The sequence below is a fragment of the Ictidomys tridecemlineatus genome, chromosome 16, assembly GCF_052094955.1.
Source record: "Ictidomys tridecemlineatus isolate mIctTri1 chromosome 16, mIctTri1.hap1, whole genome shotgun sequence".
NCBI classification, from domain to species: Eukaryota; Metazoa; Chordata; class Mammalia; order Rodentia; family Sciuridae; genus Ictidomys; species Ictidomys tridecemlineatus.
The window spans coordinates 21,253,326-21,511,366 of NC_135492.1; the positions used below are offsets into that span (position 1 = coordinate 21,253,326).

General features: G+C 37.6%; 2 long non-coding RNA genes and 3 pseudogenes across 2 annotated transcripts; 4 read left to right on the forward strand and 1 right to left on the reverse strand.

Annotated features, from left to right (window-relative positions):
* The first annotated feature begins 21,045 nt into the window (after nucleotides 1-21,045).
* Nucleotides 21,046-234,869, forward strand: LOC144371246 (uncharacterized; annotated as a pseudogene).
* On the forward strand, nucleotides 43,861-53,032 carry LOC144371396 (ankyrin repeat domain-containing protein 33B-like; annotated as a pseudogene).
* Nucleotides 81,291-82,313, forward strand: LOC144371352 (uncharacterized). Its single transcript, XR_013431426.1, has 2 exons — nucleotides 81,291-81,447; nucleotides 82,280-82,313. It is a non-coding gene; the product is annotated as an uncharacterized LOC144371352 (long non-coding RNA).
* On the forward strand, nucleotides 84,988-85,664 carry LOC144371353 (uncharacterized). The gene is made up of 2 exons (XR_013431427.1): nucleotides 84,988-85,046; nucleotides 85,509-85,664. It is a non-coding gene; the product is annotated as an uncharacterized LOC144371353 (long non-coding RNA).
* LOC144371354 (atypical chemokine receptor 3-like) lies at nucleotides 219,333-220,420 on the reverse strand (annotated as a pseudogene).
* Nucleotides 234,870-258,041: the final 23,172 nt, after the last annotated feature.

A 258,041-nucleotide genomic window follows, 5' to 3' on the forward strand; every position in this document is an offset into this window, starting at 1 on the left:
TCCAGTTGGAACACATTTTTGAGGATGTTTCACGAGATTGCTTTGTGTATCTCTGTTAAAAAAGTGAATTTTACCCCCAAATTGCCAAATTAATGGTGTAAACTAATTTTGTTTCCTTTTGACTTTCAACAGAACCATTGAGAAATCAGTTTAACACATCAAAATATGGACTGACATTGCATTTTAAATTAGCCCATGTAATCAAGTTTAAAGTCAATTAAATTAATCTCTCCTATTATATATCCATTGGACTAAGATTTCTTTAGAAAACATGACATTTCTAAGTGTATTTTTATATATTTTCCTCTTATTGTTTGTTAATTCTTCTATATTTGAGAATAACCTTATTCTCCAAGATTCCTACATAAAATTCAGTGTCACCTGCAAAATTCTTCTACTCAAAAATATGTTTCTCAAACTGGTTTACTCAGTTTTAGAAAGTTTCTTCTTCCTTTGTTCCTCCCATATCTTTGATGCATTAAAATTTTCTAAATTGTTAATTTCAATAAGGCTTTAGAAAGATGAAATAAATTTGTAGATTATTCCTTGTTCAAAATCTTCTGATATATCTGTTTTTATTGTCTCCAATATGCACAGAAATGGCTTCTGGAAATAATTTCTATAATTAAAAGGAGAATTACCAGTCACCACATTGTTTCCTACCTTGTCCCCCAACAGTCTTAAGGTGCATAGTTTAATAAAGGTATTGTGAAGAGTTAGGAGAAAAGAAAGTTTTTATGTTTGTTGAAAGAGGTTTTCCCAAGATTTTGGACATGGAACAATCCCTACCCCATTTTTGCATGACATCTGTTAAATTTCTGCAAAATTTGTGTTCTTTGGAAAATACCTTGGGGACTATTGACCTAACCCCAATTCCGAATTTTACTGATGGAGAAACAGACACCTGAGAGGGGCTGAAGTTCTTAGAGAATATTAGAGGGGAAGTTGAAACTAGAACCTCATTTCCTGACTATTTTGCCTAAATGGTCATCTGTACCCTAAGATGGGTCCTAGGATGCCAGGCATCATGAGTAGTGCTATGAACCTCTTACTCCCTTATGAGTTCTTCTTGGGTTGATTTGCTAAAACAGAGTTTTTTGTATGTTCTTTTAAAAATGGTATCTATATCCTATTCTTATATAATAAATCTTAGGGTATCTGCCCAACACAGCATGGCTATGACACTGGTACTTAGTAAATATGCTAAATGGGGATGGAAGTGAAAGCTCCTAGAAGGGCTTTAAAAGGAGGTTTATCACAGGAAGGAAGAAGGAAAGGGTCAAGAAATGAAATCAAGTGAGAAGGAAAAAACATGAAAAGAATAGAGGATTGGGGGAAAAAATAGCCTCTCGATGGAACTGAGACTGAGAGAAGAAAGGATTGTTGCAGATGATAAAAAAAAAATCATAAAACTGAGTGGGAAGCTGTGATCTTAACATGTAAACATGACCCATGAGGCTAATTCAGATGCCCTTGTCTAAATGATGGGGAAGACTACCAACTGCTGAGAACCTTTATGGACTCGTATCAAGATGTATTCATTGCATGGGTGTATTAAGTTGATGAAGCAATTTTTTAGGCACCACAATAATAATGAGTGAGACAAATCTTGTCCTCATCAAGGTTACATTCTTGTTAGGGAGAAGAGTTCAGACAGGGACTCATATAAAATAAAACTAGGTAAAATTTGATCAGGGCTTCTGGTACTGGGAGAAATCAAGGAACAGGAAAACAGATCATGAAAATTATGAGGCAGAATAACGACTAAGTGGGTGCAGCATGAGGCATGGATAGGATTGCACCAGGTAGAGATGGAGTAGGGCAGACCCATTTCAAGGTGATATGATGAAGAAAATGGGGAAGCATATGTACCTGTGTTTGATGCAAGTGGGTTGGAGTCAAGGTGGGTATGTACTGGAAAGAGCATAGAGACATGGCCAGAAAGCCTTCAACCTCACTGCGGTTCTTGAAAGTTTAGCTGAGGTTCTGACACTCCAGAAGTTGATGAGAAACTAGTGAAGAGTGTTTTATTTTGTGCAGAGAAATAGTAGCACTAGAGGTGATATGTAGGCATGGTGAGGTTTAAAGACAGGAGAAAGAGCCAGCTGGTAGGGGAGGAGGCAGTCAGTTTTGGAGAGACCAACACAGGACTCAAACATTGTCCATCAGATAGCTTGTGAGGAAAAGTCACAGAGACCAGCCACAGGAGACTGTTTCAATACAAAAACCGCCTGCATGGTTGAGAACCACAGCCTTGAAATTCTGTATGGGTGCATTTGAATTCCAGCAACCTGCCTAATTTGCAAAGGGACTTCAAAGCTTGTTTTAGTCTCTTTATCTGTGAAATGGGAACTATTTCTATATCAAACGGTTGTGGATATTCACAAAGAGAAACTTCTTAGCACGGGAAATTCACACAGCCAAGGAGTGAGCATGGGCCACTGAGAGAAGGAACTGGAGAGTTGGGGTTATACCCTGAGGCAGTCCAGAACCAAATTTGGGCCTTCAGGAAGCCCAAAACCCTGGCTTCAGCTGAGTATGTTGAATGCCTTCTGGAAAGAATGGGTGAGCTGGGGCAAAGCAGCCTTGTCCTAGCTCCCATCCCAGGTTCTGCCCAGGTTTCATCCAGACAAGTGTCCCAACAATTCCGAGCTCCTGGAATCCCAATGCCTCCACTGTGAGGAGCCAAATGCGCAGGTGCCCCGCTGTGCCCCTCCCCCCAATTCCCTTCAGCACTCTAGCTCGACAGCTATGATTGACCAGAGGACCTCTGTGTCTTGGCCAATAAACGCCACTGTGTGCACAGCTTTTACTGGGTAGAAGAATACCAAAACGGTGAGAGGGGCCCCGGTGGCCTGAGGTGGCAGCCGAGGCTGAGGAGCCAGGTCTAGGCCAGACAACCAGGTACCTGGGGAGTGGTGGCAAGACTGAGGGGTCAGTACAGTGGGCACGGATTGTAGAGTCAGGAAGACCTTGCCCACTCCTGGAGCTCCAGACCCTCCTCAGAGGCCACAGCACCTGGGGAGGAGGCGGGGTCCTGGCCTGGCGGGTGGACAAGGATTCTCGGCCCCTCCAAACCCACCCGCGTGGGCTAGTGGCGGTGGGACTTAGGGGTCAGTAATGTTGGGCACTGCTTGCAGGCTCGGGAAGACCATGTCCTCTGACCCCGTCCTGGCGCATCCTCGGAGGACACCACCCTGTGGGGAGGGGAAAGGGGCATGGAGGATATGGCAGGGTCCTGGAAGGCAGGGCGCACCACCTGATCCAAACCCGCCAGCGGGCCGGCCTGTCCCTTGGCCCTGTGCTGCAAGGGGTTGGCGCTTCCTCTTCTCCCAAGACCTCTCCCCACCGACCGGGCGCTTGTGGGCGTGGGCGCTTTGTCAGGGATGCAGATTATATTTGAATCAAGAGTTTATATTTGCAGCAGAGTTTTAATTTTGGAGAAGGATCGAAGTGTGTTTCCGCGAGGCTGAAATTCTGGGAGGATGGTCTACAGGGTCCCCACCTTTTTGCTTCCTCTAGAGAAGCCCAGGCACCTCCCAGGAGCCCCGGGGCTGGGGGCCTTGGGAGTCCAGAACACGCGGCTGCATTGCAGCACGTTCATGGGGAGTCAGACACGTGCCCACCGCCCAGACCCGCTCTGATTGTGCTGTGTCCCTCCACTGGAAAAGGGTCTGCGTAAATTAAATATAATCTGAAAGAAACGGGACGGAAGGGGTCCTTGTGCTGCGTATGTCAGTTTGCTGTAGGATGCACGATTTTTTTTAAGAGCTTAGAGCCGCTCTGCAGTCGTCAGTGTCTCCCATCTCCCTCTTGCCCTTGTGCCAACCGGCTGCATAAGCAGCATCCATAGGATCCACAGGTGATTAACAATGCAGTGCATCAGGATGGTCAGGATGAAACGTTGCCACCTGTTTTTTATTTTAAATTGTTACTGTTGTTTTCCAGAAATTTTAGTGTTTTTATTAAAGGGATACTCTTTGGGAAGCCTCCTTATACATTTTAAAAAAGGGACCACAGCAGATATGTTCTAAATTTAACTATTGTTATGTATGCCTTTAATTACATTTCATTATAGGTTAATTTAATTCCTAAGTATCCCAGTAGGTGTCAAAATATACTTTGTTTTCATGTAGTAGTAAATGTCAAGGGAAAATAGGAATTCAAAAATAAGTGCTACTTGGATAATTTCTATAGTGCAAACTTTTGCGTTACACTCCTAGAGTATTTCCGGGTGATTTTATGTTGCTGATAAGGACGATTGGAACCAGGGAATGCAAAAAAGTCATTTTATATTTTAAAAAACATGTAATTTTCTGGGCTGGGGATGTGGCTCAAGCGGTAGCGCGCTCGCCTGGCATGCGTGCGGCCTGGGTTCGATCCCCAGCACCACATACAAAGATGTTGTGTCCGCCGAGAACTAAAAAATAAATATTAAAAATTCTCTCTCTCTCTCTCCCTCTCCTCTTTCACTCTCTCTTTAAAAAAACAAAAAAAATTCAATTTCAGCCTTAATATTTTCCAACTTAATGTTTTTCCACCTCTTGTTTCCTCATTGAAAATTAACTTTTATAGATTAGTATGAAAGAACTAGGGTTTAGGGTTTTTTCCCTGTACATTTTCTTAATTTTAAGTTGAGAATATTTTAAGATTGTTAAATAGAAAAATATCTACTTTGAAGAATGGGAATGTGGGATTTTTTTATCCTTTCTTTTTTCTTTTTCTTTTTTTTTAATTAAAAAATGTTTTAATCTTTATCCTTTCAACTACTTTGCTACTACCAAATGTGTGGCTGAATTCTTGATTTCTTCATAAGGTTATCATTGTCTAAAGAATTACTTAATAAAAACAAATTTAGTAAGTTATAGATAATAAGCAAAACCTGATAATTTTTTTCTAACTCAATGTCTTCTGTATAATATTTTAAAATAATTTTGTTGTTCAATAAGCAGTACTTAAAATTTTGATTTAACAATAGAAGTCTATGCTTTAATAAGCTTCCCTCTATTAACTCTAAAGAGAATTTTCATGAAGAATATTATAAAATCTTTTACTTCATTTATTAGGTCTGAATTTTAACCTTGGTTATTCCATTGAGCAGCTTTCTCTCCTTGGACTGATTACCTACCTTCTCTCAATCTATTTAATTGTGTGAAATACAGAGTAAACTACCTCAAAATTGTCCTGTTAGGTGCATGAAATAAAGAATGTAAAATGATTTTGAAATATAAAGGCTTTATGAGCTTTGGTTATAATCATTTTATTTCTAAGGTTCTGTAGGAAAAACTCTCATAGATTATATTTGCATCAAGAGTGAAACACTTTAAAATATGACTTTAGTTTAAAAAAACTCAACATATACCATATAACAAATATAACACATTATCCCTTTCCTATAATATACTGAAATTAAACAGTATGTGGCATTCTTAGACATGGAAAGGGCTAAATGTTTTGGTTTACAGATTATTTTTGTTCATATGTGTTTGAATCAGTGTACATGCATTTAAAAAATATTTTTGAGTTATTGCCGGACACAATACCTTTATTTATTTTTCTGTGTTGCTGATTATGGAACCTAGTGCCTCACCTGTGCTAGGTAAGCTCTCTGAGCTATGACCACAGCCCTCTTATTCATATTTTAAGATTCAGTTTTCCCCTAAATCCAGAGTTGCTTGGAATTATAATGAAAAGTGATTATATAGAATGACATATGCCAGTTTATTCTGAATAGACTTAGATAATGATATTTCTGTTTTCTTAATTTCTGAATCTATAATATGATAGCATCTTACACTAAGGTTTACCATATGTTTATAATTTTAGCATACTCAGTATTTATGTTGGTTTCACAATTTCATAGCCTCTTATTTTGAGAAAAGAGCTATGGACTTAAGGAGTATTGAGGAATTCAAAAGTCAGCTCATCTTTGTGTTCCTAGAAGCATCATATAACATTTTATCCTAGAATGACATCTAACAGTAAGTCATTGTATATGAAAAAAAAATTCTGAAGTTAGTTTTTCACTAATTGTTGCATTTTATTTTGAAATAGAAGCACACTGCAACTGTAATCACTGCAAATTACTGGAAGAACTTATATCCAGAATTGATGACTTAAACAGTATACAACACTTATGTACTTTAAACTACTTTTAAAAAAAATATCCAGAAATTTTGAAATCTTACTTCAGATTTGACATCTGGCAATATATTTTAAAATATATTCCCAAGAAACAAAATTGTAAAGTCTTTCTTTAAAATAATGAGTAGTTCTTGTAAGTAATTGGTAGAGAGCTTGCCCATATTTATGTATGTGTGTGTATGTAAACATCAGATTTTGGGGCTTGATATTCTTAAAAGATTTGGGATATGTGTATGTCTTTAACTTGAAATGTAGACATACAGAAAATGTATGTTTTAATTCCAAGTTTAAAGGGTGCACTGCCACACACTAAAATCTTGTGGTATTTCATATAGTTAAACTTGTCGAGAAAATTTGAATCAAATGTTAATTAATTTATTCCTGGTTTCTTGGAATATAAACTGAACTCATAAAAATAGAACTGAACTTGTCATAGTGGTGTATGCCTGTAATCCCAGTGGCTCAGGAAGCTGAGGCAGGAGGATCACAAGCTCAAAACCAGCCTCAGACAAAGAAAGGCATTAAACAACTCAGTGAGGTCCTGTCTATAAAAAAAACAATACAAAATATGGATGAGGATGTGGTTCAGTGGTTGAGTGCCCCTAAATTCAATCATCAGTGAGCCCCCAAAATAGAATTATGTAATTTTTACCATGTTCTTAAATATGTTGGATTTACATTAGTTTTATCAGTTTAGAAAATGTTAAAATTTTGTGTTTTAAAAAATAGATACTAAAGGAAGTCTTCTATTTGGTAATTTGTTTAATCAGTGCAAGTGAAATGAAAAAACAATATAAAAATGAATTTAGAAAATGAGAAGATACTGAGTGTAAATCCCATAGGTGAGTAGAGATTTATGACGAGTGCGGGCCATTTGATAGTAAAAGTGTCTTTAAATACTATCGTTTTTTTGTCATCAGGAAACAAGTGATGCTATTTTTATTTTTAATTTTGTTTTTATTTCTTACATACATGACAATAGTTGAATGCATTACTATTATAATTATCCATTCACAACACCATTTTTCATAACTCTTCCCTCATCATTAAACAAAATACATGTATGAAGACATGAATTTGGTGTCAACATACCATATATACAATCAGAGATACGATGCTATTTTTAAAATCAAGTTTTTGATTCTTACTTTCCTAGAAATTTATTCTGCCCTCATTTTTTCTTCTGCCTGTCCTTACACATTGCATATATTCTTACTTGCCATTATTTATAATAAAGTATATAGTACAGAATGGAGAAGAATAGTGAACCTACTTACTAATATTTCACATTGACTTGTTAGTGATCTCTTCAACATAGGCTATAATTGGCATCTTTGATATATTTCCTAACTATTTCTTATAAATTACATATGGTATTTTCCCATGGTACTTCAAGCACATAAACAACATAAAAACAAACATGGTTTTGTGGAATAGATGACCATGTTCTAAAGAAAATGTTGTGGTGAGCCGTTCCTGCGGACTGTGGTCGCCATTACATGATGGCGCTGGCTCCGCTGTGGTCTGTGAAGGACAACTCCATATCAAAGAGAGTTGGCGTGTTCCCAGCTCCTTATCAGAGAAAGTTGGCGTGTCATTTTCTAGCACCCTGTGAGAAGGGTACACGTGGCAGCTTTGCATTGGGGTTCGCGGTGCTTTATTAAGGCTGGGAGGGGCATCCGAGAGAGTAGTAGAAGAATTATTAGAAGAATATCAAGGGCCTGAATAAACTGCTGAAAGAAGATTCCTGAGTCGCGTCTTCCTTGTGGGCAAGGGGGGTCGCGACAAAATGTGTTCATTTTGTAACTTTCAGAACACTTTTCCAAAAAGAGTTAAATTAGGGTTGTGCAATATGTTAATAGTGATATTGGTATATTATAGATAATTGCTTGTTAATAATTTTATTAAAATGAAAACCTTGTGTTTTCTGTACTTGTAGATTATTTAACAGTTAAATACTAATTTCATTTCTCCAGTGACTTTTATTCACTATTGTATACAACTTTAGTTTTCTTTATCTAAACCTTTTGATTTAAAGTAGGATAGAAAATTATATTTGAAAATTTGCTCCAGGGCTGGGGATGTGGATCAAGCGGTAGCACAATCACCTGGCATGCCTGCGGTCCTGGTTGGATCCTCAGCACCACATACAAACAACAATGTTGTGTCTGCCAAAAACTGAAAAATAAATATTAAAATTCTCTCTCCTCTCTCTCTCTCTCTCTCTCTCTCTCTCTCTCTCTCTAAAAAAAAAGAAATAAAAAGAAAATTTGCTCCAAAAATTAGTGATTATTATGTGCTGCTATATACAATGACTAAGTGAGTACTGGGAAAGGTGTTAGAGAATGAAGGCTGAGGCAGGAGGTCCACAAGTTTAAGACCATCCTCAGGAATTTAGTGAGGCCCTGTCTCAAAATTAAAATTTACAATTGCTGGTGATATGGCTCAGTGGATACGTATTCCTGGGTTCAACCCAAAGTACCAAAACAAAAGTTTTTCATGTATAGGTAACTGTTTCTTTTCTGCACTGTCCCTTACAATATCCACTAGGCATTTGTGGCTATTCTGAATTTAGATGCAGGTGAAATCTCAAATTTCATATTGATTGCATGTTCAAATAATATTATTGTTACATTGGGTAAAATATTTTAAAATTAATTTTACCCATTTTAATTATTTTAATGTGGCTACTAGAGAATTTTAAATGATGTGGCCTAGATGTCACTTCTATGAGGAAGCATACCTTTAAGCTTTATAAGTTTATATTCTTACTACAAGAAGACCTCATTAAAACTCATCCTCCCAGTACTTCCTTGAAATAAGGGATTTAGTCTTTAATATTTGGATAGCCAAGAGGCAAACTTTGCAGTAAATTCTTCCTAGAGCATATAGTTCAAGTCAGAGACAATAGTATTTTAATCCAACTTCTACCTTTACCTTTACCAGTTTTTTTTTTTTACTATGAGGAAGTAGGTTATTTATGTAACCTTCAGTTTCCTTATGTATAAAATGGGAGTATACAGTTTTATAAATTTATTTTTAGAATTATTGATATATTGTATGTCAAGCATAAAACCTTTTAAGGTATGTAAAATACTCCTAATATTGTTACTCTAAGGTTGCCATTCATTGGAACTCCAGAATTGGAAATGTGATTTCTGATACTTTGGTCATATAAGTGGAAGTGGTTAATACTGAAATGTCAGAGAATTCAGAGAAGGAATTAATTCATAGTAGAAGATACCACCTTCTCTGTTTTCAGTTTTTTTTCCTTTTTAATTTTATTCAGTCAGATTAACAGTTACTTGACTTGCCCCAAATTTAGGCAAGTCTGTATAGCAATATATCAAAAAAAGAATTGATTTAGGCATGGATGAAAAATTATAATATTATTATAAAAATATTATAGAAAACAATGCTGCAGACACAGAAACACATATTGAAGAGGGTGCTAAAATAGTTGGAGAAAAGAAATTCAAGTATGGAAATACATATGTATAAATTAGATACTTTAATATTTCAATAGAGTTTTTTTAAAGAGAGAGTGAGAGAGGAGAGAGAGAGAGAGAGAATTTTTAATATTTATTTTTTAGTTCTCAGCGGACACAACATCTTTGTTGGTATGTGGTGCTGAGGATCGAACCCGGGTCGCACGCATACCAGGCAAGCGCGCTACCGCTTGAGCCACATTCCCAGCCCTTCAATAGAGTTTTAACACCTTTTGTTATACTTGTAAGCCCTTTATCTTGTGGACCCTCTATAGTTTAATGTTAACAGAATGAAAGCAATATATTTCAATGATATTTTAATGATTTTTTAACCACCCATTCTTATTTGAAAACTCAATCTAATATGTCTATCTCTGGTTTTTCCTCCTTTCCCTTATCTTCTGTTCATCTTTTTCTACCTTTACTCCTTTGTTTATCCTGTCTCTTTACCTTTCAACACTGCTGAATTCTAGTTTTATATTTTCTGTAGTTTTATGAAATTTAAAATGTGGGTTTGATTCCTGGTCACAGTTCTTTCTAGATAGGGAAAAATTTCAGTAAAATAATTTTTTTCTGTAAAGTGAGTTTAAACTTCCATAACTTCTTTATAGAGCTTTGTGTGGCTTATAGACCATATATAGAAGTGAATGGCATGCAACCTGGTATACAGTGTGTACCAGGTAGTATAGAACCTGATATCTAGTAGGTTAACAATAGTAACTGTAATGACAAAAGAAGTAATTATAGAAGTGCTACTAAATATGGTAAGCTACTCTTGCTAGTTTTGTTATAATGATGTCTCATTCATGTTCTTGTAACACCAGCTTCCCATATCAAAAACTTGTAAAGCATTATTTTACTATTCCAATATGCTAATTCTGTTCCATGTGAAATGACATTTTTAACAGTGAACCATTATTATTAACTCCAGTTACTACACTTAACCTTTTCCAATTAGCTTGTCACTGAATTACTGCAACATTTTTTTAGCTGTCACCCCCATCACATTTTATGTTTTTATCTCATACATTTTATATTCCTCCCTGCAACTTATTCCCTGAACACCTACTTATCATACCAAATCTAAGGTTAAACGATTTGGATATGTTTTTAGTCAGCAGTGATACTGTAAGGGAAGCAGGGATAAGATCATGGATTACTTTAATTTACAAGGTAAAACCTTTGCATTTTAAGATAATGGGAAAAGCTTTCAAAGGGTTTTCTGTGTTGGCATATTTTGGAAAATGAGTCTCTTTTCTGTTTGGAGGATATTTAAAAGATTAAAGACAGTAATACTACTTGTGAGAATAATGGGAAAAATTGATTTCAATTAATGTTTTTATTTTTTAATTTTTTTGTTTATTTGGACACAGTACATTTGTTTTATTTTCATGTGGTTCTGAGAATCAAACCCAGTGCTCCACATGTGCTAGGCGGGCACTCTACCACTGAGCTATATCCCCAGCCCTGTTTTGTATTTTATTTATAGACACGGTTTCACTGAATTGCTTAGAACCTTTCCCTTGCTCATGCTGGCTTTGAACTCATGATCCTCCTTTCTCAGCATCCCAAGACACTTGAATTACAGGCATATGCCACCATCCCTGGCATGCTTTTTTTATTACAATGATGTTTGTTATTAACTTTTATACTTTATGTCATGAATTTTAAGTGTTAACCTTTTTAGAGCTTCATTTAAAATTTTTTGTTTCTACAACTTAAAATATATTAAAGCCCATGCACATAGATCTGATGCATGGTAGTTTTAAGTAGGCATATTTAAAAACATTTAAGACCTGGAAATAGTGGTGCACATCTGTAATCCCAGCTACTATGGGAGGCCAGGGTAAGAGGATTGTAATTTCAGGACCAGCCTGGGCAACTGAATGGGACCCACTCTCAAAATGAAATAAAATAAAATGGATGGTGGATGTAGCTCAATGGCAGAGTGCTTGCCTCACATACATGTGGTTTCTGGGTTCAGTCCCTACTACTGAATAAGAAAAAAACTTTTTGTGCTCTGACTTGAGATAACCATTGATGAATAAAACCAGCATAGTGATAAAATAGCTTTTCTAATTTAAAAAGTTTTCAGAGCAAAGATTAAATATCTCCATGTGATCTCCATGAACATTTGAGTTGCCAGAATGAAGGATGATTTGCCAGGTGTTGGTACACAGTAATCACAGTCATAGCCATTTGGAAAAGCAAGGCTGCTTCAAAAAGAAATAACAAACTGATTTCCAAGATGTGTTAGATGAATGGTATATGACTCTTAGTGTAGCTGTGACTATAGAGTTGTTACAAAAAGTCTTCATGGAGGGAGTCGGATTGAGGTATATCCTAAAAGATTTGGATAACTGAAAAATCAAGGATGATATTAATATGGGAACCATAAAGAACTCCAAATTTGTTGCTCTCTTTTAGGTTATATTGTCCTTAGGCTAGAAATTTTCTTGAGTATGGAAAGTGTAATAATATGTGTCAAATTTGGGGAGATTATTAGAGTTTTTAGATGATGGACTTGAAAGTAAGCCCTATCTTTAAGGCAGTGGACCATCAACAGTTGAGCTCATTAATCACATCTGATCATGTGTTGGCCAAATGTGTTTCACTCTCTTTTGAGTTACTTATATTTCCTAACCTTAACAGGGTAACTATACTTCAACATGTTTGGCAAGTCATTTAAACACTCTGAAACTTAGTTTACTTATTTATATGAATGGTAAAATAATTACCTGCCAGTCTTGTGGGTAAACGTGACACAGTATAGAGTACAATGCTTGATAAATAATAGACTTTCTGGAAACATGAATTTATCTCCTTTTTTTCAAGATTCTTCATTTTAATATTTCTAATTGCTTAATTATTTTTGCTCCCAAATGTATAATGATTCTATGATGTTGATATTAACATAGATGTTGTGGTCTAAACGTGAGATAACATATTTTAAGGAAAGCTTGTTCATTAAAATGAGTGTTTTAGTTTATCTTTCTTTATAATGGGAAATGTAATCTGATTCAGTTGTCAATTATTAGATTGAGATGTTTCCAGGTTGTAACTGCTATATTAATGGTTAGAAATGGTAATTTCATGAGAGTCACCCTAATTAAACTTGGGACATCACCTGATAGACCAGTGGATACTTAAATACTTAGTTTTCATAATTTCCTTTTTCCTCTTAAAGGTCCTGATAAATTCAGTGCCTTTCTATTTTCTAATGATAAAGAAAATGCTGTTACTGAGGAAATAAATGATAAAAGGTGGTTTAAGTACTAATATTTTCTCAATACATACCTCTATTGCAGTGCTCAGCAGATATTGTAAAGGAAATCTCTCTTCCATTTTGAAATAAATTCTGCTTAGTTTTATTCCTGGGAAACCAGTACCATTTTTATCTACTTTCCACGTGTGTGTGTTTGTTTGTGTGTGTGTGTGAGTGTGTGTGTGTGTGTGTGTGTGTGTGTGTGTGTGTATGTAAATAGGAGTACAGGCTAATCATGATCATGACTTAGTTGGAAAATAAATAACAAACTGATTTTCGTGATATGTTATATGAACGGTATGTGACTCTCAGTGTAGCAGTGACTAGAGTTTTTATGAAAAGTCTTGGAATATGCATATGTATATATAATTTTTACAGGCATGTACTGCTGCTTCTGGGGATTACAGGCATGCAATTTCTTTTACATCTGGACATATAATTTTTTCACACATAGTAGTAAAGTATGCTTTTTGAGCTCAGTTTTCCTCACTTAACTATAAGTACTATATGTTAAATATATTAATATTTAGCATGTAGTACTTTTTCTGTTCTAGGTTATGTTTATTAAGCATTTGGTATTTATTATTAATATTCATTTCAACCTTGAGAAATAGGTAATGCTATTCCTTTGTCATAGGTGAAGAAATAGGCCACAGAAACTGCAAGTAGCATCTTTGTTGTTGAGTTGAACTCCAGCAGACTGGTAGAATCCTCACTACTGGACTGTTTGCTGCTATACAATAGTTTCTCTTTATCTGTAGGAGCATGATCCAAGACTCTCAGTGGAGGCCTGAAACTATGGGTAATACTATGTTTATAAATTTTTTTCTTACAAACCTATGAGAAAATTTAATTTATAAATTAGTCACAGTAAGAAATTAATAGTATCTAGTTATAAAACAGAAGTTTTTACAAATGGACATTGGATGTAATAACAGCTAATTTCAGTAGCACATACAATGTGGATATGTTTGATTCCACATCCCAGGTGGAAGGAAACAGAATTGTGTGAGATTTCATCCTACTAGTCATAAGAGCGCACAGTTTAAAAGTTGTAAATCGTTATGGAAATTTTTGTTTGATCAGTTAGGATTATGGTTTATTGTAGATAGCCATAAAAAGCAAAAAAGAAACTAGTACTGATTCAATTGTTTCCTACCACTATATAGCTAACTGCTGTATTCTTTTAAATAAATACTTGGAATTCTATTAATTAAAAATTAATTCTTAATATAACCATGTCCTAGTTGGTGGACATGTGTTTCCATCTAAGTAATGCCTGCATCATTTTGAATATGTACAGAGTTTCTACATGTTTTTCATCCTTTCATATTTTGAAGTAAACGAGTCTCGTAGTCACATAATTATGTTTTGGTTTTTGACTTGAGGCTTTTTCTTATAGTGGATATATTTAGAACATTTATATTATGGAATAATGCTTAGTTCTTCATATTTTAGAGATAATGGTTTGAGATAAATGAATGTATGACAATGGAGGTGTACTTAATGGTGTAAAGAAGTACAGTTGTAACGATGTTATAACTCAGTCCATTTTTTTCCTCAATTTTTGTTGGTTATGCAACATTGTCATTGACTCTATCATTTGTATTTTGAGGCAAAGTTTTTTTCCAGAGGACTATATAGGTATTCCTTCAATGATTTTTAAAAATATTTTTATTCTTTTTAGTGGTACATGAGAGTAGAATGTATTTTGACATATACACATAGAGTATATTTCCACAGTTTTTAAAACATTGATAACTCCATTCTTCTGCTTTTTACATAGCAGTGCTTTTGCCTAGATTCTCAAAGGATTCTCTTTTTAAATCTGTCAAGTATATTGAATATAATAGCATTTATTTTGATTAGTTTGTACCTATTGTTCTTAGGAAAATGTGTGTCCTTTCAAACTATGACTTCTTCTGATTCTTCTCTGTCTTGAGAGGTGCCCAAGGATTTGGGTGAATGTTTCAGGTGATGCAAGCAGAGATTGATTGGCTGTGCAATCTAATTTAGTGAACGGATGATAGTTTTTAGATTTGAAGCTTATACCTTTCATGCTTGCTTGAGATGTTCCACCATTTCTCGTTAGTTTCTTCACTGCATTTGGCAACTCTTCTTCTATAATGTGGCTATGGTGGTTTCCTGTTTATTTGAAGATAGTATTAGTATTTCTGTTTTTCATTTTTCTCTCCTGGTTGTTTTGAGACTTTCCAAGAGGAAGAGGAGGCCATCTTTCCTCTACCTTTTTTCAAACTAGAAATCTTAAGAACTGTTGGTCCTGTTTTTTTTAAATTAAAATAATTTTGCTATAACAAATAAAATATGGGAGCTGGAATAGTGGCTAAGCAGTAGAGCACTTGCCTAGTCCATGAAAGGTGCTAGGTTTGATCCTCAGTACCACAAAAAAATAAATAAAATAAAGCTATTGTATCAAAATACAACTGAAAAATATTTTTTAAAAATAATAAAATACATGCTTATCTGTCAGTGTAGTTTCCTGAGAGCTAAAACCATTTTATTTACAGAGGGTGTGCTAGGTTCCCCCTCCATCAATGCTTGCTAGGGAAGCATGTCAGCACTGATCTACATCCCAGCTATAGATTAAACAAAAATTAACTTAAAAAGTCACATTTTAGCATTAAATTGTTTTTAAAAGTATTTTTCTTAGCTGTAGGTGGACACAGTATCTTTATTACACTTTTATATGATGCTGAGGATTGAACTTAGTGCCTCATGTGTGTTAGGTGAATATTCTACCACTGAGTAACAACCCTAGCCCTACTATATTATTTTGATTGTATCAATTTGTGATTATAAAGCCTTGTATTAGAAAATATTAAGAATGATATTAGAGAATATAGTCAGGCACTATTAGTAGATTGGTTATTAGTTCTTTAGTATGTCTTACTGTTGATTCCTTTTTGAACTGAATCTGAAAATTTAACTTTGATGTTTTAGATTCTGCCACTCAAATAATTTTACTTTAAGACCCTTGATATAATAACAGTAATTATACAATATATTTTTTCTGAATGACATTTTGTTTTCAAAGGAAAATGCCAATCATTTTTCTCACTTAATGATATTTTTAAAATAAATATTTAAAATCCTTATGTTCTCTGATTTGGATATATGCATTTGACTCAGTTCCATTCTCCCTATCATTTTGGATTTGCAAGAGAATTATAGCAGTTGGGAAGAGATCAGTGTTTTCCCCTTAATTTTTCCTAGGCAATTACAAGATTACTTTCTTAGTTCCAAATTAAAAGTACGTCTGACAGGGTTGGGATTTTGGTTCAGTGCTGGAGTGCTTGCCTAACATGAGCAAGGCACTGGGTTTGATTCCTTAGCACCACCTAAAAAGTAAATAAATGAATAAAATAAAGGTATTAAAAATGACATCATGTTTACAAACAAAAAAAATTACATATGACAATGTCACGGAATATTTTAATATTTGGTAGATTATTGGAAATTTTGGTCTCAACTCTTTATCATTCCAGTTACTGGTAACTTTATACTTTTTAAAATCTCAAAATTATAATAGTTTTAAAAATATATATCAGTGTTCTAGTTTGTTTGATAAATGACACATGTTTGCTAGTAAATGGAACTTTAAATGCTTAAAATATTATGAGATTAATAGATATTCCTGAGAAAATGTTTTATTATCCTCATAAATTTGAGAACTTTTGTGTATAATGTAATGATGGCCCCATGAAAAATATAAAGAGCACAAATAATTTCTTCTGAAAATCCAATCAACATTGATGTTAGAAACACATTTTATCCCAAATATCTTTGACCATTGAAACTAGAGGATATTGAAATACATTTTGGGGAGATTTTGAGAATATATTACAGAATATTTTCAGATTAACATATTGTTAGGATATTCATAAATATGTGTTTGGAGATAATCATGGTTACCTAAGGCCATGGGGACCTAATATACTTTTAAATATTAAAATATCTCAGTGTGTAAATATACTCAGAACAATTAATAATGTTTGTGTCTTCTATTGTCAAGTGTATTTTTCTATAATCCTAAGAATTTTATTAGAATTGATTTTCAACATTATGTACTAAACTTTTGGGTTTTTTGGAACTACATTCTATTAAGACTTAGTAGTAGAAATTTTGGTGTTTTAAGAAACCTATGAAATCATTTTATATACCCTCAAGACTTCCTTTTCTTATAAAAAATTGAAGCCCAGAAATATATTTTTTTTTGCTCAAATCATATTGCAATTCATCAAGGGATTTAGAACCAAAACCCCAGTTCCACATCTTTTGTTGTCTTTTTTTTCTTTTTACTGCATTTTCATTTATGTATTATTCTTTTAAGGACATTTCTTCTGAGATGAAAATTAGTTAAATGATATCTCCACTTAACAAGATAATTGAGGGAAAAGGTTGTTTGTATAATATGAGGTGAGTCATATTTAATGAGAAACTAAGTAAGCCACTAGACACACAGTTCTCTCCTCAATAATCTAAATTATTTTTCTCTTCTCTTTATCTCATCCACCTTTTGTTGCCCCCCAACATAAGATTACTAGTTTTAAAATAAGCATGTATCCTTACTGGTTATACTACTAAGCAAATTATCAGGGCTAGGTATTAAGACCAGGGAAATGGGCCAAGGATAGGTGAGTTCAATTCTTTTCTGAATTGAGTTGCATCATCAATTCTTAGTGGCTGGTTATGGAAAGATTTATCTATATCATCTAATATTATTAAACAAGTGCACTTAAATGACTAGAGTTAATATCTACATTTTGAATTTAAATTTATTTAAAAAACTATTTTGGCATACTTTTGCATACAGATATTTAGTACAATTGGACTTTATGAATTATGCATTTGATATAAGTGTATTATTTTTAAGTTCCAGAATGATCAGTAAATTACAAGTGTGGTTGTAGGATCAGGACTGAATTGAGGGGGAAAATAATTTCTAAAAAAAATACATATTTGAGTTTTTTGTATTTAGTTGGCAATTTTTCCTTTAAACCATAGAATTCAATCCTACCTTTAGAAATCTTTTTTCTGTCAAATTTTTCTTGGTTCATATGTCCAATTCAAATTATTTACATGATTATTTATATTTACTTATTGTATTCTGAAATTCAATAGGCATATATTATCATAGGTGATAGTCTCATGACTGTCAAAAATATCTTCTTAGATAGGTCATTTAATTTCTATAAGCCAGCATTTTCTTATCTATAAATGGGCCTTAATCTGCCTCAGAATTATTTTAGCAACTTAGTGAATTGAATGATAAAAGCACTTATCACAGTGCTTGGCACATAACAATTGCTCAATAATTACTTTTTTGCTGCTGCAAATACTGTTGTCAGATTCAAATGATACTATCTGGCAAATCATTTCACTAGACCTTGGTTATCTGTTAAATAGGAATACTGCTACCTGGGATGCTTGCTTTTTTAAAAAATTGTTTTGGAAATCAAATGTAATAGTTGGTAAACTCTCCTGTCTGAGCTGAAGTAGCAAATTTTATACTATTAGAACCAAGTGGGGTGGAATGGGGGGTAAAAACATATAGAGTGGAGATCTGCTTTTAGGAAAAGAGTTTAACTAAAGGCTCTAAAACAGATTTGCCTTTCCTGAGTTCTGCCAGACATAGACACATGGGGATATACAGCTTCCTTCTAGGCCAGCCAGACAAATACAGACTCCTTTGTTAATTGTCATTTAGAGATACATCATCCCTCGGAAATTAAAAATTATCAATCAAGATATTAGTTTCATTGGTGTTATTGATATATAGTACCCATGAAATCCTAGAAGAGAAATATGTGGCAGGGTATAGACTCTTTTAATGGAGTATCCATAGCCTTTAAGAATTTGGCCTCAAATTTTTTACCTTGTTCAACTTTGTGCCCTCACCATGCCTTCCCCTTACCGCCTCATCATCTCAACTCCCACATCTTTTCCTGTGAGAGATTAAGCACGTAAATTTGGTGTATATTTTTAGTTCTTCTGTGCTCTTACATAGATGTATAACTTCCACATAAATTTATACTTTTTTATTTTAAAAAGATACAAAATTACACATTATGAAGAAGACACAGTTTTGGAATTTATATCCCAATACCAGCACATATGATAACAACAGTCTATAAATACAAAATCTCCGTCAAACTTCTGTAAATGCTTATAAAGTATATTACATATAACTTTGGAACATATTACATATGATTTTTCATATACAGTATATGTAAACATGGTGATTTATATAGTTGTGTAATTTTAGAGATATGGTTAGTGCATTATTTAGGTATTGCTTATGTATTACAAGAAATTCATTAACATTCAAATTTACAGATTCATGCTTGTTGTCATCTTTTGTTCCTGTGGTTTTTATCAGTTATTGTTTATATAATGTTTTTCTGATGCTTTCAATTAATTTAGACTTTTCTGTGACCAATTTAGAAACCATTACCTCCACTCTGTCTGGTCTCTTGAGTAATTGGCAAAGAAGGGGGTGTTGAAATCCTCAATTATAGATGAAGATTTATGAGTTTTCTTCTTAGTTTTATTATGGTCATCTTGAGACTTATGAAATAATCATTTAAAACTTGAAACAGTGACAAGATAAGACTTGTTAAACTATGGACCAGTGGCCAAATGTAGGTTGAGGCCTGGTTTGCTATAAAATTTTGTTGAAACTCATCTACTTCTGTTTGTTGTGTGTTGTCTTCTTCTGCTCTCATACTGAAATAACAGAATCCATATTCCTGCCACACAGACTTAATTTGGTCTGCAAAGCCTATGGCCCTCTACAGAAAGTTTTTTACCTCAAAATTTCATGTATTAAAGGCCTGGGCCCCACCTTATGGCCCATTTGAGAGGCTTTGAAACCTTTTATGAGGTAGAATTTAGTGGAAGGAATTTAGGTCTTCAGAGGCACACCCTTAATGGGAATATTGAGACTCTGGGATGTTTTTCCCATTTTGCTTCTTGCAAGCATGTTGAGAGAAGTCTTGCTCCTCATGTATTCCCTGCCATGATGTACTGCCTCACAATAGGTCCAAAGGTAACAGGGCCAAGCAACTATAGCCCAAAGCCTCTGTAATGTGAACCAAAAGAATCCTTACTTCCTTAAAGTTGTTTATCTGATATTTTGTCACAGTAACAGAAAGCTTCTTGACAGAACCCTGACTTAGAAGATACTGGAAGTCTAAATTAATCAACACCCATATGCAATCATGATATGGATGCTTATCTTTGTAATTGAGCATGTTATAAGGCAAAGGATATACATGGAATTTAAAATCAGCATCCCTTTTTTAAAAATTTTCCACTTATTAGATGTGTCATTGTTCTTGTTTATATGTACGGAATAGAGTCACTTTTCAACTTAGAAATTCAAAATTGTTTTCATAATTTATAACATATTTTTTTTGCTCATGAAATTACCTCAACCTAGACCTTTGCAAGGGGGAAATCAGTGCCATTTTCTGGTTTGATGCCATTTTGGATTAATAGTAAAATGGATTTAAGAGAGTTAACTTGGTTATAAGAATGAGATTTGTTTAATATATTCCTTAGGATCTGGTTGTGAGACTATGAAAAACCCCATATAAAGTGCTCTATATACAGTAATTATTAGATGGTTGGAAATAAGAGTTACCAGGGGTGGTGAGTATCTCAGTATAAAAACACATTGCTGGCATCAGTTTAATTATTGATACAATTTTAGGATTTCTTCCTCAACTGGATTTGAAGCATTTGAGACTGAGTACTATTTATACTATTACATGAATGAGTACAAAATTCTCAATTTTTGTAAATGTAGCTGTCCATCCAAACATTATACAATTAAAGTAATTACATAAAGCCCAGACTCTTGAATATCTTATTTTCAAGCAACATCAAAGATTACTCTGAGTACATTTTCTCTTAAAAAGTCTGGCAGTGTCAATTGATTCAGAAATAGATTGAGAATTTACTTTTGGACTCTCAAGTCAGTTCACCTGAACAAAATGTTTTTACTAGATGTGTTTTTTTTTAATGTAAATAATCCAGCCTGGTTATTTAATTAAAGAATAAAAGCATGGTGAACTGTGAGTAAACTGTGTAGTAGCAAACATCATTAGGTACAGGAGCTGCAGGATGGGTATGTGACTCAGCTCAAATCCATCACGGCTAGAGTAAAATCATTGAACTAGCTCAAGTATTGGTAGTCTGAATTTCAAATATAGTGTATGATGTTAATAAACTAAGGGAACTCCTTTAGACTTCAAGAGTACCCTAAAATTATGAGAAATGTTTTTTTTTTCATTAATGTACTTATTTCATGAACTGTCCTTGACCTTCAACCTTCATTATTTTAGAATGATACTTGAGAAATACATTTACTGGTTTTCAGATCCCACATTTGGTCACATCAAATGTTTCCCAAACTTGATAAGCTTTTATGCAGACACTTTGGTTTAGGTTTTACATTTCCTGGACTCTCTTCCATAAAGATTCTGATTGAGTAGTTAGAGATGGAGCCTCAGCTTTTGCACTTTTAAATATTATTTACTTTTACACAGTAACATTGGATTTTTCCTTCTAAATTGTGTGTATATATCTAAATAAAAACTGAATTTTCAGAAACTTAGCATGATGGCCTTTTTTTCAATGCTTTTTTTGTTGTTGTTTGTTTGATTTTAGTACCAGAAATTGAACCCAAGGGTGCTTACACACTGAGCCACCTCCCTGGCTCTTTTATATTATTATTATTATTTTTTTAATTTTGAGATAGAATCTTGCAAAGTTGCTTAAAGCCTCACTAAATTGCTGAGGCTGGCTTTTAACTTGTGATGCCCTTACCTCAGCCTCTGGGGATCTACTAGAATTTACAGGCATGTGACTTCATGCCTGGCTCATGATGACATTTTAAGTATATGTGAGTAATTCTGCATCCCTGAAGTGATGCATATTTTCCATTATTAATTGTTATATTGTTTAAGTAAAAGCACTTCGTTGGTTTGAATGGGCCATAGTGGTGAATGTCATGATCCAGAGTTTTCCTGGTATGCTAGCAAATAACAGCACATTTATTTAATTGTATTTACCAGTGTAAGTTTATACTTTGCATTTTCAAATTATAGATCCTTCATTCCCTAGCCTGCTTATTTTATCATCTCAAGTCTCCTGTTTGATCAAATTCCTAGCTTTTCACTATCATATGTAAACTAAGCCCATTCATTCTTATTTTAGACAAAATGTCCCCTTTCCTGATGTACCACCCCCGTCTCCTTGTTTGAACTCTACTCCATTAATAACGGGCAAGTTAGCCTAAGTTCACCTCAGCTGTTTTCACTGATAATGATTGTCCGAAACATTCTATAGTTTGTGACACTCATATGAGGAATTAATATACTACACTACCTAGTTACTTAGTTGTCTTGAGTGTTCTGACAGTCTAACCTCTGAACTTGTGTGAGTGAGGGGCCATAGCCTACAATTTTTTCTGTTCTTGGGATCAAACCCAGAGTCCTTATTCATGCCAAGCAATGTGTATCATCAGTTAAAGCTAACAAGAGTTAAAAATAAGAATTGTATATTTTAAATTTAAAAATATGTTTGGGAGAACTGATGCCTTTCACAAAAGTTTTCCATACCATTTCTTCACCAGTGAACTTTTTGTACTTTTCCTGTGCTATTAATCTTTCACTTTTCCAAGAATATAGACATCATTAGAGATTGTTGTGTCATGGATTCTCAAGGGTGATCCTTCTGATTAATCTGTATGAGAATAAAATAAAGTGCTTACTAAAGTGCACAGTTTAATACTGTTTTCCCTTATTTAAAAAATTTTTTCATCTATATAATTTTGTTCCTTTTGTTCTTTTGCCACACTGCTGGTCCATTCTTTTATCAACTTTATAACCTTTCCTGTTCTCTAAAGCTATAATTACTTGTAGGTAGAGCAGTTTAGGGTGCTGGTTAGGAATATAGCCTGTAGATATATGCTGATTTAAAATGTCGGCTGTTTTTCACTTCCATGATAACAAAGCTAGTTATCTAAAAGTACTTCTGTGTTTCAGTGTCCCTTTTTAGAAAATGTGGATAATAATTCATCTCATAGTGCTGTTATATATATCTATGTAAAATATATAAATATTTGTAAATTCTTCAGTATTTGTATTAGAACTTAATAAATGTTAGCTGTCGTTGTGATTTCTCTCACTTTAACTTCCATAAAGTTTTACAACAGAGGGATTTGTAATCATTTACCTCTGTCAGATTCCAAATTCCTTGAAGAGAGGGCCATAAGTCAAAGAAAGAGAAAAGATGTCAAAGACCTCTGGAGTTTTGGAGAGAGAAAGCCTTAAAAAAGAACCTAAAACCAAAGGGAAAGATGCCAAAGATGGAAAAAAAAAGGTCTCCTGTGCTGCCCAACCAGGGGTGGGTTTTTTAGTTGACAATATGATCAAGTGGCCAAGTCCTGCATGTGGGACTGGGAAAAAAGACAGTAATGCAGAAGTAACTAAAGAGCTCAATAAATGCCTGGAAGAGAATGCAGTGTGTTTGGACATATCCAAGAAGGCTATGCACATATTGCCATCATCAATCAAACACTTGACTCAATTAACCAAGCATTATTTATACAGTAACAAACTGCAGTCCCTCCCAGCACTGGTGGACTGTCTAGTAAATCTCATGATACTGGCTCTAAGTGAAAATTCAATTACCAGTTTGACTGACTCTCTTGATAACATAAAGAAGCTGCAGTTACTTGATTTACAGCATATTAAACTGAGAGGAATTCCTTCAGTGGTGTATAGGTTAGATTCTCCCACCACTCTCTACCTTCGCTTTAATTGCATAACTACTGTGGAAAAGGACATAAAAAACCTTTCAAAACTCAGAATGCTTAGCATTCGAGAGAACAAAATCAAACAACTACCTGCTGAAATTGGTAAGAACATTTGGGTTATTACTATTGATTTTACTATTTGTTATGTTAAATAATTCTGTTGAGTGCTTTTCCACATCAGAAAATTTCTAATATTTGTTTCTAAGTTCCATTTTCCCTGTGATCTACTTAATACTACATGACTTGAGATTATTTTGTAGGATTAAAATGTAAGATAGGATATAGATATAATTAGACCTTTATTACAAACACAATCAGTTCTGATTTTGATTGGAAAAATAAATTTGAAAGACATTTGCTTAATTAATAAGTTTTCATCTGTTTTCAAAGTATATTTATACTAGATATATTAAGGCTTTACGTGCCCATTCTCTAACTTTCCTTTTTTTTTATCTGAAGGCTTTAAATTCACATCACTTTCTACTTAGTGTATTTCTAAAGATCTTCATATTATACCTTTGTGAACCTGAAGTGCCATAGGAAAATAGAAAAATATTTTTTTAAAATTTTGGCAATACCTACATTTTTATTTAAAACTCTAATATTACTATACTAGAGTGAATCTCATCATCATGTATGTCCACAAGACATTAATTGGAAAAAAAAGTACTTAAATAGCAGAAAGATCAATAAAGGAAAGAAAAGAGGATCTGAGGGGTGGATAAAAGCAAGTATTTTATATTTAATTGGAGCAAATCATACTTCATGCATTTATAATTGCATCAGAACGAATCCTAATGTATCACTAATATGATGCAATTACAAAATAGGAAAAAATCAAACATAGTAGCTATGCAGGGTGCCACATGCCTTTAATCCCATCTACTTGGGTGGCTGTGGCAAGGAAGGTGGCTTGAGCCCAACATTTCCAGATATGCCTGAGCAACATATTGTATCAAAAATGGAATCAAAACAGCAAACAAAAAAAATCCAGAACAGAAAAGTAGAAGAGAGATCTGTATTAAACCAACACTTAGCATTTCTATAGCACTCATTCTTGTCTTTTATAGTAAGCTGAATATTAAGGAAATAAATGAAATGTTTTAAGAGAATGGTAGTAGGAAAAAAGTAATGAATCTAGATGTGTAAAGTTAGTAAAAAAGAAATTAATTATCTTTATTTTTAATTATGGGAAAACTTCTGAACTATTTTGAATATAGAAATTTATTGGCATTAATGTTGTGAAATTAAAGTTACAGTTTTGTGGGGTTTTGTAAGAGTTTTTAAAAATCAAAATACAAAGTATATTTTTATTTTTTAAAGGGCAGCTTTTATTCTGTAAAAGGTTTATTCAAAATACACAAAGATGAATTAAATACTGAATTCTTTTTTTATTGGTTGTTCAAAACATTACAAAGCTTTTGACATATCATGTTTCATACATTAGATTCAAGTTGGTTATGAACTCCCATTTTTACCCCAAATACAGATTGCAGCATCACGTCTGTTACATATCCACATTTTTACATAATGCCCTATTAGTAACTGTTGTATTCTTGCATTCAGTATAGATCTTGTTAGTGATAAAGGAAATTTTCTTATTTTAGGCTCTGGAGCTTTTCAGGGAGATAATATTCTGTGTTTTAAAATGCAGTTAAACTTTTAGATAACCTGTTTTATTAGATTTAAGTCTAGACACTTAATTATTAATTTTAACTTCAAATTACTCAAGACTATCCATTATAGACTTTCTCAAGTAATACACAGCATGTATGAAGTAAGTATAGTTTGCTCAAGAGGTATTAAAATACTCCCAGGAATTTCTGTGTGGAAGTGATTTATTACACATAGTCCCATAGAAATGAGATTGTAGAATGACTGCTGTTAGTATCATATTGTCAAAATTTGACCTGCATTTATGGCTTATTGTTGGATAGAAATATAGACTTGGAAAAGCAAATACTGAATTTTTTGTTGTTCTGAGGAATTGAACTCAGGGACACATGACGAGTGAGATACACCCACACCACATTTTGAATTTTATTTTGACACGGGGTCTCACTGAATTGCATAATGCCACACCCTTGCTGATGCTGGCTTTGAACTCTTTGTATTCTGGTCTCAGCCTCCTGAGATACTGGAATTACAGGCATGTGCCACAATGCTCAGCCAACAGCTGAATTTTTGTAAAGAAACGTGAGATATTATTGCTTTTCTTTGTTATTGTTGTTTTCTTTTTGTGCTATACTTAGTCCTAAAAAATTTGACTTAAATTCACAAGTCATTCTGTAAGGGTTTCTTTCTATAGCATTGCCATCAAATTACCTAGACATTAATATAATATTGTTGAATGAGGAATTATTTAACAGGATTTTAAATTTAACTTCACTTTGTTCTTGAGAGTATACAAGCAGCCTTTTTACTGAAAATTGAATATACTTTAAAAATTTTTTTAAAATATTTCATTTTTAAGTGTAGATGGACACAACAAAATACCTTTATTTTATTTGGTGCTGAGGATAGAACCTGGACCCAGCCTGTGCTAGGCAACAGCTCTACAGCTGAGCCACAATCCCAGCTCCTGAACATAACTTTTTAAGTTGGTATATTTTATGCCATTAAATGATTCATATTTGCAGCTACCTAACTTTTGTCTTTTATTCCTAAATTTCTAATTCTAAAAACAAATCATGGAATTGAAACATCTTTAAGTATTATGCCTTTGAAAAGATGATGACAGATCTTAAGTTTTATTCTGAAATGAAGAGTAGAAGTATCCAAAATTTTCTTAATTATCTTTATTCTTTCAATTAATATAATGCTTTGCAATAAGCACCAAACAGACACAGTGAAGATGAGGAAGTACTCATGCTCTAAGGATTGTTATGTCTAGTGTGAATTAATCTGTTCATTTATTATTATGTAATGTTTTCTGTATGCCAGATGATTTTCCTTGCTTTGAAGTTTGCTTTGTCTGAAATTATAGCCATACCAACTTTCTCTTCATTGTCTATTGTTTTAAAGTTCTATTAAATTAAGAAGTTATTTTTATTTAATAAAAAAATTATGTATTTATGTAATATCAGATTATATGCCTGTATTAAGCATGTATACTTTGAGGTGTAAGGCATGTCTCTATCTGAACTCAAGTTGTATTTGATATAATTGTGCTATATTTGTCAGCTTTTTAAATCTGGACTATGTCATCCAGAATTTGTGGTTAAATTTGCTACTTGAATATATGACATGGAGCCCTGGATGTAGCTAGTGGTAAAATATGTTCTTAGTAGGTGTGAGACCCAGAGTTCAATCAACAGGACAAAAGAAGAAAACCCCACATGATACAGATTAGTAAAGTAATCTTTTACAAGCAATATTTTCATGTTATTAGATGTAATTTTGAAATAATAGATTCAAATTTTGAGTTCAATTTTAATATTTTCAGAAAGAATGTAAATATGTTGGATAAAACCAGGTTTTGTACTTACAATACAAGTATGTTCATTGATTTTCCATTTTCAAAAAAATGTTGCCGATGTAATAATTTAAATTTCTAGTTATGTTTCAAAATCATAAAAAATGACTCCCTTTCATCCTAGTATTACCTGAGATATTATTTAATAATGCTTATTAAATCACTATGTTGGTCAATTTACAGGTGAATTATGTAACCTCATTATGCTGGATGTAGCTCATAATCAACTTGAAAACCTTCCAAAGGAAATTGAAAACTGCACATACATAATCAACCTTGACTTGCAGGACAATGAACTGCTATACCTCCCAGATACTAAAGGTATGAGAGAAGAAAGAAGATATTGATGGTTATTTATAGCAACCTAGATATTTAAAGGGTTATTTTTTATCCATTTTGGTAACACAAATTAAAGAAATTATCAAAGTACTATATAAGTAATAAGAATTTTAAGACAGTGTTTGAAAACTTTTTCTATTTCAGGAAAATAAAATTAAATTTTAGGAAATTAATTCAGTTGGTTTAAAAGAATGTTAAGTTTCATGTATATACTCTATTATTTATAGATAATTATAAAATGATGGAGTTTTGGTATTTTTATTTCAGCATATTACATGGAGGAGGACCCTTCTTTGCTAAAGTAGACAATGTTAAAAAATAAAGCCTTTGCTGTTTAGTTTTCTGAACATGGCCAGTATAGTTTTAAAGTTGCTTATTTGTAGTGTTGAGGGAGTAGTAAGAAAAAACATGTTTTGAAGACTTCATACACCACACTGCAAAAAGTTTAAGCTTACCAAGACAATGTTCTATAATTATGTAGATTTTTTTCCTAAAGCCCCAACATTTCTACAAACACAAAAGGTAATTTTAAAAACATAATGCTTTTTATTTATTAGTGTAATATAAGAATACAAGAGTGCTTATTTGGAAAAACATTCATATACTCTCATTAAAAATATTTCAGAGATGCTATTGTATTTTTTGAGATGTAGGTTTGTCTTATATTTCTCTAGAAAGATTTTTGATTAACTGTGGCAGGTACCTAATGGGAGCACTATAATCAATCTGTGTTCATAGCTGTATATTTTTGTGGTCCATTAGGTAATACAAAATTTGTTACAGATTATTTGGAGGAATGTTTTATCTCTAATTCACCTATATTATTGGTTATAGTCATGATTGGTCCCACTCTGCTCAGGCCCTAGATTTGACTCTTGCCATAATGACAGCCTTGGAGCTGCAGGTTAGGAAAGTGCTTTCAAAATCTTCAGCCTTTTGATTATTTATGGTCTATTATTTAGTTCTTGTTAGTTCTATATTTTTATTTTGGAAGATGGTTTTTAGAGTTTTTTAAGGGTATGGTTTGAATTAACTCCCAAAGAAACTGCTAAAGAATATTAAAATCCAGTTATTTGGCACAACTCTATACAGAAAAGCTTGCTGAGACTTAATTATAGATACTGTCCATTGAACATATGTTTTCCTGAATTCTTGTCATGGGTCTTTATGTCATATTCTTATTTGAAGTGATAATGGGTTAAAAGTATTTTCTAAATGTTGTTCTGAAAGGCAAGATCATCTGTAACTCATAATGAATTGGTCTTATAGCCATAGTGAATATTTTATATAAATTTTCTATATGAGATTTATGTTCATGGTTCAATATAGTAGGAAACAAGAACAAATATATCCTAATTTTCTTTCTTTAAAATCTATTGAAGGGGCTGGAGTTTTGGCTTAGTAGTAGAATGCTCATCTAGCATGTGCGAGGCACTGGGTTTGATCCTCAGCACCATATAAAACTAAATAAATAAAATAATGGTATTGTGTCCAGCTACAACTTTAAAAAATTAAAAAAATAAAATTACTGAAATGGCAATGATGAACAAAGAGAAATGATCCTGGAAGAAAAAAGCATAGAAAATATGTATTGTATATAAAACATGATCAGACTAATTAAAAAACGAAACATGAATAAAAGACAAATCTTAGAAATATGCTTCACAAATCAAACTAAATAGAAAATGCTATATACTTTAGTGATCAAAAACACCAAAAATATTGATCTATAGGATAAAGTAGAATTTCCGTCGATATCTAGAACAGAAAGAAGGGAATGTGTGTAAATCCTGTGAAAAATTATATCATGAGAATAAAGCTAGAAGTACTAGAAAGAGAATATTCTAGTAATCCAATGAAGAAAATTATAAAATATAATTTTAAAATATGCTGATTACTTAAAACCGATTAAAACCTAGATAATAAGAATAAGACTAATATTGGTTTCCAAAAAATATAATCAAAAAGGGTACTTTTAGTTTTAAAAATTATATTCATTGACTTATTTGGAATAAATTATATATTAACGTATAAAATTTTACAACCCATCTTTGTTTTATTTTGGTCTAAGGATACTGCTGGCCAACATATAGTAAGTCCCACTTTTGATTTTGGAACAATTTATATTTCAAAAACTAGATTTTATCTCCTAGTGTTTTTTTTTCCCAAGGATGCATGTCCCTGGTATGCTATGGGCCAACTCAACATGTACATCCAATTTTTATTTCAGTATACTTTTTGAATACAGAATTACATTTTTAATTTGTTATATGTTCTTACATTGAAATATATGTCTTTAAGTTTACTTTGAACAACCAACTAATTGGGATGGTAAAGAGAAAAATAATGTGGAATCTCAGCATGATAACTTCAGTGGAATTCCATTTTCAGAAAATAACTATTATCATCAAATACAAAATCTTGTTTAGTTTTTAAAAGAGAAGCAGAAAAATTTATTACTATTTATGCAGATTAGACCAAAGAAGCAAAAGTTAAGATACTCAAAATGTTTAAAAGTTAGCTTCTTCTCATTGGTGCTTAGTCACTGTGTATTACTATTTCTCTTTCCTCATTTTTTATTGATGCATCTTAGTTGTAGATTGTGATGGAATTTGTTGTAACATATTTGTTCTTGCACAAGATATAACAATATAATTTGGCCAGTTATCACTACCCAGCTCCTCATGCCTCTCACAGCCTTGTCCCTTTCCTCTATTGTCTCCCCCTTGATTTTTATTGATCCCCTTCCCTATCTCTTTTCTTTTTCCTTTTTTATTCTAGCACCCACAGATGAGAGAAAATATACAACCTTGGACCTTTTGAATTTGGCTTATTTTGCTTAACCTAATGTTCTTAATTCCATCTATTTTTTCTTGCAAATTATACATTTTATTCTTCTAAAGAATGGCTGAATTTATCTCCTCTGTGAACACATACCACATTTTCTTTATCCATTTACCTGTTGATGAACAGCCAGCTGACTCCATAGTTTGGCAATTATGAATTGTGCTGCCTATAAATGTGGGTATACATGGATCATATATTAAAGCTTTAATGACTTTAATTCTTTGAGAAAAAAGTACTGATGATAATTGTTCAACTGGGTCATACAGTGTTTCCATGCCTAGATTTTGTGGCCCCATCATACTGATTTCCATAGTGGTTGTACTAATCTGCAATCCTACCAAAAATGTAAAAGTTTCTTCTTTTCTCGACATCATCTCCAGCATTTGTTATCATTTGTATTTTGATTTTTTGTTCTTGTTGGGTGTTTTTTTGTTTTTTATTTTGTTTTTGGAATTGAATCCAAGGGCACATACCACTGAGGCTGTAACCCCAATCACTTTTATATTTTGAGGTGGGGTTTCAATAAATCAGTGAGGCTGACCAAGAACTTGTGAATTCCTTGTCTCAGTCTCAGGATTCAGTTGGGTTACAAGCATTCTATACTGTACTGGCCCATGACTTCCATGAGATCAAGTCTCAGTGTAGTTTTGTAGTGCATTCCCTAGTTTTTAAAGGTGTTCAAAAAAATTTTTAATGCCATTTAGCCATTTGTACTTCTTCTTTTGAGAAGTATCTATTTACCTATTAGGGGGTTATTTGGGGTTATTTGTTAGGTTTTTGGAGTTCTTATTTTAGCTATTAACACTATTTCAGGAGAACAGCAGTGATTCTCTCTCAGGTGTGTACTTTTTCTCATTACATTCCTAATTATTGCCTTTGCTGATCAGAAGCTTTTTAATTTGATATTGTCCCATGTATTAACTCTTTTTACTATTTCCTAGGGCTTTTTGGGTTCTATTGAGAAAGTTATTGACTGTGTCTAAAAGCTGGAGTGATGACCCTGTATTTTCTTCTAGGAGTTGCAGTTTCTGGTCTAATTCTTAGGATTTTGATTCATTTTGAGTTGGTTTTTGGCAGGGTGAGGCATAAGGGTCTAGTTTTATTCTTCCCATCACCAAGTGCTAAAAAGGTTATCTTTTTCTAATATATGTTTTGTACCTTTTGAAGTATCATATGACTGTGGGTTTGTCTCTGTGTCTTCTATTCTGTACCATTGATCTATGTCTCTTTTTATGCCAATACAATGCAGTTTTTGTTACTGTAGTTCTGTAGTACAATTTGAAGTAATTTATTGTGATGCCTAAAGCATTGCTTGGTTGGCTAAGCATTGCTTTACCTATTCTGGTTCTTCTATTCTTTCAAATGAATTCTGGGATTTTTTTTTAGTTCTATGAGTAATGTTATTGGTATTTTGATGGGGGTTGTATTGAACCTATATTCTGCTTGTTGGAGTAAGATCATTTTAATAATATTTTGTCTATCCATGAACATGGGAGGTCTTTTCATCTTCTGGGCTCTTCAATTTTTTTAAATATTCCATACTTTTCATTGTAGAGGTTAGATTTGTTCCTAGGTTGGTCAGTTGGTGGTTTATTTTGTTGTTGTTTTTTGTTTTAAAGTCTATTGTGAGTGAGATTGTTTTATGATTTTTTTCTCTGTGGATTCATTGTTGGTATATAGGAAAGCCATTGATTTTTGTATGTTGGATTTGTATCCTGCTAATTTGTTAAATTTGTTTGTTAGCTCTAACAATCTTTCGGTGGAATTTTAGGATTTTCTAATTATTGACACTGTATAATTCTTGAAATATTGTGGATGCTATACACCATTAGTACTTGAGCTTATCAAGCAGATTATAGCCTCAAGGTCTTTAATCTTATTGTATCTCTGCTTAGGCCTCCTTTCTCCTAAACATTGATATCATTTTCTTATTCATACAGTTCATCAAATGGATACATGGGGCTTGGTAAGCAATCGACCCTATCCATTCTAACATTTTAGCAATATTTTCTTGTTTTGTATTTTTGAGCATGTATTTGTATCCTTAATCCATGGGTGATGCAATAAGAGCACTAAAAGAAAGGTTTTGGCCCACAGAGAGAGCGTCGATGGGACTAGATTGTAAAATCTCCCAGAAAGTAGGATGCTAGGGTCCTTTGGTTCACTTCTTTCGACACAAAGTAACTTCTTTATGTATCCTTCTCTGTCTTGGTTTCATTAATTATTCTATGTTTCTTTTTTATTAGAAATGATTCTTCTGATTTTAATTTATATTATGAATATGAAAACAATTATCTTCATTATAAATATCTTGTAATTCAGATGACATATCAAAAACACATGGCTTCATGTATAACGTTTTCTTCAAGGTCAGGTAATATTTTAGAGATCAATAAAGTCTAAGAATAATATTGCCCTTATTTTATGTGATTTGCTAGTGGTCAGCAAATATAGTACCATTCCTATTTTGAGTAAAGAAAGTTAATAATATTATGTTTTCAAAATTTTATGAATCACAGTTTTTCTTATTTACAGTGTTTATTAGAATAATTTTTTCTCTCTCTCTTTTTTTTTATCATTCCTGTCTCCTGTATCATGTAGCAGAAGCCTGAGTTTTGGTAAAAATTTGAACCTTTGAATCATGATCTGTAATAAATCTCAGCAGTCTTAATTGACTTTTGAGATTCTACCTGTCATCTCTTGGAGAAGATTGATATACCTGAAACAGTATTCACAAACAACAGAAATGTATCTTTTGATTCTGTTTCTATACTCTTGCTGCTTCCTTAGCACTTCAAAAGTGTAACTTATTATGAAAAAATAAATACCCAACTGCTGTCTTGAAGAGCTGATGTTAGTCAAATAGCAGCTGCCATAATAGTTTTTCCTTGGGTTAAAGAATGTTGCCATGGGGTGGGGTTGTGGCTCAGCAATATAGCATGTTCAGAGAGGTTACCAACTTGCCCATTGTCACATAAGTACACTTTGGTTTTTCTATTCTATGGTTATGCCTCCAATTTAAACATTCTGTTTTTGTTGAACATTTAGATTGTCTCCATTTTTGCTAATGTGCATATAACTTAACATGTTTAGTCATAGATTATTTTACTTTTGGCCAACACATATTTTGCTGTTCTCAATGTCGAAATGCAGTGATCACAATAGTAAATATTTTTGCCTGTATTACTAACCACTAAGTTCTCTGGAGCTTTGAAAATGCACCCAAGCCCTCCATTCCCATCTCCCCTTCAAAATGGATGCAATTTACCAGAGTGTCATCAAAAAGATACTAGTGAATTTCCTTAGTTAATTGAGAAGATACATTAAAGACAATACACACTTAATATTTCCTAAGTAATAGTCTTTAATCTTGATTTTTGTATACTATTTTATTCCTGTTGGAATATTGCTTAATTGGCACCAGAATACTTTTTGGCTCAGTTTACAAACCCTGTTGAAGTAAAGTGATGTGCATGAGCCTAACAATAGTTGTACTTGGAAGAACTGACATTGATGCTTTCCTGCATTATAGTTAACTAGATTTAGAGTATAGACTTATGCGATGTTTTTTTACTTTCAATGACTAAATTTTATAAATGTAGAAAGCAAAACTGTACCAATTAATCATTTTCATGTAACTTTCTTCAGCAAGAGGGAAAGAAACCAATGAATGAATTAAAGAAAATTATGAAGCATAATGACTGTCCTCTTAAGTTCCAAGGCTTAATTTATGCTGTCAACTTAATGTATGCTATCATCCATTTATAAATATCAAAAAGAAAGTTTATCATACAACAGTTTTTAAAAAATGATCAAACCAAAGAGAAACAAATGGACAGATACTAGAAGGTTCTGAAAATTGAAAGCCCACAAGTATTTGTCACTAAAAACATAAGTGTGACCTAGAGACCAGACATTCATTTCTATGTCTTCTAACATTGGAAAAGAAAAATTTAAAAGTAAAGACAACATCTGGCATTTTAACCTACCCTATGTAATAATGTCATAGCAACAGTTATGTCAAAGAAACTTTTTTCTTATATATGTTATTTGGTAAGTTTAATTTGATTTTAATCTTTTATGGTAGTAGATGTCATTATATCCATCTGTGTAGCTCATGTGTATTCTCATACTGACAATAAAACTAGAACATGCCTGGAAAATAAAGCACTATTTTTAATGTACTCATTAGTGGCTAATATGTTCTTAAGCAAGTTTTGCTTAAATTTCATTAATGTAGATGTATTTTTGTATGGTGCTCAGAAAGTTATTGATCTTGAAGCACTTCAGATTTTTACATTAGTGATGCCCAATCTGTGTAACTACTTGTCATAAGTTGTTTCTAAAGATTAAGTTGTTAAAAGATGACAATAATTTTCAATAGGATACTTAACAAAGTATAGCTGCATATTTGATTATTTTTCTTATACAAAGTTCCTTGGTTCTAGAAGATAAGAATCTTGTAATCCAGTGGATACCCTGTGACAGTAAAGAGATTCATTTTATATTTTCAGGCAACCTGTCTCATTTATATCATCTTGGTCTGAGATACAATAGACTGTCAGCAATACCCAGATCACTAGCAAACTGCAGTGCACTTGAAGACTTAAATTTGGAGAACAATAACATTTTCGCCTTACCAGAGGTAAGAATTGGATGAGAGAAAACATAACTGGATTGAAATAACCTTCAAGATAATTTAGGGAAAACTAACCAATCTTTATAGCTGGGGACATAATTTGGTAACTGAAATTATTTAAATAACAAGCATCCTATATAGCTACCACTAAAATATAATTAAAAAGAGGAAAGAAAGGATACAGGGAAGCTTTTTTTAATATAAAGAAGGTAAAAATCTGAAGGAAAATTAGTGTGCTATAGTTCCCTGTAGCACTGTGTAAATCATTCTTATGTCATGTTGGGCATTGGCAGTAAAAATATTAAGAAAAAGTTGTATGGCTAGTTTTAAATCTCATCTATCCTCCACAGTTCCTTATAAAAATGTGCTGTAGAAAGATGATAAATGGCAAGAACTACCTTGATATAACATACTACTTGTTATTAAAATAAATGTTAGCTACAACTCTAATGTGACACAAATTATTACCCTTATCAGTGCAGTAATATTAAAAGTATTTAGTATATTAGAATCACCAAAATCTTTCATTTTTAAACATTACTTTTTAATTTTTGAAAAAAAAAGTTAAATTACTTATCCATGACAGTATTATGCATTTGTGCACTTTTATATACATAGGTAGGTATAATTTATTTTTCTGATTTTCTATGTGACAGACACAGTACTTTTATTTTTATTTATTTATTTTCTGTGGTGCTGAGGTTTGAACCCAGTGCATCACATGTGCCAAGCAAGTGCTCTGTCACTGAGCTACAGACAAAGCCTTGATTTTACATGTTATAGAATCACATTAGTAATACAGACATATATGTACATAAGGCAATAATGTTTGTGTCATCGTTCCTATTTTTCTCACCTTTCCCCTCCCCTATCTTTACTCCCATCTACCTAATCTAAGGTAATCTAAAGTATTTTTTCCTAGTGCCCCCTCCTTAGTTTGAATTACCATCAAAATATCAGAGAAAACATTTGGCCTTTGGTGTTTGGGGATTTGCTTATTTTGCTTATAATGATGTTCTAAAGCTCCATGCATTTACTGGAAAATGCCATAATTTCATTTTTCTTTAGGGCTGAGTAATATTCCATTGTACATTTATTAAGCCTTTCATATATTGAAAGACACCTAGATTGGTTCCATAGTTTAGCTATTGTGAATTGAACTGCTATAAACATTGACATGTCTGTGTCATTGTAGTATGCTAATTTCAAATCCTTTGAGTATAAACCAAGGAGTTGGATAGCTGGGCCAAATGGTGGTTCTATATCAAGTTTTCTTAGGAATCTCCATCTGCTTTCCATAGTAGTTTTACCAATTTACAGTCCCACCAGCAATGTATGAGTGTTCCTTTTTCACTATCTCTTTGCCATATCTTCTTGCCTTTATTCTTGATCATTGTCAACCTGCCTGGAGTGAGATGAAATCTTAGAGTAGTTTTGATTTGCTTTTCTATAATTGCTAGAGATATTGAACATTTTGTCATATATTTGTTGATTGTATTTCTTCTGAGAAGTGTCTGTTAAGTACCTTAGACCATTTATTGATTGGGTTATTTTTGTATAAGTTTTTTGACATTAATGCTTTATTGTATGTGCATGCAGTAAAGATATTCTCCCAATCTCTAGGGTCTCTCTTTATATTATTAATTATTTCTTTTGCTGAGAAGACATGTTTTAGTTTGAGTCTATCCCATTTATTGATTCTTGTTTTTACTCCTTGCACTTTTGGGGTCTTGTTAAAGAAGTTAGATCCTTGGTCATCATGGTGAAGAGTAGGGCCTACTTTTTCTTCTAGTAAGCAGAGGGTCTCTTTTCTAATGCCTAAGTTTTTTATCCACTTTGATTTGAGTTCTGTACAGAGAAGGAGAGAGAGGTATAATTTCATTTTGTACAGAGGGAGACAGGTTTAATTTCATTTTGCTACATAAATGTTACTTTTAACTTGGCTTGTGTTGTATATATCAAATAATTTTTATTTATTTTGTGTTGGTAGTAATTGGGTAAATTATAACACTGTTTTAAACTGTGTCTCTCAAAAATGAAAGGGAATTTTACCATAAATGTTTGCTTCTGTTTACTCAAGCATAATATTCTAAGAAAAGAATGGAATGTGGACTTAAGAATTGATAGATTTTTTGCAAATTTTTTTCTTCCCTAATGATTAAAACTGTAGATACACACATACACACACACACACACACACACACACACACACAGTAAATTTGTGTATCTGAATTTTCATAAAACAGCTTGGTCAGGGTTGAAAGATGAATTTCAACCAGGCAAAGTGGTGCTTGTTTTTAACTACTCCAGAGACTGAGGCAGGAAGATTGCATGCCTAAGGCCAGCATGGGCAATTTAATGATACCTTATCTCAAAATTAAAAAAAAAAAATAAAAAGGGCTGAGGTTTAGCTCAGTGGTAAGAGTGCCCCTGAGTTCAATCTGTAGTATTCGTGGGTGGAGAGGAAATGAGTTTCCCACAATTGCAGTTCTAGTCTAGTTACTCTAGTATTTCTTCTTTACTTTGGAATTAAATAAGGGTTCTTCATTTCCTTATCAGTTCATTAAGACTACTATGACAGGAGCCTACCTATAACAAAAGAGTACTTCTATTGGCAACAGGTTGAATGGGATAAGGAGTAAACCCACAGATATCAGATACAGCTCTGAGAACCAGAATATCTGAGTTTTTGTCTTTGATCATAGTAATTTATGCATGATCAAAGTGTATGAGGTTCTTTTGTTTAATGTCACCCCTCTTGCTAATGAATGACTTGTATACATAAGAGGGTAAGTAATTAGCACATTGACTAGTTGTTTTTGAGATTATATTTGGACGTGGTTTGTGAGCTTAATTAAGAGTGACTGATTTTAATATATATCCATATACATAAGTATAAAGACTGGGTCTATATCAAAATTCAAAAGGTGGAAATTCAATTTAAATATGCGTGTATATATTGCCCCAGTTTTATTGTCAGTGAGGGGAAGCTTATAAAAATATGTGTGTGTGTGTGTGTGTGTGTGTGTGTGTGCGCGCGCGCGTGCACGCGCGCACATTACCCTATTAAAATTATACGCTGTACTTGGGTTACTTTTGACAAAGTCATACATGCATGTAACTCGATTTTAGTTCGGGCTCCTCCTCTTTACTTCTCATGCCCCTTCCCTCATTTTCCTTCCTATATGATAGTGATTTTCCTTTTGTTCATGTACTTGTTCACTTTTTTGTGGTTCTTTCTACTTTTACATAAAGTTGAAATAGCCTATGTTATGTTTGTGTATGTATATAACATGACTTTAAAATTGCTTTGCATACCCCCTTTCCATTCCCTCCATTCTCCCTCTCAATCTCCTTCTAGTCTAGTGATCTTTCCATTATTTTATGATACCAATCTTCTCTTTCTTCATTTTCTTATTTTGCTTTAGCTTCCTCATATGAGAGAGAAAACATTAGATCCTTTAATTTTTGAGACTGGTATATTTCACTTAGCAAGATTAAATACTCATAAGGAAATGGAACTATAACTTTAAGCACATATGCTCAAGACATGAAGCTAGGAGCTCTACATGTATTATTTTATATTCAGTATCTTCCTAGGATTTGTTGGGAATATTCTTATTGAATAGATAGGGGGAAAAGACAGATAGTTTTATTTTAGTCAAATTTGTAACTGTAAACATTTTTTTGAAAATATGGGAGAGATATTATCTAATAAATTTACCAAAGTTGGCAAAATTGATGAGTAGAAGACCTAAGATAGGAATCTAGATATATGTGACTCTAAAGGAAAGATAAACATCTATGTTTCCCAGTGTGATATAAATAATGCATGGAAGAGGGTTGGGGAGGGAGCTCAGTGGCAGAGCACTTGCCTCCTAGCATGTGTGAGGCATTGGGTTCGATCCTAAGTACCAAATAAAAATAAAATAAATAAAATAAAGACATTCTATACATTTACAACTACAAATTTTTTTTTTAAAAAATGTGTTGAAGAGAAGTCTTCTTGTACTCTTAGTATAATCAAATATTAATGTTTTGTCATAGAAGAATATCAGTTCAGCAGTTTAAGTCAGTTTTAAGAATAACATTTTTGCAATGAATCTCAATAAAATTTTTTTCTGATAAAGCAGACTAAAGGCATTTTCTTGAAATGTCATGTAAGGTTTCCTTAAGCACTGTTCTTCTGCTCACATTTTGTCTGTGTGCAAAAATAGATGCTAAGGATAGATTTTAATGTTTAGTGTGAAAATCAAATATTTATTAAATAGATTATTCACTTTCAATTCTATAGTTATTTTCTTCCTTCCTTTTATATTGCCATAACTGACATCTCAGGTACCAAGCCTTCATGGAGGACAGACAGCTGAATTTTGAATGGTATTTTAAACCCTCATACTCTCAGTGGGCTTTGTTTCCTTTTGCTTATATTTTTATTTAATCTAGATTGGATTTTTTCCTGTTCTGAATTCTTATTTCTTTTTTGATATTTCAAAATTTCATTGCAGTCTATTTTCTCCATTTCTAGTTATTCTAGTATTTCTTCTTTACTTTGGAATTAAATACGGATTCTAAAATTCTAGCAGTTATTATATGTTAGGTATGGTAAAACTGTTTGTGTATTTTGTCTCCATTACCTTCACTACAACCAATAAAGTAAGGCATTATCATTTCAAAAGTGGATAAACCAAGTATTACTACATCAGTTTACCCAAACAGGAATATTGGGGCCCACCTGCAATCTCAGCTACTCAGAAGGCTGAAGTAGAATCACAAGTTAAGGCTAGCTTAGGCAACTTAGTAAAACTCTAAGATAATTTCAAAGAAAAATTCCAAGGATATAGCTCATAGGTGGAGGAACCCTGGGTTCAATCCCCAGCACCAGAAAGAAAGAGAGAAAAGAAGAAAGAAAAATAGTTTGCTCCAAATCACAAGCTATTAAATGATAAGGCAAGATTGATTCAAAACTATTTGAATAACCAATAACAAACAGTGTTTCTTAAATATTGGTATGCAAGTCAACAAAGAAGTTTGTTGTAATGCATATTAATTCTGTGAGAGTCAGCCCAGAGTCGCCATTTCTAATAGCCTTCCAGGAGCTACTAATGTTGCTCTTCCTTGATACAGCCTAAATAATGAGCACCAATTCTGTGTAATTTTTTACTGATGATATGCCAATTGTGCATTATTTTCTAAGTGCTTCCTATTTGTGCTTTATATCTCTAAAAATGTTTAATGTTCTTAAAGGCAGATATTTATTTATATTTACACACTTAGCAGTTTCTTTATGTAGTGGGAAACTAAAGTAGGGACATATTAGTTTATGTGTTTAGTAAATACTTGCTTAATAGGTACTTATATTCCTTCAAATTTTACCATATAAAAGGAATGTGTTATACTATATCAAGAAGTATAATCAGCTTCTGAATTTAGTATTCCTAAATAACCACTAAATTATTAAATAATGATTTATACTGTGACAGGGAGTTATGTTAATTTTTTTACTATTTATTTTTATTTATTTATTTTTACATGCTGCTGAGGATCAAATTCAGGGTTTCACTTGTGCAAGGCAAGTATTCTACTACTGAGCTACAACGCCAGCTTAATCTTAATACTAATTTAGATAGTTATATAACTAAAACCTATATAGGATTTGTTACAGTAAGTGGCATAGCACTCTCAAACTAGTCACCTTGAGATCCTTCTCAGTCACCAATTTGTAATTTATGTTATACAGTGATTTAAATAAACTAAAGCCAAACAATTCAAAAAAAGGGAAAAAATTCCTGTTTTCTTGTGAAATCTGAAAAATCTGAGTGCACTGTCTTCCACGAGGCAAGTCAATAGCTTCCTGGAATTGAGTATTGATTATCTGGAGGAAGTATCACAGAATCAGCCTAACCTATTTCTGTAGATCTTTACTTGCAAGGCCTTGAGGTATTTGTGTTTGGAATTTGCTGTTCTATTCAAATGAAGTTTTTTTTTTTTAGTTCTAATTTAGATTTATGCTTGTTTTTTTTTAACAGAGCCTTTTATGCAGTCTTGTGAAACTGAACAGTTTGAACTTGGTTAGAAATTACTTCCAGTCATATCCAGTGGGTGGTCCACCTCAGTTTTTCACCATCTGTTCCCTCAACATGGAATATAATTAAATCAATAAAATCCCATATGGAATTTTCTCTAGAGCAAAACCATTAAGGGAACTCAATATGAAGGTAAACTTTTTGTATCAGGAGGGAAAGGAGGAATTACTAATGCATTGATATTCTATTGTCTCTAAAGATGTGGGTTATGTGTCATTTTACTTTGTTGATGAAGTGTACTTAGGGGAGATATATATATATATATATATATATATATATATATATATATATAGAGAGAGAGAGAGAGAGAGAGAGAGAGAGAGAGAGAGCTGATAATCAAACTCAGTGACACACATATGCTAGGCAAGCACTCTACAACTGAGTTACAACCCCAGCCCCTTGGGGGCAGTTTTTATCACATAAAAAGTGTTTTATAATTGTGTATAATACCATAGGAATTTGCCCTGAAGAATTAATAATGAGGGTTTATTAAAGTATATTTGTAGGTATGTTTATTGCAGAACAGTTTTAAAGGTACCAGATTATTATTAAACTTAGGGATTTACATTTTTAAAGTGGAATACTGCAGAGTCACCAAAATTGATGCTCAGATATAGAATATTAAATACCAGTTACAATATTCTTAGTTTATTAATAATTAGGAGGTAACAGCATATAAAAATTCTTTTCATACATACAGTTTAAAGCTGTTTGGAATATGATTAAATATAGTAAATACATAGGTATTTATGTGTCCATATATAGTCAGTATTTTCTAAAATGTATCTCTTTAAAGACCACCCATAAGTAATTCTGATCTCCAGTTCTTTTTATTTTTTATCTCTATGCTGTCCAGTGAAAGTGAAAGGATCTTACTTTTGTAATAGTTTATTGTGAAAGAGGTGAAGAAATGATGATTTATCTAGTCCAATGATTTAATTTTTAGTAAACTTTCTACACAGAGAAAACAGTCTATTTGGCCATACAGCTATTTCTTGGCTGAGGCAGGAATTCAGCTTCCTAGATTTTTTGAATCAAGGTAAAAGGTTCTTTATATTATATCATTCAATATCTTTTTGTCTTTGATGAGCCAGTCACACAATTATTGTTCTTTATAATTTAAATTTACAATTTCTTGACTCTGTCTATACTTTGTCATAAATATAGTAAGTATCTTTTATGATAATTTGGAAGCACATAATTACTGAAGTAGTATAAATTTGAAATCCTATTACAAACAAAATCTTTAATATAGTTACATAATTAATATATGCAGTAACAGTAATGTAGTGGTAAATAACATTAATTCTGTATATTCATTTTATAGTAATAGATTTAGAACATAGTGGTCCCAATATTAATTAGTTTTTGTATTTGAATATACACTATATGAATTTGACATTATTACAGTACGTTAGCTTGGAAAGAATTGTTGTTTTTAGTAAAACAACAAAACACTTTATAGCACTTTTCCTAAATTTCTATTCAGACTTGATAAAGGTTACACAAAACTTTCTCTTGAAAAAAATCAAAATGATGGTTGTTGTATTCTTCCTCATATAAGCACCTATAGTAAATATTTCTTAATGAAAATACTTTATCATACTGTACCTATTGGTAGTCTGGGCACAAATAGATAATGTTAAATATTTTTAATAAATAATAAATTTCAATTTATAAAATATAAACTGGATTTTTAAATATATATACACTGATTGGGATTTCTTATATTGATGATTTTGTGTAAAAAGACACAAGGATCCATGAGTGTTGCAGAAAAAATTAGAAATATACACTAATAAAAGAACATAAAAGATGGGACTGAGTTTGTGTCCCAGAGTTAGAGTGCTTGCCTAATGTGGGAGGCACTGGGTTTGGTTCTCAGCACCACATATAAATAATTTAAATAACAAAGGTCCACTAACAACTACAATATTTTTTTTAAATCATGTAAAAGAAATCCGTGACCAATTGGTTAACATATTGGCACATTGATACCAAACTACAACAAGGGGGATATCACCCTCTTCCATTAACATTATAATAGTTTATTTAGGGTTTAATTTGATGGGCATTGTAGCACACACCTGTAATTCTAGCAGGTTGGGGGGACTGATATAGGAATACTGAACATCTTACTGAGGCCCTAAGCAATGCATTGAGATCTGTCTCTAAATAAAATTCTAAAAAATAGCTGGGGATGTGGATTAGTAGTTAAGTGCCCCTGGGTTCAATCCAAAATATTAAAAAAATGAACATGTAAGAGCAGGAAAGGGGTAATTTAAAATGCTTAATTAATATCATAGCACTCCATTATGTTTTTATTATTTAGTGATGAATGTATTCTGTCTTCCTCTTTTTTTTGGCGGGGGGGTATGACCTAGGGATCAAACCAAGGGGCTTGTCCATGGGAGGCAAGCAGTCTACCAACTGAGCTATATCCCCATCTTTTTCCTCTTTTTTTTTCTGCTCAGCATCTCTTCTATTCCTGAGCTCACCTGGATTTCCTTTTCCGCCATGTATCTTCTTTCATGGTGTTCATATCTCAATTTGAACAGTCACATTTTCTCCAATGGTTCCTAAACATTATTGTGAAATAAAACATCAAATTTATGACTATTATCTTTGAACTCTGAAGTTGTTTCTCTGTGTAGTATTTTTATATTTCCATTACTCATATTCACATAGGAAATAAACTTCTTTTTTAACTTCAAAGCAAAAGCTCGGTACTATGCAAAAATCTTGGAAAATCGATGATTTTGTTGCTGGTCTGTATGTTTATTCCAGTTGTTTCCAGCATCTAACTCTTCTCATCCTCTTTTTTTTCTTTAAAAATTCATTCACATGAATAGATATCCATCTTATTTTCACCTTCTTAGTAAGGGATAACCACTTCTGCCTGAGTCCCTAAAGTTTTCATCTTTTTGATGAGTAAAGCTTACTAATAGTACTTCAACTTTTTAAAAATTTTTCTATATCATGTTTTTTAAAATCTTGTTTATTTAATTTGCTAAGATGAAATAGTATTGTGTGATTGAAAGCATGGGTGAAATAAGAAGATATAAAATTAGCTAGAAGTCTCTGAACACCTTTCTTCTTAGTGCTTGTTTCAAAACCTCATTGCATTACCGACTCCTATGGTAGTTTATAATTTATTACAAAACAAGGCCATCTTTCTCCCTCCCCCAATTTTATTTTTTTAGAATGCTTGAATTGTAGTAAATAACCTAAATTATAAATACTGTGGATTGTCAGTTGTGACCTTCCTTATGTGATTGTTTACAACAGGTGGTTTCATAGACATTTGCAACTTTTCAGTATCAGATAGATTAACTAACTATATGATTGATATTCATGGAAAAATAATGATTTTAATTTTTATCATTTAGTTATAGTCAAATTTTTATTTTAATTTTGACATTAAAAGATTATTTCCAATAACTCTACTGGGTTTGAAATTTTTTAGAGTACTAAATTAAATATTTTATGTAATTTAATTGAATGTTACCTATCCTAATACTCACTGTTAGAAAAATTATCATTGCTTATAAATTTTTAAGACACACAATTGTCATATATATGGCTGATATAAAAATGAAAAGGTGGGTACAACAGGAAGAAGAATGCTGCCCTTTGGACAGCTATTTCTTTTGTTTTCCATTAGCATTTGAAAAATGTCTCTTTCATGCAGTGTTCATTAAGATTTTAATTTTGCAGTTTGATCCTTTTTTAAGTGACATGCAATTAATTAAGGTTTAATGTGTCATCTATTTTCTACAATGACATTTTTACTGCCCCCTTTTCATTTTAGGCAGTTTATAAATTGTACTCTAACTAATGAGTTCTCCTGATTTCTGGTTCCAAATAATTACCACTCTTGTAAGATAGCTATTCTTTAATGTGTCACAGTATTAAGACTATTAGCAGGTGAGCTCAAGTGAGCCAGGTCTGCCTGGCTATGAGGCCACTGTGAGCTGGCAGGGCAGGGAAGTGGGAGTGCTCCCCCACCTCTCTCAGCTCAGCCCATATTGATCAGCCACAGCATGTCAACACCTGGGTCTGTGTGGGATATAAATGAAGCTGCCTCTGCCAGGCCTGTCTCCAGGGAGCTCACAGACTAGATAATTTCCATAGTTTTTCACATTGCTTTGCCAGTAGAGATATGACTAATGGGACTTGAAATACTGAATGATTTCAAACTGTATGTGGGGCTGAGTTTGGACCAAGATTAACAGCAACTTTGTAATAATTTCTGCATTGCCAAGTTGAAATTTATGCATATTTCACCAGGATGATTTGGAGTTTAATGTTGGAATGTTTGTATGTGTGGGGGGGTTAGTGGGTAGAATGGACAGACATTCAGGTAGACATTGGGGATACATTATTAAAGATTTTCTAGACAATCAGAACTGATAGGGTGCATAAATTAAGAGATTTGTTTTAAGGAATTGGCTCATGAAGTTGTGGGGGTTGGGAAGTCTAAAATTTGTAGGCTAGGCCCACAGGTAGAAGTTAATACTGAAGTCTAGAGGCAGAACTTTTCCTTTTATTCCATGTTTTTTTGTTGTTGCATTATAATTTTTTTATGTTTTATTTATTCTACTTAGATCAGCACCCACTAATCTGAGAATATGTTCTGCCTTTGGTTTTATGGGACTGGCTTACTTTATATAGCATGATATTCTCCAGCTCTATCCATTTATGTGCAAATGCCATAATTTTATTCTTTTTAATGCTGAGAAATAGTCCATTGTGTATACATACCAGTCTCTTTATCCATCCATCTACTGATGGGGATCTAGGTTGGTTCCACCGAAAAGCTATTGTGAATTGAGCTGCTATAAACATTGATGTGGCTGCATCACTGTAGTATGGTGTATTATAATTATATATAATGATGGGATTTGCTGTTGCATATTCATATATGAATGCAACAAGAACTTTTTCTTCTCTAGGAAATTTGAGTCTTTGCTCTTAAGGCAGTCAATGATTGGATGAAGCCTAGCCACTTCTTTGGGGTTGATCTCCTTGACTTAAAGTTAACTGATTAGAAGGTGTTAGCCAAAGCTACAAGATCCCTTCAGGCTACACCTAGATTAGTGTTTGATTAAAGCTCTGGATGTTCTAGTGTAGCCAAACTGACACAGAATACTGACCATCACACCTGCCCTTCTGGGTGGTTGTTAACACACAGAGCTGAGTGCAGAGGACTCAAGGTGCTCCCTGGAGCTCTCTACTCCATGGAGCTTGCCAGCTTTGCAGCCCAGGCAAGCCCTCAGCCACTGTGACCATCATTCATTCTGTAATGAATTTTTGTTATAGGCATGCCACCCACCTGCCAGGATTAGATGTGTTGCAGAATAAAAATGCATAAGATATGGCCTCTGTTTTGGAATAGCCCACTGTCTGGTCTATATGAATATGGGCTGCAGTCCCCCAGCCAGTTAACTACCCAGTGGAAGAGGTGAAGGACCACCATTTCCCACAAGAGGACCAACCCTCCAAGTGATAGGACAGAAGAGATGGTTCCGAGTGCCTTGCAAGTGACTGTTACCGTTAGCAATTAGAGCACTAAAGCTGCATCATCAAGTGATCTCAATACATTTTTGTTGTCTAGTCATGTCTCCATTGGCAGAGAGCTATGGAATCTTCTTTCTTTCTTTTGGGTACCAGGGATTGAACTCAGAGGCATATCAACCACTGAGCCACATCCCCAGCCCTATTGTGTATTTTATTTAGAGACAGGGGCTCACTGACTTGCTTAGTGCCTTGCTATTGCTGAAGCTGGCTTTGAACTTGCAATCAATCCTCCTGCCTCAACCTCTCGGGCTGCTGAGATTACAGGAGTGAGCCACTGTGCTCCGCTGGAATCTTATTTCTTAAAAAAAAAAAAATAATGATTTAGACAAATTTTTATTTAGAAAAGACAAAAACATCAAATGATGCATGAGAAACCTTTTCTTGTTGCAGTGGTAAATGCAGTAGGTGACTGTCACATGCAGGTGGCAGTGGGCCAGGATAGAGCTTGTTATTAGGTTTTGGAAAGTTAACCTTTGTTCCATTCTTTGAGTTGCTGTTGCAGCCATCCATTTGTGCTTCTTGTTTTTCAGGGGCAGATGTACACGCTGGAGAATGCCGACGTGGGATGTCACCCCAGGAGTGGGCTGCTTACACAGGCAGGGTGGAGGTAGTCCAACTCATGCAGAGGCTGCTGGAGCGACCCTGCCCTGAACAGTTTGGGGAGAACTACAGGCCAGAGCTGCCGCTGAGCCCGGAGGCAGTTCTGAAGCCTGCATCCTCCAAAAACTGCTTGCAGAGGCTCACTGAATTCGTGCAGTCTGCTCTGACCTCGGGCTCAGGCCAGGGCCTGGAGGATGGGGGGTGTCCTTGACCATATAGTCAGGATGACCACAAGCCTTTATAGTCCTGCTGGGGCCATCATCTGCCGAACTGTGTGTCCTGAGGACCCTCCCAGTGTTGGAAACAGGCGGCTGGCAGTGCAGGAAATCCTGGCATCTAAGGGGGACTAGGACACCCTTGCCCAAGAGAGGGACAAGGCAGAAGGCGCTGAACAGCAATTTCAGACTTCTGAGGTAGGGGGCTCCGGAGAGGAGGCTCTGAGACTCAGTCCCCCATTTCCCTACCTGCCAGGGGCCCAGGGTTCAGCCTCTGCCAGGCAGAAGCAGAGCCTCCTGCCCCTGCAGCTCCTGTGCCTGAGCAGTGTGCAACCTGGTATGGTGGTCCCCAGGTTCCGCATCAGCAAGGCGCCTGCGCCCACCTTCCAGCCAGAGCACATAGGCCGCAAGGGCAGAGCTAAGGACAGCACCCACCTGCAGATCCCCAAGTGGCAGTACAAGGAGGCCAAGGAAGAAAAGTAGGCAGAAGAGGCCCAGAGGAAGTGCCAGTAGGAAGCGCAGAAGGAAAAGCACCACGCTGGAGGAAAAGGACTGTGAAGGGGTCTATGGGTGGAGGGCCTGTGTTGAGCTATCGCTGCAGGGCGGGGGTGGGGGCGGGGGCGGGGGTGGGGGTGGGGGGTGGGGCAGAGCCCCAGCGGGGAGGAGGGGGGTGGGGGCATGACCATGGAGGAGGTGGAGAGGCACAGGGGAGGCTGCCCCCTGGCTGGGTCCTCAGAGGTGCGCTCCAGGCTCCTGCAGTGCGCTCATACCGCGCTCACAGCCGCCTTCTGGGATCCCAGGAAGTGGTCAAGTGTTCCTAAGAGGGAGCTGGGAACAGCGCGTATTGATTTCCCTAACCCTCCTTCCCCTAGCAATCAATACACCTAGCGGGCAATACACCTAATGTTTCCCTTTAGAGAACCTCAATTAAGAATTTTTAAAAACCAATTTATCAAAGGGCGGGGTTCTATTGCATAATTTTGTACTTTTAATCATTATTTACCAATCTGCAGAATTTTACAGGTGATGGGGATGTTTGTATTTAAGGCAGTTTCAATATATGAGTCTGAAGACACCTGGTTTAAATTACTGTATCTAGCAATAAATATTTGTGAGAGCTGTATGAGTTCACACAGTTCACGGGATTCTCCTTTTTGCCATTGGCTCTGGCTTTTGCCTTTCCATCTCATTGTGGGTGTGCTTTGGTGTAGATTTTCCTATTTGATTAATTGATGCTGAATATTTATTTTTATTTGATGGAGGCATTGACTTTTACAGCAAAATTATCAAATGAAATAGTTCAAATTTCAGTGTCTTATTTTAAAACTCTCTTGTTCATACAGTAATAATAATGAAAATCATTGTCGAATTATTAGGAAACAATGCATTAACTGCATTTCTTGCTAGACTCATTTTAAATTGGAGCTTTGGATAATCTGCATAGGAAATCTTTTATTGGATATAAGAGAAAATTTAGCTTTTAATAAGTGGGGTGAGCTCAACAAATGATTACTGGAAATACAAAATTAAGTCTTCCATGCTCTTAGATAAGTCAAATCTGTATATCCTTAAAATGTAAAAATTCAGGAAAGATAGGATCCCAGAGGGATGGAACTGCTGAAGGGGGCAGGAGGGTGATTTATGGGAACAGGAGGCTAGAACTGAGTTTTAACAAGCTTGTTTGAGGCAAATTTCTAGGAGTATTTCGCATTTTCAGGGCATCCCTCTCATTCAGGCTCAAGTGGAGTTTACTTCTATTTCTCCTTTGATGATTGTCCCTGATCTTTAGTTCATCCTCATGCCAATTGTATAAGATGTCCAGGATGTGGGGACTTTTGCAGGATGCAGATGTGATTTGCCTGGGCCCTGAGCTCTCAGGGGAGTTTTCTGTTTATGCTTTTATCTCCAAAATCTGAGAAATTCTTACTGTATCTTAGAATATCTGTTACACATGCACTTTATTTAAATATTTATTTGAAATACTGGGAACTATGAATTCAAAAACTATCATAGAGTGTTTGGAAGCTCCTTACTATAACCCTGGATACATGCTGACACGAACTTATCTGTCTCATGGTGCAGGCAATTGTGGCTCTGGGTTCTCCTTGCGGCTTCCCATCAGCACCTTCTTAGTGTTGAGCAATCAGGGATTTCACACTAGCCCTTCCCCCTTTATCAGATCGCAAGATTGCGCCCAGGCTGTTGGAGAGACTAGTGAGATAAAAACACTGTGTTTCAGAATCAGATTTTAGCATGTTTCTCCTTAATCCCAGAAAGACATCAAGATGAATGCCACAGAATCCTAGACCCACGTTTAGAACTACGCATATTAGTTGGTTGTGGATCACCCCTGTGACTTGGAAGTTGGATTTGACAACATCTTCTTGACCTCAGTTATCTTTGGAGGTTGTCTTCTCTGGGTCCCTGGCATTGTGGCATCTCCGTGCCATGTCTGTAGAATCCACAGCTTCACCTAGCTTGCCACAAGCTCCTCCCTCATCAGCTGAGTGCCCAGCCAGGCAGTGCCAAATGGCCTCTAATCTGTGACTTTCAATACTGGGTGCCCTGAGGACCACCAGGCAGTTTGTCAACATTTTCTGCCTTTTCCCCTACTGCAGAGGCTGGCACTGTGTTGTTCTGGGGGAGAAGAACCCCAGTGTTTGTGTTCCCAGGAGAGTACACTGCAGCTTGTGTTGAGAACTGCAGCTTCTCCTCTCACTTGGGGGTTGCTCTTCCTGAACACCCATCCTGAGCTCCCACAAAAGGCTCTAACTTTGTAAGAATGTCAAATTATCATTGGAACAGACAGTGTTAGTCAGTGTCTGTTCTGGCTGATTCAGCATCTGCCTGCCACTGCATTGCCAAGTAATCCTGCTTGCTAACCACCGTGGGACCTATGCACTGAGAATGGTATGGAGCCCTGCACCCCTCCAAGCCATGTCTCTGCTGCTACCTGATCAGAAGTACACATTCCTGGTCCCACCCGTCCCCCTACCTCACACGACCCATTGTCACTGTCCAGTGATGGGTGGACTGTCAACAGCGTGATAAGTGATTTCTTCAGTTTCTGTTCTGGGGCCTCCTATCCTGTTTGTTCCAGCCTTGACCAGATGCACAGGACGCACCTGACCAGCATGGGGCTTGGCCAGCAATACTGCTGGTGTCCACAAGACAGCTCTAGAGATACAAGCATTTAGAAAGTCTACTAGGCCAGCAAACTTTGAAATATATATGTTTAGAAAGTCTACTAGCCCATCAGTTTCTTTGGCAGACTTGAAGGTGAACCAGCCACATTCCCTGTTCCATTGGAGCATCCATGACCTGGTGAGTTTCATGAAGTAAGAATGACAGATGCGTGGGAGAGCTGACTGGCAGGAGGGGAGCTAAAGTGTACCCCCAGACAGAAGAACTTGTCTGTGAAGCCCAAAGGACTCAAGTGCAGGAAGTGTCCATGCACAGCCTGGTGCAAACTCTCACCAGTCCCTCTCTCCAGAATCAAATCACTGCCCTGCCTGGGGAGGCTCTTCTCTGGTATGTCCTCAGGTTGGGTCCAGGTGGCTTCTGAACCAGGTGCCCTCAATTGTCACTGTGGTTGTGTGGAAGTATATTTTCTAACAGTGTTCTCCTTCAAGGACAATGTATCTCCCCTCTTTCCTCTATCTAAGGAAGAGGCTTTTGCTCTTGTTTTCTTGGCCTCTTTGGAGTGGGCTACATGACAGCCAGTGGACACTGTGCCCAGTCTTGGGCAGGCAGTGCAGGAAGTCAGGAAGAGAAGTCTGGATGCTTCTCAGCAGGTGGCCTTTGGAGTCTCTCAATTTGGGGATCTGTGGGAGCACAAGAACAGATATCCTCAAGTGGGACCCTTCTGCCCAGGCTTGATAGTGTCACTGTGAGAAGGGTGGGGGGAGGCAAGTGGGGAGAGGCAGGTGGGGGCAGCAGCTGGGCTTGGAATTAGCTCCACCTAGAGAGTGAGTAATCTGGGTCACCTTGAGGAGGCTTGTGGGACTCAGTGAGCCAGTCCCTTCTTAGGCAACATTGTTAGGGTGACCTTTTCTGAATATGGGATTCGCAGAGAAGATATGATCGTTTGGTCCCTGAGGCGGAGAGAAACCACCCCTGGTCTCTCTGACAGTCCAGCTGGCGTCATTTGTGTGTGTTTTTACTGCTTTGAACAGCTGCATCTCATTACTGAGGCTCCACCCTCCATTTATCATCAGGTGCTGATGGGTGAGGACCCATCACAGTATCCTATCCAGCTTCCACATTCTTTCCCTGAAATCCTCTTTACCTTCTCTTTAGTTCCCCCTTCCTTTTCTTTCTTGGCCTGTTTTCTTCTCCCAGTTTGGTTAAACTCCTTGCTCGTCTTTGGCACCAGCTATCCTGAGGTCTAAAAAATCAGAATAGGGGTTCCTGAGAAGCATTATGGTGGCCCTGATGCATTGTCATGGCAGGACCTCTTGTTCCCAAGGATGAGTGAGCAACAGGCACCGCTGCTCCTGCACTGGGGTCCTGCCTTAGCACCCAACCCCTCCTACTTTTAGGAAGGGTGGCCTGGTCTGCTCTCCTGACATGGACAGCACAGAGGGTGCAGGCTTGGGGCCTCTGCTTGCACCCAGTGTGTTTATTAACTGTAAATAATGAATTTCTAGTTGACATGTATCTTCTCAGGGATTTATATATAAATAGAGTTGGGAGAACGTTGAAGTATACTTTAATATGTTTTAGAGCTTGAGTAAATTATAATTAAACTGGCCAGAAGAAATATTTTGAAAACTTTGTTAATGCTGCTGATTTTAAGTGAGGATTCTGGAACTTACCCTTTGGCAGAGATTTCCTTGGTTACTGGAGATTGGGGGACCCTCACAGAGGAATTGGCTGTAAAGTGGCTGTGAAGTCGCTTCTGTGTGAGAAGAGGTGGCTACTTGACAATGCAGATGGGCTCTTCATGGCTTCTACCTCTAGAGCTGGCTACACCAGGACTGACGCTGCAGATGCAGAGTGATGCTGATGCGGTTGTTCCCGTTTGCTGTGTGCTTAAGTGTCCTGCAGGCGGCTCGGCACCAGCCTACCAAGAAGGAGCAGGGAGAGTCAGAGCTGCTCCTCTCTGCTTGCTGTAGAGAAGTGCCCACATCACATCATGGACATCCTGGGAATCATGACATCATCGTGCGGCCTCTTGGGCTATCCTAGCAGCTTCCCAGCAGCTAGATACCTCAGAATTGCAAGACCATCACCACCTCCACTTTGGGAACTCCTGAGATGTCAGCTCATTTTGTGGCTCAGGAGAGTTTGTGACATGGGCTGGAAAATGGGATTTGTGATGCCTCTGTCCATTCCTTCCCAGATGTCAGCAGTAACCAGACGTTTGGAGTAGAGGCTGCTGTGGGTGAGACAGAGGCCCAAGGAGGGGGCCAGATCGCAGCCCCAAGTGGGAAAGGCTGCCATCTCAGACAGTTGGGAAGCCACAGGACTCCCAAGTTCCATGAAGAATTGACTCTTGAAGACTGAGGGAGTGAGCCCAAAGCAAAGAGAGGGTAGGAAGTGCCCTGCATGCTCACCCTATCCACATGAACCAGAAGACCCTTTTTGTACAATTTGCCTTGACATAAATTTGCCCTGGGGAGTGAGTTACACCCTGATGCAAGTCTCTGGGTCTACTACAGGGTTGTGCTGGCTCCTCCTTTAACACTACACTTGCTTCCCACTAGTGTCAGAGTGGTCAGGCAGTACTGTGCGCTCCCAGCACAGTTGGTCTTTTATGTGATGAATTACTTTTTCTTTACAGTACTTGGGAAGTCACCTATCTTCCACAAATTTCTTCAGGATCCTGGTCTTTCACAGCAGGTAGCTGTTTGAATTCTGAACCCTGCTGCCTCGTTATTGGTTTGCTGCCCACCAGAAGCACACAAGCCCCCCACTTTGAACCAGGTGGTCACCTGGAGGGCCTCCGTCTTCTAGGGAAAGAAAGGATGGAACATTGATCCTGTTCTTATTAAGATTCATAGGAAACAGAAAGTATCAATCACAATAAATACTTACAACAAGCCAGTCACGGTTATTGAGGCACGTGGAAATTTCACAGTGGATGACATTAGCCACAAAGAACTTAGAACAAACCTAGTTCTTTCCAAAATGCTGATTTTTCAAGTTCCCACCTCTGGACGCATTTAGAGCTTGTTTTATGCACCTATATAATAACTATTGAGTCAGTGAGTCATTTCTGTGCCCTTGGGTTCACATTTCTTCATTAAAATTTTAAATAAGTGGCTAAAAAATGCCTCTAATTTTTTTTAATATAAAGAAACGGGAGAAAACAAAACAAAACAACTACCTGCATTGATTTGACTGATTTTCAAGGACATTGAATGCCAGTTCTCACACTGAGTTTCCTCACTCTGCCTGCAATAAGAATTCTGTGCAAAGTGCACCCCTGTTGTGTTCCAACAAGCACAGTGTTTAATAGGGTGACTGTGTGCAGAGGTGACCAGGAACACACACGTGCATGCACACCAGGTACACACGGATGACTTCAAGGGAGACCAGATTTCCTGGAAAGGTGACAGTGGCACCCATGGAATGTCTAGGTGACCCGCAAGGTCAGAAGAATCATAAACCTGAGGGCTCCCTGGGAGTCGAGGTAATGCATCTCTTTTTGAAAGATGACACAGGAAGTTTGAACAGAGCCACTTAGGCCGGGACTGTGAGATCTCTCTGCCTTGATCAAGGCACCTGACCATCCATTACGAGTTCTAGAACCTGGTTTGGAACCACTTAACTATGGTTACACTCAATGGGAACTAAGTGCATGATACCACACTCCCAGGAATGGTACCCAGCAATCCCAGGAACCTTCGATGGATTCAGACTCTTGGTTTGAATCAGATTCTTCATTCAAATAAAGTGTTAGAGCTAATTTTACTGGGATTTTCTTTGCTCAGATGACAGATGGTGTTTACTGGATGTCCCAGGATCTGTGTTTTTAAGCAACGGTGTCTTTGTGACGGGTTAGGAATGGAACAGACATTTGCACAGGGTGCTGGGTTTCAAATTTTGTCATTTTGGTATAAATGGGTCTTAGAACCTGTTTTCTGAATATAAAGCTATTTTGTTTATTATTTCTATAAACCCAGACTTGATACTGTAAAGCTATTGAATATGGATATAATTGTATACATTTCAGGGTGTTTTATTTTAAGGTGAGAGTTTTGTTACAGTTTATGAGATATTTTCTTATTTAGATCTCAGGGCTATCTTGGGACCTTCAGATAAATGTGACCCCCCTTCGCAGCAGCTTCAATTACTGATATTTAAAAGGTTCATGATTTTTAAGTTAAATGTGATATTTTCAGCAGAAAGAATGTTTTTTTTCCTTTTTAACTTATGAAAAATTCTATTGAATATTTTAAGTCTAGAAAAAAACATGTGGTAGTGTAAAAACATGGGGAAATTGTGGCAAAAGAATTAGAACCACTTGCAAAATAAACATATTCTCATGTGATATTTGAAAAAACTGTGTGTATAAATTACAAAAGATATAGATGGTATATTTCAGGTGATATTTTAATTGAATCAGATTTTTACTTTCTTATTTCCACACTCTTTCACTTAATTTTTCCAAGGTAAGTATTTAAAATATGTCAATTCCTCATGAATACTTTCTCATACAGTGAAATGATTGAGAATTGAGATGGTATTTCTCAGACACTCCCATAGGCAGAAATTCACATCACACACAGAAGCAAAATAGAGCTTCCTTTTACCTAAATGGTATGCTGGATATGTTTTGGAGGACCTTTTAAAATAATTTAAAAGGTATTTTATTAACTTTTGGGGGAGTGGGTACCAGGAATTGAATCCAGGGGTACTTAACAACTGATCCACAGCCCCAGCCTTTTTAATATTTTATTTAGACACAGAGTCTTGCAGAATTGCATAGGGCTTTGCTAAATTACTGAGGCTGGCTTTGAAATTTTGATGCTCCTCCCTTAGCCTCCGAAGCTACTGGGATTACAGGCATCCACCAACATACCCAGCCTTTTATCTACTTTTTTTTCAATAATTTTACTAAACCCAGGGATGCTTTACCACTGAGTTATATCTATTGTCCTTTTTACTTTTTTTTTTATTTTGAGACAGGATTGCACTAAGTTGCTTAGCTGATGAGGCTGGCCTCAAAATCACAATCCTCCTGCTTTAGCCTCACAGGTCTCTGGGATTATAAGCATGTGCCACCATGCTCAGCTGGAACCAAGTTTTTAATCTGCTCTTCCTGCTATTGTATAAACAAGATCCCACTGGACAAGCAGTTTTTTTCATTGTCTGTATTTTGGGAGAACATTTAGATCCCTTTCATTCAATTTCTGCATAGTATTCTGTTGCAGTAATTCACTTGCAGGTCAGCATGGGAAAAGAAAGAAAAAGAAGAAGCAGAGCAAGTGAAGCAGCAGCAGAAAAAAAGTCCTTTATTATGTACAAGCAATATTTTTATAGTATTGTGAACAAAGAAGGCAGCCTTCCAACATCAATAAATCAGGTCTTTCAGCTAATTAAACATAGCATGCAGAAGTTTTACTTTCTAATCAGAAGTGACCCGCTTCTCATGGCTAATCTATTCTCTGCTAGGAGTACGTTGAGCTCTGCTCTTTGTTAAGAACAGATAATAACATTTTTCTCAGCGCCCTCCTAGCCCACTTGGCAAAACATTCTGTTTGCAGGCAAGTCCTCCCAAGGACAGCAGACACCTTGTTTTCAAGCATGTCCGCTGTTACTTATCTATACCTTGACAGAATATCCCGTTTGCAGGCAGACTCCATCAAGAACAGTAATAGTAACGCAGTTACATCTGATTCTCTACATCTCCCTCCTTTTGTTTTTGTAAATGAGCCTTAGCAGAAGCGATAAGAGAGGTTTCATGTTTCAGTTGCCTTTGCTTTTTCCAGCATTGGATGACTATATACAAAACAAAACACAAAACAAAAATTATTATAGTGTTACCTAAAGAAGTTGACAACAAGGTAGATAAATGATTTAAAGGATTTAAATTAGCAATACTTGAAGACAATTTTTGTAAAATGTCAGATCCTGTTAGTTCAGGTAATGTCTTACTAAAGGTGTCCATAATAGTTTTTTCCAAATTTATAATTTCTAAAGTTAAGTTTTGATGTCCATTTAACTGTCTTTTAACAGTTTCCCAGAAACCACTGGTATTCTATGGCACAGGAGTCACACAAATATGAGAAGAATTCCAGTCACACTTCAGAACATTTCTGGTAGCCAAGATAGTAACTTGATCGCCAAGCCAGGAAACAGTATGTTGATCACATCTGTAGCCAATTGAGAGTTTAAGTCCTTTTGTTGTTGCCATATTAAATGAGCATCTTGATGCCATGTTTTCATGAAATTCGCAGTTTGAATGTCTTGATGCAAAGCAACACTAGCTATCGCAGCAGTGGCAGTTACAGAAGCAACTGCAAGGAATGAAGCTATAACTATTCCTATTAATTGTAGAGAGCAATGTAACAAAACTTGAACAGCATTGTACAAATGAGTAACAGACAATGAATCAGAGCAAGGATGAGTCAAATTAAAAGGCACCCTCAATTTTGTGCCAGCCTTAACAATAACTAAAGAATAATTATTAATTTCTATTAATTCCCAATTAGTTCTATTTACACATTGAGTTACATTCCATTTCCAGTTTCCAATCATAAGAGAATAAGGGAATTTAACACATGCAGAAGCAAAATAAATCAGATTATTATGTAGATGTACTTCAAAAGGAGAGGAACGGGATACATCTAACGTGAAATTTCCAGTCCATACAGTGAGTTTCCCAGATACTGCCCATAATTTCTATATATCCCCTTGAATATTGGAAAACCTTATATGCTGTAATATTGGAGAGACCAAAGCATAATGTTGCATTTTAATTGTCTCATTACCCCAAGCATTTATTGTCCCATTATGTCAATGCTGTCTTAAAGTACGATTTGACCAACTTTCTATAAATTCAGAATGATCAGGACTCCAATCAACTATATTGATAATTTGATATTTGACTACTGTATTAGGGTGATGATGATGACATTTTTTTCACTTTAAATGAGTTAAAAATGTTTCAGAATATTTAGCTGAACATAAAGGAAGATGAGTTCTGACAAAACATTCTTTAGACGATAGCCATGATGGATTAACATACATACTAGAGGTATTAAATCCTCGGGAAGATATCATGACAGTAAAAACAGCAGTATAATAACTACGATAATTAACTCCCCAAGTATTAAAAGAAAGAGAGTTGTTATGTGCTATAAGAGGCAAACAGAAAAAATGAGCCCCTATACACAATGGGACTCCTTCAACAGCTACAGTTATATTATAAATATTATACAGATTTTTATAGAATGGAATATTTTTAATTCCCCCACATACATGAGGGGGGAAAATTAGTATTATTAGTACACACACGAACTTCAGGTTTTCCCCAGGAAATACTGTGCACCAAAGGAGTGTTAGGAACAGAGGCCCAATAAGCAAAAGAATGAGCAGAAACTATACTAACCTGGCAATTAATAATTGCAAGCATTGCTAATAAAAGATTAACAGGATTTAAAGGCTGATTTGCCTTTTGGAGGGTTTTTTCAGCTTCTTGAGTCAACTTTTTTTATCTGTTCCCATGTTGGGGGTCTGCTGTTCTCGTTGCCATCATAGAAGTTCTCTGCATTGTCAGCTTCTGAAATTGTCTGACAAATGGGTCACTCATTCTGCAATTTGATAAGTCTTGAAGGTACTTAGAAAGGTGTTTTACGTGTAGAAATAAGAGCAAACTCCCTTCCCAAGTGGTGAAACAGTATTACCCAGGAGAGGTGAAGCATAAATGTTCTTGGTTTTTACTGTTTATAAATAAGGAAGGTCCCTGTACCTATTTATTTGTACACACAAATGAGTGTTTTTAAAAGATCAGAATGTAGAAGCAAATTTTGCCTGGTAAAGGAAATATGCATGTTAATTTCTATAGTGACATTACAAGGCTCTTTGCACAGGCTCAGCTTTGCACTCAGCCACCATCTGGGGGCGAGAGAGCCTCTCCCCTTGCACCACTAAGTTTTGCAAATCCAGTGGTGAAGTAAGGCATCTCTCATTGCCTTAATTTTCATTTCCCCAGTTATTGGTGAGGTTGACTATCTTTGCATGTTTCTCCAACAATTTTTATTTTCTGTTTCCTAAATTCCTTATTTATATTTGTTCTTCATTTTTTTATTTTACAGTTTAGCATCATTTTTGCTGATTTTTTAAGGTTTGCTCTGTGTTTGGGGAATTGAACCAGGGGATACCTTTTTTATGTAAACTTAATTTAAATCAAAATTTTCAAGCTTTTTTTATATTTACATTTTTTTGTTTCTCTAAGAAGGCCCTGCTGTTCTTCCTTTTAATCATGACTGGACCAGTACCGGGAAAAATTACTGATAAGCCTAGCTGTTTGTTGGTTTGGTTGGCTGACTTGGGTTTTATTTTGGTAAGTAGAGAATAGAATTTACTTTTTGTGTAAAATACTCTGGTAATTAACAGTTTTCTAAAACAAGAAAATAATTATCTCCATAAAAACACATGGCATGCCAAGAAGCTTCCTACTGAGCAGACACAAAGAAAGATAGTCATCAAATCTCCCAAACCAAGAATTTTAGAAATGTTTATGTTAAGAGAAAGTCCACAAAATCATTTCAAAGCTCTCAAAGGGACCTCCTTTGGTCTGCCTCTTTCCTCATCTGTAAAAAGGTGTTGGTGACCCCAAGTATAGAATTTCACATGTGTTACAAATCAGAGGGGGAAAATCACATCACACACACACACACACACACACACACACACACAGCACAGCACATAAACACCTGACAGACACAAACACACAAACTAAAGTAGTTCCAAAATTATGTAGGCAAAGATAATGAAATTTGCCAGAAGTGAAGTGCCCCTCTAGGTAGGAGCTAAGTTCAGTATCTTCAAAATAAGGTTCTAATTCACATTCTTATCCATATCCAAAGCAAAAATTACAATTAAGAGTGGATGCAGTAATTATATTTTCTAAAGAATTCTTTTTAAAAATGAGAAATTTTAAGCTCAGGTATAATGACATGGCTGGGGTCACTCTATTGTCCCATGGAGAACCAGGACTCAAAGCCCCATCTGCTGACTCTCTCCCTACCCTGGACTCTTCCCTCCTCTCTCTCATTAGGACCCAGAAATCATGCCAAGACACCAGTACTCTGTGTCATATGGGAAGCAATTGCCATAGTTTATCCAGGGGAAGAGGCTGTCTGCTTTTATTGCAAAATATGCTTACTCAATATATTTCATTTGGGATCCAGAAAAAAATTATACAAACAAGCTTGATATATTATTAAGTAAGTAGGCAAAATCTCCAGAACCATCCAATTTTACTCCTACAGACTTTTTGAGTGAAAAAACTAGAACTGCACATAGCCATGACTCACTGAGGGTAAGCATATGGCCTGAAGAGCACTATTGTAAAGGCATTAATATTTAGCACAAATCACCTGTGGCCTCTACAGGATGTTGCAACTCTCTCAAAGACTGATAGAAAAGGCTTCTGTTAGGCATGGGCTACAGTAGCTAAAGGACCATCCATAGTATCTATTGTCTTACTCTGCTCACCCATCTAAGCATTGGTTGTGTGGGTAGTTGCCATGGTGACCACCAAGATAATGGAAATGACCTAAACCAATGTCTACAAGCAACCGCTACCAAAGTTCTCCTCCTTGACAGGAGCCATAGTTGCTATGGCAGACATTTGGTTGATGGTTTCATGAAGACCTCATCCAGGTACCCTGCCCTGAGTTGGAAAGAAATTGCTTAGAGGTTGGTTTCTTTCAACCCACATGCCAATGGGTCATGTAAAAAAGGTTAAAAATATAGTAGTGCTTAAATCTTGGCTCCTGACTTTAAGCACTTAAAACAAAAGCCTGAACAAAGGCAGACACTGTGAATGGTAGAAGGGAGTTGTACATGGAGTGTCCCATGAATGGATTGGTATTGACCTTGAAATTGAGGCAGGCAGGAAGAACACAAGAATGATCACACACATAAGACATGGAGCCCTCCCCTGTGGCTTTCCACTGGGCTTCATGGCATTCTGGGAGGCAAAGTGTATGGACCATTTCATCCCTTCTTCCACTCTCTTCAACATGGCTTCAGTAATGCCACCGGGGCCAAAACTTAAGAAACTTTATGCTCCTTCCTAAGGGTTTAGCTCTTCATTCTCATCCTCCTGGAATCTTTTGCCAGAACTGACTGTGCTACCTACCATCTTACAAGTAACTCTGCTGGTCTTTATGTATTTGAGTTATTGAAAGAAAAAAAAAAGAGATGGAGAATGAATCAAATTCTCCACATATGCACAAATTATTCTTCTAATATGTCAATATTCCTGCAGAATCTATTAACATCAATATATTATAAGCAGATATGTTTTTCAAGAATTTGATAGAGTTCTCAGTCAAAAGAGTGAAATCTTTTTAGCTCTAAGTGGGAAATATTTACCATGGACTCAAAGTTAGAAAGGGTATGCAGGAATTATCTTTTCTAAGTTAAAATTAGGGAAACCGTCTTAATGTTCTTTTAGTACCCTACTGAGAATTGGAACTTGTATCATTTCCCAAACCAAGGCTAGGCAGTCTAGCTTCTGCATGGGCTCCTAAGTCCAAGAACTGATTTTTTGTTGATTGCCATATGTCACCAACATCTAGTAAGTTTTCTTATTAGCTATCAGTGTGGACACAGAAAAATATCCATTTCATGAATTAATAATAAGAATCTTAAAACTGTTTTTCCCATCTAAGAAAACAAAAATAAAGAAGAAAATTGATCTTCTTCAATAATTCTGGTTTGATATTCCTTTTTGTCCCCCAAAAAATACATTCTAGAAAATCAAACCAAACCAGTTCAAGTTGTGTGCCCACAGACTACATTACAACAGAGCTGGTATTGAGGAATCAGGAGTTTAAGGACCAATATGGAATATTTAAGTGATGGAGAGAAACAGTGTGCTTCCACAAAGGTCCTTCTGTTGGACAAAAGAATTACCCACAAGAATTGGCTAATAATATGCCCCAAGATTATTATATGCACCAATGAATTTCCAATTTTCCAGGATCACATGGGTTTGGGCCAAATCACTTGAAGTAGTGACGAATTAATTACATCATAAAACTAGGAATGATCTTCTCAAGTAAAACTATGATCTCATTTTATTTGTCCTCTTTGTGTTATATGATGTATAAAAAAGGTAAGATGTGAGACTAAGAGTGTAAAGCACCTGCGCAGCAGGTTGATATCCCAAGCTTAATCTTCAGAACAACAACAAAAAGAGTAAATTCAATAAGTACAAGTAAGCAAATAATTTGGAACCGGGGATTAAGTTCACTGATAGGACATGCATAACTGTTCATGAAGTCCTTGGTTCAATCCCCCCACATCACACACCCATGCATGCACACAAATTTTTAAAGAGGCCAAATTTTAGGAAGATCAAAATGAATGAAATAAATTAACTTTACAAATGTTAAACAAAATGAGATTCTATGGGGGTGAGAACAAACACTTTAGATGAAGCATGAGTTTGACTATCAAACATTAGCACACAAGCAAGCACAAAAAGATATATATATTTTTTTAAAACTGGGAGACAAAGAGAGTAACACTAAATTGAGAAAAATCTTTTCAATGACTGTATTCATTCTCAGAACTGAGACTTCAGAGTTATTAGATATGACACTGATATTAGTAAGCTCTAGTTTTCATTAAAAACAAACCACTACCACCACTACCAAACAACAACAACAAAAACCCAAACAGGAAAACCCCAAACTATAGAGGTCAACGCAAACTATTAGACAACAGTTACAAATCTATGTCTATCCGATTCAGGCACTTTGTACTTTGAGTTGAAAGAGTAATTAGCTATAGAAAACTAACATAACAGAATCCACTCATGATTTGCCAAAACTATTTTTATATTTCTATGCTACTGAAATGAGAGTGTAATAAAGAAAAAAATCATTTGTTTATTCATTTGACAAAATTTATTAAGCACCACTCTATGCCAGGAACTGTGTAATCAAAATTTGGAGATTAGAAAGCCACAGTTTTTGCCATGAGGAAGTTAGGAATCTGGGGGCCTCGAATGTCAGAAGTCCCTTAAAACTGTTTAAGAAGAATGGAAAATATCTGATTTAACTGCCACAGACAACTCTGTGGCATGAAGAATGCTTCCCATCTTGAAATGGTTGAAAGTTCAACTAGGAAGAAAGTGAGAGCACAGACCTTGCATCAAGATTGCATGAACCAATCTTGGTTCAAAGATCAAAATTAATAAAATAAATTAACTTTACAAATGTTAAACAAAATGAGATTCAGCTGAGTGGGCTGAATGGGAGTCTGGATTTCTGTTTTGGACTTTATAGCTCCAGTTAAGCTGTACAAGAAGGTGGCATCTGAAGAAGCCAGCTTCTCCCTCCTCTCTAAATCCTTGCCTAGATGGAGGCCAGGCAAGAAGCTGAGCTACTTGGTTTTTACCATGCTACCAAGAGAGACTATGGTCATGGCCCTATCCTTTGAATAGAATGGGGTCACATAGTCTATGGGAACTGGCAGGTCAAAGTCTTTAGGAGCAAGAGAAGAAATTTGTCCAGATCTTTGGAAATCACCTACACTTCCAAGAGTGCTGCTGACACACCTCTGATTCCCCAACCCTGTGCTTCTCCAGCAGATGCATGTAGCTGCCCTTTGGTCTCCATGAATAGTTTTTCAAGGCACCTAGGATTACAAAGATTTTCTTTGCTTTCCAAAAATCCTTACGAAAGGAGTTAGGAAAATCCTTCTGAAAATTCTTAGGAATTTGCCTTTACTTGTTCTTGAAAATTCACTCATTTCAGAATGAAGTTTTAAAAAGAGTATCTTTTCTTCACATCCAAATTAACCCAACATTCTTTTGTTACTGCTTTTTTACCATTTAAAACTGAACTAATTGCCCTCTATACAAGGTAGCAGGTAGAACTTTATAGAGACTCAGGTTAGAACAGGTTAGAAGATAGGCAATCTGCATAGTTTTCAAGGTTTTGGGAACTAGTAATAGTAATTCAAAGAGATAAGAAGGTTATAGAGCTGACCTGAATGAAACTTTGTGTTTTAGAATATTCAAAAGTATTTAACATCAATTATTATTTGTCTTATTTTGTCAATTGCAAATAAGGCAATCAGTCTATATGAAAAACCCCTAGTACAGTGACAGAACCATGTGTGGAACTGTTATTCAGGTTCTTTTAAACAGTACGTGTAAATAATTTGTCTAATTCTTTGATGTTACTTATGACTTCTAATTTTACACCAGAATTTTTTTTCAGGAAAAAATGATGCTGGAGATATTATCCCAATCATTGCATGACAAAATCAGACCCTGTTACAATTACTTTTTATATAAGTACCACTCTATAACCAAACATGGTTACTCTTCAACAAAATGCAGAAGAGAAGGAATGTCAGGATGAAGAGAGGAGAAAAGTTTGATCCCACTGACATTCCCCTAGACCCAGTTGCTGTACCGTTCTCTCAAAAGAGGGTTTACAGGAAGTAAAGTCAAAGAGATATGATTAAATGTGAAAGGACTCCTGGTACAAGACGTGATGGCTGTCAGACTCACTCTAGCAGCAAGTTGGGAAACTTCCAGAAGAAAGTTAAAGTATGTCAAATGCTTCCTGGGGACTTTTTCCCAGACTTTATCAGCCTCAGCTTCGGCACCCCTGTAGGAAAATTGTGACTGGCTTTGACTTATTATATAGATGCATGGAGACAAAATTTCATAAATTCTGAGATACTCAGAGCATGGGGAAACCTGACCATCCAGAAAAACTACCTCTCTTTTTAGATGGGAAAGCAGAGGCTCAGAGTGTGGGGAATCACACCAGGTTTCTGATTGAATAAGGGATGGAGTAGCAGATTGAACCTAGAATGCAAGTCTCTTGAATCCTGTTCCAGATGTTGGAGACAAAGAAGTGTGACTGTGGAGCCCAGAAAATGAATGAAAATTTCCTGGCCCACTCAATAAAGTCCTAAACCAGACATACTTCCTGAGACTTCTTCCAATCTCTGAAATATGATCGATGTTCCCATGTATTTAAAGATGAATATGTTCCTCCTTAAAAACTCCTTCTATCTTCCAAAGGCCTTCTGCTGCTAGGTGTAGTTGAGAAAATATAAAGAGCAATCCTTGGCCACTTATTTGGCTATTCCCGCTTTGTTCCTCTTCATCCTGACAAACTTGAACTGGTTCATCCATTTGGCCCAGCTTGAACTCATTTCAGCCCCAGAGTCACAACTCAGCTTGTACCTCTTTCTATAGGACGAGAAAATTGATTTTTCTATGGGTTTTATTTAAGACAATGAGATATGATTTATTTGGGGATCTATATTACCCCAAATTGCCAGTTCTACCAAAGGTGTCCCTCTCTACTGGGATCTGGTCTCATCTGAACACAACCTGGTTCCTCATACCTTGTTCCAGAGAACCCCCATGTTCACCAGATCCTAACCAGGTATTCTAGGGCCTTCATCAAAAGCTACAAAAAGAAAATGGGATCCAACTTAAGACATTTTATGTTTGTGTAAGTAGGGTATTATTTTAAGAAATCACCAGGACTTTATTGACTCTCATAAAGATCTCTGTAGTTGGTTTCCACTTGGGTTGTACTTGGGACCGATCTAGGCTTTCTGCATTTTGATAAAGAGTAACCATGTTTGGTTACTCTTAAACTCCATGGAAGGAGTTTGGCTCTCCTGCATCAGGCTTAACCAAATGCTACTAAGAGAATCAAGGAGAAAGGTGGTCAAGTTCTTGGATGGCAGTAATTGAAAAATTATAATTGTACCCAAGGCTTGTTCTTCCCAATAGAACTGTTCTGGGATTAACATAAGTTTCAGGAAAAAAAGAATTACTAGATCTTAACAGTCAAAATGGTGACTTTATGAGAATAATCTTAGAATAGCTAACAATCCATCAAAACCTGGCCTACTGTTTAGGAATGTATTTGTAATTGCTTTTTTACTTGTCAAAAAGACTGAAATTTGAAGCCTAAGAGTAATGAAAAATGACAGAATGTTTTATTTAACTTCAGTGTTCCCTTCTGTTTCTCTTCCCATAAGACTGAGGTCAAAGAAAGAGAGAGAAGCTTAACCTAAGTTCTTTTCATGAATATCAGAAAACACAGTTTTTCTCTATGGACCATGCCATCCTCATCCCAAGCCCATGAGGGAGACATTCCTCTCTCAGTCTCAGAGATGAGGAAACTAAAAATGGGAGGGAAACAGAAATGACCTTGCCAAAATTCAAATATTATAGGAGGAAGTGCTGAGATTGTAATCAAATCTCATGGTTCTCCCACTCAAATTCTGCCCTCACCTGCATTCCAAGACTTCTGTGTCATATAAATGTTCACAAGTCAGGCCCTGTGTCTCCCCATGAGGCCTTGCTTTCCTCTGTCTGGTAAGCTTTACAGTAAAATGATCACAGACCCACAGACTCCCCTGGGGAGAGCAGGGATGCCAGGACTATTCAGTCCTTTGATTTCACAATCCAGCTGTCAATGGCAGAAACTAAGGCCACATAAGTTATTCACCTGGTTCATGATGGAATCCATTAGCTCTTTGGGTTTGGTGGCTGCAGCTAATCCCACAAGTGCCCTTTATTCTCTGTCCCCAAAGTTCTTCTGTCATTGTTTTTAATGGAGGGAGTTCAAATGTCTCTAAGTCTCTGTTGACTCCAATGCTGGTCTTTTGTCTCTAAACTGCACCTTTATTTCAGGGCTTTGGATTCCTGTAGAAACAGGCTAGTCTTTAAAAACATTCTCTGGAGGCCAAAAGCTCCGAACAGTTGTGACTCTTTCTTTCACAATATGAAAAGATCAAGGTTCTGCATGGAAGCCAACCAGATCTGCCAATGGCACCCTTCTTTACCCCTCTGAATACATTTCCAAGGAAGAGAGAATCAGCTTTACTCTCCAGTGTTTCCCTGAAAATTGGAAACCCAGCTGTGGGCCAAGTTCCAAAATTTTGGGCAGCCTTTCTGTCTAGCCTCAGTCATTTGCTGATAGAGAGGTAAAGTAGGCTCTGCCTTATTCTGGAAAATCCCTAAGAAAGACAGATGAACCTCATCACATCTGTTGACCCTTCCTAGACTTAAAGAAAAAAATGATCTCTACTTTGCTTCAGATGAGATAGGATTATTTCCCCCCAACTTTTTCTATGTAGCAGGGATGAAAAACATCAGTCATCAAAGAAAAATTGAGGTTTCCAATGATGCAAACCCATTGTATTTGATTTGCGTCATTTTCTTCTTTTACCCCCTTCTTCTGGCATAGAATTCTGATGCCTTGCTCCCTGGACTTGTCTCTTCCGTGCTATGAATAGGCTCTCTTCACGTTCTGGCTCACAAGGGAACACAACTATTCCACAAGTGGCCTTTAGTGCTCCATATAATATGATTTCCTGTAATTTTTAAACTGTATGTGTAATTTATATTCTGGCTCTGTCCAATATTTGAACAACTTTAATAAGTTGATTTCCATATAAATATAAATATTATGCAAACAATTCTTACCTGATTTTTTATGTTCTATCTAAAAATAAACACTGTACCAGTTATTAATAAATAGACATTTCAACGGTTATGTAGAGGAATGTTATTTACTTCAAAACAGCTCTGTGAGATTGTATTATTTATAATAAACAACTCTGATTGCTGCAATAGAAAGACCTATAAACATCAGTGATCTAACACAACAAAGATTTATTTCTTGATCAAATCACAAACCAGTGTAGTTTGTCTCAGTGTGAAAGAGTATTGCAAAGATGTAGGCTATTTCCATGGGATCTGACATGTTGGAGTCCTTTACTTCTAGGCACAGAGATGGAGGAATGTGGAAAATCCATAACAATTTCTGCCTTGGAATCACAGTGATTCTCATTTCTATTCAGATTCTCATTGGCCAAACTCATTCCATGACAACCCCACAAGGAGTGCTAGGAAATATAGACTTCCTGAGAGTGTGAGGAAATGCGTTAAACCTATAGCTTTGCTCATGACAAGAATGTCACCATTGATCTCATATTTTTACTGGTTAGTAGTAAATGGTGGCAAGATGTAACAAAGTGTAGGCACTACTCCTCCAGCCCTATGCAAAGTGTAGGCATCAGGAAGCCAGAAAGTTCTCCTGAGTGCCATGGGAGTTAAAAATATATATGTGGTATAAATTTAATTGCAAACTGTTGGCAAAAGCTAGTTCCCCATTAGTGATGTACACTTCAAATGCATCCATACATTTCTCCATTATGAATGGGACCCATTGGGAATATGATACCTTCATAGGCCAGTTTTTCAACTCTGTCTCCTTGAATATTTGGATGTTGATTGTAATCCTTGCTTTTTCCTATCAAAACAATTCATTTCAGTTCAAGAAACATTGGTTATTTACTGAAGACATGTTGATTGAATGGCTACCATGTGCCAACCTTGGGAGGTGCCTGTTTTTAACAATTTAATGGTAGAAATATATTGGCCTGAGATCATTTCAATTCTCTGAGAAGTGTGATGGTGGAGACAAATCAAGAGTACTATAGAAACACAAAGAGAGTTCCTAGCTCATACGAGAGGTAACAGAGAAGGATTATTAGAGGAAATGGGTACTGAATGAAATATTTAAGTGTGATTTTGCAAAGCCACTGTGAAAAAGGAAGAGAGGCCTGTCAGACACTGGGAATAGGGGTGTAGGACAAAGTCGGTTCTGTTTAAAGGAAAGCTGCTACTTGACATTCTTGTCGTCATGGCATCCATTGGGGGTGGGCAGGATAATTAAATGGTAGTTACACCCCAGGGAAGCAGGGGGCATCCCTGGGAATGAAAGGAGGCTAGTATGCTTAGAGGGAAGAAAAGGTGAAAGAGAACAATCTAGGGAGATGGGGGCTTCAAGGTGCATTAGAGATCCTGAATCTTTCTTTTCTTAAGAATAGGAGATCCCGTAGCAGGGAGGAACTCTCTTCCTATATCAATGGTCTGAAACTTCATGCTTCCTCTGACCTTTGCCTCCCAACACCAGCACCATCTTTAGGATGCTTTGTTTGGGCTTTCCCCTTCAGATGAGCAGCTCCCTTCCCATAGAGACTAGAGAGATTCTCCCAGCCCTGGTCCCAGTTCCTCTCATCAGCAGAAAGATTTATGGTCTCTTTCCAATAATGAATGTCATGGCCCAAGGAGCCCACCCACTAACCTCCTTTCTTACTCTGTACAACCCTGCTCCTCCCCCCAACCCCATGCAGGACCCTAGTCCTAGATGTCTCAGAGTCAACCTTGACCCTCCACCCGCATTGTGATGGTGACACATGGCTTCTATCTTGCTGTTTCTCCATGGTCATCTTATGGACACACTTGTTTCCTGACTAGTCTCCCAGCTGGTCCCTTTGACTCTAGGTTCTACCCTTCTGGTTCATCCCTTACAATGACATAGTGTCTTTAAAAAACAGAAATTCAATTATGTTGCTTCACTCTTTAAACCTTCTAGTCTCTCTTCTACATCATATATGGTTTAAAGTCTTAGAATTGTCTTTCAAACACATAATCCTTGATGGTTAGCCCACCTCACTGCCACCACCCCTGTCTACACAGAGGTCCTGCTCCCCACCTGCATGCCTTCTATGTCAACACATTCTGTGCTCTTCTACTCCATAAAGACCTGCACCTGCCTGGACACACCAGGCTGTTAACTAATAATGTTCTTCCTAGGTAACACAGTTCCTTTGGCCAAGAAAGCACTGATTCCCATTACTTCGCTAAAATCCACCACATGGTCACATCTTTCCTGAATCCCCCATCTTCCAGACCACCCTTTACTTATGGCTTTGGCTGTGTCCCAGCCAGACATCCAAATTTCTGTGTTTCTGTGATATCCTCCGTGGTTTCAGTGCCAGCCTTTCCCCACTGCTACTTGCTTGAGAGTAGAAACTGAGTCTTTGCCCTCAGGACCTCAGAGAGGGCCACCCAGTGCTAGAGAAGGAAGCAAAAGAACAGAGCCACTTCATAGTCCTTTTAGTTATGTACCTCAGCATAACAAGATGGCCACAAACTTAGAAGCTAAAAACAACACAAATTTCTTACATATCTCACTGATTCTGAGGACCAGAACTCCAGCTCAGCTTCACTGAATGCTCTGCTTTGGCTCTCACTAGGGGACAGTCAAGGAGACAGATAGAGCTGTGGTCTTATCTCAACTCCACTGGGAAAGAATGCCCTTCCAGGTCACTTCAGTGATGACTCAGTTCTGGGAGAGTTGCTGGACAGAGCCAGCCTCAGTTCCTTGCCATACGGCTACCCAACGGTGTACTATAGAAAGACAGCTGGGAGAGCACACAGGACAGACAGAAGCTGCCATCTAAAGTAGCATGATTGGAACTGGCACCCCGTCACCTTTGCCACATTTTTGTCATTAAAATGTCATAGGTCTTGCTTCAAAGGAAGGAGAATAACATGAAGGTGTAGATTCCAGGAGGGGAAAAAATTGGTGCCATCTTAGAGCCTGAGCCACATTAGGTAATTAAGAAATTCCCAGCATCAGCATGGACTTGGTACTGTCTTAGGAGCTGGGAAAATTAGTACTCAGAAACCTCCTCCAGCTAACAAGATTATTTGCCTCATCCCTGAAATACACTTTATAAACTACCAAGCTCCATTCCATTAGGTATAGGAAAAGTAGCTAAGTTTATTGAACACTTACATATGAGACACATTTTACTAATGTATTCCATGAATTGTCTCATTAATCTTTACAGTAAACCTCTTTGGGTTTGGTGCTATCCTGATCTCTATTTTGTAGACTAGAACACTGAGGTTTAGGGAAGTTGGTACTTGTCCCAAATCACATAGCTAGTAAGTGGTTGAACCAGAATTCAAACTCAAAGTCTGACTCCAGAGCCTTGATCCATAGCTGCTAATGCATTAGGACCTTTTGCTTAGAACAAGATTCCCCACTTATTAAGCAGGGGATGGATATGTTCACAGGAACTTAATGTGAGTCTGCTTTCTGACCACCTGCATCTCCAGCAACTTCACAGTGGTGTTATATCAGTCAGAGACCATATCAAAGAAAAGCCATTCTCACACTAAAAAAGTTGAAAAGATTATATATGGATTGCTTTCAAAGATTTGATGAGGTAAGTCAGCTTGAGATGGTATCATATCCCAGAGCCAGCCACAGCATGGAGACTTCAGCACACGCTGGCCACCAGAGTCAGAACCCCAGAAACTGATCCTTGGGAACACATGGGCTCAATTCTACCAAAGTCCCTGTGAGAACCCAAGTAAAATGCACCAAAGAATAACCCAACTGGACACAGGCTGCTCTTGGTTGGCTGAGGATTGCCCCTGGGATGTCAAATTCCTTACACAGGCAGGGTTCCTTTTGCAGTAGCTGGGCAAGTTCTAAGATGATAATGCCTTTAGGTCAAGAATCAAAGAGATGTGGCCAATGAAGGTAGAGAGCTGTCAGCATTCTGGAAGAGATGGCTACAACTGCAGGTGAATTCTAAGCCCAGCAGAAGGGATATGAAGGTAGGGTGTCACTAGCATCTGGCACATCAGCCCACTTTAAAATTCTACATGAACAAAGGTAAGTAAAACGCCATAGGATTTTGAGTAGAGAAGCAACAACAATTTATTTATATTTAAAATGGTTTCTCTGGCTGCTAAATATATAATGCTAAAAGGTAAAAGAGCAGAGAGGGAAATTTTTCAGGAGCAGTTATTATATTAGCAAAAATCCAAATGAGAACTGGAAGTGGCTTGCCCCAGAAGGATAGTAGAGGAATTCATGAGGAATGTTTGGAATCTGGGTGCATTTCAAGAGCAAAGGTGGCAGAATTTGTGATTGACATGGATGTGAAGTGTGAGAGAAGAAGAATCTAGGATAATGGTGAATTGTCTTTTATTTGAGTTCCTGGGTGGTGAAGGTATCATTAATTGAGATAGAGTAGATTGGGTATGGAAGAGTTTCTGCAATAAGAGTATGAATCCGGTTTTGTATTTGTTGAATTTTAAATGCATATTATACAGTTGGTGGAAATGTCTAGTAGGCAAGTGGGTATGGAGTTAAGATGCTATTCAGAGCCAAAGATATACCTGTCCCTGTCCCTGTGTCTATATCTGTCCATTCACACACTTTAAGACAACATCTAAAGCCATGAAAGACGATGAGATCACCCAGTGAATCAGCATTGACAGGAAAAAAAGATATACAAGGACTGAGCCCTACAAGGTCAAGAGATTTGCTGGTTCCTTATCAAGCCCCAGATGTTGTGTGAGGGAAGGTTAGCTATATGGAAGCCCTGGAGACCATGAAAAGAGCAGTTTTGGTGGTGTTGGTGATATAACCAATTGCACTGAGCTTGAGAGAGAGGAGAAGGAGAGGAATTGGTGCACTTCAAAGAGACCACTGAGAAGTTTCAGTACAATGGAAGAGAGAGAAATGGAGAAGGAGCCATAGGGATATAAGGACAAGCAGATCTAGTTTTTGCCTTAATAGAGAAAATGACAGCTTACACGTAAACCAATGAGAATGAGCTTGTAGCAAGGGAAATTTTGAAGAAATCATGAAGACAAGGGGGCCTGAGGTTGTGGCTCAGCGTTAGAGTGCTCACTGAACAAGCATGAGCCACTAGGTTCGATCCTAAGCACCACATCAATATAAACTAAAGATATTGTGTCCACCTAAAACTAAAAAAATAAATATTAAAAAAATAGTTAGGAGCCCAGTTATCTCATCCTTAGGAACAGGAAAGAATGCAGCAGAGATGGTCCTGCTGCAGATGGAGGGCGTGCATGGGATGAAGCCCTGGGAAACCCTCCAAGTTGTATTTTCTCAGGAAGGTCATTAGTGGGGAGTACATTGGGCAGAGGAGGTCTTGGAGACAGGAGAGTGGGTGGGTTGTTTCAAGGGCTCTGGGCTCAGTGTTAATGATATATGGCAGGACGTGCAGTCACAGAAACCACTTTCATGAAGAAAGAAAGGCACTCACAGTTCCCTGGGAACAGGGCAGGGAAGACCCACAGGAGGTCACAGAAGAAATACCAGGGCCAGTCAAGAGGCAGAGAGAAGAGGAGAAATTTGTCAAGAGCTTTTACCAGGGTTTTCTTGGGAAGGAAGAGGGAAAGCATGGGAAACAGGCTTAGAATTTCCTTTGAATAATCTCTGTAGTGCGAGAGCTGTGCTTATTTTTCTGGTGCTGGCCCTAAGGTGATTGGGGTAGGAAACTAGTGGCCCTGAGGATAAGACCCCAATAAAGAAGCTGGTTGGAAAAGTGGGCTTTGGGTGGATTTGTTTGCATAGGAAAGAAATGCTCAAGGGCAAATAACAGGAATTGGCCTAAGAGGAGTAGTCCCTCCAGCTCAGCACCACAGGAGATGCCAGAAATCAATCAAACACAGAGACTGAGATTCATGGTGATGCCTGGGTGAATGGACCCTGGAAATAGTGTTCACAGTAGCACCAAGGGCTCTCTGGGCGTTAGACTCCAGATTCTAAGGAGAGCTCAGTTCATACAATGTTGTGTGTCTTTTTTCATCCCAGGTCACCAGCTCAGGCCCCAGTAAGAGTGGGCAGAAATTCAAAACTGGGCAGGAGTGGGGTCTGCTGAAGAACAACAGGGTCTTTTATGAATCCCTCAAACCAGTGATATTACTGAATTCAGAATTTTTTCAGATTGTAGAAAGCTGTTTGCATGCATAGCCTGCATGGTAGACCTATTAAACTCTGGGGTTGCTCCTCACGATCAAAATATAATATTTCTGCAGCAAAACCTATGAATGCCCACACTAAGTAAGATCAATAGATAATAAATAGCATAATATCAGTTCAGGTGGCAGCTTGCAGTGCAATTTGAGCTGTGTGGCTTTGAATAAACTGTTTAACTTCTCTGAGTCTCATTTTCCTGATACTTCAAAATGCAAGCCTTGTGTAGCTATTGAGCATTTCTAATGTGGCTACTCCTATTGAGAATGTTTTGTCTATGCAAAATGAATTCCAGCTTTTGAAGACAGTGCAAGTAAAACAGAAAATATCCAAAATATCCATTGATGATATTCGTTACATTGCACTACCAAATAACAGGATCAAATTGCCCTGCATTTTAGATCTTTTTGGTTTTAGAGTCACAGAAAACAAAATATGGACTTGTCCAAGGAATCAGAAAGAGGTGGGAGGTAAGGATATAGTGTGTGATCCTCACAGGGACCATGGAGTCCAGGATGAGGAAAAAGGGAAGAAAGGGCCAGAGAAGGTGCTCAGATTTAGGAGATTGGACTAGAGTCCCAGTGAAACCAATAGATTGTTTCTAGAGTTTGCTACAATGATAATACTTTACATTTGTAAGTGATTTTCATGTTCCAAGAGAGTTTGATTACTTTGAGGAACTATTACTTGCATTTTCAAGTATCAGGAAAATGAGATTCAGAGAAATTTAACAGCTTATTCAAGGCCACACAGCTACAGAGCCCCAGAAGCAGGACCAGGACTACGGCTTTTGTTCCTACTTCCTGTTCCAGAAATACTATCACTAGAACAATAGGTAAATTTCACAGAAAACAACAAAGTTCAGAAATACAGACGTTTTGACAGGTAATGGGCTGTGATTATCAAATGTTTATCATAACCCAGCTTTGCATGACTACTATATCCTCATGACAAACCTATCCAGGAGCTACAATCATGGTTTCTGTTTTACATATGAGAAAAGTGACTTTGAGGAAACTCATAACTGCCCTAAATTGAAAGACACATGCCTGGAAGGCAAGGAACTTGGCCTGCTTATGCAGTTAGTTTTACAAAGGAAAATCACTGACCATGTACAATGGTGTCATCCAATATGTTAGCCATTGGCCTTGTGAAGCTATTGAGCATTTAAAATGTGGCTACTCCTACTGAGATGTTTTGTCTGTGCAAAATGCATGTCATCTTTTGAAGATAGTACCAATAAAAAAGAAACTATTGATATTGATGATTTTGGTTACATATTGAAATGATGAAATTGGTTACATATTGAAATCATAATATTTTTGATCTCTTATATTAAATAAAATATATTCTTAATGTTAATTTCAGCTGCTTTTCTTTTTTACTTTTAAATATGGCTATTAGAAGATTTAAACAATTTAAAAGATCCCAGTGATTCAAAATGTCAGGCATTGAATTAGATCCTGGGACATGATGGTGAATTTATATGGAAAATGAGAGCACTGATTATCTAGAAACAATCTGTTAATATCACTGGGATTGTACTTCAAGCTCCTAAATCTGAGCACCTTCTCTGGCCCTTCCTTCCCCCACGCCCCGCCTGGACTCCATGGTCCCTGTGAGGATCATACACTATATCCTCAGCTTCCATCCTTTTCTGATTTCTTGGACAAGTCCACATTTTTTTTCTGTGACTCATGATTCCTTTTATTTCAAATATCCAAATAATAAAAATATGTAAAGACTAACTAAATTAGGTGAGTTGTCTCCAGAGACTACTTGGCAGGAGCTGTGGAGTAACTGTGAATTTGCAGACCCTTTCTGGGGTGACACAAATGGAGTTTGCACAGTATTTCTATTGAATGTCACTGGTACAGAGAATGAATTCAAGAGGAGAAAGCATTAGGAAATATTATCTAAAGTCTAGTTGAATAATGACTGATTGATTCACCCATTCATTCAAAATGTCAGGCATTGCATTAAATCCTGGGATATGATGGTGAATGGATATGGCAAATGAGAGCACTGATCTCATCAATCTCTTATCTTTGTCAGGAAAACAGATCATAATAAGCCAGACAATGAACAAACACAATAGAGTTATGATCATGTGCAATCATTATAAGAACATCCTTTGGTAAAATATGCTGTAGGAGGTAACATTTATACTGATAACTGAAGGGTAGGAAGGAATCAGTCATGTGAAACACTGAAGAGTATTCCAACCAGAAGAAACAGTCATGGAAAGGTCTTGGGGCTGTCACTGGAAGCCTGTCACTGGAAGAATGTGCACAAGGAAAATAGCATCTTGAAATGTGGCTGAAGACTTTGGAAGACAGCACCTTTGTCAGTCCTCATGGGCCAAAGAATTGGGAGTTTATTCTAGGTGCTGGGGACAGCCATGGATGGATTTGAAGCCAGGTTATGCTTTGAAGCAATTTCCTCAACTTCATATTGCACAATCTCTTTTACTTCAAACATCCAGAAAATCTATAAAGATTAAATGTAGATGAGTGGTCTCCAGGGACTGCTTGGAAGGAGCTGTGAAGTAAATGAATGTGTGGACTCTTACTGGGATGATACAAGTGGTCTAATAGTAGAATTTGGTGGAGGTTGCATGACTTGGTGTATTTACTAAAAACTGTTGGACTTCACACTTAAAATTGGTGAATTTAATAATATGTCAACTCTGCCTCACCAAACTGGTTTAAAAATAGATCTCTGTGGCTGACATAAGGGAAACTGATTCAGGGAAGCAAGAGTGGCAGATTAGCAGGCAATTCCTGTAGCCTAGACAAGTTCAATGAAACTTGAGCTCAGATTCTAGAAATACAATGAACTTGGCTATGTGGTTTCCTCTAAGCCAGGGATTGTTACTTTTTCTATAAAGGACCAGATTGCAAATATTTTAGGTATTGAAGGTCACCAACTCTGTCACAGCTAACTCAGCTCTGGGCTGCTGTGAGGGATGGCATCAATAAATGACCATGACAATGTTCCAGTGGAAATTTACCGACGAATATTGAAATTCATTCACACCATTTTTACATGTCAACAAAATATTCTTCATTTTTCCCATCCATTTGAAGCTATAAAGATCTCCTGAGCTTAGGGTTCTCTTCACATAAGTAACTGGCATGGTGCTCCTGCTCCCGGCTCCTGCCAGCCCTGTCCAGCCCCAGCAGCACCAGATGCATCAGAAGATTCCCGCTGACTGTGTGCCAGGTGATGCTGAGCCCACAGACCTTCGTGACAGGAAGGGAGAGTCACCACCTGGTAGCTCCCGTGTGGGTCCTTCAATGTGGTCATTACAGTTGGGAAATCTTTCCCAGATCTTGCTGAATCACAGCATTGTCAGTCCCTTCATGGATTCTATTCAGCTTATCACCTACATTTTTCTCCAATGGAGCTGATCCTCTTTCACTGCCCAGAGTTTTGGGTAGGATTATTACTGCTTTTTTCCCCTTTTTTTGCAAAGGATTTAAGGCAAAGTTATCAAGCCTCTCCCCACCCCCTGTATCTTTCACTAAGAACTCATATAAATCCCAAGGCACAGACCTAGCAGTCAATCTTTAAGGCTGTTTAAGTTTTTTGAAGTCACTTGTCCTGCTCATGAGACATGTAAGTCCTATACTGTAGATATTTTAAGCCTCCTTAGCTAAAGCCAGCTAAGAAATGCATCTGGTCTAATTCCTGAGCTGGGCTCCAGATGCTGAGTGATATGAATAGTTTCCATCAACCAGTTATCTTCACTGGGCTAAGACTCCATCCCTTGATGGCCGTCGGTTGCTTTCCATTTTTCTTCTTAAGCTATCAATTAGGATCTCAATGCAGTCGACAGCCAGGAGGAGGACTTGTCCTCACATCTGTGATAGAGAAAATGTGATCTTTAATTCAAAGAATTGAAATGAGAACAAAAGAATCCCCTAAAGCATAGCTGGCAGCAAGGCAGCCACTAAAAAGTTCTGCTCTCTGAGTCAGTGGTCTGCCCACCGTGGACCTGGAAGTAAATGGACAAGTTTCAAGCTGCACTTCCTGCCACCAACTACTAATCTGAGCCCTGGTTTCCTCAATCTAAAAACTAAAGATGATAGCCGGTAATGAGTAGGTTGCTTAAGGACTCAGAGGCTACCATAGGGTCACCAATGGGACACTCCCATGGACAGTCAATGAGTGTTAGATGCCTCCCTTTTTTTTCCTTCCTTGAATCTTTTCTTGAAGTCAGACACTCAATCTTCAGTGTTCTCTGGGTGACAACTTGAGATTAAAATCCAGAACAGTCCCACCAGCTTAGTGATCTCAGGCCACTCTCTGGAATCCCCAAGCCTCTGGATCTGCCTCAAGGAGAGGGAGCTGATACTGACGTGGAAGGGTGCCATGGCTGCCTTCAGGATATATCATCCAGACCTTCCAGCACTCAAGGAGGCCACCTACACCGGGAGGTGCTTCAGCACATGCTTTACTGTGTTCATGTTGTGCATTGTGATTATTCTGTATCTAACTGGGTGACTCTGGGTGACTTTCAGCTGCAAAGAACACTGGGAAAGGCAGGTTTGCTGGTCCAGCTGAACAGAGTAGTTGACATGTGGTCCTTGTTAATTGGAAGTCACACAATGGTCCATTGAGACTTGAGAGGTGTTGTCCCTAGCATGCTCATTCCCAGCCATAGGGCTGTTACTGATAGAACACAGACAAGTCCATGTCCTAGACTAATTTCACAAGACTCAAGGACAGATTCTTGGATCCTCAGTCTCAACGACACTTCTTATCCCTTCTCTGGGAATGTGACTGGTTTTTAACCCTCTGCCCACCACAATGCTTGGAAGTACTCAATTTTGTTCATTTTCAACAATAAATCCTTTAGCGACACTCTAGGATATTTTGCAGTTAGGAGAGTAGAACTGTATGAGCTAGAAAGTGACACTATCTTCAGAATCCAAGACCTAGTTCAAAATCCAGTTCTCCCATTTGTAGCCATGTGGCCTTTGGCTGGAGGGGCTCCACTCTAATCTTCAGGTTTTTCTCTTGTGTAATAGACTAATCAACATCTCTCTGATGCAGCATACTTAGCAAGGTAAAACAATAAAGATCTTGTCTCCAGAGTGGAGGCTCAATAAATTGTACAATTAGGGAGGAAAAAATCAATAACAACAAAATTTTCTCTATTCTTATAGATTCAGTGGCTCGGGACTTGCAAATTGAACTGAAAAAAAAAGATAAACTAACAGGAATAAAAAGGTTTATTTCATGTGCTTAGGGCAGGCCTCACAGAGATCAGATGAAAAATCCCCAAAAAACACCCAGAAGCTTATATACCATTTCAATGAGAGATCAGTAAAATGGGGAGAAGAGAAAAGTCAAAGAAAAAACATTTCAAGCCTCTGGAGGTGGTATATTGTGGGGAGGTAAATGCTGGGGACACTAATGGAAGACAAGGATAATTTTAGTGATTTCTCATGCAGGGCCTGCTTGGTGCCAATTTTCCATCTTCTTCATGGCTATGAGACTCTCCTGGGAAAGAGGATTTAAATTGTTCATATTTCTTATAAATTTATGCACATAGTCAGAGAGGGACAGCTTTGAGGAAGTGTCTTTATGTTCAATTCTCAATGACCTTCAGCTCCAAATAATCCATGTGCTAAAGTGGTTTATTTTGGGGTGGCTTATTCTTATCCCCTCCAGTACACTACTCTTGTCCCATGGTTACATGACTTGCTTTTCTGCAGGTGACCCTGAAGAAGCAATGATTTGCAAAAAATTATCCAATAATAACCATGAGGAATGCAGAAAAATAAAGATAGTTCTGTTTCAGGGCAATTTTTTTGGACAGCTGGCTAGTCTTTGTAATATATGACTTTGCGAGTTGTGATTCCATTCCACGGAGACATCACTGGAGTGCTGACATGTTTGACTGAGCAACATCACCTTGGTTGATTTGTTGAACAGCTATGCAGCACCTGCCCTGTGCCAGACACTTCCCAGTGCATTTTATACATAACAAATGCTTTGTCCTCGTGTCAGCCTGGAGTGATGGAAATGAGGCACAGAGAGTCTTAGCAACCTGGACAGCTAGCAGGTAGCTGATTCAGGAAGGAGACCTAGCCATTCTGACTCCTGAGTCCATGCAGCAGCAACTACACCAAGCCCTCCAATCGTGTTCTGAGTGGGTGAAGGTCCAGCATGGCCCAGATCATAGTGACCAACCCAGGAAGCAAATTAAGTGTGTCCAACCTTAAGACTGGGCTCCTCCTGGTGTCCCATCCTGTCCCTCCAGGCTTGCCAGGAGAGGCTGGGGAGGCTGGATGATCCCACTCTCACCACAGAATGATGCCCAGCTGGTCAACTTGGGTAAGCAGTGAAGTTCCTTAACAAAAACCCCTGAATCTCCAAATCAGGCTTGTTTCAAATATTGAACAAGACACACTAAAATATTTTTTTAATATCAAATTTATATTTACCTGTGTATCCCCTGTTTCTCTTTGCTACATCCACCAGCCTGGATCCACATAGTGATGTGGCCAAGGGCACACAGAAAGACGAAAATGAAGGGAGGGAGTTTTCTTTCCACATGAACAAAACAAACAGGAATTGCAGTCTTAAAGTAATAAATGTTAGCATGTTCACACTTAGTAAGTGGAAGAGAAAGGTAACAATGAAGCAAGCAATGAGTCAAAAAGGAAAAGAAATTTGTATCTAAATATAGTTATCATATAGATTACATAAATCTATAATATCTGTTTATGATAAAGTATGATGTCTAGATATACAATCTCTCTATAATATTTGTTTATGATAAACTATGATGTCTCTCTATAAAATCTGTATGTATATTTATATAGCTTTTTTTCTAGACAACCACTTTTTCCTGTAAGTTTGTGTCTGCAGGGATCCTGAGCTCCATCACAGATGCAGAAGAGGAAGAGGAGGAAGAGGAAAAAGAAAAAAGATAACAAGACAGGAGTTCAGATTCCCAAGTAGCTACCACATCCCAGAGCCTGCAATGGACACTGTATTTCACCATCTCACTGAATCTTCGAGAAACACAGAGAGAGCCGTGACTGTCCATTCTGTGAGTGACACTCAGAGAGGCCGGTGGGCAAAGCTTCCCCAGCAACAGAGGCACTAGGAAGAGTCTTCACCTAGTTCTTCACATTTCCTGGCCTTCACAGCCACAGCCCTTTGCTGAAGAGAGTGTCAAGTCCTGGCCTCTCCAGCCTCTTTCCTTCTCCCTCTCTCTCCCTTTGGAGGTTGCAGCACAGGTGGACTCCAGTGTGAATGAGCTGGTCATGTGTCTATTTCCTCCCAGTGGCTTACAACTTGAGGAGAAAGACATGACTAACCCATCCCTGTGTTGCAGCCTGGGCCTGATGCCTGATGTTATGTTCTCAATATGACCCTCGAAATCTTTGACTGAGGAACTTGGTCCCAAATGCTTCAGGGTTGGGATGGAGCAGGGATAAGAGAGCTCCAAAAAGAACTCCAAGAAACCCCAGCCTTTTGATTCTTTGTAAGGTCTGTCTTTGTTTAGAGTGGCATTTAGAAGAAACACCAGTCAGGCACCTACCAAGAATAAAAAAGCAATTAAAATGTTTTCTGGGAAATCTCCAGAAAACTACACAAGAGTTTTCACTCCTCATGTAAGCAAAACCTTTCAAAATTCAATTTTCCATGAAGAGGGAGAACCACCAACCAGGGCCCACCCCCCCACACACCTGTGCCCAGTGAGTCCATGCTCACTATCAAATTGTTTTTAGTGAAGTGTGGATTATATACAAGAAATCAGTTTTGTTGTTGAATTAAGCTGAGACAGTAATGGAGTTAATATTGTTATCTCAGCTTAACCCAACCTATACTAATTAGTACAAAGTCTTTTTCAGATTGTTATTCTAATGACTCCTGATGTGCTGCTCTCAAAGTACTTTCTGCATCCATGTTTTAAATATTCAACCCTATTCCCTCTAAGTGCCAACTTGTCTGCTTCCAGGTGGCCAGAGGATCACAACATGCCAAGCTTCCTGCTGCATGGGCCTCCACTAAGGCTGTACATGGGACTTGCCTGTGTCCTGTTCCTCAGGAACACAGGTAGGTCTGGTCAGTTCCAGAAGTATCTGTTCTATATAGGAAATTTGAGTATTCATTGTGCTTTAAGAAACTAAGCAGCCAACATTTTAACCCTAACCCTAAATGAATCTGATCAAAATGGCCATTGTAATTCCATTTTTTTTGTTTTGTTTTGTTTTGTTTTGTTTTGTTTTGTTTCCTCCTCCCATTTCTCTCCTTCACTCCCCAAACATCACTCAAAGACGCCCTACTTCAGGGGACTGTCCTGAGCTCCCAGGGTGCTCCACAGGCCCTTCTTTTCTCACCTTCACCTGTTCCTACAAATCCCCACCTCTTTTTTCTCATGGGCTCCATCACCTTGGCCTTCTGTCAGTTCTTCAAAGTGATGTGCCCACGGCAGGCCTTTGGCTCATGCTACCCTGCCCAAGGAAGGCCCTCTCAGCCAGCTAAATCCTACCCAAACAAGATTCATCCTTCAAGTCAAGGCTTAATACCCCCCTCAACACACACACACACACACACACACACACACACACACACACACACACGAAGGCCTCCAGATCACTGAGATGAGATCCGGCTCCTGCTGTTCCCACTCATAGTCCACAGTCACAACACTGAGCAGACCCTGGGGCTTGATCGTGTCATCATGTCCTAGTGTTCTAACAGTTCGTTACTAAGTATTTGATGGCTGATGATTGGATGAATGAGCAGACTACATGTTGGATTTTAAGCAAATCACAATTTCAGATTATAATTTTCTCATATATAAAATGGGCAATTCAATTTAAATTCTCTCTGATGTTACATCTGGGTTAAAATTTCTCTGATAAAACATTTTTTTTTATTTTAGTGTCTGGGATTAAGGGAGAATCCAAGAAAGAAAAGGGAATGAACTTCCTACCTATGAAAGAAAAGGGAATGGCCTTCCTACCTATAACAGGTAAATGGGCAGGGTCTTCTCCTACGCTCACCATTCTTGGGCAAATTCTATGACCCTCTGTGCCTCCCTTATCTCTTCATGGCTGGAGACTGAGTCTGCAGCTAATGGTCTGACAGTCACCGTCATCATTCCCATGGGCGGCAGCTGACCTTATGGCTTGTTGGATACTTGGATTCTCTCACAATCTTAATAAATCACAAAGACAAATCTGACATTCTACCGGTGACAGAAGGTTTTATAATGGGAAGTATTGTCATTGGCCATCATCACCTTCGTAATAGTTTCTATTTCTCTTTGCCTTTCCTTTGTGATGGTATGAAATTGGCTATGCAGAGATGACAAATACCTGGCACTGTACGGAAGAGAGTCAGAGAGCAATGCTTTCTTCCTATTATTTTTTATTTTGACACAGAGTATCTCTAAGTTGACAGGCTGTCCCTGAACTTCTGATACTGCTGCCTCAGCATCCAGACTTACTGGGGTTAGAGCCGTGAGCCACCAAGTCTGACCTAATTTTTTGATAAATAAGCAAATCATTTATATGCTTTTTTTGGGGGGGAGGGGCATGAAAGTTACTTTTAATTTTCTAAATTTTTATCTTTAATTAGTTAGAACACTCACATAATTCAATTATACAAGGTACAAAGTTATATAAAGATAAAAAGCTTCCCCAGCCCACTCCTCCCTTTTCCCTAAGAATGCCAGAGGCACCAATATGTGAACAATTAGGATCATTTTTTATGAATGTTAACCCTATTTGAACTTCCAATTTTCTCCTCTTCAAATGAGAACACAGTTCCTGTTCTGTAGGTAATCATAAATGATGAGAGGTGATAAAATACTCAGTGTGAAGAAGCATGAGATGTGTCAGATACCTTTCGTTGTAAAGATACCACTGTCTGCTTATGTTTTGGTGGTGCTGGGGATGGAGGCCAGGGTCTCACACATACTAAATAAGCACTCCCCCACTGAGCTACCCATTCCCCAAGGTGGCATTTTTTTCCAAAAATAGAATAATGAATTTATATAATCTATCCAGAAATTTATTTGAAAGATGCTTCTTATTCCAAAATTTGTGCTTTAGGGATATTTACTTCACACTTCAAATAGTGTTACTAAAATCCACCCAAGGATTTGCAATTAGAAAAAAAAAGTGCTAGGCATAATTTTTTTTAGTAAAAGGAGTCTGTTCAAGAATTATGGTCAGAAAATATAATAATTATGGCATAATTTTAATTTAATAATTATTTTCATATGCATAGTCCATATGTATGAATTCAAGAAGATGAGATGGACTCATTGAAGCTATTCCATTTATTTCTGAAAGATTATTTTGCAGGAATCATGTATGTTTTATTAGATTCTGTTAAATCTAAAATTATTACTAACAATTCAATGAAAATACACCTAAATTTATGGAAGTAAAAACAACGTGAGCAGATTTATTTACTTAAAATAGCAAAGTAATAATAAAAGAGAAAGAGAGAGAGAGAGAGAGAGAGAGAGAGAGAGAGAGAGAGAGAGAATATTATGGTCTGAAAGACTGAACCAGGCTGAACTCTGTGGCAGAAAGGTGTTGGCATCATGCCAGGCAGCAGCCCTCATCAGCCCTGTACCCTGCACAGAGGCTACTGCTGCTGGGTGGGTACCCAGCAGATCTGGGAGTGCCTCCCACAGATCTCAGGGGTGCTCCAGGGCAGATATGCAAGTATAGTGCCACTTAGAGCACCTGAGGAGACAGAGCTGGACTCTTCCAAGCCAGTGAACAAGTCATTTGACAGCTTTCACCTGCTTAATAATTTATGTTTGTCTCAAAGTTCCTTTTGTTGTAACATAGCCCCTCTACCTCTGGCAGCCATGTTATGGGAAAGGTAATTCATAGCCCCCATGTGCCTCTAACCCTGGAATATCTGGTATTTAACCAAAAACACTTTGATAACTAGTAAAAAGCCACAATGGTGTAAGCAGGCAAAAGTTGACCTGACCTTAGCTTCAGTAGGATACTTGAAAAGCAGGAGGGAACAGGCTACCTCACCATTGGTGGATGGATGCATAAAGAACTTGTGGCCTATACGTAGAATGGAATATGATTCAATGTTGAGAGAAGAAAATCCTTCCTTTTGCAACAACACAGATGAATTCTGAGGACAGAGTGTTCCATGGAATAATCTAGTCACAGCAGGGCAAACCCTTGGTGTCTCCCTTACATGAGGACTCTGGAAAAGTGAGGCTCACAGGCACAGAGAGGAGAAAGGTGGTCAATGGGGTTGGAGGAGAAAGGACGTGGAGTTTGTCATTCAACATGTATAAAGTTTCAGATCTACAAGATGAAGAAGTTCTAGAACTCTACCGTACAACCCAGTGCCTATGGCTAACAATACCATACTGTGCCTGAAAAATGTGGTTGGGGGTAGACTTCATATTAATTGTTCATATCACACTAAAATGAAATAAAAAAGTGAGTGGAAGTAGTACAGACAAGCAGAGGGTTTTATCTTACCCTTTAGCTGGCTGTGGGATTAACTTTTGTGCATTTCAATTTTCTACCCCTTCAGGTGGATAAATTACATGAAGCTGCACTTCCAGGATACTATTTTCCTGATAAAAATTTTTATTTTAGTGTCTGGAAATAGAGGCATTAATAAGGAGAAAGATGGGGCTCTCCCAGGACCAACAGGTAACTAGGCTAACCCTGGCTTATTCTGGAGCACTGGGTACCTTTTCCAGACTCTCTGGGCCTTTGGTTCTTCCACCTATAAAATGGACACATATCACCCTCTCCATCTAAATGTACGTGGAAAATAAGCATTAACTTTTTATTTTTTAGTTGTAGTTGGACACAATACCTTTATTTATTTATTTCTATATGGTGCTGAGGATCCAACTCAGGGCCTCAAATATGCTAAGAGAGTGCTCTACTGCTGAGCCACAACTGCACCCCAGTTAACATTTAATTATGGCTGCAGCAAGGATAGCAGCAGATACAGTGTGGCAGTATCTCCTGTAATGCAAGCTAACTGATCCTCCAGGTCAGTCACTTCCTCAGGAGGCCTTCTCCATCCCCAGCTTAGTGAGCTGAGAAGAGTGCTGACAGCACCCTGTTGTTCCCCGTATTGACATCTCTCACCTGTCATTACAGGTGAATCTTCTGCTGCCCAAGCCACAGACAGGAAGCTTCCTGGAGCTAGAGACGATTATTTCCAGTTTACCTCATCATACCCAACACCTAGCATCTTGCTAGGCTTTCCATGAGTATCTGTTGAATAAATGAATAAATGCTTTTGACATTTCAAAATTTCCTTTGATATTTCCTTGGATATCACAAACTTTGCCAAGTAGACAAGCAACCTGATGCTTTGGAGGGACCTCTTCTCTGCAGTTCTAGGAAGTTGATTCTAAGCCCTTTGTTACCTTTGCTCAGTTGGTACAGTGAAGGCAAGTTCTTGCTCTGCTCAGAACCTCAGTTCCCTGACCCAGTTAAGGAGTTGGGTAGATCAGACTCTCTGTATTGTAATCATCTTTTATATTTATTAAGATGTAGTTTTGCAGGCCACACCATCCCTGGGAGATTAAGATTAGGAGGTGAGGGTGCCTTCAAGAGGACTCTGGATCTGCCTTTCTCAGTTTCCCCCAGTTACCTTATTATACTGCAGAGCCTGAGGGCAGCTACAGCAGGGCTTCAACTTCTCCAGCTCCCTGAGGCTGGAAATGGGGATTTGCATTTCAGTTATGAAAACTTTTTCCTTCCCAGTGTCTGTCCTTAGAAGAGAAGAGAGAAAGGAAAAGGGAGTGATGTTCTTGCTAACACGGGTGACTCCCCCCCCTACCACTTTACACAGATATGGGCTGCTGCAAATTCTACCACCTCCCTTAACCTCCCGCACAGAATGGAAGCAGCATCTCTAATTGTTAACTGAGTGTTTAGTATAATTTGAAGACAAGGCTTGCAGCAATATTACAAGGAGCATGGAGCACCATTGCTGCCAGGTCCACTCAGTTTCAAGCAACCCTTGGGAGAAGAGGGGTTTCCCCTAGAAGTGTTCATTCAAATGGCTGCACACATTGATACCTTAGGGTTTTTCTTTTTTCACTGATGACCTATGAAATCTGGAGCTCTGAGGAGAGAGCCCAAGCATCAAAATCGTGGACTTCAAAACCAAATCTTCTTCGGTGATGTCAGTGGTCCACCAGGATTCACAGCCCTCTTTCACACAGAGTACACTTATTTCCAAATTCAGCGTCACCTAGACCCCCTGTGATACCCTTGGGCTTCCCATTACAGGTGACAGGTGTCCCACCAAGGCCGAACCTCTCCAAGGCAGAGGTGAAACAATCCTGAGGGTTTGGGGGCTTCATTTGGTCACCATGTCAGTCACCATGTATGTGGTTGACTGTCACCTCTTGAGTTCCTGGTAGAAACATACCCTTGCCTTCAAGCCCCCTGTACCTAGCACTGGGCATGTGTGCAGCCCCCAGCCAGAGTGAAAGTTCATCTGCCTGCTGTTTAGAAAGGAGAGGCTGCCTTGGTTTAGAGGACAATCGGAGGGCAGCCTTGCCTTTTCACCTCTTCCAGAGGTCCCTTCAAAGTCTGTGGATCTGTCAGCGCTGAACCTGACAGAGCTCATGAACGGAATTATGTGCAGAGCTTTAAAAGGTATTACAAAACTCTTCAGTACATAGCAGGTGCTTGACACACTGCAAAGACTTCAATGAATAAATAAATAAATGAATTGATAAACAAAGAAGAATTTTGAGAAATAGATGGAGTAAGTAATGAGATACTTAGTATTCTTTAGTTTCTGCATATAATGTAGAAAGGAGGATTCCCAGGTTTACCAACTTGCTGCATGGGCAGGTGTCTACATCTGCATAGGTTCATTACCACCATTTGTTCATGGGATGTAGTAGAACACATCCTGGCTCTGGCTCCCACATAGGGATGCCCACTTCCTCTTGGTGCACAAACCAACCATGTATTGTCATGTCACATTTTCTTGAATATATGAGTTTTGTGTTTTCTAGTCAGCTTGCTCCTGTCCAAACTCTTAATCCTATTACTTAGTGAAAAACACTTTTGTGCAAGGTCTGGTAGGAAATCATGCTTCACCCAAGAAACTTCCTCTAGAAAATCACTGTCTGAAGCTCCTATAGCAGGACTTTCTCATTTAAAGTGCCAACATGCTGGGTCCTAGAAAGCCACGAATGAATGGAGGTGGCAGCTGTTTAACAAGGAGCATAGTAAGAAGTTATATTGACCAATGGTGCCAACATGCCAACCAATGCTCCTGTTCAAATCTTGCCCAGACAAAAAGTTCTCAATGATTCTATTACCTAGATTTTTGTGAAAATCTCCCAGTCTACCCCCATCTTCCCTCTTAGCCAAGTGGGCTGAAGGAGAGGTTCTTTATAAAGCACTTCATCTCTGTTGACAACCTGTGGTTTGTAACCCCACCACTAAGTTTGATATTGAATTTTCAAATTCTAAAATTATGGAAATCTGCACTACATATCTATGGGTCTGCTTCACATCAGAAGGATTGGATACTCTGAAACAATTAGATGAAATAATGAGGGAAAACCCAGAAAACCATTATTCTATAATGTAGCCTTTCATATCTCTTTGCTTCTGTAAAAGGGGTCTGGTGAAGTGTCGGAGGGAGAGACCACGCAGAGACTTACTTCATGCAATTGCAGAGGGGCATTTATTGGGGATCCCTTCCAGCGCGCTGGGGCTCTGTGCTCACTCAAGAAGGGAGAGCAGCCCAGAGCCCAGAGCAGAGGTCAAGCAGAGGTTAAGTACACTTTTTGGAGAGGGTGGGGGGCTTTGCATACATCAGAACAAATCATCATGAGGCATGGGAAAATTGAACAACAACTCTGAGTCAGGATTAGTACGTACATTGGCAGGAACAATCTGGGCAAGGGTGATTGGTCATTTCTAAGCGGGGTACAAATTTAAACTGATTGGTTTTGGAGCCTAGATGCTTATGTGCCATGCTACCTGGGGCCCTTAGCTATTAAACAAGCAGGGAATCAATGGAGATATTTACTGGGCAGTTCCCGCATTGTCCTAACAACGTACAGAGATTACAGGATCGGGGGTAGCAGAGGAATTGTAACAATAGACTTTTACAATTGTAACAATTGTCTTTTACTTTTTAGCCCAGGCCTTGTAATCTAGAAGCTTTACAATGCCTAGTCTTTTACACTTTAACTCAAGCTCTTGCAGCTTGGAATCAGCTTAGAAATTTTACCTTTACACTGCTAGCAGAGAAAAGGGTGAAGAGAGGGCAATGGAGGGAGAAAGGGGATTATAACAAAATTTTAACAAAGTTTTCTGCTTGTATGTAATTGACCCTTTATGGATTACTTCATGATTAGTAATTTTTCTCTCTATGATTATTAATATTACATGGTACTTTGAAATAAATCAAACTTGTAAAATCTATTCTGGAAATTCCAAATACAGTCCATTTTCCCCTGAATCTCTGAATGATAAATTTAAGCCTCCTAAACCCTTTGCAGATTTCACAGCCCTCCTGGTGGACATCGTTGGAAATTTTACCAGCTACCTCACAGAGATCTTTAAATCAACCTCCATCCTCTCAGGTGGGTTAATTTGATGGTTCCTGGCAAGCACGAGGTTGACACCCATCCTGGGGCATAACCAGGCTTCACAGGTCTACCATGCTCCCCTAACATGGGTCGGGCTGCTGTGAACCTTCATATGAGCCTCATTGAGATCATTCACATGTTCCAATTTCTGATATCAGCATTGGGCAGCTCCTTCTTCAGTCAGAGCTGTTCTTGGGGCCCAGAAATTGGAAAACAAATTCAAGGCTAAAAGTTAGGAGAATCTCGGCAGATTCCAGAAAACAGCTTCTGGTAGACAGCTGTCCTCCACTTTCAAAGACGAGAAAAAGCTGAGACCCAAGGAGGTTGAATATCTTGCTTAATGTTGATGCCAGAATTCAGATTTAATCTTCATGGAGCCTAAGTCAATGTTTTAAAAGCAATTAAGAAAGACATGCCTTATTTATGAGGAGGCTTAATGAATCCCCCAAGGAAATCACAACTCCACCAGAATCCACTTTGAAAGGCACAGATCTGAATGTCAGCCCAGAAGCTGTTCTCAGCAGCCTGGTGATATGGTGATCTATGGGGAAGCTGCAGCTGTGCAGGCAGGAGGGAGGGAGAAGGGGAAATCTCAGTAGATGTCATTAGGTGCCTGCGGCTCTCCCAGCACCTTCTAGATCCTCCTCTCACTGGATTCTCACTAAAACCTCATGGGGTAACTACTGCATTTAGCCACACTTTACATACAAGGAAACTGTGCTGTGGTGTACAGGGGCTGAGCAGTTTGCCTAGGATCACTCTACAAAGACAGAATTCTACCCAGGCAATCTGGCTCTTGGCCTGTGTTTTGGTCACTATACTGTTGCACATGATGCTAGTAACACATAAACACAGCTGTAGTCATCACCCTGGCTAAGGACAAGCCTCCTCTCTCTGCCAGGCCCACATCACCTTAGTGGGTCTTCATGACAATCCTCTAAGCAGCATGCAACCACATGTCCTCTGTCCCTTAAGCAGCACCCCCAGGAACAAGTATACTTAGGAATTCAAAAGTTTTCAGATTTTGAAGGTCTAATGGAGAGTCTATACCATACTGATACATAATACCTCTCTCCAGGAAAGCCTGTGGTGATCAAACACATGACTATTCATTCAGCAAAATGTTTGCCCTTGCACTAAGTGGAATAGGTAAAGACTATACAATCTCACATCTGTCAAGTCAGGTTTTACCACCAAGGTCCTACAAAACTTTCCACCTTACGAGATCTGGGGACTAGGAAACTACAAAAATACGATTATGAAATTTGATTTTTTCCCTTATAAAGGTGAGTGAACTGAGTCCTGGAGAAGTCAAGAAGTTCAGTCATTTATAGAGTACATAGCTAGTAAGTGGCAGAGTTGATACTGTAGCCCTGGAAGCTGATCCCTGCCACCCAACTGTGCTCTTAGCCCTACATTGTACTGCACCATCTCCTGCCTCCTCAGCCCCACCAAACAAACAAACAAAAGTAAATCAGAAAATCAGAGCTGCCTTATAAAAAGTTAGTTTTACTTCCCTATCTCGTCCTGAGCTAGGTACTTCCAGCTCAAATTTTATTTCAACCAGATGTACAGCTGCAAACCCTTTGCTCACCTGTCCTGTGATGGCTCATTTTATAGTGAGTCAGACCAATGAATCTGACTGCCTCTTCATCTGTGTGATGGCCTGAGAGTCAGGTGAGCCATGGAGCCCTTGCCAGCTCTCTGGACTGGGCAATAAGCACAGGTCTCCAGGGGACCAGTCTAAGATTCCCTCCTGTTGGTGTGACCTTTGTGGGGAAAAATCTCTGACTTCTGGGAAATTGTGGAGAATTCCCCCATGATCCACTACACATTTACCAGTGAAGCCAGATTTAAAGTTAGGTAGTCAGTGTAGTTAGGTAAATCGGGTCTAATATCGAATGAAATCTAAAATGGAGGCTATGCTTAGAAGGATTCCGGGAAATGCAGGACAACTCATGGAATGTTAAAGAAGTCCCAAGAAAAGCCCTAGGCCCAAAGTCAATCCCAAAGGAATGTTAATGAACAGCCCCAGCAGATTTGAAGATAGCCCATCACAAAGAAGTGTTAATTAAGACCTTCCTGCCCAGATTACTTCTTTGGCCCACCTGTGTCCCACCCCTCAGGCCTTCCAACCTACATTCCATCACCAAAACTATAAAAAGGGGAGACAACCACACTTCCACGGATTCCACCTCTTGGGTCCCCTTCTTCCACCGGGAGAAGTCTTTTCTGCTGTCCTTTAATAAATGCTGTTATTTTTGGTTCAAGATATGTTCATGTTTAATGGGGGAGGATTTGTCTATCTTTATAATTTTAGTAAATTATATTTTACTGCTATTGTTTTGCATTTATCTGGTGCTTACCTCTCTGTTCTCATTGGTTTGTGATGAATTTCCAGATGATTAAATGGTGATCAAAAATTTTTTGGGTTAAAGTGCTGGTATCTATGCATAAGTGCCATACAAATAAAGATTGTCTGGAGTTTAGACAAATTGGAATCCCTGAATCCTATCAATGGAGAAATTTAATGTTGCACCTTGCTTGAAGGAGTGACTTCCCCAACCCCAGTTCCCTTTCTCCTATCTCATGTCATGGAGAGCGATTGTCCATGGTGATGACAGAGCTGAGAAGGATGTTTGGTGACTTTCTCTTTGTAGAGGATTTATGTTTGGGGTTTGTCTGAGCCTAGCCCATCTGTTTGCCATCTATGAATTTGGCTCCAGGAAGTGATATTGCAGGAGCTTGTGATTTTGTTTGTTGTAAAGACCATGTATAATGGCACAGGCTAGCCTTGAACTTGCAACCCACCTGCTTCAGTCCCATGAATCACTTGGATTACAGGCATGTACCACTGTACCCAGGGCATACCTTCCAGGATATAGCTAATTCCCCAAGAGTCAGCCATCTCCCTAGCATGCTCACCTTATGCAAATTAGGCAATCAAATTCTCACACCACCAGTCCCCTATTAGGCACCCAGCCTCACAGGCCTCTTTTTGCCTGCTACAAGCACAGCAGGTCCAGGTACCAAAGAACCAGGGTTGACCCCTGCCAACTAGAGCCCACTGAAATGACTAAAATATACTAATCCTAACTAACCTACTTCTGCTGCCTTGTCGTTTCTTCCTGCACAAATACAGTAAAGTCTCTTTCCCATGTTCTCCATCACCTTCCACCCTCTCTGCTCCTAACCAACCCTGGTACTTCCCTCATGACCCTACAGTGCTGTTCATGGAAAACTGTAGCTCTCTGTGACAGTCTATCTATTTCTGTGAGTCTTCCATATCTGATTAAGACAAACCCAAGGCACTCTTACAATAATGCCAAATTTGTAAAGCTTCTCCATAGGGCTAGGGCAACTGCATAAATAGCTTTCAACACTGAGCTTGGGTCCTGCAGGTGCACCAGATTTGCCCATACTCTGAAGGAAATTACCTCCTTATCACATGGAAGAACTGTCATAGAAGAGTAATGCAGTATTATATTAATAATTTGCAGACTTTTATCTAATCTGCATTCATGAACAGATTATTAGTTTTAAAAAATAAATGGTTAATCAGTCTTTGATCATTGTTTTGATTTTTTTGTTGCTGTTGTTTAAATGTTTCTTATCATACTTTTAAAGCTGACAGAACGGATTGAATGTTGATTTTCTTGAAAGTATTTTGAAGATAGCTTTATAATGGCCTGTAAACTTTGCATATATATGTAGATTGATACATATTCTTGATTTGAAAATATGGTATATTATTACTGGTTTTATACAAAATACTGAATAGTAAAATTGTATAATTACATAATTAAAAGTATTACCCCCAAAATGGGAGTGGCATAAGTTTAGGAGTCTTCTGAAATGTTATTCAAAAACATGACCTGATTTTATTTTAAATAAAAATCATTCATTTGTTATATTCATTAAGACAACTTTTTTACATGAAGAGTTCTCACTCCAAAAAATTCCCATTCCTTCTTAAAAAGTAAATTTTTATTCTTATTGTTTTTATACCTTCCCTTTTTATTGGGTAGTGATAAATAATTTATTCCCTGCTCCACTGAATATTCTAGGGTTTGGTGAGAATACATTCTTAAAATAATGAAAATATCAAGTTATTCCAGTTACTACACTGTGGTGAATATGCTCCACAAATATATAAAATTTTACCAAGCTGGGGAAAATAGCCATAAGCAGTACAAAACAATTTCTGATAAATTAGGAAAGTGAGGAGAAAAACATATCAAATGTTAGAACATTAATTAAAATAGTCAATATAAACATTTATATTCAAAATTTTAAAATTACTCAAGAAAAAAAATTGGATAGGACCAAGAAAAATAAATGAGCCATTTGTATAGATACTTCTATTTGGTTAAAAGTTAAATTCTTATCAGATGTTTTCCAGAAAGGAATTGGAGGCAAACACACATAATATCACCAAGACCCTGAAATTTGGCTCATCACCTATCAGCAAAATTCATTGTAGTCTAACATTTTTGGAATAGTTAAAGAAATTTGCCTACAGTGAAAAATTTGCTAAAATGTAAAATTTGTTTAATGTAACTACAGACTTGTTATTCCCATGTCGCTAGTGTTCTTTTTGATTCACATGCTTACACTAATAAGAAAAAATGAAGTTTTAAAACTCATTTAAAACAGTATATTCTGTCTGAGCATGGTGGTGCATACCTGTAATCCTGACAGCTTGGGAGGCTGAGACAGGAGGATCACAAATTCAAAGCCAGCCTCAGCAAAAGTGAGGTGCTAAGAAACTCAGTGAGACCCTCTCTCTAAAAAAATACAAAACCAATATATTCCATCTTACTCCATTTTTTTTCTAATTATTGAGAAAGTGGATATAGCATTTCAAAATAACTCAGGATCTTTATGAAAATTACTAGATATTTTACTTGTGTTGTTTCACCCAGTACATTTGTGAAAACTGCAATTTAAGAATAAACATTGATGTTCCATTTTCTAAAGCTATCTTAAAACAAAGAGTATTGTGCTGATAGAAGTGTGAGAATTTCCTCAGGGTTCATGGAGAGACTTACTAGGCAAGATATATTAGCTTTCTGATCTACAAAAGACCCCAGGATTCATCAAAATTAATTTCAGTCAGCCACAATGGTTCATATCTGCAATTGCAATAACTCTGGGGTGAGGCAGGACTATTGCAAGTTCAAAGCCATGTTCAGCAATTTATTGAGGCTCTGAGCAACTTAGAAAGACCGTGTCTCCAAATAAAAAGTAAAATATGGGCTGAATATGTGGTTCAGTGCCTAAGTGCCCCGGGTTCAATGCCTGTTACCGAAAAAAAAAAAATCAATTTTAAACTACACTTAAGACACAACTATCTTCATCATTTCATCATAATTAGCTTCTTAACAAATAAACCTAAAAAGTGATAACTATTTTTATTGTCCCACAGGAAATACTTGGCAGGAATTCTTCGGGAAAGAAAGGTCCTTATAAATGTTGCAAGAAATCCTTTGATACAACATAGTTCCCCTCATAGAAGACAGGTAGAATTGTTTTATTTGTGACCAGAAAGCAATTGCTGAAGTGTCCCTTCCCACAATATACATTATAGAAAGAAAAAAATTTAAATGGTTAAAAACACCCTGTTGAAACTTTCTTTCTGTTATACAGCACACTTAATGTTTTTCAAGCTTTAAATATGAATAGGAGAAATCTTGTGTTTTGTGTCCTGGATTTTATAAGAAATTCTTTTAATACCATAATGATCTTACTTTCTGGAAGGTAAAAATATAATTGAAGACATCAAACATATCTCTATTTCCTTCACTGAAGTGTATGAACAAAAAAAATAGGGGGTGACAGATTCACTCTGATGTAAGGCATAGTTCACTATGCCTAGTGTCTGGCACTTGTAAGTGTTCCTGTTTTACTATTATTATAATTGTCTCTTGATATCTTTTTTTATTGCCAAGAAAATAAAACAAATAAATAAAAACAAAAACCCATAATAGACTCCCACATACACACACAAAGACAAAAAAATTACCAAAAATTCTAATAAATTTAGGAAAGATTGACAGATAGATCAGAATAAACCAAAAGGTGAATGAAAGGAGAAAACCATAAAATAAGCAGAAGACTGGGAGTAGAACGTGACAGGGTAAGATTGGGAAAGAGACATAAATGTGCACTTAAGACACCTAAATGTCAATACCTGCTAAAACTGGAGATCAAAATATGGGCTCTCTGTGCTTCTGAAACATCCATGTATTGATACTGGGTGGAGGAGCAGTGCCTAAAGTTCTCTATAGAAACTACTCAGTCCTGATTGAGTGGTATGACAGCAGGCAGAAACAATACATGAAATAAGGGGCAGGGCTTGTTCCAGAAGTTTATTTCCAAACAGAGGCTTCATTTCCACACTGACTAGACCTGCAAGCAGCAGCATGGCAACCCAATCCACATTTTTAGTAGTTCGATAATTGTTCACTATACAACTCCTTCAGCTTCTTTGTACATTTTAACATTTACATGATAAAAGTTGGAAAAATATGTCTTTGAATTATCCAACAATTTTAACTGTTATGCAAAATTTAAATACTAAAAGGTTATACATTGTAAAAGAAATTCATATTCTTGAATATGGTGAAGACAGATACCTACAGAGAACAGAAACCACCAAGCACTGGCCCATGGCTTCCCAAGTTTCTGAACTCTCTCACTTTCTGTACTCGCTTGCCTGGGGACCAACAGTTTTGAGAGTGAGGGCAGTCCATGGACAGTGCTTTAAGCTGTGTTTATACTGTTTTTTTCCTAATGTCCGTGATATTATGAGATTAATATTTTTAAGAGGATAAAATTATATTTATAGTGTATTCTATATGTGTATGTCCAAGGCCTTGTGTTAAATCTCTGTCATCAAAAATGTAAAATAAAAACAGGAGATGGGCATAGTGGCACACACAGACAGGTAAGTTCACACCTGCAGTGGAGTTTGAACAAATGTCTCTGTGCCTACTTGGGGTCTGCTCATAGATTGCTACTGTTCACCCACATATTCTGTATGGTTCTCAGTCACTCCCTCTCACAAAGGTGACTTCTGACACCTTTGAAGATCCTAAAAATTCATGCACTGCTATTAATTTAATAGAATTTCAACAAATTTAATATTTTGTTTTCATCATTGTTTTATGGGTTATATAAGATGTTAACACAATGAGAAGCTGGTTATACAGTAGACAGGAGTTTTCTAGATTGTTTTTCCACCTTCTACAAATCCAAAGTAATCTTCAAATAAAACTGGAAAATAGAAAGTTAGATAACAAGGTGGAAAATTATTTTTAAGTTATGACTCATGAAAGACCAATATCCTTAATTTTTGAAGATCTCCTTCAAGTCCATATAAAAATAATGCTCTAATGAAGAAAGGATTGAGTGATACCAATAGAAATCACACACACAGACAAAAAAACCATAAATGGATAAAAATATATTAAAATGTTCAATCTTAATCAAAAAATGCAAATTACATAATGTAATGCTTTTTTCATCTAAGAAGTTGGCAAAGATTTCTTTAAAACATTTAGTATAGTTTTAGGATATAAGAAAGTGTAAGCATAAAATCTAATCATCTCAATATTTTTAGTAATGTATCCAAGTTTTGATCATCTCAGTGATTTATCCTAAGACTTTTAACTCTCAACAGACACAAAGTTTTAGCCACAATGGAGCACCACCAATAGTAAGAACAAACATTGGAAACCGTTTCTAAATAGATTCTAACATGAGATAGATAAAATAAATTATAATTGTTCCATTAATGGAATAGTATGCAATCATTTTTAAATGACATTACATGAATAGACCAGCACAGAGGGATTTTTTGTATGAATAGACCAGCACAGAGGGATTTTTAGGGCAGGGATTCTTCTCTACATGATACTGCAGTGGTGGTGTAGGTCATGCACATTTGCCCAGTCCCAAAGCACATACCAGAGCAATAGAAAACGCTAAGGTAAACCATGAACTTTGGGTGATCACTGTTTATTAATATGGATTCAGTGATTTTAATAAGTACACCATTCTAACAGGGCATATTTCTAATAGGGGACACTAAGCATGAGGAATACGGGGGAAGGTGTGCCATCTTTATAATCTCTGCTCATTTTTTCTGTGAATTTAAAACCATTTCAAAAACTAAAATCTAGTTTTTAAAAATATCATTACGAAGAAAAAAAATAGTGATAGGAAACATAATAATATTTTTGAAATGCACAAATTCTAACAGAAACCTTTTCCCTTGACTGTGTCATGCTTTTCTGTAAAAAGAAATAAGTTTTTAATTTTAGGTTTAAAAGAAATAGCATGCTGTGGAAAGGAGGACAAGAGGACAGAGAAGTCATAGGGCAAACCAAGTTGGAAAGTGAAAATAAAACAGAAAAATGTATTCCAGATGAGTTAAGAAAAAGACAGAATGAAGGTAGAAAGTAACTGGTTAGAGATTCAGGACTGAGTCATAACTGGAGAGTAACCACCCGAGATACATTAGCTCGATAAGTGATGTATATGATGGGAAAGTCAGCTGAAGGATGAGTTATGCAGAGAAGAAAGTAAAGGGAACTTCAGTTCCAATTTTAGATTTCCCTAAGATCTCTTCATTCAGTTTCCTGCAATTATTTCAGAATATGAGGTCAACATTAAAGTATTACTAGTATATCCATTTTACAGACTTTTAGCAAATTTCATGCAATGTAATTTATGAAGTGCTTAGCACAGTGCTTCACATAAAGTGACCAAAAATAATGAATATATTTTTAAATTATCACCTTATCATTGTTAGGATGATTATTATCAAATTGAGGCTCAAATAAGTTAACTGACTCGGGCAAGGCCACCCAACTAGAAAAGAATCTCTGCTCAGACTTGTATTCTAATCTATATAACTCTGAGAGCCTTTTCTCTGTTGCCTGTTTTGAAAATTGTATGGGTGTAGTATACCAGCATCGGGATGTGAAAAAATGAAGTATTGCAACTCTACCCAGCATGGGAATGTAAAATTGCTATTCCAATGTATTTTTGTATAAATTCCATAGATGTTTAATTCTGAGCATGAAGACTCAAGGAAAGGGTGGCCAATAGAAGTATCTTCCATTGAGTAATCATACATTTTAGTTAGTATTTTTTTAATTTAAACTGCTGTTAGCTTATAATATCACTAATCTGCCCAAGAAGATATATCCCACACTTATCATTTGTTCACTCAACTAATAAATGTTTTACATCAGCATATACCACGGTCTAGACTCTCACATTACCAAAATAAATTAGACTCATGATCCCTCCCATTACATCAATTAACCAACTAATATTCACCTTTTTCTTCTTATCCCTCTTTCCTATGTCTACTTGCTTAGTCAAGCAATTATTCATTACCCGTGTGTTTAGGATTGTCACAATGCTCTTACATTATTTATAGTTAAGTTTTATTCCTGAATTTGATAATATAGATATATTTCAATTATTTTTAAATGATGGAGGCATTCTCTTGACCATGATGTACTATTTATGCAATAATTTCTCTTTCTCCAGATCAGATACACCAGTAGAGCTGGTTTCTTTTCCACACTGCCCCACACCACACCATCCAAAACCAGCATTTTTGTGTCTCTATCTGCCTCCTCAAACTTTTCATTTTTTCTTTCCTTTAGTACTTTTGGTTTAGTGATATTTTAGGGTTCTCCTGCACTCTGTCCTTCCTAGTTTAATAATACTTATTTTGTGTTTAAACCCCACATCCTAGTCATACTCTGATTACCCACTTGTATTTTGATTATATTGCAAAATTTATCACTCTTGTTTGCTTTCCAATTCGTATTCCACGGTCTTGAAGCTTTATTTCTGATTTGTTTGCTTTAAATTTTTTTAAATTTGTTTTAATTAGTTATACATGACAGTATAATCCACTTTTTTGTTTCTTTGTTTAGAATGTACTTTGCTCTATCATGTATAATGGAGTAAAATTTCTCATTGTTCTGGTTGTACATGATGTAAAATCACACCAGTCATATGATTATATATGCACATAGGGTAATAATGAATGTTTTATTCTACAATCCTTCCTACCCTACCCTCCTTCACTCCCCTCTAAGTAATCTGAAGAACCCCATTGTGAATTAGCAGCCACATATCTGAGAAAACATTGGGCTTTTGGCTTGGGGGGATTAGCTTATTTTACTTAGCATGATATTCTCCAACTCCATCATTTAACAGAAAATGCCATAATATCATACTTCTTAAAGGGTGAGTAACATTTCATATATTTTATATATATATATATATATAGATGTTCTGTTTTATTAGAATAAGTTTGGATGTATTTCTCTTTTGCAACTATCTAAAATTCCATTGGTATGATTCTACCTTCACGATGCATTATTTTTTAAGGACTAGAGTTCCTACATACACATTCCCTCAGATGGGGCAAATACATGGTACCTATTGTTTGATATCTTGAAAATTAGGCATAGCTTTGTCTCATCCAGAGAAGTTAATGTCATGCTTGGATTGAAGTTCCTTTTGTTAATAATTCTCTACCAATTTTTAGTTTCCTGTGGTTTAAATGAGAATCAGATATTGATGTAAATTTTATTCTTTGTAGGTAATTTTCTTGTCTTGAAATTTCTTAATTATTCTTTTTATTCTTGCAATTGTTAAATTTTATTACAATATGTTTGGATGTTTTTCTCTTTTGTGACTATCTAAAATTCCATTGTACCTTTCCACTTGCATAATAAACTAATAACTTATTTGGTGGTTTCTTCTCTTTTCTCCTTTGTAAAATCATTATTTTAACATACTGGCTATACTGGATCTACTCTCAAATACTCATGTCCATAATAGCTTTCACTTTGTGGTACTTTGATTTGAGATATTTATTCCAGGTTTAAGCTTAGATAGTTGTCATATCCTTTATCTTCTTTTATTTGCCTACATACTTAGTTCCCATGATGTGTTTATAAATATATTTTTATTCAATCCATTACTGCTGTTTTTTTTACATATTTTAAAAGTAGTTAGTGTTCTCCTTTGGCAGTACCACTCCTCTAAAACAATTTGCCCTGCCTCCTACTTGTTCTTTCTCAATTTGCTGAGAATTTTTTGCCTAATCAATGGATTTCAGGCCTTGTTTTCTTATGTGACAGCAGTCTAATTATCAAGAAGCCCATAAATACATATATATATGATTCAGGGCCTTTGTATCTGAAGAAACCCTGTGTGCTTTACAATCTGCTGACCTGGAGCTTGAAAAGCTTGGTCCCCTTCTAACTTATGGAACAGAGGAAACTCAAATCACTTGCTCTACTTTGACACATGTTTTCCTACTCAACACATGGTCTGTGGACCAGCAGCAGTGAATTGAAAAGGAAACATTTTAGACCATGAGTGAGTGCCCAGGATGCTCAATTTGCCTGATCACCTGTCTCTCCAATAAGATGGGATAGATTCGTGGTTTGAGCACTGATTGTGCCTCAGAACATCAGCCTGCTCTTGGCACACTGTATTATTTATGTTTGAGCCCAATCTGCCTAAAAGGATGATTAGTAAAATAGCATATGACAAGTGCATACACTCCAGAAGCCCCAAGATCATAGAATTGTCATATATATTCTACAGATAATTTGAGATTCAGAATTTGTAGTAACATGTTCCAAGTTCTATAGAATCCTGAAATTTATGAGCTGTGACATATTTTTTTTTTTGGAATGAAGAGATTCCTCAGAAATGAACTTGCACAGTTTTGTCATTATTTATGAATATATTTCAACTCAAGATCTCAACTCACATTTCATCAATGATTGCCTTTAAACATCAAAGTGCAATTTTAAGCTTCAAAGGGTCTTATAAAATTGTCATTGAGCTGAGAAATGTATCAATGAATGGTTAAAATTCTGAAATCAATGCCAATAAACAAAATACTTTCACAAAGTCCCTCTTCCTCAAATGTTATAATCAGGCATCAAAACTTTCCAATGCTCTGCTTCTCCCTATGTAAAAGTAAACTTGGATTCATTTAGATATGTTAAAGTTAAATAATCTAGTATCTGTCATCCAATGAGAAACATAATGATGAAAACTATTTAAATACATGTAAATATAAGTAATATATTTGTAACATGATGTCAGGTTAGTTGGAATTTGTCTGGAGCTTTTTGTAGTATTCACGGACAATGACAAGAGCCTGGGTAAGAGCCAGACTGGACCTAATTGGAGAGAGTTTTTGGTTTTCTTTTTTTTCTTCTCCCTTGACAATGCCACAGTTATTATTTGTTGTGATTACTGGGGTGATTGGACAGTAAGCTATTTTACAAATTGGTTATAAATATTAACTAAGTAAAATATAATCCTAAAATATATACTTTACACCAAATTCACTATATTTTCTTGCGATCTCCCACAAAGCTGTTGTGTAAAAATATCCTAAGATTTCTCCAATAACTCTGGTCCATGTTCTCTTTAATATCATGGGAATAGGAAGTATACTATTTCAGATCCTATACAGTAAAAACATACTTCTGGTGTATGTGTGTGTGTGTGTGTGTGTGTGTGTGTGTGTGTGTGTGTGTGTGTGTTTTGCTGGGAGTGGAGTCCAGGACCTAATATATGCTAGGTAAACACTCTACCAATGAGCTATACCTCTAGTTTAGCACCACTAAATTTATCATAGACTCCCTATTAAACAATAGAGCAAGTATTACCAGCACATTCTATGCTCTTAAAATCAAGCACACCACAGAACCCTCATTACACTTCCAATATCTCACCAAATTTTGGTCCTTGTTTCCCTAATTATATTCTCTTAATCTAGTACAGACATCATAGTTTCCAGACCTAGGAAATGAAGAAAGTAGGAAGTACCACAGTGAATATCACCTTTAAGTACATCCACCAGACACAAATGAAAATAAAAAACTATATGTAAATAAGAGAAAAATCAGTAGAGGGAAGGGAATAGGGAAAGGGAAAATAAAGGGAGGGAAACAGAAAGTAATAGAGACTGAATTAGAGGGAATTATATTCCATGCTTTTATAATTATATCAAAATGAATCCTACTGTTTCCTATAACTAAAAAGAACCATAATAAATATTTATAAAAATAAATGTAGGGGAGCTGGGGATGTGGCTCAAGTGGTAGCGTGTTCACCTGGAATGTGCAGGGGGGCACTGGGTTCGATCCTCAGCACTACATAAAAGTAAAAATAAAATAAAGATGTTGTATCCACTGAAAACTAAAAACAAAATACTAAAAAACAAATTCTCTATCTCTTAAGAAAATTAAAATTAATAAATGTAGGAAGGCTACAGTTTGGTGATGCACCCTTCTCCATCTTTTTAATCTTGACAGGTCTTATTGCTTATCTGTATGGAAATAGCTGCTACCAGCAAAACTCATTTTGTGCTTACATCACTCACCTCTTTCTTGCACTCCCTTGGCATCTGAATATCCCTATTCCTTCTTTTCACTATACAGTCCCTATATTGCATTTTTTTTTCAATGTGGGACTTCTACTGATATCTTTTAATGATGGAGATGGGAAGAGCTATAGAATTTCTCTGAGAACAGATTTCTCTTTTTACCCAAAAGGAATTATTAGCTCAGAGAAGTCATTAAACTATATTGACACAACCAAACTTTGGTCATAATAGCAGTGCATTCTGGTTCTTCTAACTTTAAATCAGTTTTCTTTCTACTTCCTTCATCCCTTGTTGCATAGACAAAACAAACAAAATGCCATGTAATCTATTATATAAATATATTCTTAATTATGATGTCATACTCTTTTAAATTGAGATTTGAGTATCTTAATCCCTCCATCTCCCACAAGGCTAGTGTAGGATTCATGAAGATTGAGAAGACACCTCTCAAAAAATTTTTTTAAATAAATAAATAAATAAAAGAAAAAGAGAAGACGCCTCTCTGATACCTATTATTTACCACAATTTAGAAATAGTTGTCCTAGAATGAAAATATCACATTTGTTAAGGATGTTTTCTATTTAATGACTAGAGCTCAACAAACAAATTTGGTGGCAAAATCAAGACATAAGCATGCAGTTAACTTCCTGAAAAAAGACAACTTGAAAAAGGGAAATTTTCTCTTAGGGCCCAGTTTGTCTTAATGGAAAATACATTATCTCACAAATAGGAGCTTGTTTCATGCTTTCTGCTAATAAGGGAGCCAATGTTGGAATGAAGGCCTAAAGATTGAAAAAAATGAATGGGACAGTTCTTTGGCAAGACTGCCTGAGGGATTTGGCTTCTTGACAGTGAAAATATCCTCAACTATATAAATTATTCAGGTTGAGACAGCCTGAATCTTAGGCTTCCTTTATGGAGTTATATGTGAAACAATGTCTAGACATCAGAAATCAAGATTTTGCTTTTACAACTCACTGTTTGAAAAACTGCTAAGAACGATAACTTCGGTGGACTCTAATGTATCGTTTTTGTAACATCTGTCAAATGTATGTCAGCAGTCATACTAAGCAGAAATTTTGACCTCTTGGGAAAGATCAATTGTTCTAAATGGCATCATCATTTGGAAAAGTACTACTTCTTGTTTGTTTGGAAAACATAGACTCTTAAAATAGTGCTCAAAATAGGAGAAGAGATTTGTCAGACAATAAGCTCACCTCTGCTATGCCTGAGCTCTATGGTCATAAGCCTTTCCATTGCCTCTCAGGAAAATGGAGCCTCTCTTTAGAGGTTTCTGGTATCCATTAGAAGCATTATGATATGCAATAAACAAAACTATGGGCCAACGTCTGCTTAAAGTGACTATTATAGTTAAGAAAAGCAGTGAATATTTTTAATGGAAAAAATTTCTGAAGAGAATTTAAGGTCTGCAATAACAGATCCAAAATATATTCAGTGTAGGAAGAATCAATGCAAAGTCTTGCATTTTTGTACTAAAAGTCAAAGGCCCAAACAGCCTGAGAAAGGCTTGCTTCAACAAAAGCACTTCTTGGATTTTCAGTGTACTACAAGAACATAAAATACAATTCCCCATCTAAACCTCAGAACACAGAAAACAATTTCAGTGACACTAAAATGGCATACATGTGGTACCACTCCAGATGCATAGGAAAAATGTAAATTCACTGAATACAGTGAATGCATTGTAGCATTTGGACTTGATTCTTTCCTGGAATTCCAAATGAGAAAGATTGCTAGACTCTGTTGTAGACTAAACTTTGCCCCTACTTCCTCCCTCATTGGCACAATTGAGTACAGTGACCTAACAAGTTGCTTGGATTTAATAGCATCCTGATTTAAATTCAGGCCTTTAACTAGAAGATGAATCATGACTCTTCACTGTGTCAAACGAACAAAGGGGTACAGATACTCAGGAAATAAAAGAATGTGTTTAATTCTCAAACTAGGAGATACTTTCTGAAGAGAGCACTTTGTAATTGAGTCTTAACAATATGATATTATTTTTGTTCAGATGAGAAAGGGCAGAACTGGTAAAAATCATTGAGATGCATCCACACCTCTGTTATACTGAAATCAAAGGCTTATCAAGGAAGATCAATTGTGATCATTTGGCATAGGAGCTAAACAAATCTGAAACATTTGGGAGGCAAAAAAGACATCATCAGAAATGAGCACTGGAAATGAAACTGACCAAAATATTGTTGCACTGAGTGAATATACAAGAACACAACACATCCACTATTAGGTATAATTAAAATGCACCATGAAAAATATATAAATGTTTTAAAAACCTCCATCATAAACAAAATCAAAAGCTAGAAAAAATAAAGAGAATTGGGATGAAATCTCCAAAACTTCTGTATCTAATAGATTAAATGACAATGACTTAAGCATCTATGATATGATTCAGGTCACAAAAAGCTGTCACACACTTGTAACATCCTCGTCAGGGTTATGGCAAGCAAAAGTGGATCCGCTTAGGTCCTACCTAAGGGAATTGATATACATGGGAAAGCAACAAAGTCTTCTGTCTGGGAGCAATATCTGCAGTCAGATAGACTTGAGTTCACATCCCTACTTTACTGCTCACTGCTTGTGAAAACTGCTAATTGTGCTCTCTGCCTCAGTTTCTGTATTAGCAAAATGGGTTTTAAAATACCTGAATTAATGTTATTTTTAACTTTTAAATTATATAATATATGTATGTCTGTGTGTGAAGCCCAATATATTGCAACTTCTTAATAAATGATGATGATGATTAGTCATGGAGAGAAAAGGAAATAGAAATGACAGGCACAGGATTGGGTCATTAATAAACTTGCCATAGGATAGAATGGAGGGGTTAGGAAAACAGGTTGAGAGGGCAGTCTAGCTTAGAACTTTCAAATATATGTAGCTGTGAAAATGGAAGTTCCATTATTACAATCAAAGCCACTAGTCTATGACATACTCAGATTTGAAATGGAAAAGAAAACAAATTTGGAGACTTTATGAGGGCATGATCTTACCTCTCCAACACGAAAAAACTCAGTGTCATGTAGTCCATCCAGAAGAATTCAAATTACCATTAGGAAGGTAGTTCTCCAGCTTTTGGCAGCTTTGAACTCTCACTGTTCTCCAACGCTCTTTGCTACTCAAATTCAGTCCACAAATGAGAAGCATCTGAGTCCTGTAAGAGCCCCCTAAGAACTTGCTAGAAATGCAGAATGTCTAGCTTCTTTAAAGGCCCTCTCAGTCAGAGTCTGCATTGTTACCAGAGTCCAAAGTGATTAGAGGCTTTGCTTCAGTCAACAGTTGGAGTAGGAAGAAAAATGTCAGTTAGTTAATTAGATGAGTAACTTTCAACTGTAAAATCTTTATACTAATCTGATTAAAGAAATGTTGCTGTGTTTGTTGACTACATGAATGGACTAAAGAAACTTATGACATAGCTTTATTCTGCCCTCTGTTTTTTTCCATTTTTAAATTAATGGGTCCTTTACAGGTCTGGAGAAGAGACCACAAACAGGAGATGTTTGCATTTTTAGACATCAACTCACTATGGAACTGAAATATTCACAAAGTTAATAAAAGTTATCACAAAGTGATAGCATTTTTCCTCATACAGGGAAGATGGCTTGGCTCTTATTATTACGCTCAGCTTTAAAAATAAAAACTCTTCTATCTAATTTACTCAAACCACATTTTAGATTTTATTTAGCACATTTGCCATTTAAACCCCTGAAGTTTTCTTCTGCATGCTTCAGGTGTAATGTATCCTAGAGCTGTATATAAAGCAAATTATTTTTGACAATGGTAATTTAGAAGAAGCGTTCAAAATTATGCCACATTAAAACATCTGGAATTGCTCAAAGTCATAGAGGAAGTATTTATTTTTATTGTCACAGTATATTGTCTCTATTACATATTTTGAAATGCATTCAATTTTGATTTGAAAAATTATTTCAGAGGCAGTTTAATGCTTCCTCCCCCAAACCTACATAAAGAGAAAAGTTTTAAATGTAGAGATTAAAAACTTGAATAAGATTTTTGGAAATATAGGAGGTTGACTGATATTTATCTTTTCATAATTTTGTTTCAAACAGAAAGGGTTAGGGTATAGCTCAGTTATAGAGCATTTGCTTAGCTTAAATGAAATCCTGGGTTTGAGCCTCAGCACCAAAAATAAAAGAAGTCATAAATGATTACCCATATTCATCTAATGTAACTGAATACTTCTAATTACTCATTCAAGGAATATTTATTGAGTACCTATTATGTGTGAAGGTACTCGATCCTGTTTGTTGCACACTTAACAATATAATATTGTACAGGAAATATTTTCCTTGAGGGAGCTTATAGGAATCACAAATATTGTGCAATTATGAGAACTTTCCATGATGCATTAAGACTATATGGTATGGACATTTTTAATTTTCTGAAGGAGATATCCTGAGTGGTTATGGAACTGGTAATGGATGGAAGGAGCATATGGCTTTAAATCTAGGTGTCAAGGATGACAGAGAGATTGGCCAGAAAGAAGGAAGCAGCCAAGAAGCAATGAGTAATGTTGGAGGTTGGAGCCATCTGAAAGGTTAGACCAGCAGGGTATTGTGAACCATGTAAGGGTATTACTCTTCCAGCCTGAGGATCAGCAAGCTTGACTTAAGCAAAAAGATGTCATTTGTTGTGTGTGCACTTATGCAGAAAGAATAAGGAATGAATGAGAAAAGACTCTTTAGGAAGCTAGTGCAATAGGACCCATGAGTACTCTAGAATCTACCCCCCAAAATTCAGTGTTACGACAGGTTAACCTGTGACTCCTTCCAGAAATCTTTTTTTAACCTTGTCTTTCTTTTACTGATGTCTATCTTAACACAACCATACATCTTATCCTTACCACTCTTCCATGAATGTCACATCTTCTTTGCATCCCAAGTCTTCACACAGTGCTGCTTCTACCCAGAATGCCAGTGCCTTTCTTCAAAGTCCCCTTGACAGTCTCCTCAGGAAAAGCTCATTGTCCCACCTCCCCACTGGCATTCACTCCTGATTACAACCAGAAAATGTAACATTTACTATGTTTTGCAGTGATTATTTTTTTTTGTATTTTTTTCACCACATTCAATGGATTTGGGTCTTTTTATTTAAAACATCCAAAATAATCTGATGCATGTGAAAGACCAACATATAACACAGAACTAAAGGGTTATTATTTTTTTCAACTCAGAGGCAAGGACAGTCCTGGTTCCCCTCTAGATTTTCTTGGAGAAGAATCAAAAAAAAAATTCCAAGTTGTCAGCACCTCAAGTCTAAAATAAATGAATAAAACACACATTGTAGCTCTTATATTGGTGAAGTTACTTTCCACTACACCTATTCTAAGAAGCCAGGAATCCTGAATCTATTCTTTCCTTTACAGATTTCTAGGCATAGGTCTAGCAATCATTTCTCTACCTGACAAACTCCTGGACTAGGTCAAACTCCCTACATGGTTCTTTTGAAGCCATTCTTACTTGGCTAGAGGTGAAAGGTAAGCAGCACACTCCACCCAACTCTGTTCAGAAGATATGGGGATGGAAAGGAAAAATAGAATTTGAAGTCCAACAAACATCTCCAAGAAGTTATTTACAAAAAGATGTCCTCCCTCTTGGTCTCTGCAACTTCTGAAGTATCACTGAGGAATCTGTTGAACTGAGAATTGGAAAATTGATTCTCAACTATTTCCTCTGTTGATCTGCATCCATGATCATTATCTCAGTGACATAGGGGTGCTTAGAACTTCTGGCTTTATCAACAGTCTTTAGAGTGTCAATCAACACTAGAACAAAGAGTGTCATTATACCATTCTGTTGAATATATAAGCTTATTCTCTGGTAATAAGAAAATAATGTTGTTCATGTTCAGGAACAAAACTAACATGAGGCTTACATTGCATTGCATGTGGTTGACAGTGCATAAACAAATAAATATGTGGTGATTAGTGTTCCAAAATTAAAAGAAAATAAAAGAACCCTAACAATTGATTAAAGAACAATATAGGGAGAGAGCTTGCTCTTTAAATTGAGTGGTCCATCAAAGCCACTTTGAAAATATATTTGAGCAGAAATATTTAATAAAGTGAGGGGGGGAAATCTGATGATAACTTGAGGCCTTCCTAGAAGAACAAAATGCATGAGCTAATAGCAGATCTGGTGTGTCCAAGAAGCATCAGGGAAACCAGATGTCTCACTGAGTAGCCTAAAAAAGAAGTTGTAATAAAAGATGATTTAGAGCAAAGGTGGGAGAACAGGTGAAGCAGAGCTTGTAAATCTGGCTCTGAGGAAGACAAGGCCTTAGAATGCTATGAGCAGGAACAGTGGCATGATCTAACGTTTTTAAATTGTCACAATATTTGTACATACATATATTGTATGCATAGTTGACCCATGAATATGATATGTAATAACAAAATCAGGGCAATTAGCACTTCCTGATCCTTAAACATTTATTGTTTCTGTGAATTGAGAAAATTCAGATTCCTCTGTTGTTTTGAAATATATAATAAATTTCTATAGACTGCAGTTATTCTTCTGTGCTATAGAATGCAGAACTAGCTCCTCTTATGTGGTTGTACTGTGGTACTCATTATCAAATCTCTCTTGATCCCCTCTCTCCTCTTCTTCTTAGCCTCTAGTGATCACTCCACTCTTCTTCTATGAGATTCAACTTTTCAGCTTTCGCGAAAGAATGAGAATTTGCAATATTTTTCTTTGCCTTGCTAATTGTATCTAATAAAAGACCCTCCAGTTCCATCCATGTTGCCATGATGACAAGATTTCATCTATTTTACGGTGGAATAATATTCCTTTTAAATGACTGCCCTAATTGCTGTCTTAAAAAATAGCCTCAAAAGGAAAAGTTCTTTAGCAGGAAGATCAAGCTAGAAGTGCGGCTATAATCTAGGAAAGAGATGATAGAATTAGAAGCCACTGAAGAAGCCATGAGAAAGGGCTGAATATAATTTAGGATGTGTTTATAGATACTGTAGGAGGCTGAATAACAGTTATCCAAAATATCATCTCTTAATCCTTGAAACCTGCTATATTATTTGAAAAAAAAAGGATCTTTTGCAGATCTGGTTGAAAATTTTGAGGAAAAAAAAGGTTATCTTGCTTTATTGGTGTGGGCCCTAAATGCCATCACAGTGTGATAAGAAAGGTACAGGGAACCTCACCATGAAAACAGAAAAAGTGAAGGCAATGCCACCACCGACGTAGAGGTTGGTTCTAAGTCAGAAGTCAAGGAATTCAAGGACCCACCCGAAGAGACAAGAAACAGATTCTCCTCCAGTTCCTCTGGCACCTTAATTGGTCTGTTAAACTAATTTTGGACTTATAGACTCCAGAACTGTTAGAGAATAAATTTTAAGACAGTAATCTTGAGATACTTGGTAACAGCAGGCTCACAAAACTAACAAAGGCCTGATGTCACATGTGAAAGGAAGAGAAGAGCCAGAGACAACTGGAGGCAATTTTGTTTAATTGAAGATATGGTGTTTCCAATTCCTGAGATGGAGATGTTTGGGACAGGAACAGCTTTAGAGGAGAAAAATAAAATTATAGTTTAGACATGTTATGTTTGAGATTATTATCAGCATCTAAAGGTAGCAAATCAGAAGATTTTGAGTCTGGAATTGAAAGGACGATTCAGGGCTGGAGGTGGATGTGAGAGTTATGAACAACATCAAAAAAAGAGTCATTAGCAGTGTATAAGTGGTAATTAATATTATGGTACAGAATGAGCTCACTTAGGAAGCATTGGAGACAGGGAATGTGTTCAATGACTGAGTTCCGAAATTTCCTCATTCCGACATCAAGAAAATCAGAAGGACCTAGCAAAAGACATGGAGAGTAAGCTGTGACTAATCTGTGAAAAGAACCAAGAGAAGATGGTGTTCTAAATTCCAAATAAAGAAGATTTATCACAATGCTGGGAGCAATTATGTCAAATGCTGTGGAAAGAATATAGAATGGGGAAGTTTAGATAGCTAATAGAAATTTTGGGGGAGTGGAGCTATAAGTGAAAGGAAATAGGGAAAATAACAGAGTATCAGGTAGGAGTATGCTTTTAAGATGAAAATTGTCCTAGCAATAACATCATGGTCTTAACAGGGTCAATGATCAGAGGATGATGAGCATATGAGCTGAGTCAAAGAGGATTATGAACATAATGTTGGGAATGTATTCTGCAACAGTGAGAATCTAGTCTTTAAAATCTAAGAAGATAAATCAAGTCTTGACATGAAAACAAGGATATATATATATATATATATATATATATATATATATATATATTTGCATATGAACACAATATCTTTATATTCTTTATTTACTTTTATGTGATGCTGAGGATTGAACCCAGTGCCTCACGCATGCAATGCAAGCTTTCTACCCATGAGCCACAGTCACAGCCCCTAAAAAGAAGCTTTTAAAAAAAATTTGAGAAAGATGACATGATAACAGGTTTAACAACAATAAAAATAAAGTTAAGAAAATATTTGTTTATATAATAATTTGTAATTTGTAAGGTCTTTCCTATGCATTATCTTTTTCCGTTCTTACAACTTCCTTGTGATGTTAAGTAGTGGTAACCATATTTGATAGAGGAGTGAACTGGTTGAAGTGATTTGGACAAGACCTAGGAAGCTAGTAAGCCATCACATGAAAATGTTTAAAGAAAAACAGTTTTGAGTTAATGTAGCACATAGGTCATTAGAAGAGAATAATAAATAGAAAAAGGAAAAGAGAATGTCATAATCCAAATAGAATATATTAAAGATCCAATAAAGATGGTGGGTGCCAAAACCAGCAGAGTGTGTTTATGCATATATATGTGCAAGTGCATGTACTTATTTTTATAGTCTTGGGCCATGGTATATTACTGGAGTGTGATTTTGCATCATCACCATCACAATAATACACTCCCTTTCATAGCTACATTTTGTTCCAAACTCCTTTCATATTTATTACTTCATTTTACAGTTGTATCTAAAATGAGCAGTAGATCACTGATATCTTATAGATACAAGAATCCAATTTTCACAATGTACAACTTGACCAAAATTGTGAGACTGGAATATAAATGAAAAGTTACTCAAAATTCAAATTTATAACTCTAGACCCAACCTAATAAGTTTTTTAATGAGGAAAATAGAAGAAGAAGGAAGAGAAGAATTAAAGTAGACTGGAGAGGTCCAGGGCATTTCACAATAATGAGTCTGGGATCATACTTACCAATTAGGTCAAATTATTATTGGAAATAATATCCTCAAGTAGCAACTAGATGTGGGAGATTCAACTGCTCCTATTAGATCTATCCCAGAGAGCATTCCTGGATTTTAGACCTATATATCCACTGTATGTGAAATGCACTGTAGCATTTTGAAATAGCATGCCCTAAATTCCCTTCCCAATCATGCTTATCTTTTTGGATTCCCCATTGGGATAAATGTTAATCCAACAGAAGTCTGACACAGAAATCTTAGAGTTATCCCCAGCTTTCCTTTCCTTACTCTCTATATCTAAATGATTATGAACAACTATGAAATGTATACCTCCATTTCTCTTGTCTGAATCCTCGTTGCTAGTCTTTGTTTATAACATCTGTCTTTCTTGCTTCCTTTCTTCAGTTTCCTCCAATTTGTTCTCCTTGCTGCTGGTCTTTTTATACTACAGTAAAATCTCCACATTGATATACTTGTAATTCTAAATTGAAAATAATATCATATCTCTCTCTCAACTTAAACTTTTCAGAATATTTTTTTTTACAAGTTCAAGTTCAAACCCATCACACAGTATACATAAACTTATCATCTTAGTGCTATCTACACTTCATCTCCTTTCAATTCATGTAAACATTGCATAATGTTCAAATCAGGTTAAATATATTATCACCTCATTTATCATTTCTTTATGGTAAAAAAATTCAAAAGTCTTTCTTCTAGGTTTTGAAATATACAGTACTTTTTGTTATCTATAGTTGGCCTACTGTGCAAAAACAGCATACTAGAATTTCTTACTCTTAAGTAACTCCAACTTGGTACCCATTGATCAACCTTTCCCAAACTTCTGCTTTCCCCAGCCTCTTACAACCACCATTCTACTCTCAACTTATATGAGATCAACTTTTTAAAAGTCTGCATATGAGTGAGATTGTGTGGTACTTGGCTTTCTGGGCCTGGCTTATTTCACTTAACATAATCATCTTCAGTTCCACTTGTATTGCTTCAAATGAAAGGATTTTATTCTTTTTATGAATATTATTCCACTGTATATATACACCACCTTTTATTTATCTATTCATCAGATGATGTTTAGATTTTTTTTCCATTTCTTGGCTATTGTAAACAGTGCTGTAATAATCATGGGAACACAGATGTCTCTTTAACATACTGATTTCATTTCATTTGATATAAGTACCCAGTGGTGGGATTGTAGCTCTACTTAACAATATTTTTGAGACACCCTAAGCAGTCTTCCATAAGGTTTATACTAATTTACATTCTCACCAACAATGTACAAGAGTGCCCTTTTTCTCCAGCAGTTCTCATCAGTACTTACTATCTTTAGTCTTTTTGATGAAAGCCATTTTTTTTTTTTACCAGAGTAAGGTAATATCTTACTGTGGTTTTGATTTGTAGTTCCCTAATGATTAGTTCCCTGATGATTAGGTGTTTTTTTTTAAATATACCTGTTGGACTTTTCTTATATCATCTTTTGAGAAATGTCTATTTAGGTTTATTGCTCACTTAAATTTTTTCTTTTTTGGCATTGAGTTTTTGTATTCCTTACACATTGCAGATGTCAACCATTGTCAGATATAATCCCATTTGCTTAAATATAGCAATTTTTAAAATGTTCTCTTGGGTTTGAAGTTATTGTTTTTTATTCACCATGTTATTAAACTCCTTGAGTGTAAAGGTTCTCTTATATGTCTGTCTTTGTATCTCCAGTAGGCTTGTCACACTGTATGTCCTAAATAACTAACTGATAAAGAATGGAAAATGATATATTAATGGAATGCAATGCCTGAAGAACTGAAACTAAGAAGAATGAGATCAACTCAACTTACAGAATAAATCTGGATATCTTTCTTTCATTTTCAGACCTTGGTTTTCCTATCTTTAAAATCATGCCTCTTGACTAAATACTCTCAGAGCCCCCTTCAGCTTTCCAATGTTCTAAGCATGTCTGTTTGAAATTGAGTTATGTTAATGTAGTTCTATTTTTACTGCAAAGTCCCAAAGCATGCCAAATCCTCTAGCTACCTGAGAAAAGTCAATTGTTTTCCAAACAGTGAACAATTTATTTCCTAACCATTGGCTAAAACACTTCAATCTTTTATAAAAAGAAATCTTCCAGTAATATAAACATAATAGATTGAACCCAGAGATTGAGGTTTTGGAAAATATAAACAGCTCTCTCATCTCTTTTGGAAGATGAGTATGATTTTGAGAGGTTTCATCTGAAGTCAGCTTATACATGAAAAATCCCACTTTGGATGTAAATGGCACGTATGCTTGGATTCATTCTACTTAATCTCTATATTCCTTTGCTCAGTTCAAAAATATTTAGCAATATAAAATTTTTTGACAGAATCTTTGTTTCTCTAATGGCATTTGGAACTAAGAAAGTCTTCTTGCTTATGCTTATGATACCCTGGGTGCGGTGGCAGTGTGGGGAACTCACCTCAACACCCAGGTTAGAGGGGCCTCCCCCAAAAGGGGGAGTGTACCAATACCCTGGGTGCAGTGAGAAGCTCCCCCCCAACACCCAGGGTAGAGGGGCTTCACTCCTAGAGGGGAGAGTGCCCCCCTATGCTGGGTGCGGTGGATTGTTCCCCCAAACACCAGGGTAGAGGGGCCTGCACCCTAGAAGGGAGAATGCCCCCCTACCCTGGGTGCAGTGGGGAACTCCCCCGACACCCAGGAGGGGGAGGGCCCCTCTAACCTGGGTGAGGTGTTGGTGTGGAGAGCTCACCCCCAACACCCAGGTTAGAGGGGCCTCCCCCTTCGAAGGTGGAGGGTGGAGTGCCCCTCTGTCCTGGGTGCATTGGGTAGCTCCGCCAACACCCAGATTAGAGGGGCATCCCCCTGGAGGGGGGAGTGCTCCTCCCCTTGGGTGCAGTGGGGAGCTCCTCCTGACACCCAGGTTAGAGGCATCTCCCCTCTGGAGGGGGGAGAGCCCATCTGCCCTGCTCCCCCCTGGAGGGGGAAGGCCCATGGAACCTGGGCGTTGGGGGAAGCTACCCACACCACAACCGCACCCAGAGTAGAGAGGCACTCTCCCCTCGGAGTGGGAGGTCCCCAAACCTGGGTGTCAGGGGGAGCTCCCCACACCACGACAGCTTCCAGGGTAGAGGGCACTCCCCCCTCCAGCCACGAGGCCCCTCTAACCTGGGTGTAGGTGGGGAGCTCCCCACACCAATACTGCACCCAGGGTTTAGGCCACTCCCGCCTCCAGTGGGGAGGCCCCTCTAACCTGGGTGTCAGGGGGGAGCTCCCCACACCACTACCGCATCCAGGGTAGAGGCCACTCCCTGGTCTAGTGGGGAGGTCCCTCTAACCTGTGTGTATGTGGGGAGTTCCCCACACCAATACCTCACCCAAGGTAGAGACCACCCTCCCTCCAGGGGGGAGGTCCCTCTAACTTGGGTGTGTGGGGGAGCTCCAATGCAAAAGCAATTTAAAACTTGCTGTAATCCAGTATTTCTAAATGGTAGCTTTTAAAAGGAAAGTTTAAGTAAAAAACATCCTAATGACCCCAATTTATTTGTGTAAAATTTGTATTTCATTTGTTTTAAAACAAGGGTAGGTTTCAGTACAAATCCCCTTTATACACACATAAGAAGTTCGGGAGTTGATCAGTCTGTTTTTCTGGGAGGTATCCTTTATACTGGCACAAGGTAATAATTTGTCACAATGTTAAAAGAAATTGTTTGGTGAGCAGTTTGAACTATAAAAACCCTATGTAATTTAAAGTAATAAATGACTATTTGGATAGTTTCTTTCAGTGGTTAAGAAGCAATGTGTAAATTTGGATAAAGCAATGCTCATTTCCTCATTTTGGAAATGTTAACATTTCCCTGCCATGGAGTTGAAATGAGTAGTTTCAATTATGAGTAGTTTCAAATGAGTAGTTCAATGTTAAGTAGAAAGGATCCATGCATGAGTGCCATTTACACCTGAATTGTGCTTTTCATGTACAAGTGTAAATATGCTTTACCCCAAAGCACTTCTGTATATTCCTAAGTAAAATTAATGCACTGACAGCACAGAACTATAAAGGGGTATATATCTTATTTCTAAGAGGCTATTGGCATATCTTCCTAAGTAAATGTGAGTATTTTCTTCCCCTTTTGTTCCACAGTGACTTTGCCAAGGCATTTGTTTATGAGTATTAGCATGGAGGCAGCTACTGTAACAACAGAGGCCTGTTGTTTACACATTTACCCAGTATGAAATAGGGACATAGATATATAGAGATGTTAGAATAAAATATAATGCTGGTGATAATGGGTGATGCTGTAGAATATAATGCTAATCTGAGATGTAAGAGGCCACAAATACTGGTCATATCCCTCTTGTACATAGCTGTAATTTGGAAACTTCAGGCAAGCAATTTATATTATCTTTTCCTGAAGAAGCTAACAATGTAATTAAGTAGATTTTATTACAGATAATCAGAAACAATAGATGAAATGATAACACAAGATGATTCATCATGTATTCTAAAACATCTCTGTTCCTTGTTTTTATTTCATATCAAATGTTATCATTTAGTTCAAGGCAACACTGCCTCTTATTTGAGCTACCACGAATATTATACCCTCTCTCCTCTTTTCCTGTTCTAATATTTCTTGAATACTTTCTATGTTCTAGCCTCAGTGCTAAGGACATATGTGAATTCCATTATTTGATTTTCATACTATCTATAGAATAAAGTCCTAGCATTTGAATGTGTTTACAATCTGGGCTCAGAGTTAATTTCCAGCTTAAACTGTACCTGTAGACCTGGAAATGATCAATTAAGGCAAACTCTAGAAGATAATAAAAATATTATACCTGTGAAATAAAAATATGTCACCATGAAGAGAAAAGAGAGGAGAAGCAAGGGAAAGGGGAGAAAGATAATGGAATTAAGAAGATAATTCAGAAATGAATATATGACAATGAAATTTAAAACTTATTAAAATATCCAAAGATCAGTGAAGGAAATCTTAAGCCAGAAGTAAAAATTTAAGAATATAATCGGAGGAAAAATACGTGATAATAAGAAAATAATTAATGCAGGTTAACTTTCTACAAAGAAATCTAGAAAAAAGAAAAAAAAAGGAAATAATAGGAAGAAAATCACCAAATAAATTATTCAATTAAATATCCTCAATGGAAGGACATATGATTCCATAATGACATCACTTAGGGTCCCCCAGCTGCCCAGTCATGATCAATACAGAAAGTATTCAACATCCAAACAACATGAGTCCTATTGCGATTTGTCACAGGGAGGTTCTTTAAGATAGAGTTTAGTATGTAGAATATTTACTGGGGAGGGCTCAAAAATCCAAATTTGTGGAGCACTTGCCTAGCATGCACAAGACCCTAGGATTGATCCCCAGCACTAGAAAAAAAAAGAAAAAAAATTATACACAATTTTAGCAAATAACAAAGAAACAGCCAATTACCTCAAAGAAAACCAAAACATGTAAAAAATAAAACATTATCATAGAATACCCTTTGCTGTGCGGCAAACATTTTTACATGGACAAAGCTTTGTAAATGACTGACAAAATTGAGACATAACTATGTTCAAAGAGAGAGTTGGGATAAGAACAGTCAGGGGAAAAGGAAGTTACACATAAATTAATTCTCGTCTATTACAACAGGTCAATAAAGAATTCTAAAATTAAAGCAAGGTGAATAAATAACTGCTAAAAATCTAGAAATCAAGAAAATTAATATCAATTTATTATTTAGAAATAAGAAAGAAAAATACCAGAATAAAAATCAAAATATTTGAAAAATACATAATAGTGGAATTAGAATTAATGGAACAGAGCAGAAGGCCACTGTTTTTCATTATAATGCCTGGAAATATCATTGACTTTTTTGTTTTCTTTTTTTTTTTTTGAAACTATGAGCATGTTTATTTGGTGAAAACAAAATTTAATTAAAACCAAATATATTAAATCCAAAGTTATCTCAGCAACTGTATTAGATGAGAAGGATAGCAAGCTGAATAAAGACTGTCCCTGTCTTCAAATTCTTGTGACCTAATGGAATGTAGGACAGACAAAAAGGATTTATTTTTGTTTTAAAAAATGCTTTATCAATTTATCTTATTAGAGTTTCTCCCTACTGAAATAGATGAGAATTCTGATTAATTGAAGCTTCTAGCTTTTATTTATAAAACTGGGTTTCAATTATTAAGAAGAAAGTCTCCCTCCTCTCTTTAATTTTCCTTGTAAATTTCTCAGCACATCAGATCCATCTTCCGCGAGAGACACAGAAAGGAGAACTGACCCTGTCCTTATACTCAAACTGAGATCACCTGAGAAAGCAGTGGGGCTCAGGTGAAGGTAAGCTCTGAGGTACAGGCACCTTGGATGTCAGCAACCCATCTGGGACTGCTTAGAAAACTGGCCTCATTGGCCAATAGTTAGTGGACTCTGCATCTGGGTCCAAGCCACTGATCACATCTAAAGTGTTATACTTGAAACCCAGAGAAAGATAGAAATGTATTCATTGGAAAATATGTTTTTACCATAGAATTTTTGAGAAAAGATAAACTGTAAAGCAGTTAACATTTTTTGTTCTGGGAATCTGGTCAGATATTAAAGTGAGCTGGTGATAGGTCTTGTAAAAATCATTTTTATGGCACAGCAAATGCAGAAGCACAAACAGCTTTATAAACACCAACAGCTGGACAGTTAAAGGTGATAACCTTCACCTTTAATTTTGCTTGGGACAGCATGTAGCCTTGAGTGGAAAATGGTCTGCTACAATGACAGAAGAGTTGAATTTTGAAGCCTGTGTATCCATAGAAAATTTACTGCTTTAAGGATGCTATAGTTTAATGGCCTGACTTTCAACAACTGCTGCAAAAAAGAAATTGCTAGTATTTATGCTGCCTTTAGTTTGTAGAGTTACTTGTGGTTCACCAAATACCATGAAAATAAAGACTGCAGATAAATACCTCATATTAGAAATAGGGAACATAAAAATACTGATGACCAACCCTTTCCCACACCAATATAATTACAATCACTTGAGGTGAGGTTTTCGTATAGGCCTTTTTAGTAAGCATCCTAGGTAATTCTAATGTAGTTAGCACCATTGGAGGGAATGTTCATAATGGAACTGTGCAACAAGAAAGCTGTGGACTTGGAACATGTCCATTCTCTATTTACTAGCTCTGTGACCTTGGTCCAAAAACCTGGTTTCCTTATGTCTCAGTTTCTTCATTTGCAAAATGAGGAGAAAATTCTCTTATTCAAGGTCCTCTGAAAACCCTTCATTAACTATGGGGCTCAGGTCACATTCAGCTAGAGGTTATACTGACCCTAGTCCTAAGCCACAGACATGTCAACTAAGAAGAAAAAGTAAAAATCTACTGGCATCCCAAGAGTTAGAGTTTCTGGATGGTCAACAAATCCAGAAGAAAACTCTTGGAGACATAATAATAAGATCATCAAAGCCTAAATGTCTGGCTCTGTCTGAAATCATGTGTTAAAAAGGAAATGTTAAGAGTGGGACTTTAGGAATTGGTAGAAAGGAAGACAAAAGGTTCAGGAAGAAGGCACCCACCAGCCCTGCCTGGTCTCCCTAAAACCCCAGCCTGACAAGCTAGCATACTTGGTTTCAGTTTAGGCTGGTCCTGCTCTTTGAGAATGAGACTTGTGCAGTGATGAAAGAAAACTTCCTGGTGCCCAGTAAACTCTTGAATGGCAATGCAGATAGTGATATCTCAATACAAAGAAATATTCTCATTATAAGGTGGTGTCTATGTTCATAGTCACAGATTGAACCCTACAAATCAAATGAGGCAGAGAAAAGAAGGGCATGTCTTCCATGAAGGAAGAGAGACCAAAGGCTTGGACCATTGAGTCATTATTATCCAATATCCAAGGGACAGTCCAAGATATAGAACTGTGCCTGTACCTGAAGTTCTCTTTATCTAGTAGACCTAAGCCCCCAGCTTCTCAACATACTCCACTGGGGTCCTGGCAATCATTGCATTCCAACTGGCTTTCAGGAGACTGTAATCACTGTAGAGGCAAAAGAGAGTAGGGCACCCTGGTGGTTACTTTCTGGAGCAGATAAGATCTGAGCTAAACATTGAAAGTGGACAGGATGGAACAGGCAGAACAAAGAGGGAGTGTTAGTAAAGCCAATGACATGACTAAAGGGAAAACTGAAGGCAACAATAAACCAGCATTAATTTTAATCTATTTCCAGGCAAGAAGGGCCAGATTCTGTAGGGGTGAAAGTAGTTCTAGCAGAGGTCAGTGAAGGAGTAGCATTTTTCTCTGCCATATTCCTGGAAGTGCAGATGACTTCCAAAAAAAATGTTTGAAGAGATCCATGGGTTTTAGAGCAAAATGCAGGCTGCCTTCTGTTTATTACCTGTAGATTCATCATCTATTCACTCCACATAATTTTTAGTGTCTTCTGTGAACCATAATCTGTGCTGAATGTTGAAGACTCACTGCTGAACAATTCATGATTCCCATCATTCAACAACTTCCCTGCCATTTACAGAGCACAGGGAAATAGACTGAACAAGCTATGTGACCTTGGACAAGTGACTCACTTTCTTGAAGCCACAGATTTCAAAGTTTTAAAGTGAGGTAATATTTATAACCACTTCACAAGGTGGTTAAGAGTATTTAATGGGATAATGCTTATAAAGCACTCAACACACATAATAAGCACTCTATAAATATTAACTATTGTTATTGCTAACCTCATCACCAGGCTTGGTCAGGGCAAGAAAAAAGAGAGGGATGGGTTGTTTGCTAAGGCTCAAACCACGGTTAGTTAGTACTCACCCATCAGGCTTCTCTGAGCAAATGAACATGCCTCTGGCTCCATTCCACAGCTTTAACCTTGCCACAAAGCTTCTACCTTTCTCCCTGAGAACTATACTCTGTGCCCATGGCAGCAACTTGTCATTCTCTGAGTTTAAGCCTACTAGTCCCCTTCCATATGCCTGATATAAGTGTTCCCACTGTAAACAATCATGCACAAGAAGAAGAGAAAATGACAGCTCTTGCACTTCTAGTGGAAGGGATGGGGAAACTTCTAACACAGACATTGTAATTTATAAGAAGTAAGAGGAGCCCTTGGAATTCTATGCCAGAGTTTCCACTTGTACACAGCATCTGTGGGCCAGATGGTTGTTTGTGGGCATATCACAGCTGGGAACTGAAGACAGCTTTTGATGAGGAGGAGGAGCAAAAGCAAAACAAAACTTGCTTTCGCTTGGAAAATATTGTCTCAGCCTGCTGAAGGAATATACCTCCTCAGTAACCACAGTCAGCAAGATGGTGATTAACAAGAGACAAGGAACATGAGCCTTTACCCTTTTATCTTCAAAGAAAACCTGGGGTTCCTGCAGCACCCTTATTCTTGTGTGGAGCCAGGGGATGGTTTGGATTTCATCTCAGAGGATTCAAATACATCACATGATTTAGGATTCAATATCTTTGGGGTACGGGAATTTGGCTTCCTTAGTGGAAAAGTTATTTTGAGGGATTTGGATGTTTTCAAGGATGAAATTTTGGGCCTTACCTTGATGATGAGAGTTTTCTTACTTGAGAATTTCTTAAGGTCAAGGACCACATCTTAGCAACTATTATAGGGCTGAGACTTAAATTTGTGTTCAATAAGAGGACTGGACAGCTGTACCTCCCAGAAGATCTGAGCATAAATGAACAATATATAGACACCAGTCCCAGGAATAATATTGATTATTATACAGGGGGCCTTAAATAATATCAAAATGCAATTATTTTCCTCACTGCCTTTATAAAAGAGATTTAAAGGATCCATTTACTTTAAAAAACTGTATTTCTTGAAAGGAGTAAAATTGTGTAAAATGGAAATCATTACATTTCTATATTTTTTTGTAGTTCTTTATATGATAATCAATATGTTAATGTTCTTATTTCTCAGAATACATAAATTTTAAAAATCATCCCAGGTTTTTTGGACAGTTTCTTGCCAAAAATAAATAAAAAAAGAGACAAAAACTCACTAATTTAGGATTTAGACTTGTATTATTTAAGTATACCTATGTTGGAACTGTACAACATGCAGCATAGTGGATGTGATGATATGCTGTCAAATTTCTGTCTTCTCATCTGAAAGCCTTTGGCTGTGTGCCAGTTGCTGGGTGCCAGTTGCTAGGCAGGCCCAAGATGGCTATGATTAGGCCCCCATCAAGATTTCTGGCAGGCTGTTTTTAATTTGTAGCCAAAGTCATGAACATTCTGATTCATTATATGTACTCAAAGCCACCAACATTTGCTTCTGAGCATGCACCCACTTACATAACTTGTTGGCAATGTGCCTTCTTAGTCTGGCCTGCATATATAAAATAGGCCTATGGAAAAATTCGGGGCCTACTATTTCAAATGTATTTTTGTGTCTTCCTTCATCTGCTGGGATTCCAAATATGTTTCCCAGGATCTGAGCCTCCACCCAACACTAGTCCTCAACTGCAGCAAGTAATCTTGCCTGAGATCATTTCCTTCCTGGGAGAGCTGAGGTACAATGATTAATCAAAGTAATAAAAGCATTTCCATTTCAGCGAGACAACTCTGATGGGGTTCCTAGTATCATTTGGACCCTGCTTTGAAGCTCAGTTTCCCCATCCTACTAGTCTTGTGTTCCTTTTTATCCTTTCAAGAGCATTGACCTAAATATAACCAATAACAAGCTTCCTGGTTCCTGAACTCCTGCTCTGAGTGTGCTTCCCAAATAACCTGTGATTTTTAACTAAAATATGAGTTTCTTTTTGTATTTGTTGTTTTTACATATACATGATAATAGAGTATATTTTGACATATTATATATACATGGGGTGCAACTCATTACAATTTTGATCCCATTCTTGTGGTTGAAAATGATGTGGACCTATACTGGTTGTATATTCATATATGAATATAAGAAATTATGTCCAATTTATTCTACTATCTTTCCTATTCCCATCCTTACTACCTTTCCTTCATTCCCCTTTGTCTAATCCAGTGAATTTCAATATTTTACCCCCATCCTCCCTTGTTATGGGTAGCATACACATATCAGAGACAAATTTGGACTTTGGGGTTTGGGGACTGGCTTATATCACTTAGCATGATATTCTCAAGTTCCTCAGATTTACTGGCAAATGCCATAATTTTCATTCTTCTTTGTGGCTGAGTAATATTCCATTATGTATATGTACCACATTTTCTTTACCCATTCATCTGTTGAAGGGAACATATGTTGGTTCCATAGCTTGGCTCTTGTGAATCAAGTTGCTATGAACATCGATGTGACTGCATCACTGTAATATGCTGATTTAAAATACTTTGGGTATATGCGAGGAGTGGGAAAACTTGGTCAAGTAGTGTTTCCATTCCAAATTTTTTTGAGGAATCATCATACTGCTTTCCAGAGTGGTTGCACCAATTTGCAGTCCTACCAGCAATGTATGACTGAACCTTTTCCCCCACATCCTCACCAACATTTATTGTTATTTGTATTCTTGATTGTTGCCATTCTGACTGGAGATGGAATCTCAGTGTGGTTGTAATTTGCTTTTCTCTAATTGCTAGAGATGTTGAACATGTTTCATATATTTTTGACCATTTGTATTTCTTCTTCTATGAAGTGCCTGTTCAGTTTCTTTGCCCATTTATTGATTTGGTTATTTAGGTCCTATTTATTTGTTTATTTTGGTGTTAAGTTTTTTGAATTCATATATCTTGGAGATTAATGTTCTATCTAAAGTGGTAAAGATTTTCTCCTATACTATAGGCTCTCTGTTCAAGTTCTTGATTGTTTCCTTTGCTATGAAGAAGCTTTTTAGTTTGATGCCATACAATTTACTTATTCGTGATTTCCTTCTTGCAGTTTAGCAATCTTATTGAGGAAGTCTGTTCCTGAGCCTATCTGATGGAGAGTTGAGCCTACTTTTTCTTCTAGTATGTGTAGGGTCTCCAAGGGCAGGGATTGTTGTCTATCTTATTCACAGATACTAATATATCCCCAGTTCCTAGGATAATATCTGCCAAATGATATGTGTTTAATAAACATTTGATGATGAAATGAGATTTCATGTACCTGAGCATAGTATCCAGGAGCAAACATAAGAAACATCACAGTAAGATAAAGTTCTTAAATGAGATCTAAAAGATTTATATTATAAACCAGCTAACCCAAAGAAGCAAAATTGTGGGAATAGCTTATGATCCAGCCAACCACTTAATTCATTCCTTCAATACTTATTTAGGGTATCAGGGTATGTGCCAGATACTAAGTGAAGGAAAGTGAACATATAATCAGCTTTCTCTCAAATTACTCACTATTTTTTTGTGTTTGTGAAAAGAGACAAAGAAACTGGTGAGTTAATAATCTTTAAAACTGGGAAAGTAAAAATTTCATGAGGGCTGAATTAAGATCTATGAAACACTAAAAACATCATCTGCCCAATAGAAGTCTCTCACTGTTAATTAATAAATAAAATTATAATGGACAAATAGCATTATCCCAATGAGAAAGCACTTGCCCCAAGGGAGATTAGCGAATACAAAGTCCAGAGATGAGGGAGTCTGTCACCTCCATGGACCTGCAGGATATGCAATTTGTTTGTCTCCAATGGAGATGGAGAAATGAATGGAAGAAATACTAGAGTAGAGAGGCAGTGGGGTAGGTGGGGAGTCCATGATGAAAGTCAACTCTTGCAAACAGTGGCAGCTCCACCATATCACAAAATTAGATCAAATCTGAAATACATAATAAATATCAAAGTCATTTGACTTGGAGTATTTGTAACTAGATCACTTGAATGTCCAGATGACTGAAGAGAACATGAAAATTCCCCTCACATAGATTTTTTTTTCTCTCTGAAGAAAATTTTGAGGAAAGCAAAAGCAACATGGTATCTGGAATATTTGATTTTGCACACTTTTATATGACTATGGAATAAGATTGGACTCAAAATGTGCTGGGAATTCTTACTTAATGCCACATATTCTAAGGATACAAACACAGTGGACTCAAACAAACAAAAAAACACTGACTACCATGGAGGAAACAGTTGACCTTCTTCTTTCTTGAAGATGTTTCAATGGCATATCAATTTTCTTTCCTCCTTGCAAAAAGTAAGATATAAACACACACACACACACACACACACACACACACACATGCGCGCGCGCACACACACAAACACACACACCCTTGAAGCTGTCCTTTTTTTTGGTATTTGAGATTGAACCCAGGAGTTCTAAGCCAGATCCTCAGCACTTTATATATTTGTTTTTGGAAAGGGTCTCTCTTTGTTGCTGAGTCTGGCCTCAAACTTGCAATATGCCTGCCTCAGCCTCCCAAGTCACAGGGACTACAGGCACACACTACCGTACCCAGCCCACATTCCCTCTTGGATGCTCTGAAATGCTTGTATTTCCAGTTAATAGGGATCTAGCCTAATCACAATTAAATACAATATTGTCTATGGCTGACTTTAACTTTACAATAAACCTGTGACAAATATAAATTACTGAACCAGTGTCTGCCAGTATGCTAGCTAAAGTCATAACAGAAATACTGATACTATTAACAGTTCTTTCTGTGAACTATTAATATATTTTATCATTGTCCCTAAATACACAACAGAGAATAAATCATCATCTTGAAAAAACACAGTAGTTGGGCAAAAATAGCTATGCAGGTTTTTCCAGATAAAGAATATAGTCCCTTTGCAAGCAGAATTCAAAGAGGGGGTGTGCATAATTAATCAATTATCTTGTGAAATGGACATTAAACTTAAGATGGAAAACTCCAACATTCTCTCCCTTTGCTCCCAAGACAGGTCATGCCCTTCTTCATTTGGCCTTGCACAATCTTCCAGTTCCCTTAACGAGGACCACTTCAAGCAGAGCGATATAGAATCCCTGTTACAGTGTATGAGATCATACTGGAGTAGAACCAGGAAAGACATAAGCAAGCTGGCTTCCAAGGAGCAACATAAACCTCACATACTCTTGGCAGTTTGTGGTTGTGAACTGAGCCCTTCCATGTCTGGCTAGCATGAGGCAAAAATCCATGCCTTTTTATGGAAATGGAAAGCCAGTCCTACCAGGTTTGCTTTCAAACATGCCTGGGACTCAGAGAAGATCCCATGTATGAGACAATCTTTTTAGAAGTAAAACACTTGGAGAAATGTCAAGACAGAGTCTGTTTCCAGCTTGAATTTCATCTGAAGACTGTAGTTAAAGACTGAGTTGAGAAGGATTTGCTATAGAAGGCATAAGATATGCTGATGCCAGCCAAATCAGTTTCCCTCTTTTCTCCATTTCAAACTTTTCTACATTCCTTTTGTTCTACTCTCTCTTCATTTGTCTCCTCTCCTTTCTTTTCTCTTGCTTTCTTCTTTTCCCTTTCTTTCTCTCTTCTTTGTTCAGTATCTTTTCCCACCCTCCCTTCCTTCTCTCCCTAATCCCTCTTTATTTTTCTTTATGTATTTCTTGATATTTGGAAATTTTAATTGTTGATAAGAAGAAATTTAAGCAACCACAGAAAATGTTTTGTTAAATTATAATTATACTAGATCCATATTATCTAAAAAAATACTGTAATTTTAGGACAATCAGAAGATAACTATAGGGGGCAGGGATTGAGCTCAAAGGTATAGCACTTACTAGGTCCTGGGTTTCATCCCTAGAAGTACAAAAGAAGAAAAAGAATGAAAGCATATATTCTTTACTCTTTGCAAGGCAAAATAAGATAGGTATGACACTGAAACATGAGCACAAGAGAAAATTGTTGTGAATGTTTTTCTTAACATGGTTAGTAACTTTTCTTTTCCTCTTTTCCCTCTATTTTCCACTATTTTCTCTTATTCTCACATTTTACTCAATCATTTTTCAAGATGTGTATATAGAGGACTACCACCCCATGCTATAGATTAGGGAAATAAAAACTTTAGGGATTATTCAGCTCAAGGGTGGCATAAAATATTGGCTTTAATAATCTCTTTATATAACAATAGGGTTAACAAACACTTACCCCCACAAGGCAGTTACACAATTATACCAACATCTAAGACAATCATCAGTCTGTCATTTGGACAAAAATAACAGTGGAATAATTCTAAAATAAGCCTATTGTGAAACATGGTTGTACATTTATGAAGTCACTTAACAAATGTTTATAGACTTATTTTTATGTGTGTTGGCATTACAGATACAACAATGGATAAAATTAATCCAGTTTTTATTTTGTGGATTACAATTTTAAATTAGGATTTCTTATTTAACAAAAATTATGTCATATTGACTTAAAATATGGTTCTTGTAGTCAGGGAGATCTGAAGTCCAATTCTGACTTAGATTCTTAATGGTTTTGTGACTTCAATTATTAATATTGCCGAAACTGATGTTTTTAGTTCACAAAATAGAAATAGCTACCACATTCAGGATAGTTACACTTAGGAAAGTTATGTACTGATCACAATGCCTAACACTATAGACTCTTCATATTAAAAAAAATACATGAAAAAATGTATTGGGGAGATGGTTGCAAAATTTGGCATATTTCCTAAAAATAATTTATTTGTACACTTAAAGTGCTTGAGTATTATGGTATTTAAAGTTTTACTTCATTAAATACTTTTTCTAAAATTTGTCCTTTTTAGAAAAATAAGATCTTTAAAAGAGATATAGGTTATAATGACATAGAAACCCAGGTGAAAAAAGTTACTTCTGAAATATAAATGACCAACAAATATATAAAAAAATCATTCAACAGCCTCAGAAATTAGGAAAATGAAAATCAAAATTGCATTGTGATTTCTCACTCCAGTTAGAAAGTCAATCATCAAGAATATAAATTAGTACAAATATAGAAATGTAAAGTTGTGCTGCAATTGTGTACAATTAATCAAAATGCATTCTTCTGTCATATATACTTAATTAAAAAAATAATTAATTTTAAAAAGTATAAATAATAGGAAATACTGGCAAGAATGTGATGAAAAGGTATACTCATACATAGTTGGTGGGACTTCATACAACCACTTTGAAACATAATATGACAATTTCCCAGAAGACTGGAAATTGAACCACCACATAATCCAACATTCCCACTCCTCAGTATTTAACCCAAAAAGCTAAAATCAACATATTATAAAGATACAGGTATACCAATGTTTATAGCTTTGAAATTCATGATAGCCAAGTTATAGAACCAGACAAGGTTTCCAGAAAAAGAGAAATTGATCAAGAAAATGTGGTGTATGTATGCACAATGGAGTTTTACTTAGCCATAGAGAAGAACTAGATTATGTTATTTGTGCATAAATGGATGGAACTGGATAACATCCTGCTAAGTAAAATAAGACTCAAAAAGTCATAAATCAAATGTTTTCTCTCATATGCAGAAGCTAGACAGAAATAAGAAATTTGGGAAAAAGGGAAATGCCATTAAATAGAAGGGATAACAGTGTAGTAGAGAAAGGGAATTAAGGAGTAGGGAGGAGAGATGTGAAAGGGGAGGAACTACAGAATGAAATTGAGCAAGTTATTTATATTCATATATACCACAATTAATTCCAGTTTTACATATATCTATAATGTACCAATTAAAACTAACTAACTAAATAAATAAATATAAAGAAGACCAACAGAGTAGAATAAGGGGATTGGAGACAGAGATGTTGTAGGGCAAAGGGAGGTAATGTGGATTGAAATGCATACTTAACTTATAGGCATGTAACATGAATACTGCTACCATGTATAACTATAGTGCACTAATAAAAACATTTTTTAAAAAGGATGCTTCTCCTAATGGGAAAAGGAAAGGGAAAGAAAGGCAGGTGTGAGAGGTGTCAAGAGATTCTTAAGAAAGGATAAGCAGACATGCAGACGTGAGGGAAAGCATTCTCATGCAAAAATAAGAATCAAAATTTTGGTGTGGGGTCTTCATTATTGTAATAAAGAATTCAGATATGACCCATGAAATAGTAAAGAAATCTAAGTGCTTTGCAGTCAAAGATGAAAATATTTGCAGCTATTATTTATTGATGCTGATGAGAAGACTATAGCTAAATCTCAACAAGGATAATAATGACCTGGCTAGGATAGGGATTAGCAAGGATAGATCAGATGTAAGCAACCACAGAAAAAGGGGCAGGTAGTGGATGGAATGATTTAGGATGTTACATTTGAGGTAGATCGAATTTGAATTACTGATAGCACATGTTTATATGATAAAATATGAGACCAAAATTTTGGAACCATTCATATAAAAAATGGACAGCTCAAAGAAAGTTCTGAGCTACAAAATAGACCTGAAGTTTACATTCAAGTCTAACCCCTTAACCTCCTTGCCTGAGATTCTTGTTTGATCTCTGTATTACTTTAGAGCTGCTCATGTGAGAAGCAATCTTTTTCTGGGGTGATGTCTGAAACTTTCATCAAGTTCTCAAAAAAAGTCTGTGACCCCAAAAAGGTTAAAAACCACTGGTCTCAGCAATGTCAGTGGAATGAAAGAAATCAGGTTTGTTTAACCTTTTCATTCTTGCATCTAAACATCTGGCTTAAAAAAATTCGTAGAAAAACTGTTTGTTCCCATTGTTGGTGTTTGATATCATATTCCAACTCCTTTTTTTACATTTCAGCTTCAGTCTCATGCTTTAGGTTCCAGATAATTTGGGCCATGGCTATTATGGTTTCTATCCAGAGATAAACATATTTTTAAATGCTCTACTGGTTTATGTTTAATTATGAAGAATTATACTCAAAAGAATTTCTAATCTGGAACATTTATGTTCATTGCATGGACACAGCTAAGACCAGTTTTTCTGGTGGCAAAATATTCTTTAATACCCAGAATGTCATATAAAGTAAATAGATTGAAAGGTTTTTTTAAAAAATTGCACCCAGGCAGTTATTGGTCTATGTTACTAGCATAGATATATAATGCAAATTAGCTGAGAAAACTTTAACATATTTTGTTTTGCCAAGAAAGGAATCCAAATATAAAAAACAGCTCAGATGCTTTTGTTGACATGGCTCATTTTTCTTTATTTCTCAGTCTTGCTTTCTTCTTGAAATTATATAAAAACCTAAAAAATAGTTATGTGTAAAAGTATTTTAATTAGGTTGAGTGGTACAAATCATGGATCCGTGAGAGAAAAACAGATGTTGGGGAAGAGAAACATACCCAGTTTTATTGCTTTGTTAGCAATTGCTTCATTCTGTTCTTGGAAACTCTAGAATTAGGGCCAACTGGAAGAACTCAACCTCAAATAATTATTTAAATTGCAGGTGTCACATAATTGAGAAAGGCAACTAACCAATGAATTCAGTCATTTCACTGCTTTTACAGATTCACCTGATAATGGTATTTATCTTTAAGACAGGCCAATTGCTTATTGCATCCAGTATTCAGTAAAGATGAACTGTGGAGTGCCCATTCTTTTACCTTAGACCTTCTAGCTCTGGTCTGTAACTGTTTTCTGCATTTCCTTCTTGGAATACCTACTTGACTTTTGGCTCATTAGTTCCCACTGTGCACCCTTTTGTTCTATTGATCAGAATTCTATTTCTCCATCATCAGTACTCAATGAGACACCCTTCCAAGAGAAAATCAGGTGAGTAGGACTTCATTTAATGAGGTCAGAGCTGAACTCAAGAGTAGGCCTTTAGGGATGGGGCTGAGCAAATCCTTTAGCCAAATTATAACGAAGGCAAGTTTTTTCTTTGATGGTTGTGAACCTCCTCAGTTGGGCACGGTTTCTTACTCTTCTACACTCCTTGGCTTTTTTCACTATCTTCCTCATCTCTACCTTTCAAAATCATACTGTTATTTGACTTAGTTGCCACCTTCCCTGCTTTCCCCTGATAGTCAGCTCCTTTAAATGTCTTTATTACTTTATACTTATCTTGGGTCATCAGAGCCTGTTTTATTTTGCTGATATTTTATTCTATTTTCAACTGAAATGGAACCATATCTATTCATCTCTCTATTCTATACAACCAGCAGTGCAGACCTTTGTATGTAGAAGGTGCTTAATTACAATACTCTAAAATAGATTATCAAGTTAAGTGGGGTGGGGTTATTTCTGAATCTCAACGCTGTCTTTTACAAGCAAACAATTCACCTGTCTCTGAGTCTTCATTTATTTGTCTCACCCCCAAACTAGAGTAACAACAGTGATTTTTTATAGAACTGTGAAGATAAAAAATACTATACATATGGAAACACTAAACTGGAATCCATTTTATGAGGGGGTACTCATTAAAAACTGACTATCCTTCCTTCTATCAATGTGGTTTTAGTAAATTAAAATAGAATGAATTTTAAAATGGTAATATTGAGAGGTATTGACCAGACACATTTTCCCACATTCTGCTTTGGTTGCTATTATATAGTTCTATTGTTTAGAGCAAGTGTCTGAATCTGTTACACAGCTGATGGGCCAAATCTGACCCAACACTTGTGTATTGGACTGGATTCTCTAGGGAACATAATCATCAGGAGATATATATATATATATATATATATATATATATATATATATATATAGAGAGAGAGAGAGAGAGAGAGAGAGAGAGGGGATTTATTAGATTGGCTTAGACAACCAGAAGCTGAATAGTCCACAATGATTTTCTACAAACTGGAGGAACCACTAGTTGATGATGAAACCTCAGAACAAGGGGGATCCATGATGCTACCCATCAAAGGCTTCCGGGAACGCCCTGGAGAATGACTGGCAGAGTCCACTTTGGAAGAGAAAAAGAGGGAGTGTCTGATGTCCTCAGGAAATTGAAGCATCAATCAGCATCAATCAAAAACCCCTTCAAGAAGATTAGAGCTTGCATTTGCTAATGCTCCCTTGTTTTTCCAACTTTTATTTCATCCAAGACTCCCACCTATTGGGCAGTGCTGCCAAACTTAGGGAGGATCCCTACTTCAGTTTGATATTCCACATACCCATCATTCCTAGACATACTCGCATTGACACACCTTAAAGTTTTTTAATCTTAGGCATCTCTTAATACAATCAAGTTGACAATTCAAATTAACCATTACAGTTTTTTTGTAAAGTTTTATTAGAAAATACACCATGCCCCTTCATTTACACATTTACAAAGGCTTCTTTCACATCACACTTGCAGCGTTTACTAGTGGCAATAGAGATTATATGGCCATGACCAGTAAAGTCTAAGATACTTAAACCTTTACAGAAAAAAAATTTCTTCCTACTCCATGATTTTCAGGTACATTAGAACTCTTTTCACATAAAACCACTATGAATCTTCAAGCACATCCCCTCCAACAGATAACATACCAGGCCACTTTCACTGTTCCATGTTTTCATAGATAAAACATCAGATGAGTGAGAATTGAAGGAAGAGTCTATGGCAATGCCAAAGGTGGAAGGGAAGTTCTAAGCTAAAGTGTCTGGTTAAGAAAGTAGAAAAGAAGTTATATTTTGTGAGTTAAAAGTTGATAATCAGCCACAGAAGCAATGGCTGGTGAACCTGAGGAAGAGTAATCTGATCATGGAAATAATAATACTAGTTACCTACCTTCCCCAGAGTTCCCCAAAGGATAGACTAGTCAAAAGCATAGGTATCAACTCCCAGAAAATGGAAGTGAAGGAAAAGGGGAAAGAAGAACAATTTTAATAGAATCCTTGTAACAAAGAGTACTGAGTGCTTAAACTCTTCAGAGACTAGCCTGAAACTATTGTTCTCTAAAACTGTCAGGGGGCAAAAAAAAGGCTCCTATTAGTGATAGTGTTCTGCACAGGACATGAGCTCCTCCTTAACCCAGAATTTTTTCTCTCCAACTACAGGAAGTCAGAACCACAGGTGCAAGAGCAATATCTATAGACAAACTCTGGTGAAAGGATTGGGCTGGCTGGTGCTCATAAGTCTTATCTTCAGCCTGTCTTGCTGGTCTGAACAAATGAACCCAGGGACAAGTGTGGGAACCTCAAGGTCTGGAGAGTCCCAGGACTATGAGAGCAACATTGGGACAGGAAGCAAAAAAAGAAGAGAGTAAAGGCACTACCAGATTATGACTGCCAGTGACACAAGAGACCAAGAAAATTATCAAAATGCACTTGGTTGTCCAAGAAATAGAGAACCCAATAAACATGGCCCCCACCATGGAGGGCTGCCATGTGGGTCAACAGAAAGTAAACTTTTCCTGTGTAGCCTGTAGAATAGTTCACACCAGGCAATCATCCTAGAAAGCAAGCAGTCACATAGACCAGAAACTCACAGAATATGGGGAGGCAGTTTAATTGGATCTGGCATACCATGGTTTATTGAGCACCTACTATATTCACTAGGAATGTTCTCACCATGAGGTTTAAACAATAATCTCTGCTTCATATATAAGTAAATCCAGACCCAGAATGGCTAAGTAATTTGACCAGATATCTTCACAAATTTGGGTCATTTGGAAAAAAAAATGATTTAGTCCATCCTAGGTGGTCCTCAGGAACTGAACTTAGATCAATAGGAAGAACTTACTGAAATAATAGCTTAGAGTAGAAACTTTCTATAAGTCTGAATTAGTTCCTCCATGATGCTGTGAACTATCATACAAGAGAGTGAGGTGATCACATACTGAGAACACAGTGTGTATTGTGGGAGAAAGAGGCAGGACTCTTTTGTCTGGTCAAAGTTGAATTACATGAAGGAAAAAACCTTCTAGGGTTTCTCTCAATGAAGAAAATTTGATACCAACATGTTTATACAATTTCTTTTGTGTTTTTAATGTCAATGCTGAAGAAAAGTAAAGTAAAGGTTATGTTGCTTTAAAGTAACATAACCAGTATTTGTATCTTAATACATTCCAAGCACTTGAGAAAGAGATTTATATATATCACATGATCTTCCTGAAAAATATGAGTTAATTATTATTATTATCCCTAATTTACAGAAGGCAATGGAGACTGTCAGAGATAAAGCACAGAAATTTCCCCCTCCCCAAGTCCCCAGCTAGTAAATGTCGGTAGTGGACATCTGGGTGCTAAAGCCAATGCCCCTGCCTGGTTTGCTTGGCTGCCTCCATTAATTTATATTTGCTTGTCATAAACTTGAAACTTTGTGAGACTGAGCTCCTGGGGCAGAATAGCTGCATGTAAAGAGACTAGATGGGGTGGCTGGGATTGTGGCTCAGTGGAAGAGCTCATTTTGCACATGTGAGGCACTAGGTTTGATCCTAAGCACCACATAAAATAAATAAATAAAATAAAGGTATTATGTCTAAGTACAACTAAAAGAAATAATTTTTAAAAAAGATACTACATGGGTCCCTCTGGAAGACAAAGCTATACTTTAAACAGTATTAACATTTCTTCTGTCCAAATACCCAAAAAACCCTTTCCTTATGAATCTCTTATTTTTTCATTGCACTTAAACACCTCCTAGACTGTTTGCTGACATTTAAAATGTTTTGAAAAGCATTTTTGCAGGTTTCTCCAAATGAAAAGTCAAGGAAACCATTAGAAGACAGACCTGTGCCCACCCTGTCCCTGGGAAGAAAATGATACTGGGGAGAAGGAAGCAATTTAAATAGGAGAAAAAAATAGTTCTGGGAGCAAGATTTAGCACAAGAAGGGGCTAACGACTGGTAATAATTTTAGGTGATTCAGGCAGAGTTAAATCTGCAAGAAATAAAAATAAAAAAGAAAGGAACTTCAGCTTTTGAGGGGTCTGGCACGAAGAAGCTGCAGACAAGATAGCCCGAAACTGCATCTGTGGAAGATCACAGCTGCAGAGAGCCAGGGGGTGATGGTGAAAAGCTTCCACCACAATTGCTTCCAACCTCTGCTGGAGAGAGCAAACATTTGTCAGTGGTCTGCAAGGATTCACAGCAAAAATCTTTAAATGCTTAAACCTTATTTTGATTTTGAAAGGACACATCTTGCTACAATTTACTTGAGTTTTTTTTTTTTTCACCAAAAACTAAAATGTTTTGTCATGAGTTATAATCTAACACTCTCCTCGGTTTGGGGTCAAGAGTGTAAGTTCTGGAGTCAGAGTGCTAGGGTTTTAATATTGGCTACAATGCTACTTCAGAGGTGGGAGATTTGAATAAGTAATTTTTCCTCCCTATGCATCAGTGTTCTCTTGGGAGGCAGGGCTCTTAGACAGTTATACACAAGTTCAATGAAATAATGTATGCCAAGTGTTTTAGTTTCCAGCACTTGGTAATCCTGAAACAAAAATTAGCAAATACAATTATTTTAATCCCTTTATTGTAAATAAAAGAGAAGGTTATTTTTCTAAGTGAAAATCCAAGAATAGACTACTTATCAAACTGCTGAGAACCAGTGTTTAAAATGTTGCTATGCTAGTAAGTTGCAGAAAAGGTTGATTAACCACTACATTTTCTCCTGCCCCTTCCAACTAGTCATTTTAAGACACTCCATAGTCTCCTGTTGTTTCAGATTCTATTCTAAGTCCAACAAACCTGCCCTGTCTAGGGGGATATCTCTGCATGCTTTTTCCATCCTTCACTCAATTTTCACCCTTACTCTGTCTTACACAATGGAGCATCCTTCCTCAGTCTGTAACTTTGACCCCCAGTTTTTTTTTCTCAGATGGTTCTCATTCTCAAGACACTGACTAGCTAATAGGACTGTCAGAGGATTAAATGAGATGATAGACAAAGTTCTGAGACTAGCCTCTGGCATATAGTAAGACGATTACACAGAAATGCCTAAATAGCATGTTAATATTCCTCTCCTCCTCTTGACAAAATAAATCCCCTATTTCTCTATGTCCTCATGGACCTTCTACTCTGTTACATCTTTAGGGTATTCTGTTCATGCAGGATATATCCATTTTAAAGCTCTTCAATTCTTGAGCCACAAAGAAATGAATGACTAATGGTGAGCACCTGGAATCAGGCCAGTGTCACCTCATCCTGAAGACAAGTTCAATATCCCATCATATACCCCTATCATAGCTCTTTTTACTCTGAATGTCTTTTTATAAGTTATATCTTCATATCTCCCATCAGATTGTGTTCTCCTTGAGGGCAAACACTAATCTTTTTTCCCCCATAACCTTGCCTGGCATAGAGTAGGTATAAGACATACATTTACATTTTTAGATGACTTGGGACTTAGTTGAAATGACAGAGCAAAGATAGCTACATTCCTGGGCGCTGGAACCATATCCCAAATTCCCTTTTGGAGACATCATGCATGTGTGTATAATTTAGGCTACTGAGCCTACTTTACTTGAAAAATCTGAACTCAAGAGATGTTATACACCCTACTGAGAAACTGCTTTGCCTTGAACTGGGTAACATTCTATCTTTCTTAACTGGAACCACTGAACAGAAAATCCAAAGATACCATAAAGAAAGAAGGCTGCAGTCTCCAGCTCATCCTCAATTAGACTGCTTATGTGATGGTCCACTTGTGACCTCACTGGCAGTTCCTCATGACTGGTTGCTTAGAATATCAAGCAGTGTCCTAATGTTTGTATATGACATTGTCTATACTTTTTTTCTGGCATCAAACATTTTGATTTTTGATTTTTAATAGAAAGTAGACATCATGTCATGGTTGTGTCATTGAAAGCAGCACCAGAGGGGCTGGGGATGTGGCTCAAGCGGTAGTGCTCTTGCCTGGCAAGTGTGCGCCCAGGTTCGATCCTCAGCACCACATACAAAGATGTTGTGTCCGCCAAAAACTAAAAAATAAATATTAAAAAATTCTCTCTCCCCTCTCTCTCTCACACACACTCTCTTAAAAAAAATAGAAAGCAACACCAGACTTCCTGTTCCTGAGAAGAATTCAATGCATAGTGAAAAGACATGGACTAGGTCACCCTGGAATTCAACTCTAGCACACACAGGACAGGAAACCACCAGATAGAAGGACCCAATATGTAAAATCAACTTTACTCAGAAAGCATGGGGAAGCTTCTGAATAAAACTTCTAGGAAGCATCAGTTTTCCAGCATTGTTGCATTCTTTGGACAAACAGGGATTTGCCAAATATGTGTCAATGGCTGTGTTGTGTTAGAATCACAGAGGAGAAATATGGATTCACACACACACACACACACACACACACATAGATGGTGTGTTCAAGAAACAAATTCAGGAATGGTTCAATCTTCCAGAACTGATCAAATAATAATAGAGGTTAACTGATGAGTAATGAGGCATGAATTTGGGGATAACACAAAGACCATAGCATATAATCTGGCATGGTACCCATTTTGAGAACCTCTAATTAAAAATGTCAAAAAATATAGCAAAACAAACTCTCTCTTGACTTGTTAGGATAATGTGTTAAGCATGGGGTAAAATTAATGGGAAGAAACTGGGGACATTATTATAAGAACCATTCAATGAAAACATCTTGAAGTATAAGCCAAAATCAGGGCACATTTGACTCATTTCATGAGTATAGTCCATAGGTCAAATAAAATTGCTGAGATACAAACAAACAATTTATATCTTAGGATATTATCTTTAGATCCTACAGACTATAGTTCTGGGGAAGAGAGAGGTAAACCACAACAAGAGATCTGGTAAACCACAAAAGTGATATATATGAACAGGTCAAAGAGAATATAATGGGTAATATTTGAGATTTGGGCTTTATCCAGTGACTTAGAAGGAGACACTAGCAGAATTAAAGTGATGAATTAATGGGTTGGAGAAGGCAAAGCTGGTGATTAGGAAGTACTTAAACCAAAAATGACAAGAGAAATGACAAGGAACTGAAGAAGGAAAGTTGCATTAAGGATGCGATTCAAGAGATACTAATTGGGAGCCCCAGAAAACAAGGGTGTATTTTCCATGGACCCTGATTAGTAGGTAGTGAGAAACATGAAGATTGAGTGAGAGATTGTAGAGGACCACCGTCAGGGATACAGGCATGCAGAAGGTGATGCGGGAGCACATGAAGGAAAATGTACTCTCTTTCTTGGAACTTTTTCTTCCATGAAGAAGTTGCCTTAGTATGAAAAGACTCCTAGCCTTAGAGTAAAATTTGCTGCTTTGAAGCTAGTGATTTAGTTAAAGCTCATTGTGAAGAAGATAATAATTCTTCAGAGGTCAAAGATCTGTTGTTTCTAACGAAAGGCCAAAATAATAATCTTCTGTTCTTGGAGAGACCTCTGCACTGACATAAAGCAGAGGTCAGCTGTAACTGAAAACCATTAGGACAATTTATGTGTATATTTATTGATATATTTACACAAAATATAATTTATGTATGTATATAAAATATATAAATCTTTATATATAGAAATGTATAAATACATAATATTTTAGACATGACAAGTAACATTGTTTGATGTTCAAATGTAAAAAGGAAATACATTTCTAGAATAATTACCTATGGTCATAATGAATTCTTTTTCTCACTAAAATTTATTTGTTGATGTTTATTTAACGATTTTTGCATCAGTGTTCAGGAGAAATGTTGGCATGTAGACTTCTTTTCATGCAGTGTCTTTGTCTAACTTTTGCATAAATAGGCTGGCATCACACAAGAAATTGGAAGGTAGTTTCTCCTCTTCCATTGTATGTATGAATATGTATAGAGTTGATTTAATTTCTTCCTTAAATGTTTCGGAAACCTGGCCACCTTCCCCTGAAATTCTCTTTGTGGGGAATCATTTACACTTATTTTTGGAATAGAAATAAGTGCCTTTAGGTTATTTATTTATTCTTAAAGGAGATTAGGCAGTTAGTTAGATAAAATAGATGAATTTCTCTTTCAAGAAATTTATCTATTTTATCTAAGCTATAAATTTTATTGACAATATTTTCTTAATGTTCTTTATAGGACCTATAGAGTATCCTTCTTTCATTCTTAACTCTAAGTAATATCTTTTCTTTTGTCCCTTGATCAGCCCACTGATCAATCAACTTATTAATCTTTAAAAAATTACTATTGCATTTTATTGATTTTTTTCTCTGCAGCATTTCTGGTTCTTTCTTTACTTGATACAAACTGTTGCCTGACAATTTTTTAGTACTTGAATGATGCTTTAAATTTCCTCTAGGATACATGGCTGCTGTATTCTTTTTAACTTTTTATTTTTCTACTTATGTCCACTATATTTTTTCCTTAAATCAATATTCTCAAGTGTTGTTTATTTAGTTTCCAGTAGTTTAATTATGATGTACATAGGTGTGTGTGTGTGTGTGTGTGTGTGTGCGCGCGCGCGCGCGCGCACATGTGTTGGCACACATGTCCTAAAGATAATATAATGCATGGAGAGAAATAAATGCTTTCTCCCTGAGGATGAGAAGAAGTCTGATTGACTATCCTATTCTCATCACTTCAGTTAAATTTGGACAGGCAGCCACAGCAAGAGCAAAAACCGGGGAGGGAGCTGCAGATGAGATAGGAAGATAAATAATTTTTTATTTGCAGATGAGATGATCAGATACATAGAAAATCTCCTTCAAATGACCAGAAAATCAAATGCTAGAGCTCTAAGTGAGTTTACCTAGGTGACTAGGTGGCTAGAACACCAAATATAAAATTCAATTCTATGTGGACAGACTAACAACAAAAATTGAAATTTTTGTTTTCAGGCACAAAAGAAACATGGAAATATTTGGAGACAGATTTAACAAAATATCATGTTTACATATTAAAAACAGGAAGAATTCATACTTGAAATGCAATTTCACTTTGAGCAACGTGGGCAGAGATATCATTATAGAGGTAGAAAGGACAGGAGAATAACAGGTTTGGGAAGTACAAACAATAATTCAGATATGTACACTGTACAGTCAACATCAAAATAAACTATGGCCTTTTGGGACAATCTAGACAATCTATTTTTGTATGACCTGGGAGCTAAGAATGATTTTTTCATTCATATATGGCTTATAATAATAATAAATTATTTAAAGTTGTATAAATGCAAATTCATATTTAATTCAAAATTCATATAAATTCATATTGTGACTATAAGTAAAGTTTACTAGAACACAATAGCACTTATCATTTACATACTCTCTGTAGCTGATTTTACACTACAGTAACAAGCTGGAGCAAATGTGACAGAAACATCTATGTACCACTAATCTGCTCACATTACTGCTTGGGAACTATAAACCCCAGGAATATAGTTACTACTCATCTTGTCATGCAGTGACATTTTATTAAATTTTAATTATCAGTGTATATGAATCATATCAATAATAGAAAAGAGAACAATGGACTTTAAGTGTCATGTTGCTAAGGCACAGTGGAGGGTAAATTATTTTGTTCCAAAATTAGGTAATAAAGTATTGTGTTTATTACATAATGAAGCCCATGGATAAAGAATACAATAGGTATTGATATTACCAAGTTCAACATTTATCACAATATTCCCAACTTAAAGGACAATAGTGAAAAAAATACAGAAGTTTAAAGCTAAATATCTCATCACAGAATTTTTTACAAAAAATATAAAAATAAATAAATGTAAGCTAACAAGCAAATTAAATTTCCAAGTGTTTCTTTTGTTATTCAACCAAACAAATAAAAGTACTCATTGGTGGTCACCTAATTAAATATTGGTTGCAGCAGCTAAAAGAAAAGAAAAATAAAGAAATTTTTTGGTCAAAGAATGGAGAAAAATATCAATCATCAATGAAAAATAAAATAATTTCAAGTAGTTTTCTTAGGCTCCTAATATATCAATACAGCTCAGATTTTGATCACTGAAGGAATCTATGTTGATTTTGACAAAACTAAGAGATTGGTCTGTGTAGTATATATGGGAAAACTACAGGCAAGAAACATAAGATGAAGAACATATTTTAATATAACCTGAGTGAAATTTGATCCTACTTCCTGAAGTAAAATATTTTATTACAACTAATCTATATTATAAGTAATGAGTATTAAAAATGAATTAAGCAGAAAAAACTTAGTTGAACAAATCTATAAAGCTTATGAAAAGTAAATTTTTTTCTTTGCCCTATGATCTTATCCCTAAGATAGTTCATTGTATTATTCACCAACAGATACTGTGCAGAAAATGTTTAGACTATCTTATAACATTGTCCCCTTATGACATTGTCAATAATGGACTTCATTTCTTCTCAAGGATTTAATAATCCTTAGTTCTGTAGTTTGAAACAAAGCAAAACAAACAAACAAACAAAAAAACAAAACATTAGACCTGCGAATTTCTCTTAAATGTTATGATGTTATGATTTGGTAGTTCAATGATCTACCCTTAGCAAAATTTTATGGCTAGTTTTTGAAGCACAAACTTCAATAGAGGCACCTAGCATTAGTCTACTTTTTCATGGGACAAAAGCAAAGTAATAGGTGGACAACTATTTGAGGAAGTAGGTGGCCATGAGTGACCACTGAACAAGCAGAGCAGAAAAAAATGAAACCTGGTAAAATTCAAATCTAGGGAGGATACCCAAGCAAGAGAAGAAATGACTCACTTTTATGCTGTGGGAAGCACAGTATCAGAAGTTCCAGGGAATTTTCCCGCTATGACTGAGATAAATGCCAGTAGTGTGTGGTTTCACCAAACAAGGGCCAGATCAGAAGGTACCTGGATTGAGGGTAGCAGGTTGCTCAGTTCCTGCCACCCCTTTTCCCACACAGAACTCAGTGATTTATTGTTCCCCCAACTCTCAGAGGTTTTGCATTTGACACACCTCCAAGCATTCAGACAAAAAAATTGCAGAGTAAAAATACATCTGGAATAAGACACATTCTACCGAAACCTGAATGGTGAGAGGGTCTAGACCCACTGCTGCCCCAGCATTTGCTATGTCCCTGGGTGTTCAGACTAAAAATCTCTGAAGATAATGTATAGTTGGGGCAGCCAAAACTCTGCCTTTACCAACTGAGTGAAAAATATCTGGAGCAGCCTGAATTCTGCTCCAATAATTTGGGAGAGTTGCAACCATAACCCACTACCCATCCCCCATTCCTGGCAGATTCTAACTTTAAACCTAGAGAGATTAGATCAGGATAGACAGTGATCACCCACCCTTGCTGGAATTTCTAAGCATCATGGCTAGAAGGGACAGGTTTTAACTAATTTTGTTGTTGTTGATTCTATCTTTAACTTTTCTTCTATTTTTATTGTCACTTTAAATGTTATTTCTTTTTTAATATTTTAATTTGATTTTTCTTCTCATTTTTCTTATTTTATTTAATTCCTATTTTTATTTTTTTCTTCTTCATTCTCCTTCTTTCTTATCAATTTTTATTTTTGCTTATTGTTATTTTTCTTTCTCTTTTTTGTTTTTCTTCTGACTGGGGATCAAGCCCAGGGATCCACGCACATTTGGGCAGGTTCTCTGTTCCTAGACTACACTCTAAGATCAGCTGATTAGAATTAAGTCCAAGTTCAGAAACAGCTCAACCCCACTCAAGTCCTGTGGACACTTGTACTTAAAGAAAAGAGGGGGACATAAACTTGCAGCAGTTGACCTGTAAAAAGCAGGCATAACTAGTTGGAGGTGAAGGTTCAGCCCCTGAACAAATAACCCCCAGAATAGCTGCACAGAGACAAAACACAATTGTTGCTAACACAACATCTATATGTGTCTTCGACATCTATTATATCCATACCCAATCTGATTATATAGAGTGCTGAGACTGAAGGTGACAATACCAGTCCCTCCCCATGAAGCACATAAATGTGCACCAGTCTATAAGCAGGGGTCAAGAGCCTTTCAACATGAGTGGAGCTACTGGTACTATAAGTGCTTTTCAGTATCAGAGCTACTATTAATAACACCTGTGGAAATGCGCAGCTTTAGTTTGGAGCCATAACTCCCATGATAGAAAAAAATCACATAAGATGCAACCACACAGTCTTCTGCATGCACTCTAGCTGCCTGAAATTGTCCCCATGCTTACAGAACTTGCAGAGATATTGGGTCTTTGTGATTCCAAAATGTTACACTGTGCCCAAACCTATAAATCATAACCAAAGAAGCTATATCAATATTACACTCTAGAGTCAAGTTGGAATTAACTCGACAAACCAGAACTTCTAGTCACCTTGGCAGAAGAAAGCCACAGACTAAAAAGGACATCACATAAAAGTGGGAGAGATATTCTACCATCAATACAGAAGCACAAGAAATATAAAAAAATGAAACAAGTTAATGCTACCTCCTGGAGTTACTAACTCCAGAGTAACAGATCAAAAAATACAAATAAAAAGTTGGATGAATTAGCAAAGACAATGTAAAGTATTAATCAGCAATTCAGTAATGATACAAAAAATTGAAAAATAAACCAAACATAAGCCTTAAAAATGAAAAGCTCAATAAAAGAGGGAAAAAAATCAGTTGAAAGCCTCAACTGTAGACTAGATCTAGCAGAATAAGGAATTCTGCCATAATATCACAGGCATACAAAAAAGAAAACATAAAAAAAAATTGGGGAAGAGAACGTACCAGATCACTGGAACACCAAGAAAGATTGAACTTCCTCATCATCGACATACTAGAAGGAGAAGAGTTACATGCCTTGGGCATAAAATACCAACTCAATAAAATAATAACAGAAAATTTCCAAAATCTTGGGGAGAACATGGATATCCAGGTATAGAAAGACTTAGAACCCTAAATGGATATGTCTAGCAAAAAATATTTCTTTAACATAGTACAGTTAAATTGCCAAAAGTACAGAACAACAAAGAATATTAAAATCTGCAAGAGGGACAAGTCAATTCTTAGGCAAATCCATTAGAATAACAGATTTCTGACAAGAAACTCAAAAGACAAAGGGGGTGTGAGATGATGTGTTCCAAGTTCTGGAAAAAAAATTACTGTCAACCAAGATTACTATACATAGGAAGGTCATTTTTTCAGAATCAATAGAGAAATGAAAACCTTCCAAGATCATCATAAAATAAGGGAATTCATGACCAATAGACAAACATGACAAAAGATTCTTAAGGTAATTTTACATCCAGAAGAAGAAGAATGATAAACTCTATCATTAGAATCTGTGAAACAATAAATCCTGTTAGAAGTATAAACCCACTAATGAGAAACAGGAGTCAAACATTACCAATATAGTAAAGCACCAGACTTCTAGAATGAATAAAAGATGAAAAATAAACAGAATATCTAAAAATCCAGAAGAAATTTAACAAAATGACATATAAAAGCAAATGCCTTCGAATAATAATCTGAATATAAATGGTCTAAATTCTTCAATTAGAAGACACAACATGATAAATGCATTAAAATCAAGAAAAAACAATGTGAGTCAAAACCCAACAAGAACTCATCTCATCCACAAATACATACTCAGGCCAAAAGGAGAAAGATTTTATACACACACACACACACACACACACACACACACACACACACACATACACATACATACATTCATTCCAAGCAAATGAAATCAGAAAACCATCAGGAATATCTATATCTCCCAAATTGGATTTCAAGACAAAATCAATTAGAAGAAACAAAGTTGACTATATATATTGATGCAGTAAGCAATATGTCAAAAAGCTATGAAAACCATGAATATATATGCACAGATCATCATAGCACCCTATTTTATAAAACCCATAGTACTAGACATAAAGGGAAAGATAAGTCTCAATACAGTAATAATGAGTTCAGTATCTCACTTTTAACAGCAGACAGATCATCGAGACAAAAAATTCAGCAAAAACACATCAGAATTCAACTATACTATAGATATAATGTACTTAATAGAATTATACAGAATGTTCCATAAAACCAATTGCAGAATTCACATTCTTTATATAAGCACAAGAAATTTTTTTCAAAATAGACCACATATTAGGCCACAAAAAAGACCTAAGAGTTTTTCTAAACTGAAATATTTATTGCATCTTAATGGATCATAATGGATCCAATAAATAGCAAGAGAAACTGCAGAAGTTATACAAACATATGAAGATGGAACAGCGTGTTTTTGAGCAAACTGTGACTCATTGAAGAAATCCAGGGTAAATATTAAAATTTCAAACCTGGACTTTTCTTTTTCCTCCTTGGGTAAACATATTGGTTTTGGCATTGTTATAGTAACAATACACAGCACACATGGGACCCAGAATACAATTAATGAATAGTTGCTGAATAAACAAGCATAACAGCATTTTGGTGAACAGATCTTTCTTTTTAGAAATGGTCTAAAATTCATATTTGGTAGGTAAAAAAAAAGTGAATAAAATATACCTTTCCTTCTATCCTTGGAGAAAGTGGCATTTCCAATGGTCATCCTAGAATGTGGCCAGGATGATACTAGTTATAAATGCTTATTATTGAAATTGTATGAAAAAACACAGTGAATGCAAAAAAGTGGTTTTGTTTTATGATATAAGCAAAGACCCTGAGCTAAGTTTTACATTGTTTGGAAATCATATGGAAAATGTCACCCGTCACTTATGTTCAGTGAACCCAAATATTGGCATTCACCAAAGACATCAGCAGGCCTCACTGCCTCTTCAGACATCCCTAGCCTTGGCTGTTGAGGACTACCCAGCTTTCAGCAAGACAAATCTCAGCTAACAGAAATGCAGACAGTTTTCCCAAGTGGACCTTCCCTGAAGGTAACCTGCCATAGTCTACCCAGCCAGCACCCTCATACCCATCCACAAATAAAAATTCTGTCCTCATTAAAACCAGAGTGAAATGTCCATACAATCTCTATCAAAATTCCAAAGGCACATTTCACAGAAATAGAAAAGACAATCCTAAAACATGTGCTGCAAAAGTGCAATCAATGAGAGCAAAAAATAAACAAGGGGACTACGTCAAACTGAAATATTCTGTATATCAAAGAAAACAACTCAGAAAAATGGAAAGCAAGCTACCTAATGGGAGAAAATGTCTGCAAGCCAAATATGTGATAGAGTTAATCTCTGAAATACTTGAGGAACTCAGTTAACTTAAGAAAAAAAATAAAATAATTTTAAAATGTGCAAAAGTATTTGAACAAATATTTTTCCAAAGAAGATATTATGAGTAGTCAATATCACTAATTATCAGGGAAACGCAAATCAAAACCACAATGAGATATCACCTCAGACCTGTTAATAGGCTGTTCTCAAAAAGACAAGAGATAACAAGTGTTGGCAAAAGTGTGGAGAAAAGAGAATTCTTACATACTGCTGGTGGGACTGTAAACTGGCACAGCCATCATGAAAAACATGGAGGTGCTTGCCTTGCATGCACATGGCCCTGGGTACAATCCCCAGAACAACAAAAACAAAAAACAAACAAACAAAAACATGGAGAGCCACCAAAAGGGGATGGTTTCAGATCCAGGAGGAAGGCATAGGGAGAACTTGTACTAAAAAGAAAGAAGTGCCTTCAGAATAAGGGAGTCATGTCAAAAGGATACCAGAGCCAACTTGAAGCAGACTTCACAGACCAAATGTGAGATCATTTGAGCATGACTATGGCAACAGATTGACTATAGTTAGCAGTTTCTGAATTCATACTAAAATTAATAGAGAGATGAATGGAAAGTACCACATTTCAGTTAGAATTCTAGCTAATAATATGAGAAGAATAATGGAATTAGAAAACTACCTTGACTATAAGAAGTGATTAAAATAAATCTTTATTCAAATAAAGATTATCAGCATATACTAAAACTATTTTACAATGGGTGAAAGTTTAAGTAACAGAATTTTTACATAGTTTCAAAGTAACTCTTCATACACTATTTTTTACCTACTTGATAACTAATAAGTATAGAAATGATTAAAAACGGAGACCTCTTGCAGATACCATGTTAGTCAAATAATAAAATTCAACACCTAAAACAATGGTTTCAATACATCCCTTAGTTCTTATATGAAGAACTAATAATAGCACAGCATAACTCAGCTTTTCAAGCCTACTGCAGAAAATATCAGATCTAAATATGAGAAAAATATTAGATAAATCTAAATATGAGAAAATATCAGATAACTCTGAGGAACACTCTACATAGTGACTTTCCTGTACTTGTCCAAAAGGTCAGAGTCATAAATAGCAAGGGAAAAAAAATACAATCTTTCAAGTTGAAGAGGACCAAAGACACTTGACAACTAAATGCAACGATGATCCTAGATTAACTCTTAAGGAAAAGGAAAGGATGCCACTTAAAAATAGCATTTTTTAATAACTGGTAAAATTTAAATATAGTCCAGTTTTGAATAGTAATATTTTATCAATGTTACTTGGTTCTGATAGTTTTCTCAAGGTTTTGGAACACAGAGTTCTTAAAGAATTTAGTTGTGAAAAGGCATTACATCTTCAACTTATTTTCTAATGTTTCCAAAATAATAATATAATAATAAAAATATAAATTAAATATACCCATAATATATACACACATATACAGAGAAAGAAATTTAAAAGGTAAATATAGTAAAATGTTTACTTTTGGAGAATCTGAGTTAAGTTTGCACAGAAGTTTAACCTATTCATACAACTTTTTAGTAAATTTGAAAGATTAAATGAAGAAGAAAAGACTCTTAAAAATGGAGGTAACAAGAGCTATCCTATAGACTTAATATGTGTGAAGTGCTTGGTACTAGAGTCTAGAAGATGCTTAGCAAATCATAGTAACTATACATTGTAAAGCTCTCATTACACATCCATGCACTGGTTCTAATGGGATTTTGAGGAAGTTTTCTGATGAGTATTGCCTTTCCTTTAACTTACAGGGCTATTGTAACAAGCAAAAAATAATTTATTTATTTAAATTTTCCAGATTTTCCTAAATCAATACAAATGTTTGCCCATTCAACTTTTCCCAAGTATTTTAGTAAAAAGCAAGAATTCTTCTGCTAGCCCCTTATGTTCATATAGTGAATATTTGCAAATTTTGTCTCACTGGATTCTCACAATGACCCTGTAGGTAGTTAAAATCATTACTTGTGTTTCACAGATAAGAAACTGAGTGTGAAAAAAAATTTTAAATAATTTATAGCTAATAATTGGAGGGGCACAGTCCCATATTTTCTGATTTTTAAATCTAGTACTTCTTTTCTACTAAGAATTAATGTTACCATATTATGCAATGTTTAAAGAATCTTACATGATTTGACCAAATTGGGATGGCCATAAAATCTTGCTAAAACATTACTGCATATATGGTTAGGGAAGGCACAAAACATGAGGGACTGGGGTTGTAGCTCAGTGGTAGAACACTTGCCTAGCACATGTAAGGCGCTGTGTTCAATCCTCAGCACCACATAAAAATAAATAAAATAAAAGCATTGTGCCTATCTAAAACTAAAAGCATTTTTTAAAAAAAACATGGAATATATAGAATTCAGATTAGCTACAAATGTAAAAGATTCAGTCTTTTGTAACAAGCTAACTTTATTAAAGCACTTTAAAGACCTAAATAAATTCAGATATGTACCATGATGCTGGATGGAAATTTTGATGTTATACAAATGTCCATTCTCTTCCAATTCATTCATAATAAAATAAAATTAGAATCATAATTCCAATTGGATGATTTGAGAACTATGACAAGCTGATTATGAAATTCATATAAAACAGAAAAAGCCCAGGAATACCAAGAACATTAAAAACAAAGAAAAGGAAAAACAAGGGGTGTCTGCACTACCAGATGTCAAAGCAAACCATGTCATAGTTGTGAGAACTGCTGCGCCCCTCCCCTGACTCAGGCAATGGCAAGGCCCTACTGAGGTGGATGGCGCAAGGCGTCCATCCTCTGGAGGAGCGCAGTATGTTTCTGGGAATGGGCTGATTTGTTTTTGTATTCCTTTAATAAGTATAGTTTTGATTTCTCATATGACCATTAAGTATAAAGGAAAAATCATGACTTTCCCAATTAATGTAACTACTTCTAAAGCATAGATCTGTTTGCTCTAAATGCAATGATTCAGCTGTGGAGTGTAAATTGTTAATGTCTAAAGAAAAACTCCCTGTATTCCTGTCAAGGAAGTTTTTGAGAAATTAAATTAAAATCTAGAGAAGAAAAATTAATGTTAAGAAGATAGATTAGTGCTTAGTACTGGGCAACTTGTTCTTGTTCCTGTGCACAATGGTTTGTGCTCTTACTTTTGTTTGATTAAAAGTAATAACAAGTCAACCCCTTGCCGTAACCATGGCACCGGTTCCAGTCAGTAAGTCAAGAAAGAATAGTCAAGGTATAGGCCAATAGTTTGGGACATTTGTAACTATTATTAAAAGTTAACTAAGCAGAAACAGCTCAAAGCAAAACGCAAACTGAAAGTACAAATGCTTGCTTATGCATAAGCCAAGATACATTATTCTATTCTAATTGTAGCTATGTAATATTTTGTTTTGTTTGAATAATGATTCCTGTTTTGTAACCACAAAGTACTGTAAGCCTGCCAAAATGAAAAGTATATATGATCAACTTCACAAGTAAAGATTTGGATCAACACCTTCACTTTGGTGTCTGTGTTGTTTCTCCACCCCCTCTTTAGCCGACTCCTCACCATCCGTTCGTCTCCTGAGACCCCCTGTTGGAGCTGGTCTCCGACAGAGAACTATAGTGTTGGCATAGGAATAGAAAACTCTTCCATGATATACAACAGAGTCCAAAACCTATCTGTAATTTTATTTATGATAAAAGTGAAATTTCATATCAATGGGGAAAAGATGTTCTTTCCAATAAATAGCATTGAATAATTGCCATCAATTTTCGAATTTATAAATTTAGATCCTGACCTAGTGTTATAAACAAAAGTAAATTCCAGATGGATTATGAACTTAGCTAAACACACAAAATGTGGACATATACCAAGAACTACATGAGAATATTTCACAGTAACAGAATAGGAAAGACCTTCCTAGACTAAACACAAATCTAAAAGACAAAAGGTTGAACTTCATAAAAATGTAAAACTTGCTGGGCGCACATGCCTGTAATCCCAGCATCTTGGGAGGCTGAGATAGGAGGTTTGTGAGTTCAAAGCCAGCCTCCACAAAAAGTAAGATACTAAACAACTCAGCGAGACCCTGTCTCTAAATAAAATACAAAAATACAACCAGGGATGTGGCTCAGTGAACATAGTGCCCCTGAATTCAATCCCCAGTATACCCACCAATAAAAAAACAAATGTAAAATTTCTTCTCAACAAAAGTCAAAATAAAAACAAAACATAGATGGAAAAAATTAACAAGAAAATTATTATTAAAAAATATAAAGAACTACAACTTTTAAATTAAAACAAAGAAAGAAATGGTTAAAAGACATGAATAGACAACTACAGAAGAAGAAATGTGATCAGCCAAAAAAATATCTGAGAACATGCTCAATCTCACTGGTAATCAGGAAATTATAAATTAAAATAACAGTGAGATGTGTTTTTCCATCAGACTGGCAGAAACAAAAAGACTGATATCCAATAATGAGAGAGAGGTGGAGGAAAGACTACTGTAACCCAGAAGAGTCAGAAAGACATGGCTGATGAGCTGAGTGGAAACAACTAGAAGTTCTAGGTAAGGAAAATAAGAAAACCAACTCCTTCTGCTTTCCTAAAATAAGGCCAATATTTATATCCAATCCAGATTTTGTTTTTATTATTAAGTCTGAACATGATAATTAGTGGGCTGACACATTATTTTCTTAACTTGTGTGACTAAAGAAGGCATACAACCCAAATGTATTTTCATCTAGATCAGGATAAGAACTAGTGCCCAGAGAAGATTCAGAGACACAGTGAAAAAAATATAAAATATCTTCACTATTACATCCATTAGTTGAGTTTATTAAACATCATATATGCTATTATGTATGCCTATGTGCATACATGCATACACATAGACATACACACTCATGCACACTCAGAGTTGGCCCCCATACTGATGAGCTGCACAACTACATATTCAACAGATTAAATCTGTAAAAAAATATGTCTGTCCTAAACTTGCTCAGACTCTTTTCTTTTTATTATTTGCTATACAGTATTACCCACTATTTACACAGGATTTACATTGTGTTAGGCATTATAAGTGTATGCATTTGTGTATGTTCTATCCAAATACCACACCATTACATGTAGAGGATTTAAGGGTCCTGAACCCAAATCACCAGCAGATACCAAGGTACAATTGTATATATACAAAGTACTGGAAAGATACAATTATATTGTTGCCACAAATTCCTACAGAAAATAATTACATTTTTATGTATGCACAAATATGCCACAATGAAACCCACAATTCTGGAAAAACAATATGCAACAATAAAAAAGTACATATCAAAATTTTTTCTAAAAAGTAGGCATGTGAGAATTATTATGTGATACATCTCTTTCAACAAGATCTTATGCAATTATTCCTAAATAGCAAGAACTTAATTCTATAGCATCTAAAAAAGATGTGCATAGGCATTGATGTATACCTGAAAATAATAATAATTCTGAGGCTGCCAAAACCAAATCTTAGGCAGAAAAAACATCTGTCCTAATTTATGCCTTCATCTTGTCTCTGATAAACCACTAGAGTCCATACAACTGATAGATCTCTATCAAGTTTTATACTCTTTCTTGCTGGCTGTGTGGTCTTGGGCAAGTTACTTAGCTTTTCCAAGCCTAAACATTATTTATAAGATAGGGTAAAGGCACTTCTATTTATCTCTAAGGATTGTTGTGAAGATTAAATATTATGTAAGAATCAGGACTACTGGGTGTGGTGGCACATTCCTATAATCCCAGTAGCTCTGGAGGCTGAGGCAGGAGGATCATGAGTTCAAAGCCAGCCTTAGCAAAAAGTTAGGCACTAAGTAACTCAGTGAGACCCTATCTCTAAATAAAATACAAAATATGGTGGAAATGTGGCTCAATAAGGGAGTACAGCTGAGTTCAATCCCAGGTACCCCCGTGCAAAAAAAAGAAAGGAAAAATATTGTTTGAAAAGTTAATGCAATGTTGATAAGATTAATATAAACATCTAATATAAATATCTAATCTTAATATTTACTGGATTAGTATAAATACTTAATATTTAAAATCAATACATTATGATTGATGATTGATATATGGTACCTATGTTACTGTAAGAAATTCCTAATTTACCTCCTTACCACTTGCTAGTCTCACTATGACAAAGTAATTTTTTCCAAAATAAGAGTTTAGTCTTTCCTCTGGTCTTCTAAGGCTCAGCTTACTTATCATCTCTTCCACAAAGTCATCCTACTTCTTTTCATAATGTGACAGATAATCCTTTTCTGTCTGTAAAATCCTCTGTTGCCCTTTGTATAATATTTATCTGTTATAGGTAATCACCCTTACTTGATAGTGGTATATAAAATGAGAGACACTAGCACATACAAAATTCTTCCAATGTGAAAGGTAGTGTTCAGCATTTCTAATTACCTTTTCCAGTTACTCCTTAACAGGTTAAGAAATAGATGCTAAATGTCTTGATCAAGGACACTGGATGAGTAAGGTAGGAAGTCACTACATAAACCCAATCTTCATACTCCAAAGACCATATTTCAATTGCTATGTCTTGTACTTCTTGATATTCCCAGAACCTGCTACAGGATTTAGTAAATATTTGTGGAAATAAATAAAAAAAAATAAAAACACACACTTGACTACTTGATGTAGTCAAGTGTGTGTATCATTATGTCAAAATAAATGTCACTATTATATATAACTGTAATGCACTGAAAACAACTTTAAAACAGAAATTACTGCCAACAAAATTGGAAGAGGAGAAACACAGCTCCCCTCTTTTCCAGAAAAAAGAATGATCCATTAATAAATAATGACAAATGACAGAGAAAATACAGAAAGGAAAAATAATCTACCTGTGCTCTCTGGAGACTAAACAAAACAGTGAATTTTGAAAGGTTATCAAAACTTGGGTGAAGAAACTCAAAGGAGTTTTCAATGTCTACTCCCATGGCCTGAGGACAAACTGCAGTCATCATGTAATAAAATGTATTAGGGTGGCTAATACTCTGAGAAAAGCCTTCCATCTTGGTCACCTGAGGATCAGAGCAATGGAGTCTGGGAAATCCAGTCACCAGAAAGTGAGGGGCTAACCTCAGATGGTAGAATTCTAAAGAAGAAGGGTTCCACATAATGGGTAAGAACTCTAAAATACATGTGCTGGATCCACTCAAAGATTCACATAAAACTAAAAGAACTAGTCTGAGATCTAAATTTTCACCACAGTTGAAACAGGCTTTCTAGTCTGAGTGTAGCCAATTTAAGTGCCTGCTAATAAATATTCTTTAGATAATTAAAACAGTATATAAATTCCCAACATATAAACACACAATGTGCAGGACATAATCCAAAATTACTCAAAGAATGAGGAACCAAGAACATGTGAACCATTCTTATAGGAAAAGACAAACATCAGAAGCCAATCACCAAATGACTCCAATCTTGGGGTTATCAGACAATGACTTTAAAGAAGCTGTTATAATGCTCTATAAGATGATTTAAAAAATGCTTTAATGAATCAGAAGAAAGGACAGACATCTCAGCAAAGAAACAAAATAAAGAATGAACATAAACACCTGAAATGTAATTCATAGAAAAAGCTTAAAATCATAAATGGAAATATCAAAAGCAGTATTCAGTAAACTTAAAAATTAATCAATACATAAATTTCTTCCAATCTAAAGAAGAGTGAAAAATAATGCAGAAAGCCTCCTGAAGTACTGGGTAAAATCTTGAAATCTCTAGAATATGTATTCTTTTAGTCCAAAAAAAAAAAAAAGAAAAGAGACTTGAGAAGGAAAAACCATTTAAATAAAGAACAGCTGAAAACATCCAAATATGGTAAAGGAAATACACAGTGATTTCCACAGATTCAAGAACCTCAGGAAACACTAAACAGTGTAAGTATAAAGAAAAACACATCCAGCATGTCTTGGTCAAACTGCTGAAACCAAACATAAAGAGGAAAAAAACTAAAGTCAACCAGAAAATAAGCATATAGTGGAAAAAAAGAACAAGGAACACAGCATAATTTGTTTGGCTGAAAGAAAGCTGTCATCCTTGAATTCTATGTCCTTTAAGAATGAAGGTGAAAAAGCTACTTTGGTATAAAATAAACTAAGGGAATTCACAACCAGATCAACACTAAAAGATAAGCTTGCTAAAAGGGCATTTTTTTTTCAGACTGAATGAATTTAATTGCAGAGATAAACACAGACCTTTAAGAAAGAATGAAAAGTGCCACCAAAGAATAAATATTTGGTAAATTTTTGAAATGAATTTTAATGTTTTTAAAATAACCAAAAATACTTCATGCAAAAGCTGCAATTACCAATGAGCAGAAAAGAGAGATCCTACTCTCTCTGTGTTTCAGGTATTTTTCCAAACTTCAGCAACATGCACTAGTTTCTCTTCTACAGTTCAAGTTCTCATCTAGTTCCAGTTACAATATAAGTTACTCTACAGGTCTATTCAGGTCTTTCTACTGCTATTTACACCTAGTATCTCAGTATCTCTTGTTGGTTCCCACAATCTTATTAGCATTTCCTACATTGCTTCTTTATTAAAATATTTACAGTTGAATTAGCTGGGTGTGATTTACCATAATTTAACTATTAGTTGTTAAATATTTATAGTACATGCTATAGAGTTAGCTCCAGCCAGTGTTTCCTGTGAGATTTCACCTTGGCAGACGTCAGTCTCTAGAGCCACTGAGGAAGCAGAAACAATAGCTCTCCTCTCTGATACCCGTGCTTTTAGGCCATTATTGTATAATCTGTATTCAGGCCTTTTGGTTGGTAGAGTTAGCATATGGCCTCTTCAGGTCTTTGGGTTAACCCCTACGTTGGTCTTTGCTAGGGGTTACTTTCCACATGTTGACTGTTGCAATATTTGGAAATGTAGTTTTGGTTTAGTAGCAGATGAGCATCAACTATTAATTCACCAAGAAATACATGTTAATTTCTAGTATTATCACAAAAATTCAAGCATATAATGACTCAAACTTATAATAATAGTGCAAATACGTGACTTTTGTTATATTCTTGGAGACCCTGATTCACTGTATCTGGTGAGTGAGCCAGGGATCTGTACCTAAAAAGAGTAAAACCAAGCCTAAAATCCAAGAAATTCTTAGGCCTCAGGGATAGCTGTGGTGGAGGTGGAAAGAAGAGTCGAGTGCAGGTGCACTTTTGTGGGTGATTTACATGTGTGAAGACTTCTACCTGGTGGTCTGTGTATATTTTGTGTGTGTTAGGGATTGAACCAGGGCCATGAGCATGCAGAGTACATGCTGTACCACTGAGCTTTTTAACTGCACAGTGAACAGACAGTTCCTTTAGGATGCTTTGACTTTAGGAAGGTGTGAAAGTGATACATTCAGTAAGAACTGTTACTTTGACTTTTGATCTTTCCCTGAGCTAGCAGTATGTGGTAGAATCCCGTCTGGGGAGGCTGGCCAGCTCAGTGAGCCACAGCTCCCAGGTAGGCCCGCACCCTCAACAGGAGACCACTGACCCTCTGAACTGCGCTGTGCTGCTGAGCCACGGTGCTCCATAGGTAAGTGCATTGACTGCATTTTAAATTTACAATGTTTGCAAGGTCAGGTTCTCGGGGTATGACTCCAGTGTGACTCAAGGATATTAGGAACATGTCTGACATGAAAGAATCATATGTTTATACATGATTTATATGCCCACTGTGTAAATGAAATCTCTGGCTGTGGTAGGAGATAATGTTCTTGTTGTGAAAGTTCCTTGATTTTCAGGTTGGACATCCTAAACTAATTGAGATCTGCAGCTTTCTGCGGGCTCTCCAGCTCCAAGGACCAACTTTATCAGCAAATCATATTTGGCAACTGCAGCTGTCTCTACTGCTGACTTTGAAAGGGACAGATAATATCTTAGCCTTAATTCTTTGACTGTTGTCATTGTTTTAGAAAATTAAAAATAACAGTGTAGGTGGGAGAGGTTAAAATTTGGAAGAGTGCACTCTTTGGTTGACAGTTCCATCTTTTATGTTGCTGTTTTTGTAAACACATTCAGAAAATGCGTCTTTGTGTTAGGGGGTAGTGGAGCTCCAGTCAAGGATTAACTACAAACACAACAATTTAAAGTTGCTGGTGTTGTCCTCTACTACCTGTTAAAAGGTCTTTACTCTACGTCTCTACCAATAGAATATCAGCTGATTCAGACTAACCTTTCAGTTACAGGTAGCCACTGTCTTGCTCATTTTTTCCTGTATATCTTTGATGCAGAGATTTCCCCAGAAATGTAACACAAACACGTAATTGTTCAGAGTCACCACAGCAGTCTGTTCTGGGGACCTTGGTGGTTTTCGCTGGACTGTGGTGAGGTGAGACATGCGGGGACAGCGGATTGGGTTTCTCATGAAGCTGTGTGTTGGGGCTTTCATCATGACCTTCCTCCTAACTTGATGCTAGGCTGTTTCTTATAAAATAGGAGTGGTGTAGTGTGAGGTCATCTAACTTCTGAAAAAGAATGTCCCCACTTGGCAAAACAGAAAGTTCATATCCTATTTGATGTCCTGTGTGTGCATTTAAAATATGTTACTTGGTGTCCCAAGTTCTGGAAACTGACGGAAATGGTCAAGACTGAAATGGGTGCTCTTTGGGGGACCCCCAGGCCCTTCCATTTCTCTTACTTGGCATGCTAGACAGATTGTGGTGTATTTCTGGGTAGGGTTTTGGTCTCATAATCTAGTCTTCACACTTTCCTGTTCCCACCCTCCTGTCCTGGCCTCTTGACAGAGCGTTGATCTTTTTGCCTGGCAAGATCCATAAGTCTGCCCTGCATCTCCTATACTCATGACTTCCTGTCCTGTCTTGCTGTGGCTCACTGCTCACCTTTTCCCTTAATGCTTCCTGGCTGTGCATCAAAGTATTGGTTCGAAGTTGATTTGGTCCATTATGAATTCACCAACAGCTTCAAGTATTTATTGTCATTTTAATAGAATATAAGGTATTTTGGTAAATGCTATAGCAGATATTAAAACTGGTAAAAATATACACCTGTTCCTTAAGTAAACTGTAATTTTATAATATTAAGCACACACTCCATATATTACACACCGTGAGTCATTGTGACTAGGCAAGCACAGAGTACAATTGGTGCTGAAGGAGTTTCACCTAAGATTGATGAGGGTCTTTGACTCTGTGTAACTGTCTGCAAGTTTCTCAGTCTTTTAGAGCCTCAGTTTCCTATACAGAAGACAGGAATAAGAATATTTTTATCAAGATTATTGCAATGATCAATGAAACAGTTAACATAAAATGTGTAATTGACAGTCTGGCGAACATTCAGAAACTGTCTTTTACTACTATTAACTTTCCTTCCTCCCAAAGTGATTTTAAAGTTGGTGCTGAATTTTATAAGCACTGCTGGGTCCTGATGATCAGAATAATTCTTATAGGCAAAGTGAAAGAGAAACCAGGGGAGTTCAAATACAAGGGCACTTTTCAAAGCAAAAAATATACCAAGTAGAAAGAAACAAAGTGAAACTCCAATGCAAATGTAGTTTTATTTCTCATAGATATTCTAGTGGAAGAGGAAAGATTTATTTGATCTAAGGACAAACCAGAGTGTAGTACAAATATTCTAGTGCAGGAAAAAAAACTCCAGAAATGGCACAATTGAAGATAAAATTCAGTTATGAAGACTGTGGCGTGGTGAGAAGCCTGAGCCTGATGGGGGAGAGGTTCCTGGCAACAGTCCCTGAGGAGCTGAGGGCTTGGAGCTGTATTCTGCTCGCTCACCAAGTGCCCTCTTCTCCTTTGTTCAGGATTTTGATCTTGGTGAAAAGGTTTCAATGAACTATCACTTGAAGATCTAATCATATTCTGCTGATGTGAGTGTCTCTTGCATTTGTTTGAAAGGTCAAAAAGTTTGGACTTTTCCTGGAAGAACTTAAAACCAAGTTGAGGACTCAACAATGGGCTATATTTAACCGTGTAGCCTGGCACAGCCTGGGTTGTGTGAACTCTTTGTTTCTTGGGTTTCAGTTTTTCCTTTGCTGGATGACGCCTCAATATAGAGAATGTGACCAGATTACAGTATGGTTTTTGCAAGATTTAGCTTACTGAGGACTTATTGTTTTGTAACATTTGAAGCTTTGAGAAAGATTTTATATTCTGTCAGTTGATTAAAAGTGAAAAGAATATGCCAGTTTTAAGTATTAATGCTTGAAATCAAATAATTTTTACAAATTCAGATACATCCTTGACCTGCAGTAGGGGAGAAACAGAAGCCTGAGTCATATCAGCCACCCTCCTTCATTTAAAAAAAAAAAAGCAATAAGGGATACTTTCTTTTTTTTTTAAGAGTGTAATTCTGGTTTTTAAATAATTATTCCAGACTTGTGATATCTGAAGATGCACTTTAAAAAAATAAAAAACTAAATATGTTAAAGCTTAATTTTTATTTGCTTTATGTACTTGTGTATTAAATTGATGTATAACATGTTTAAAATCCCTTGGAACATTAGAATTTGTGAATTTATTGTTATATGTAATTTAAAAATATTCTTCCACAAATGTGTTTTTAAGACCTCAGGGTTATACTGCTTCTAGGACTCCTTACTTCCTGGCTGGTGGCCTCACAGCAAGGTTGGGAGGCTTGTGATCCTGGGGCCCCAGGGGGGTCTGCTAGGACTCTGCATCTTCTTGTAGTTCAACAGCCCTCTCGTTTTGGTTTTGGCTTTCAACAGTCAACCTTGAAAGATCTTTTGTTTTCTGAAAGTTGAAGAAACTGGCTCAGTGTTTTGACTCTTAGACAATTGTTTGATGATAATAGAAATCCTTAGTAGATAGTTTCATTTATGAAGTTCTTTATTTTTAAGGGAAGCTTGACATGTTGAAATGATGGGTCAACACAAATCCTGGTTTTTAAAAAATTGTTTTTGAGCATCAAAAAGCTCATTCTTTCTTTTCTGATTTGGCACCGTGTGTTTTTCCTGTGCATTATAACAAAGCTCTGTCCTTTTTAAAAGTAAGACTTAGCAGATTTAATGCTTGAGCTTTTCCTGTTATGACATGCTTAAAGAAATGTCCACTTTAGAAACCTTCACTTTAATATGGTGGAATAAACACTATAAAAGTATATTAATAATTCAAAACATGATTTTGACTACCACGGATAAGAATGAATTCCTCTTATATGATAAAGAGTAGAGACTCCAAAAATATCATGTCAACAACTTTAACCCCTGGAAAATAGTTTAGTGAAGAATATTTTGAATTCTCATTGTAATATTTACACTTTCTGAGTTATTTTGAATGTGATGTTTTAAACTATCAGCTTGTTTTATTTAAACTTTTTAGTACATTTTAATGAGTGATTTTTCCATGAGAATACTTTTCTACCTTTATTAAATGAGACAGTAGGAAAATATGACTTGGTTTCCACAGTTGACTTTTAAGCCAAGCTATCAGAAGCACATCTGTTCCACAAAGTTGGGAACATCATGTGTGATTACACTCAAGTACTCTACACTGAAATTAAAGCCCTCCAAATGTCTCCTGTGTACAGGGCTGTAGTGCCAGGAAGTATCTGAAAGTCCGTGTTGCTAAGGTCCACATTTCCTCTGTATAGAGATGGAGAGGCAGGGCCGTGGGCAACTGCAATCATGTGTCACTGAGCAGGGGGAATACGTTCTAACAAATGTGTGTGAGGAGATTTCATTTTTGTGCAAACATCATAGAATGTGCTTGTACACGCCCAGTGGGTAGAGCCTATTGCACACCCAGGCTGTGCGCAATAGACATCTTCTACTGGTGCGTCGTTGCTGAGGTTGCATTGTGGGGTGCATACTGCAGCATTTGTGAGCACAGGGCAACCTGGACAGTGTCCTGCGTTCTCTGCTGGTTCTTGACCCTGCGTCATCGGGTGTTACTGGTAGAGCATCGTGTGTGCTTTCTTGCTGCAGTGAATCTTGTGCTGCTTTTTGGGGACCATTCAGTGAGGATCTACTGCTGACCAGGGGCAGGACTAAGCAGTTACTGCACTGCTAGTGTTGTTTGTTAGTCACAGTACTCCATGAAGTCGTTACTGGGACCCCCACTTTGCTGGTGAGGATGTCGAGGCACAGAGGCTAAGACATGAACAGAGCAGCACAGGCGTTTTCTTTCACGAGTGTTCTGGGTGAGGGAGGTCTGTGACAGGAGATGCTGCTGGGCCCCCTGCTCTCCCTGCCCTGGACCCTTGTGCGCTGCTCATCCTTCAATTTCTACCTACAGCAAGGATTATTCAGAGAAAAAGTGAAGTTCAACAGTGGCCCCCCTTCATTCTCTACCACAAGTATCCTCCTTCAGACAGCAAGTGTGCACTGCAGGTGCGTGGAAAGTGGTGAAGAATGCACACCTGGAATCACACAGCAGATTTCCAAGGCCAATCGCTGAAGCAGTAGAATGAAAACCATGATGAATACTCTGCCTTGGAAAGACAGCCCCACCTTTGCTAGTGTTCATCATTCTCCTGCATTGAACAGCGAGAAGCTCCTGGCCTGGTCCTTATTGTCTCGTGACCTCTCATGTGGCTCCCACTTTCCCCCTTAAGTATGCAGTAAGCACGTTAGAGCAATAGCCCCTGAAGAAGGTACCGGTGGTGGCACATCACTTCTTGTGACTTGAGTGGAAAAGGCTGCTCTTAAAGGTGACCACCAGAAAGAGTCGTTCCATTGAGCTGCTCCAGGAGCTTCCCCTGGTCATTTTGAACACCATCCGTGGGGGAGAGTCCTTTCCAGCTTTCTCTTTATGGGATCGCCTGTTTTTCAATAGCGTATTTTTTAATAAAGGGGGGAACACAAACTTGGTTCCTCAAAAATCTTACCATTGTGGCTCTAAGAAATGTGCTGGGAAACACGAGGAAACGGACAGCATTCCTTAAGGAAATCGTCTGTGCACGTGTGAGCATATGTTATCATTTATGTAAATTTTTTCCTGGAAGTTGAATATTAAAATTAAATGGAAAATCTTTATCATGAAGGGCTTGTGTTATTCATAATTTTTTTTATTTATAGCCATCAAGTACTGGAAATCATTGGGATTTGTCGTCTTTCATATTTATGACAAGAGATAATGTCCATTGGAGTTCAAGTATTAAAATAGGAGCATCTGTGCTCTCTGAAGTCCAGAGGGGACAGCCTCGCTGGGCTCGCTCTGAGATGGAGAACCCGTTGCAGCAGGCTGTGTGAGAGCCCCAGCCATGCTGTCACCTTTTCATGATGTCCTGTGTATACGGAGATGGCATTTGATGTGACTGTTGCCTTTATTTGCAAGGTCTGGTGGTGTTCCATCTGAGATTTTTTTGTTGTTGTTTCATGTTTTTATTTGATCTTAACACATATACCCCCAAATCCGCCCATCTCAGGTGTGTAGTTTGGTGATTTCCACAGACCCGAAGCAGTTCCTGGCACTCAGGAAGACAGATGCTTCTCACTTCTGGGCACCACTAGTGCCACCACTACCCTGACTTCTTGCATTGGAAATAGCAAATGGCCTTGTAGGGTTTCTGAAGTTTATTCCAAGAACAATGGGAAATCACCAAAGGCTTTGGGCAGTGAGATGACATCTTATTTACATTTTAAAAATATCTGTAGCCGTGTGGAGAATAAATTGTAGGGGCCCAGGTGTAAGTGGAGGAACCCGATAGAAACCTACTTGATGAAATCACTTGTGGTTGATTTAGCACCGTGGAAGTGGAGGTGGGAGAGAGGAACGCTCAAGGCACCCCGCCATGCACACACCCATGTGTACGATGTATTTAGAAGGCAAAATAAACTGAATTTAGAAATGAGAGGGGAGCAAGACAGAGGGAGGCATGAGCAGTTCCAGGTTATGGAAAAGGTGAAATATACTTAATATGGAAGACAGAAGAGGCTAGCATTCAAGTGAGAAGTTCTGTAGCTTTGGTTTGGACACATTACTGTGAAATGGCCAGGAGATAACAAACAGGTCCCACCGAGGAGGCTGATGGCTATACTGACATTTAGGAAAGGAATCTCTACTGGAGATCTCAATTTGGAATTATTGGCATGTATGTTACATTGAGAACCATAATGCCAATGAAATCTCCAGATGGAGTGCAGAGTAAAATCATGGTGATATTTAAGAATGTATGGCATACCAAAAGGCACAAAAAGAGAAAGATTTCAAAATGGCAATAATAGAGGAATGGTCCCTGGTGAGGTGTGACAGCAGGTCATTTGGGCACCTAAACTGGTGATATGTGGAGCTGAAACCCACCTAGTGAGCTGGCATGGGCTTGGCTGTGACCCACCTGGGCTTGTGCACACAGGTGGGAATCCTCCTTCACTCTGCTGTCACTGTGTTCTACATGGGGACAGTGTTCAGCTGATGGGAAATCAGTGACTTTTGAAGGAAAATGGGCACACTTCAATTTGTGACTTCAGGGTGAGGAAAACAAATTATTTTTTAGCCTATCTACCTACCAGTCCTGTTCACCAAGTCTGTGCCAAATTTCTGTATTCAAATAGCCACACTAAAAACCCAGCCTGCCCACTTGATGCGCGCGTGCGCGCACACACACACACACACACACACACACACTGTTAATGCTGAAAGTCTTAATTTTGATTTCAAAGCTTTTCTGGGATGTTGGTCTTTGAAACACTACCTCATTTAATCTTGCCAAGCACCCTCATTTGGAAATGTGTTCTTGAATGGAGTGCTGTGGAGTTGGTAAGTGCATGTCCGTTACTTTATTCAGCCCGAGTTCCTTTGAGATTTTATAATTGAACATTACTAATATGCATCATTTTAGAAGTCTGAAGAGATTGGTCTTGATGTTCCTTTTATCTTTGCTTTTACAGTGCTTCTTACATATTTATTGGAGGAGATGAGATGATTTTCTGCTCCTGTATGCTTTAGTTTGATTGCTTAATCATAATTGTATTTTTCCATATACTTGCACATAGTGACTGAGAAGAAGAGAATTCTGGTCAGGAAAGTGCTGCTGCTGAATAGAAAATGTTTTATTTGAAAGTGCTCAAAACTACCACTAAGGAATGAAAGACTTAGAAACGTGTTTGGAGTTGGGGTTTCTTGCTCTCATCAAGATGAACATAAATCATTTTAGAGTTAGTAATTATAAACCCAAAAAGTGAATATGAAGAAGAGATCCTAGTAATACTGAACGGTTCAGTGCCACAAGAATTTGTTTCCCATATATTTAGCAAATTCCCTGGAGAACCCATTTGGTGTAATTATTTTGAAACTCTGGAATGTGTTGAGGGCTTGCAACTTCTAGGGGGAGGCTTTGATTGTAAGATGTGGTTAATTTTGGCTAATTTTAGTTCTTAGCAGAGTAGCAGCTACTCACCCCTACCCTTTAGCCACATGGCAGGCAGGCACTTGCAAAAGGAACCTGCATGTAACTCGCAGGAGCAAGAGTGGGCAGCAGGGACTCTGTCCCCTCCTGCTGGAAATATGTACTTCTGAGTGTGAAGCAGTTTACAGTTTTCATCCCACATCCCCCTCCTGCTCCACCCTCCAAATCCAACTGAAGTGAGTTCCAGGGAGTTGAGAGAGCCTGTGGCTGTTTTTCCCCCTTTTATCTCTTCTCCCTATTTGCAAGCCAGATATGCAGGAAATGAAAAAATCACTCCACATGGGCAGAGAAAGGTGCAGCCCCAGAAAATATCTGATAAGACCACCACCTGTGGGTGATCTCTAGAGCAAAGATGGCCACCATACACCCGGGTAAAGACAGGAACTCAGTGTCCAAATGCTGTCTGTGGAACCAAAGAACCATGCATGGAAGTTTTTTTCCCCAGGATGGTGCCATCTGGGGGTTGGGAATCTTTACATGTAGGGTCAAGTGGGAGGTGTTCTGGTCCTCCAGGGCATGGGTGACTTTGAAAGGGACTCTGGGACCAGTCATTAGCGACATTTTTGTTAGGTTCTTTTTCAGTATTTCTGTCCCTGTTTTGAATTTCTCATATCTCTGAATTCCTTAGTTCATTCCATTGTTTTTCTCTTGGAATTCATTGATCATTTTTATAATGCCTCTTTTGAATTCCTTGTGTGAGTCTTCATCCACTTCAATATTTGGGAATTAATTTGCTGGTGAATTACGAAGTAGATAGTGTTAACTTTCCTTATCATATTCCTTGTATTCATGTGTTGAGTTTTATGCATTGTTTAGTTTGCATTTCTGGTCCACACCAAATCTGTAATGGGGCTCCTGAAAGTTGATGAGTTTTTCCTACTAATACTAGAATTGTTAAAGGGAGGTAAAGGCCAGTGTAATTTTCACTAAAAGGCAAAAAGTGAAATCTTAAAAATACAAAATCAACTTAATAAGAATTGAATAGTGTATTATTTATCACATTTGGATGAGCTTAAGTGGATTTACTTGAAAATATTTAGTGTTGATTTATAAAAGTGTTGTTTAAGATGGATGGGGGGACTGGGATTGGGGCTCAGTCGTAGAGTGCTTGCCTAGCACCTGTGAAGCACTGAGTTTGATCCTCAGCACCACATAAAAAATGAATAAATAAAATAAAGGTATTCTATTCATCTATAACTTAAAAAAAGAGTTTAAAAAGATGGATTGGAATTGTTCAATACAAATTTAAAGAAAAAATTTTAGCTGTTGATAGACCTTTATTTTATTTATTTACATGTGGTACTGAGAATCGAACCCAGTGCCTCAATCTTGCAAGGCAAATAAGCTACCACTGAGCCCCAGCACCTCAATACAAATTTAATTGAACAGTTACAAACAATTCCTTTCCGAATCTTGTTTGTAGTCAAATGGAAGCAAATTGGCCTGGATATCACATGATCTAGGTTTTAATAGTGGCTCTATCACTTCACATAAATACTAATTTTTCTCATCCTTCAATTCTTTATGAAGACTAAAAGAAATAACATATTTACACAGTATGAAGCAGAATACGATCTTCAGATGCTGCCATGTCTGTAGGGAAAATTGTTTCCTCCACTTGACAAGAAATTGGCTCCTATAATAAGCATTTTTATCCCAAGTAACAATCCTCTAATGAGTAGACTCCCTACAGTCTGTTTTCTCATTTTATTGTAGTCTATCTCAGAGCAATTGTGTTAATGTTTTTGTAAAAATTTAAATAATTGATTTTTGGCTGTTCTTTCTGAGAGAACCATGCATACTTCTGGTGGAATACTGGTCCCACTTCATTCCTGAAGAGTGCTGTTCTTCCTGTTATCCTCGGGTGTCCTGTCCAGTACATCCAAGTGAGCGCTGACCTGGTGTGTTCTGATGAGTCCTCTCACTTTCTGTTGGATCTTCTTTATGGTTGTTTCATCCTTTCCTAGTAAGCAGACTATATAAAATAAAGATGCACAGTGTCAATTAAAATGCTAAACTAAAATAAGCTGTAATACGTCGATGTGTGTGATTTGTGTGTATGAAGTGAGACATAAAACGTGTTCCTGTTGAATTTAAGCCTCTGTAGGACAGTGTTCAGCTTACACAGAGCTCAGAGATCTTTCTAGACATCCAGTGCAAGAGGAAAATGGGATTAGGTAATCAGAGTTGGTAAAGTGATCAAAAATGGCTCAGGCTGTCCAAAGAACATATCTCAATTCAGCATCATCTAGAATTAATCCACAAGTCTACTTATTCACTGTGGTTTAGCTTTTTAAACCAGTGACACTGCTTTAAAAAGCCTCTAGTATTGTCTATTATTACTGCCTATGCTGTCGATGAATTTTATTTAACACTGTAGGTGCTTTGGTTGAAGTCAGTTTAGGGCACAGCTTTTTTTTAACATGGCACTTGTCTGGTTTGGCCTGCTGATAGGGTTGGACACACATTTCAATACTTGGAGCCACAGAGACCCCCCACAGTGAGCCAGCATTCTGCCCTGGCAGTCTTCACCTGTAGGGAGAGGTTGTTTCCCTGTGCCAGGGGTGCTGAGAGTCCTGAGACCCTGGTGACACCCTGACACCCTGCTGGGTGGGTCTCTGGTGGCAGACATGCAGTGCCAGGGCCCAGACAGCAGGTTCCCACCACCCCCCCTGCCTCCCTACGGGGGGTGGGTGGGGCTTGCTTCAGTGTGATGGGTGCTGCCTGTTTCCCCTAGTGGCATGAGCTCAGGGGACAGAAGCCTTCTGGAGCAGACTCTGTGTGCCGTCCACGTTTCCTGTGGGTTCCAGTGCTGCACGTCAGGGAGGTAGTTGCTGTCCCTGCCGTCCATTTCTCCCTTTGGTTTCCACCAGGTCACTCCTCCTGGCACATCTTGTTCTAACCAATCTTCAGCCATTCCTTGTCCTTGCTGATCCCGTGTTTCCCAGCTGTCCCTGGTAAGAATTACCTGGGCTCCTGGTGACACATAAAGCTGTCCAGAGCTGCCCTCTGCAGTGTGCAAATCTGGGCCTGGTGTGGACCTTGGAGATTTGAATGTAGCAAGTATGTCTGGTAATTCCTATGGGATAGTGGTGGTGGAGGAGGATTTGGGTACTGCTGTGTGTCCTTGAGGTAGATCTCAGTGGGACCATGCATTTCCCTTGTGGGTGGTATGCCAGTGTTAGCCAGAACAGAGTTTCCGGGACATGTTTATATTGGAAAATCAGTTATTGTTGATTTGAAACTTGAATCTAATGTGGAGTCCTATGGGAAGGAAGCAGGGTTACATATGGAGAAAATCGTTTCATGCTACAGAAGCAGTTGTTTGGACTTGTAGCTTGGGCCAGATGAGTACAAGTTGGGAGTTCTGGACTTACAAGGTAGGTATCACGTCTGACCCTCGTGTGCTCTGGTTCCTGGCCTCTGGTGAAGGAGCTTGGTGTTATGGGTAAATCATTCTCCCTATTTGTCTTTTGAAGTTCTGACCCCAAATACCTCAGAGCTGGATCTTATTTGAAGCTAGGGTTTGTCATCAAGTAAAGGTGAGGTCAGCTGGGAAAGCTCTACACTAGCATGACTATTGTTATTCCAAAAGGGGAAATTTGGAGATAGGCACGGGATGGCCAGGGGGTGCATCTCCTAGACAGCAGCTTGCTGCCCCAGCGGAGGCAGGCAAGCCTTTAGCTTCCAACCAGGAATTTCTGTCCTCAGAGCCACTCCGCCTGTAGTGCTTTGTTCAGAAAAAAAACAAAGCCTCAGTGACCAGCTGAGCCAATGCAGCAAGCCATCGATTAAGGAGTCCATGTTTACCAACATGTCAATAGATGATTCTGGAGTAGTTGTCAGTAATAAAAGCTTTAATAGTGAGGGTCACATGCCAGATATCCAATCATTGTTTAACTCGACCTTGGTAGTGAGTTAAACACTGTCTTAGACCATTTTGCCTACTGTAAAAGAAGAGCACAGACTGTAATTTATAAACATAGAAGTATATTCAGCTTGCAGTTCTGAAAGCTGGGAAGTCCTGTATTGATGGGCCATGGCTCACGAGGGCCATTGTGCTGTATCACTACGTGACAAAGGCATCATGTGGCAGAAGAGAGCATGAGAAAAAGCCAGAGAGGGCTGAGGTGCCTTCCTAACAAACCCACTGCTGCAAGAGTGTCATTAATTATCCACGAGGGCAGAGCCTTCATAGCCTTTTCACTCTTACAGGTGCCACCTCTTAACACCCCAGCCCTGCAAATTAAATTCACAGTGTGCACGTTTAGGGGGGCGTATTTAAACCATAGCATCCCTGGTCACTACTCTGCCTTGCAGGTGAAAACTGAGGCTCTCACAAGGAGAAGTTGGGTGCTAGTGAAGTCGTGGTCACTAAACTATGAAACCAAGAGTCAACTCAGGTTCCCAGCCCCATGTGCTGCTCTGTGCTCCTCCTAGAACAGGATGCCGCCACCACATATTTACCTCCACAGAGGCTTGGAAGAGGGAAAGGGTATTTGTTTTTGCTCTAGAATTATCTCCCCCCACACACATTCTAGCTTTGCATGTGTCAGTCATCTTTTATGTGGACAAAGTCGCCTACAATGTATTTGTTCATGAATTTACCAATAATAAGAGAATTGATACCTGTAAGTCATGCTTGTGTATTACTGTAAACCTGTTATTCATGCTCTTTTAGTTTGGCCTTTAGACCAGAAGACACAGTTAAAATTTAATTTCTGGATTTTACGTTCTTGGTTGTACCTAACAGTTTCCCTGAAGGATTCCTGGCAATAACATCTTTCTGTTATAGAGAATTCTATAGATTTTTCTCTCTCCTTCTTCCTTCCTGTAGCCCTCCCAGCCTTGAGATCTGTTGCTGAGATCTGATGCCTTTGGGTTTTCCTGGGGGTGTTTCCAGCACTAAAGTGGTTAACGTTTTTGAGGGCATTGGCAAGGATGATTTCTCACCAGAGGTGCTCTCTGGCCTACAGTGTGTGGCTTCTGAGATTTATTATTTTTATTGGGTGGAGAATTTTCTCCAGGCTATTTCTGTGAATGAGAGATCAAAGTCAGATGGATCTGACGACTTTCATCTGAGAGAGACCACCCAATAGTTTGATAGCTCTTATATTTTTCTACCACATGGTGACTGATGTAACCATGATCCACTGTCATTTTGTTTTGAGTAAAAGTATATGAAGAAGACTCTGTTTCTGCTGTTGATTTTTACCAGTTTTATTATTATTTTTGTTTCATTCAAATTCATATTTTGTTTCATTCATAAATTCATAAAAAAAATTTTCCAGTGTTCTTTTCCCTCCAACCCCCCAACTTTCTGTTAAACTATTATTTGTTTCTTCTTCCTTCCTCTGAAGTGGAGTTTAACTAAACCTGTGTGACTCTCCCTGCCTGGGTGGGAATAGAGGGCTCTCTTGGATGGGATCCTGGGTAAAGGCCAGCCCCCTCTGGAACTGAAGGTATCTCCTCGTTTCTGCTCATGACAAGGGATTGAGGGGGTGGGCTTTGGATCAGACCTTCAGTGCCTAAGCAGGGTGAGGCATGCAGGAGTCTGGACATGGACGTGGTGGAAGTGATGTCCTGATTCAGGAATTGCTGAGCAAGGCCAGTCATCAGTGGCCTCAGGTGCCTGTGACAGCCAGGTCACCCAGTAAATAAGCTGGAGGCCCAGGGGTCAGCCTCCCTGGAGAGATTTCTGAGTGTCTTGCTTTCCGTTCATCCCTGTGCGAAGCCAGAGGTCCTCCCTGCCTTGCAGAGCTCAGGTTGTTCCAACAGGTCACTTTCCCATGGAGGTCTTCCTTATCCTCCTCTCTAAAGTGGCACCCAGCACCATCTGCACCTCCATCTCTCAATCTCCTTCCTAGATTTCCCTCTCTAGAATTTACAGTGAGTGACTTCATTATGCATTTGTGATTCCCCTCACCTCCCTCCACTCCAGCCCATTGCAGATTCTGAGAGCTGTGGGGTGGGATAGTGTTTTCACTGTTAGACCCCCAAAGCCTAGGGCAGTACCTGCAAATAATAGAAGGTCATTAGAAATTTGTCATTAAGGTTTGAATGATTTTTATCATGACAGCTACTGCCTTTACCTAGGTATTCCTACGTCATCTTTCTAAAACACTGAAGCAGGTTTTTAAAAAACTCTGCTACTGTATAGAATATATTAATAATTTTCTTATCAGTGACATAGTCCCCTGAAAGGTCTTTAAGACTACACATTATGGTACCACTTTAACAAAGTTTGAGTTTCATTTGTGTCCCTGAGGGGTTACTTCTAAGCTTAAGTTACAGGCCTGAACATTTTTTTTTTCATTAGCTTATCATGGTGGGTATAGAAGCAGGCATATGTTCACTTATTTTTAACTCCTTTTTATAGAATATACTTGCTGAAATACATTGAAATAATTATACCTCTATCATGAGCCAAATAAATCTTTCATCCTTTTGTTACAGCAATGAAAAGCTAATGTGAATGAAACCATTGCTGGTAAATTTCTTCTTCCAACTTTCTTTTTTGTTGTCTCTTCAGTTATTTCCTTCTGACATTCTTAAATAATTATTAAACATTTTTTAAAACCAGATATTAGTGAGTGCATAAATTTCAGCTATTGGGCTGGGGGTGTACATTTGGGGTACAGCACTTGCCTAGCATATGTGAGGCTGTGAGTTTGACTGCCAGCACCAGAAAATTGTGTATGTGTGTGTGTGTGTGTGTGTGTGTGTGTATATATATATATATATATATATATATATATATATATATATATATATATAAGATTTGGAGTTTTTTTATTATTAAAGACTAAAATAACCTTTATTGTTGTCCTCCATAAATTGTACATGACATTTTAATGGAATGAGGTGATAAGATTGACAAAGTTTTTATCTTTTGTATTTAGGTTCTTGCTAGGACATTTATTTTAATATCAGAATCAGTTGACAAATCTATATCTTATGCATGAATGTTTTTGTTTCCAATGTAAGTTCTTGATATATCCATGAGCTTTTAGAAAGTAGGCCAATTCAACAAGCTATAATGAATCTTCATACTATGTTTCAGGCACTATATATCCAAGTGATGGACATATAGCTATGATCCTTCTTGCTGTTGCAGAACTTAAATTCTAATGGAGAAAGTGAAATTAAAAATGTTAAAAAATATCTTAACCATATTAACAAAATGATGAGGAACCCAAATTTAGAGGAAGTGAACAGAGGTTTAATGGAAGTGGTGACTTCTGCTGAAAACTGAGTGAGCAGTGAGAGTTGAAGAACCAGAGGGAAAGTTTTCCAGTAAGGGGAAATGGTGTGGAGGATAACAAATGGTGCAATAAAATAAGAATGTAGAGGAATAGGAGATGGATTATGCAGAACCTTTAAGTCATGGCAAGGTATTTTGATTTTATCCTAAGTACAAGGAAGTTTTAAGGAGCGAGCAATGTAATCAGTTCTGGTTGAATTAATGCTTTGCATAAAGTATATGGATCATAAGAAGCCTGCACAAAACTTTACTGGGTTTAATACTTCTGGCCAAAAACAGTCTCATCACAGTCCAACTGGGGCCACAGCTGCTGCAGAAATTCCTCTCCACAGTGTTTAAAAAGACATTGCCAGAGCCTAGAGTTGAGATGAGAGCTATTAATAGCTGACATAAAGTGAGGAAAAAGCTACATTGTGTGAGGCTGAGCCTAGGTTAGACAAGCTCAGGAGTCCCAGACAAGTCCCAGGAGGAACAAGATAACAGCTACACAGGTGTGTAGCATCCTCCTTACTTTCAAAGATCAGGAATCTCATGCTTCCTTAGTCAAGACTAATTCCATGGGAACCTTTTTATTGAACATGGAAGGAACCACATTTTATTCCAGTACCCATTTTTGATAGTGGTGCCACCAAAAGGTGGATTATCACATATTCATTTTTTAGAGATGTATTAACAAAGTACTACAAATTAGGTATCTAAAAGAAAGCTATCGTCTCACAGTTCCAGAGGCTATAATTCCAAGATCTAGAAATCAGCAATGGTTCTGAGAGATGTGAGGGGCATCTGCTCCACATCACTCCCCTTTTTCCTGGTGATATGTTGGCAAGCTTTAGCATCCCTTGACATGTAGAGAAGCATCTATAAGGATTCTTCATGGTCTCTCTATGTTATCTCTGTGTCCAAATTCTCTTTATTTAGTAAGGACACCAGCCATATTGGATTAGGGTCCGCTCTAACAAATTCTCCTCCCCACCTTAAACAAATGTAGCAATCTTTACTTTTGCTCTTGATTTTTTAAAAATTATTGGCTCTTTTTAGTTATACATGACAGTAGAATCTATTTTGATATAATTATAGAAGCATGGAGTATAACTCATTCTAGTTAGGACCCCATTCTTGCGAAGGTACATGATGGTGGGATTCACTGATATTTTCATATATATCTATCCCCTTTTTCCCCTTATTGTAGTTTAGCTTCTACATATCAGAGAAAACATTTGCCTTTTGGGAACTGGCTTATTTAACTTAGCATGATAATCTCCAGATCTGTCCATTTACTGTCAAATGATTCAAGTAACAATGAATCTTGGCAAGAATGTCAGGAAAGAGATACATTAATATATTGCTGGTGGGACTGCAAATTGCTGCAACTGCTTTGAAAGAGCAGTATGAAGACTCATCAAAAAACAAAAACCCAAAAAACCTAGGAACAGAACCACCATTTGACCCAGTCATCCCATTCCTTAGTATATATACAAAGGATTTAAAATCGGCATACCACACTGACAATCACATCAATTTTTATAGCAACTCAATTCAAAATAGCTAAGCTATGGAACCAATCTAGATGCCTTTCAAAAGATGAATGGATGTGATATATGTACACCATGGAGTACTAACATAATGGAGTACTACTCAGCCATAAAGAATTACTTTAATGAACTCATTTTAACTTGATTACCTTTGAAATACCCTATACCCAAATAAGGTCATAATATGAGGTACTGGGGATTAGGATTCCAATCTCTCTTTTTATGCTTTGGAGATCGTTCATTTTTAACACCTGAAAACAGTTACAGGTTAGGTAGCATCTAAATTCAGGGCTCAAGACTGTCAAAGAAGAGATACCAGAAATAGATGAATGAATAAAGAAAATGTGGTGTGTTTACACAATAGAATATTACTCAGCAATTAAGAATAATGAAACTATGGCATCTGCCAGTAAGTGACTAGAAATGGAGACTATCGTGCTAAGTGAAATAAGCAAGTCCCCAAAAACCTAAGGCAGAATGTTCTGATATGCACATGATAACACACAATGGGGGGGAGAGAACAGAAGTTCATTGAATTATATAAAGGGTAATGAAGGGAAGGGAAGTGGGGTAAGGATAGGAGAGGCAGGATAATGAATCAGATGAAACTTTCCTATATTCATATATGAATACATGACCAGTGTAACTTCACATAATGTACAACCACAAGAATGGGAAGTTACAGATGTTTTATGTCAAAATACACTCATCATGTACAACTACAAATGAATTTAAAAAAATAAAAATTTTCACTTGGGTATAGAATTTTTTCCCTCTGATGAATTACTTAAAACAAAACAAACAAAAAAACCCTAACACATATTTAGAACTTATGTGCTTCCAATGCCATTTTTTAAAAATCTAATTGGTTAGAACAGCTTTAGAGACTATAACAAATTCAACTCAAAATTTTCTACTTCCTTCCCTTACAAAAATTTTTGAAGGACAATATCTTCCTTAATGGGTGTCCAAAATACACTTCTGTACTGGACAAAAATTAGGTCTTACACATACTTTGTTACTGATGTGGCACAGCTTTTTTTTTTTATTGTTCTTATTTGTTTATTGAGATGCATGTATCCTGCTACATTGTTCAGGAGAGTCTCAAAACTGGGATCAAGCAATCCTTCTGCCTCAGCCTCCAAGTATCTGGGACTAGAGGCATATACCATTACTCTAGGTTTGTCCCTTTCTTAAAATGTAAAAATCCAATGAAGAAAACTGACAAATTGGTTCTGTATGAGTTTTACCTCTTGCTTTGTATATAAAGCTTAAAAATTTCATCAAGTGAAGATTATTTGCCACTGAAGAAATAAATGTATAAAAACCTGGGTCACTTCATTATATTAAAATCACAGCAATCAACAATACTGAACATGACAAAATAATTTAAAGATTTAGGGAATTGTCTGGTTTACTGAAATTTTGAAGAAAGTAAGGCCTAACAAATGTTTTTTTTTCTTTTATTAAACTATGGTTGCCTGGTACATTATCATGTATTTTTGTGTCTTTTTGTTTTTTGCAGTGCTGCGGATGGAACATACACCTACCCTTATGCAATGCTAGGCAAATAATATGCCACTGAACTATACCTCCGGCATCACCCCTGTCCATCCATGCTTTTTAGAAGTTCAGGGGGCTGGGGGTATAGCTCAGTGGTAGGGCACCTGCTTAGCATACATGAGGCCCTAAATCCAATCCCACCCACTGCCATATATATATATATATATATATATATATATATATATATATATATAAAATGATGATGAATTAAGCCTTATAATACATGACACCAGCAGTTAACTATTTCCATCTAGATCATCTTCTTACAAACTGCTTTTCTATTTAACAAATTCCTTACCTGCACCTATCTTCCAATGATTTTCAGTCTGAGTGTGGTCCAAATCTTCCACTTCCCCAAAACTGCACTAACATTAGGATTCCATGAGCTTCTTTGGACAGAAATGTGTAATTTCTTTATGGTATTCTTCCTAAAAATTTTAAGCATAGCTTAAAGATCCCATTTTTCTGGACTTCAAAATATGAACTTGCTAATTTTAATTACTGGACTATGATTATTTCCTTTTTGCTGATAAGTTCCTAAAGCTATTTTACATGGGGGAGAAGATAAAAGCAAACACATGCATCTTTCTAAGGGCTTTACAGATAATGGCAATAATGGCATAACACTTATAGGCACACTTATTATAAATGACAGATGAGGGAACTAAGGAATGAAGAACTTAGTAACTTATCTAACATTCACAGTAATGTCAGAACTGGGATTAAATCATCGAAGCTGGTGCCCACAATATGTGCTGTCAATTGCACACCACACTGCCTCTCTTGAAAAAGCAGAAATTTTCCTTTAGTTACATTTTATGAAAGACAAAGCAAAATATAGAAACTTAAAGTTTCATTTAGGCAATCACCATGAACTGTATTTTTACCTTATGCAAAATTATTTGATAACAGAGTTCAGAAACACAACTATTTCTAATTGTATCACTTTTCAATTCCAAAGAACAAGGTCATAACACATACAAATTTATTTTAAATAAGCTTTAGAATTAGAATTAAATTGATAAATGAAGTCATATGCTGAAAAAGTATTATTTTACATCCATTTTGGAGAAATATTATCTTGAACTAAAAAAGTAGAAGCATATCATTTGCCAGTATTTTAAAACCAGGTCCAGATACAAATTAGTTCTAAAGTTCTTGTAAAGCAATGAGAAAGCAAGTGACTTGTTTTTCTCCATTATTTAACTATTACTATAATAACCTTTAAAGAAACAACAGTAATAAATTTTGGACAATAAAAACTGTAAAACCAGACTGCTGGCAGAGGAAACAACAAACTGTAAGTTAAAAAAATTCATAAACATACTTTTATTCAGGAAATACAATTACTAGAGTCCTTAATATTTCAATGATCATTCCACATTATAAAATATTCACAACATGTATTCTTTTAAGTCCATACCAAGTCATGCTGACATTCTTTCCAGATAAGCCATGATATTTCTTCTACTACATGCTATCATATCCATTTTAATTGTAAACAAAGTATTTGAGCCAAACTATTTAAATACTTGACAAGAAAAAATAAAACATAAACTAAAAATTTAGAAGAGGAGGAAAATGACAACAAAACAAAATAACTCCCTACATATCTGAATCATCAAACTTTTAAAGAACTAGGCCACTATAATCTAGCATTACAGCAAAAGATAGAGTGACCATATTAAGACAGTATGTAATCATGAATTACAACATTTCTCATCTGTAATTTTAAGCTGCTTTTTCAAAGAATAAACACTATCTTTGTAAGTTTTAAAGCAAAAGGGGCAGAAAGATTAAACATTAAAAGTTTATATTTAAACTACTAGTTTTTTTAATAAAAGAAAAAAGGTAGACTATTATTACTTTCCAAATAAGAAATGCCAAGTATGTTTTATGCCTAAATAAATAATATAATCAATCAGCATGTAGCTACGAATTGAAGTATTCTATTCTGATACTTGCAAACAGAATTAGTGGTTCTCAACCCTGGATGTCCCTTAGAACCATCTGGTATTTTTTTTTAAATAAACAAGTGACCCTGAATTAGTTGTATGGGAGGGGACCCAAGTATTAATAATTTTTGAGCTCTGCAGGGCTTTCTAATATGCAACTAAGGTTCAGAAACACTGAGTCAACTCATTTTGAAGTAATAAGAAAATTTTTAAAAAATGAAGGGGGGGTTAACATTTGTAATTTAAAAATCAAGCACCGATTATATACTTACTTTATGCTTAGCTTTATTCACAAACCATCCATTTACAAGATGAAAATTGCTTCATTTCCTCATCATACTAGACCACTTTTCTGTATCTTTGCTATTGACTGAACAGTTCTATGATAAGATTTAAAATTCTGAGATATACTATAAAAATTGCATTCATGAAAACAAACTACTGCTACTCATGCTCAACAGTACCAACAGTACCAAGCAAAACTACTGTATTTGGGTCATTATGCTATCTTTATTTTAAGAATTATAAATAGGTGCCAACTCACACAAAGAATAGATTGTGAATTACTGCGAAAGAAAAAACAACCCAGCTTACTTAATTTACTGAGATTCAACACCAAAAAAAGATTTAACTTGGCTGAAAGTTCGGATACAGCTGAGACATTGAACCAGGAAGCTATAATTTATGAGGAAATGTTGATATATCCTAAAAGCTACTATAGCTGTAGCTATATTAAAATAAGATTTCTTCAGGGTTTATTTACCCTGTAATGCAAGAATACAAGCATAACAATAACAATAATATTTTTATATACACCAATAATTTAATATATTAAGCTCTACAACAAATATCTCTAATAATTTTACAATTAAATTAAGTCCATAATTCTTCTATACTACTTTGGTCCCAATATTTTTAAAACACACCAATTAATTTTGAAAATATACAATTTAACAACATGATCCTATCAATAACAAGCATGTTTTTTAGTGGACTACAGACACATTCAACCATGCAATCCAGTGTTAAATACCTAAATGATAAATAACAATGCTGATTGACTTATATTCTGAGAAATCACTGAAAACTGGAATAATCTTTTAAGACTCACAGTGCTCACAAACATGCAGAAAAATGTATAGAAATTTCTTTTCTTCCTGAAGGAATATTTCAATGCCCACTTTTTAAAATACAGGATTGATAATTATGCCAAACTCTTATTTTTTTAAAAAAAATCCATCTTCTTTTAGCATGTCTTTCACAATTTTTAAAAAATGTACAAATGTTCCTGTGAATTGTGACTGAAAATTAACTCTTTAATTTCAACTTTTATGAAGAACTCAGTCACAGTCATATACTAATAGCTACCGTTTAGTAAAAGAGTGACATCCAGTGGACAAATGACAAAGTAACTTTCAAAATTCCCATTGTATTTGAATCATAAACAAAGATTGCATCCCTAAATCCAACCGTTTTAATATAAATGAGTTCCTACTCATTGTGACAATTTACAGATTCTTATCAAATCACCTCATAGTTTTTACAGATCTTAAAATATATCCTCTTTTTCCTATTTAACATTGATTCTTTAAAATGACCTAGTAAGATGTGTAACTCAAGACTAGTGAGGTTAAATTTTTCTTCTTTCTTTCTGCTATTTCCCACCACAAACTAACTGGCTCATCTCTAGGCATGGAAAGACCAAACCATGAGAAATGTACTTAAATAAAAATCAATAGTCTTTAAAAAATTTGCAAGATGAGATCTAAACCTGTTTTGCATTTATACTTTTTGATATATTGTTGACTACAATTAGAAAGGGATATAATCATTAATGCTAATAGTCAAATTACATCCTCTTTCCACACTGCTTAAATATTATGAAATACATATTTTAGGCGATGATTGTTTCAGTGTTTAAAACTCACTTTTATAAATCAGTATAAATGAATACCCATTATACATGTTCAAATGAAAGTAAAAAACTTCTAATATGCTGTGTTATTATCTACAATTGACTATATATATATATATATATATATTATGTGTATGTTCAAAGTACAAAATGCAGCAATGATGTTAACAACGAAGGGTTATGAAGTGCTGTAGGTGAGACTGCCATATTTAATTTCTTGGAAATCTGTAAAGAATTTCAGAGGTTAAAAAAAATATATAGTAAGCAAAAAAAAGTTAGAGAACTGTTAAATTTTAAATAAGTAGCCAGATGGAAAAAAAAAACATTCTTCTTAAATATTACATTTTAATATTTAAAAAGCATTTTAAAAAATCTATAACAACTTTATGACAAAAATCTGCATTTGAAAAAGGTCCGTAAAAACAACAAGACAGAATTGCCCTCAACACCTTTTACTTTTTCTTGTCAGAAAAAAGTGTATGCATCTCTAGAACCATAAATGATGTTAAAATAGGCATTTATAAAATGGCAAGGAGGATTTCAAGGGAAGTTTTTATTTTTTTGTTTTTTACAATTATTGGCATTTTGGCCATTAGTAGGTCACAAGTAAAACTTCTCTAGCTAAAAAGCAAAATTAAATATAAAGTTTTAAATGTATTAGGTCTGTTGCCTGTGTTTTGCAGATCTCATTTTTTCAAAGCGTGACTCCATTTCTTCTAAGACTTTGGGTTTATACCGTACTACCAATTTAACCTTTCCTTGGGCTGCTTTCAGCAGTTCTAAAGCTTTTTCATGATGTTCTCCTTCAATGCTCTGGAAAATGTGCACACACACAACTAATAGTTAGGTTTTGAGAGTAACGACAACTACAAATATTTAAAATTAAGTAAAGAGAGTCTTCATTGCATCAATTCACACAAGATTTGGCAAATTCAGGGTGGAATAGCTATAGAGATACTGAATCCTTTCAATGCTAAATCTTGTTTTACCATTGTGAAATCCAGTGATACATCAATTGTGCTTACAGTCTCGAAATCATTTTTTTAAGTTCCAAGTAATTAGCATTTCAATATACATGTCTTATTACTGCACTATGTCAGAATTTAATCAAGCAACTGTCATTCTATAAAAGTAAATATGATGATACATTTCTAATTTAGTATAATGTTTTAACTACTGAAGAGTTTAATTATCTAATAAAAATCCCACTAAGCACTGGTAATTTACATTGAAGGAATGCAAACCACTTTTAGAGTACCTTAAAAAGATCACTGGGCTGGGGACAGAGCTCAGTGATAAAGCACTTGACCAGTATGAGCAAAGCTCCTGATTCAATCCCCAGAGCTGCATTTTTTTTAAAAAAGAAACAAACAAAAAACAACCACTGTCCTAAACAGTACTACCTAGCATTCACTTAAAGCATTCCTAAACTACAAAGTTTATTAATCCCTTGCACTGGCATCTTCTGTTTCTACAATCCACAGGCACCCCCAAGTGGTCACAGAACATTACTGCAAATTTAAATAAAATTCATCCTCACCACTCCATTAACAGAAAGAAGTTGATCTCCTCATTTAAGGTCCTGAGGGCTCTGAAAAGAGGCCTGATGGAAGGGCCCCATCCTTCTTCCAGGTGAGAACACACAGAAGATGTCATCCATGGGGACGGCACTCACCAGACACCGAATCCCCTGGCCAGTTGATCCGAGATGTCTGGCCTCCAGAACTATGTGGAATTATTTCTGTCAGCCCTGAATTACCCAGTCTGAGCATTTTGTCACAGGCTGAGTAGATTAAGACAATACCATGCAAATATCGCAAATGTTACCTGATGTGAACTTTCTATTGTACATGTGCTCATAAAAGGTTATTTTAAAAAGCAAAATGAGGATCCTCCTAATATTGAATTTATATTTGTTGGAAGATAGATGAGTTTGTGGTCTTGGGGTTTGTACTCCAGTAAAGCAGCCTGCTGATGCTCAGTCTTTTACATAACATGTCTCTCTCACACACACACACACACACACACACACATACACACACTTAAAAAAGAGTGAGACTTTGGCGTTCTATCATCCAGCCTAGATCTAAGCACTGAGAGTCTGTCCTGATTGTTTCTCGGGCGTATGAAAGCGAGCTTTCTGTCTTGGCTGCAGGCGATCCTTCTTTTGCTTCTGTGTTTCGGCTTCTTGGCTCACTCACATTCCTGTCCCTAGGTATGGTTTGCACATGGAAGGCACATAGAGCCATGTTGTGGTGGGGCTTCAGGAGATCCTCCGTCAGGCCACTTCACTGGTTTATTCGTGGGAGGAGCAGTGGTTGGCAGGAGTGCAGCCCTGGGGTGCAAGGCATTTCTACCCCTGCTGTGGCCAGGAGCAGGGATGCACCCCTCGCATCCTGGAGTTCTGCCCTTCCTGACCAGTGCTTGTAAGCAAAGCAGGTTCTTCTCAGGTGCACGTGCCTCATGAGGACAGGGGTTTTCTCAGAACCACCAAGAAAGCCTGTCAGTGGGCAGTGGGTTCCTGTGGCCAAGGGGGAGGAAGGCGGTAAGGCCACATTCAGGGACATCAGTGAGCAGGTGTGGGTGAGTTAGTGTGGGGTCGGCAGCACCTCCAGTACTGCCTGACAGGTTGAAACTGAGAACCCTGTGGATCACCTGTCGCCACTATTCCTAGTGCACTTACACCAGGATAGGAGGCTCTGCTGTGTCTCAGCCATATTTTTTTACAATATTTATGATTTAATTATTTGCTTTAAAGGCATGTGTCTTTTTCAGGATGAAGAAATGGACACTGTTTTCTTAGGCTGTTTTCAGTTGGAATTACCTATTTCATGTGACAACCCTGTACAGGGGGCATTAGTGGTATTTTGGCTTCTTGGCAGTTTTTAACACTTTGGCTATCGTGCCATTTCCAGCCTTAGGACAACAACTCCCTACACTAGAACTCAGATAACTGATCTACAAAAATGGGACCGAGCAACTCTAAATCCAGAAATGAGCTAGCAGAGGACAGAGTCTCTACCTAGAATCATTTTTGCTGGCCCCAGTGGTGGAAGTGGCTTTGGCTTTGGGGGTGACAGGGTCGGCAGGAGGGGATCCTTGAACAACAGGAATGTCGACAGTTTGCTCTTTGGGCCTGGTGTGTACTGTGTTGGGCATTCTCTGGAGCTCGTTGTTGAACCGCATCTCGGTATCCTTTGAATTCCTTTTCCATGTGATTAGCCAGAATCGGCTGCTATCACTTACCAACAAGTCCCCAAAGGAGATCAGTTAGCAATTAGCCTAAGAAACATCTCGTTAGGGTAAACAGACTGCCGCAGTCTGGCTGGGCACAATTCAGGAGCCATTTGTCAAAAGAAACTAACTTTATTTTTAGAATTACAAACGCCAAACAAAACAGCTCCTCAGGGAAAAAAACCTCAGAGCCCAACTGCCACCACAGGCTTCCAGAAGCCTCTCCCCCCCACACCAGCCTCTCAACCTCCCACAATCCTCCTGCTCTTCAGGCCGATTGCCTGGGTTGCGTGGGCAGAGCCAAAGAAGTCCCCCAATGAGCAGCTCCGTGGAGGAGCCAATCAGTTAGATGTTGCTGGGGCCGCTGTGAGCCAATCATCAGCTGGCAGTCTGAAGGGCAGGGAAACAGCCCAATGAACATCACCGCAGAGGAGCCAATCAGCTAGATGTTGCTGGGGCCACTGTGAGCCAATCATCAGCCGGCAGCTGGAAGTTTGCTGGCAGCTGGATCATCAGCCGGCAGCTGGAAGTTTGCTGGCAGCTGGAAGTTTGCTGGCAGATAGAAGTTTGCTGGGGCCCCTTTGGCTGTGGCTCTCAACAACAGACTACATATGTCTAGCTGTGTTTTAATGACAGGGGCCAAGGGCAGCATCTGAGCTCAAAACCTGAATGATGTCATTTCCAGGAAGACATTGAAAGGTAGAACCATAAATGAAGAGTGAAGACCAGATTAAAGGTGGACTTTTGGGTGGACCCAGAGTCCACACTTGGGAGCGCCAGCTCCAGGATGAGGTGAGGCACAGTGAGCAGCCTGGGAAGCCAGGAGGTTCCATTCTTGATTGAGAGACAAGGCACAACCTGTGATCACTGTCTCGGCGTTGGGAACTTTCATCTTTCCTTATCTTTCCTGAATTCCCACTTCCCTTTGTCATAATTCCAAGATCGAAAATCTTAAAATAGGTTCAAACAATCACATTTTTGTTGACTGTATATGAAGTAACTAAACCAAAACTACTTTTGTTGTTTTTAGGGTTATTTACTGGCATCCACAGTTCCACTTAGTATTTAAAGAGTGATGCTAGTTTATCATTGTTTATTGACCATGTGCCCAAGAAAGCAGTTAGAATGAAAAAAAAAACTGCTTCTAGTATCTGTGGACCTCTGCTCATTGTTTGCCTTTCCTGAGCTCCATATAGTGGATCTATAATCTAAAGTATTGTTTAAATTTTCTTATTGAAAAATAATGCAAACAGCTGGATGTGGTGATACATGCCTGTTATCCCAGCAATTTGGAAGCCTGGGGCAGGAGGATTGCAATTTTGAGACCAGCGTCAGCAACTTATCAGGGCCCTAAGGAACTTAGCAAGACCCTGTCTCAAAAAATAAAAAGGGCTGAGGATGCAGCTCAGTGGCAAAGTTCCCTGAATTCAGTCCCCAGTATTAGAAAAAAGAAAAAATAATATGTATAATAATGGGTCTCAGGTCTATTTTAAGCTTATGTCTCACAGTAATTTCAAGTGAAACGAGAGGAACCTGAATGCATTTTCTAGGAATCTTGACTTTTTACTTTTTCTCAACTTGACCTCAGAATCAAAGTCGGAGGGCCCTGTGGTCCATCATTGCCTATTTTCCTCCAGACAGTTGTCAGCCTTAATCTCCTGGCCAGCTCTGTGACTTGATTTCAAGGTTACCTTTTAACATCTGGCAACAACTACTGAGAATCACTTCTTTTCATTCCTGTTGGTGAAGTAACTTCTCGGGTTTGAGCTTTACCTTCTCTGGTTTCTGTTCTTCACACGTGGCTCAAACAGCACCCAGGTGAGAGAATGCTCTGGGAAGCTCAAACCCTCTCTCTCTAGCTGCTCGACAGCTGCAGACTCGGGCTGTTTTCCTCCTTTAGGCTGAAATAGTAAATCAGACCCCTCTCCTCAGACCAGGAGGCGCTGGCCCTGATGTGCAGCTCCTCTGCAGGCCTTAGTTTGTTTGAATGCTGTGGCTCTCAGTGAAGTACCTCCACGGGCTTTCCAGAGCAGGGTTCTTCAAGGCACTTTGAATAACGTGTAACAGGATATTTGCACATATTTTAAACTGGTTTTGTGTGAAGTCATACCACCTTAGCCAGTGGTAGAGAGAGGGGGAAAAAAAACAAAACCTTATCAGACTTAATTCAACCTTCTGGTACTATTTGAGGAACAAATTTTATATTTAGATGAATCACTGCCCAGTAAAATGCAAAGGGTGTACTACACTTCCATCATCAATCCACGTTCAAAACCAGACAGCAGGAATCATTATAAAGCCTTTTGACATTTTAGGCTATAAATAAATCCTGATTTTAAAGTTTACTTTTTCTTAGAGTACTGTTAATTGTGTAAAGTTTGGGTTGATGAGTCTAAATAATGTATAGAATGAAATGTCCATCATTTACCAAACACTTTATAATCTAAACTGCATCTGTATATCATTTGAGATGGCACGTTATGATAAGTGCATAGTATTTAAGGCACATGCCTTCAATTAAGCCTTAGGCATAAGTTCTTTGTTAGGAGGGATGGTATTTGACTAAAATATACTTGAGACAAGCCAGAGGTTACAGAAGAAAGAAAGTGACTTTAAAAGGTATTGGGTGTGTGGGAGTATATACATATAAACTCTTAGGTATTTAAGATGTTCAAAATTCTAACAGAGTATTGATTTAGTAGTAGATTGACCTGTGTCATGTCAATAACTCTGGAACTTACATTTTAAATACCATGTTAGTATGCTCAAGGATATAGTTATTATAGAACATTACTATTTCATAGCAGAAAATTAGAGCACCTTGCTTAATAAATTCTAGGGTGCACTTATTTTTACATCTAAATGAAGATGCATCTTGTGGTTGGTGATATTTTATAATGGGTGAAAGCATTTTTGTCATTTTTTCCTTAGTGCATTTTGAAACAAAAGATTTATTTTGCATTGATGAAATCTGTTCCGTGAAATACTGTATAGCAAATGGGAAGTTACTAGACCCTTTACTAGTAATCAAAGTATCTAGCTGAAGGTACTAGTTAGAAAGTTCTACAGCATTTTGAGGAATGTTTTACCCAACTTTGTTTTATTCTAGGAAGTGGTGATGGTCTATCTAAATGAGAAGGAAGAAGTTAGTGTTAACTATGTAGGCATAAATAAAAGTCTTGATAAGTTTTAGCATTTTCTTCCCATAAAATTTTTAGAGAAATGAATCCATGAATGTTGGATGGTGTCAGAGCTTGTTAGCAGGCTGAGGTTGGTTTTCTGCAGATGATTTTAGACTGGAACAATGTTGCATTTTATTTAGTAAATGGAATGAAAACATGCAAAGGGTATTGAAGCATGACATGAATAGGAGAAATTGGAGGCATCAAGAGAATACAAGAATTAAATTAGTTGTGGAAAGTTTGGTAAAGCACACCAATAGCTCTATGGTATGTTGAACTGAAGAGTTATTTATGTAAAAAATTGGGGCTTGGCACTCACCCAAAAAGAGAATTAAACTCTGTGTAGCACACATAGATTATGTCGAGGAGATATTGTTCTTGAAAGATTTAACATTACCCTGGATTATGCAGTGTAAATGTTGAGAAATAATTTTTCTGTTACACACTGGAGAAAGTCATTAAAAATGGGTTAGAAAAGAGATCTGAGAAAATTTAAAAGATGTTGAAATTATTTGATTGGACAGAAAATTCAAATGATCAGGACTTCCAAGGAGAAGAGGTGCCAGTTCTTCATTTCTGTTGAGGTGGAGTTAGAACAAGGGGGTGCTCAGCAGAGTGGAAAGGATGCAAGCCGGCTGCCAGACCAGATCCAGGAAGAAAAAGAGCATTTCTCCTGAGAAATTGTCAGTGCAACCTGTGGTTGGAGCTGGTAATAGCTGCACACACTCATTTAATTAATGCATATCGAATGTCGTCAGTAGAAATGTCCAGTGTTAAATGTTGTTTCCTTTTCAATACAAGAAACTAAAACCCAGGCCTCGAGATCTGTGCCCCACTACTTCTGTGACTCTTCTGCATATAGGTAGTAGGTGGACACTTCTTGAGAGCTGGAAAGCCAGTGTCAGCCTTCCCAGTGGAACACTGTACCAAGAGGACATATGCAAAGCTGGAATGGTGTGGCTCTACAGAGTTATTCACCCTGTGATGTCAGTTAATTCGACCTTCATACCTAAGTGTCTTCTGAATATTCCTTAAGAAATGTCAAGAGAAGCAAGATGCATTTAGTAATGCTACTCATATTTTCTTTGTCATTATTTACGGTGTATTATGTATACAATGTAATCCATCAGCCAACTTTAATTTCATAAGCTATTCATCGTGTTTAAAGAGTGCCTTTCTTATTTTAAATATTTATGGAAGTCTTTGGGAAAAATACATTAAAATGGCAGATGGGGGTCATTTAAAATATGTCATTGATGGAAGGCAAGGGACTCTCTTGTGAATTTATAGTCTGCTTTCAAAGAAAGTTCACACTGTCTGATAACCCAAGGAGGCAAGAATCCCACCAATTCCCAGCACTGTGGTTTCAAATCCCATGGCTGCAAACAATCTTCATGCTTTGGCGCCTGCCATTTTGAAAAAAGGGCAGTGAAGAATGGTAAACAAAAACATTGACAGTTGTATTGCCTATTAATAATTCAAGTCCAGTACTCTTCTTTTGCATTAATATTACTTTTTAATCGATTTTCCACTGCACTAGTATAGCTATGTGGAAAATGAAAATGTTTGACCTATGTTGGACAGGAATATGTGTTGTAGGCTCTAGAATTTTGGACTGTGAAAGATATTTGAATAATTGCATCCTTGATTTTTTAAAATCAGAGATGTGCTTTTTTGCTTTACTATTTCCTCTTTGCCTTCGTAACTGGTAGGCCTGAATCCAGGGATAAGAGTTATTCTCCCCTGACCCTGGGGTGGTTTCATAGTATAAATTCAGAAGAACTATACATCCTAATTACATTATATTTTCTTTAATAGTCATCTTGACCTTAATATAAATTTTTTTGTTAATTTTTATTAAAATCTTAGAAGATATTAATTGAACTATCATCTATTGGTAGTTGGTTCTTTCTTTTTTTTTTAGAGAATTTTTAATATTTATTTTTCAGTTCTCGGCAGACACAACATCTTTGTTGGTATGTGGTGCTGAGGATTGAACCCGGGTCGCACGCATACCAGGCGAGTGCGCTACCGCTTGAGCCACATCCCCAGCCCCAGTTGGTTCTTTCTTAACCAGTCTTAACTCTGTTTTGCAAAGTGAATAGCTTGTGTTTGATGTAAAAGGGGAATAGTTTGTTTCTGAAGATCTTATTTAGTTTTCATTAGCTATGTTATTAATGTTTGGTGAGAGCTTTGAAAGTCTCAGGCCAGGGAGATTAGGTAATACTTAAGACCTATGCCAGTCAATACTGGCCATCCTTGCCCGATAGAGAATTATGTTACAGTCATGCAGAAGAAGTGCGTGGGAGCCCTAGGCAGCTGGGAGGAAATAGTGTCTTGCAAATGATCCTTCAACATTCATGAAACGGGCATGTGAAGAAATTCAGTATGCCTTTGTTTTAAAAAATGTTTCATTAGGCACAGTGATCATAGCATCCCATTGGAACATACAATCCAGGAGTTTTCTACAGATTGTTCTCTGTGGATCCATGAGTCACTTGAAGTATAAAGCCATGTGTTACATGGGGCTTGTTTTCAGAAGTGGACCCATTCCTTATGTCCGTGTCAATGAATCTTGAACCCAGAAACCTTGAGTAGATAGCCTGGTCTACACTCCTTGGTTTTCAGATGAAGAAACCAAGATCTGACAAAATCAGATATTTTATTTAAAGTGTGGCAATACTGGAAAAGCTCCAATTAAAATTATTTTCCCTCCAGAGACTGTCTCTGAGATGTCTGAAATTCTTCTATAAATCAGATGCTGAGAACCCAGAATAGGTGGGGGGCAGGGGAATACCTTTTTCATACAGAAATCTGTTCAACTCAAATTATGCTTGAACTTGAGTCCTGATTCATATTATCTTGGGATATTGTTTTGAGTTGCATCTGAGCTTGAGGATGATATCAGTAAAGCCGATGTGTCAATATTCATGACATCTTCTAATGAAAATACACTGACCCCAGTCTTAGCGCTGTGAAGTAGGAGTGAGCCTCTCCTTCCAGCTGTTGTTAGTTCCTGGCAGTTCCTCCATGTGGCGGGTTCCCAGTGGTGGCAAAAATCCCCACTCAAAGGTCTAAGCTGAGTGGGTATCTTCCCTGGGCAGATGGTGGCAACAGATGACTTTAATGTATGCAGCCATTTGTCAGCTGGGTTTTCTTTGGGGAAAAGCCAGGTCTTCCCTGAGGAGGGGGCATGTAAAGATACTGCCCCATTCTTCCTCTGGTACAGTCTCACCTGGGAGCCAATGAGAGCATCTCCTGTATGGCGCAGGGTAACAGAAAATGAAAAGGAGGACAGAAGTGGTGCCCCAGGGGCTGCGGGCAGAAGGCGAGATGGTGGAAGGGGCGGGGACTAGACTTCCTGTCTGGGCCTTGTGTGTTTTCATGTTACTAGCAGGAACATTTGCTTTATATTTAGCTTTTTCTTTCACATTCATGATCATCAAGTTAGGCATTATTATTGTTTTGAGGCGGCCAGAGAGCAGGCCAATGTATTATTTTTAAGTTTTGCTAGATGACATCTGAAGATTTTCCACCTGTCCACCTCTAGGGCTACTAGCAGATGTGTCCACCCACTGGCCAGGGGCCCTGATAACCCCCTTTAGGGCTCATCAGCCAAGCCAAGACTCGAGTCAACACCTCCTCCCCTTTTATTCACAGAATACAAAGGGAAAAGGCTCCAAGCCTTTGTACATTGTTTTTTAAAGGGTATCAGTTTCTGATTTATGACTCCAGGGTTTGTTTAAATACTCTAAAACTGTGTTTTCTTATTAGTTTTAAATTATTTTCATAAAGTTGGTTTACAGGGTAATTTCTTTATCAAGTTGATTTGCATTTTCTGGAGGAAAAGTGTAAGTACTTTCTGAACTTCTCTCTTGATAACAAAAACTACCAAGAGAAACTGCATTCAAACAAACAAAAATCTAATTTTGTAAACATTTAATGACTTTAAAAAGATTCAAACCACACTAATGAAAGCTATTTAAGAGAAGTCAGTTGAAGTGGTTTTCAGCATTTATTTCATTGCTTTTTTAACTCCTTGACTGTTAACACCATAACTGTGAATTTGAGAAAAATTAACTTTTTTTTGAACTCTATAAAAAGTATTTTTTTTCTTTTAATTAACTTTATTGTTTTTCAAGCCCTGCACCCAGCTCTATTTCTGTGCTTTGGTAGTTCCCATTTGCAGACAGGACAATTTCTGCCTATAGGTCTTAACAGGCTATGCCATAATTATCCCTTTTATTGTAACTTTACTGTCTAAGAAGTAGTTTTCTTCTCCAAATTGCAATTCCAGAGTAACTCAAATGCCTTAGTAAACAAATTGTCATTTCCTATTTCCAAAAGCAATGATCCTGGGTCCTGCTAAGAAGACCCATGTTGTGACCTGGAAGGGATTCTTATCCCCTCCCCGTTCTTTGGTATCTTACAGACTAAGGACAGTGGCTGACATTTGTTGTTTACATGAGTGATCTCATGTAACCTTTACATCCACTTCTCCACGTGGGGTATTACCATTACTGTCATATCACAGGTGGGAAAACCTAAGTCCAGGTAGTCAGGGCTGCGTAGGCTACTGAGCTGGTAAGTGTTCAGGCCAGAACACCCACCCCCATCCCCATGCAAATTCTAAAGCCTATTCTACCCTGAATCACCATTCCACAGGACATATAGGAATGTGCATTCCTTCCCATCTGTGAGGTGTTTCCTAGTTACAGTTCACCCTTGAAGTCACTTCCCCTGGGAGAGGGACTGTAAGACCCTTGGCCTTGTGTGGGTACCAGGCGCTGTGCTGTGTTGTTGACTTGCAGACTTGTGGGCAGTGAAGGACAATCATCCAGTACCACTGTGCCTGTAACAGACACATTCACAGGGTGTATTAGTGTGTGCTCTTCACTGCCTGAGAGAGGTAGAACCAGGAGTCGCCCTCCACATAGAACTACACCATTGCTGGTAAGCACCCTGCCAGCACGCTACCAAAGGGAGTAAAAAGTGCAAGGACATTCTCTTTTTACATGTGGGTGTCATTTGTCTCTGTGACTCTGATTACCTCTAAAACATGATTTCCTTAACCACAGTAATACTGGGGAAAACTTTAAGTGCTTTTTGTAACAGTGAAGTATTTGAGTGTCTCCCTCGCTTCTGCCCCTTTGCTTTCCTTCCTTTAGTGACAGTAGTAATAAAGCTCTAGAGTCACTGTGCTAAGAGCTAGGTGACCTGCAGTGGGAAGAAAAAATGACCTTTACCTGAGGGGACTTGATATTTTTTTGAACAACAACTGTCTATTGCTTGCTTTAAAGTTATAAATGGAGTAAAATTCATAAAATCCTCAGTGGATTGATCTTACAATATAGATCATCTCCATTTATGTATTTTGCATCTCAAACATCGAGGTTTTTCTGCCTCTGCTTTAGTGCCCACCCATAACCATAATACGTGGCATCATGTACTTCTCTCTCCAATTACTTCTTCCAAATGTAGTAGAAAACATCATGGTGACATGTGAACCAGTTCCAAGCCATAGCAATGGAGGGTCAATAATGGGGAAAATGAATTCATAGTATGAAAGTTAAATATATTCAAGGAAGGAATTTTGAAAGGTTTTGAAAGGAATTACATTTTTTTAGGGTTTCCATGACTATAATTAAGTTGTTGTATACTCTCTCATGAGCCCCAAACTGCTCTGTCAAGATGTGATTGTCAGGATCACAATCACCCCAGATGCCTCCCACCGTGGCCTACTCAATCTTGCCCCCCAAACCCCCATCTGAACTTTTTAACACGCTCTCTACAAGGAGCACCCGACCCATTTCCTGTCATTTTTATTTATATTTAAGTAAGTAGAAAGAAACTTTGGGTAAAAGAGGAACTGGAGAGGGTTCCTGATGACCTGTGAGCCCTGAGGAAAGCCTCCTTGGAGTCCCTGAGTTGAAATGGCACAGGCCACCTGCCCCAAAATCTGCCTTCCTGAACAGAAGAGAGGTCTTCAGTGGATCTGAACTAGGCCAAAGCTAGATTCCCCTCATACCAAGTTCTGGAGTCCCGAAGTTCATTTTAGAGAAATGAATTTTCCAACCAATCTCCAAAAAACGTTTCCTGAAAGAAAGACGTTGGAAGGCATTTTCAACTTAGTTCCAGTGAGAGCACGTTTTCTGATGGATTCATGTGGTCCACACCGGCCTCTCCTGGGGAACCCCCCAACAGTATTGTTACATCCTGGCCATGCACCAGACCTCGATGTTGTTTGTTTTATTGAAGTTAATTGTGTTACTGCATTCAGCAGTCAGAGGAGATGGTTAGTATTTTCCCCCAGGTCCAATAAGTGACTTGCCTGGGGACCTGAGTTAATGAGCAGAGGAGCTAGGAACCACACCCTGCTTGGCTGGATTTCAAAGCTTTTTGCTTGAGGTGGGGCTTGGGAAGGAAGACAGTTATTATATTCTGAATCTCAAAAAATTCACCCCAGGAAGCCCCCATCTTTGCAAAATCAGCAGCAGAGTAGCATGGACTAAGAGGACTTTTCTTCTGCCATCCTAAAGAAAGAGGGCCACCTTCTTTGTGAATGTGATTGTCCACCTCCTGCAGGAGCATACTGTACCCTTGGCTTGAGGGCAAAAAGATACTTGTTTGGGTTTCAAAGATCTTTCCTTCTGATTCTTATAGGACTAGAGTATACCAAGGTAAAGTTTATGTTGAGAGTTATTTAGCCAAATAAGTGACATTATGAGTTTGAAAGCTGGTGGTAGTTGACTTAAAAAGGATGAGGTAGTCATGAACTGAAACCAGATGTCTAAAATTAAGAATGTCTGTGTCTGTAACTTTAGCACATTTGCCTGAATGTTATAATATATTCACTGTAAAGTCTAGAAGCCTTATAAATATATGACTGGCAGTTGCCTCAGGCAGAAATCTTTTACTGATGCAATGAGGTAAAAGTAATTAAGCTACATGTAGACTGATGGGTAATTAAATCCATGTGAAGGATTTTGTAACTAATTGCCATGTTCTAATCACAGATTGCTTTCTATTTGTGAAGGTAAGTGTGTGTAATTGCACAGTCCTTATTTTCTTTAATCTGAAATCATCCCAGTTGGGTGAATATTTTTAAGCACTCAGAATCTTAGACTGTTCGGTACATTGCTGGTATAAGGGTAATTTGCATATTTTGTAACTTGAGGGCCTTTTTAGAGAAAAATAGCTCTGGTGTCCCTGACAGCAATTCTGTGGTCAATAGCAAATTCTACAATTCAGGCTAGTTTATTTGCGTGGTAAGATACAGTTGGTTAATGTGTGAAATACCAGTAACATTCCAGGAATTACTTGGACTATGGCCTTGATCCCAGTGGGTAGACAGAGACCAGGAGCAGGAGGTAAACTCCCTCCCTTGACCTAGGGGGTGAGGCCAATGAGTACTTGGGAGGGTCCAGGAGAGCAGCACGCTGAGAACATTCTTCAAATCAGAGGACTGGAGTGGATTTCATCTCTTGGTGGAGGAGTGGAGTTATATGGAGACACCTGTTCAGACTTGAGCGTTTTTGATACAGTTGCCTCTGCTGCTGTGTGAGGTGCTAGGGACTGAACCCAAGGCCTCCAGCATGCCAGGCAAGCACTCTACCCTGGAGCTACATCCCAGACCTCTTCCATACATCTCTACGTACATCCTAATGGTTCTGTTTCTCTGGAGAACACTGACAATATGGAAGGGAAAAAGGAATGACTGTGATATGCCCCTGCATTATTTGACTTGCTTAAATACTTATTTATTTATGTATTTTTTTTGTACCAGGGATTGAATTCAGGGGCACTTAACCACTGAGACATAGTCCCTGCCCCCCCTTTTATATATTTTGTTAGAGACAGAGTCTTGCTGAATTGCTTAAGGCCTTGATAAGTTTCTGAGATTGGCTTTGAACTTGTGATCCTCCTGCCTCAGCCTCCTGAGTCACTGAGATTTCAGGAGTGCACAACCATGCCTTGTTAAACATTTATTTTTTAAGCAAAAAATAAATTTCAATAAAGTTTAAAAATATGTAAAGTAATCCAGGTGTGGGTGGCATACATCTCTAATCCCAGTGGCACAGAAGGCTGAGACAGGAGGACTGCAAGTTCAAGGTCAGCCTCAGCAACCCAGCAAGGCCATAAGCATCTTAGTGAGATCCTGTCTCAAAATAAAAAGTAAAAAAAGGAACCGGGCACAGTGATGCACACCTGTAATCCCAGCAGCTCAGAAGGCTGAGGCAGGAGGATTGAAAGTTCAAAGCCAGCCTCAGCAACAACGAGGCACTAAATAACCCAGTGAGACCCCGTCTCTAAATAAAATACAAAATAGGGCTGAGGTTATGTCTCAGTGGTAGAGTGCCCCTGAGTTCAATCCCCAGTAGCACCCACCCCCCGCCAAAAAAAAAAAAAAAGAAATGTATAAAAAGGGCTGGGATATAGCTATATAGTAAAGCACCCCTGGGTTAAATTGCCAGTGATTCCCTCTCTATCCTTGTAGAGTGATGTCATCATGGGACTTTATCCATCTTGATCTTCCAGGAATGTGAGTAGCTCCCTAGCCCTGCTCATAATCCTTCAATAATGATTCCTCACTCACCCTCTCCTCCACCAGCCACTTCCTTCACTGCACCATAGTCCAGCTAGGTCATAGGTAGCACTTCCTGAATCCATGTACTGGGCCAATGTTATGTTTTACAGTTTCCTTCTGCTGTCTTCTCCCAGGCAGAAGCTTCCAGAGTGAACAATAATCATTATCATCTCTGACAATCTGTGAAGATTAGCTCTAAGAGGAAAAATAGAAAAATTGCATGTGCAAGTTATATTATGTGTCTTATTTTTAAAGCCATGATGAACTCCTTGAGCACTGTAGCACACTGCTTTTTACCAAAGGCCATTATTAGGAATGCCAGTTTGCATGGTGCGTATTTGTGTCTTTAAGATCATAGTACATTCTGACCTGTCTGGTCTCTGAACTCCAGAGTGCTCTTTTGCCTCAATATTTTAATTTCTTCTTGTCTCCAGATCAAGCAAAACAATGACAGAGGGCTACTGGCTTCTTTTACCAGAGCCACAGGGTGTCCCAGAAGAGTTTTGCTTGTGGATGGCCCTCTGTGGAGACTGCCGGGGCTCTGGCTTGCAGAAAAGACTGAGCACTCAGTTTGGAGGAGGGCTCAGGTAGTGCATCAGACTCCCTTGAGGGGCCCTCTGGAAGACTTTCTGATCCCTCCAAGGAATCACAGTGGATAGAGGATCACTGTGGGGTCAGGAGTCTGATGGCTACACAGGGGGGATTTGGGACTAGATCACCTTCTGATGAAGCACCCTTTTTTATCCCAGATTGGCAAGCACCAGAAGGCACTTTGGATTACAATAAGAATTTCAAGCCCTTTTTGGGTGTTTCCTAGTAATTGTTAAGTTCTGGGGAAGGGGTGGATGCTATACCTGTTAAAGCTATTCTGTTCGCTTTGCCAACCCAGGAGTGGGGTTCCTCCTCACTCAGAAGAGGGGTTCCCATACACGAGCTCTCCTAGACACCTATATTCTTCCCTCTTTCACCTTAGCCACCGTTTAGAAATTTGGCTCCAGTTTATTTCAGGAAAGGGTGCCTGGCCCTTCTCCAGTTTATTTCATGAAAGGGTGCCTGTCTAGGCTTCTCTTCCAAGTGTCATGGTCCTCTCTCACTTCCCATTTCCTTTCTTTAGATCCAGGCCAACTCCTCTCTTGCCCACTCCTTAGCCTCTAGCTCAGGATGGTGAGGAAGATTCCCTGGGGGGCTCAGGCTCAGCCCCCTGTGTGTTCTGCCTGCCCCAGGCCAACCATCATCCCTCCTCTCAAGGGACTGTTTTGAGGGAGAAGGCAGAGCTTTTGAACTCTAAGGAAGCTCCCAGGTGTTAGGGTTAGGCTTGGTCCCTTACAATTTGAAGCATATTTCATGCAAATGAAAACCAGGAAAGCACAGGAGGAACACTCTTACATAAGATAAAATAGACTTTAACTCACCAGCTATAAAAAAACACAAAGACCATTATTGTCTAGTCATAAAGGAGCCAGTACAGCCACAAGATATGACAATTTTAAGTACTCATGCACTCAACATCAGAGCACCTAAACATATAAAGCAAACACTCACAGATCTAAAGGGAAAGAGAGGACAATGTGAGAACAGTGGATTCCAACACCCTACCTTCTGCAATGAACTGGCCATCCAGATGGAAGGTAACAGAGACATGGTGTTACACTGCACTCCAGGCACTTATAAGAGGGCCTTCAAGCTAAGCTGTTACCCTTGTAGTCTTATCACTGCTGGGGGGTTGGTGGAGGAAGGCACCATCTCAAAGATGTGTAACCACAGTTTCCTGCCACCACAGTGTCACCCACTGTGGGCTGTGGCCAGTGGCTACTCTGGTCTCTCCAGTTTAAGACATAAATGGCAGGGACTTTCCAGCGTGTCTGTCTCTACTTCATGGGAGTTGTTCCTGGCAGGAGATGAAGAGGAAGTACCAAGACCTTGCTCTCAGATCCCAGTTCAAAGAGTACATTGAGCTTCCCTGCTCTGTGCTCTGAGCCCTAGCAACCCCCCTGCAGTCAAAAGCAGATGGACCTAAATATCAAAATGTGGCTTCGTAACATTAATGATGTATTACATCCTTTTCTTATATCAGATCACTCCCAAATGATTATCATGAAATGAATCTTACATCCTTTTTTCATTCTTTATCTTATCCATTGGGAAAAAGTAAAAGGTTGGCATCAGACACACACAAGCTCTGGAGCTACATGTGACTCCTAAGAATGTCAGGCTTTATGGTTTGAGGTTTGACCTCCACACCTGCACATTAGCATCAGCCCTTGCTCTCTGACATTCTGACCTCCTGAGGCCAGAAATTCTGCTGGTTGGAGAATCACACCCGAGACTCATTGGTTTAGATGAACATTCTACCACAGAGAGTTGAACTGGCATAAAAATTGTTTGATGGTCTATCTGTGGTTGAACTGGAAAATGCCCTTTAATATATTTAGTTTGAATTGCTACATCACTGAGAGTCACTGGCATGATTAGGCATGAACAGGTTGGCCTGTTCTGTCAAGATCATCTCATACCAAGGACCACAATCAGTCCTTCTGCTAGAAGCCATGCTGAAGAGGCACACCTTTTACCTGAGCAAATCTAGAAATCACAGCTTTGTTTTTGTTTTTCAAGTACTGGGGATTGAGCCCAGGGGCACACTACCAAGGAACTATATTTACAGCCCTTTAAAATTTTTTTATTATGAGGCATGATCTTGCTAAGTTGTCCGGGCTGGCCTCTAACCCATGTTCCTCCAGCCTCAGCCTCCTGAGAAACTGAGACCATGCATAGGTGTGCGTACTGCACCCAGCTAGAAATTATAACTTAAATGACCACTCAGACACTAGCAGAATTTGACAATAGACCTATGTTAAGAGACTTTGATGTTATAGTCAAATATATTCCAAAGTGCTTTGATCGGGTGATTTTATTTCTGAAAAAAATCTAGTCCAAGAGCCAACAATACAAACAGCCATGTATGTAGCAAGATAATCACAGCATCACCCAACAAATCAAAAAAGTAAAAGCAAACCATTGATTAATGTAAGATGTCAGTAATAGCTAATACTGGGTGCAGGATACACTGAAACTCTGCACTGTCACCCCAACTTTGCTGTAAACATGAAACTCTTCTAAACTGAAGTTTGTGAAAGGATGGCCCATCCCACATTGGTAGACTGTTGTGTGATAATCAGAAATGACATTTGTAGAGGTTGTAATAATGTGGAGAAGCATTAAGCCAGGTGAAAAAGAAGGATGTAAAATTATGCAACTCTGAAAACAATGTGTACCCAAGATAGCCTCCAGGATGGCTGTGGACCCTCTCCCTAGTGAAGCTACTGCAACTCTGGCAAATTATTTAAAACAACCACTTGAAGTATCTGGAAATTGTCCTCAGGCATACAATGGATGAAAAAAACCCATTGAATCAAGAAAATCTACTAATGTGTAATAAGAACAATGAGCCTCTGGCATTCATCCTCAGTCTGATTCTCCCTTGCCCTCCTTGCTGACACCTGCTGAATTGTGACAGGGGCTCCATTATGGGTGTGTGCAGCCAAGACAAAGATCCCCTTCCTGGACTCCCAGCTGAGGACTGCTGCATTCCCCAGGGTGGGGGCAGGCCACAGCACTTCTTCCCACCCAGCCCCCAGCCCAGCCTAGGCAGTAGTGGCCCTGAATTCTGGCCAGGGGGAGAGCAGCCAGGAAAACAAAGTCTCTGAAGCTCTGCCCAAGGGAACTGACTTCATCAGGAAAGAGTGTGGTGAGAGTCAAGTCTGCAGGCACTGAGAAGGCTTGGAGATTTGGGTGGCCAGCAATTAAGAGGACACTCATCACTTCACAAGAACAGGCTAGACCACAGTCCAGCTAGGTATTCACCAGGAGAGCCAGAGCAAAAGGGTCATCTTAGTGTCACACCTGAAAAACTTGTCTCAAAACCACCCTGCAGAGGCACATGAGTTTAATTGCTCCAGGGCATTGCCAAAAACAGATGAGCATTCATCTGGCCATTAGTAGGAATTAACAGTTGGAAGTGAGACCTGCAGAGAGACTCAGCAAGGAGAGTCCAGAGGAAGCTCAGCCCAGGGGATCGCTTGAGCCAGGGTTTGGAGATCTGCCCTGCTGTCTTCCCTAGGCGTGGTTTGTGTGCCCCAGGCTGTAATTACTGAGAATCAACATCAGAGGCCGCACACTAAGAGAAACTGTTTCCACTACCATGGTCCAGATAAATTATAAAATAAATAAACAGGAAATCGAGGCCCAGGGAAGAATGAATGAAGGGACTCAGCATCTAGAGTTACTGTGATACATAAACGAACATTATCAATTTTTAACAAGAAACTACCATAGAAGAGGGTCAAAGGAGCAGGAGAGAGTCATCCATGCATAGCAGTATTAGAAGCAGGTGACAGAAACTGCTCATGAGAGGGCCCAGATGTCAAATTAGCAAAGACTGAAGCAGTGTTATACATGTGTAACTAAAGCAAACTCCACTTAAGGAAGTAAGGGAAGGTATGAAGAAAATGTGTCATTGAAGAGAGAATTCCAACAGAGACAGGAAGGGGAAAAATGAATCCAATGAAAATTTGTAAGAAGTACAATAACTAAAATTAAAAAAAATCATTGTAGGGACACAATGGTGGATTTGAACTTGCACAAGAAAGAATCTGTGAATCTGAACACAAATTGACAGTTCACATAATCTCCCAGAGAGAGAGAAGAAATAGTGTCAGAGAATGGGGACACCATTAAGTGCACCACGTGATAAGAGGGCCTGAAAGGAGAATGGGAAAGAAGCTGGAAAAATATTGGAAGAAATAATGGCAGAAAACTTCCCAGATTTGAGGAAAACCATTCATCTCAATGACACCCAGTAGGACCTGTGCAAAGAGAGCCCCGGCAGACCTATCAGAATTAAACCACTGAAAAACAAAGAAGAGAGCAGAAACCAGCAGAAGAAAAGCTGCTCATATTCACCAGAACTAGAAGCGCTCACTCCCAGGAGGCAGTGAATGACATGCTCAAATAGAAACATGGTCAGCTTCACATCTGAGACACAGCCAAATGAAGGTGGGCCGTCCACAAATATCCTAGACCCAGAGGTTGTGTGGCTGGCAGACCTGCCTGACAAGAGCTGCTAAAGAAATTCCCTCCAGCTGAAAGCAAGTGACCCAACACAGCAATTGAAGTCCACAGAAAAAAAGAAAGAATCTGACAAAGGCAATTATGTAATTAGAAAAGACACTCTAAAAGTGTATTTTCCTTTCTTCTCTTAATTTATTTAAAAAAGCAATTGCATAGAACAATATATAATTGTATTGTTGAACCTACAACATACAAAAATGTAATTAGCAGGGTGAGATTGTGCACGCCTGTCATCACAACAATTTGGGAGACTGAGGTGGGATGGCAAATTCCAGGCCAGGCCTGGCAGCATAGTGGAGACCCTGTCTCAAAAAAAAAAAAAATAGAAAGGTCTGAGATGTTGCTCAGTGGTAGAACACCCCTGGGTTCAATCCCTAGGTTGCCAAAAAGAAAAAAAAAGAAGGAAAAAAATTATTCAACAGCACAAAGGGAGCACGCAGTAGCAAAGCTGTTGTAGGAGTAAGAAACCCCATCAGATCGAATCTCACATCCACAGGAGCAGATGAGGAGAACCTCCGATGGTGAATAAAGAGTTCAATATAATGACTCTAAAAATATTTGTTCTTATTTATTCTATCATCCTCATTGACAGACAAAGTTGCATGACAGTTATGGAAATTGTTAACTTTGTAACATTGACAGATATAATATGTGATGTTTACTGTGTTGGCTGGGGGACTTTGGTCATTGAGCAACTTGAATAACCCTGCCCTTTGGCCTTGTACTTCCAGAACCCACTGGCACCCTGACAGGTGTTGGCTGAGTAGGACCCTGGAGCGGTCTCTCTGGGAATAGAATTATATGTTTATAATTCTAACAGGAAGTATCATCCAGCGGGGTGACCTTCCTGGAAGGAATTAGGCAAACAGGGAATAAAGTGAAGTGGGAAGGATGGCCTGAGTTCAGGGTGTACAGGGTGCTTGGATGCTGGATGGACTCATGCAGTGGAAGGCCCAGGGCTGGTCCTCTCTGCCTTTCAGAGGAGTCCCACAGCTTGATGTGGGTAGGGAGGGGACTCTATGTGCTGCAACCCACCTTGCCAACATCAGGGTCGCGTGAGACAGTGACAAGAGCTCAGTGCCTTCACCAAGAGCAGAACCAACAAGGGCACAGCAAGCAAACCCTCTGCACCTGCCCACCAGCCCTGGTACGTGCCCTGGTACATGTAGGGAGGCCCACATGGAGCAGCCCTGGTGCAGCAGATGCCATAGCAGCAGCACCAGCAGCTGCAGCAGCAGCAGCAGCACAGAGGCCCTACATGTGTGGCAGGGGCTTCCTTGAGGTTTCACCTCCATCTTCGTGAAACTGCCCCAGAGCCTCTGGTGTCCGTTCATGAGAGTGATTTTGTAACCTCCCCCATGACTTGCCCTCTAGAATACCTGCTGAAAAAACAGAAGGAACTTGAGGTGCAGTCGCAGAGTAGAGCCTGCTGCTTCCTCCTATTTATAAGTGTGCATTCACAAACAGTGCTTCTAATCATTTTCAATCATCATGCTCCCCCAGACCTGATTTTCAAGGAACTTCGTTATTTTAGGCTGAGATATCTACGACAGTGTATTTGGTAGAATAACTCTGTCCAGTCAGTCATTGTGCATTACACTACAGAAAACACCCCTGAATGCTGGAACCAAATTCCAGTTGCTACAGAGTTTGGTTGATTGTTGTATAAGTGCCTGTGCCCCATGGTACATGGAAGAAGACAGTGCTGATTTTGTCATTCTTTTCAGTGACATTTCTGTTATTGTGGATATGTAATTTTACTTTCAAACCACAACTAACTAGAAGTTGGAAAGAAGTAGTTAGGTCTTGGATCTCAAATAATTACTAGATCCAATACAGATTGAAAATTGAGTTTTCACAAAAATAACACTATTCCATTTTTCTTCTGAACGGTTCTGTTGTGCTCAAATTTTCCTTATTATAGATCTAAACTACCATTGACGTTGCTCAAAATTTGTTTTATAGCTATCAACTATAATGTTCATAATCTTCAGTTTTATTTCCAACCTAAACAGTAGTAAATAGCTTTATTTTAGGAAGTTGGTTTTTTCTCAATTATCATTTGAATGTACACTAATATATTTGTAATCATGGTGGAATTCTTCAGATCACTATCGAGCTGCAAGTTCATGATTCACATTCATTATTCAAAAAATATATGTGTGGATCTCTGTCATGGGCTTAATGTGTAATCAAAATGGAGAGCATTCTATCTGTGAATGTCAAAAGCCCAGTATGCATTGTTATCTGCCATAGATATTCTGTGAAATTTGCACAAATCCAGCTTAATGGGACTTCCACTCTTTCTTCATTTATAGAATTTTAATTAGAGAAAACATCTGCCCTCCCAAGAATGAAGGAAGGAAGTAGGCTGGAATGAAGGGAGAAAATAGGAAATAGCAAATAACTAAATGCTGTTTTCAATAAGTTGCTTAAAATGAGATGGACTAGCTCTGAGTTCTGCTTTAGGGTTGTTGTCACAAGATCACACGAAGAAATAGCTGTTAGGTTTCTTGGGGATTTTTTAAATTAAATGATCTTGAACTGATCTAATTTGGGCCCCTCAATGGTCAGATTTTCTTTTTATTCTTGCAAAATGGAGTAATGTCCCTGATATGACTTTTTCTGCTCACACATAGAGCCTGTACTTTTTGTTAAACTTAGAAATAACTATTTTCTCTCATCCATAGAAGAAAGGATGTAATGGTTTAGAAAGCAGAAAAGGAATGTTGAAAAAGTATCTCAGTCAGTAATAATGAAATCCCAAGTAATTTGTTCTTGTCCTTTTCTGACTTATGGGTTCTGTTTTCTACCAATGGATTCAGCAACTGCACTATCCATCATGGGTAAACAGAGCTCTTCCAGGTTTCAATTCTGTATTCTGTCAAGCTTCCCCTAGAAAGTAGGATTACATTTTACAGATATCATGGAGCTTCTGCTTAGGCTGGACTACATCTAACACACTCTGCTTTCACAGGTATTATCTGAAAAACAACATGGAGACAGAAGTGCTTTGTTCAGATGAGGATGCTCAGGAGTTATTCCTAGAGGGTCAAGTTTCCCTTCTTCAGCTCAGTACTGTGGAAGTTGCCACCCAGCTCTCCATGTGGAGTTTTGAACTCTTCTGCAACATTGAGCCTACTGAATATATAGAGGACTTATTTAAACTTAAGTCACAATCCAGCTGTCACAACCTGAAGAAATTTGTAGAAGTCATTAACCAGGAGACATTTTGGGTGGCATCTGAAATTCTTTGAGAGACAAACCAGCTGAAGAGGATGAAGCTCATTAAGAATTTTATCAAGAGAGCATTGCACCTTAGGAAATGCAAGAATTTTAACTCAATGTTTGCAATCATCAAGTAAGAGCACATATCAGTCTTCAGATTCCGTTTATGTTACAGTTTAGAAATCATCTCCCTCTAGGGATATCATATGTTTTTATAAGACATGGTAGTTTATAAATTACTGAGGTTTTTAATACCATTCTGGTAATCTAACTAGATTGTCATTGACTCTCAGTGAACAGTTATTTTATCTGATTCTTAATCCTTACCTTCAAGAACCTCCCATATGTTGATTTGGAGATTGAACATTTGAAATCCATCACATTTTATTTTTTTTATCTTGGACTGTGTGAAAACTATTTGAGCTGCTGGGAACATCAATTAACCTCCTTTTAAAATTATAATAACACAAGGAATTATCAAGATTATTTGATATGATGTATGTGAAATTCCATTGGAGAGCATGGAGCTGCATGACAATAAATGTTAATTTTCCTCCCCTTTAAGTGCTTAGATCAAACCTAGTAGAAATTTCAAATGAAAAAAATAGTTATTTTAATATTAAATGTGACTGTAAAGTTAATCATTTTTATCTGATGGGAGTTTGATCATGGTGTCATGACTATTGTGTATTTTGCTTTAATTTCTTACTGGAGAACATTTTCCTACTCTGTTTTATTAAATGTGCTTGCTGTGAGCCAAACACTGTTCTAATTGGAGGAAAAGCAACAAAACTTGTATTCTAGAGGTTTTGCTGATGGTCTGCTACTCAGCTTTCATTGTTGTAACAATGTTGCTAAGAAGCTTTTTATACAGAGGAAAGGTTTATATTGCCTCACAGTTTCGGAGGTTTCAGGTGGTGGTCATTTGCCTCTGTTGCCTTTTAGCCTGTGTTGGGAAAAAGGTGCATGTGGTGGAATAAAGCTACTTACCTCATGCCTTGGACAGGAAAAGGAGATAAAGAATTCAGGGTCCCAGCATCAACTTTTAGATATATTTCAGTGACCTGAGACATCTCTCTAATCCCTCCTCTTAAAGACACCCTCTATCAACTTCAGATAGCACTATGGAGGAGGGGCTGAGCTCATACTCACAGCCCTTTGAGGACTTATGGGACCTACACTCTAGCAGATAATAAACAGATCAGGGGAGTATAAAGGGAAGAAGAATCCAACCCACAGTCTTGGCCCTGACTCTGCTTCTATCTGACATTCTCATCACCCAGGATTACCCAAGTTTACTCTGCATGACTCTATACATTGCCAGCCATGAAAAGCATCCATACAGATGTATTTTTCAGTAAATAAGCAGTGCAGTGTTTTGCTTCATCCATTTCAGAAGAGAACATTTACATGCATCCCTCTTTTCTTTCTTCCTCTCTCAGTGGCCTAAACCTTGCACCACTGGCAAGACTGGGATCAACCTGGGAAAAACTTCCCAATAAATATGAAAAGCTATTTCAGGATCTCCAAGACCTATTTGACCCTTCCAGGAACATGGCAAAATAATGCGATGTCCTCAAAAGTCAAAACCTGCAACCTCCCATAATTTCTCTATTCCCAGTTATAAAGAAGGATCTCACATTTCTTCCTGAAGGTAAATGCACCTTCACTTGTAGCAGTATATAATAGATGCCATGTGATTTCCATTTTCTTCTTTGCCAATTACAGGAAGCAATTCAAACCTAAATAGGCTGGTCAGCTTTGAGAAGCTAAGGATGATTGCAAAAGAAATCTGGCAAGTTGGCTGAATGGCTTCAGTTAACGTTGACCCAGGTCTCATGTTCAGGACTCAGTGAGTGATTCACCTCCAGTGGCACATATGGGACTAGAGAGCTTAAGCTTAGAGTTTTCATACTAATGAAGAAATTTTACATATTTATATCTGCAGAATTGCAGACATTATATTAGGATGTACCAAGAATCACCATCAAAAATTCATTTGGAGTAGATGTCTAACTTGGCATCATGTGTAATTTTGACTATTCATAAAAAGTTTGTCTTTCAACTATTTTTAAGTGAACATGAATCATAGATATTTATTTCTTATTTTTAGAACACTTTCTTGTAAATATGTAAATATCCCAAACAGTATTGTCTCCTTATTCACATGATAGCTTTAGTTGTCACCTTAGTAAAAAATGACTAGGAGACAAAATAAGTCAATCTTTTTCTAGAATAAAAATATATATGTTTGTCTTTTCAACCAGAAAAAAATGTGTCTAGTAAGGTGGTGTGTGTGGGACAATTATGCAGTTTAATATTTGTGGACTTGTAAAAGGGCTTATGCAGAAGTTTAGACCTTTATTTCTGAACATGTGATCTCCTTGTCTATTTCTGAACCTGTGCTTCAATCTCCATGGCTCACATATAAAGGAAGAAGAAATGGGAGAAGGGTTTGGGATAAGTGGTGGAAAACTTGCATAGCCACACATAATTCTTGCTCAGTTAATTGCATTATTTTCCTAACTGGTATATTTTTTTGACAATTTGCATTGTTTGAAATCTCTTTCCCTAACAGAATTTTAGATGTCAAACTGACTTCAAATTTAATCTGTTGGGGCCTGTGCTTTTGAAGTCATGATCCATGAGATCTGTGAAATGTTTGATGATTATTTGGGGAACTATGGCCATACATATTTCCAGGCTCTCAGAAAAAAAAATTAATATAATCTGTGCCTTGAAATTAGGAGAGCCCAAAGGAGGGGAAGGGAAGAAGAATATTAGAAAATATTTAAATTGTGCAATTTAAATACTACTGCAGAGATATTTTAGTACATATGAATAAAGTAACAGGTGCCCACAGAGTTAAAATCATATGTTTACAGGTTAATGAAATACAGTTTCCATTATATATAAAACAATATTTTAAAAAATGATTTTTAACAATTCATGTGCTAAACAGTTTATGTGTGTAGATTATCACATTTGCATGATTGTTATATTAACTGATTTATTATATTATTATAAAAACTCATCTCATTCAACCCAAGGAATATGAAAAAAATTGAGAATAGTGGAGCTAATTTTATTTGAATCTTTAAAACACCATTTTTAGGAGATGTAAAGAAATACAAGGCTTAATGATTATAGCCTTGAATTCTTGCATGAGCTTTATTATATAATTGTTCACTGTCTTCTATATAAACATTTGAATGCTCTGTAGAGGAAAATATTAGAATTTCCTAATTGAATCAGAATGAGTGCCAAACACATTTTTCTGTATGTATTGTGCTTAATTCTTTTTAAACAACAAAAAAGACGATTTATTATCTGCAGTATTCTTTGATCCATTTAACAGTTTGCTTAGGGAATGAGGCATGTGACCTTTCAAATGTAGAATACATATATAGTTTCTGGAAGTTTCAAATAGATAAAATCACCCCATGCTCAAGTGAGTTGCATAAGGACCTTTCCATTCTTCAGGTCTCTCAGCCAGGGTAGAACAAATGCAACAGTGCTGGAGGTGGCTCAGAAGGTGGTCCTAAAATGTGGGCATGCTGAAGTTCCTTAATCAACACCAAAATGCTTTATGAAGATGGGCAGATAGTTCTAAAAGTGAAGCAGTACCTGTCCAATCTGGAGCTGGAGATGGATGAGGAGAGTCTTCACGTGATGTCTCTGCAGTGTGAGCCAGCAACCAACACACATGAGTTTTTCTGGAAATGGTTGCAGACTCTGACTGCCATGTGTGTTTGTTTCCTGTGCAGTGACATGCATGGTAACAGGATAAGGCCCAGTATAGACAAGTAGGTTTCTAGTTCTCAAGTGCACTAACATTTCCCCTGTCCTTGATGAAGCCTTTGTTTCCAGCTGAGTTAGTATATGGAGGACAAGACGATGGACATATGTTGTTTGGTTTCATTCCACTGCAGCCAGTACTCATTTACAGGACACATGGGCAGATGCAGTTCAAATTTGCATTGCTTGTTTTCTTACCAAAATACTCACAAAGCAATGTGCAACCTGAGGGGTTGGGGCCTCACAGGTCAGGGGGCACAGGACTGGATGTTGTACTGTCATGTATATCCACAGCCTATATGGTTCCCAGACACATATTCAGCTGTTATTTAAAACAATAATTCTACCACCGAGTGGGCCACAACTTAGCCTGAGGTGTAGGTCTCAGCATTTTAAAAGGTTGGCCTAATGATGAGCCAGGCTTGATAGATCACATGTGTAGTTAGTCCTGGCTACACAGGAGGACTAGGGGAGAAGATCATAAGCCCAGGAGTTCTAAGCCAGTCTGGATAACAAAGAGAGATGCATTCCTTAAAAATAAAAATAAGGACCTCAGGGCTGGGGATGTGGCTCAAGTGGTAGCATGCTCGCCTGGTGCGGGGTGCTGGGTGCTGGGTTTGATCCTCAACACCACATATAAATAAAATAAAGATATTGTTTCCACCTAAAACTAAAAAAAATTGATATATTTAAAAAAGAAGGACCTCAGAATATAGCTCAGTGGTAGAGTGCTTGACTAGCTTGTAGAATTTCTTGGGCTAGTCTCAATCAATGCACACTAAACAAAGGCATTTTTCATTTAGAACAATTTTGTGCCTTGTATGTAAACGTGTGAAAAATAATGTTGTACAGAATTTAAATGTTAAATAGATTAATTTAGAAGATTCACAGTTAGGACCTTTATGTCATGGTGAAGAGTTTGTTCTATTCAGGGAGAGCGCTCTGATTTCAAATCCTGCTTACAACACTGACTGACAATGTGACCTTGGTAAAGTTACTTTTCTTTCCTTATCCCAAGCTTCTGAGTGTGTCACATGAGGGAAGAACATGACATTGAATTGTTTAGATATTAAGATTCTACATGCACAACATTTAATTGTCCCAATAAACTGGTTTGCCTTTTTTCTACCATGGAATTTTTTGCATAGTGTAATACATAAGCAATTGTTCATTATTTGCTTACATATATGATTCTCTATAGAAGAAGTTGATAGTCAATAGGTTATAGTTTGTAAAATTTATTAAATTAAAAGTTAGCTCAGATGTGTCCAATAGTTTTGGGTGTCATTTTACAAAATTATTCCTGGTGATTTTCCTGTTGCAGTTTTTACCCCATTCAGGGGACACAAACCATACACCTTTCTATTTTTTTACTTGGTGTTTTCCTATGTCATCTTCCTCAAAATTACTAATTTCCTTAATTGAATACCTTTATCATGCCAGTGCTCTCTCATTTTCTGTAACTAGGGCCCCCCCTCTCAATTTCTGGCCTTTATAAGTAACAGCTGGGAGAGATGGGTATTTTAGTATTCTGACATCAGAAAAGACTCTTGTAGTTCTACAATTATCTTCTACATAGCTACTAATATTTTAAATTTTTTGTAATAATTTCAAACCAAACAATTTCCAGTGCCTAAGAATCCTGGTAACAAAAATCCTGTTGTATCCAAGACCTCACAAGTGGCTCTTAGGACATAGTCACAGCAGAAGGGACATCCCCAACCACATAAGGTCAACCACAGACTGCAGGTTCCCACTGTGGTCCTCGATACTTTAAGGAACAAGGTGTCTGACAAGGATCTCTCACCTTTTGGTAAGTGATGAAACTCATTTCCCCCCCTTTCTTTTCTTTAAAGTGAGTTTTATTATTGTTTCTGAAAATTTGGGTTTTTTTTATACTTACACCCTGTAGTTGGGTTCATTCCAACTTTGTTTTATTTTTTGGTATTATGTTTTGCTGTGATTTTCAGATTAGTTAAAAAAATGTTTATCTGGACTAACTTGTCTATCATGCTTGAATTTCTTTGTGACTATTATCTCCAAACTAAACAAATACTCAGCAAGGTACACTTTATTTTTACCAGTAATCAGACAGTTTCTAAACATAATATATTATTAAATAACATTTTTTGGTCTTGGCAAAATAAGGAAATAAATGTACAAGTTACACATTTAGTAACTTAATTTTTCTAGTAATGAGTTTATGTTCATATATGATTTTTCAACTAGTTTTGCCTTATAATCAATGAATTGTAGAAATATAGTCTCAATATTTTCAGCTATGTGATCTGTGTGGAAGTGATTATGTTTCTTTTTTATTCTACTATGGTACTGGGTATGGAACTCTGGGCCTTGTGCATGGTAGGCATGAAGGTGACTTCTTTTTATTAAATCACTGATTCTGAAACTTGGGAGCAGTGAGAATACATCTAATGCCTGAATATTAAACAGCAAAAAACATTTTTAATTTTTCCTTTGAAAATAACTCATCTAAGGCTGGGGTTGTGGCTCATGGGTAGAGCACTCACCTAGCATGTTTGGGTGCTAGGTTCAATCCTGAGCACCACATAAATAAAATAAAGATATTGTGTCCACCTAAAACTAAAAAATGTTAAAAAATAACTTATCTACTAACTTAGGCCCTTTATATGAATGTAAAACAAGTAAGTTTTATTAAATGGATGGGCTCTCTTTTTCTACATATAGGTAGAAGGAAACAATGCTAATAAAACTAAAGAAATTTTAAAAGGGGGATGGATAGCAAAGAGTTTGTTTAGATAAATTTATTTGGCAGTAATGGAGATCCTGCATTCTGTGAGTTGGACATTATTAATGTGTTGGAGCACTCACGGACTCTATCCTTGCCCTGTTCCTCTTGACCAGTGAGTGTCTTGTTGAGTTTTATGGGAATGTGAGAAAAGAACACCTTTACTTGACATCAGTCCTCTTTTAAATATTTTGTGTCATTCTTCCTATCTGAAAAAATCAAACTACACGTGTCTTGATTGCTGTTGCTCTCAACAGATATGTATTCCTAAATTTCCTGCAGGCTGACTTCTGTCTCCTGTGCTGACATTTTTATTTGGAAGATGATCAGTCTTCCTTTTAGCTAAAAACAGCTTTTTAGCCATATTTTATATAATGCATGTGTGCCTACATATGAAGCTCTCTCCCATTTTCTATACAGAATATCTCAATATATTTTAGCTCATTTTGGATTTATGAAATTACATGTGCTTGAAATATTACTTGACATCTTATTATGTTTAGTACAATATATTTAAAGCAATGTTATATAAAATAGTAACTTAAAGGTAATAAGAGAGATTTTTCCCCATTCTAATTAATGAAATAATTTTATTTCAAAGTAAAATTTGACTTCTTTATTTCTGAAAAATAATGTTGAGCCACTTTAAATCCTCATGCTACTGGATCCTGCAGTGGCCTACCCCTCTGCTGAGGTCTTCTGTCATTGTCTCTCTGACACAGTGTTTTTACATGGTGTCTCCTGCTCCTCTTTCATGTGCTTGTTTAAGTATCAGGGCACAGAATTCCTACAGCTCTTTCATTCACTGTTTGAGAAAGTTCCTCTTAACCCTTGCCCCTTTGCTTTTCTCCATCATTCCCACTTCTCCACAGCTAACATTTACAGCCACACCACAATGTGTTTCCATCCTAAAGCTGAAACAACTGGAGTTGAAATTGGCTGTGACATTGTCATCCTAAATTCAGATGTTTTATAATTGTATGTTTATTCTTCATTGTTGAATAAAAGTGACAACTTTTAGGTTTGAAATACAAAGTAAAATATCAAAAACAATCTGTAGTAGTCTTGTAGATACCAGTCAAAACTAAAACCTCAGGACTGGGGTTGTGGTTCAAAGGTAGAACACTCACCTGGTGTGCGTGAGGCAATGGGTTCAATCCTCAGCACCACGTGAAAATAAAATAAAGATATTGTGTACACATACAACTAAAAATACATGTTTATGAAAAAATCCAGGTATTTGTGCCTTTGGTGATCTGTTTGTGCCATGAGTAGTAACACAAAGAACATTTAGATTGTAGGTAAGATGAATCAGACTGTAAAAGTAAACCTTAACACAAAAATGTATTTAGTCATTACTATTTATTTTTGTCTTCAAAATGCATACCTAAGTTATTTTTTTTTTATTTTATAGGCATTGGCTCTCCAGAAGCTTTAAAGAAAATTCTTTCCCTAACTGAGGAAGGAACTTTGGAATGTCACAAGAATCCAGCTGATGATAAAATACAAAAGCATCTTCTCAGCTGTCTCCTCTTCCAAATTCCCCACAGAGTTCTCCAAGGAAAGGTAGAACAAAATGAGTTGTTCTTTTCCTTTATCAAAATCTATACTTTTCAGTTTTAGAAAATTCTTGAATTATTATATTGTATCATATTATAGAATTTTAATATTATAATAATTTTTAATTATCTCTTTTATGATGTTCAATGGAGTTTTTGCCCTCCGTGAATAGACTTGGAATTTTTTTATTTCTTTTTAATATTATTCTTATACTTCATAGAATTAAATTAATAAATATAAAATCATTCTAAAATTTAAGGTTTATATTGGCCCTGTGTATAAAAGATACTGTTTATGTGAAAATTCCTTATAACTTATTTTGATCAAAAAACATTAATACAGAAAAAAAGCTCTTTGGAAACAACAAAATACTGATGTTCCTGATTTATATTTCCACTGTGTTAATATGGGTCTTGTGTTTTAGGCAATGTAAATATTCTCCTTATATGGATACTTTCTTATGTTAAAATAGATGATAATTCTCTTCCCCATAACTCTCCATGTTCCTTCCTCCTCCTGCCCTTTAATTAAAAGGGTGGGTGTCAATCATTAGTAAAAGAGCTAAGAATTAGTTTTCTTTTGAGGAAGATCTAAAAGGTTAATCAATTATTAGATTTCACTCACTCAACAAATGGCTGCTCTTTTTGTATACATTTCAGGCATCTGTGCATTTTGTGTGTTTGTCTGTTCTAGGCCCTTGTTAAATGGTGGATATGTCTCAATTCATTTCTCATCTGGTTGTTAGGTGGTAGTGGAAGTCAGCTAAGATGTTCTGGCTCTGGGTATTAACCAGTACCTTCACTTCTCTTGAGAGTGAAAACAGTAATTAGAAAACCAAGGCACCACTGACCCATGGGATGATTCCTCTCTTTCCCACCCCAGTTTTGCTTCATCTCAATAGATGAAGGAAATGGGCGAATTCCTCCAATGTCAGGTGCTCCATCTGATGATTTTTCTAAGCAGTGTTTTCTTTCTTATTGTTTTTTTGTTTTGCTTTTGGCTTGGGTTTGGGTTTGGGCTTTTTTAGCAAAATTTCAGGGAGGGATTTAAATCTTTCTTATTAGAATTTGTAGTTTTTGTTTATAAAAGATATTTCATATAAGAATATGTTAAATCTTTAAACCCAGGTGTAAACTCTAAATGAGTAAGTACCTGACTATTATATAGTTGAAAACATACTTCAGTTAGGAGCCCTTACAATACATATATATTCTAAATATTTATACATAAAATAATATATTTAGGATATATATCTACTGTGGTGTCCTTAATACATTATAGAAAAGAAAAAAGTAAATCCTGAGAAGGTTTGCTTTTCTTTTCTATTAAACATATCAAGACAAGCCTCTTCCTTGATATTTTCAGAAATATTTTAGTAACAAAGGAAATTTAAGGATATGGTGAACCTGGAGAATTATGTGGAAGAAAATTAACTATTTTTAATATAAGAATGAATCCATAGAAGGAAAAGATTCTGATTGCCTAAAATGTAGTCTCTTTAAAAATACAACAAAAAGATAATCAAGACTCATATTAATATAATGAAAAAAATAAATCTGAAGTATCAGCATGTTTTATATTTTCAAAGCGCTCCTCTGCATTAATGTTATATGATCTGTTTAGGACAGGAAATGGAGATGTGTTGAGGCATTTTACAATGATGGTCTTGGGGAAAGTACACATTGTATCCTAAACAATTAACTTTTTATGTGATTCAGCTAACACATTCCTCACTTATTTATGTATTTCTTTATTTAGTTGTGATTGGAAACAATACATTTCTTTTATTTATTTATTTTTATTTGTGCTGAGGCTTGAACCCAGGGACTAACATGTGCTAGGTGAGCACTCTACCACTGAGCCACAACCCCATCCTGCTAATACATTCTTAATGTTGAAAAATAAGTAGCAAAATTCCAAAGAGACACTCTTCAGGTGTTATTTCTTATTGTTTTTTGAAGACAATCTTCAGTTGAATTTTTCTCTGCTGCACTTATCACTCTAAAAATTAAAAACAAGATTAATGACTTTGAAGTTTGGAAAAAATCTCACTTTCAGGTCTACTCAATTGTTTTTATTTTTCCCAATATTGGAATTCAAACCGAGGCCATGGTTATATGTTAGGCAAGCACTACTGTAAATTGTCTCCAGCCCAATTTCTACTTTTGTTAGGGAGGGTGATGTGGATTGAACTCAGGGGACTTCAACCACTGAGTCACATCCACAGTACTATGTGCTATTTTATTTAGAGATTCACTGAGTGGTTTAGCACATCACTTTTGCTGGGGCTGGCTTTGAACTCATGATCCTTATGCTTCAGCTTTCAGAGCTGCTGGGATTGCAGGTGTGTGTAATTGCCCCCAGACCCAGTGTCCCTTTATGGGTTATAATAGTAGTGTAACTCAAAGCCAAGGGAGCTAAAAATACTCAAGTTATGCTGTGGTTTCTGCATCATTTCATAGTTTTATGACAGTATAAATACACTCAGGGCAGTATACATACACACACACACACACACACACAAATACAGATGTATGTGTCCCTTTTTAACATTTAATTACATGATTTAGCTCCATCAGATTAAACACTTACTTTAATGTTGTATTCACTTTGTTAATGAAACCCTACTTCAATGATGATAATCCATGGCTACTTTCTTTGTTGCTTGTATTTGGTGGACTTCATTCTGATGTTGTGAACCTAGAATATCTAACTTATGTTGTTTTATATCTCATGCAGGTCATCCTTTGGCTCCCAGTGGTACTGTATATAATTTTTCAGATTCTGGTCACAGTAAAATTTCTTCATGATCCAGTCTTCTCAGCAATTCTTTGTTTGACTCTGTGCCAGGCTTGCTCTAGAGGCAACCTGTCAGCATTGTGGAAACAAAATTCAGTGTGGCAGGACAGAATGGTGGACCATGACTAAACCCCATCTACCCCTGAGGGTAGATGGCTTTCCTTAGCATTCTTTCACATATCTTCTTCCAAGTCCCTGTTAAGAAGGAGTTCCATGTGGACTATTAAGTATGGGTGACAGTATGTTATAGACCTCTTCTTTGATGTAAGCTGCTTTTCTTAAGTATATTTGTATTTACATTTGATAAACAATAGTTTAGATATTCGAGTTTTATGACATCTGCTGTCTTACCTGCAAATAACAAGACTGATTTAAATGAAAAAGAGTTCCTTTTTTCCCTGCAAATTTTTTTGCTTCAAGTTGTGATAACAATTTAAGGTTTTCAAAGTGTACACTTTTTATGTGAAAGGTAAATAAATAAAACTGATTTTGGATTTGTTTTCAAAACTTCAAATTAGTGACATATGACTACACTACTTTCCTAGAGTCTTGAAACTTTTACAAACACCCCTTCCCAAACACGCCTGAATGTGCACATATTCACACATAAACATTCACAGAATTTTTATCACTCTCAGTAAACACCTTTAATTTCTACTTGGGTAAATCTGAAAGAATTAAATTAAAATATTGATTACAACTCTATTTACACTTGTACTGGAATAGAAATCTCCATTTGGGGTAATCTGAGAGGACTATGGAAGAGTGGAGAGTTGGGAATTCGAAGCAAAGTTCTCTCAGAAAACTCATGAATCTCCATTTTCCTCCTAACTGGACCCTTCCAATGCACATTTAAACATGTCCCAGAAGCTCCCATTAAGACACACCACCATGGATCCCATGTCTCCTCCTCGAGTCTTTCCTATCTCATCTTCCTTTCAGAGCTACATATGCTGGCCCTCTCCTTTTATTCTCTCTCCCTCCCTTTTCAGGTATCTCTGAACTGGCTTCCACCCATCATTCCATCTGTAGTATTAATGTCTCAAGGCCTCTACTCCACTAGGTCCTTTGACTATTTTGGAATTCTTCCTTAATTCATTGAGCTTCATGTACAATGTTGAGTATTTCCTCCTTCTGAAAACATTGTCTTCCACCACTGGTTTTTCTCCTGCTACTCTGGCCCCTCCTACTCAGCAATATCTTCTGGCACAATCTCTAACACTTAGGGCTTTGTTTCTGGAGTTTTTGTCTTGATTTTGCTCCTTTTCACTATATACTCTTTTCCTAGGAAATCACACCCAAGCCTTGTTATCATCATCATAGAAAACTTAAAAATCATATCTCAGATACTATAAAGTATCAGTCAAGATATCCAGCTGCCTATTTAGCACCTATCTTAGCTTTTACCCCTTGTCCTTGTCCAACAGTCCCCACCTCAGTGAATGGTACCACAATCCTTCCAGTGGTCCATGCCAAGAAGCTTTGAAATGATTCATGTCATCTCTTACCTGCCACTCTATATTCACTTATAAACCAATCCTGTCCATTTTGCCTACAAAAATTCCAAATAACCTTTATCTTTAACTCACCTTTGCTCTCCAAACATGTGATACATTCCCAGATCCACAGTAATCTTTTCAAGGCAAAGATTACCAAGCTTGCTTAAACATTTCAGGCTTACAAGACATGCAAATCTATCCTGTGCCTGCTTCTTCTGTGTTCCATTACTTCCCCCTTCATCTAGAAAGATCCTGATCTTTACATCCTTGGACTTTCTGTTCCCCTTCCCATAGGGCCTTTAGGTAATTCCTGACCCATAGCATATAAGCTTCATGGAGCAGGGGCCTTATGCTTTTTAATGGTCATTATAATGCCTAGCACAGTGTCTGCTACTGACTTAAAAATCTTTCCAATATATGAATATCTATGTTTGCTTTTCTGGCTGAACACTTACTTGAAAATATATGTTACGCAGTTGGAAATGCAAGACATAAAAGTTAGACATAGAAATGAGAACCATCCTCATATAACTCATAATCTGAGGAATGGGAAAATGAACATGAAACACTGGGGAAATTATGTAACACAAAAAGGATAAATTAAAAAAATTGACTCTAAGAAAGATTCTCTTTAAAAAGGTAGCTAGCTAGAAAGGCAAGAAAAGTAACTGTATGTACTTAAAAGGCAAACTGATAGTTGAGAATGAAATTTCTCTTGAAGGAAAGTTTGACACTGGGTCACACACTATAATGAGACACAGAATATGAGCAATGCAGTATTGAACTTGGGAAGGAGGTTATCATTTATTAAGGGGACTGTGGACTAAGTAAAGAATATCAATGAAAAGTACCCCATGGAAGTTCTGGTTAAAGGATATTATTAGAATAATAATTAACTGATGTGTATGTCACACAAACATGCACATATTCTGTTTCAAGTTATATGCCATCCTAGTTCTTTATTATGCAGTTAAACTTCATTATTGCTCTCATTTTTTTCAGCAGAATGCTAATAAACACAGCTTCCTTTTATGAATAGCATATGGAGTGCATGTTTTAGGGTAAGAACAAAGCTCTTATAGCAAGGAATCCAATAGTACAATGACTTAAAGAACAAATACATTCTTTGTATTATTGAATAATGGCCCAGTGTGATCAGGTCAGTTTGGGGTGATTCGTGGACATTCTTGTTTTTTTTTTTTTTGTATTTTTTTGTTCCCTAATCCCTTTGACCACTGTTAATATCTGCTCAGACAAAGCTGCATTAAGCTTCAGACTAGGTTCCAGAAAACATGAAAGTAACCAGAAGATAGATGAGGTGCTGACCCAAAATGGTCCATGTTTCCTTGCAAGAATATTTACATGGTAAGGAAGGCTGGTGACATGGTTCAACAGGCCAGCCATGAGCAACATCATACCTGTATTACCATCAGACAAATATATAGAGTTAATCCTTGTCTTTGTGTTATGATTGAGCCTTTTGCACTTTCAACATTCCCTGCCTCTGGCTGATCCCATCACTCATCAAGTCTCTGTACATCCCTACGTCTAGAACAGTCACCCTCCATGGCACCTGATACTGGATCAGACTCTTACCTCACACCCAATTTTGGGTGGAAATATATAAACTGTTGACAGCATTGTGATGGAAAAGCAGCCCTCTGAAATCTATACCCTAAGGGACTAGAGAGGGAAAGGCATAAGTTACAGGGAAAGAAGTTACTACCCAGTACAAAAGCAGATCAATATCTGAGGTAGCACCAGGGAAGCAAAGACAATATATGTCAGGTATAATAGGCACAAGGAAGGAGGCTTCAAAAAAACAGTGTGCATCCCAATACAAGAAATGAAGAGGAAGGAAAGTAAAGGAGAATGGAGCTCACTGGTAAAAGTATATGTGTGATTTCTTGTGTGTGTGTGTGTGTGTGTGTGTGAACACAAAAAATGATGTGCAGTGTTCCTTGGAAAATTACTATTACAACATGACATAGTACACTGTGTGAAGTTCCTTGTTTCCATTGTAATCTTAATATTTCCTTCAGCAGAAAAATTTCCATATGCATTGTCCATGATAACTTCTAGTGTCTCTGAAGTATTGGTTCCGTCCAGTTACTCCCTAAATGACTCAATATGCCCTGGCTGAAGAGGGCCACATCTGTATTTGCAGATCTTTGGGATGCTGAGGCAGGCTGATGTCATTTTCCATGTAGCCAGGGAATATATACACATCCTGTCTCAAACATAAAAAGGCTTGGGATGTGATGTAAGTGCTATTGTTCTTGCCAAGAACACACATGTCCCTGTGTACAACTACCAGGACAACAAAACAATCAAAAAGTTTCAAACAATATAAATATTCACCTGCAATTAAACATAATTTAAAGGTTGGGCTGGGGTTGTAGCTCAGCGGTAGAGTGCTCGCCTTGCATGTGCGAGACCCTGGGTTCGGTCCTCAGCACCACATAAAAATATATGAATAAAATAAAGGTGTTGTGTCCAACTACAACTAAAAAATAAATATTAAAAAAACATAATTTAAAGGTTAATTTTGAAAATAAAATTTTATCCATAAACTCACACACACACACACACACACACACATGTACACCTCAATAATTTTAATTGTGTATACATCTCTATATGCATTTATACATTCCAGATATAAATCATATGTCAGGTATGACCTTTCTAAATATTTTTCCCATTCAGTTGCTCATCTTTTTTCCATTTAGCAGAGTCTTTTTCTCAAAAAAATCTAATTAAATATACCATAGAACTAAAAATGCAATCAATAATTTAGAATTGAAAGTTATTATATATATATATAATAGACAGATAGATGGATATAGATAGAGATATAGATAATATTTCATCAATCAATGAGCAAATATACTTTTTTTTTCTCCACAGCAAGGCTCATTGTCTAAAATAGACCATATCTTACACAACAAAGGAAGTCCTAATAAATACAAAATAACAGATAATACTCTGCATTTTCTCAGATCACAATGGAATAAAATTAGACATCAATGATAAAGTAAAATATTTAACAAATGGAGACTAAATAATACACTATTGATTGGTGAATGGACAGTTGAAGAAATCAAGGGTCAAATACAAAAAAAAATTCTTAGAGGTAAATGGGAACACATATACAACATGTAAAAATCTCTAACACTACATCTCAAAGCCCTAGAAAAAGAACAAATCAACACCAAAAGCAGTAAAGACAGGAAATAAATAAAATCAGAGCTGAAACCAATGAAATTCAAACAAAAGAAACAAGTGAAATAAATGACAAGACAAAAAGATGTTCTTTGAAAAATAAAATAGATAAACCTCTGTCTATGCTAATGAAGGGAAAATGAGAAAAAAGTCAGATTACTAAAACACAAGATGAAGAAGGAAATGCCACTGCCACAGTCCCACGTGCCTCTCCTGGTGTTCCAGTGATGAGTCTGCAGTGTCTGGTAAGCTCATGGTCCTGGTTTTCTGGATGAGATTCTGATGTGCCCAGGAGTCCATGTGTCTCTGATTTAATTTAGTGAATGCACAGGGAGTAATTTTTTTACTAACCTGATTCACTTATATATGTGTTTGTGCCTTATTCTGCTGCTGCACAGCTGGGTCATTGCCTTCTTTCTTAATTTTTTGTGTGTTGTTCTGGGGATTGAACCTCATAGCATGGCATGTTTCCACTGAGCTACCTGTCAGAGTTTTATTTTTTATTTTTAGATGGGAACTCACTAAGTTGCCTAGGCTGGCCTGACATCAGTGATCCTTCTACCTAAGCTTTCTGTGAGGCTAGGATTACAGACATGCACCATTGTGCCCAGTTGGGTTAATTCTTTCCAGTAAGTTCTGTTTGCCCAGTGGTGGTTATCCACTTGGTCTTTCAAGGCATGAGTCATTCTGCCTCATCACTTGCACTCAGAAGTGTGTAGCCCAGGAAAATCTGCTGCTTTATAAAACAGGGTAGCTCAGGTATGGGCAGTGTTCTTCTGCATAGTGTGGAATGGCTTGGAGCCAGCACAGCCTGCTCTCCACAAACCTCCTAACTGCTCTGAACCTCAGAGTGGGTGTAAGTTACTGAGTGGTCACCCGGCTCTACAGAGTGGTAAGTAAGTAGTCCATGGTCTGACTAAGCAAGGGCAATAGGAGTCACTAAAGCTGGGTGGCACAGGAGACGTCTGTGAATGGATAAGGAACCCCACCTAAACCCAGCACTGTGCATCTATATGCCTGAACTCCTGGGCTAGGAGGGGTTCACACTGAGTGGGAGGGGCCTGAACACTCAACTTAAGTTCAGCTTTTCTGTTCTCCATTCTCCTCCTCAATTCACTGGTTGGGAGTTTTCTGTTTGAACTTGACCTCTAGAAGCCTCAGGGTAAACATGGCCTCATTTTAATGGTAATAAGTGTTTATAATGTTATGATTTTCCCCAACTTTGTGTGCTCCTTGTGTTATTTTTCCTTTCTCTTGCATTTTCACTTATTGATCTGCTATTATTATAGCATTCATGACAGTATGCATGAACCTGTGGACATGTGTCAAGCATATTGGAGTCAGCATGCCACAATGCCTGGCCTCAGAACTCAGATTGTGCAGCCTTTGCAAATGGTGCTATCTGTAACCCCGAGGGACCCCTGGGCTGTGAGTCTTGGTGAGCCCATATGTTCAGGGACATTCCAAAAGGGCAGTAGCCCCTGGATCTCAAGAAGACCCACCTGTGGATGGCCTCACCTGTGCTAAGATGGGAAGGACACTTCCCTGAGCTTCTACCCAAAAGCCAGGTCTGTAGAAGTCTGTGGCTCCTGTGGGCTCTGAAAGTGCTCCTCCAAGGAGTCCTCCCAGTGAAGGTTCATGTGGAAATGCAGAAGCCAGAGTTTGGTTACTGCCTCAAGCACAGTCAATAGCCTTCCGTTTGTTACAGGCTCACTTTCTGCAGTTCAGTTACTTGCAGCCCCCCAAAAGGCTAAATGGGATACTCTAGAAATACATAATTCCTAAGTTTTAAATAACTTTTATTACAGAAAATTATATAGTCATTCTAATTTTCAAAATTGTCGATCTATGTGTCTACTTTATAAATTAAACTGTACGGTAAATGTGTATGTCTAGGAGAATGCGTAGTAAATACATAAAATATACATAATGAGTCAGGTACTTTCCAGGTTTCAGGGGATCTTGGGACATATCTGGTGCAGATGACAGGGGACAAATGTAATTAGTTGGTCTATGGTAAGTAGAAAATATGCATTTCCTTTGCAGATTTTTCTTAGGTCTGCTAAGAATGTAAAAGCAGCGCTGCCTTCAACCCTCAGCAGGGATTGTGTGAGGGGATGTCACATTGGTGTTGGGAGCAGAGGAGCCCTGGCCGATCCAGGCTCACATTTCCTGCATTTCCACCTCCAGACATCTGCCCTCCACCTCCCTCCCCAACACCACTTGAAGAGCTTCTAAAACACACTCAGCACTTTGAATGCTGTGCCTTTCATGCCACTCACCCACACTAACCCTCCAGTTTGCTCTGTGGCAGTTCTCTCTTTATTCTTGCTCAGCTTGACTGTGTGTGCCAGGTGTGTCCACATAGCAACATCATGAATGCTACCTCAATGCCAGCACACTTTCACACTTTCAGGAATGCACTTTTAGGAAACAAAGTTCTTTATTAAAGAAATAACTTACAGACTAAGAGAACTCTGTTCATTGTATGCACAAGTTTGTAGTCTGTAATAGTCTTCTTTTGTTTTAAATGTAACTCTGCAAAACTATTAATATCCAAAACATCATTATGAAGCCATTTTTGTTCCATATCCTGTGTAAATACAACCAACCACAGAGATATAAAACTTTTATAAAGAACACATTTCAGTGAAGAATGGTGTACATTTATATATATGCATATACATGTATATAAATACATAACTTTAAATTAGTTAAAAATTACACCCTTAGTAAAACTAAAGTCAAACTAATGTTAAAACTACAGCAATCTGAGTAGAATTATACCTCCCATGCAATATTTAAAATACATTTAACTTTCCAATACTTTTTATGCAGTATGTCAATAGTGAGAAAATGAAGACGTAAATAAAATTCAACATATAAAAATTTCAGGAAGAGCAGAAGGTTCTGTTGTATAGATGTCCATTCAAGAGTTTCCTGAAGCTGACTTTGACAGACAGCACTAGATAGAGAGTAAGATGCACAATGTCACGCCTTCTCCTCTTCGTGTCACTTGGGCATCAAGACCCAAAGCTCCCTTGCTCTCTTATGAAGACCATAAGCCATGTTCACAAGCTCCATGACATGGCCTCTGCACATCAGGTCATTTGGAGTTTTGCTCCAGCACCAAGTACTCTGTCTCTGACCCTCTGGAGGTGTTGGTGAGCTGGGTGAGGCCTATTTGGACAGAATACTGGAAGGTGAAGGCCTTCATCAGCTTGTACCTGTACTTGGGGTTGATGAAGCTGTAGAGCACAGGATTGACGCAGCAGTTCACCCAGGGACAGGCTCTGTGTGACATGTAGTGCTGTGAAGAGCGTGTTCTCCAGCTGGCAGGTGAAGGGGAGGTTGTGCAGGATGGAGAAGATGTCCAGCAGCACTGCCACATGATAGGGGAGCCAGCACACAAGGAAGACCACCACATAGGAAAAGATGATCTTCTGGATACTCTGATTCTCCTGATCACCAGAAACTTAGATGGCCCTGGAGAGTAGGCAGTAGAAGACAGTGATGATGGAGAAGGGGACAATGAAGCCCAAGACAAAAGAGACAAGCTCCATGCCGATCAGCCACTCCTTGATGCTGTGCTCAGGGTAGAACGACCAGCAGTAGGTCTCGTTGTTGGAAGCAGACACCACAGTCTTCAGGTAGTAGGTGTAGGGCAGAGACAAGCACAAGGCCAGCAGCCACGCCAGAATGCACACGATGTGGCACACCATCTTCTTCCTACGGCTGGAGGTGCTAGTGAAGTAGGTGATGAAGAGGTAGTGGTCGATGCTCATGCATGTGAGGAAGAAGATGCTGCCAATGAGGTTGACAGAGAAGGTGAGGTGCGTGACCTTGCAGGTAAGCTCACCCATTTGCCACTTGTTGTCCTGCACTAGGCTGACCACCCAGACGGGGATGGTGATGACAACCCACAGGTCCGTGATGGCAAGGTTCAAGATGTAGCAGTGGGTGTCATAGCCTGTGGTCTTGGCTGATGTCCACCCCGACCACCGCAGAGTTGGCAATCATGCCGATCACAAAGATGAAAATGTAAATGAAGGAAAGTGTGTAGAGTAGGATGCTTTTGAGGGGCATGGTTGGGCAGTGCACTGTATCAATCAGGATGCAGTTGCTGCTGTTGCATGGCCAGTTAATGTCAGAGAAGTTTCCTGGCTCTGTGTAGTCAAAGAGATGCATATCCATGGTAGAGGGAGTGAGAAGGACCTACAGCAACCCAGAGAGACGGGAGAGAGAAATCACTCATGAGGGAACCTCGACTTCCAGTCAAAACATTTTTTTGGGGTCCTAATAAGGCCCAGCAGTTTTGCCCACGTTCTGAGTTGTCTCACAAAGAAAGGAGAAAAGAAATCAATCACACGAGAACTGTGTCACATAAACAAACAGCCAGAGTCTCATTGACACAGTGTCCAAAGACAGACACAATGTTGGTTTTCTATCTTTCATTGGCTGTCTTCTTCAGATACCATCAGCCTGGCTGTGCTCAGAGTGTGAAATCAACATGGTACAGGGCCAAAGAAAAACCAGATTTGACTTGTCTCCTCTATGTAGGTGGCAGTTCTGTCACTTGCCACAGGTGGTGACTAGCCAAGATTCAGGCTACCATGGGTTACTCAAAGTGACTCCATGTTACACATAGCAACTTCTGCAGGATCCAGGATAAGAGTCAATGTGTGCCAAGTGGCCTTGACAACTGTTTCAGAAACCAAAGCAGGAACATTCCAAGGTTGGAATTATGGCTCCTCCAACCAATAGTGTCCAACATAAGATATATTGGTTATCCTGACCATGTCTGCTGTACTAGAACAGCTTCACCCACCTCAGCATTACCATAGGGACAAAGGGCCTATCCCCAAATATGTAGGGGGATACATATTACTCAATGACCTGTCACCTGCAACTGTCCAGGAGAAGCAATCAGCTTCTCCTCTTTAGCAGAAATGCAAAACCTCATCTTGGCTCTTCTCCACTTGGGAAACTGTTGCATAACATCCACCCCCAAAGAGGGCCCAGGAACCCACAGAGGACATGCAGCTGAATCAGGCCCTCCTTAGGAAAGCATGGAACAGAGTCCCTAACTATGGAAGACACCTGCTGCCTACCTCCACAGCCTCAAAACCTTAACAGGTGGCCCACTCCTGAATCCCAACAAGGAAGACTGTGGGAGGCCTGGCAGCTCCCTCTGTGGGAGGTAGGGGATAGAGGTGGTTGTAGGATCCCCTCCTGGTTGTCCAACCCAGGCTTCATGTGCAGAAAAAAGGCCTGAGCATCCCAGGGTAGTGATATACCCTCTGCTCTACAACCAGGTCACTGGCCCAGCAGCCAGGAAGTCCCCAGAGCCCAGTGACCCCCAGTGTTTGGAAGCTGACATTCAGGCACAGTAGGCAACTCACAGGGGGCAACACAAAATCAGGACAAACAAACCCTCATCAGCAGATGTCCTGTCCTAAGACAGCTTCAAGGATTCCAAAAGGATATCTGGCTAACAAGGCTGTGGAGGGTGATGCCAGAAGATGGGCTCCTGGCCTCTCAGACTGATCTCGGTTTATCCAGCCAGCCCCAAGCTGCCCTGAAGATACTCCTGCCACCTCCCCTAGGACACAAAGTGTTTGTGCAGACCCTCACCCTGCACCTGTGAACCCAGATGGATGTTGCCCCTGCTCTTTCACATGGCTCCAGTGCAGAGGCCTCTGGCAGCAGCCCTGCTTCTTCCTTCCCATTTCCTTAAAATGGAACACATTTGCAGTTTGACTTAGTTTAAGGCACTATTTCTCCCCCAAATCTCATCTGCTCTCATAGTCACTGGAAGTAGAGGAGCCCACAGGCATGGAAACCCAAGAATGCTTTGTTGGAGGTGCCTGTGGCAATTCTCTGCCCTACTGGCACAACCTGGGTACTTGGCAGGGACAGCATTAAATCCTAGAGCCCAAAGAAATGAAGGACCCTGAGCCTTTGAGAGCCTGCACTAGGATTTTAACCCATGTGTCACTCTCTCACACCTGGGCTGCTTTTATGGCCAGCCCTCCCTTTCCCTCCAGGGCATGCACACTGTGGCCCTGATGCAGTCCAAACAGAATGGTCCCAGACAAGGACAAGGGCACAGAATAAGAGAAACCTCCTCCTGGGGCTGAGCAGTGTTCTTCTAGGCCCCTTCTCAAATCAATTCTGACACATCCCTTGCACCTGGCAGCTGCCAATCTTCAGTATCCTCCAGGCTAGAGTGGACTTGGACAATGGGAAGGCTCAGGGACTCTGATCTAACCCTGTTGCTTCTGCCTCTGCCCTCTGGGCCTGGAGTCTCACAGGATTTATGGGACAGGCGTGCCACCCTGCAGTCACACCCTTCTCTCCCCTAAGGGGTTGGGAGTGGCACCACCATGGAAGGTGTGGAGCAGAGACACAGCTGTTACTGCCCAAGGTTGAAGCAAGCAATGTGTGAGTGTGTGTGTGCACAGGGGAAGAGAGAGAGAGTGGAGGAAAGAGAATGAGAGAGAGCAAGCACACATGCTATGTATGTCCTCATCAAATCTAAATGTAAAAGACTTTTTTTTGAATTTTTTTAAGAGAGAGAGAGATTTTTAATATTTATTTTTTAGTTTACGGTGGACACAATATTTTTATTTTATTTGTATGTGGTGCTGAGGATAGAACCAAGCACCCTGTGCATGCCAGGCCAGCATGCTACTGCTTGAGCCACATCCCCAGCCCTGAAAGAATCTTTATTGATTCTATATTGTAGCAGAAATACCAGAATGTCAAAATTATTATTACAGATGAAAAATTGGGGATTAAAAATTTATTTGATTAGCTTTTCTATTCCTTTACTTTCACCCCTCTTCTAATTCTGAAGTGATACTTTAGAATCTATATTAATCAGATTTTCCGAGAAAAATCACCTTAAAAGGAGAAAAGATTTGTTTCTGCCTGGTTTCAGCCCATGGTGGCTTGAATCTGTTGTTTGGGACTTGTGGCAAGACAGAATATCATGGCAAAGAGAATGTAGTAGAACCAAACTGCTCACTTCATGGCTGCCAGGAAAGAGACAGAAAGGGAAGAGTTGGAGTTGAGTCCAAGTATAATCTTCAAGGGCACAAACCCAATGACTTCACTTCCTTCAACTAGGCCCTACATCCTACATTGTCCACCTCCTAGAAGTAGTGCCATCAGCTGGGACCAAGCCTTTAGTATATGACACTTTTGAAGGACAATGGAGATCAAACCATAATAAAATCCTGTAAGGATTACAGCCTAAAAGTCATTTGAAAACTCAATTCCACAATATTTTTATAGCATCCTACAATATGTTCATATTCTGCTTTAAATTATTATAGAGCAAGAAGGGGCTGGGCATATAGCTCTGTAATCGATTTCGTGCCTAGCATGCTCAAGGTCCTGGGTTCCATCCCTAGTGCTACAAAAAGAAACAAGGAAAGGTCAGTGCTTCATGAGGTAGTTGTCTAAATCTGAACAACTCCAGACAATAAAGATCCTAATACTACCTAATGAAGTAAAGAGAACAAGTGTCTTCCATATGGAAACCCTTCAAATGCTTGAAGTCAACTATGTTATCTCATTTCAGCCTTCTTGAAGTTAATATCATTTTGGGACACCTACCATACACACTATGTAGTATATTTGTCTGATCTGATTTTTATAATCCAATCCTGGCAGGATTTATAATCATTGTAATATCTGTTTTGGAAAAAAATGGATGTTTTACTTCTTTTTAAATACTCTTTAAAAACTTAAAAATTACTGGAATTACCTGTTTCTTAAATACTTGGTAGGTTTCTCCATAAAATTGTCTTTTTTTAAAATGCTATTAGACATTTTTCTACTCTTATCTTATGGAAAGTTGTACATTTAGATTATACACACATACACACACATAATATAAGTCATAGAACCACCTGTATTCATGAAGAGGGTTCATTCATAATCCTGCCAGTTTGTCTTTAATTTTCCTCTTCTAGCAATACCAGGAATCTCCTAATGGCCAAAAGTTATGTTAATTCTTTGTGCATAATTCTCAGTACCTTTCAGTTTCATCTTTTAACACTGCCTATCTTAATCTCTGTACTGCACTGGTAGCTGCTCTCACCTTAGGCTGAAAAGAAAGATCGCCTGCCCACACACCTGCCTTCTGGTGAAGCCTCCTCGCCTGCCTGAGGAGGATTAGCAGAGAGAAGTGGTTTAGCGCTGGACCCGCCCCCTGGTGCAAGGCTATTTTCAAACTCACCAGGCCCGCCTGCCTGCAATTTCGCGGTCTCCCGCGCTGGCTGCGACCCCTGTGGACCTGCGACGGATACTGCAGCCTGCTTGGTCTGGGTACTCGCTCTGTAGATAGGCTCCAGCGTGTTGAATCCCTGGTACAAAAACAAAACAAAAGTCTACCATGTGAAGGAGATAACAGATGAATCCCCCTTGTGACTTATTGTTACATTATAATTTTTATTTTGTGATATGGCCTCACTATGCTGTTCATGTTGGCTCTGAACCTAGCTCAGCCTTCTCAGTCACTGGGATTACAGATGTACGGCACTACGAAAAGGATGTAGGTTCAGTTCAGGATATGTTCTTTAATGTTAGACTCTGTAAAATCAATTATTTGTGCTAAATATTTGAGAGTGACCACTCCAAGAACAGAAATATTTGCATATATTTAAACATAGCCAAATGACATTCCATTGTGTAGAATCTCAGGAATGAGAATATGTGCTAGAATATACAAAACATGGATGAGAAGGAGCAGCTCCAATGTCGGCTACGCTCAGAAACAGAGAAAGAAAAATGGGCTGGAAGAACATCAGGCTGTGGGAAAAATTATAATTCTTTAAAATTTTCATAAATGTTTAACTTGGTGTCATGTCATGCATGACATGAAATATCTGGTGCTTAGAAGTTTTTTAAAAATAATTAATTTAAATAGTTTAAAATGTATGTGGTAATCAGAATATGAACAAAGGAGCCACAACCCAAGAAAGGACTAGAATTTACTAGGACAATTCCTGCTGCACTGACCCACAGGAAGCTTGGGGATTAAGGGCAAAGAGGACGTCATTTTGCCTGGGGTGGTAAGGACAGAGAATATATCCTGGAGGAATATGGCCTGCACTAAGACTGGAAGATGTTTGATAGAAGGGCAAGGAGCAAGCACCACGCCACATTCACCTAGATGCAAGGGTGGGCATTTCACAATGGCGTATGGCTGGGTGTGGCTGGAAAGTGCTGCAGAGTAAATTAGGAACCTGGCTGACAAGCCCTGGGATACAGGAAGAGCCCCAGTGCTGTGCTCAGTAATCTTGAATATGGCACATTTCTGGAGTGCTCACCCTGTGCCAGGAGACAGGCAGTGGCCTGCACATGTATTCTCTCTCTTATTTTCCCAGCAGTCCTTTGACATGGCTACTGTCACTCCAATCTCACAAGCAAGAACATTAAAGCTGTGAGAAAATAAGTATTATAAGTCTCACAGCACCCAATAAACAATAACAGGCACAGTTCTTATGTAGGAGTCTCAGAGAACACTACTTTCACAGACTGTAACCTGCAGGTGATGTGAAGAAATGAAATAGGAGAGCCACAGTCAGACTTGTCACACACAAAGCCATGTGCAAGCCTTATTGCTGAGTATTTCTGCAAGAAAAAAAAAGGAGATACACTTCAAAATCAAGAGTAGCACAGAGGTTGCTGGACACCAGACCAAAAAGGGTGAATGTATTTACTTTTTTCAAAGGTAATACTTGTTCTATTTCATGTAAAGCTTAGTGATAAGACTGGCAGAATTATAGGAAATATATGTAAATAAACTTGTCTTGATTAAAATTTCAACAAAAGAAACCTAGACTACTAACATAGCATTAAATGAGGTCCATTAAATAAGGACTGTTTTACTTAACTATATAGCCCTCCTAGCAATTAAACAAGTTAGTCTCAAAAGTTCCTAGTTTGTTGTTCTCAAGCGATAGTCAAACCAGGTGACAATTTTCTTTAAATATGAAGAGATGAGATATAAAGTATGCAATAAAAATGAGAAGAATCAGTATGAACAAGAGAATGTACTGCATTAAAAGACAGCTTTTCCAGGTGAACATTAGCACATTTTTCACTTCATGGCAACATGTCTATTGCATTTAAGTTCCACTGAGAAGAATCACAGATACATAACACATCCGAGGTTTGCAACAGGATCTCTGAGCTAACAAATGTCACATATTACTCAATATTAGAATTTTCAATTAGCAAAATATGAATTGTAAATGGGAAGAAAAGTCAAAGGATAAGTCCAGGCTCCAAATTTTACTACTAATTCAATTAAAAATATTATAAGAAGTAAAGCATTTTAAGAAAGTTTTCAATTTCTTATAATTAAACTTAAACTTATTGCTTTTCACTCCAAAGGTAAATAAATTTCAACTTCTAAGACTAAAAAGTGATTTTGACTGCCTTCTGGGCCTTACACTCCTTGACCTCTATGCAGTACTTAATAGTGTGAACCAACATTTTGTTTTTACAGTACTGGGGATTTAATACAGAATTTTGCACATGCTAGGTAGGCACTCTATCACTCACACACATAACTAGTTACAACAGGTGCTTTTAAAATCTCCTTTTCCCCTAAATGCAGAAATGACATAATTATTTATCTTGCCTTCTAGTTCAGACTTTATTTTGCCCTGTACTGATGCTGTACCTCTTCCTCTGTATCCTAAATGTTAAACCTCATTCTTATCTTCCATAAAGATTCACTCTTATACTGATTGTCATTTGAAAGTCCTCCTTACATGTTTGAAAAGGGCATTGTCAATTTAAAACTCAAAACACCCCTCTGCATGTCAGGTGTTTTGCCCTGTGTCTCCCCTCTCTAGTAGACAGCCTTCCCTTTATAGGACACAGCCTCTGCTGAAGAGATTATTTTCACAAAGGAAGATTTTTTCCCATGTAAAAACAATGGATCAGACAAGTGCTTTCAAAAGGGTCTGAGTAACATCACCTTAAAAGTAAGATAAAAAATATAGATAAAAAACTCTTCAAACATTTATGTACTTACTCCAAAACCAAAAACTACTAGTCCCAGGCTAGGCACAATTAAACACACCTGTAATTCCAGTAGCCTAGGAAGCTGAGTCAGGCAGATTTCAAGCTCAAAATGATCCTCAGCAACTTAGTGAGACCCTGTCTCTGAAGAAAAAAATTTAAAAAGGGCTGGTGAGGTGGCTCAGTGTATAATCAACTCTGGGTTCAATTCTTAGCACCAAAAAAAAAAAAAAAACAGTCAAAAAAGCATTTCCCTAGGTCAGGTGCAGCTCTAGATAATGTAATGATGACTTTAGTTGTGGAATATTGCATTTGAGTTATGGTAGGTTGAATCAGACCCAAGTTTAAATATGGGAATACTGGTGAATCCATTTGTTTAGTAAAGATAGCGCCAAAGAACTGATGAAATTTCAAGGTAGAAAAGGTCACAGGTGGAAACCTTGAGAACATCTACACATATGTGGCAGAAAAGAAAAGGAAAAATCAAACTTGGCTAGTTAATGTCATCTTACACATTAATTCGCTCAAAAAGCTCAACTGGTTGAGCATGCAATGATCTGAAGTCTCTAAGAAAGACAATTTGTGGTCTGAAGGAGTTTATTTATGTTTAACACTAGACAGAAGCTTCCAAGTTCTACATCAAAGATTTAGAAAAAATGCTATAAGACATTAGAGTTTATTCTAGCTGGGTGAAATAGTGAAAACCTGTGAAGGAGAAAGCATCTTCTTGATCCTTCAAAGGGAGAAAAGTTGTAAGCCAAGGAAAGATGATAACAGAATAAGAGTAAACAATAACCAGTAACAGTGTGGTTGGGTTTTTACATTATTTAAGCCAATCCTTGCAACTACTCTCATTAAAAAAAAAGAAGGAAAGGGATAATTTAGAAGGCCATGTGCAGGCATGCAGACCAGCAAGTGGTTGTGGAAGGCAGGAAGGCACTCTTCCTTAACCGGCTGAGGACCTGTTTTCCCTTATGTGAAAATCTAAACACATTGAGTACTCACATCAATGTTAAGATTTTCAGTTGAAGATAAAAGATCATTTGGAATGAGCACATACTTCTTGTATTTAGAGTTTCCCATTATGGAATTTAATTGTTAACTACAGTGCTAAACACTGTAAAATATTCAAGTGTCAGTTATCAGGGTCAGTAAATGTTCTGGGTGAGCATTAAGTCTGCACTCTACAGCAATTCTTACAAGAAGAATAAAGGTAAATTGTATTGGTAAAAGAAAAACCAAGGATAAATGATTTTGTCTCAGGGATTTCATATTGAAAAGACTGCAGACCTTGGCTACAACAATCGTACTTCCAGAAAGGTGGACAAACACGAAACTATCCCTGTGTACAACTGTTCAAAGACAAGTGGAACAGCACAATACTCTGAACAACTTATCACTCACAGAATGAGGCACTGAAGAAAGGGCAAGAGAACTCTACCTGCTAATGCCTGGGGACCAGAATCTCACTCAATTAAAGCTCACCATGTGGCTTCTCCCTGCTCCACAGAGTATCCTAGCCTGCACCCACCCTAGGCCATCCTGGCAGCACCTGGACCTGCGACCACCCTAGGCCAGGCCAGCAGCACCCCAACCTGTGCTCACCCTAGACCATCCTGGCAGCATCCCTTCTGTGCCCATCTAAGCCCAATAAGGAGGCGCCCCATGCCTGTGCCCAGCTGAGACCGCCCTATCTGGGTCCAGAGCAGGCCCACTCCCTGCCAGCGGCGCCATCTCCATTGCCACCTACCTTGCCCTGGAACAGGTGGTTCTGGAGCACCAGCCTTCTCCAACATCTGCAGCCACCAACGAGGGTCTTGGCTGCAACACAGGGCCCCGTGAGTCAGCACCAGGGTCGCAGCCAGCCCAACAGCTCAGGGGTCGCCACTCTGCCACTGACCATGCAGAGAAGAGCTCATCCCTAGTAGTCCTTTCATCCTGTCCACTGCAGGTGAACATGATCCTTGCCACCAATCTTCTAGAACATGCCAGCCACATGGCTGCCCAGCCACAGTTTGTTCACCCTAAGCACTGCTTTTTTGTTTACCTGTCAGGCCACAACCTGCTCAGTCCTCAACCATTTGCAGGAATGTCACGGGAGGCATCTAAGTGGAAACACTATAGGTCTTAGGCAGATGTCCCTGTCCCACCTGGCTAGGAGCACTGCAGCACAGTTCCCACTCCCGATCACACACGAGGAAATGATTGCCTGCCCACAGCCACAGTGACCCAGCAAGTTTGAGACCGTGCAAAGCTGGTGCTTTCTACTCTCTGTAGGTCAGGTGGAGTATGCCAACCTAGGATAGCCAAGGACCGGTGGGAAGCGTCTATCTGGGTGACCTCTCTGCAGTCCTCTTTGTCCTTTTGTTCCCTTAACAGTCTTCCTGATTACTGCCACCATGGTGATTGTTGTTTGCATCTACTTCATGATGTTTATGATCATCCTGGGGGTGTTTCAGATCTGGGCTGCACATCAGTAAATCATGTGGGACCAGGACACAGGGAAGGAGAATGATATGGATGGCAATGACTCTGCCTTGACCATCACCATGAGCTCCAGGGAGGTAGGAGCAGACATGGCCCCAGGCTGCAGAACACTTCAGGCCAGGCTCCTCCATGTTCATGTGCCTGTGCCTTGTAACCACAAAACTCAGAGAGCCAGGATCCTCAAATCCAGCGGGGGTAAACTGAGGCTCAGTGAGGCCTTACTGAAGTTCATACAACCCAGTAAGTGTAAGTGCAGAGATGAGCTGGCTTCAGGCTGGTGCTCCTCCCACTCTATGCAGAGTCAGTGATCCAAGTAGGGAACTGAGCATCCCTATCCAGGAGCTCTCTGCATGCCTGTACTCCATGGAGAGGCCACTTCCAGTGAGGCCTAGGTCCCTTTCCCTGGACAGTTTCCTTCACTGGGGGATATCTCACTTCTGCTGATGCTCCAGGAAGGTGGACACTGGATGACTTGGCTATGAGCTGGACTCGCACATCTTTCTCTTTGCAGACCTACCAGGACCAGCACAGTGGTGAGGAGGAGGAAGAGGAAGAGCAGCATGAGTTTTGAAAGGAGGAGGAGGAAGACATCACTACTGACAAGTGGGAAAGCTTCAAGGAGAAGGAGGTTGGCCCTGGGGACAGTCAGAACTTCAACCAGCATCAGCAGCTGAAGTAGGAAAACTCCACACTCAGCTACTGAGTGCAATCTGGACTCTTGTATCCCCACCTCAGAATGTCTGCTACCCATCTCCCAGCCAGTAGGTCCTCCATGTAGAAAATATCTTCAGCCAGCAGGTCTGTGGACTCCCATTGCTAATTATCTTCCCATGCCCAATGTGTGGGACTGTAGGCTCCTACCATTTGCCCACACCTGCTGGATAACTTTTCCCCAAAGCCAGTAGCTGGGTCTTTCTATCTGCCACCTCCTGCCAGCACAGGGGCTGCAGCATCCCAGACTCTTGCCATCCAGTGAGTTGCCAACCTCTTGCACCTCCAGAAAAGTGGGAATGACTAGACTAGCTGACAAGGAGTAAAACTTGATAATCAAATTTTCTTTCTAGAAGGTCTTCATTTTTTTCCAAATTAGTGTTTTTACAAGTGGTAGAAGGGGGTTAATATGTAGATAAACAACTGACTTTTTACTACTTGTTAAATACATTGGAATTGTTTGTGTCCTTTGTGCTAGTGTACTCAGGACTAGGATGTAAAGTTCAGGGACAATGCTCCTGTTACCTTCCCCTTGGGAAACCAGGAGGGGAGGCCTTCCCACTCTGGTCCAGGCATGAGGCCATGTAGCATTTGGTGTTCTTTTTGGGACCAGAACAGTGTATGTGTTTGAAGTCTGAAAATGGGTCATCTTTGGGATTCTTCCCACTTCTAGTGTTGTGTTAGGGATGGGAGCTGTGGGGTCCCTGGCCTCTCAGGACCAGCAGCTTCCTTTGATATCACACAGGTCTTGTGTTCCTGTACTGAGGCTTCATAAATGTACATGATCCTGCTGGGGACATTCTCTGTGGATCATGGAAACTGACAGCTGTGGTGCAGATCACTTGACCACTTTGTTTTGGAGATAACAGTGGTTTTTTAAAGGATCTGCACTCATAATGGAGAAAGACAAAGTGCTAGAATGTTCCAAAACAGTCTTCAACTACCCCACCCCAGCCCCTGTGGGTTGCTCCTGCATAATGCTCTTTAATTGAGGTCAGATCCTCACTCCAGTAGCCAGGAGTCCTGCTGCTCTGATCCATGGGAAGGTGAAAGAGAGAAAGAAGTTGGGGCTAAAGCCACACAGATCTTTGCTCTTAATGTACATGTCAGATGCTAGACTGTAAACCTTGGAGTCATTCTGCACACTGCCCCTGTGACCTCACTACTAGTATTAAGGATGGCTGTATGTTGTGTGGCTTCCCATCCACATGCAGTCTATGTAGATGCTGTCTAGACAGTGGTAGAAGGTAACACAGAGAGGGTTACACTATTTACTGAACCCTTTATTATGTAAAACCCATTAAAATTAATAGAGCAGGCTTTCCCTTCAAGAAATTTGTAATCTAATAGAGGATTTGTAAATTAATATGCATATTAATTTTATATGAATATATATATAAACAGCACTATGATACACACACACACACACACACACACACACACACACACACACACATATATATATATATATATATATATATATATAAAACAGTACTGACAATGAAGCACAGAATTATTTTTAGATAACTAGTTTTTTTTATCTTGTAAAAGAAAAATACATTTAAAAAATTTAAAATGACCACCATATATCCACAGATTTCCTCATATGGTCTGTAGTGCCTTGATGTTCCTTCCCAAACCTCATATGGTCTGTAGTCCCTTAGTGTTCCTCTTCATGGTGTACCACCTACCTCTCCTTGTTTGAACTCTACCCAATTAATAAAGCACCAGTTCACCTAATATCCTCTCAGCTGTTTTCACTGATAATGATTGTATTAAAAGTTCTATAGCTTGTTTCACCCTAAGAGGAATTAATATACTATGTTACCTAGTTAGTTGTCATAATTGTTCTGACAGTCTAACCTGCAGTCTTGTGTGGGAGACAGGCCATAGCCTACAATATTTTTTCCCATTCCTGTGATCAAACAGGAATGATGCATGCCAACCAAGTGGTTTTATCAGTTAGAGTTAACAAGAGTTAAAAATAAGAATAATTTATTTTAAATTTAAAAATGCTTAGGGAGGACTGATGCCCTTCACAAAGGTTTTACTTACCTTTTCTTCACCAGTGAACTTTTTGTAATTTTCTTGTTATTGATCTTTCTCCTGTTTCCTAGAATACAGACATCATTGGAGATTGCTCTGTTATGGTTGGTCAGGAGTGAGCCCTCCAATATACCTGTATGAGAATCAATTAGAGTGCTTATTAAAGTGCATACTTTAATACTCTTTTACCTGAATTATTTACTTTTTTCCATTCATATCATTTTGTTCCGTTTGTTCTTTTGTCACACTGCTGGTCCATTCTTTTTTCAACTTTGAAACCCTTCCTATTTTCTCTTAATTTTTGCATACAATTCTTAATTCATCTTTATACTACCATTTATCATATCTCTGTTTGTATATAGAGTATGTTAACACCAAATTCACATCTTCATACAAGTATTTTGTATTATAATGACCCTCTCCTTCCTGTTTTCTAAAGCTATAGTTAGTTGCAGATAGAGCAATTTTTGGGTGCTGGTTAGGAATATAGGCTGTGGATATATGCTGTTCATTTTAAAAATTTTTAAAGTTTTTTTTTCTTTTACAAGATAAAAAAACTAGCTATCTAAAAATACTTCTGTGCTTCATTTTCATAGTAATGTTTTATATATATATATATATATATATATATATATAAATCTCATAGTGCTGTTTTTATATATATTCATATGAAATTAATATGCATATTAATTTACAAATCCTCTATTAGATTACAAATTTCTTGAAGGGCGGGCCTGATCTATTAATTCTTAATGGATTTTACATAATAAAGTGTTCGGTAAATAGTGTATCAAGTAATAGGATGGTGGCAAAATTCCGTGACCATTGTGTTCAAAGTAGCAGGTTTCTGCAAGGGGCAAAGGAGGATAAGAAAAATAAAAACTCACACACAGACAAATGTTTTTGAAGATAAAGCTGGGGTCAGGTGGAATGCTGCTCTCTGATGGAGAAGCAGGTCTAAAGAAATCTTCCAGCAATCTTTATTTATATATGCCTCATCAGCATCTTTCTTTGTACTCATATTTTTATATGGCTAGCAACATCATGCAACTATTCACAGTTGCATTCCACAATTGCAGTGTGCAATGTTAGGAGCTTTGTGTAGCTCTCAATAAAGCCCATTGGCTGAAGTTACTGTTAGGTGCACAGGTTCAGTTGCAGCAGACTGGTGAACAACTGTGGTTTTCTAGCAAGAGAGTTCCTCTGTTCCCAGTAGCTGTGTGTCTGAGATCAAGATTGAGGCTGGTAAGTCTCTAGGACAGAGTCTCCTCATGCAGTGTACAGCCACTGGAACTCTGGCACCTTTGCACAGAAACATTCCCAGGTAACCGGTATGCCACAGCCATGAGGTTATCAGAGACCTCAATCTCAGACACAGCTCTCCCATTCTCTGTCACTGCTCTCCACAGCAACCTTCACTCTAAGATTGTTTTTCTGAGGCAATTTACTTAATGTAAATTTTAACAGAAGGTAATTTAATATTCTCTATTTTATTTCAGAAATTCTAATAAATCATTGATTGACCAGCACCATTTTACCAGTTGGAATGAGTTGTCAGAAATGGTAATAGTGCATTTAGATCTAACATGTGACAGACAGGTGTTGTGTAAGGTGTCTGTTCATCTTTGAATTTGATTGCTAGCAAACAATGTAAAAATTTGTGTTTTTTTCCAAGTTTAAGTCACCATGAGTTAGTAGTTTTGGAAAATAAAACACCCTAAAAAGAAAGAGCCCAAAGTACCATCAGTCAAGGAAAGAGAAAGGGTGGCAAAGGCCTTTGGAGATTTGGGGACAGAAAGCCATGAAAAAGAATCTAAAACCAAAGGGAAAGATGAAAAAGATGGAAAAAAGTCTCCAATGTTGCCCAACTAGGGATGGCTTTTTCAGTTGACAATACAATCAAGTGGTCAAGTCCTGCATGTGGGACTAGGAAAAAAATCCAGTAATGCAAAAGTGACTAAAGAGCAATATATGCCTGGAAGAGAATTCAGTGTGTTTGGACTTATCCAAGAGGTCTATGCACATATTGCCAGCATCAATCAAACACTTGACTCAATTAACAGAACTTTACATATACAGTAACAAACTGCAGTCTCTCCCAGCAGCGGTGGGCTGTCTAGTAAATCTCATGATACTGTCTCTAAGTAAAAATTAACTTACCAGTCTGCCTGACTCTCTTGATAATATGAAGAAGATGCAGTTGCTTGATTTACAGCATAATAAACTGAGAGAAATTTCTTCAGTGGTGTGTAGGTTAGATTCTCTCACCACTCTCTACCTTCGCTTTAATCATATAACTAATGTAGAAAAGGACATAAGAAACCTGTCAAGACTCAGAAAACTTGGCATTTGAGGGAACAAAATCAGACCTGCTGAAATTGGGAAGAGGATTTGAATTATTTATTTTGATTTTAGTATGTGTTATGATTAATAATTTTTGAGTGCTTTTCCATATCAGAGAATTCCTAATATGGGTTGGGGTTATGGCTCAGTGATAGAATGCTTGCCTAGTATACATGAGGCCCTGGGTTCAATACTCAGTGCCATATATAAATAAATTAATTAATTAAAGTTATGGTGTAAAAAATCTTAAACAAAAATTCTTTATACTTTTTTATCAGTTCTATTTTCTCTGTGATTTACTTAATGCTACATTACTTGAGATTATTTTATAGGCTTAAAAATTAGATAGAAAGTAGATGTAATTAGACATTTATCACAAACTGAATCTGCTCTGATTTTCATTGGAGAAAATGAATTTGAAAATTTTTGACTAATTTTAAGTTGTCATTTGTTTTTAAAGCATCTAACTATTTATACTAGATATATTACGGCTCTACTTGCCCATTTTTTGACTTTCTTTTTTCTATCTGAAGACCTTAAATTCATATCACTTTCTACTTAGTGTATCACTAAAGGTTGTCATATTAGAGCTTTGTGAAAGAGCAATGCCATAGGAAAATATATATTTTTTTATTTTGAAAGTTCTTACATTTTCATTCAAAAGTCTAATATTAATATAGTACAGTGTATATCCACAATAATACAGTGTATATCCATATGTGTATCTACAAGACAGTAATTAAGAAAAATAAATGTAAGTAACTAGCAGAAAAATCATTAAAGGAAAAGGAGCAGGAAGAGAAGAGGATGAGGGTAAGAACTTAGTACAGAACAGGAGCAAATTATACCCCGTGCATGTGTAATCATTTCAAAAGGAATTCTAATGTATCACTAATATCTTTAGTTTACTTTTCATTTTGAGTGAACTTTAGATTTACAGCAAAACTGTAAAACCAGTAGAAGGTTCTCATATATCCAGCACTGAACTTGTCCTAATATTAACAAATAATGGTAAAAATCAAGAAATTAATATTGTTACAATTATTTTAACTTAATAATTTGTTTTATTGCTCTTGTTTTTTATCTAATATCCAATTTATGTTTCAAAATTCCACATTACATTTAATAGTCATGTGTCTGTAGCCTCCTCCAATCTGTGAAAATTTGAAACAATGGAAGTCTTTTAGTTGAAGGACTAAAAGTCTTTCCTTTTTAAAAGATTTTTTAGTTGTAGATGGACACAATAGTCTTATTTTGTTTGTTTATATTTATTATGTGGTGCCAGTATGCCTCATGCATACTAGTCAAGCATTCTACAACTGAGCCACAACCACGGCTCCTTTTTTTTTCTTTTATGACCTTGCTATGTTAAAAAGTCCTGCTCAGATATTTTGGACTGTGTCACTCATTTTTTATTTCTATGGTATTTTTGTGACTACTTTGAGTATATTTGTTTCTGCTGAAAATAACATAATAGTGATTATGGTGCCCTTCTCAATGAATTATATCAGAGGATATATAATGTTGATAAGTCATATACTGGTGATTTCTTTCTTTTGGGTACTGAGATTGAAATCAGGAGCACTTTACCACTAAGCTACATCCTCAGTCCTGTTTATTATTTGAGGCTGGGTCTTGCTTACTTGCTGAGATTCTCACTAATTTAATGAAACTGGTCTCATACTTGTGATCCTCCTGCTTCAAACTCTCAAGTTATAAGTATGCACCACCATGCCTGGTTTATTGGTTATCCCTCTGATTCTCCACTTTAAAGTTAATAATTTTCTTTTTTAATTAATAATTGTTGTGGTTGATGTTCATTTTAGTCCATGAAAATATATTGATTTTTCTTAAGCTTTTGTCCACTATTTTTAGCACCCATCGTGGTCATTTCCTGCAACAATTATTACAGTATTGTAATGGTGATTTTTTAAAGAATTACCTTATTTCATTCATTAATGTGAATTCTGTAAGGAAGAACTCTCCTATAGCAGTTTACATATCAGTTTGTACTCATTTTTTCCATTCTGTGAATTATAATTCACTAATTATATACATTTTATCATTCAAGCTATTCTGCCTTTTGTTACTGGAAGCTCTAATGAGTCCATTCATGTGATTTTCGATGTATTATCATTTTTAATTGAGTATTTTTACTATTTGATTTACATTTATCTATTTCAATTTTAATGAGTTTTTTATTTATTTTAATTATATATGACATTAGAATGCAGTTATGTACTTTGCTATGTCATACAGAGATGTGATATAATTTCTCATTTTTCTGAGTGTACATGTTGCAGAGTTATATTGGTCATGTAATCACATATATACCTACAGTAATAATGTCTGTTTCATTCTACATTTTTTCCTAGGCTCACATGCCCTCCCCTCCCCTCCCCTTCCATTACTTCCCTCTATCTAATCTAAGGTAATACAATTCTTCCCGAGTGCCACCATCTTATTGTGAAATAACATCCAATATTAGAGAAAACATTCAGCCTTTTATTATGTGGGTTTGTCTTATTTCGGTTAGCATGATATTCTCCAACTCCACTCATTACTACTAAATGCCATAATCTCACACTTCTTTAAAGCTAAGTAATATTCCATTGAAACACACACACACGTGCACACACACACACACACACACACACACACACACACATATATATATATAATATATATATATATATTACATTTTATTTATCCATTCATCTATTCAGGAACTATAGTATGCTGATTTTAAGTTCTTTGGATATAAACTAAGGAGTGCGATGGCTGGGTCAAATGCTGGTTCCATTCCCAGTTTTCCAAGGACTCTCCATACTGCTTTACATAGTGGTTGCACCAATTTTCAGTTTCACCAGCAATGTATGAGTGTGGCTTTTTCACCACATCCTCACAAATATTAATTGTTGACTGTATTTTTGATGATTGCAATTCTGACACAAGTGAGAGGAAATCTTAGAGTAGTTTTTATTTGTATTTCTCTAATTGCTAGAGGTGTTGGAACACTTTTTCATGTATTTGTTGATCAATTGTATTTCTTTTTCTATAAAGTATCTGTTCAGTTCCTTAGCCCATTTATTCGTTGGTTTATTTGCTTTTATGGTCCTAAGTTTATTTAGTTCTTAATATATCTTAGAGATGAGGGTTTTATCAGAGGTGCATGTGGTAAAGATTTTCTCCCAGACTGCAGGTGCTCTCCTCACTTTACTGTTTCCTTTGCTGAGTAGAAGCTTTTTAATTGGAACCCATCCCATTTATTTATTCTTGATTTTACTTCTTGCACTTTATGAGTCTTGTTAAGGAAGTCAGATCCTAGGCCGAAGTGGTGAAGATTTGGGCTTATGATTTTTTTATTAGGTGCAGGGTCTCTGTTCTAGTGCCTAAAACTTTGATCCTCTTTGATTTGATTTTTGTGCAGGGTGAGAGATGGAGGTTTAATTTCATTTGGCTACATGTGGATTTCCAGTTTTGCCAGCACCATCTGTTGAAATAATAGGCTATTTTTTTCCAGTGAATGTTTTTTCTAGTATGAGATAACCATATTTAAATTATGTGAGTTTGTCTCTGTGTCCTCTATTTTATACCATTGATCTACATGTCTATTTTGGTGCCAATACCATGCCATTTTTGTTACTATAGCTCTGTAGTATGGTTTAAGTTCTGGTATTATGATGCCTCCTGTTTCAGTTTTCTCACTAAAGATTGCTTTTACTATTCTGGATCTCTTATTTTACCAAAAAATATATCATAATTGCCGTTTCTATATCTATGAAGACTGTCATAAGGATTTTAATAGAAATTGCATTATTTCTGTATGATGTTTTTGGTAGTATGGCCATTTAAACAATATTAATTCTGCCTATTGAGGAGCATCTTTCCATTTTCAGAGGTTTTCTTCAATATCTTTATTTAGGTTCTGTACTTTTTATTGTAGAGCTTTTTTACCTTTTTTGATAGATTTTTTCCAGATATTTAATTTTTGAGGCTATTGTGAATGGAATCCATTACATAATTTCTTTTTCAGGGGATTCATTGCTGATATATAGGAATGCATTTGATTTATGGGTGTTGATTTTGTATCCTGATACTTTGCTGAATTCATTTATTAGTTATAGAAGTTTTCTGGAGGAATTTTTTGGGGTCTTATAAATGTCATCAGCAAATAGTGATAGTTTGAATTCTTTTTTTCCTATGTGTGTCCATTTAATTTCTTTTGCTTACCTGATTTCTCTGGCTACAATTTCAATGATTATGTTGAATAGAAGTGGTGAAAGAGGGCATCCCTGACTAGTTCTAGCCCTTTGGGATTACTGAGGCTAAACTTGGACTGTCTCAGAGTAAGTGCCCTCAGAGAGAAAGACCCCACCTCACATGGCCCAAGATTATTCCCAGATAGTTCTTCAAAGGTGAGCCCTGGGGGACATCAAGCCCCATCCCTCCCTTAAACCTTTCAGAGCAGGCAGCCTATTCACACATCACCACAAAAAACCCCTATGACCTTTCACCCTGACCAGGAGGAGCTCTGCCAAGCTCATTTTTTATACTATACATAGGGGAGGCAGGCTCCTCTGAAGCTGTAGAGGTTCAGTAAATAGAGTGTTATTAATTTCTTACCTGAAGCAGAAAGAGATGAGGGCATCCTCTACCTGAGAGTCACTTTAGCAGTGAAGAATAAGCATCCCTGTGTCTAGAGGGTACCCTGGCTTCTTTGGGAGCTGCCCAGGACTTGGTCAATGGAGAACACACAGGATGGGCCACACAGGTGGCAGAAGGTGATCTGGGGATTGAGGTGTCCTAAATGGACAGGAGGCAAATTAACTGCTAGGTGGGGAGCTTGGGAACAAGGCTTCCCCAAAAGGAGGTGAGTCTTTGCTGGGAAAGATCCACCAGCTGGAAGACCTGGAATGCCCATCCTAAGATAAGAGCAAGGTACAACCTCAAGGTGCCCAACTCACAGTGCTCGGACACAGTGCAGCACCCCTCCTCTCCACTAGGATGCATTTGCATTTATGGTGTTTGGTTATTTTTGCTATTTTTTTTACTTGTAGATGGACAAATACCTTTATTTTAATTTATTTTTATGTGGTGCTGAAGATTGAAACCACGTCTCACACGTGCAAGGCAAGCACTGAGCTTACAACCCCAGGCCTGCCTGTTTGGTTCTTTATTACAGTTTTTTTTTTTTTTTGACAGCAGAATATATTACAATTCTTATTACACAAATAGAGCACAATTTTTCATATCTCTTGTTGTATACAAAGTATATTTACACCAATTTGTGTCTTTGTACATCTATTTTGGATAATAATAGCCATCACGTTCCCCCATCATCTTTAAACCTTGCATGTCTGTCTCAATAACTAGTGTAAACAAAAGGCAATTGTGTTTTTCTTTACCATGAGGTGTAGCTCAGGTGTGAGGCCCCATCTAGGACAACCCAGGGTAGCTGTCCCCAGAACAGGTTTCCCAGCCTGTGGCAGATCAGAGGTGGCCACTATTGCCGGTTGTCTTTCATCAGGTTGTGTGCCAGCCAGTTCACGTTGGTCTTCCAGCTCTCCCTCAGGGCTTCATTGAACTTCACCCTGAAGTGCTTCAGCCCCTCCTCCTCTGTCTTCCCCAGCACTAGAGTGTCCTGGGACAGAATCATCACAACTGCATCAACATTCAGGGATCCTAACCCTGCTGCATCTGCAAACCCTTCTGCCTCCCTGTACTCCTGCCCCCTCGGGTTGTTGAAATTCTTTCCTAAAAGAACTGCAAGCAGATGGTCAGGTGGCCTCACCTTAGCTGAGAATAGGGCAGGAGAAGCTTTAGAGAATACACCCCCTCCCACTCTGCCTCTCACCAACTGAAAAGAAAAGAATGGAAAGTGTCTTGCACACCTACAAGGGACTTTATCTCAGCTTGAAAGACACTGAGGACACATGGGATGGCCAAACAAGATCACAGTTCACCTGCAACTGGGCAGGACTAGCCCCAGAGAGCACACCACTCTGGCCACTTCCCACCATACTGCACTTCTGGGCCTGTGAGGGTATGAGGGCCGCCATCTGTCAGGTGAATCTCCTAGGTCCCTGAGCTCTTCGGGAAAGATGCACTCTGACCAGGATGAGCTCTGTCAAGCTCATTTTTTATACTATACCCAGGTAAGGCATGCTCCTCTGCACCTGTTGAGGTTCAGGCAGGCCTTGGGAAGTATGTGGTAGACCCTGGCCTCCAGTCTGGTGTGGCCCTGTGCTGGCATACCTTCACATACTGGATGTCTTTGGAGGAGCCGAGTTCAGGCAGACCTGCTGCCCACATCAGAGCAAAGAGTTAGAGGAAGAGGAGCCCATGGCGCCTCAGAATGCTGTAGGTGTGTTCTCAGTAGCTTTGAAATCTGCAGAGGAGGAGGACATAGATAAATCCCTCCCAGCCTCCCCCAGCCACAAACCAGCAGGGGTTCTGCATCCAGCCAGCACCTGCCCCTGAGTGTCTGCCCCTGGTCGGGTTATGTGTGTGCCCAGATCCTCTAACTAATGCCCCTGCCTGGGCCTGCCTCCTACAACTCCCATGAACCTCCTGTTTGCACTGCCCAACAGGGTACTCTGGGGTTGGTGTGTACCTGCAGAGAAGGCAGCACCCCCAGGGTAGAGGCAGGAGTTCGGCTGGGTGGTATGTCCCTATGATCCACAGGGGTTTCATCTTGGATTTCATGAAAGTGTACCTTTCCACACCGCAGGCAGAGAGCAGTGTTGGCCATGGTGGTTGGGGGCTTAGGGTGGGGGTGGGAGCTTAGAGACTAGCTCCAGGTAGGGCTAGGCCTGGGGCACACCAGACTTTTGCGAGCATCCTGCTGGGGTCCAATGGGGACTGCAAGTGTGAAAGGAACTCTAGGTAGGGAGGGAGGCCCCTCTAACCTGGGTGTCCTGAGGATCTGCACAGCACACCCAGGGAAGAGGGGCACTCCCCCCTCCAGAGTGGAGTCCCCTCTAACCTGGGTGTCTCCCCAGTGCACCCAGGGCAGAGAGACACTCCATCCTATGTTGAATGATATTTTATGAGCATCTTATTTTTTAATGGAAACTTGTATTGACTTCTAGAACCAAATTTTGTGATAGCAATGTCAACAGAGAGTAGTGTTTTCTGTAAGAAACTTCTCATAGCTTGAGAAGTTGGAGACACAGCTTCTTTTGCCAGAGTTGGAGGTGATGAAGAGCATTCCCAAGTCTGACTAACTCTTAGCACAATGAACTCTTAGCACTAGTACAGGGGAGAAGGAGTGTTCCAAATGTCCAAAAAAGTTAGGCATTAGCTCCAAATAAAAGGGCAATATAAACTGATTTTCTCACTGAATCCCACAAGAAACAAACAAAAGCAAACAAACAAAGCCTTCACTACAGTTCCCCACATACTGTGTTGTGCATGTCCAGTGTTTGTGTGCACACGTAACTACACAAACATGAGCATCTGTGGAGGTTTGAAGCATCTGTAAATGTGGACATGATGTCCAATCCAAGCAAACTTCTTCAAATGACAAGAATGTTTTCACTGTAACTTTGTCTGTTGAAAAGTAATCTTGGTGCCAAAATACCTCCCAGCTATACAATGGTTTTAAATTTTGTTTTAATCCATTTTTTTTCCTGTTGTGACCAAAAAGACTCAAATTGAACAATTGTAGGGGAGAAATAGATTATTAGAGGGCTAATGGTTTTAGATGCCTCAGTCCATAGAAGGCCAGCTCCATTCCTTGGGGCTCCAGGTGAGGCAGAACATCATTGCAGAGTAATGTTGCGGGAGGGGACCAGCTCACATGATGATCATGAAACATAGCGAGAGGCCTCATTTACCAGATAAAAATAAATACTCCAATACATGACCCTAATGCCCACAACCTCCAGCCACAACTTACCACTTCAGGTAACATTTTGTTAATCCATATTAGGGGATAAACTCACTAATTGGGTTAGGACTCAACCCACTCTGTTCTCCCCTGAACCTTTTTTCATTATCTCACATTTAAGCTTTTGTGGGATACCTCACATCAAAACCATTACAAATTCTGTCAGTGTCCTTTATAATGCCCTTTTCAATCACCCTTTCCATCAAGTCCAGCCCTGAGCTGTGCTGCCTACTGGTCAAGTGTCTCTCATCTGTCTGTGTCTGAGCAGCACTTCAGTTTTTCATATCTTCCATGATGCAGCCTTCTTTAAGACACAGGCCACTCATTTAGCACATGGTCTCTCAATATGAGACTTTGAAACATTTTTAAATCATTATTTATTTCACGCTGTATAACAGTTAATTTGAATTGTCAAATTATTTGATTAAGAGATGCCAAATATTTAGAGGCTTCTGGGTGTGTCAGTAAGGGTGTGTCTAGAAATGATTGGCATGTGTTTCTAAATGTGGGCATTAGTATCCAATAGGATGGTGGCTTGGATGGAATAAAAATTGAAATAATAAAAAAGCAGCAGGTGCAGATGCAATTCTTCTTGAATGTGTTCTTGATTGTTGCTTCAATCACTTGAGTATATCAGATCCTCACTCTTCCAAAGCAGACTCTGCCAACTATTCTCCAGGAAGTTTCCAGAAGCCCTTGGAGTCAGACTGGGGTAGCATCACTGATCCCTTTTGTTCTGAGGCTTCAGCATCTTGGTCTTTGCAGCTACTGGCTCATGCAACTCTCTAGCATGCAGATAGATATTGTGGAGTATCCTACTTCTGGTCCTGTAAGACAACCTAAAAAATCCCCTTTGTATAATTATACTTCCTGTTGAATCTGATTCTCTAGAGAACCCCAACTATTAAAGACAGGAATGCCACACAAATTCTGTAATATTCTAATATTTATATGTAGAAGCAACTGATGTCAGTGTGTCTCATTTTTAGAGATTTTTGTCTTTTATGATTGGTTTATAGAGTCTGATAAGTTTTTTTCAGTCTTAAATTAACTCATAAGTATTTTTCATTTATTAACTAAGAAGAATCTGTAGAGTTCCTTTGAAATTATGTAGACACTCTTTATCTTGTTCAAATTCCACCCCTAGTGGCAGCCTCTGTTTTCTCTTATCTGGGTCCATTACTACTGCGATAGTAGAAGCAAATGTGACTCCATTTTGTTTTATGACTTCATCCTGTAAAACAACCATGCCAAGTGGAAGGGTCATGATTGGGGCAAAATGTTCTTTTCCTTTTGCTATAGAAACCTTAAAGAACATGGAACCACCTAATGGGGCATTGTTTCTGTAACTAGGGTAACGGGACTCTGTTTCTGTAACTGGGGTGATTGGACTGTGATTGGTTAGGCTTCCTTCCACTTGACTGCACTCTCCCACTTCTGTACCCTGGCTTGCTTGCATTGGCTAGACCCCCGAACATCCCTTTTGCAGTTTTCAGGCTTATAAGGAGCGCCCTTTCAATTGTTCTGGGATTATCAGGGGAACTGCTTTATGTTCTGGTCAGTCGCTACTAGTGAGCTTCAATAAAGGCTTGATTTGATTATATGTGAGTGGTCTGCAAGTCAGTTTATGAAATCCAGGAAGAAGCTTTAACTATAACACTACAATGATGGCTTTGAACTAATGTTTTTGTTTTGTTTGTTTGCTTTTTAATGTTGCCCTTCTCTGTATTTGGCATTTAACCCAAAGGCAAAAGCCAACTTACGTGTTCACAAATTTAAAGTAGTATGGAATCAGGGATCCCCATTTCCTTCAGTTGCATATAAGAGATTACTGTCTTTGTTTCTGAAACTACAGTTTTCCTCACTTGCTAACAAATCTCTTCAAGCTGGCTCCTATAACTTTTTATCTTCTCCCATTTGTTCTATAAATGTTTCCTCAATCTCAGCACAGTTATATGTGCCTTAAATGGCTACTTCTCCAAAGAACGCTGGCTTCTTTCATTGGAGAATAAAAATTAGAATCTGTAATCTAGGTATAATGTGTGCTCATCCCCTTCCCACATGCATGTGATCAGGGAGGATTCATGCTAGTCTCCTTCCCCTACCCATGTACAGAGGTCTAGGGACACTGGGTGCTTGTCCCCACACTCACATGTATACACTTTCTCATTTTGACTATTTACCAATGGTTGTAATTGGATCTGGGATGCTTCCAAAAGCTCAGGTGTTGCAGGCTGGTGCCATGTGCAGCCATAGCTAGTGGTGGGGCTTTAGGAATGGGTGTAAGGTTCTGACCACATCAGTTGCTTAACAACTTGATGGGGTCATAAGTAAAGGAATTGCTAGGTTTTTGAGAAATCCGTAGGAGGTGTTACTAGTTGGAGAAAGTTTGTCCCAGGGTAAGTGCCCTGAGAGAGCATCTTGTCACTAGCCCTTGCCCTTGCCCTTTCAATCTCTCTCTCTCTCTCTCTCTCTCTCTCTCTCTCTCTCTCTCTCTCTCTCTCTCTCTCTCTCCTCTCCCCTCCTCATAAGGTGGGCAGCTCAGGTCTGCCTTGCCCTCCCATCAAGCTGTTTTGCCTCACCACAGGCCCAGAGGCCAAATAACTGTGGACTGAATCCTTAGAGACTGAGCCAGTTTAAGTCCTTCCCCCTTGATGTTGTTTTTATCAGGTCTTTTCTTTCAGCAATAGACAACTAATTATCACATCTATATATACTAAATAGATTTCTGTATAGTAAATCTAAATGATACCTTCACTTCTAGCCCAATCCATAGGGTTTTTACAGGTTCTGCTTTTTCTTATTAATGTATTTTTTTCAAAATGGAAGAAAACTAGCTCACTAATACTAATTTCTCCAATTCTCTTGTAGTCAATCTCCCTACCATGCAGATCACCACACTGGAGCCTTGAAACCACCACACATTCCAGGTACTTGATGGAAGCCATGCATACTTTTCCATTGCCTTGAAAATACTTACATGTGAAATCAGATAGTATGTAACTTTTCACCTGCACTTTCTACTGAACATAATGCTGTTGAAATTCTTCCATATTATTGGGTTACCTGGTATTTTTCCCTTTATTACTATGTGGTATTCCACTATCAATACTATATCAATGCTCTGATATGGACTTTCCAGGGACTCTCTGGTGTATATTATAATTTCTCCCTATGTTGGTGGCTACTTAGAGGGATGCTGTGGTCATCTTGCCTTAGGCCCATTGTGGACATGTAGTTTTCTTCTAGTTGGATGTTGAGAACTTTAGTTGCTTTATCCCTGAGGAATTTGCTGAATATGCATGTAAAATGAAAACTGATTATTCTTGTCAGCAGCTGTTAAAAAACTACTAGTGACAAATAAAGTAAATAAAGAAAAAGAAAAATTAAAAAAAACAGAAATGTGTTATTTAGTAGAACACAACTGACAAAATTTTGTTGAAGTCTATACACAAGGCAGTTTTCTGCTTGGTATTCAATGAACCTTTAAATAAAGTAGAGAAGAAAAGCTAAACACTATCCCCAAAGCCTCTGAAAACTATAGCAGGATATTTAACATTCTTATTATGGTTCAGAGTTCATGGATTCAACAGAGAATGGACCCCAGTATAGACAACTGTATCTCAGTGGAAAGACCTCAAGGACACACAAGTGCTTTGAGAGAGGAAAGCTTCTTTGGTTGGTGGTCCACCTGTCCAATCAGCTTAGATCCTACATGCAGTATAATGCTCTGCAAAGGGAAATGAGAGAGTCATGAGTAGGGCAAGAGTCACAGACTAGAATAGTGGTCACACTAGCACCACATAGAATATACACAAACGAAAACTCCATGCATCGACTGACAGCCACAAATCTGCACTCTCAAAGGTTCTTCACTCTGGGGATAATTTCAGAGAGTAATGCTTCCATGAAAGACTTGACAGATGCTTTACCTCCCAGATGCATTATATCTTTGGACTGTACATAAGACAAATGCATCTGTTGTATGTGATGGATGCTTATGAATCTTATCAGAAAACCATTTGAATTGCAGCTTACCTCAGAGTGATAGTTCTCTTACATCTTAAGGATTAAAGATCTGTAATAGGGGACAAGCCTGGTCACATGACTGAATCAGACCAGGGCCTCATGTTTTAGTGCTGTAAGATGGAACAAGACTGGTCTCATGACCTAAGCAAACCAGGGCCTTTTTTGCAGCAGTCCTCTCAGTAGTAATGCCTTGTACACTCCACATCACCCTTTTTGGCCCCAGAGGATGACTGGTTAGTCAATGACAGGTAAGATTCCTCAAGGGAGAAACAACCTAAGACAGGCACAGTTGCAGAGGGGCCATCAGGAGAAAGCTTGGGCACCAACAGAGGTGAGGCAAAGAACATCAACCCTCCCACCTGTGCAAAGGCCTAAATCTTCACCCCTTCTGAGAGAGGTCTCCTGTCCCCCATGTCTGCTTTGCTCCCCATGCCCAGCTAAGATTGGGACCCAAATGACAGACAGAGATCTAGTCAACAGTGGCTGTCTGCTCAGCACAGCAGGAAACAACTGCAGCTACAAGAAAGGGCCATGTCTGGATGTTTTCTGTTTTCTCTTTCTTGTTTCTCCCCTCTTTTTCTATTCTTTTCCCTTTTCCTTTCTTCTCTCATCATGGTTTTCCTTTGGCAACAAATTTAATAAAAATAGAGGAAATGTTGGAATAAGTTTCAGTCTCAGCTAGAAGCTACTAGCAGCTTGGAAGTGCCTGAAATATCCACCTTCCTTCAGGCCTGACAGGAGCGCCTTCAGGATGGGGTGAAACCACATCCTCAGCACTTGTGATTAGCATTGCCAAACTGCTCAGCCAAAAAACTGAGAGTCAGGGGCTTCAGAGTATAAAACCCCTGACTCAGTAAGGGCTAAAGACCCTTCCAGACTGCTTTCTGCTATGGCAGCAATATTTAGAGGTTCCTCACAATGTGGTAACATTAGGCAGAAGATGATTGGCTTATGAATATTGCCATGCTTATGTATGATTGACAGGCATGCCCCACTCAAACCCTATAACTGTTGTGTGCACTCCAAAAATAAACTGAGCTACTGGACGATGACCTGAGGCAGGTCTCCAGCCAGTTCTCTCACCCGGAGTCTGTGTTGATTACACGTCTCTACTCCCAGCAACAAGGTAGCCTAGTGACCATGAATCAAGAAGGGACTAGGAACACATTCAAGATGGAATATGTCTGTTCCTATGACAAACAAGAACAGGCGCATCTGTGCTACCTATTTTAGAGTGGTAAGATGGGACAAATTTGGTCCCATGATTGAACCAGACCAGGGCCTTCAGTGACACCTGTTTTATACCTTGAAGATAGGACAAGCTTGGTCTCATGTCAGAACCAGGTCAGGGCCTTTTGTGCCATCTGTTTTAGAGCTATCAGATGGGACAAAACTTGTCCCATGACAAAACCAGTTTAGGACCACCTATGCCATTTGTTTCAGAGCTGTAATATAGGACATGCCTGGTCCCATAACTGAACCAGGCGAGTGCCTCCTGTACCATTTTAGAGCTGTCATATAGAACAATTCTAATCCCATGATTGAACCAGGCCTGGACCTTTTGTGCGATCTGTTTTAGAGCTTCACGATTGAGAAAACCTGGTGCCATAACCAAACCAAACTAGGGTCTCCTGTGCCACCTGATTTAGAGCTGTAAGTTGTGACAACCCTGATTCCATGACTGAACAAGGCCAGGTCCTCCTGTGCAACCTGTTTAGAGCTGTAAGATGAAACAAGCCTGGTCAAATGTCAAAAAAAATAAAAAAAGCAGCGGCTTTTGGGCCACCTGTTTTAGAGCTGTAAATTTAGACAAGCCTGGTCCCATGAACAAACCAGACCAGGGCCTGCTTTACCACCTGTTTTAGAGCTTCACGATGAGAAAACGCCTGGTCCCATCACCAAACCAGACTAGAACCTTCTTTACCAGCTGTTTTAGTGCTGTAAAATGAAACAAACATGGTCACATGATCAAACCAGGCCAAGGTGTCCTGAAACACCATTTTAGAAGTGTAAACTGAGACTTCCCTGTTCCCATGACTGAACCAGACCAGGGCCTCCTGGGCCACCTATTTTAGAGCTATAAGAAGTGACAAGCCTCCTCCCATGACCACAAGAGATGAAGGCTTCTTATACCACATTTTTTAGAGCTGTAAGATAAAACAAAACTGGTTGCATGACCAAACCAGATCAGAGCCTTTTCATGCCACATGATTTAGAGCTGTAAGTTGTGACAAGTCTTGTACCATGACCAATCCAGACCAGGACCTCCTATATGACCTGTTTTAGAGATGTAGGATGAGACAAGCCTGGTGCCATGACCAAACCAGAACAGGAGCTTCCTGATTTAGCACTGTGAAATGCTACAAGCCCGGTAACATGACCAAACCAGACCATGGTCTACTGTACCACCTGTTTTAGAGCTATACGAGGGGACAAGCGTGGTATCATCACCGAATCAGACCAGGGCCTCCTATATCACCTGTATTAGAGTTGTAAAATGGGACAAACCTAGTCCAAAGACCAAACCTGATCAAGTCCTCCTATACCACCTGTATTAAAGCTGTAAGATGGGACAAATCTGGACCAATGATGATTCCTGATGATGGCCTCCTATACCACCAGTTTTAGAGCTGTAAGATGGGACAAACATGGTCCCATGAGCAAACTAGATCAGGGAAAACTGTGCTACATGTATTAGAGCTGTAAGATGGGAAAAGCCTGGTCTCATGACTGAACCAGACCAGAGCCTCCTAGAGCTGTAAAATGAGACAAACCTGGTTCCATGATCCAACAAGGTCAAGACATTCTTTGACACCAGTTTTAGAGATGTAAGATGGGACAAACCTGGTCTCATGAACAAACCAGACCAGGGCCTCCTGATCCACCTGTTGTAGAGCTGTAAGAGTGAAGAATTCTGGTCCCATGACCAAACTAGACCAAGACCTACTGTGCCAACTGTTTTAGAGCTATAAGATAGGACAAGCCTGGACCCATAACTGAAATAGACTAGAGTCTTGTGTACCACCTGTATTAGAGCTGTAAGTTTTAGACACCTGGTCCCATAAATGAATCGGGCCAGGGCCTTCTGTGCCACCTGTTTTAGAGCTCTAACTTAAGACAACTCTAGTCACATAACCCATCTTGGCCAGGGCATCCTGTGCCAACTGTTTCAGAGCTATAAGTTGGGACAAAAATTGGTCCCATGACCAAATAAGTCTAGGGCCTCTTGTGCCACCTGCTTGAGAGCAGTAAGATGGCACAAGCCTGTTCCCATTACCAAAATAAAACAGAGAATCTTGTACCAGCTGTAGTAGTGCTCTAAAATGGGAGGCATATGGTCCCATGACTGAACAAGGCCAGGGCCTCCTGCCACCTGTTTTAGAGCTGTAAGATGGGACAAAACTGGTCCCATGACCAAACTAGGCCTGGACTTCCTCTGCCATCTGCTGTAGAGGTATAAGTTGGAAGAGCCTGATCCCATGATTGAAATGGGCTAGGGCCACTTGTGCCACATGATTTACAGCTGCAAGATGGGACAAGCCTGGTCTCATGACTGAATCAAGCTAGAACCTCCTGAATCACCTATTTTAGTGCTGTAAGATATGTCAGCCCTAACCCCATGACCAAAACAGAACAGGTCCTTCTGTGCCACCTGATTTATAGCTGTAACATGGGACAAGCCTAGTCCTATGTCCAAACCAGGCCATGGCTTCCTGTGCTACCTTTTTAGAGCTGTAATATGGGACAAACCTGGACCCATGACTGAACAAAACCAGGGCCTCTGGTGCCACCTGTTTTAGAGCTGCTAGATGAGACAATATTGCTCCTATGACAGAACTATGCCATGCATTCTGTACCAGCTGTGTAAGATCTGTCAGATGTGACAAGCCCGGTCTCATGACTGAACCATGTCATGACCTTTTGTGCCACCTGTTTTAGAGCTGTAAGATGGGAAAAAAACTCATCCTATGACTGAACCAGGACAGGGCTCATAATTTGATGGAATTATTAGAGGTGTTAGAATCTATAGAATGTGGGTTCTAATTAGAGATATGTCTTGGAATGCTATATCTTGTCCATGGCCCCTTTCCTTTCTCTCTCTCTTCTCTACCACCCCTCCCCCTCTCTTTCCTGGATGTTCATCTACCTGTTTCCTAGATGTCCAGTTGAGCAGCTTTTCTTTGCCGTACCATTCTAGCCTGATGTTCTGTTTGTATAAAGAGATCTTAAGTGGACTCCACTGCCAAATAGGAGTTTATGATCATTGTGTACAAATAAGTCAAATTTGCTTAATATTCTTGTTAATCACATTCAAATAATAATCCTTATTTATATGTACCGATATTCCACAATGAAACCCACTATGCTCAATAATTAAATTGTACAAATAAATATTTAAAAAAGAGTAAATAATGTTTGGGTTTAAAATAAAACAATCTAAATTCACATTATTGCATTCTGAAAGAAAAGCTGCCACACAAGCAGAAAATTGCCTACTTTGCAAAATTACTCAGAGTAGGAGGCTAAAAAGTAGTCCTAGAAAACAAAATATTTACTCAAAATATATTAAGCTAAGTCCTAGACTTTTAAGAATAAATGTAAGCAAACAATCCAACACATAGCTCTAACAGCCCAGAAATGGTCACCAGAACATATACAGTTTTATTTCTGAGTATTGTGCACTTTGGGTATAGTCAGATTTATGAACTGATCAAATTGTATACTGTAGTATAAAGTCCAAAACAGGTGTGCTATTTTAGAATGTTAAGACTAGAAATATTTTATGGCTAGATATTGCAGTGTTGATCCTAAATTTCAACCTTCCTTGATTCTATGGCTTTAGGCTAGGAGCTGAGCTTCTTGCATTTTATTTTTACTATTCCTTAAATTGGTACAACATAACCCAATGTGACTCAGCCTCATTCTGCTGATATTCATATATAATGCCTAATTATTAGGATTTCCATTGTTCTTCTTGGCTTTTCAAAGTCATCATCTAAGGCAAGATATTTCTACTTCCCCCTTTTTAAAGTTCACTTTTAATGTATATTCAGTTTATACCTTAATTTTGAGAGTGTTTACATATCATAATACTTATTAATTCAATAAAAAATAAATAACACAATATATTATGTATGCTAATTCCAGCTCTCTCTAGGCCTATCCTACATATCAGTCTGAATGTGGAGATACATATATGATAAAGAGAAATAGGACTTCTAATTAGATGTGTACATTGGCAAATTGTAAGCTGATTTCCTTGTGAGCCAAGTTGAAATAAATCCCATATTCAACCTGGAAGTAATTACCTTGCACAATTGAACTGAGACAGATTGCTTTTTGCCTTCATTATTCCTGAACAGTCAGTTATTAGTTGAAGTAATATATATTGATATGGAGTATAATACTCAAAAAAGTTTATTAAAAACAATTTTGAAGTTCACAGAGTTTTGTTATCCTGGGTCATGCCATTCGCAGAAGTGTAATTAGTGCTTCTGTGGTTTTCTTAGATTTTGTTGTTTAGTTGTTTATGGCTCTGATAATATTTTATACAAGCATTCATTAACAATTGAAAAATTCGTCTAGACACATGAACTGCATCACTAAAAAGAGAGGATGTGACTGATAGAATTCATATTCATTGGAAACTGCTTTTTTGGGGCCACTCGGTCTCTGAGGGGTACTGCTGGAGAGGGCAGAACTGCTTCCTGGTATGTGATGTCATTCTGATTACTTTGTTAGAGCCCCAATTTTCAAGCTTCACTCTCTGATAACTGATGTCTTGAAAAGTATTTCCATCTCTTTACTGTTGTACAATTCAGAAAAGATATAAGGTCATCATTTAGAGAATGGTTTCAATATATAAAAGAGGGTAATTCTCACACAATAGGAGTATCATCTAAATGACCTTATACCTCAGACAAAAAAATATTTCTCTAATGGCAACTCCTTGGGTATGTTAATGATTCTGTCCAGATCTGTTCAACAGAAATTAGGGTACTGGTTGGGATAGACAATGGAAAACAGGCAAACAACTCCCCCAATCCTTTCAAAAACATTTAATCTTTACTCAACTGAAGAAAATGGAGCAACTCTCAGAACTCCTTGTTAAGTACTGAGCTTTCTGCTGCTATGCAGTGATTTGGAAGGATTGAGACAGAAATTAGATATATTTCAGTATTGATTACGCTTTAAATAAATGTTTACATCCTTGAAATAACTTCTTGGTGATTATTTATTCATTAATGTCTTTAAATATTAAGTAGGAAGTCCATTGGTCTCCTACAAGTTCTAGATGGGCTAATTAGTCATTTTGTAAATCTATATACTACAGTATTTTATTTAAATAAATTAATTTATAATCTTTCATTGACATGGAATTAAAATGTTAGTACAACTAGTTTTTAGTCCCTAATTAATCTATAATCATTGTTACTATATACATGAATTGAATAAAAAAAAATCATTATCAATTTCCTTGGGCCAAAGATAGTGTGTAATAACTTTCTCTGATTGCCAGACCTGCAGAACAATACCCTGACTTCAGCTTTCTAAGCAAAATTGTATACACACCATTTTTAAGGATATAGAGATGAACATGCTACTAGTTGTTTCGATGATGTTTTTCTGGTCCTTGATGTTGCCCTTATACTTGAAATGGATTTTCTCACAAATATGAAATTCAGTTGTTTTTACTGCAGGTTTAGGCAATATTCCCTTATTTTGTTCTTCCTAACTAAATACAATGAACAATGCATATCAATTTGTCTGCTAATGCTACTTAAAAGCAAATTTCAACATTGACACTTATCCATTCAATTATTTATTCTGTCATACAACAAATAGTTATGTATGGATGTACTCTCTAATATTGGGCTAAACAGAGCCTAAGGTGTTATTTGAGGAACAACAAAACAAAGACAGTATGAAATTAGTCCAATTAAAAAATTTAAAGTTTATATCGGGGCTGGGGTTGTGGCTCATTGGTAAAGAACTCACCTAATACATGCTGGGTTCAATCCTGAACACCACATAAAATTAAAAAAATAAAGCTACTGTGTCCAACTACACCTAAAAATATTTTAAAGATTTTAGTGTTAGAAAAAAGAAGTAGAATAAAGCTAAAGTGATGATGAAATATCAGTAATACGATGCATTTTCACAACTATAAGTGTAAATAATTGTGAAAACACAAACTTAAATTTCCTTAAATAGTGATATTATTAGAATTTTAAATTGCTTGACAAATAGCCTTTAAAAACACTATACACCTTTCTGATGTATGTACAGAATCCAGTGACTGATCAGAACTGGAGTGGCTCCAGAGCCAAGTAACCTCAAACACCCTATCACTGTATTAAAAACATGGTCACCCATCTTGGTGTATGGCATCTAATAACTCACCTATGGTAGTACTTTAGCAAAATTTTGCTCAGCAGAAACTCCGCTCAAGGTACCATGGGGAATTAGAACTATCTATCAGATGTAGGTAATCAAGCACTGCAGACTCCTAGGGTAGCAGAAAAATTGGGGTTTATATGGACACTTTTCTGATGTTCTGTTTTTATACAGAGTCCCATTTACAAAATTCATTGTCCTTTTAGTGTTTCCCTAAGGATGTTGGTTTTAATGCTATTCTCAATTAGTTCTCTGCAAAAAGAAGTTTTCCAAGGTCAAACACATTTGAGAAGCAATAGCTACCATAGAGGCTCTGAGTATTCCGGATAAAATTAAACCTACTTAAATTAACCTGGAGTTTGTACCAATCAATTTGATTACAAAAAAAACTTTCACATATTATTTTCAATATTCTATTTTGTATTGTATTCACAGAAAATGACTCAGTGTATCCTTTTTCAGATAATACATACTTATTTATAGAAACAAAATTGTATTTGGCTTCTTGAACTCATGTGTAGCTGTTATTTGACTCTTTGAGTTTTTTTAGTGTGCTTACTTTTTAGACACATCTTCATGATTTACTTTGCTTGACTTCTTAAATGTAAATACCAGTTTTCTTTCTTTTTTAAAAAAATGTTATTTTATTGGATCCAACCTATGTTTCCAGCTTTCCATTTTGGGTTGTCAGTATTTTATATTATGCACTCATCATCAGTTTGAGATCTTTGCTATTTACAAATGCCATGAGCATCTTTATTTCAATTATAGAAAATAGATAAGGAGAAAGAATGGGCAATAATGGAACCATACTATAAACCATCACTCTCTGATTATGACTGCTGATCTCATTAATTAGTAACACATCCTTCAGAAAGAAAATTCCCATAGCTCATGCCTCTAGTCTTTGTGATTTGCAAATGTTTATTCAAGAGGGAAATAATATTTTCCTATTTTTAGCAGCTTCAGTTTTTCCAGAATAAAATCATTAATAATTTGGTTTCTAAGAACAATGGATGTCTTCTAAAAAAGTAACACTGGTAAAGATCTTGATTTTTATTTTGCAGGAATAGAAATATGTCCTATAACACCCAGTGTCTTTCCTTGCTCAGTTTTTGTGATTTCAATGTATTTGTATTGCAAATTCTATATTAACGAATAGCCACATGAAATTGTATATACCAATTAGTGTAGTTTGTTAATAAATACATTTGAATGTATGAGACGTAAGGCTTTCAAATTAAGCATTTAAATATAATTGCTGTTTACACATCATTTGACTTAACAGATGAGTATTTTTTTAATAATTCCATGTTTGAAGTAGTCTATTATTAATTTATCTCTACACAAAGGAAAAATACAATGTGTTGCTTAAATTTAGCCAAACCAAACTATTTTTAATGTAATTTGTATATATTTATGTAAGTGTATTTGTACATGTTTAGCCCCAACTATTCATTTCCACTAATTTGAATCCTGGAGGAGGAGTTTTGGATTTTGTACAAATCACTAAGTTAGTTTTATTGAGAATTTGAATCTACTTTACAATAGAAGACCATCTTTTAATTTTCATTGTTAACATTAATTAAGAAAGGATGTACCAGAAGTAGTAAAGAGCTCAAATCCTAAGACTGACAAGTCCTGAGTTCATAATTGACACTGTGCCATTTTCTATCTGAGGCATCATGAATAAGTTATTCTGTGCATTAAAACTTCAGTTCCTCATTTGTAAAACGGACATCAGGATGGTGATGAATACCTACCTCATAGCATTGTTTTAAAGACTACATGGAATGAATTCAAGTAAAGGCCCTACTACATTGCCTTACAAACATTAAGTGTTGGGTAATGTGATTACCAATCTCTTAAGTTTTATTTGTAAGCAAAACATCTAAACTGTCCAGAAAAAAGTTAACATGTAAAATTAAACTTTTATTTGCATGAGGCTCTGGCAATCAAAACAGACATATTTCTCAAAATTTTTCTATTTTTATGATTACCTTGTATACATTATCTAATTAATAGAACCTGGCAGTATATTTTAAATTCGTAATATTCCCAAAGCACTTAATATGCCACCATACCAACAGTATCCAAGACATTTAAATCACAACACTTACCACATTTGGCAGAAATGTATATTGTAAGTGGGATAATAGGGTCTACTGTTGTTGCATGGTCCATGTGTGGCCCAAATAGTCTATGATAAAAGCAACAAAGCAGTAATTCTTTCTTATTGACACACAAGTATTCCAAATTTGTCCAGTTGGAAATAGATCTCTTTTAAATAATTTAATTTTAGGACATTGATCTAGATATTTTGTTTTCTTTTCAAAGTTATCTAATTTGATTAAAATTTTGTTTGAATGTTTTTTTTTTCTTAAATATAGCATATGTTACAAAAATAAAATGGGAAGGCTATGGGTAAAATGCCTTTGTTTGAAATATGCTATTATTTAATACTACAAATTCAATGAGTTTTAATTATGATCAGTCCATTAAGTACCAGAAAAACAGACTAGCCAGCAGTCTAAGTCAACTGAAGAGACAGGCTCGGTGAAAACATCTAGTACATAGTACCCACACAATCAGCAACTCCTTATGGATGCTCATATAGACTGTTTCTGCACAAAGAAGCATTGTTGAAGGGATGTAACTTTAGGATGAAATATAACCTACACTTCACTCACTGTGGGTTCTTAGTTGTTCTCTCAGAAGCTGATAATTCTTCTATCCAGAGGGCTACTTCTGTATAATGCAAAGTTTCTTCAGGGGGAGTGAATACTTTCCCTCATTTCCACTCTGCCTTTACCACTGGTGCTTTCTGACTGTATCTTTAGGGGATAGGAGCCTTCAATAGAGAACTTTATGGTAGGGATTGAGAAAGGATAACCTGGTTCTTCCCCCCCCCCCATGGAGCAATTAGCTTATTCTATAAAACAATTTTTTTCTCAGTTGAAGGCCACCTATTACATACACTAAATTGTTTTGTGTTTTTTAAATTTCATAAAACTAAAAAACCTTTTGACTAATGAAGCCTATTCGTATTTCTCCTAAACAAGATGGCTCAATAAGTTGACTAAACTATAAGATGCTCAATAAATTAGAGTAACAATTTGAAATGACAGGATTTTCCAATAGATAAGAAAATAAGAAAGTGAACTTTTAAAATTTATGTTATTCTCATTTGAAACCATTTTAAACTATTTTTTATATTTCTAAAGAAATATCTTATTTGTTTAAATTAGTAATACATGACAGTAGAATGCTTTTATGCATATTGAAATATCATACATTCATGGGTTATATTTTCTTATTTTATTTTCTACATGTTTTATAATCTCATATATATATATGAGATTATATATATATTTATATATATATAATATATATTATATATAATTATACTGTTATATAATACTAATCTTCCTTACTCCATATCCTCTCACCTTACCCTACTCTCCTCTACCTCATCTGAAGTAACCACATTCTTCTGCATTGCCTCCCAACCTTATTGGGAATTACATTTATATATTAGAGAAAACATTTGTCTATTGATTTCATGGGATTTGCTTGTTTCACTGAAGGTAATATTCTCCATGTCCACCCATATATCAGCAAATTTATGACTTCATTCTTTTTTTAAGCTGAGTAATACTCCATTGAATATATATTCCACATTTTCTTTATTCATTCCTCTATTGAAGGACACCTAGTTTGGTTCAATAGTTTAGCTACAGTGAATTGAGCTGCTATAAACATTGACATGACTGCATCACAATAGCATGCTGATTTCAAGTCCTTTGGCTTTAAATCAAGGAACAAATGGCTTGGTGTAAAGGTGATTTCATTCTATGTATT